The sequence below is a fragment of the Canis lupus genome, chromosome 5 (genome assembly GCF_011100685.1).
Source record: "Canis lupus familiaris isolate Mischka breed German Shepherd chromosome 5, alternate assembly UU_Cfam_GSD_1.0, whole genome shotgun sequence".
In the NCBI taxonomy this organism is placed as follows: Eukaryota; Metazoa; Chordata; class Mammalia; order Carnivora; family Canidae; genus Canis; species Canis lupus.
The window spans coordinates 21,008,787-21,227,211 of NC_049226.1; the positions used below are offsets into that span (position 1 = coordinate 21,008,787).

At 41.7% G+C, this 218,425-nt stretch overlaps 10 protein-coding genes, 1 long non-coding RNA gene and 1 pseudogene across 31 annotated transcripts; 6 read left to right on the forward strand and 6 right to left on the reverse strand.

Annotated features, from left to right (window-relative positions):
• The first annotated feature begins 9,846 nt into the window (after positions 1–9,846).
• IL18 (interleukin 18) lies at positions 9,847–20,102 on the forward strand. Its single transcript, NM_001003169.1, is given in 5 exon segments — positions 9,847–9,925; positions 10,964–10,975; positions 14,277–14,411; positions 15,425–15,558; positions 19,881–20,102. Coding segments are annotated over 5 exon segments (582 nt in total).
• A 34,872-nt stretch (positions 20,103–54,974) lies between these two features.
• On the reverse strand, positions 54,975–66,048 carry SDHD (succinate dehydrogenase complex subunit D). Of its 2 annotated transcripts, XM_038536168.1 has the most exons (4): positions 65,890–66,048; positions 62,940–63,056; positions 61,394–61,538; positions 54,987–55,966 (listed from the first exon to the last, which is right to left on the reverse strand). In XM_038536168.1, the coding sequence occupies exons 1-4, from the start codon at positions 65,939–65,941 to the stop codon at positions 55,801–55,803; spliced, it is 480 nt and encodes a 159-aa protein (XP_038392096.1). In that variant the 5' UTR covers positions 65,942–66,048; the 3' UTR covers positions 54,987–55,800. The 2 variants fall into 2 exon arrangements, with proteins under 2 accessions (XP_038392097.1, XP_038392096.1); XM_038536169.1 differs by lacking the exon at positions 61,394–61,538 and having other exon boundaries at positions 54,975–55,966.
• On the forward strand, positions 66,042–67,672 carry TIMM8B (translocase of inner mitochondrial membrane 8 homolog B). The gene is made up of 2 exons (XM_038536167.1): positions 66,042–66,196; positions 67,291–67,672. The coding sequence occupies exons 1-2, from the start codon at positions 66,068–66,070 to the stop codon at positions 67,456–67,458; spliced, it is 297 nt and encodes a 98-aa protein (XP_038392095.1). The 5' UTR covers positions 66,042–66,067; the 3' UTR covers positions 67,459–67,672.
• A 161-nt stretch (positions 67,673–67,833) lies between these two features.
• Positions 67,834–78,631, reverse strand: NKAPD1 (NKAP domain containing 1). Of its 8 annotated transcripts, XM_038536163.1 has the most exons (8): positions 78,502–78,631; positions 77,909–78,037; positions 77,711–77,820; positions 77,019–77,095; positions 75,609–75,709; positions 73,085–73,234; positions 71,666–71,719; positions 67,834–70,227 (listed from the first exon to the last, which is right to left on the reverse strand). In XM_038536163.1, exons 4-8 carry the CDS (start codon positions 77,085–77,087, stop codon positions 69,720–69,722), a joined length of 882 nt encoding a protein of 293 aa, XP_038392091.1. In that variant the 5' UTR covers positions 77,088–77,095; positions 77,711–77,820; positions 77,909–78,037; positions 78,502–78,631; the 3' UTR covers positions 67,834–69,719. The 8 variants fall into 8 exon arrangements, with proteins under 8 accessions (XP_038392091.1, XP_038392088.1, XP_038392090.1 ...); XM_038536160.1 differs by lacking the exon at positions 77,711–77,820; XM_038536162.1 differs by lacking the exon at positions 77,711–77,820 and having other exon boundaries at positions 77,909–77,938; positions 78,502–78,610.
• A 34-nt stretch (positions 78,632–78,665) lies between these two features.
• PIH1D2 (PIH1 domain containing 2) lies at positions 78,666–85,321 on the forward strand. 6 transcript variants are annotated; one of them, XM_038536154.1, is made up of 7 exons: positions 78,668–78,916; positions 79,221–79,426; positions 79,835–80,055; positions 80,871–80,994; positions 81,365–81,610; positions 82,527–82,786; positions 84,863–85,321. In XM_038536154.1, the coding sequence occupies exons 3-7, from the start codon at positions 79,879–79,881 to the stop codon at positions 84,995–84,997; spliced, it is 942 nt and encodes a 313-aa protein (XP_038392082.1). In that variant the 5' UTR covers positions 78,668–78,916; positions 79,221–79,426; positions 79,835–79,878; the 3' UTR covers positions 84,998–85,321. The 6 variants fall into 6 exon arrangements, with proteins under 6 accessions (XP_038392084.1, XP_038392085.1, XP_038392082.1 ...); XM_038536156.1 differs by lacking the exon at positions 79,221–79,426 and having other exon boundaries at positions 78,666–78,916; positions 82,596–82,786; XM_038536157.1 differs by lacking the exon at positions 79,835–80,055 and having other exon boundaries at positions 78,667–78,916.
• A 2,307-nt stretch (positions 85,322–87,628) lies between these two features.
• On the reverse strand, positions 87,629–118,962 carry DLAT (dihydrolipoamide S-acetyltransferase). The gene is made up of 14 exons (XM_038536151.1): positions 118,603–118,962; positions 117,976–118,077; positions 117,388–117,512; positions 117,090–117,243; positions 114,167–114,293; positions 112,017–112,204; positions 110,243–110,396; positions 100,653–100,720; positions 99,695–99,787; positions 99,223–99,330; positions 94,999–95,114; positions 91,084–91,246; positions 90,210–90,346; positions 87,629–89,587 (listed from the first exon to the last, which is right to left on the reverse strand). The coding sequence occupies exons 1-14, from the start codon at positions 118,879–118,881 to the stop codon at positions 89,458–89,460; spliced, it is 1,944 nt and encodes a 647-aa protein (XP_038392079.1). The 5' UTR covers positions 118,882–118,962; the 3' UTR covers positions 87,629–89,457.
• LOC106558799 lies at positions 118,870–120,579 on the forward strand. Its single transcript, XR_005359285.1, has 2 exons — positions 118,870–119,284; positions 119,436–120,579. It is a non-coding gene; the product is annotated as an uncharacterized LOC106558799 (long non-coding RNA).
• Positions 120,580–121,715: 1,136 nt separating this feature from the next.
• On the reverse strand, positions 121,716–193,185 carry DIXDC1 (DIX domain containing 1). 8 transcript variants are annotated; one of them, XM_038536171.1, is made up of 22 exons: positions 193,049–193,185; positions 191,799–191,890; positions 178,526–178,591; positions 161,104–161,233; positions 158,102–158,227; positions 155,809–156,040; positions 155,083–155,190; positions 149,398–149,510; positions 147,663–147,811; positions 144,331–144,420; positions 142,928–142,981; positions 141,333–141,383; positions 138,399–138,503; positions 137,931–137,984; positions 137,176–137,268; positions 137,025–137,096; positions 136,155–136,244; positions 135,450–135,611; positions 134,895–134,961; positions 127,944–128,049; positions 126,673–126,781; positions 121,716–125,056 (listed from the first exon to the last, which is right to left on the reverse strand). In XM_038536171.1, exons 2-22 carry the CDS (start codon positions 191,853–191,855, stop codon positions 124,976–124,978), a joined length of 2,115 nt encoding a protein of 704 aa, XP_038392099.1. In that variant the 5' UTR covers positions 191,856–191,890; positions 193,049–193,185; the 3' UTR covers positions 121,716–124,975. The 8 variants fall into 8 exon arrangements, with proteins under 8 accessions (XP_038392099.1, XP_038392103.1, XP_038392101.1 ...); XM_038536175.1 differs by lacking the exon at positions 178,526–178,591; XM_038536173.1 differs by lacking the exons at positions 191,799–191,890; positions 193,049–193,185 and adding an exon at positions 182,693–183,052 and having other exon boundaries at positions 158,102–158,224.
• Positions 193,186–193,533: 348 nt separating this feature from the next.
• Positions 193,534–202,256, reverse strand: C5H11orf52 (chromosome 5 C11orf52 homolog). The gene is made up of 4 exons (XM_038536181.1): positions 200,820–202,256; positions 195,774–195,811; positions 194,656–194,738; positions 193,534–194,432 (listed from the first exon to the last, which is right to left on the reverse strand). Exons 1-4 carry the CDS (start codon positions 200,849–200,851, stop codon positions 194,184–194,186), a joined length of 402 nt encoding a protein of 133 aa, XP_038392109.1. The 5' UTR covers positions 200,852–202,256; the 3' UTR covers positions 193,534–194,183.
• On the forward strand, positions 197,937–198,444 carry LOC119871816 (annotated as a pseudogene).
• A 2,297-nt stretch (positions 202,257–204,553) lies between the features above and the next one.
• Positions 204,554–205,778, reverse strand: HSPB2 (heat shock protein family B (small) member 2). The gene is made up of 2 exons (XM_038536179.1): positions 205,577–205,778; positions 204,554–205,208 (listed from the first exon to the last, which is right to left on the reverse strand). The coding sequence occupies exons 1-2, from the start codon at positions 205,668–205,670 to the stop codon at positions 204,754–204,756; spliced, it is 549 nt and encodes a 182-aa protein (XP_038392107.1). The 5' UTR covers positions 205,671–205,778; the 3' UTR covers positions 204,554–204,753.
• Positions 205,779–206,529: 751 nt separating this feature from the next.
• On the forward strand, positions 206,530–209,840 carry CRYAB (crystallin alpha B). Its single transcript, XM_038536180.1, has 3 exons — positions 206,530–206,983; positions 208,106–208,228; positions 209,496–209,840. The coding sequence occupies exons 1-3, from the start codon at positions 206,783–206,785 to the stop codon at positions 209,697–209,699; spliced, it is 528 nt and encodes a 175-aa protein (XP_038392108.1). The 5' UTR covers positions 206,530–206,782; the 3' UTR covers positions 209,700–209,840.
• Positions 209,841–218,425: the final 8,585 nt, after the last annotated feature.

A 218,425-nucleotide genomic window follows, 5' to 3' on the forward strand; every position in this document is an offset into this window, starting at 1 on the left:
TCAGATTCCTCACACAGTGGGGCATCTGCTTGAGATTCTCTCCCTCTATCCCCTCCATGCTCACTCCTTCTAAAATAAATAAGTCTAAAAAAAAAAAAAAAGAATCTTTTAAAAAGGGGGGAGGAGTCTTGGAAGTACAGTACTTCTGAAAGAGGCACAAGCTTTGTAAGGCCCAAAACTCCAACTTTTACAGAAGAAATATTTCATTAAAATAGTGATTTTACATGAAAAGAAATACCCATATTCTCTAACAATACTTCAAGTTCTTTTGCCCTAGGAAAGAGCCCACATTTGACAGCCGGTCCAAGGCGTGCCATAGCAGTCTCCTCCCTCCACCTTCTTCCTCCTTTCTCCCAATCGCTTGGTCTCCTCCCCCAGACACTTGGTCTCCTCCCCCAGATGGCTATTAGATAAGACGACAGCTGGCTCTGTTTTCGATGCTTTCTGCATTCCTGGCTGCTTCAGCTGCCACCTTTTCCCATCTACACAGCCTCAGGAAAAGAAAGAGACCTTAAACCTTCCAGATCCCTTCCTCTTATAGGAAACTATCGAGCACAGGTAAGAAATATCATTCCTCTTTGTTTGGAAATGAGTCATGGTTTAAAAGTAACTAAGCTAGAAAAGTGTTTGAGAGCAATGTGAGTCCTGTGACACCACTAATTGATGGTCAGGCAGTAACAACAACAATGTAGGGAACATACAGCAAAGTCAAAGTGGAAGATTTTTCTCTTTTTTAACCAACAATGGAGTGTATCACTTTTGAGCAAATGTTCTCAACCTGTTTGGTCTTGTGACCTCTTTCCATTCCTAAAAATTACTGAGGAGCCTGAAAAAGTTTTATTCTTCTAGGTTATTTACTGTATTACTGTCATTTACTGTATTAGAAATTAAAACAGAAATTTTTTAAAAATAGTGACTTTTTAATTTATTTTAAAATAGCAATAAGCACATCATGGGTTAGCATAAATATTTTTAATATAGATAACTGTATATTTGTAAAAATCTACTCTGAAGAGTGACATTGTTTTTCATTTTTATGGATCTCTTTAATGTCTGGCTTAATAGAAGACAGCTGCATTTCTATCTGCTTCTGCATTCAATCTATGCAGTATCACACAGAATGTAGCCTCTGCTAAACTGTATTGTACACCCCTGAGAAAATGAGAAGAAAAAGACAAATCATATCTTGAAATTGTGATGAAAATAGCTTTGACCTCATTAGCCCTTTGAGAATCGCTGCTTTAAAATGATAAAATAAGGGTGCCTGGGTGGCTCAGTGGGTTAAGTGTCTGCCTTCAGCTCAGGTCATGATCTCAGGGTTCTGGGATCCATACCCCCCCCCCTCTGGCTCCCAGCTCAGCGGGGAGTCGGCTTCTCCCTCTGCCCCTCCTCCTGCTTGTGCACTCTCTCTCTCTCTCTCTCTCTCTCAAATAAATAAATGAAATCTGTTTAAAAAAAAAAAAAAAGTGATAGGGGCAGCCCGGGTGGCTCAGTGGTTTGAGCCCAGGGCAAGGCGGCAAGGCTCTGGAGACCCAGGATCGGGTCCCATGTCGGGCTCCCTGCATGGAGCCAGCCTGCTTCTCCCTCTGCCTGTGTCTCTGCTTCTCTCTCTCTGTCTCTCTGTGTGTCTCTCATGAATAAATAAATAAAATCTTTTTAAAAAAAAAATAAATAAGTGATAAAATAAGTAAGCTTCTCTCCAAAGGGAGTCTCCACTCTGAATCTATGATTCTAAAAGCAAACAAAAAATTTTGCCCAAGACTGGTTATTTGGATAGAATCTGCATCAACACCCTTAGCTGGCCTACAGTTTTACAAAATTATAGTATTCCCCAGGAGAATTTTATTTCACAAGAAGGAAAGGGCTGCATAAAAATCTCTGTTTTGAAGTGTGACTAACAAAAATTAGGATGCCCTTAAACTCTTTTCTTTTTGCCTATGTCCAGCTATTTCAATTACTATTAAATCATACTCCACAATATCTTTCATAACCTGGCCTGTTCATAATATCCCTACATGAATATTGTGAATTCCTACATGAATTCTTACAGTAGTGTCATAGCCTACCTCTGTCTTTTTCATAATCCATTTGCTCGCTCAGTAATCTGCATCCCTATTGCTGGCAAGATTAAATTCACATTCTTCCGGGGGCACCTGGCTAGTTCAGTCAGAAGAACATGCAGCTCTTGATCTGGGGGTCTTGAGTTTGAGCCCCACACTGGGTATAGAAGTTACTAAGAAAAATAAATAAACTTCAGATAAATAGATGATAAATTCACATTCTTCCAGTGATTTCCAAAGCCCTCTCTAACCCCACCCTGCCTTGAGTCCACTAGAGGACAGCAGGATTGTTCCACTACAGTCTAAAATATGGTTCCTTCAGCCCACCCTCCACCACAACATTGTTTTAATGATCACATAAATGTTCTTTCATCTCCTTTTCCATTCATTCAAATCTTAAGCATTCTTTAAGGTTAAATTTGATTCTCCTTTTCACACAAGGCCATTCCAACTACATCAGTTCCATTTTTGCTTTTTCCTTTGAGTCTGTATGTACCCATTGATTACATATACATCTTTTATTGTTAACTACCTAAATTTTTATCTAGGTCTTCTTCCATCCCATTTCTGCCACACCTACATGCATATATTCATAAAAGGGCAACATTTTTAAGAACGAAATGGTTTATAGAACTGAATAGTTAGGTTTTGATCTTGCTGCTATCAGGATGACTACGTACCTGATTTTAGGGAACTAGGTAATATGCTTCTTCACTTCATGACATGCCTATGCCACAGAATTGTAATTCCACAGCAAGGATAAATGTGATTGCTTTTCAAATTCAAGACACTTTTACTTTTAATTTAATAGTATGTTTTTAAACTCCAATGGGTTAACAATGCTGGCTATATAATAAATATTCAATCATTACATGTTGTGTTAGATCTGAGGAAGTGGTTACGAGCATATATGCCACATATAAATGTTTCTCTCCTTGCAGCCTTACCTAGAATCTAGAATTACAGAACGCTGGGTTGGATAAGATCTGAAAAAAAATTAACCATTCAACTTCCTCTTTGTTCAAATGAGGAAACTGAGACTCTCCAAATTAAGTCCCTCGCCCCAGGCAAGACTGCAAAGCCCACCACCTAATTTCCAGCATGAGTTCTACCATTCCCTAGCCTTTGGCTGGTTTCCAAGGCTTGTATAACTAAAACTGGCTTTGTTTCAAAGAACCAATTTCCAGTGCATATTCCCCAGAGGATCGTTCCAAGGTGGCTTTTACCTTTAAAAAAAGAAAAAGTCAGTAATCTGAGAATTGTAGATGAGATATTCAAAGTATCTTTATCCAATGGGAACTATAATTTTCATAGGCTAGAATTAAGAAAGCAAAAGAGGAAAATTGAGGAGAGGAGTGAAAGGGGGCACAACATTTGTAATCTTAGCTGTATTTAGATCTAACAAAGAGTGGCAAGAAAATAAAGAATTAAAAATAAACACATGAAATAAAAAAATCAATAGAGAAAAAAACGAAGAAGGAGAATATTGAAGAAGTATTTTATAAAATATATTTTTATTTATAATATATATTTAATATATTTTATAATATATTATAATAATTTTGTTTATAATAATGTATATTAATTAATTTATAATAGTACATATTAAATATATTTTATAAAATATATTTCAGGGGCACCTGTGTGGTTCAGTCAGCTAAGCATCTGACTCTTCCTTTTGGCTCAGATCAGGATCTCAGGGTTGTGAGATAGAGCTCTGCATAGGGCTCCCACTTAGCGGCATGGGGTCTGCCCGGGATTTTCTCTCTCTCCCTTTCCCTCTCCTTCTCCTTCTACCCCTCTCCTCAAGCATGCATGCCCTCTCTCTCTGTCTCAAATAAGTAAAATCACTTTAAAAGTAAAATAAAATATGTTTCAGATTTTCTTCATTTTCCTTCTCTTTCTCATTGGCTTTCAGATAGAGTGAAGGTTTTAAGACAGAAAAGAATTCTACCAATCCCTCCACACTGTTGTCATGGCAGCACAATTTATCCTAGCAAACATTTATTAATTTTAACATTTATTGAATTCCTGCTGTATACAAGCTTTCCAGGTGTTGAGGATTCAAGAAAAAAAGGACAATTCATTTTAAAGAAACTCAGATGGAAGCTGGGCAGACCTATTTGTAATCAAAATAATCTTGTAGGGATCCCTGGGTGGCGCAGCGGTTTAGCGCCTGCCTTTGTCCCAGGGTGCGATCCTGGAGACCCGGGATCGAATCCCACGTCGGGCTCCCGGTGCATGGAGCCTGCTTCTCCCTCTGCCTGTGTCTCTGTCTCTCTCTCTCTCTCACTGTGTGCTGATCATAAATAAATAAAAATCAAAAAATAATAATAATAATAATCTTGTAGTAAGAGCTATTTGAGAAGCATAAACCGGGATTGATGGAGGGGGTCACTCTGGAAAGAATGACTAGGTATGAATGGAGGAGTCCAGGAGGCTTCCCTAGAGAAAATGTTTGAGCTGGGCCTTAAAGGATGAAGAATGAAAGGTTTGGCAGGCAACAAAAGCAGGGAAGTTGTGGCCTGGCAGGGGAAGTGACACTGGCAACATTATGTAGCCTGGGGGACTCTGGAAGCAAGAAAACCAAGTCAAGGAGTATTAAAATAGAAGATGTCGGAAGTGATGAGGGCTGAATTTAAAACAGTGCTGGTGGGCAGTCCGAATGGCTTAAAATTAACAAGTCAGGAAATGACAGATGTTGAAGATGCAGAGAAAGGGGAACCCTCTTACGCCGCTGGTGGGAATGCAAGCTGGTACAGCCACTCTGGAAAACAGTATGGAGGTTCCTCAAAAAGTTAAAAATAGAGCTACCCTATGATTCAGTAACTGCACTACTAAGTATTCACCCAAAGGATATAAACATAGTGATCTAATGGGGCAACTTCACCCCAATGTTTATGGCAGCAATGTCCACAATAGCCAAACTATGGAAAGAGTCCAGATGAATTCATCAACAGATGAATGGATAAAGATGTGGTGTATATATGCAATGGAATATTACTCAGCCATCAAAAATGAAATCTTACCATTTGCAATGACATGGATAGAACTAGAGGGTATATGCTAAGTGAAATAAGTCAGTCAGAAAGACAATTTTCATATGATTTCACTCATGTGGAATTTAAGAAACAAAATAGGGCAGCCGGGGTGGCTCAGTGGTTTAGCACCGCCTTCAGCCCAGGGTGTGATCCTGGAGACCTGGGATCAAGTCCCACGTCAGGCTTCCTGCATGGAACCTGCTTCTCCCTCTGCCTGTGTCTCTGCCTCTCTGTGTGTCTCTCATGAATAAATAAATAAAATCTTAAAAAAAAAACAACAATCACAGGGGAAGGGAGGGGAAAAATAAAATAAGACAAAATCAGAAAGAGAAACAAACCATAAGAGACTCTTAACACTAGAAACAAACTGAAGGTTGCTGGAAGGGGGGGTGGTAACTGGGTGATGGAATGAGCCCTGGGTGTTGTATGCAACTGATGAATCACTAAATTCTACCTCTGAAACTAATAATATACTATATATTAATTAATTCAATTTAAATTAAAAAACTGGGGATCCCTGTGTGGTGCAGCGGTTTGGCGCCTGCCTTTGGCCCAGGGCGTGATCCTGGAGATCCGGGATCGAGTCCCACGTCGGGCTCCCGGTGCATGGAGCCTGCTTCTCCCTCTGCCTGTGTCTCTACCTCTCTCTCTCTCTGTGACTATCATAAATAAATTTAAAAAAAAATAAAAAATAAAAAAAAATAAATTAAAAAACTGGATTAATCAGTATAAAAAGTAAATAAATAAGTAAAACAGTGGTGATGGCAATGGAGAAAAGATACCAAATTCTAGAGACATTTCTGAGTTATAATTTACAGTATTTATGAAGCAGTTTAGACAAAGGAGTCGAGGACTCCCTGGTTTCCATTTGGGACAGGTTACTTGAGAATGTTTCGGAAAGTAATTCATTAGTATATCCTACAGTTGGACTGTGGGTCTCGAGTCAGAAACTGAAATTTGCAAGTTACATACTGCCCCTGCCCACCTCCCCCGCCACCCAGCTCCCACCCTCTCTCTTCGCTTTATAGCCAAACTCCCTAAAAGAATGATTTGTATTTGCTGTCTTATTTCCCTGCACCTCTTGTCCTTCCCCACCCAATTCTGCTCTAGATCTTTATCAGCGTGCCTCTGCTCCCTCCACATTCCCCATACTGTGCTAACACCAAAACTTCCTACTAACTGCCAAGTTCAATGAACAAGTTTGAGCTTGTATCTAAACTGTGAGCTCTACAGCTTTTGATCTCAAGCATGTCTTTGAAATTCCTTTCTCCCTTGCCTTCTCTGACACTTCTCTCCGAGATTTGCAAAACTAAACTAATTATCTTCTACTCAAGCCTGTCATTCTCTTTTTATTTGAGTTATAACCACTCAGCAAATTGCCCAAGCCATCAACTTTGAAGTCACTTGCAGTTCCTCCTCCTTCCAATTTGATCTACAGCCAATCAGCTTAAAAATCCTGCTGTTAAATCTCCTTTCATCCCCACAGCCACTACCTTAGTTTATAGCTTCATCAACTGTTACCGGAACTGTTAACATTGCTTCTGAGGTTGTTTTCTGGGCTCTGTCCATTTTTACCAATAGAACCCATCCTCTAGTCTGCTGCCAGGGCGAGCTTTTTAAAACATAAATTTGTCTTTCTCCTACTTGAAGAAAATTAGTATTTTTTTCAGAAAAACAGTTCAAACTCTTTAGCCTACTTCAGCCAGGTCTTTATAATCTGACTCTCCTTCCGGAGTTTTGTCAAACTGAACTACATCGCAAGTTGCATTTTATATGAATTGAACTAGGCAGGATCAATACATGAAATGTAAAAAATAAGAGCCTCACTTCATAGACATAATGAAAATATGTGAAGTCCTCCAAATTAGTTTATCTAGAATGACATAATTTCAAAGCTGGTAGGCTAAGTGAGTTGTGAACTGTTAACACTCTTGAAAAAAAAAAAAAACTTGACACATTTAAATGTCTCTTATACCTGACAATGATCTACTTCCTTGTCAGTATTATGTAAACTAGGCTATTCTTTAAATATATCAGAAGTTCCTGAGACATACAGGTTTTGTATGGTATTTTTAAAATATTCACTACTCTCATAATTTTAAATATTTTTATACCTGATAGTAATGCTATTGAAGTGCCGAGGGGTATTGTTACTGTTGTGCAGAAAAACATCTCCAAATAAATAAGTTGGAAAAACAGGTGCAAGAATAAAGGCCAAAGTACCACCATGATACACTGTGTGGAGAGAGCACTATGCAAAGCTTTAGTGGGTGAGAAAGTTGAAACAAAGAAAGAAAGCTAGAATACTACTTTGGTTGTTGTGGATTTATGTACTCCAAGGATAACACTTTACATACTTTTCTATTTACTCCTGAGGAAGTTAATCTTTAACTATGTGAGATCATCAAGAATGCTTACCTCCTGTAAAATGGGGCTGCATTTGCATCAACTACAATAATAATGATGAGGCACCAAATAAGCCATGTTCTCTCAGAATTCCCTGCTTCCTAGCTTTTGCTTAGATTGTTCCCTCTTTCTGGAAAGCTCTTCCTTTGGCCTTGAAAATGCCTGTCTCTCTTACAAATCAGCACAGTTATCACTTCCTCTAAGATATCTTCTTCAACAAGCCAGGCACACAGAGACGGTCTCTTGTAAACCTAGCTCTTAAAGCATTCATTATACTATTTTGGAATTGTTTATATATTTGTCTCTCATTAGACTCTGAGTAATTGGAGGGTAGGTATTGTGTTTTGTCAGCTTTCTAACTCCACGCCTGACACCTAGTGCATGCTCAGTAATTAACTGATGAATGATTTCAAATATTGTGTAATATTATTATTTTTTAAGGTAACAGTGTCCTCTAAATACATTCACTCATTGACTCACTACTCACTCTAGTAAACATAAGTAAATTCATACAATTCCTGCACATACTACTTAGTACTTTTTGGGTAAATTATTTTCCAAAAATACGAGTCCATTACATAACATTAAAGTTTGTGGAGAAGACTACCCTAGCTGTTATTTCATATGTTTGTATATTATATATCTATATAAATTAGATAACTATCCACATTTGTATGTGTATAAGGAACTGAACCTAGATAAAATTTAAATAGCCACCAATTGACAAGGGTTTTGGGTTAACCTAATTTGGATTACGTTTTTAAACTGGGTTCTAATTTCCTGCTTCCTCTACCATATATATCTGGCTTCAGCAGACTATGCCAGAAAAATGTTCGAGTCAATTCTCTAACTGGAACCTTCAGCTTAAAATACCCCTATATATACCAATGACGACTGTGACCCAACCACCTCCCTTAGAGTCCCAATCATAACTACCCTCAGGAATCCAAGGTACTGTGACGACAGGGTGGCTCAGCAGTTGAGCGTCTACCTTCAGCTCAGGGCATGATCCTGGAGTCCCGGGGTCAAATCCCACATCAGGTTCCCTGCATAGAGCTTGCATCTCCCTCTGCCTAGGTCTCTGCTCTCTCTCTGTGTCTCTCATGAATAAATAAATAAAATCTTAAAAAAAAAAAAGGGGGGGGGGATCCAAGGTACTGCTGAACTCTGGAGTAGATAGAACCTCTTAACCATTTCTGTGTCATGGACCCACAATCTGGTGCAATTTATGGATCTCTTCTCAAAATAATATCTTTACATGCATAACATTAAATACTGGACTATAAAGGAAATCTATTGTATCAAAATGGAGTTATCAAAAAAAATTTAACAAATTTTGATATAGTATAATTATGTGCTTCTTCATTAACACATAAATTACAAAATCTACTGGGAGGACCAATCACTTCTGTATATTTCAAACCTTATTTCAAGATCTCAAGATAACACAATAGGAAATATGTATTTCTATTAATGACATTACAGGTACTGCCAATAATTTGTTTGTTTCCTACACCATAATGGAAGGAACTGCTAAATGTCAGTTAGAAACTGGTAAAAATAAATATGTAAATTTTTCTCCCATCCAAGTTCACAAATTTCCCTGCTTCATAGACAAAGGTCTGGAAGGAACATACTATATTGGAGTGGAGTGGAGTAGAGTAGGGACACAAGAGAAGAGCACAGAAAAGTTTTAACATTTTCAAGGCCTATATTATTTGTTGTTGTTTTTTACAGAAATACTGTATATTTACATATTATTTGTGTAAAAGGCATAGTATAAGCCAAATTCCAGATCTAAAACTGCTGCTGCTGCTGCTGCTGTGTAGAGAGAAAAAGAGCCACCAGATGACAAGCCTCACCCTCACTGCCAAGTGAAGGGACCATTTTTATCATTGTCTCACTTTAAGTATTTTGACAATGAAGTGATCCCGTTGAATCCCCATGCACGTGATCCTTTTGGTTGAAAGACAGAGCCAATCTGTAGTTAAATGACAGGCATCTTATATTTATATTGATATTCTATTTCTCCCAAGATACTAGGACAATATTTCAGTTCAGTAGCGGGCCACTTATCCATCCTTTATAACACTGTTTTATGAAAAGACACTTTCTAGATTCCAAATATCTGATGGTTGGCAAGAGAACATTTGAATATGTGTATTCATAAGCCAAAGATCCAAGCATTTATTAAGTGTCCAAAGTGTTCATCAGCATGCCGGGTGATAACACTGACTTCTGAATTCAGGGTAGTACAAGGCAGTAAATAGTAAAAATTCTTTTTATATATATGTATCAACCACTACCTTTTCAATGCTTTGCTTTCATTAGGAATAAAGATGGCTACTAACCTAATAGAAGACAATTGCATCAATCTTGTGAAAATGAAATTTGTTAACAATACACTGTACTTTAAAGGTAAGCTTATGGCAATAGGCCAAATGAGGGTTCAGAAATGTATGCAGCTAGAAAAGATGTTGTGAGGTGAACTATTAAGTGCCTCTTTTTTGTCACCAAATTGCATTGTAATACTCTCTGTAATGACACTCTTCTCGGAAGAGAAAAAATATTGGGCCTCTAGAAATTAACCACAATATGTCCAACATCCTAGCACCTCATCCCACCATAAATCCTGGCACTTTTAACAGTAGCTAACTCAAGGTGGCTTTCAGGTACACATCATGAAAATCCCACAAAATTGGGTACATTCAGGGAATATAATTTCCCAAAACAAACTGCAAATCATATAAGAAATACCTTAGATCTAGAGTTCTGTGAGTGAGTTTCACCATTTTAGGTAAACATATTTGACAAATAAAAACAGGTGCTAATGACTAATCTTCCCTGGGCAGTTGGGCTTCACTTGAAAGGCTGACTTCATTTGAAAGCTTTGTAGAAAATCCCCAGGTGACTTTTCCATTGAAATAATAAACCTGGGGCACCTGGGTGGCTCAGTCTGTTAAGCATCCACCTTCAGCCCAGGTCATGATCCCAGGGTCCTGGGATCCAGCCTGCATCAGGTTCACTGTTCCACTGGGGAGCCTGCTTCTCCCTCTCCCTCTCCTCTGTCTGCTGCTCCCCCTGCTTGTGCTCTCTCTCTCTCTCTCTTGTGTCAAATATATAAATAAAATATTTTTAAAAAGAAACAATAAACTTAAGAGTAAATCTCTCATTTTATAAAATTTCATTTTAACTGAAAATTTAAATTTATAAACCCTGGATATAGGTTTTATATCTAATTTACCTGGGAACACACTAAGTCTAATGAGCTTCATTTTATGGGACCTTTAAGATGATTATATAATATTTCTGATGGAGTTCCACAAAGGCCATCACTGGTAAGATAGTGGTTAAATTTTGGGGAGTGACAGGAGAGCAATGAAATGATAGGGTAAAAAATATTCTGAATTGAAATATAGAACTTAACATATTTTGTTTCTCTTTTTTCTCCTTTAGCGGAAAGTGATGGTAAAGTATAAATTTATTTCTCTTTCTTTGTGAAATAAGTAACTACTTGAGTGTCTGTCAGACACACTCATATCACCACTCTCAGCTGAGAGAAACTGGTACCAGTATATTTGAGAAGCGAATCTTCCCTCAAAGGAATATGGACCCCAAAGAACAGCCTTGGAATAAAGATAACCCTAAGGGATACAAAAGGAACCTCTAGCAAAATATGTTTCTCTCTACACCTTAGGAAATTCTCTAGCCCTTAGAATCTACAAAGTAGACTTTGCCTGTTATACAGATCCTGAGATTAGCAGGAAATCATGGATTCTCTGGAGGAAAAAGGGATTGAAGCATGAGAGTTGTCCAAAATCAAGAAAATCTTCCTTCTTCAACCCTCTCTCTCAGAAATGCTTTGGGAAAAAGCCTGGGAGGTGCCCAGGAGCCAGAGATTTCTGGAAATAGATGAGCTGGGGAAGGGTGGAGCAAGCAGAATTATGAGGCTAAGTCACTGAGTCTTATTAAGATGTGAATGCACCCAGGCCTTGTCCTTCTGGTATTTAGGTAAGATCATACCCATGTCTGGCCTGTGACCCTCTAACAGACCCCCAGGTTATTAAAGTCCACAGTATAGTTTCTCATACTTTTCCTTAAAAATAGCACTTTTCCCATTCTTAAAGTAATCCTACTGAACTGGAAATAGAAGATGGCAATTTATTTGAAAAAAAAAATACTACTTTTTCATGTTTCTTTTCCCCCCCCAGCTTTACTGAGATATAATTGGCATATAACCCCTCATGTTTCTTAAAGATTGCCCTACTCTCCACTTACTTAATTCAATAAATATTGATACCTATATCCCAGGCACTATGTTAAGCAGTAGGATACAATGGTGAGCAAAACATGGTTCCCACAGAAAGTAGCAAGCACATCAGGAAGGCAATTGGAATACAATATGTTAAGTGTTACAGAGGCACAAAGGGAGCACATAAAACGGGCACCTAATTTAGTCCAGTAGATTCTGGGAGGGCACTTTGAAGGAGGGACAGATTTAAAGAGTGAATAGGAGTTAGCCAAGAGGAAGTATTCTAGGTAGGGAAAAGACCACATGCAAAGGCCAAGATATGAAAGAAAGCATGGCAGCTATGAGGAATTAAAAGTAACTCAGAATGGGAGTAGGAGAATGGTGAGAGAAGAATGATAATAGGGCGCAGATAAAGAAGGTTCCCTTATTCCAAGATAGGGAATTTGGACCTTATCTTTGGGATAATAGGGGTTCATTGTGCACAGTGTACATGATCTGGTATTCAGAGTGGTTTGCCATAACAAGGAGATCCAAAAACATAGTAACTGAATAAGATAGGAAATGCTTCTGTCAAACACAAGTCCAAGTCAGTAATTTAGGATTAGTATGGCTAGATACTGCCTAATGATGTTGGGACCTCAAGTTTCTTCTCTCTTGTTATTCCAGCATCCCTAGGTTATTGAACACATTCACATACTCGAAAAGCATTACCACATTTCCTGGGTCCGTATCCCAGCCAGCAAGAAAGGATTCAAAATAAGGGGAAGAAAACCCCATTCCTTTTCAAGGCTCTTCTTAGAAGTCACACACATCAACTGCACTCATATTCCATCCATTAGAATTTAGTCATGTGGTCACACCAGCTGTGAGGAAATCTGGAAAATTTAATCTTTATTCTGAGTGGCTATGTGCCTCGTTAAAATTCAGAGATAATATGATCATCTCTCTGAATTTCAACTTTAATTAAAATTGAATTTTAATTCCTCCTGGCTTCAATATAAAGAACTGATGTACGGACATGGGGATACCAATTAAGAGGCTATTATTGCAGTCCCTGTAAGAAATGATGGTGACATGAATTAAGGTAGGCACAGCAGGTACCAATGAAGAGCTGTGGAGGGATTTTAGAAATATTTGAGAGAATCAACAGGACATGATTGGGGCTGGGGAGAGAAAGAAAAGATGATGGCTACATTTTTTTCACGTAGGCAATTTCTACCATTCAGTTAAATAGGAAACACAAGAGGAAGAATAGGGTAAAGAGGTTTGCAGAGCAAAGAGAAAGACATCAATTTAGTTTTGGATCTTGTCTGTGGGTAATCCTAGTGGAAATGTCCAGTAGACCCTTGGACATAAAGTTTGGAGCTCGGGATGAAAATCTGGGCTGGTTATATAGATGTAGGAGACTTATGCATAGAAATGACATCTGAAGTTATCGGATTAAAAAGGCAAATCAGAGGAAATGTATAGAGTGAGAAAGTGAAAGCCAAGGACTAAACTCTATGGAAAGGATTTAAAGGATGCAGTAGAAAAAGAAGCTGATAAAGAACAGAGTAACCAAAAAGGAAGGAGAAAAACCAAGAGAATGCCACAGAATCCCAGGAAAGCCTTTCAAGCTGGAGTTCATAGGCACCCTGTTAGATTTTGCAGCCTTGAAAACCAAGGGCCAGAAAGTCTATCACATTTGCCAACAAGGAATTTGGTGATCTCGGCGAAAGCAGTTTAATGGAGAAATGGAGGCAGAGGCAGATTGCAATTAGTAGAAGAGTAAATGGTAAGGAAGTGATACAGACAATTCTTACCAGAAGCTTAGCTATTAAAAGGAAGAAAGAAACAAGGCCAGCTACAGACTGGATACAATTGATGGAGGAATATTAAATCTCAAAGTGAAAAGAACTTTATGTTTTCTGATTATAGAAATAATGTGTTTATTATAAATAATTTTAGGCACTGAAACTTAAGAACACTAGGAAAAATAGTGTTAACAGAATGTATTGACATTGTATCGGTGAATTTGTGATGGCACCAATTTGTACATTTCTATAATTGTTTGCTAGCCACACTCAGGCGGCCAGGTTTGGGGTTTTGTAGTAGGAGGACAAACAAATTCGAGATTTAAGATACTGGCAAAGGGGTAGATAAAATGATGAGCCACGAGGTCCAAGCTGCATAGAGAAGAAAGGGAAGAAAGGAAGAGGTTAGACAGGGAGAAAATTTAAGAGGCAGAACTCTGAAGTAGAGGAAAAGCTTAAGAAAGCTAAAGGAATGAGACATTGTGGTTAGAAAACAGAATATTTGAATATAAAACTGTAAAAGTAGAGTAGTTCTGGGTGATAACAAGAACTGGGGCGTGCTCTTGGAAGTGGGTTAAAGAAACACTGTGCAACTTTATCATAGCTGCTTCTGTACCAGATTATGATCAGTAGCTATTGAAAACTGAAAGACATATAGTATGCTTATTTGTAAATTTAGCGGGGGAAAAACGTATTTTTAAAGGATATTTAATGTGCATTGTAGAAGGCCTGGAATCAGATTACTTTGGCAAGCTTGAACCTAAACTCTCAATCATACGAAATTTGAACGACCAAGTCCTCTTCGTTAACGAGGGAAATCAACCTGTATTTGAGGATATGCCCGATTCTGACTGTACAGGTATTTTTAAAAATATATATTTGTAACGTAAAAGTGATAAACTACTTCTAGCCACTCCATTTAACTACCTCTGTTTTTCTCTGATAGATCTAATCCTCAGATGAAAAGTCCTAGGAGTAGTAATAATTTCACTCATAAGAAACTTGATAGGGTATCCCACATTTTTTTAGTTGGGGTGAAAAATAGACGCAATAGACATTGCTAGAGGTCCTGCTGTTGACCCTACATGTAGGTCATCAATCCCTTCACTTGTTAATAGCATTAACTATATAGGATCTCTACATAGATCCTTAATACCTGCTGCTTATAGCTGAAATTGCTGGCGGCATTTTCAAAACTCAAAAATAAATATACAAGCATTTCAGGTAAGTCTGTCTTACGCCAGAAACTTAGAGTGCCTTACAAAGTGAATCAGTTTGCCTCCCAAGGTTTGAATTCTAAATACCAGAGCTAAAGCAGAGTTGAAACAGTGACTGTGCACTTTTGAAAAAAACTAAATTTTTACCTTAACAGATTTTTTAAATGTTCTACTTAGCATTTAAAGTTAAAAACAGGGGCAGCCTGGGTGGCTCAGCGGTTTACCGCTGCAGCCTTCAGCCCAGGGCCTGATCCTGGAGACCTGGGATCAAGTCCCATGTCAGGCTCCCTACATGGAGCCTGCTTCTCCCTCTGCCTGTGTCTCTGCCTCTCTCTCTCTCTGTCTCTCATGGATAAATAAATAAAATCTTTAAAATAAATAAATAAATAAATAAATAAATAAATAAATAAATAAAGTTAAAAACAATCTTTTAGAACTCAAAGGATCTGTAAAACACTCAAAACGTTGCATCATTTGTGTTACAATACATATTGTGAATGTGTTTTAAAGAATGTGAGGGTGCCTATTGAACTGACTGAACCTCAAAGTAATGGTAATGGGTCTATTAAGGATTATCCTTAAGCTAATTTCCATAATACTGATTTGCAAGACTTCTTTCTAACTAGTGTTTTCCTTTATTAATGGTTTGTTTCAGATAATGCACCCCATACCATATTTATCATCTATATGTATAAAGATAGCCTCACTAGAGGTCTGGCAGTAACTATCTCTGTGAAGTATAAGACAATGTCTACTCTCTCCTGTAAGAACAAAACTATTTCCTTTCAGGTAAGACTGAGCCTTAATTTGTTTTAGTCATGTTTTTGTGCAAAATTTGAAAACCCAAATATCCTCAGTCCAACCTTTTATCTAGAACAAGAGTAGCAAGAAGCAGAGAAGCATGAAAATGGATAGTTACTAAAAATTGTCAGACTCTCTAACATTACAATAACATCATAGTTTTTCTGAGCCTGCTATAGGGGGAGAAGGGGCAGACTTGTTTCAGAACCAGAGTCTTCTGAATAATCAACCCATAGATAAAGTAATAATATAGAATACAGACATGAATTATCATGTATTAGTAAAGAATGGCATGTGACTTTCCAGAATGAGTCCTAACACAGAGAATGAAGCTAACTGACCTTCTGTAAGCCCTCTACTTTGTAAATTATGATGATAATGTAATTTATATTTTAATCCCTAATTATTTTGTTCCTGCTTCTTAGCCTAAGTCTTGGCTACATCCTTCAACTTTCAATTGATATATGTTACTTTCTTTGTGTATGTTATTTTCTTTATTTATTTATTTAGTGAATAAATACATTTTAATGTGGGGTTTGAACTCCCAACCCTGAGATCAAGACTCCAGCTGAGATCAAAAGTCAGACACTTAAACCAACTGAACGCTCTTTAATCTGTCTCAAGGTCAGATAAATTACCTCTGGCCACTGCTTATTTTTCTTTCTTCTCCATTATTTTTCTCTATTTTCTCCAGTATTATCAAATAAACAACCATTAACTATAGCTACAGACTGACCCAGAAAACTTTCTTCCCAATAACAGCAGCCAGGGCTTGCTCACAAGTTGACAGTGTTTCAAAGGTGAATCCACAACATGAAAGACTTGCTAAGTGGGGATTTGCCAATAAACAACTGATGTCAAGGTCACCCAGTTCCTACTGGAAGCTAGTTATAACTAGTTTAACTTTGGGAAGGTAGAAAGAGCCACTTTAAAATATAATCCAGGGCACCCAGATGGCACAGTGGTTGAGCATCTGCCTTCGGCTCAGGGCATGATCTTAAGGTCTTGGGATCAAGTTCCATAACCAGGAGCTTGCTTCTCCCTCTGCTTGTGTCTCTGCCTCCCTCTTGTCTAAAGAAAAAGAAAGAAAGAAGAAAAGGAAGGAAGGAAGGAAGGAAGGAAGGAAGGAAGGAAGGAAGGAAGGAAGGAAAAGAAAGAAAGAAAAAGAAAAGAAAGAAGAAAGAATCTGGGTGGCACAGTCGGTTAGGCGTCCAACTCTTGATTTCAGCTGAGGTCCTGATCTCAGGAATGTGAGATCCCACCTTACCTTCTCTCTCTCTCCCTCTCCCTCTCCTTCTGTCCTTCCCCACCCCACCCCAGCTCATGTGCGCTCTCCCTTTCTCTCGAATTAATTAGTTAATTGATTAAAATATATCCTCCAAGGAAGACCAATGCAACAAATACTTCCAACTTTAGCTGTGCCCTTAGGCCATCGCCTTCCAACCAGAGTGCCACTCCCTTCTGGTGGCAGTTGGAATCTCCCATGTTGACCTGACAGGCAGGAAGCTTAGTTATCATAATGGCTTTCAAGGCCTGGGAGCTAACAAATGAGCTGGAGTGGGTTAAGCACGTTATTATTTAGCAACAAACTCAGAAGGGAAGGAGGGACTTGACTAAGCTCCAGCCTTCTGGGGTAGAGGACAACTAATTCAGTTGTGGAGGCAGATTCAGAAACGGATGAACCTAACCTGTAAGCAGTCTTGTTGAGAGAGACTGGGGAGGATGTTAAGATGGAAATAATACTCAGCGTAGAGTAGGAACTAGGCAAATCCAGGTCTTCGAGAGCCTGAAGCTTCTATAATTTGGGCAGCCCTTTTAAAGAAAGAGAATATAAAAAATCACCAAAGTAATAAAGTTGATGGTTTATTTCAAATAAGAAAAGGCCTGGGCAGCCCGGTGGCTCAGTGGTTTAGCGCTGCCTTCAGCCCAGGGCCTGATCCTGGAGACCCAGGATTGAGTCCCATGTCAGGCTCCCTGCATGGAGCCTGCTTCTCCCTCTGCCTGTGTCTCTGCCTCTTTCTCTCTCTGTCTCTCATGAACAAATAAATAAAATCTTAAAAAAGAAAGAAAGAAAAGGTCTTTAGGAAGACAAGTGAGGGGCTCTGACATTTAAATTTCATTAGCTTCATAGCAAATGGAAGGACTCAGGTGATACTTAGTGGGAAGGAGGGATTTAGGAACAGTTTTATTTTATTTTATTTTTTAAATTTTTTTAATGGGTGTATCATTACTTGAACACCTTTTCTTTCTTTTTTTTTTTTTTTTTTTTTTTGTGATACCTGGGCTGAAGGCAGGTGCTAAACCGCTGAGCCACCCAGGGATCCCTAGGACAATTTTTAATGCATGTTCTTTAATCTGTCTTCCACCCATTAATAAGGATTTTAGTCATGATTATAAATATAGACTAAATTCTAGATTGTAAGACACAACTGGCTGCCATTATGTGCTCACCTTTCTGGATTGGTTACTAGCTATAAAGTCCTAGTGCTTCTGGTTATCCCCGATTTTCTTTGGGCAGGAACCTTCATGACACCAAGAGGGATTTGCTTCAAGAGCTTACTGTCAGTGTCTATTTTTTGTTTATACTACAGGCAGGGTCAGGGTTCTCTCAGATTTACTAGTGCACTTGGGAGAGGACCAAAATAATTAGATGTTAGGTCAAGCTTCCCTTTCCCTGGGTTCAGATTCAATTCCTCCTGATGTAAAGAATACTTTAGGCCCTTGGAGCACCCAAGTTTCACCAGGTAGACCTTTCCAAGTTGAGGGTTCGCCAAGGTCATTGGGATTGTTTCCATGTCCACTTGTGCACCTTCTCAAAGAGGGCTCTGAATAATCAATATTAAAACCAAGGAGAGCCACTGCCCCAAGATTTCCTTGCCTTTGTTCTGAAATAGGACATCGAACTAGTTAGAGATCACCTATTCTGCTTATCCACACCTCTACCTTCAACAATAACTTTCCACACTAGATTTGAACTAAAAGGTTTACCTCTCTCTAATATTTCTAGACCTCTTGGAGTTTTAACTAGGAATGATCTATTACTTATACATTAGACTTTAGCTTAGTCCCAAATTGGCTCCCTCAGTTTGGGGTCTCTTCCTAAATTCTGGTATATTGTAGACAGGCATAGAATTATGAGCTTGGAGTGAACTCGTTTATACTGTCATCAGTTCAGGACTCTCATTTGTTGAAAAAGGACAAAGGTCAGTTAGAACTATAAATTCCACTGATTGTGAAGTTTGGAGGTAGCCCCCTCCACTCAGATTCTTTCAGGTATCTTGAGAGGATGCTGGAATGCTATTTTGGGTCTGGAGGTCTTTCCATCAGTTCCTTAGACAGGATCAGGGTAATCTTTGCTACCAAGGGTTCAAAATTAAAATCAAAATGTCTGCTGGCTCTGGGATTAACATGGAAAGAATCTCAGGTGATCCTCACATTTTCTAGCCCATCCCAAGAAGTAAATATGATGCAATAATAGGAAAAGTACAGTTGGGTGACCAGCAGGATTATAGTCTCAAATGATCTAGCTATCCTTGAGAAAACCTTATGCTGTGGCTGAAAGATATAGGAGTCAACATTTGGTTCAGGGTAGGACCCAGCCAATGTCAGGATAAAAATTGAAATCTACTATGGAACTAGAGTGCTTGGCAGAGCAAAAGTACTGTCTCAGCCAATAAGCAAGGCTATACTGGAACCCAAGGCATTGCCCCAGTACAAGTAGGGGATCTATTTATAGCAAGTTTCAGTCCTCGGCCCCACTGAAGGAAGAAGGAAGCTAAGATGCTTGCAGCTTTCTGCCTCTCTCACATTTGGCTCACAAGAGCTAGTCTATGCCTAGGAGTGGTGTTATCAACTTGTTTAGCTGTGAATGGTTGAAGAAAACAGGAACTAACAGCACAAACAGCTGGTCTGTGCTGGAACTCTACTTCGTCTTGACCAGATATGGACTCCACTCAGGGAAGAGGAAAAAAGAAACTACAAGCCTAAACCTGAATGTGCATTCAATGGTGGGAAAAGCCAGAGTAAACAGGGAGAATAGATTTGGAATTAAGAGGGAGAAGACCCTCTGCCTGTGTCTCTGCCTCTCTCTCTCTCTCTCTCTGTGCGACTATCATAAATAAAAAAATAAAAAAAATAAGAGGGAGAAGAGATCAGTAATCTTACATTGAAAGGTTTGTTTTTTCTTAACTCATGAGAATAAAAACTTCTTTAGTTCTGTGTAGTGATAAACTTCAAAATAAATCACATGTATTCAAACTGTTCATGCCCTTAAAAAATTGAACCATGTTTTTTTTTTTTTCCCTCTGTAGAAAATGAGTCCTCCGGATAGTATCAATGATGAAGGAAATGACATCATATTCTTTCAGAGAAGTGTTCCAGGCCATGATGATAAGATACAATTTGAGTCTTCATTGTACAAAGGACACTTTCTAGCTTGTAAAAAAGAGAACGATCTTTTCAAACTCATTTTGAAAGACAAGGATGAAAATGGGGATAAATCCATAATGTTCACTGTTCAAAACAAGAGCTAGATATGAAAATTGCAGTTTGAATTTTCTGAGTTTTTGTCTTTCAGAAAGGTCATAAGAGACTTTGAGCCTTTAATTGTAGTAATGAAATAAAATGAATTATAGTTTCAAAATATACCACTAAGAAATGAATAAGGGGCACCTGGGTGGCTCCGGCAGTTGAGCACCCGACTCTTAATTTCGGCTCATGTCATGATCTCACAGTTGTGGGATCAAGCCCCACGTTGGGCTCTGCACTCAGCATGGGAGGTAACCTCTCTCCCTCTGCATCTGCCCCTCCCTCCACTCACACACACAGGCTCTCTCTCTCTTAAAATGAATAATTAAAATATTAAAAGAAAAAATAAATGAATAGGCAGGTATCACAAAATTGAAATGAGTCCTCCTTATCCAGGTGAATAAAATATTTGTTTAACATTAGAAGAATGTATAGTTTCAAAACACATTCTACATTGTTAATTGCAACATAGATTATATTTGTGAAGTGTTTCAATCTTTTGGGTTACTAGTCCTAATGACAAAAGATACTGATAACTGAACTTTCTAATTTTTAAAAAATATCATTAAAAACAAGATTTTGTAGAGACTGCTTCACTTGACTAATTTCTGCATTTCTTCCAAAGTCAGATTGATCCTGAATCCAGCAACATATACAAAGGATTATATACTCTGATCAAGTGGCATTCAAACCAGCAATGTAAAGATAGTTTAATATTATAAGATAAATTAACATACTATATTAATAAAATAAAGGATAAAAACCACACAATAATTTCAATAGATATAGAAAAAGCATTAGACAAAATCCAATTCATAATAAAAATTCTCAATAAACTTGAAAAAGAAGAGAACTTCTTCAATGTAGTAAAGGGCATCTATGAAAAACCTACAGCTAATATATTTTTTTAATTTACGTTTTAATTCCAATATAATTAACATACAGTGTTATATTAGTTTCAGGTATGTAATACAGTGACTCATAATTCCATTTATTACTGAGTGCTCTCATGATATGTATATTCTTATCCTCATCGCCTATTTCACCCATCCCCCTACTTACCTCCCTTTGGTAACCACCAGTTCTCAGTATTTAAAAGTCTGGGGTTTTTGTGTCTTTTTTCTTTGTTCATTTGTTTCTTAAATCCCACATATGAGTGAAATCATATGATATTTGTATTTGACTGACTTATTTCACTTAGCATTATACCCTGTAGATACATCCATGTTGCAAATGACAAGATTTCTTTTATTCTTTTTATGCCTGTGTAAAAATCCATTTTGTATATATACTACATCTTCTTTATCCATTCATGTATCACTAGACACTTAGGTTGCTTCCATGTTTTGGATATTGTAAAGAATACTACAATAAACATAGGGGGGCATATCTCTTTTTGTATTAGTGCTAACATCATACTTAATGCCGAAAAAATAATGTAAGAATGTCAGCTCTTGCAACTTCTATTCAACATCATACTGCAGGTTCTAGCCTGTACAATCACAAGAAAAAAAAAAAAGAAAAGGGAAAAGTAAAACTGTCCTTATTTGACATACAACATGATTCTGTATATGGAAGATCCCAAGGAATATATGCACACACATATGCACAAAATATATATGCACACATATACACACAAACCCCTATTATAATTAATAAGCAAGTTGAGCAAGGTTGCAGAATACAAGATTAATATATGAAAATAAATGAATTCAAAAAAAAAATAAATGAATTCTATTTCTACATATGAGAATGAACAATCTGAAAATAAAAATAAGAAAACAATTCCATTCACAGTACTAAGAAGAATAAAATACTTATGAATACATTTAGCAAAAGAAGTACAAGACTTGTACACTGAAAATTTCAAAACAACATTGAGGGAAATTAAACTTGATTTAAATAAATGGAGAGATACTCCATGTTCAATGATTGGAACACTCAATATTGTTAATATGGCAGTTCCCTGAAATTGATTTATAGATTAAACTCAATGTCCATCAAAATTCCAGCACATCTTTTCTGCATAAATTGACAAGCTGTATCTAAAATGTGTATAGAAATCCAAAATACACAGAATAGCCAAAATATTTTGAAAAAGAACAAAGTTGAAGAGCTTTTATTTCCAAATCTTAAAACTTAATATAAGCTACAGTTATCAGAACAGTTTGATACTAACATAAGGATAAACACAGATCAAAAGAACAGATTTGAGAATTCAGAAATAAACCCTTGTATTTATGACCAATTGATTTTTGACAAATGCTGTTTGATAGAAGAGTCTTTAGGAAATGGTTCTGGGACAATTGGATATCCACATGCAAAATAATGCATGTAGACCCTTATCTCACTCTATATATAAAAATTAGGGCAGCCCCGGTGGCGCAGCGGTTTAGTGCCGCCTGCAGCCCAGGGCGTGATCCTGGAGACCCTGGATGAGTCCCACGTCAGGCTCTCTGCATGGGGCCTGCTTCTCCTTCTGCCTGTGTCTCTGCCTCTCTCTCTCTCTGCCTGTGTCTCTGCCTCTCTCTCTCTCTCTGTGTCTCTATGAATAAATAAGTAAAAAAAAAAAATCTTAAAAAAAATTAATTCAAAATGGATCAGAGACATCAATGTAAAAGCTAAAGCTGGGGTGCCTGGCTGTCTCAGTTGATAGAGCGTACAACTCTTGATCTCAGGGTCATGAATTCAAGCCCCACGTTGGGCACAGAGATTACTTTAAAAAAAAAAAGGGTGGGGGGTCCCTCGGTGGCGCAGCGGTTTGGCGCCTGCCTTTGGCCCAGGGCGTGATCCTGGAGACCCGGAATTGAATCCCACATTGGGCTCCCGGTGCATGGAGCCTACTTCTCCCTCTGCCTGTGTCTCTGCCTCTCTCTCTTTCTCTCTCTGTGACTATCATAAATAAAAAAATTAAAAAAAAAAAAGCTAAAGCTATAAATCTTGGGTTTATGTCAAGACCTTGGGTTATGCAAAGACTTTTTAGACACAATCCCAGAAGCATGACCCATTAAAATAAATAAATAAATTGGACTTAATCAAAATTCAAGGGATGCCTGGGTGGCTCAGTGGTTGAGCACCTGCCTTCAGCCCAGGGAGTGATCCTGGAGTCCCAGGATCAACACTGCCCCATGTGTCCTTGGGCAGGACTCTGTGAAGAGTCTCTTCTCCCTCTCCCCTCCCCCGCTTGTGCACTCTCTCAAAAAAAAAAAAATTTTTAAAGAAAGAAAAAAAAGATGCTTAATATCATTAGTCATTAGGGAAATGCACATTAACACCACAATGAGAAACCACTTCCTGTCCACTAGGATGGCTGCCATCAACATGTCAAGTGTCAGTAAGGATGTGAAGAAACAAATTCTCATACACTGCTGATGGGAATACAAATAGTACAGCCACTTTGAAAAAGAGTTTTGCAGTTTCTTTAAAAGATACATATAGAAATTCCATTTCTGGGGCACCTGGGTGGCTCAGGGTCTGAGTGTCTGCCTTTGGCTCAAGTTGTGATCCCCAGGTCCTGGGGATCACATCCCGCATCAGGCTCCTTGAGGGGAGCCTGCATCTCCTTCTGCCTATGTCTGCCTCTCTCTCTGTCTTTCAAAAATAAATAAAATCTCTTGGGGCAGCCCGGGTGGCTCAGCGGTTTAGCGCCCCCTCCAGCCCAGGGTGTGATCCTGGAGACCCTGGATTGAATCCCGCATCATGCTCCCTGCATGGAGCCTGCTTCTCCTTCTGCCTGTGTCTCTGCCTCTCTCTCTCTCCTCTCTGTGTTTCTCATGGATAAATAAATAAAATCTTTTTTAAAAAAATTCCATTCCTACATATCTACACTAGAAAAAAACATGTTCACACAAAGATGTGTACATTAACATTCACAGCACCATTATTCATAATAGTCAAAAGTGAGAAAAGCCCAAATGTCCATCAACTGATGAAGGAATAAACAAAATGTGGTATATCCATAATGGAATACCAACACTAATAAAAAGTAAAATATAGATACATGCTACAACATGAATGAACTTTAAAAACATTGTGCTAAATAAAAGAAGCCAAACACAAAAGATTATGATTCAATTCTCATGAAATGTCTAGGAAAGGCAAATCCAGGTGAGATATATGTGACATTCCTCAGGCACTCCTGCCTGCCCTAAAGCTACAGGAAGGAAAAACAAATGACTAACTAATAGAGATCACAGTCCAGAAAGATGTGAGCCTCCCTCAGTTTACAAATGTCTTAGTGGTTTACGAGAAAAAAAAAAGCATTCTTATCAATAACCTAACTCCCAAAAGTAAAGATCCAACTGTCTTAATGTTAATACTTTGCTAGAGGGAGAAACAACCTTAACTTGGCAATGGCAAGGTCTCCAATATGTTGTAGGTCCTCTTCAGCATATGAAAATTCTTTTGGACACTCCCTTTTTCCTTACCTGAAACTCCCACGTGTATAATCAACCATTCCTCACAACCCTGGTGCAGCAGCTCTTTCTGCCCATGGGTCCTGTCCCTGTGCTTTTAATAAAACCACCTTTTTGCACCAAAGACAACTCATGAATTCTTTCTTGGTCCTCAGCTCTGGATCTCACCTACATTCAAAAACTATATCATGTTTGTCTTACAGTTAAGGGTGGAAATGGGGATTAACTGTCAACAGATATGAAGGATCTTATTAGAGAGAAGAAAACGTTCTAAAACTGGATATGGTGATGGTTGCACATGTTGAGGAGGAAAAAATTTTACTCTATCATTCAAATTTCTTCTAGCCAATCTAAGAATTAAACTGACATGAAACAGATTAACAGGAGAAAATCAAATTTCATTGTATATGTATGGGAAATCCACCCAGACATGAGATACCAAAGATAGGGAAAAATGAAGTATATAAGTCATCTGGAACTAAGGAAAGTGGTGTAGGAGTCTGGGACTTCAAAGAGAAGGAAAGCAATTCACAGAGAGATGAAAAAAAATAAATATTAATAAGCAAATGTTTGTTGGGCCCTTCAGAACCAATGGGACATAAAGAGGAATTTTAACAAACAGACCGCTAAATTCCTCGCTGTTTACAACCCTTAGTTCATTTTATATACTATAGTTATCCATGGCGATACCTCCCTTCTTGGAACAGGTCCTCTATCTAAATTCTTCTTAGACATTTGGAAGAAAGTCAAAAAGTTTCTTTCTGAGTCTTTTGGGTCTTGATTGTTTTCAGCTTAAAGTAATCTACATGCCAAAATGATACATTTTGGGGTGGACTGCCCCAAAATGGTGGTCCCTACCCAACTTGGTAAATCTAAATCTAAAACTAAACATCATTGAATTGTATGATGAAGTTTTGGAATATAGGTGAGGTCCGGAGCTAACAACCAAGAAAGTTTCTTGAGACACTCTGGTGCAAAATGGTGGTTTTATTGGTTTTATTAAAGCATGGGGACAGGACTCATGGGCAGGAAGAGCTGCTGCCCTGGGCCTGTGAAGAGGGACTGATTATATACCTGGGAGTTGGGCGCGGTTTGGGAATAAAAGTACTCTTTAAGGAATTTTGGAAGCAAGGTTTCCAGGACCTTGAGAGGGCTAGCTATTATTGGAAATATGGTATTATTTACCATCTAATAAAACCTGAGTCATGAGACCCTTCAAATCCATATCGGTGGGCCATGTGCTTGGGGAATGATTGCCAACACGTATCTTGGGGATTTAGGGATAAAGGACATTTCTAAATAAATTTTTAAACTTTAAAGTAGACTTACAGGATCCTGGGGGTCGGGCTAAGATTGCCTTTTGCCCTTAGCAACGAGACAGTTGAGTCGGTAGAGGAAGGTCACTCTGTTTCAAGGACTTGTCAATGTGCTGCCCCAGGCTTGTGCTTTGTCCTCAGCTAGTCCTCCATTCTCCCATCAATATACTTAAATGGATGAATTTATGGTATGTAAATTATAACCTCAACAAAGTTATTCTTTAAGGGAAAAAAGTTGGTTTGACCAAATTTTTATATTAACTTAATATTTTTTCTTTACTATAAAATTAAGACATTTTCACCTCAAAAATTTTAGAAAATACTAAGGAACAGAAAGAAAAAAAAATTATATCACCCAATCTTCCATCTTATAACCATTGACATTTAGTATAGATCCGTATAGTTTTTCTTTCTATAGGAATGCAAGCTGAAAAACCAAAAAAAAAAACAAAACAAAAACAACAACAACAACAACAAAAAAAACAAAGCAACAAACAAAAACCCTACCCTTTTCCCTGGACAAAATCTGGTAAAGTTTTACAACAATTCTTTCAAAAATGCCATTGAAATCTTGAACATGCAAAAGTAGAGCGTGTGTTGAGTCTGGATGTAAGGAATGGAAAGAGGGAGCCCTGGGAGGGAGAACACAAAGAGAGCCCCAGCTTGAGTCCCCCTCTCCCACCAAAACAAAACAGAACAAAACAAGAAACAGAGCCCAAATCGAGGATTCCCATGCAGGTAATTTATTTGAGAGGTGGTTCCCAGGGAGCAGGAATGAGAAAGAGAATGTGCAAAAGCTGGTCTAAGGTGTGTTGTCTCTGTGGGCCTGATTTGTGCAGAACCTCCTAAGCAGCTGACAAGATTCCTCCCTGAATTATTCCTACGAGGAAGGGAGGCAGAGGCATTTCCCCACCTGCTCCTGACTAGTACTAGTTGAAGGTTGCCCCGGGGATGTTAACACCCACACTCCTGAGCTGTGCTAGGCTGGGCAGATTTATCTACAGCAGAAAGTGGAAAGACACGCAGCCCATTCAAAGCAAAATTGTTAGTATGAGCTGGCATGCAAATCGCTGCAATTATTGCTGAAATCAGAGGTGGGCTGAAGAAATGTGATATGGGGCACCAGACTGGATCCAAGCACCACGAAAAGAAGGTGGAGCTCAAATAGTAAAAATCACCAGAGGACTTTTTTTTTTTAAGATTTTACTTATTTATTCTTGAAAGACACAGAAAGAGAGAGGCAGAGACATAGGCAGAGGGGGAAGCAGGCTCCATGCAGGGAACCTGATGAGGGACTCGAACCCAGTACTCCAGGATCATGCCCTGAGCTGAAGGCAGATGTGCTTAACCGCTGAGCCACCCAGGTGTCCCACCAGAGGACTTTCTAAAAACAGAGAAGTAGAATTCACTTTTTTTGTTGAATCTAAGATGCTACGGACTGTAAAATCCACCATTATTTAATGTACCACCATGAAAGTAAAGACCCTGACAATTAAACTGTGACATGCCTTCAATTGTAAAGCACATTCTTATTTCAGAGATATTAAAATGTGAAAAGTTGCACATTTTAGGATTGACGAAGTACAGACACAATTTAACACTATTTGCATTATTCTAACGTAAATGTCTCCATCTCCATATACTTTAATAGAGTCTGCTAAACACAGAACACTTTGTGCAGCCCCTTTTTTTGTGGAAATTAGGGGGAATAGCTGAATTTCATATCTGAATCAATGTGAACAGAAGAGTGATCTGCTTTAGATATCAAGATAAGCACCCCTGGAGGAAGCAGGAGCTTACAACCAAAGGGGGACCCTGAGTTTCAGGAATCTGAAGAAACTGAGAGCAGTACTAGATTTTCCTCAATTCATTGAATGGGAGTTTGAGCCAATCTTAACCAGATCTTAATTTAAAAAAAACAAACAAAACAAAACAAAACAAAACAAAACAAACAAAAAAAAAAAAAAACTGAGATAATATTAAACAGATATTTTATGTCCTTTCTTTCTTTTTTCTTTTCTTTTCTTTTCTTTCTTTCTTTCTTTCTTTCTTTCTTTCTTTCTTTCTTTCTTTCTTTCTTTCTTTCTTTTTTTTTTAAGGATTTTATTTATTCGAGAGAGACACAGAGAGAGAGAGGCAGAGACACAGGGAGAAGCAGGCTCCATGCAGGAAGCCTGACTCAATCCCGGGTCTCCAGGATCACGCCCTGGGCTGAAGGCGGCACTAAACCGCTGAGCCACCAGGGCTGCCCTTTATGTCCTTTTCTTAATTATATTGTTGTTTTTCCTTTTTTATTTTAGGAGGGGAGGGGCAGAGGGAGAGAAAGAGAGAATCCTAAAGTGTTTGTTCCTGGATGGACCCTTCCATTAGTGGACTCTTTTGTCTAGGACCTAAATTAAGTATATCTCACAGAGTTCAATTCAGAAATCTAGAAAGTAAAAACAGTCAGAGGTAGAGGAAATTATTAAATGTGAGGCACGATGCCATGACATTCCACCTATCCCAAAAGAGCCCTTCGATTGACCTATGAAGGAAGCACTTTCTCTTCTTTCTGGCTCTTAGACTCCAAGACGGCGTTCAAGATAGTTTTAGAATCATTAACTCATTTTTTGTTAAGCCATTGGGCAAAAACAAAAACAACAAGTGGAGGCATTTCCAGAAAGTTCTCAGATACCATATTCTGAACTTTTTAAGACCAGAGGCACAAATCAGGCAGAGCCTTGGGCCTTCCAAAGATGTCCTGCAACATGAAAGATAGAAAGAAAGAAGGGGGAGAGGAGGACTTCTGGTTGGCTGGTTGGCAGAAGCCTTCACAGGAAAAGTGCAAATTAAGCTAAGTTTTGAAAGGAAAGAATTTTATTTTTTTTTAATTTTTATTTATTTATGATAGTCACAGAGAGAGAGAAAGAGAGGCAAAGACATAGGCAGAGGGAGAAGCAGGCTCCATGCACCGGGAGCCCGACGTGGGATTCGATCCTGGGTCTCCAGGATCGCGCCCTGGGCCCAAGGCAGGCGCCAAACCGCTGCGCCACCCAGGGATCCCAGGAAAGAATTTTAATAGACAAATGTGAAGAAGAGTTCTGTCCTCGTAGCATGTGAACCTTGATTTGCCAGAAGTTATCTCTGAAGGTCAGGGTGCTACTTGATGTAGCAGATATGAGTCTTAGTCTGTAAACTCTGATGGGTAAGAAATGCAACCTTATTTTCTATATTTTTATTTCTTTTCTCAAGTTCTCAGTGTGCTGAAGCAGTGGGAACTTAATTTTAGTAATTGCTGGATGCCCCCCTTTCTCCATAGTTTTATCTCAGTTCCATAGGGTAAATAATACCAAGGTGTCAGGAGTGGGATGGGTATGGAATCTAGCCCTCGATCATTATCAGCAGATTCTGACATCTGCCATCATCCTCCTTTGGTCCACATGAGCAGGCCCTCACTCCTGTCCACAAAACCCTTTTAGGTATATGGCTTTCTCCAACTACATGGTTGACCGGACTGGTTGCCGCTCCAGGATTTACATGATCCCTTTCCATTATGTAGCAGGTAGGTGACTGCAATGGGATTGACATAAACCACCACTTCTGCCACCAAGTTCCACTGGTGGGTCCTGATTGACTCTGGCATAATCTCATCCTTCTTGCCTTGATGGCAATTCCTTAGTCACAATGGCTCTTTCAGGGTAAGCACATGACTCAGGTTGGTCCAAACAGAAGCCCAGGACTATTTTTTCATGATTTGGAAAAGAGAAATCCTCCCTCGAACAGGCAGATGTGAGGCCTGAAACTGACACACACATTTTGCTCTTAGGAGGGAAGCCAGCCTGAGGACAAAGCCAACACCCAGAAGAGAAGAGCAAGGAAGCCAGTGCCTAATCAAATCACTCTTACCTCTAAGCTTTATTATGAATCAATAAAACCTATTTATTACTTAAAGCAGTTTGAATTAGATTTGTTATTACTTCCATAGAAAAGCATTCTAATGAATCCAGGCTGTGCTGGTGCATTGAAAATATTCTGGTTTTGGGATGCCTGGGTGGTTCAGTGGTTGAGCATCGCTGCCTTTGGCTCAGGTCATGATCCTGGGGTCCTGGGGTTGAATCCCGCATAAGGCTCCCTGCAGGGAGCCTGCTTCTCCCTCTGCCTATGTCTCTGCCTCTCTTTGTGTCTCTCATGAATAAATAAATAAATAAATAAAATCTAGAAGAAGAAGAAAGAAGAAGAAGAAGAAGAAGAAGAAGAAGAAGAAGAAGAAGAGAAGAAGAAGAAGAAGAAGAAGAAGAAGAAAGAAGAAGAAGAAGAAGAAGAAGAAGAAGAAGAAGAAGAAGAAGAAGAAGAAGAAGAAGAAGAAGAAAGAAGAAGAAGAAGAAAGAAAGAAAAAATATTCTAGTTTTCCTGGACCCACTGGAGTCAGAGAACTTTGAGAGATCATTCAGGTCTTACCTACTAGATATACCATATCTTTTTCTACATCTACCTACATTTATCTATCTATTTATCTATCTACATCCATCTATTTATCTATCTTACCTACTAGATATACCATATCTTTTTCTATCTCTATCTACGTTTCTTTTTTACTGTCTTTCAGATGTGAAGGCTCTACCCAGAAAAGGAGGAGGCATAGATCCGCTCTATTTCATATCTTATAAAGCTATCTGTGTGTATGTTGGGGGACGGGGGTGTCAACTTGTACCCCTCTCTAAAATCCAGACCGTGAGAAGTCAGGTTGCCATAACATACTCAACAAGAAAGCTCTCATTAGGGGTGCCTGGGTGGTTCAGTCAGTTAAGCATCTGCTTTCGGCTCAGGTCATGAACCCAGGGTCCTAGGATCAAGCTCCATGTTGGGCTCCCTGCTCAGTGGAGAATCTGCTTCTCCCTCTCCCACTCTCTCTCAGTTGTGCTCTCTCTCTCAAATAAATACATAACATCTTTTTTAAAAAAGCAAGCAAGCAAGCAAGCTCTCATTAGTCCCCCTCCCATCTTTACTTCCTCCACTGCCCTAGGCTTCCTTTCCAAGTTGGTAAGGGAGATTGGTTACTGGTTGGTTGTAGGAGGGTAGCCTGCTCATCCTGTACCTCCAAACCAATTGTCTCTCTTCTGGGTCCTCTTCCTTTCCTTGGTTGAATTGTTGGTCGGTGGAAAGTGAAGGCCAAAGGGTAATAGGACAAACCAGAAAGGGAAGGGGGAATCATCACAGGGCAGTGCTTCCTGGTCAGAGGAAGGTCTAGGTCATAAATAAATATCATATAAATGTTAACTTCCAATTTATGTTTAAAGTCCAGACCTTTCTCCTGAACTACAGATTCATATATTCAGCTCTATACTCACTATTTCTACTTGGATTCCTATCAGGTATGTCACCCTTCACTTGTCTAAAACGGCAACTATCCCTATCATTTTCCTCCATTCATATTTGCCCTGCAGCCTCAAATGTCCTCCACACCATGATTTGTGGTTGAAGCCCTTGAGAGGCAACCTCCTGTACCATGGCCAAGAAAAGCTCTTCTTAGAAATAGACCTCTGTTCTGTCACCACTAAACCCTCCCTTTGCCTTCCTGCCAACGTTATCATTGCCCTTGGCCCCCCAGAGCTCTGTCTACAGGGTCCGAGTCCTAAGAGTGGCCCCCTAAATCCACCTTCTGCATTCACAGTAGTTGACAGTGAATTTGCATATAACCACTGACTGATTAGGGTGTAGTCCCTAACAAAAGAGAAATATAGGCCAATAATGAACCTCTTACTCTCTAGTATGATTTCTATTCCAGCACCACAGGGGTAGATTCTGATTTTGTAGGAGCCTGAGGCCTATGTATATTTGTGGAATAAGAAACAAAATCAAATTGTAAGTTTTAAAAGCCCAAAAAATTCCACAAATATATACAAATAAATATTAATTTTCTGAAAACCCTACATAATATTTTTAAATATTTTAATATTAGTTTTTAAATTGACATACTATACAATTAATTTTGCTTTGGTGTGCAGTTTATGAATTTTAACAAATTCAGATTGATGAAACTGCTAACACAATTAAAATGTAAAACAGGGGATCCCTGGGTGGCGCAGCGGTTTGGAACCTGCCTTTGGCCCAGGACGCGATCCTGGAGACCCGGGATCGAATCCCACGTCGGGCTCCCAGTGCATGGAGCCTGCTTCTCCCTCTGCCTGTGTCTCTGCCTCTCTCTCTCTCTCTCTCTCTGTGTGTGACTATCATAAATAAAAAATTAAAAATATATATATAAAAAAAAATGTAAAACAGTTCATCATATCCACAATCTCTCATACTGCCCCTCTATAGTGAAACCTACCCCTCAACCCCCATCCCCTGAAAAATACTTGTTCATCTTCCATATAGTTTTAGCTACTCCAAAATATCATACTAATGGAATCAGACACCATATACATTTTTTGAACTGACTTTTTCCATTCAACAAAATGCCTCTGTGATTCAACCAAGTTTTTGCATGTATCCATGGTTCAGATCTTTTTACTGTTGAAAACCTGCTAATTCCCATCTTAGTTGACGGCAACACTATCATTCTAGTTGTTCAAGACAACTATTTAATACCATGAACTACCCTATCTCACCTCCAGGCACTATTGATTCCCCTTATGTTGCATTACTTCTCATCTATAGACCCATCACCTTTTAATATACTGTATGATTAACTTCTACTCTATGCTATTGTTTATTATGCAATTCTCCCATAGAATGTTGGCTCTACAAAGCAGGGACCTGTGTCTGTATTGTTCAGTGATGTATGCCAAGTACCTAGTGCAAAACCTAGAACATTGTGATTCCTCAACATATGAATATAAAAAGTAAAATATAGATTCTGGGACTTGATACTTTTCTACAAATGGAGCAAGTCAGTTAATTAAATAAAGAAGTTCTCTGAGGTCTTGAGGACTCTAGTCGATGGCCTAGCTGAGTTGAGGAGCAGAGGGCAACACTTGTAACTTTTTATTTTGCGCATCATGTAGCTGTGGCTGGTGGTCTCAGCATCTTGCATGGTTAATTACTTACTATAGAAGAGAGACCACCAACACCTGCTGGACCCTGGGCCACTGAGGACAACGGTGCAGGTGGTGCACAATATAGAAACCTAACACAGCGGCCCTGGCTCGTCAGCATTCCTTTTCCACCTTGGACACCTTCCAGAATCCAGAAAGGCTACACCCTTCCCTCCTGCACCTGGACAGGAATAGCTATACCCAGGCAAGCGGTAATAGAATCCCTCCCTATTGAATACGTATTATGTGCCAGACATTATTTCATCTGACCAGACAGATATCCATGAACTGAGCCCCTAATGCAGAGGTTCCAAAAAGCTAGGATAGTCTATGGCAGGTGCTCATAAATTGCGTAAAGAAGCAGTAACAACCTGAATTGTTGCAGGGTAAGGCAGTCTAGTCTCCCTGCTCTTCTAAGGAGTGATCAAACCTGGGCAATGCCTGCCCAAGTCACAGGCTTGTCCGTCAGTGGTTTCAGGAAGATAAGGGCCTAGTTTCCGGGTCCTCTCGCATCTTCGTAGTCTGTCAATCTTTGGTCTGCTACCTCACCTCTTCACCTCACTGCTTTCCAGTCAGCACATCAAGGTTGGAAGCTCTGTGTTGTATGCCTGCGGCTCATATGAGACTTACCCACCTGGGCAGCCCTGGTGGTGCAGCGGTCTAGCACTGCCTTCGGCCCAGGGGCGATCCTGGAGACCTGGGATCGAGTCCCATGTTGGGCTCCCCGAATGGAGCCTGCTTCTCCCTCTGCCTGTGTCTCTGCGCCTCTCTCTCATGAATAAATAAATAAAATCTTAAAATAAAAAGATAACTTACCCACCAGTAGAGGAAGACAAACCAACCTAACCAGACTTATTTGAGTGCTTTTCATGCGTCCGACAAATATTTGCTGAGCGCTCCCTGTGAGCCAAGCTCTTTTACAGGCACTGCGATTCAACAAATGAGAGAAACAGATCCCTGTTCCCTTGGAGCTAACATTCTAGGGGGAAATGAGACAAGATACATTTTTTCTTTAGCGATCAAAATATCAGATAGTGGAAAATGCTATGTGAAGAATTAAGCACTTCTATGAAGAGGTAGCAGTTAAAATAAGAACCGAAGGCCAGCACGGAGCCTCCCGTGCTGAGATTATGAGGAAAGACGTACATTCCAGGCAAAGAAAAGTGCTGGTGCAAGAGTCCAAAAGCTGCTGGGCAGCCCGGGTGGCTCAGTGGTTTAGCGCGGCCTTCAGCCCCGGGCATGATCCTGGAGACCCTGGATCGAGTCCCAAGTTGGGCTCCTGGCATGGAACCTGCTTCTCCCTCTGCCTGTGTCTCTGCCTCTCTCTCTCTCTCTCTCTCTCTCTCTGTGTCTCTGTCTCTCATGAATAAATAAATAAAATCTTTTAAAAAAAATGGCTTATTTGGTTTTTTAAATTAGACAGGTTATTTGGCACCTTGCATTTGATGAAAAGCAATTGCTTAATTTTTCTTTTACTTTTACTAATTATCCTAATTTACTAGTAATCCTATAATATTATATATTATTATATGTTATATTATATCCTATTATATTGTAATTGCAGTTAACTCATTCAAGCTATACCTTTCAGAGTTATAATTATTTGTTCTGACAGTGTCAGACATAGTAATTGCATATTAAACATAAAAAATGTTTATTAATGATAATGCTAATAACAGAGGAGCCAGCCAGCTAAGGCTAAACAGTGAACTCTTCCTGGAATTGGTGATTTTTAATCAGACTTAAGGTAAGAGACTTGTTTTGGTAAGGAAAAAGGGGAAACAATTACTACATACGGCCAACTTCTCAAAAGTGTCATCATATGTGCTTTGTTTTGTTTACAGTAAGAACAATAAGACTGCAGGGAAAAATTTGTGTTTAGTGAAAAACTGCATTGTCTTTTTTATTGATATATAGCATTGTATTATTTTCCGGTGCACAACATAATGATTTGATATTATATTTGGCGAAATGATCACCACAATACATCTAATTAACATCTGTCACCATACACAGTTACAGAATTCTTTTTCTTGTGATGAGAACTTTTAAGCTCTACTCTCTTAGCAACTTTCAAATATGCAAAACAGAATTAATAACGATAGTGGCCATGCTGTACATTACATCTTCAGGACTTATCTGGAAGTTTGTATCTTTTGACTCTCTTCACTCATTTCATACTCCCCACCCCCACCTCCTGCCCCCTGGCAACCACCAAGCTGTTCTCTGTACCTATCAGCTTGTTGTTGTTTTTAGATTCCCCATATAAGTCAGATCATATAGCATCTGCCTTTCTCTGATTTATTTTACTTAGCGTAATGCACACAAGGTTCATCCATGTTGTTGCAAATGGCAAGATTTCACTCTTTTTTCTGGCTAACTCTATAGGTACCACTTTTTCTTTATCCACTCAGCCATTGATGGACATCTAGTTTGCCTCCGTATGGAACTTCACAGTCTTTTTTTTTTTTTTTAAGATTTTATTTATTTATTCATGAGAGATACGGAGAGAGAGGCAGAGACACAGGCAGAGGGAGAAGCAGGCTCCACACAGGGAGCCTGACGTGGGACTCGATCCCCGGTCTCCAGGATCACGCCCTGGGCTGAAGGCGGTGCTAAACCGCTGCGCCACCCGGGCTGCCCGGAACTTCACTGTCTTAAAGAGATTCCTCCAGTTATCTGATCCCAATTCCAAGGGAGCTATTTTACCTTTAACTTGGACAAAACTGATAGCAACCCACAATAATTCTTATCAATAGACAGTTCTGTCCTGTCTGGTGAAAAAGAAATTGATTTCCCTTCTCTCTTCTGGAAAAACTGATTTGTCACCAGTTCCATATTTATTTCAATATTCTTGATCTAAAAATGGCCTGTTCTTTGGATTCTTTGGATTCTCTTTTGAATCAGCTGCAATCTCTCCCCAGTTCCTTCACTGATGAGTAGAATAAAATCTTTAATGGGTGATTATCTTGATATCTGTATAAAAGTCCTGACAGTACCATATTTTGAAAGTTATCTTTTAACAGCATGAAAGGGAGACAATATAAGAAGGTGGGAGAAACTCGGGGAAATAGGAAGAGACAAAAGGAAAAAGATAAGGTGGCTTTCTTGTAAACTCTGAGGGAATAAATTAGAAGTCAGGTCTCCTGAGGGAGTCAGTCCGGTACAAACTTTTCTTTTTTCACATCTGTTGTTGTCTTGAGTTGTGGCATTAGTGTGTGCTGGGAAAATGTAATTAAGAACAAAATCTCACAATCCAGAAAATCTCTCCACAAAGGAAGAGAAAGAAAACAGTTTTACACCAAATCAGCATTAAACCAGAATGTGATGCGCATCCCAAGCAATCCACTAAGAGATTGCAAAAACGGAAAGAAATCCCACCCCCTTATAGAGCCAAGCAGGTACAACCCATCACAGACACGTTCTCCAGAGAAGCAATAACTAGTCCTTAAGTAAGTGGATGCAATGGCGCCATTTATTACCCATAGTTCATCTGAAATTCACATGGTACTTGGGGCAACCATCTGTGTTAGTAAACTGGTTTTATAGGAAGAAAAAATAAACTCCCATTTTTATGACAGGGGGGTAGTTTTGCGACCCGTAGCTGAAATTAGGCTCCTACTGGCCCTAAGACGCTGGGGGATAGGGGCTCTCTTCCAAGGGGGCCCCAATTCCTTTGGAAGGACACACCTGGGTCATAAAGCTGGCCAAAGGTTGACTTCACTTTTAAAACAATTTGTAGAGACTTCAAAGAGACAAAGAATTTTTAAGTTTTCTGAAGTAGACGCTCTAAGAAAAGGGAAGATGGACACTGGTCCATCTTCTGGTCCATCACTGGTCCATCACTGGTCTCTTCCCTTGTTTTTAACAGGGAGAAATAAGCCTCTGATTTCCAATGTGTATTTGCCCTTCTCTGTGTACACCATTACTCATGTAACTGTAGTATCTAATTGCATGGTTGGAGGTGTGAGCAATGCAGTTCACTAAAAATGTTATGCTCAGGCCCCAAAGGACAAGTCCAGTTTGGCCTCCTTGGGGCTCCCTGCTCCCCTTAGGTATATAGGAACTCTGTGTGAGTAGAGTGTCCAGAGAAAGAGAGGGACTCAAGCCCCCCAGACACTTGTAGCTGAAGGATGCCTCCCATCACTACATTAGTTGTTCCAGAAGGGTCACTCTGGGAGCTGGTGTCACCAAAGCCCTGAGGGGCTTTCAATTTGCTGCTACAGTCTAAACGAGAGGGTTCCCCAAGAGAGGACAACCTGGTGCGTCACTGCGAAGTTGGGTCAGCAGTTCTGAAGATAACAGCTCCTTTGAGGCATCTACTTTCCATGAGCCAAGTCAGCCCCAATAAGACTGAAGGGGCAGGGGCCTGGGTGGCTCAGGGTGTCTGACTCTTGGTTTTCAGCTGGAGTCATGATCTTGAGGTCATGATCTCAGAGTCTGAGATCCAGCCCCATCAGGCTGTGCCCTGACTGCAGAATCTTCGTGAGATTCTTTTCTCTCCCTCTCTCCACACCTATTCCTTCCCTGCTCCTGCATGCGTTCATCAATCAATCAATCAATCAATCAATCTAAAAGAAAGAGAAAAGCGAGTGAGACCAGGTTCCAGCAGCAGACACCCCCCAGAGACCTGTGCCCTCCTGCTCACTCCACCAGCACAGAGGCCAGCTCACTGGTTCCCTCTCCGGTCATCGTGGTTATTCTATAGCAGAGAACTGGGACTCTGGGCCTCACCTACCACCAAGTCCCGGACTGGGCCACTCAGTTCCCTCCTGCTAGACCCCTCACCATGAATGCTGGGGAGACAGGTTGGACTTTTAAAGGAAGAAGCTCCTGAGTTCCTCAGATACATTTCCTACCTGCTCCTCAGAACCACCACATTATGACATTGGAAGGAGGGTGGAAGGCAGGGAATCCAGTTACACTCTCTTTCTCAGACAATGGAGAAAAGGGTCAGGATTCTGTAGTCACCGAAGGCCGAAGGCCGATCCAGTGGTTTCTTTGGGTAATTTCTGCCGGAAGTGATTCACAGCCTCCATTTACAAGTCAAGAAGCAGCATGATCTTCAAGTTTTGCCTTGCCAGGCATCCAGCTGCACTCGGAATTAGCTTAGAAGTGGAGAAATGAATTTTCTGTGTTCTCAGTACAAAAATTCAGGTTTGAAATTAAAGTTTACTTTTCCTCTGCAAAGAGGAAAAGAAATGGGGTAATTTTTAGAAATAGACTTTGAAAGCCTGAGATAAGTAATTAGGTGAATAACTAGTCTGACACACTGTCTCCTCCCGCCTTGCTTTTTTGAGAGCGCAAGACTGCTTCATTCCAAAATATCCCAAATTAGGGGTGCTTGGTTGGCTCACTCGGTTGAGCATCTGCATTTGGCCCAGGTCATGATCCTGGGGTCTTGGGATGGAGCACCAAGTCGGGCTCTGTGCTCAGCACGGAGCCTGCTTCTCCCTCACCCTCAGCCCCACCCCAGCCCTGGTTGTGCTCTCTCTCCCTCTCAAATAAATAGTCTTAAAAAAAAAAATACTCCAAATTACATTAAAAGAGCATTTAGTTGTTGTATGGTTCTGAGTCTTTTTCTTAATCATCTTTCCTTTTCATTGAGTATTACAATATTCCTAACAATTCATACTTTCTGAAAGTATATTAAGGAAAAGTTCAGACTAAAATGGATCTAAATACTGTGATTCTTCAACTAGCTGCAGCTATGTGAGTGCCAGAGGGCTACTGCCTTCACTTGCAGGTGCTAAGTTGAGCAAGAGTGGGATGGGGGGGGTGGGGGGATTTCCACTCCGTTTCATGGGAAATGACCTGAAGAGAAAGTTATGTTCAGATCCAGCAGATCCACTGCCCCTGTGACCCATCTTGGTTCATAAGTTTCATGGGCTCTGCTGACTCACTTCTCTATTTAAGATGTTTATCACCCAGGAAATAACTTACGCCATCAGAATCTATTTCCACTTTGAATGATACCGAAGTTACAAAGCAACATGGGAAAAAGCTGAATTCCTTATGTGTAAGTTACGACACGAATGCCAGCAAAGAAGAAAAAAGTTTCACCTCTTACAGGAATCCTTCACTCATCTGGCATTACTGACCACAGATCAGAAGTAAAGAGGTTCTGGGCTCCTTTGTTTGTCTGAGCATGGGTGGGATTACAAGGATTAGATTCTTACTTTGCCCAGTTATCCAGTAGAGATAAAGTTCTGACTGTGCTCTTAAGGCCCTAATGCCAATTTATTTGGTTTGTATACATTCATATACATGTGTGCGTGCACGTACACACACACACATAAAACTGTGAAAATACCACTGAGCCACCCAGGAATCCCCAATAAAATCTTTTTAAAAAATAAATCTTTAAAAATTAAAAAAATAGAATTTAAAAATCTATTTAAAAACCATGGGCAGCCCGGGTGGCTCAGTGGTTTAGTGCTGCCTTCAGCCCAGGGTGTGATCCTGGATACCCAGGATGGAGTCCCACGTTGGGCTCCCTGCATGGAGGCTGCTTCTTTCTCTGTCTCTTTCTCTCTTTCTCTTTCTCTCTCTCTCTGTCTCTCATGAATAAATAAATAAAATCTTTAAAAAAAAAAAACAAAAAACCAAGGGTACCTGGGTGGCTCAGTCAGTTAAGTGTCTGCATCTGGCTCAGGTCAGGATCCCAGGATCCTGGGATCAAGCACTGTGTCAGGCTTCCTGCTCCCCTCTGTCCCTGCTCCATCCCTGCCACTCATACACTCTCAAGCACGTGCTCTCTATCAAACAAATAAATAAAATCTTAAAAAATTAATAAAAAATAAATAAAAACCAAAGTCTTATAGGAAGTTTACTTTTGAGTAACCTATCCTGTCAATTGTCTTATGTACCTCCTCATTGAGCTTATAAGCTCCTGGAGATCAGGAACTGTATCTTTTTCATCTTTTTTTTTTTTAAAGATTTTATTTTTTTATTTATTCATAGAGACAGAGAGAGAGAGAGAGGCAGAGACACAGGCAGAGGGAGAAGCAGGCGTCATACAGAGAGCCTGACGTGGGACTCGATACAGGGTCTCCAAGATCACACCCTGGGCTGCAGGCGGCGCTAAACCGCTGAGCCACCGAGGCTGCCCCTTTTTCATCTTTATAGTCCCAGGGCCCAGCACAGTGCCTGGTATGTAGCAGACATTTAAATATTTTTTAATGTATGAGTAAATGAATAATAATGATGTATGTGAAATCCCTTGCAAAGTGTAAGGTACTACATGATCAAAGAATTAACAATTATGAATAAGTATTTGAGCATTCAGCTCTTGGTTTCAGCTCAGGTCATGATCTTGGAGTGGTGGGACTGAGCTCATCCTTTTAAGTATATGGTATTAAGGGCACCTGGAAGGCCCAGTCGATAACCATCCAACTGTTGATTTTGGCTCAGGTCATGATCTCAGGGTTGTGAGATTGAGAGGCGTTGGGCTCCATGATGGACATGGAGCCTGCTTAAGATTCTCTCTCTCCTTCTCTCTCTTGCACCACCCCCCCACATTCACGCTCTCTCTCGTTAAGAAAAAAAAAAAAGTATACGGTATTAAAAAAAGCAAAAACAAAAAACAAGACACAACACCTTGGTATTGGTAAAATACGAAGTTAGGCCAGGAAAGATCTGGAGAAGCTAATCCTGACATCCTTTAGCAACAAAATCCCTTTCTTCCCACTAGAAGGAGCAGTGTTCTTGCTTCTGATCCAGTTTCCATCCCCCAAAAGTCATTCCTCTCCCCACCAAAAAAGAAAAAAGAATCATACCTGTAATGATTTTTGTTGCTTTGTTTTGTTTGCCTTTAAATCATATGAATCTCAAAAAAACAATGGGGCAGAAAGTGTGGGGAAACTAGTTCTTAAGTATAGCCCTGGTATGATTTGGAGTTAGGGGAAGAAGCAGGGAAAATCTTACTAGGACAGCATATTTTATAAAAATCACCCAAGACCTCATGTCTTTGATTAGCTGAGATTGACAGATAATAAGGCAACAGCAGTAAGAGAAAGATGCAACATCAGCAGAGCAGAAGCATACAAAGGCAAAACTTCTAGGGAACTGGGAATGAGACCCGGACACGTGCACATCAGTCTGCCCTCCAGATAACACATTTTAAGGGTGGGTGTTCAACCATTGGGCAGAAATCAGAACCACAGGAAATCCTCACTCAGTCTGCCTGGTAACAGGCACTAAAAAAATCTAAATAGATACCACTTTGTTCAAAGTTGAGAACAGAGGAAAAAGCACAGAGACTACTAAAAAGACAAAGCAAACAAAGCAATAAAATCAAAGAAAGGAAAAAAAATATTCCAGAGACTTAGAAGCATCAAATACATCTGAATAATTTTTTGCTGGAGCCAGAAAAAATATATAGGAAATCCATGGGCATTTTAAGTGGAATTGAAGAGGGAGGGGTGTCTGGGTGGCTCAGTGGGTTAAGCATCTGCCTTCAGCTCAGGTCATGATTCCAGGATCCTGGGATCAAGCCTCGCATTGGGCTCTTTGTTCAGTGGGGAGTCTGCTTCTCCTTCTGCCTGCCGCTCCTCCTGCTTGTGCCCTCTTTCCTTGTCAAAGATTAAATAAATAAAATCTTTTTAAAAAAGAATTGAAGGGGCAGCCCTGGTGGCTCAGCGGTTTAGCGCCTGTCTTCGGCCCAGGGAGTGATCCTGGAGTCCCCGGATAGAGTCCCACATCGGGCTCCCTGCATGGAGCCTGCTTCTCCCTCTGCCTGTGTCTCTGCCTTGCTCTCTCTCTGTGTCTCTCATGAATAAATAAATAAAATCTTAAAAAAAAAAAAAGAATTGAAGATGTGAATTATAGAAGTGAAAAAACAGAAGAAAAATAATAAGCAGAAATTTTTTTTTGATAAGCAGAATTTTGATAATTGTGTAAAATGGGTGATGGGTACTTGCATATGTTTTAAATTTTTACAGCCACAGTTTTTAAAAAATTTTTTTAAATGATTGTATTTATTTACTCATGAGAAACACAGAGAGGCAAAGACATAGAGGGAGAAGCAGGCTCTCTATGCAGAGTCCAATGTGGGATTCAATTCCAGGACCCCGGGATCACACCCTGAGCCAAAGGCAGACGCTCAACCGCTGAGCCCCCAGGTGTCCCTATAGCCACAGTTTTTAAAACTAAAAATCTATTAGATATCACGAATTCTGCAAAACTGCAAAACATTACATACATCTGCAAAAATACGAATTTCACTTCAATAAATGAGTTATATGAATAAGAAAACGTAGTGTTGGAAAATCCCACGTATAACAGTAAGAAGGAGATAGTGGGAATAATCTAATTTAGGTAATACAGGCTACTCAGACAAAACTGATTAAGAGAAATAAAGGAACCCTAAAGCACATGGAGACATACCCATGAACAAGACTAAAAGGCAGTGAAGAGGACAATGCTTTCCAAATTAATATCCAGATTTTATCCAATACCTGACATGTTATCATTTAAATGGGCATAGGTTAAAACTTCTCATTCATATACTTCCTTGCCATAACATTTCTTTTAAGCTCTTGAGCCTTATGTACTAATCTTTTTTTTTTTTTTTACATTTTCTGTTTTATGATGCTGGCTGGGGAGTGTCTGCCCTTTAGGACTAGCTAATTCCTAAGACAGTGAACAACTTTCTGTTGGGCCCCCCTTTCCTACATAAACTGACCAATCCCCAAGCCCATGTCCCCAACCACGTCCTGTGTCTAGCTCCCACATACAAAGCCAGGATTTCCCCTGCCTTTCACCAAAGGCCAGATAGCAGACAAGCAGGGACAGCCCTATGCCCCAAAGCCGGCCGGAATTCCTCGAACTATCCAATCTTCAACTGTCTGCCCTTCCTTGCCTTTCCTGGCTCTGCATTTCCTTATAAAGCAGAATTAAGGTGGTGGCCTAGGCTTCCCTTGCTCCTTTCTGTCTGGAGACTAATACTGGGGCCTCCCCATGTGGCCCTGCATGGCATGGCACGCCTGACACTTCTAATGCAACTCTTCCTTCAATGGCATTGACCTCTCCATATTTTCACTTAGTCATTTTTATAAATTAAGAGCTGAGCAGCACACCATCTCACTTTTTTGCATTCTTTAGCCATGATGTCTAGCTTCTTCATTTTCTTTTAATGTCTACTTTTTGTGTCAGAGGCAGCTGTTACTGCCAAAAATATTTATTTACAATGTCACAGTTTTGCTGAACACCTGTGGGTCCTTCACTGGTCACATACTGCAGTGGTTCTGTTTCTAACAAACACCTCCTTCTGCACAGGTGCGCTGGCTCGATTGCCGATGCCAAAGACAGAGGGTTGGAAGCCACAGGTCCCTCGTTCATTCAACAGTGTTTCCCTCCCTGACCACTCAGCAAGCACTAGACAGGGTGTTCAGTTCAGGGGTAGGAATACAAAGGCACCTGACACATGATCTCACCCCTTAGAACTGTCACAATTCAGCTGAGCGAGAAAAGCATTTCTAAATTGTAGATTTCTAAAGATCCTAAAGATTTCTAAATTGTAGTAAGTGTGAATTTAGCTTATGGGGCCAGTTCTCCTGCTTTCGCATCCTTCTTGGAGTCTCCCAGGGAGCAGTCTCATGGCCACAATGCTGATACTGAAGTCCAATTCATAAAAGTGCCTATTTGTTTTTCCAGAAGAAGGAAAAGGAGCTATTTAAATGAGAGGTAGGTATTTTTCTGAGAGTGAATAGAAGAAAACTACACAACCAAATGAAATCAAAATAGACTATAACACTCTCTAGCCAGTTCAATAAGTTAGGAAAAGACAAAAGAAAAAGATGAAAAGACACTGGTGGCATATGTGTGCACATAGGGCTCTAGAGGATGGCAGACATGACAAGAGGACAAAGAAGAGCTGCCAGAGAAGCCGGGGAAGGCCTTTCCAGGCAGAGGGAACAGGCAAGGCCAAAGTACGAGAATATTTTTACTTTAGCTTCTGACAACTCCCACACTTTGTGACCATGCACCTGTCCCCAGAAGTTCCTCTTCACTTGCACTACAACTCTTGGGGCATCTTGCAATGGGTTGGCCTGACAGTTTTGCTTTTAGCCAATCCTTTCCTACACTAAAACCTGAAAACACCATGTGGGAAAATGAAACGCTGTGTGAATCCCTCTCTCTGTTTTTTCTCCTCAGATGTCCTTGTAAACCTATTCATATTACAGCCCTTTACAGTTTTATTTACTTATTTGAGAGGGAGAGAAAGAGAGTGGAGGGGAGGGGAGGGAGAGAGTGGAGAGGAGGGGAGGGAGAGAGGGAGAGAGAGAAGCAGACTCCCCGCTGAGCCAGGAGCCTAATGTGGGACTCACTCCCAAGACCCCAGGATCATGACCTGAACCGAAGGCAGACATTTAACCCACTGAGCCACCCAGGCACCCCTGGTACAGCATTTTTAAATGTGCTACTTATTTTAAGATCTTTTTATTTTTATTTTATTTTTTACTTTTTAAGATTTTATTTATTTATTCATGAGAGTCACAGAGAGAGAGGGGCAGAGACACAGGCAGAGGGAGAAGCAGGCTCCATGCAGGGAGCCTGACGTGGGACTCGATCCAGGTCTCCAGGATCAGGCCCTGGGCCGAAGGCAGGCGCCAAACTGCTGAGCCACCCAGGGATCCCCTCTCTCAGCCTTTTCCTTACCCCATCTACTTGCTGTGTTGGGGCACTCAGCTCTTCACATTACCTTTTTAATAATTTCAATGTGAAATGCATAATTATCCAGTTGTCTGTGGAGGTATAGGACTATCTGCATTATTGGAAATACTCTTGGGCTTCATATGCCTGTTAGTGTAGAGCTGTATGTATGAAAAATGACTAGTAATAATGCTGATTTCTAAAGCCACTGAGGGAATAGTTAATAGATATTTAAAGAAAGTGAGTGTGCCTGTGGCATACTCAGGATTTGGAGTGTGATTGGCTGTATGTGAAGGGCTTTTTAAAATTTTTTTTTATTTTTTAAAGAATTTATTTATTTATTCATGAGAGACACAGAGAGAGAAAGAGAGAGGCAGAGACACAGGCAGAGGGAGAAGCAGGCTCCATGCAGGGAGCCCGACATGGGACTTGATCCCCGATCTCCAGGATCACACCCTGGGCTGAAGGCGGCGCTAGACCGCTGAGCCACCGGGGCTGCCCTTAACATCTTTGTAAATCTTTACAATCCTGTAAAGTAGGTAGGATTTTGCTGAAATAAATGCCTCACATGTTCTCTCTAGACTAGAAGAGTAAATCTGATTGCAGGTAAGGTTTTTAGGTCAAACAAGAGAGAAGACAAAGCCCTGGTAGGCAAGGCTTAGGAGCTAATTCAAATCACACCTTGTAAGTGATGGAAAAACTCAATGCCTAAGGCTAAGCCTGAATGGACAGGGGGTTTGTGTAGCATAGCTCAGACTTTCTTGAGGAATAATATGACAAGCAATGGGGAAACTCAGTCCCCACCTTAAAGGTTTCTGCCACCTTAAAGGTTTCTGTAAATTCCTAGGAGGCATATATTCTCATGGTCACTTCTGGTTCCAAGTTCCTCCCTCCAGTGAATTGGAATGTCATACAGATTATGGATCATCTCGGCATCTAACATATGCTCTGCAATAAAGATATTGCTTTGACCCTAATAGAAATCTACTCCAGTACAATTTCTAAAATAAAACGCTGAACACTCTTATAAGACATAGTAAATATTACTGAAAAATTGTGATGGACAAAAGAACGAGTTATATTGTCAAAATGCAGAAAAAAAATCTTCAAATTATACATGGACACCCTTATCCATTTTGGGGTCATTCTAGAATGAGGAATTGCTTTCACTGGCTACTATACTTCTCTGGCCCCCAGATCCCAGTCTCAGTGCATCTTGCCAACTCTTTTCTCATCTGTCCCTCTGATCTCTCCTCTTCCCCAAGTCCCTTCCTGGATTAGTTCTAGGAATCCCAAATTTTTATTCTATTTTACAGAACAATTTAGCTCCCTTCAGGCTCTGCCCCCAAACTCGGGCTTACATGTGCACTGACCAATCCACTGCATGCTCAGCAGAACAAAACGAAATTTTCATGTAACTAACGTTTGCAGAAGACTTCTTCGTGCGTTGGCCTCATTCTCTCATTTGCGGTTATACAACACATTTTTTCCCTCCATTACATCATCATTTACAATTTCATACAGTACCAACATACTTGTCTCCACGTCTGTCCCCAGTGCTCAGATGTTAACTAAGTGAACACATATTTCAGAGAATGAGGATGAAGGCTCCAGATAGTAACCTTCAATCTGAAAACAAAATTTGAGATCCCCAGCCTATGTCTCTACTCACTACTGAAGCCTCCCCAACTAATTTCATCAATGAACGCAGAGCAGGAAGAGGCCACCCCAGGAGAATGATAAAGTACACACTACCTATGCACTGCTGTTGTATTTTCTTAATCTATTTTTCTGATTGGAATAGATGCTCATTGCCAAAAAACAAATATCACAAAAATATATAATGTAACCACTGTTAGTAGTATGGCAGACACACACACAATTGTCTAAACAAAACTGAAATCAAACTGTAATAACCACTGCACTGTTTTTTATTAAAATGTAGAAATACGGGACACCTGGGTGGCTCAGAGGTTGAGCGTCTGCCTTCGGCTCAGGGTGTGATCCCGGGTCCTGAGATCAAGTCCCACAGGGAGCCTGCTTCTCCCTCTGCCTGTGTCTCTGCCTCTCTCTCTCTGTGTGTCTCTCATGAATAAATAAAATCTTTTTAAAAATAAAATGTAGAAATATATCTTAACACATTTTAACTTTAAGGTTAAATTTTTTAGGGATCCCTGGGTGGCGCAGCGGTTTGGCGCCTGCCTTTGGCCCAGGGCATGATCCTGGAGACCCGGGATCGAATCCCACATCGGGCTCCCGGTGCATGGAGCCTGCTTCTCCCTCTGCCTGTGTCTCTGCCTCTCTCTCTCTCTGTGACTATCATGAATAAATAAATAAAATCTTTAAAAAAAAAAAAAAAAAAAAAAGGTTAAATTTTTTATGATGTTTGTGCTTTGGGAAGACTTAAACTACGAAGGATATTCTACTAAAATTATGCCACTAAGTCACATTGCTTGAAGTGTTAGATTATATCCAGACACATGCTAACTATTTATCTTCACTGACACGTCTTTAATGAGCTGTGTTAGCCCAAAAACCAATCCAAACCATTAAGGCATGGGAGAAAATCCACATGCTACGGTGTCTAAATCTGTTAAATAGATCACGTTTGCTGCAATGTATTTGAAACGAGGATCTGCAATTGAGATATAAGCCTTTTGTCAAAACCTCCCCTTCCTCATATACACTGTTGTTTAAGTTTGATTGGCACCTCGCTCACTGATTTTTCTTTCTTCCCTTCTGTTATAAGGCTATAAACATAGTACCTAAGGAGGTCTTTGACTGCAAGAAACAAGTTTTGCTATATATTATTTTTTAACTGTATAATTTCTATTATCTGATTTCCACTATAACTCATTCTTTGACCTATGAATTATTTTGAGGAATCTCCCTTACTTTACAAATATATCACACTGAGGGTTGTTTAGGCTATCTTTATTGTTATGAAATTCTGATTCTAACGCATTATGGTCAGAAAAGGTGATCTAGGGGTACCTCAGGTCTGGATCTCAGAGTCATGAGTTCAAGCCCCACATTGGAGCCTATTTAAAAAAAAAAAAAGAAGAAGAAAAAGAAAAGTAATCTGTGTGATATCGATTCTTTGGTATTTATTAAGGCTTTTCTGTAGTTTGTACACATGGTCAGATGTCTTCTTGAAAAGAATGTGTAGGGCAGCCCAGGTGGCTCAGCGGTTTAGCACTACCTTCATCCCAGGGTGTGATCCTGGAGATCCGGGATGGAGTCCCACATCAGGCTCCTTGCATGGAGCCTGCTTCTCCCTCTGCCTGTGTCTCTGCCTCTCTCTCTCTCTCTCTCTCTCTCTCTCTCCCCCTTTCTCTCTCATGAGTGAATAAATAAAATCTTTAAAAAAAAAAAAAAGAAAAAAATTTTGAGGCTGTGATTAGCAGGTGCATACACATTCAGGATTGTTAGAACACAAATTTTTTCTCTTTTACCACATAATGACCCTCTTATCTTTAACAAGACTTTTTGCCTTAACGTTTACTTCAAATGATATAAATATAGGTAGACCAGCTTTCTTTTGGTTTGTATTGTACTGTATTTTTTTGTCCCTTTACTTTCATCCTTTCTGTGTTTTTATATTGTAGGCTTATCTCTTATGTAATATATAGCTAGATTTTGTTTTAGCTCATCTAAGAATTTATCTCTTCTTTTAAGATTTTATTTATTTATTCATGAGAGACACTGAGAGAGGCAGAGACACAGGCAGAGGAAGAAGCAGACTCCCTGCAGGGAGCCTGATGCAGGACTCGATCCCAGCACTCCGGGATCATGACTTGAGCCAAATGCAGATGCTCACCACTGAGCCACCCATGTGCCCCAGAATCTCTATTTTAACCAATGAGTTTAACCCAGTTATCCTCTGAGTGATCAGTGCTATATCTGGATTTAATTTCTACCATCTTATTTGGGATAATTTACCATGCATTTCTTCTTTTTCCCCTCCTATTATTTAGTTAGTGAATCATCCTTGGGCACCTGGACAATTTCTAAGTAAGACAAAGAACACAAAACATCGGTTACCAGTCACAGTTTTAACACATACTTTAACTACTTTTATACATTATAGACTGACTATTGATTGGCATGCTTAATAGAATGTCCTTATGCCCTTAGATGATGTTTTTCTGAGGTACTCTGTACCTCAACCCTTAGTCACCTGCATTCTGGTTTTCTGTCTGTAAGGAAATAGAAACTTATTGTTATAGTTAAAGATTAACGAAGATAACTAAAGTAACGAATATGAATGATCAAAACTATATTTGATATACTAAATGCAATAAAAGAACATATAAATTTGAAAACAAATGGATATGATTTGTCTATCAAAGGAATTTCTACAGCTTACTAAGATAGAAAATTCAGTAAGATATATGTGTTTGCCTACCATGCTAGGGTTAATTACATTTTTAAAAAGATGATTTATTTATTTATTCATGAGAGGCACAGAGAGAGGCAGAGACATAGGCAAAGGGAGAAGCAGGCTCCCTAAGGGAAGCCCAAAGCAGGATTCGATCCCAGAACCCCAGGATCACGACCTGAGTCAAAGGCAAACACTCAACAACTGAGTCACCCAGGTGCCCTGGATTAATTACATTTTAAAGCTAAAGGCAGGGCAGCCCGGGTGGCTCAATGGTTTAGCACCGCCTTCAGCCCAGGTCATGATCCAGAGACCCGGGTTCGAGTCCCGCATCGGACTCCCTGCATGGAACCTGCTTCTCCCTCAGCCTGTGTCTCTGCCTCTCTCTCTCTCTCTCTCTCTCTCTCTCTGTGTGTCTCTCATGAATGAATAAATAGAAATCTTAAAAAAAAAAAAAGCTAAAGGCAAAAGTTTGGAATCTTTCACCCATTTGTGCATTTGCATGTGTGTAACCATATACATATGAAGACATATTAGTAGTAAAGAATAAGATCAATCTTTAAATATAGTTTTGGTGGGGATACCTGGGTGGCTCAGTGGTTGAGCCTCTGCCTTTGGCTCAGGGCGTGATCCTGGGGTCGCCGGATCGAGTCCCACATCAGGCTCTCAGCAGGGAGCCTGCTTCTCCCTCTGCCTCTCTCTCTCTCTCTCTGTCTCTCATGGATAAATAAAATCTTTAAAAAATAAAAAATATATATAGTTTTTGTGCTTCCATCGTTCTCTTGAATCAATCTTTCCTCACTTCCAAAAAAGCTTTCTAATGTGTACACATATATCATCACTCTAAAGCAAGATACTCCCTTGTATTTACAACTCTATGATTATGCCTATATGTAACAACCAATTTTCTCTGACAATTTTCATTTCTTAAACGCAAGTCTTTTTTTTTTTTTTTTCTTAAACGCAAGTCTTAAATTTAGAATAATAGAATTGTTAAGAGGCCTTTTAGGGGCGCCTGGGTGGCTCATTTAGTTAAGCATCTGACTCTTGGTTTCAGCTCAGGTCATGATCTCAGGGTGTGGGATCAAGCCCCACTTTGGGCTCCATGCTGGGTATGGAGCTTGCTTGATATTCTCTCTCGCTCTTCCTCTGTCCCTTCCCCACCTATGCTTGGGCACACTTCCACACTCTCTCTCTAAAGTAAATAAATAAACCTTAAGAGAGAGAAAGAGAGGACTTTTATACCTAAATGTTCTTGGGAGTATTCCAGGCTGTAATTTTTAATTTTTCATTAAAGGAGAAATACTAAAACCAATTAGGCATGTTTGGTATTCCTCATATCCTGATTAGCTCAAACAACGTGTGAGCTGAATTTATAATATCTCAGAGCTCTGCCCAAGGGGTACACATGTTCAAAGGGGCTTTCTTTTTTAAATAACCTTTATTATTATCATCTCTAACTCGGGCCTTCCTAACTATGCTGAACTCTTCTTATTGCAAATGAAAGACAGGATAGTGTTTTAGTGATGCTTACTCAAAAGTAGGAATCATATAAGTTCATTGCCTTCTGTAATATTATTTCATTGTCTGCTTCCTTTATAATTATTAAATGCTGCTCCAATCTAAACCTAGCTACCTCACTCCCCCTTCCTGATAATTTTATGTATTTATTTATTTTTAATATTTTATTTATTTGAGATATATAGTAGAGAGAACATGAACAGGGAGCAGAGGGAGAGGGAGAAGCAGTCTCCCCACTGAGCAGGGAGCCCCAACAACATGGGGCTCAATCCTAGGACCCTGGGGTCATGACCTGAACTGAAGGCAGACACTTAACTGACTGATCCACCCAGGTGCCCCTAAAAAGTAATTTTAGATGTTCTACAGCTCTTAAGCTCTAAGTACACCCAGTCCTGATCTGACTAACCCTATCCTGTACAACCCTGATATATTACCATATGATGACCCATAACTTAAAAGAATCCAGGTATATCTTGTGCAAAGATATTAGCTTCTGAAATATTCTGTTTTGGAATATTTTGCAACCACCATCCCACGCTTGTTAAAGAATTAAGGATTTAGGGCAACCCAGGTGGCTCAGTGGTTTAGTGCTGCCTTCAGCCCAGGGCGTGATCCTGGAGACCCCATGTCGGGCTCCATGCAGAGAGCCTGACATGGGACTCTATCCCGGGTCTCCAGGATCACGCCCTGGGCTGCAGGCAGCGCCAAACCACTGCGCCACAGGGGCTGCCCCTGTTATATATTTTTTTTAAATGAATCTCATATGCATAGTCTGTATGCCCAACCTAAAATCTGTTTTTTTGAAAGGCATATCATCATTTTGTGCCTCTCCCACTGCCACCAGCATGGTATGCAACTAGGACACTAGATTAGTGAGATACCAATAAAAGTCAGCTTTGGAGCCACATTGGAAGGTACTTTAACCTCACATAGAATTCTCAAACTCCAGGCCCAGAGCCATGCATACATGCTTCCTAGTGTTGTGTAAAGTGCTTAGGATCTCATAACCAGGATATCCAGCCCCACTGGGGATGGACCCTGACATCCATCTATTAGGACTCCCAAGGAACAGACAACTTTCCCGAGTAGACATCTACTTCCCAAGACTCTATGAATCGAGAACATCAGAGGTAGGGTCACTTTCTCCAAAGATGTTCTCATCCCTGATCTGACAACTGACTCATACTTAGATTTCCACTTCATTTAGTTTATATTCTGTGTCTGAAAATGCTGCCAAGATCTGAATTCTTTGCGGGTAGAGTTTGTTTTATCTGTGCTGACAAGTCTTGTTTAGGGTGTTTCCTGGATATATTGTGATTTTGTGCTCATGAATTCACATTCATGAGAACTTTATGGGAACTTTTGAGGCTTGTGTTGGAGAAAACTTCCTCCAGCAAAAAATTGTGTACTTCCTGCCGGGCAGGGGTGGGGGCACCACCAACCCAGGTAAATGGTAAATTAGCAGACAGTATGAACTCAGGCCATAAACTGGCATAAGGACTGGCCCTTAGCCACACACTCTCAGTGATGTTCTTTCTGCCAATCAGAACCAAGGCAAGTCAGACAAGTTTCTCCTCTCTGCTCTTTTGAGATAAGTTATTTTTCTAATTCACCCTTTGAGAGTAAAACTCTTCATGGTTCCTGATTTTAGGGAGTCTCCAACCAAATTCCAATTTGAGCCCAGAAATTTGCTCCTGGCTTCTACGTTGCCTTCTTCAAATCTAGAGCCCGAGGCCACCTGAGGTCAGTACATGATCCCATGGCCAACAATTTGCCTCTCTAACCACATGCACATTTTGTTCTGGCTCGAGAGCATTTCCTCCAGCAACATGAGCCATGTTTGAAAAGGTGCTCTCCACATTTAACATTTCTAGGTGCATTGCAGCAAAATGGTTTCTAAAATTTAGTCTGTTGTATTGCCAAAATATAAATTCTATAAATTCTATCTTTTCCTGGATATCTCATAAATTCAAAGCTTTGGCAGTGACCTCTCTCCACTGTCTTAACTAATTTTCCTCCAAAAGTTAATGACCTCTTCCCATCCATGCATTTATGACAAAGAAATTGAGCATACCTTCCTTCCTCTCTTGACCTCTCACACTCCAGTTTAGCTCTTATTGTCTAAGTTCTAATTATCTCCTATGGTTGTTTTCTTCTTCATTCTGGCTACTACTGCCTTTCGTCAGCTTTTCTGCATCATTGAAATAATCTAACATTTGCTTGCTTACTTCCCTCAAATGCATACTTCACACGGCAGCCTACATAACCTATTTAAAACAAACATCTGACCATATCATTTGCATAATTGAGAATCATCAGTGACTCCCCATTGCCATCACGACAGTTCCAGTCACTTATCGTGGCGCAGAGGGTCCTATACAATCAGCTCTCCTGTGCTGCTGTCACACAAAAGGCTGTGCCATCTTCTGCTAGGTCTACTATCCTCCAGTCATCCTGATGCTTCACCCAAGTGTCCTTGGCCATTTGTCAGCTCCCTATCTTTCGGATACCAGGTCAAGACTTCCTCCAAGGAAACTTGCAAGCAAATTCTAACTGCACCTTTTGTTAGATCACTTATGGTCATCGCATTTACCAGTATATTGTGATACAGTGTTTAACTTAGCTGTTGTCCCAACGGGACTGAGTTCCTTTTAAGGGCAGAGGATTTCTCTCTTCACCCACAGTGCCAATTACATGAGGTACTTAGTACCTGTCAGATGAAGGAATGTTTTTTTCATTCTATAATACCTTTAAAATTGAGTCCTACTTTCTGCTGCCATTAGAGTTCTGGCCATTTCTTCCTCTATTGTTGAGGCTCCATGTCCTTCTCCCTCTAGTTTATCAACCTTCCTCATGTCATCTACATTCTAAGGCACAGTTCTGATCATGTCCTCCTTAGCCTCAGAAACCTATTGCTGTTAGCCCCTGCCTCATTTTCCCTGATGCTCCAGCAGCTCACAGCAACCCAGATTTCCCAGTGATAGCTCAGCGCTGTCCTAATTACAAAACCAACTGGGACCTGGGCAAGCAGTACCCAGCCAGCCTCCACTCTAACTTCTTATTCGCTACCTAATGAAGCTTACTAACATTAGACACTTCTCCAGATCCAACTGTGGGCTGATGGTGCTAGTGCCAAAGGATCCCCATATTACCCAGTTCCTGCCCGCCCCATTTCAACCAAAGAAAACTCCCCCTTACAGCAGTGGTGTCCTGGGGGCTGGGTACAGGATGAGAGGAATAACACAAAGGGGGATCACTATCTACAGAGAATTTTCAGCCAATAATAAAATTGACTGAAGGTCAGTCTGCTATCATCATCATGAACCAGCAATTCTAAACAATGTCAGTTTTATTACTATTTTATTAGTAATTTTATTATTTATATTTTATTATATTTCTCCCTACCAAGGCAGACTCTCCCAACACCCCTCTCTTTGGTGAACCCTACTATTCTGGCATAACTCCCTTTTAAAATCTTTAACCACCAAAAAATAAAAAATAAAAAAATAAAAATAAAAAAATAAAATCTTTAATCACCCCAAAACAGAATTAATCTCCTCTTCCTGAGCCCTTAATATATATCTGAATCTCCTATGAGGCCATACACACATTAAGGGGAGCTTATTTTTAACCCCTACTACAGACATTTATGAACACACTTACCCTTCTGGCCAGCTCCCCTTTGATAGTTTGCCTCAGCTGCCCACTAATGTCCTCAGTGAGAAACATGTCAAGTCCCAGTACCTCTATGCTGCTAGGAGAAACAAACCATCATGCCTTACACTCACCCCTCAGATCAAACTCCCTGCCTACAGAATATAACTTAAAATTCCAAAGGCTGGCATTTATAGAACATTGTAATCTAGACCTCATTTTAATTCCTACTACAGACAACCCTTTCACAGTATGGAGGCTAGGGGTGCCAACACCTCACACAGTCAAAAATCTGTGTGACTCCTCCAAAACTGAACTACTACTAGTGACCAAAAGCCTTACTGAGAACATAAACAGTTAATTAACATTTATTTTTATATTATATGATTTATATGCAATATTCTTACAATAAAGCAAGCTAGAAGAAAAATATTAAGAACATCATTTTAAAAATACATTTATTGTACTCTATCTATAAAAAAAAAATCCACATATGGGACGCCTGGGTGGCTCAGTGGTTGAGCATCTGCCTTTGGCTCAGGGCATGATCCTCCGGTCCAGGATCAAGTCCCACATTGGGCTTCTGGTGGTGAGCCTGCTTCTCCCTCTGCCTGTGTCTCTGCCTCGCTCTGTGTCTCTCATGAATAAATAAAATCTTAAAAAAAAAAAAAAATCCACATGTAAGTTGACTGCGCCAACTGTATTGTTCAAGGGTCAAATGTATTTAATCTTAATACTCTTCTCATCCCAAACTACTCATACTCCATATATTTCTGCCTATTACATATAAGACTTTTTTGTATTACGGTACTTTGTAATTTACCTAACTGCTGAGCCCTAGAAGGAAATTTAAACAGTCCTGTTTTACTGGTGTATATGCAACAGACACCAAGTTCTATTGAATAAAACTAGAGACAGTTAGTACATAAAAGAGTAGAATACAATTTATTATACAGCATTTTATTTTTTAAAAAACTTTATTTTCATAGAATACATTTTCACATTAAAGATTCCTACAGTGGGAAAATAACAATTACTTACAGTTTTTTATATTCGTAGACAGATTATTTTAGGACAAGTAAAATAAACACATTTGAGGATTAAGTCTCAGTTTAGAATCTATAATACTTTCATACTTCTATGAGGGGACCTCTTCCCGATATGGAACTTCTCCATACTCAGAAGCTTTCCAAGCTCTTCTTCCCAGGACTTAGAAATGAATAATGTCAGAGAGCAGTATTTCCTAATTTGAAACTTTCCCTAGGACATGTAACCATCAGTAACCGGTATCAACTGAACAGAGAGGGCAATTTTCAAAAATTAAACACTAATTTTAAGTCTTTACTTATGAATTAACAGGTTTTCCCTTTCTCCGTCATTCCCAGGACAAATACAGAAGTTTGATCATGTACTGATAGTAATAAAGCTGAATTCCCTTTAAGAATTTGATATGCTAACAGGCAAAAGCTCATACATAATGGTTAATTATGCTATGAGTCTTATGAGAAGCTAGGAGACAACCCCATAACTCACCAGAACAAGGAACCCAGTCTCCAAATTTCTTGGATACAATTCGCCTCAAACCTTTTCCTCAAAGACTAAATTCTAAGAAATGACCAGGTGATTAGAAGAGGTTTGTCTCACCATTAGACTTATCTGTTATTTCCTCCTTACTGTGAGCTGAAGGGCATGATAGAGCAGAGGCAAAGAGGTGTACAATCAATTCTGAAGGTATTAAGTCAAAAAGGTCAGAGCTTCCACAGCATGGCAACAGCTTTGCAGATGCCCACATCATGGTAGTTGAAATAACAAAGCCCAGCAAAGGTTAAAGCTGAGAGTGCCAAAACGCCTGCCTTGACAGCTCTCTGCAAACCATCCCCTCGAACATAGTCAGTAACCACTTGTCCAAGGCCCCTAAAGAAAAAAAATACAGTACAAAAGAAAAATCACAAGTCAAAAGGCTAACTTGACTGCAAAAAATAATTATCAGGTTCAAAATACAACTCATTGTAACAGGAATCATAAACCAAAATGAAGGGGCTATGAGTTTCCTAGTAATATAATAAAGACATTGCTTTTCTTTAGATTCAATTTTTCTCATTATTAATATCAAAGAGGGTAGGTTTTTTGTTTTATTATTTTTATTTTATTATATACTCTTTTTATTGAAGTTCAATTTGCCAACATATAAAACTCAGTGCTCATCCCATCAAGTGTCCTCCTCAGTGCCCATCATCCAGTCGCCCTATCCCCCTGCCCGCCTCCCTCAAAGAAAGTAATTACCGTTCTATTTACAAAATCTTGGGGGTTTTGTTTTGTTTTGTTTTTTAACTAAAACCAATGCTCGAGAGGTGCCTAGCTAGCTTAGTCGGTGGAGCACATGACTCTTGAGCTCAGGGTCATGAGTTTGAGACCCACATTGGGTGTAGAGATTACTATAAAAAATAAACTTTAAAAATAAAATAAAATAAAATAAACTTTAAAGCAAATGCTCTACTAAGTTTTTCATTAATTCAAAAAAAAAAATTTTATGAAGCAGACGCTATGTGCCAGGACCTGTTATATATGTTGAAAGAAGAGCAAATAAGACAGCACCCCTGCCCTTATGGAACGGATTCTGGTGAAGCAGAAAAAAAAAAGTACGTATGTGCAATGAGGAAATATTTTAGAAAGGATGGACTAAATGAGAAGAACATTCTAAACAAAAGGGACATTGACTGTGGCATCTTTGAAATAGTAAAAAGATCAATGTGGCTGGAGAACACGGGGATCAGAAGGCAAGGGTAGATCACACAGGGCCCCGAAGGTCACAAGTCTGAGTTCAGACGCACTGGTTGGCTCAGTCAGTAAACTGCAGGACTCCTGATCTCAGGATTTTGAGTTCGAACCCCACAATGGATGTAGAGGTTACCTTAAAAATAAAAATCTCGAGAAAAAAAAGATTTTTAAAATTTCATTTGAAATGTAATGAGAAACGACAGATATGTTTTAAGTTGGGAGTAACCTAAGTCAGTAGTGACATAATTTTGTTTTTTTAATAATAGCTTTATTGAGATGTAATTCACACGCCATAGAATCGATCCTTTTTTTTAAGTTATCTTTACACCCAATGTGGAGCTCAAACTCACAACCCTGAGATCAAGAGTCATATGCTCCTCCAACTGAGCCAGCCAGTCGCCCTAAAACTAACCCTTTCAAAATATACACTAACACGGCTTTTAGTATATTCATGAAGTTGTGCAACATCATCACTATTTAATGTCAGAACGTTTTCATCACTCCAAAAAGAAACCCCATATCCATTAGCTCATTAACTCAACAACTAGTTTCCTGTCTCTATGGACTTGCCTACTCTGTACATTTTATATAAGCGAAATCATAACAGGTGGCCTTCTGTGTCAAGTTTCTTTCATTTCACATTTGCAAGGATCACCCATGCTGTATTAGTACTTCAACCTTTTGTGTGGCCAAATAATATTCCTTTGTAGGAATATATTGTATTTTCTTTAGCTATTCATCAGCTGATAGACATTTGGACTGTTTCTACTTTTTGGCTATTATAAATAACATTATGAATATTACTACACAAGCTTTTGTGTGAGAACATATGTGTTCAAGTTTGAGGGGTATAACACCTAAAAGAGGAATCATTGAGTCATATGGTAACGTTTTTTGTTAGGACTTCCAAACCATTTTCCAAAGTGGCTGTAACTTCTTACATTCCCAGCAGAGAACTACAAGGCAACTTCCAGACATCCTTCCCCACCTCCCACCCCCCGACATCCTTGAAACACATGTTACTGTCCATCTTGTGGATGACAGCCATCCTAGTGAGTTTGAAGTAGTATCTCATTATGGTTTTGATTTGCCATTTCCCCCCACCTTGGAGAGAGAGAGACAGAGACTCTTATGCAGGCTCCAAGCCCAGCAGGAAGCCTGACTCAGGACTAGATCCCACAACCCCAAGATCATGATCTGAGCCGAAATCCAGCGTCAGACACTTAACTAAGCCACCCAGACACCCGTTAATTTGCATTTCTATAATAACAAATGATGTTGAGCATTTTTTCACATGCTTATGAGACATTTGTAGATCTTCTTTAGATAAATATAATTTTACTTTTAAAAAAATATATTTTATTTATTTATTCACGAGAAACAGAGAGAGAGAGAGAGAGAGAGAGAGAGAGAGAGAGAGGCAGAGGGAGAAGCAGGTTCCATGCAGGGAGCCTGACGTGGGACTCGATCCCAGGTCTCCAGGATCATGCCCTGGGCTGCAGGCGGCGCTAAACTGCTGTGCCACTGGGGCTGCCCTATAATTTTACTTTTAAAAAAGGTCACTCTGGCCATAATATGGCAAATGAACAGTGCAGGCAGAAGGGGTGGGGAGCAAAAACAGAAACAGAAAACCACTTAGGAGGCCAAGCGCCTTGGTAAGACTATTTGCTTAACCTAGGCTGGTGACAGGGAAGACGGTGTGAAGGGACAATTGAGGTAAGCTGTGTTTTGAGGAGACAACTAACAGAAAGAGCTGATGGACTAGATGTAGGATAAGACAAAAAGAAATACCTAAAATAATTCCTGGGATTTTTGGCTTGAGCAACTAGATTTAATTGAATTAGGGAAGAACAGGAAAGGAGGTGGCTTTGAGGAAAAATCAAAAGAGAGAGCTGAGTGGGGGAAGAGTGATTCTGGGCAATGTTAAATTTGAGACAACCATTAGACATTCAAGTGGATTATGCTGGTTAGACAACTGGAAAATACAGGTCTGCAGATCAGGAAAAAGTTTAGATCTGAGTTCACCTCAGGAAATTAAGAGAAATTAGGAAAGCAAGATTGAGCCCAGGATTCAGAGCTTTATTATTCAGAGGTCAGACAAAGGGAGAAGTAGGCATCAGAGACTGAAGGCACAGCTGGTGAGACAGAGGAAAGAATGCTGGGTACAGCATCTAGGAAGCCAAAGGGAAATCATTTAAGGAGGGAATGGTCAATTAGGTTGAATTCTGCTGAGAGTTCAAGTAACAGTAGGACCAAAAACAGACAGCTGGGTTTGGAAAAATGAAGGTTTTAGGGAGATTTTGGTAAGAATGACTTAAGCTTTGTAGTTGTGATAAAAGACCAATTAGTACAGGCTAAAAGAGATTGAATGCTGGGGAAGTAGTGCACGATTATAAACAACTCTTTGAAGTCGTGTGTGTATGTGTGTGTGTGACAGAGAGAGAGAGACAGAGACAGAGATACAGAGAAAAGGAAGGAAGAATTAGTAAGGAAACTAGAGGAGTATAAAATAAATGAAAATAATAGAAAATATATTACTTTAGAATTATCTCTTATTCTGACTTTTCATGGATTTAGATGGATCTCCTGCCAAAAAGCCACATATTAGAGAAATCTTACTGTACTTATGATCTAATATTTAATATACAACTGGAATCCTTTACTTTGAAACGTCTATCTGGTTAAAGGTAATTCCCCAACCAACCCCAGAAAACTAGGTAAGTAAAAATCTCCCTTTAATACTACAAAATCATTCTGACAAGTCACTTAACCTCCCTGGGGTTTAGTTTCTACATCTGCAAAGTAACAGAGTTGGTTAAGATATTCCCAAGTCCTTTCAGTTCTAGCAATACAAAAATGCTTCCCTCTCCCACAATATCATACTGTCCTTGTAAAATAATATAAAATGAACAATTCAAAGAACCCAAGTGTTACTTACAAACTTTTCAGAAGGTTCATTAACTTAGAAAATCTAGGGCAGCCCTGGTGGCGCCGCGGTTTAGTGCTGCCTGCAGCCCAGGGTGTGATCCTGGAGACCCTAGATGGAGTCCCACGTCGGGCTCCCTGAATGGAGCCTGCTTTTCCCTCTGCCTGTGTCTCTGCACCCCCCCTCTCTGAATAAATTTAAAAAAAAAAAGGTTAAAAAAAAAATCTAACAAACTACATACACTGGATAAAATAAATAGAAACTGGAAATTCAGTCATTCAACTATTTACCTAGTGCTATGTGTCAGGTACTGCTCTAGGCACTAAAGATATTAAGAGTAAACAAAAAGTAAAAAAATCTCCATTTATTTTTTTAAAAAGGGCAAAACTGAACTATAGTGTCTAAGGACAACTAGATGATAAAACTATGATGAAATATAAGGAAGGGATTACTATAAAAATCAGGATAATGGTCCTTGGTGGGTGCATGCTGAACAGTTATGACTGAGGTAGAACACACGGAAGCAGCTCCTACAGTTCTATTTCTTTTTTAAGATTTTATTTATTTACTCATGAGAGACACAAAAAGACAGGCAGAGACACAGGCAAAGGGAGAAGCAGGCTCCATGCAGGGACCCAACCCCTAACCCACGCCCTGAGCTGAAGGCAAGCACTTAACAACTGAGCCACTTAGGCATCCCTCTATTTCTTGACCTGGGCAGAATTACCCTTGTGATAATTCATTAAGCCATGAATTTGATTCTCATTATTTTCTGTATCTGTGCTTTCATTCTAATGAGGGGAGACAACATAAGAAGGTAATTAGCACTACTGAGAAAAATAAAATAGGGGAGAGGGATAAGGAATGCTGGGAAGGACACTGCAATTGTGAACAAGTGGTTACAGAAGGCTTCATTGAGAAGGTGACACTTCAAATATGAAGGAAATGAGGAATAAGCCAAGTATGTAACTAGAAAAAGAGTATGTTGAGCAGAAGCAAGAGTAAATGTAAAGCCCTGAGGTCTGGAGTGTCCCTGGCATGTCTAAGAATGATCAAAGCCAGTGTGAATGAAGAAGAAAGTAGTTGAAGATGTGGGAACAGAGCCAGACTACATTGGGTCTGTAGACCACCATAAGAATTCTGACTTTCAGTCTGGGGAAGGTTAAAAGACGGGAAAGTGTTTTGAGAAGGAAAATGTCTTGATTTGACTTAATATTTTAACAGGATCATGGGGGCTGCTGTGTTGGAACAGACAGAAGGAGGACCAGTTAGGAGACTACTACTGAATTCAAAGATGATGACCAGGTTTGGGGCATGAACAATTGGAAGAATGGAAAAACCTTTAATTCAGATGAGCGAGAGTGCCAGAGGAGGAGATCTGGAGGAGATCTGGGGGAGATCGGGGACTGAGTATTATAACATGCTATATTCAAAATGTCTATTAGATATGGAAGTGAAGACATTGAATAGGCAAGTGGACATATAAATCAGAGCATATAAATATTCTCTATATGTTTTAAAGTTGTCTCCAGGTCTGAGTATCTCAATCAACTTCTCCCTCATATGCAGTAATGAGACAGGCTCACAGCAAATAAACTGAGCAGACAACATAACAATGAAGGGCCTGCTGTACTTGCCAGTGACTGTGGAGAGTGAGGGCCGCAGCCAGGGAGTAGTCCATCGCAGAGCCAGGATTCAAATAAGCAGCTGGAATTAGGCCCAGGAGCAAAACACTGACAACCCTCTCACCAGTCCAGTGGAGAGATGCAGCCTTGGAACCAGCTACAGAAACGAGGAACCAGATTCATAAGAGTTGAAAGGGGGAAACACACATCTCTCAGATTCAATGTCTGCCACAAAATAACCCAGCTGACAGAATGGTAAACAGCATGCATATAAGACTTTGTTCTGAGCATAAAGAGAGTAGGATAAAGAAAGTGCTTGAGAAAGATGCTACTTCCCTTCTTTGAAGTTCTTTAGCACAAGGTGTCTTGGTGCCAACAGAGACTGATTATAAGACTGACCCACTTTGTTGACAGGCAAGAAGATGAACAAAATATCTTTGTGGAATTACCAATCTCAAATTTTAGTGTATTAGACAGATAACTTATGAATAATATAAGTTAGTACCACCTGAAGAATTCCTTTAAAACATTACTCTTTTATTTGCACTTTCTAATCTTTAGAATTAGAAGTAAGGTAATAATAAAAATCCTTCCAAACAAAATTAAACCAGCCAATTCAAAAAGTTCTGTTATGAACTTTTAGGATTACGGTCCTTCTGTCCCATTACTTATAAATAGCCCAAAACAAATATGGAACAGGAGAACTTCTTTTAAATAAGTGAGAAAAAAAAATGGGCTTTAAACATTTCTTTGAGAGCCTCTATCTTATTTTGGTTACAGAATCTAATGGAAGGATGGAGCTGCTCCCTAGAAAAATGCACATGGATACAGAGATAGAAACTATATTTATAATATCAAGTGCTTTCCTTCAGTCCACACACCCCAAATTAAAACCACTCTCCTAAATTTAACTGAACTTAGCAAAGGACTAGAGAAACAAAACTTTTTCAAAGATAATAAAATAATTCTAAAGAGCAGAAAAAGTGTACTTGCCTAACTTCTCATAACTCAGATACAACTATATGTAAGCTGTTGACTTAAGAATCAAGAGAAGTCTTATCTCTGCAAAACACAGATCTTTCCAGACTTTAAAACTGAAAATAACAGTTAACTCATTATTCATCTACAAATTTTCTATAATAGTCATAAAAAAGCCATGTGATTTTAATATGGACCTAAATAAAAATAGGCAAGTCAATTTTAGCTATAAATATTTGTCTTTTTAAATTTTCTACTATTCTAAAATTATTTATATCTGGCTCCTATCAGCTAAATAAATAAGATCGACTACATTGTACAGACTCTTCCTACAGAGTGATTTTCTTTTTAAAAAAACTGAAAATGTAGGACTTAGATCAGAAGGGTCTCTATGACTCTAAATGGCATCACTCAACCATGCTGGCATTGTCTGCCCAAAAGGACTGGCTAGGTAGGTCTTCATTTGACAGAGGTGGACATAAGAGTTCTGCTCCACAGTCCTGCCAAAGGCATGAAAATTTGGCCAGATGTAGAGGGCCAGAGCCCAAGAAGCAGCAGCAATGAAAAAAAAAAAACATACAGTAGTGGTTGGGTGACAGGTGAATGTGCTGGGTTCTACACCATCCTGGGGCAGGCTGGTCCTGGAGAAATGCTGAAACATGAGCAGGTCTGACCACTGGGATTCGGAGAAACAGAGCTGAGGAAAGAGACATTAGGGAGGTCATAAACACTTCTCTTTTAACAGGCCTGACAGACTTTCTAAATAACCACAGGCAAGCTACTTAATCCCAAAGGGGGCATAACATCTCCTCTGCAAATGAGAACAGTATCTATTTCCCTGGGCTGCTAAGAGGTCACACTAAGTAGCCCTTGAAAGATTTTAAAAAATCAATGAAGATTAAAAAAAGATTAAAAAAAATCAATGAACCATTTATGTAAAACGGCTGCACTCTTACTAATTTTAACAAGTAAATTACAGCTCCTTTCTCTTTCCATGCATTCACCCAACAAACATTTACGACATATAAGAGCAAGAGACAAAGACAGCCTTTGTCCTCAAGGAATTCAGTCTAGTTTGGGAAAAACATCTATTGCTATCTTCCTTTTCAAGATCAGTTTCTCCATGTCCTTTTTTTTTTTTTTTTTTTAAATTTTGTTTTTAAGTAATCTCTACACTAAATGTGGGGCTTCAACTCACAACCCCAAATGGAGAGTTGCATGCTCTACTGACTGAGCCATCCAGGTGCTCCTCTCTACTGGTACTCTTTTTGGGAGTGGGGAGAAGGCAGAGGGAGAGAGAGGGAGACAATCTTTAGCAGGCTCTAAGCCCTGCATACGCCAGACGTGGGGCTCAATCTCACAACCCTGAGATCATGTCTCAAGCTGAAATCAAGAGTCGGACACTTAGCTGACTGAGCCACCGGGGCGCCCCTCCACTTGTACTCTTGAACCCATCCTTTTCTGTCCCCCTTTGGATCCTGTCTCTTGGTTAAAAAATAGGCAGACCCAAGTTCACACAAATCACCACTTACTAGGTGGGAGGTGATGAGCAATTAAGTTAAACAGTCTTTCTAAGCCTCAATGTCCTTATCTGTAAAATGAAAATAGTAGCACTTACTTATTAATACTCTGTTGAAAATCAGTCTCCTCTTGCATTCACTCTTAAATGTTTTCCCAGCATCCCATTGCTCTCCTCACATCCTAAGCCCACCCTTGGCCATTTTGTCACTCAGTTTATGCTGCCTATAAGCTGATGACACCCAGTTCTATATCAGCAGCCCTGCTATTTCTCCAGTGTTTCAGAAGTTGACGTGCCTGCTGGGCCTCTCCTCTGAGATATCCTACAAGATTCTCAAACTCGCCACACCAAAAATGAAAATCATTCTTCAACTTTCTTTCTCAACCCAACTTGTCTTCCATTTGCACGCTCCCCCACATTATCTAGTGACATCCCAGCCATTCTTGACCTAACCCCCAAATCTGGAAGTCACATAAAACGCCCCTCTCCCTTCAACTCTCAATCACCAAATCATATCAACATATCTCCTTAACATTTCTTGGGACAACCTGCTCTTTTTTGTACTACTTTCCATGTTTAGAACCTCACAATCCTTACCTGCCCTACTATAAGTGTCCTATGTCATCTCCTGGACTTGTGTCTTAGCCCATCCCATCTCCTATGATGTCCATCTACCACAGTGTTACCCAAATGGCCAATCTAAACTGCAACTCTGGGATGCCTGGGTGGCTCCCCGGTTGAGCATCTGCCTCTGGCTCCAGTCATGATCCTGGGGGTCCTGGGATCCAGTTCCGCATCCGGCTCCCCACAGGGAGTCTGCTTCTCCCTCTGCCTGTGTCTCTGCCTCCCTCTCTATCTTTCACGAATAAATTAATAAAATCTTAAAAATAAATAAATAGGATCCCTGGGTTGCGCAGCGGTTTGGCGCCTGCCTTTGGCCCAGGGCGCGATCCTGGAGACCCCGGATCGAATCCCACGTCAGGCTCCCGGTGCATGGAGCCTGCTTCTCCCTCTGCCTGTGTCTCTGCCTCTCTCTCTCTCTGTGACTATCATAAATAAATAAAAATTAAAAAAATAAATAAATAAATAAATAAATAAATAAATAAATAAACTGCAACTCTATGTCAAATCTTTCAATGGTCCCGTTCACATCGGGTAAACGCATATTCCTTATCGAGGCAAGTTCTTCCATGATTTGATTCCAGTTCACTTTTCCAGATTCATCTCTCATTCCTCACCTTGAGCTTCGTGCTCTAGTAACACCCAGTCTGTTTTCTCTCCTGCCTCGCAGTTTCTACATCCTTCATCATCACTTTTACTGACCCCAGTAGTTCCAACTGTCATGCCCTTCCTTCTGTGACCTTCCTTATCCTCAAGACACACACAGCTCCTTCAGGAACCAAGACAGGGTAATTCTCCCAAAACAAGAAAGCCAAGTATTTTCTTCCTCTGGACTGGCATAACAATTTATGTGCAACACAACGGTTTTTGGCTTTGTTAAATCACATTTGTATGTGTTTTCCCTATAAAAATGAAAACTCTTCGTGGGCAGGGCCTATGTTCCATACACATGTGTATCCCATCCCTACCACGGTGCCTGGTATAAGAAAAATGCCCAGTTCAATGATTATCGAACTGATTTCCGGAACCCGCTCTCCGCCAATCCGGGGTCAATGGGCAAGGCCAGGGGCTTAGAGCCTAAGCCCACCTTTTTCTGATGCGCGTTATAAGGACAGTGAATGGGGAGAAAAAAGACAACTCTTAGGAACAGCCTCAGGAGGACTGTAACTCCCAGGGGCTCTTTCAGATTCCCCTACCGCCGTGTCTGCCCGGAGCGGGGCAGATGCGAGCTCCGGAAAACATCTGGGCGCGTAGACAACGGTGGTTATTGCTGTGGTGTAGACAGGCGCCAGATCGGCCAACGGGACGGCGGACGGATTCCCTGCTTCAGAAGCCTCCCTCCCCCGGCTGGAGGCGGCGCGAAGACCCTCCCGCTGCTAGCACCCCTCACCTCGGCCTCCTTGAGCTCCGCACAGGACGCTCAGCCTCCAGAGACTCGCCATCTCCCTCCTGAAGGCTCAAGGTCACCCAGCAACCCGGAAGCAGTCGCTCGCAAACTCCCACCCACCGACCGCGAAGGGAAACGCCGCGTGAACCGGAAGTCGCGAGCTGGCGCGCGCCCGCCGCACATGCGCGCACACGCTCGGCGGGAGGCCCCGCGCTGCAGGCGGACGATGGCGGAGCTGGGTGAGGAGGACGAGGCGGAGTTGCAGCGCCTGGTGGCGGCCGAACAGCAGAAGGCGCAGTTCACTGCACAGGTGCGGGGACAGGGTCCGGGGGGGAGAGACCGGAGGGTGAGGCACAAGTTGAATTTTCAGACTCTTCCCAGTCCGTGAAGTGACAGCCGCCAGGGAAAACGAGCGGAGCCCGCGACCTCACCCCGGGGGCGGCCTGGGGCTCGCTCCTGCTGCGCCCGCTTCCTCCCGGAGAGAAACGAGGCGTGGCGCCCCAGCCGCCGGTGAGCCGCCGTGCTCGGGGCCCGCTAGGGAGAACGGGTAAAGCCGAGAGGAAGGTTCGGGCGGCGCCAGGGCACAGGGCACCTGGTTCGGCGGCGAGCTCGCTGTCGCTGGGCTGGGCGTTCGGAAGCTCTGGCTCTGGTCCTGCCTTTGCCCCCTACGGGCGCGCGGCCCTGGACGAGGCACCCATCCGCTGCCGGCCTTGCGTCTGCAGTCGCCTGCTGCCTCACCACAGGTCCTATGCGGTGAGGAGTTTGAGAACGACAAAGCCCCGAAACGTCCGTTGAGAAAGGCGGGCTCCGAAGTAGTCTGGACTGTGGTTTAGGACAGGCGTTGTGGAGCCCCGGCGGCGGGGTTCGAACCCGGCGTGGCCCCTTACTAGCAGCGTGGCTGGCGGGTTGACCACGCCTCGAACCGAGATGACAGCCCCATTTTAGGACCGCAGAAAGTAGGGACTGGCAGCCTAGTACCCAGTCTCCCGAGACAAAGCCGTCAGTAAATGGTTTTCCCCCCGCCTTTGGGGGCTGGGGGTTGGTTCTCGGAGAATTAAACAGCAAGAACACATTTTCTGTGCCCGTATGTGCATTTTTCTAATGGAGAGTGGATCCATTAACCTTCCCTGGATTCACAAAGATGTCCATGACCCCCAAAAGGTTTGGAACTTAAGAGCTAGCCTAAGGGATAGGTTTGGAATGACAAGAGAGCAGTGGTTTGGAGGAAATTAATTGGTACCATACCTTGCCAGCTTACACTGGTGCCACTTGGAAATAGAAAACATAACCCGGCCTGAAAATTTAGTCTGATTACGAACTTAACACAATTGGGGAAAAATAGGTAGTGGCCTTCAAGGAAGTAAATGCAGACAGCAGTGGTTACTAATTTTCTTTCCTCTTAAGGTGCATCACTTCATGGAGCTGTGCTGGGATAAATGTGTGGAGAAGCCAGGGAATCGCCTAGACTCTCGCACGGAGAATTGTCTCTCGAGCTGTGTGGACCGCTTCATTGACACTACTCTTGCCATCACCAGCCGGTTTGCCCAGATTGTCCAGAAAGGAGGGCAGTAGGCCATCCCCTGGGAGGATGACAGAGGCAAAGGACTTGTTAAGCAGATTAAAGGGCCAGTGGGGGATGGTCGTCAGCCTGTCATCAGGTGAACTTGAGGCTGTTATTGGTGCTAAAAAGTAACAGATCAAATGTTCAAGAAGTGAAATTTATTTATTTGGAATTCAGAAATTCCATGTTTTATCACAATTTATTCAATAAATGTGACTTCTCCAACTTTTTTTTTTCTTAATCCCATTTTAGGACTTAATATAGAGATCTCTGATTGGCAGGAACACTAGGAGTTTGTTCCAAGACCAGTAGTGCACATGAGAGATCTTAGGTTTTGAAGGGCCATCCTAAGCCAAATATAGAAGAGAAATTGGGGTTGAGAAAGGTGAAGAACAGAAAAACAGCTTTATTGCTTATACATGACCAAAAAAAGTAAACATGGCAAAAAACAAAACAGGCAAGATGTGTATTCTTGGGAAAGAAATAGGCCTGCTAGTCTGGGAGGAAGGGAAGGTCAGGACTGAGTAGAACCAACTTCCTGGAGACGCCTTGTTCCACTGGCCCATCTTCCTGAGTCTGTGCTAGAATCAGTACTTTTAAAGCACAGAAACAATACTAAAAAAAATTCGTGCTGAAAACTCCTTCCAACAGATTTCACTTACTCCAAGAACATAACAATTTGTCTTTAGGTTAAGAGGTAGTAGTTACAGACTGTTTTTCCCCCACCTTGGGCCCCTACCAATCCCAAAAGTAAAAATATACGCCATGGAACACTGACAATTAAGTACCAAAGTATTAATATTTCAAGTAAATATCCCCAAAGGTAGCACCTGCTTATAATCAAGGGATAGGGAGCCTCTAGCCAGCCACATATTTTATGACTAAACATTTTATTAGACATCTGTTCTGTAAAGAGAACAACTTTAGTAGTTAGAACTATAAAGTATTACCACCTCATGGAATGTTGTTATATTCTATTGCTGGTGTCTTACGCTGTCCTGCTGCCATGAAGCATTTCTGTATTCTACATGGGGAAAGTAAGGCCAGGGAGGTTAACTTACCTGTTCCAGATGTTGTAACTACCTAATTAGTGGTAGAACCAAAACTAAAGGTCTTGCATTTTCAAGCTTTCTACGCAGCCCATGAAGTGACAACCAGGAAAAACAATGGTGGGTCACTTGATATCCTGTCATAACGAACAAATTCACTTGTGTTCTGCCAGCCTTTTCTCCGTGACATTTTGGTTTCTTAGGATTTAACAGTAGGGATCACAGTATATAGCAAAGGGAAATACTATGGTCTCTGCTTGGTGCTTTAATCAGAAGGCAGACTGGGAAGAAGTAGGTGCGTCCCTGAGAAGCCTGTTTCATTTTGGAACTGATTCGACCTAGTTTCAGGGAAAATCTCAAGGTCATTAATAGATTTAGAAATGAACAAATATTTAAATTGGCAATTGCTACCCTGAATCCTGTTCAGAGCACCATGAGCATGACTAATTCCTAATTTTATCCCATTTGGTTGAGGACTTCCCCAAGATAACTAAAGAAATAATTTTGAACACAAGTCCATTTAGGCGATATACAGCAATGGAAGTAGAAAACCATTTACTATACCAATTACTATGTTTAGGGATATAGTGAGTGTAGCTATGGACCCTGTCCAGCAGGGAAACTTGACAGAAACCCTAGACTCCTAACAGCCGTCTATGGATGTTATCATGAAGGAAAAATGTTTTGCTCTTATACTCATCTTCTCATTAAATAAACTGGACCACATCTATGAGGCCAAAATACAGAAAGATCAAAGCACCAAGGCTGAAGACAAAAAAGGTCAAGTTGTGGCACCTATATAAACAGCAACACGATGTTCCCTTACAACATTCTACACAGCACCAGTTCCAATCCACCTCTTGATCCCAGCCCTTGCTTTCCCCAGATTCAACATCCCAATTAGTGTACCCAGGTTGTTATTGGATTCAGCCTTCTGGGTCCTTTAATTTGCTGTATATGCACTCTACCCTAAATGTGATTAATTGCAAAAAATAATCTCTTCGAGAAAACTTCATAACAAAATACCAGATTCCCTATTAACAGTAAGAGGATCAAGTTTAACAGGCCAAAATAGAAGACAAGAAGTCTGTCAGAACGAATGTAGATGGCACAGGACAGCTCTGACCTCAGGGCCCCTGTGCTGGGAATAGTCACTAGCAGAACCCCAAGGTGGAAGAGCTGTAAGTAACCAGTCAGATGGGAAATGGAGAATGTCTCCTCATCTAATCCTCCTCTGAACTCTCTGCAGACCTTTCATCTGTAGCCACTTTCCAATTTGTGCGTTTATTTGTCCTCTCTTGTATTTCATTGTTAACTAGAGGGATGTGAACATTTTTCTCGCTCTTTTTCCTTTTGGTTTTCTTAGTCTCTCTTTCCTCACCTTCCTCAGAACTGCTGGATGCAGAATCATCCGACTGGGAAGTGTCACTTTCTGCATCCAAGAATAAAGCAGATTTTTTGAGAGACTTTTTCCTGGATTTTTTCTTGCGCTTATGTGGTTGTTTCCTTTTCCTGGTACTAGAAGTCCCGGTTTCTTCCGAGAACTCACTTGAGGAATCTGCTGTTATATCTGTGGCTTCTTTTTTGCTTTTCTTCTGTTTTTTGTGTGACTTTTTTTTCTGCTTTTTTTTGTGGGATTTCTTGGACTTCTTGTGTTTGTGAGACTCGTGGGTAGATGATTTTACTTGAGGAGATGTTTTTTTTCCATTGGTAATATCTTGCTGATCACTACTAACAAAAAAGAGAAACTGCTTTACTATAGAAAATAAAAAGCGTATTTATATTTTAGTATTGAGCATTCTGGATAGAAAGTTGGGGCTGGGGCACCTGAGTGGCTCAATCAGTTAAGTGTCTGACTTCAGCTCAGGTCATGATCTCAGAGGTCCTGGGATTGAGACCCACATCAGGCTCCCCGCTTAGCGGGGAGAGTCTGCTTCTCCCTCTGCCCCTCCCATTGCTCATGCTCTCTCTCTAATAAAATCTTAAAAAAAAAAAAAAAAAAAAAAGTAAGTAGGGGTTAACATCTGAATTTTTAACTAAGAGCTTTAACAAAGGATTACTATGAGACTTTATCACTCTGAGTTTTATTTCCTTATTTTGTTTTCTTAAAATTAAGGTAAAAATTCTAATCTGCCAAACTGAGTTACTGTATTGAATACTATGTATAAAAACCTAAATGTTGGGCAGCCCCGGTGACGCAGCGGTTTAGCGCCGCCTGCAGCCCAGGGCGTGATCCTGGAGACCCTGGATTGAGTCCCACGTCAGGCTCTCTTCATGGAGCCTGCTTCTCCCTCTGCCTGTGTGTCTCTGCTACTCTCTCTCTCTCCTCTCTCTCTCTCTCTATGAATAAATAAATAAAATCTTAAAAAAAAAAAAAAAAACCTAAATATTGGAATCCCTGGGTGGCTCAGCAGTTTAGCACCTGGCTTTGGCCTAGAGCATATTCCTGGAGTCCCGGAATCGAGTCCCACATCATGCTCCCTGCATGGAGCCTGCTTCTCCCTCTGCCTGTGTCTCTGCATCTCTCTCTGTGTGTCTCTTATGAATAAATAAATAAAATCTTATTAAAAAAAAAAACAAAACTAAATGCTGGGGTACCTGGGTGGCTCAGTGGTTGAGCATCTGCCTTTGGCTCAGGTCATGATCCCGGAGTCACGGAATCAAGTCCCACATCGGGCTCCCTGCAGGGAGCCTGCTTCTCCCTCTGCCTCTGTCTCTGCCTCTCTCATGAATTAAAAAAAAAAACAACAAAAAAAAAAACAGGGATGCCTGGGTGGCTCAGTGGTTGGGTGTCTGCCTTCAGGCTCAGGACGTGATCCTGCAGTCCCGGGATCGAGTTCCACGTTGAGCTCCCTGCAAGGAGCCTGCTTCTCCCTCTCCCTGTGTCTCTGCCTCTCTCTGTGTCTCTCATAAATAAATAAAATCTTAAAAAAAAAAAAAAAAAACCTAAATGATATATATATATGCAGAACATCAATCAGGAGAAGGCAATATACCAATTATCTCCCCACAAAATTGCCTGTTATTTTTCTGGGTTACATTTTTAATGGCAAACGTCATCTCCTTTGTAAAATTAGGAACCCAATTTTACGATACTATACGTCAGTACAGACTTAGTATTAATCTTACAGCTTCTAGCTTTTTTTTTCAATAAGCCTATTTATCTTACCTGTCTGTTTCAAATTCTTCAGGGTATAACTCTTTATAACCACTGTGACCCCATCTGTAAGATGACATATTTCATTACATGTATTAGAGCAATGCATACATTTTTGAAAATTAAAAAAAAAGAGACTCAGGAGTACATGCAGACACAGACATGCACAGAGAACAAAGGAAATAGAGATAATGATAGAGCCAATCCCATCTTCAAGCTCAGTAACTTAGTTGGCTACATTTTTTGTACTGCGTTATTATTTCAGACACAAAGGATTCTTTTGTCCATTTGTAAGAGAACTTGCCATTCTCAGGAAACACTAAGGAACTCTTCTATCCTGCTCTTTAGCTGTAAAGTGCTTCTCCAAAAACAACTTGTAACAATACTGTCTACAATGGGACAATTTTTTTTTTTTTACACAGCAATCCTATTGAGATGTAATTCCCAGGCCAGGAAATTCGCAATCCTATTGAGATGTAATTCCCAGGCCAGGAAATTCATCCTTTTTTATTTTTTTTTCACCCTTTTTTAAAGTGTACAATTCAGTAGCTTTTAGTATATTCAGAGTTGTGCAACCATCAACCACTATCTAATTTCAGAACATTTTCATCACCCAAAAAGGAACTCCATTCCTTAGCAGTCACTCTCCATTCCTCCCTCTCCTGTAGCCCATTGCAACCATGAGTCTACTTTCTGTCTACAGATTTGTCTGTTCTGGACAGATCATATAGATAGAATCATATAATAAATGGTTCTTTGTGTCTGGCTTTTTTCACCTGTTTTCAAGGCTCACCCCTGTTGTAGCATTCATCAGTACTTTATTCCTTTCACCATCAAGTAACATTCCATTCATCCGCCCCCCCTTATCTGTAGTTTCGCTTTCTAGAAGCAGTTGCCCTCCTTCTGTCATATTGTCAAGAGGTCAGGAGTAGCCTAGTGGTACTCAAAATGCCTGCATCATTCACTTCACTTCATCTCACCACATAGGCATTTTATCATCTCATATCATCACAAGAAGAATGGTGAGTACAGTACAATTTTTGATAGATGACATTCACATAAATTGTATTATAGTAAATTGTTATAAATGTTCTATTTTTATTTAATCTCTTACTGTCCCCAGTTTAGAATTTAAACTTTATCATAGGTATGTACGTATAGGAAAAAACAGAGTATATATAGGGTTCAGTACTAGGCAGTTTCAGGCAACCACCAGGAGTCTTGGAACATAGCCCCCATGGATAAGGGGGAACTACTGTACCACATTTTGTTTATCCATTCAGCAGTTGATAGACATTTGGGTTTCCACTTTTTGGCCATTATGATAATCATGCTATGAACATTTGTGTGAAATTTTTGTCAAAATAATTTTTAAAAGTACACATTCTCAGGCCAAATATTATTAATGGTCACAAGAATTTAGTTACAAACCTGTCCGGCATATTAGCTTCATAATCATATAACTTCTTGTTCCAGGATTTAGCCTTAAGAAAATCATCTTCCAGTGCCCCAGAAATTTCATTCTTTGGCCTCCAATAGTCTCTTTGACTTTCTTCATCAAAACCATCACTACGCATCCGGCTATAAGGAAAAGCAGAACTTTTACAATGAAAAGCAATCAGTGAGGTTCCTTTATGGAATGTCAATGCATAAAACCCATTGAACAGGGACACCTGGGTAGCTCAGTGGTTGACCGTCTGCCTTCGGTTTAGGTCAGGATCCAGGGATCCTGGGATCAAGTCCTGCATAAGGCTCACCATGGGGAATCGGCTTCTCCCTCTGCCTATGTCTCTGCCTCTCTGTCTCTTATGAATAAATAAATAAACACTGAAAAAAAAACTATTGAACTAAAAGGAAAATAAAACCACTTGATATTGTGTTTAAAAAAAACAACAATAGGGGATCCCTGGGTGGCTCACCAGTTTGGCACCTGCCTTTGGCCCAGGGTGTGATCCTGGGGTCCTGGAATCGAGTCCCACATCGGGCTCCTTGCATGGGACCTGCTTCTCTCTCTGCCTGTGTCCCTGCCTCTATGTCTCTCATGAATAAAATCTTTAAAAAAAAAAAAAAAAAAAAGGCAAAAAGACGTGATCTCTTCCTCTCTGTAAGTCTGAACAGTTGTTCAGTGAAAATCTGACCATTACTACCCAACCTATTGCAGAATACAAGACAAAATGACTTATGAACTGTGGCATGCTATAGCTCACTGATTCTCAAGTACAAGGGCATGCAAAGAGGAAAGTAGAGCATAATCACAGCTAGGGACATTTCAAACTACCCTAGAAATATACTCTCTTCCCAGAAAACTAGTAATTTGCTATCATGAGGGCTTAATAACAGTAGGAGCAAGGCCTAACCCATGAGTATGCTGGGGAAGAAAAACAGTTGAGAACCAAGGGATACAGCCTGTGCTTATAAGATCCACTAACAAATCACTAAGAAAGCTAATGAATTACCAAAAATGTTTAAGGGCCTCCTATATGCTAGGCACTATTCTAGCTGCAGGGAAAGAGATAATCAGAATCCCCACTTCCAAAGAGATTATGTTTTAAAGATTTATTATACTATGACAGGTATCGATAATTCACTCTAAAAACAACATTTTGTTCCTGGAAATGCCTCTTGGAATTGAACCACCAACAGAAGACAAATTATCTGCACCAACTTTATTTCTAAATTCTCAAAGGACCATCTTCAGCAAGAAAACAGACTGCAAAGATATTTATTTTTATACTGAGCCTCTGCCTTCTTTACTGTGGATACCCTGAATATTTTCTTGTCTAAAGCCCTTCACAGGGGCAGCCTGAGTGGCTCAGGGGTTTAGTGCTGCCTTCAGCCCAGAGCCTGATCCTGGAGACCCAGGATCCAGTCCCACATCAGGCTCTCTGCATGGAGCCTGCTTCTCCCTCTGCCTGTGTCTCTGCCTCTCTCTCTCTCTCTCTCTCTCTCTCTCTCTGTGTCTCTCTCATGAATAAATAAATAAATTCTTTAAAAAATAAAAAAAAATTTAAAAAGCCCTTCACATATAGCCAATCACACTCCAAATCCTGAGTATGCCACAGGCACACTCCCTTTTTTTTAAATATCTATTAACTATTCCCTCAGTGGCTTTAGAAATCAGCATTATTACTAGTCATTTTTCATACATACAGCTCTACACTAACAGGCATATGAAGCCCAAGAGATATTTCCAATAATTCAGAGATTTCTATACCTCCACAGACAACTGGATAATTATGCATTTCACATTGAAATTATTAAAAAGGTAATGTGAAAAGCTGAGTGCCCCAACACAGCAAGTAGATGGGGTAAAGAAAAGGCTGAGAGAGGGGATCCCTGGGTGGCTCAGCAGTTTGGCGCCTGCCTTTGGCCCAGGGCTTGATCCTGGAGACCTGGATCGAGTCCCACGTCGGGCTCCCTGCATGGAGCCTGCTTCTCCCTCTGCCTGTGTCTCTGCCTCCGTGTGTGTGTGTGTGTGTGTGTGTGTGTGTCTCATGAATAAATAAAATCTTTAAAAAAATTTTTAATTAAAAAAAAAAAAGAAAAGGCTGAGAGAGAATCAAAGACTAATAGGGGAAAGGAATGAATAATAACTAAGTGACCCTAAGTCAGGAACAGAAAATCTTAAAAGCCACCAGACAAGGTCTGGATACACAGAATCCTTAACTTTTAAGATTGTTCAAGGTAGAATTTTTTAATCATCCATTGCAAATAAATACTAAGAGTTAAGCCACATGCACCATAACCATTACTTTTTATTTTTGGGTCTAGATTTATGAAGAAGGAAGGCTTAAAGATTCACAGAACTGAACTCCTCTATCTTTAGCATACTAAAATGCTTTTATTTATTTATTTATTATTATTATTATTTTTTTAAATAAAATGCTTTTAAATGAAAGTTGAAGGTTCTGAACAAGATCTAAATTAATACTGGTTCTCAAAGCTGCAACTTCACCTTGAACTACTGGGTAACATTTTCCTCCTGGTCCCCCGGTAAGCATCTTCCATCTGTTTCTCCAGTTCTCTTATTTTCCACATATCTGATTCCTCCTGAATCTAGATTAAAAAAAAAAAAAAAAACTAAAAATAACATTTTACATCACAGAAAAGTAACTGACTAATATACTCTGTACTAATTATTGCATTACAGAGTAGGTTATAAGCAGGAACCTGAGAAACAAATTATGGATTCTCTAGAGTGGCTAAATAATCCAACCCAGAGGGACACCTGGGTGGCTCAGTGGTTGAACGTCTGCCTCTGGCTCTGGGTGTGGTCCTGGGGTCCTGTGATCGAGTCCTACATTGGGCTCCCTGTAGGGAGCCCGCTTCTTCCACTGTCTATGTCTCTGCCTCTCTCTGTGTCTCTCTCATGAATGAGTAAATAAAATCTTAAAAAATATAATAATAATTATAATCTGACCCCGTGAATCTCAAATATGTAGAATCCTACAGCAACAGACCTTTTTAACCCTGCATAGACTCATTTATCACTGTATTTTGTAATTAAGCTGCAATTATCAAATGATAACCCTTTATGTTTCAATTTAGTCACCAAGTTCTTTGGATTTATCTCCTAATTCCTCATCTTCATCCCTGTCATTGTTTTCATATGAACTCATCCTCATCTCTCAACTGGAGCACTGCAATTGCCTAACTGGTGTCTCTATTGTTTCACTCCATCTAATCCATCCCCTAATCCAGTTAATAAACCATCTTTCTAAAATACAAAACCCTGCTTAAAAACATTTGATAGGGCAGCCCCGGTGGCGCAGTGGTTTAGCACCGCCTGCAGCCCAGGGTGTGATCCTGGAGACCAGGGATCAAGTCCCATGTTGGGCTCCCTGCATGGAGCCTGCTTCTCCCTCTGCCTGTGGCTCTCATGAATAAATAAATAAAATCTTTAAAAAAAATTTTTTTGATAGCTTCTTTATTGTTTAGAGGAAAAGTCCAATCTCCAAGCATCACAATCCAATTCTAATTCTCCGCTTGAACCTTATCTTCTGTCACTACTCTGCCCCACATTCCTTACTTTCTGGATGCACACAATTTCTTGCCATGCTCCAAAGTGCTTCATGCTCTTTTCTGTTGCCCTATGAGTACATGAGGTTCTGTCTGGAATGATATTTTACAGCTGGTAAATTTGAACCTGTTCATCAAGAAACTAATTCAAATATAGCGGTTCAAATACCATGCATTCTTGCCAAGACTCTCCTAATACGCCAAGGCAGATTTCATTACAGTATGTATCAAATTGATTGTAATTATCTATTTTATTCATCTTTGTATCTCCAAAGTACCAAAATCATGCTTGGCACACTGTATGCCTCCAATAAATGTTGGGGAATAGCTAGTTTGTACGCCTCACCTTATTGTGAGCATCTGTGTGCCGGATGACATTCCTCAGGAGGACTTTCCCCAGTGGAACACGGGACATTCTTCAATCTGAAACGAATCAGTAGATAACATTTAATAACAATAATTTCCTTCATTACCTTATCTTTTATTACAATGTTATAAAGAAGCATGAGATAAAGGAAAGATCACTAAACAAGAAGTCAGAGGTCCTCAGGGGTAGTTTTCCCTTCACCATTCAAAGGGGAAAATGGGGATGCCTAGGTGGCTGAGAGGGTTAAGCGTCTGCCTTCAGCTCAGGTCATGATCCCAGGGTGCTGGGATGGAACCCAGCATCATCCCACTCCCTGATCAGTGGGGAATGTGCTTCTCCTTCTGCCTCTGCTCCTCCCCGCACTTAAATAAATGAAAATTTTTTTAAAAAGGGGGGGGGGGGGGGCGGAATGCCTGACCACACTAATGTGAAGATGAATGTGCCTTGAGATAGTGGACATCCAAGTCCTTTGAAACGGCACGGAATTAAGTGCCTTCAAGAGCACCATTTTATTTAATCCTCAAAACAACTCCATGTTTTATATAAAGCAAGCATCTTCATTCCTGTTTTGCAGATGAAATTCCCCTCAGCCAGAGAACCTAAAGCAAACAAAGTCCAGAGGAGAAAATCAACTTTCGAATCCCAAAATCAGTTTGTGATGAAGCATATACTTAGATCTGACGATGTCAGGGACCACGAGTGTCAACATTTGCCATCAGATGCAGAGACGCCCTACATTTCTCCACTCAGAGGAATCTTACTTTGTACTTTGTACAGAAGCCTCCAAAAAAAAAAAAAAAAAAAGATGACAAGGATATTCAGTGTGTATCTCCCAGCGGTTTTGAGCAACCACCCCACCGCTCACTCACCCCTCGGTCCTGAGGAAATCAGGCATCTTGCTAGTGTGAGACGAAGAACCACTCCATTACAAGATCTCCTCCGACCCAGGAAGCCAAGGAGTCAGGGCTCAGAGGCAGCTCTGCAGCTTCACCCGAGTCCTTCGTGAAAACGCAGCCTTCCCACCGGTTACTGTGCCCTCCGCCGTGGCCCAGGCCGCGGCTGCCTCTCCCCCAGCCCACAGCGACAGCAAGAGCTCTTTCCGGACTGAGGCCGGAGGCTGCGCCGGCGCGGAACCCGGCGGCCGGCGGGACGCGGCATGCCCCGCTCGCGCTCCTCTGGGACGGCCCCGGGGCCTGGGCGCCGCTCTCCCGAAGGGCTGGGGACGCTCCGGACGGGCACACCCCTCGCCTGGGCCCCAACAAATACCCGGAGCGCCCGGAGGGGGGAGGGGAGGGGGAGGGGCGGGAGGGGAGGGGAGGGGAGGGGAGGCTTCCAAGTGGAAGGCAGAAAATACGCCGCCGTCTCTGTCACCGGGATCCCTGCCCCCCAGCGGCCACGGAGCTCGGGGTAACCTTCCCTCCAAACGCCCTCCCCGTACAAACACACACAAACACACCCATACCGTGCGCCGCAGCCTCGCGTGGCGGGGACTGGGGGGGAGCAATCGGTCTGGGAGACAAGGGAGCGGGCTTCCCTTCCAGGCCGGAAGTCGTGCTCCGGAGAAACGCTTCCCACCCCCTGGAGACCCAGGGACACCCCCCACCCCCCCACCCCCCCACCCCCACCACCCCCCGGGAGGGTGTCCAGCCGCCTCTCGAGGTGGAAAGGCGCCGAAGCCAGGGAGGCGGGCGCCTTCCTGGAAAAGAAGTGGGTCGGCCTCAGCGGAAAAGCAAGCCCAACACCAGAAGGGGAAGATCCCGGAACTGGACGTGAAAACACCGTTCTCCCTGGAGCTTTCCGGACCCAATTAGAGGTTGTACCCGGCCCGGTTACCGTGGTAACAGGCGTCGCGGTTTGTCAAGGAACCGAGGGAAGAGGTGGGTGCGCCGCCGGCTGGGAGGGTTGTCCTTTACCGAAGCCTCCCGTGGAGTTCAGCCCTAGTAGAGTATTCGGGGGACGCACAGCTCCTCTTTTCCTCATTCTGTGGCAGCTGTGGGACGCCCCTCGGGGGGTGGGGGGTGGCGAGGGAGGTTGTCCCTAGGCACAGGATGCTCTTAGGAAGTGTCCCAGCCTCCCTGCAGCAGCACAGCTCGTTCTCCCAGTAACCTACGAGGTAGGTATTATCGCCTTCGCTTGCAGGAGCATAAACTGATACATAACTTAATTACATTATCTGCAAAGGCTGCGATTGGGATCGAGGCGTTGTGCCTTCGGAAGCCATGCTCTCAGCTACTGAGCTTTGAGGGACGTGTCCTGGGGCCTCTGGCAGGGTCAGGACTGCATAGGCACGGGTCAGCCAATACCCCGGACCTGAGCAAGAGGCTGGGTCCCTGGGAATGCAGACTTTGACCACTCTACCCTCCGCGCGGGCGGGGGTCAAGGCAGAGGTGAGGACTTGTGGTCTGAGGGGACAACCTGAGATCCTAAGAAGGGGGACTAGATAATTAGGGAAATAGGTAAAAAAGAGTAGTGCTGATGGGGTTCTTGGGTGGCTCAGTCGGTGAAGCTTCTGCCTTCAGCTCAGGTCATGATCTCGGTCCTGGGGTGGAGCCCCAGGTCAGGCTCCCTGCTCAGCGGGGACTCTGCTTCTCCTTCTCCCTTGGCCCTTCCCCCTGCTTGTTTCTCTCTCCCTCAAATAAATAAATAAAATCTTGAGAAAAAAAAAAAAAGTGGTTCTGAGCCACAGTCTTTTAGACACAGGGTGCTATCTTCACCAAAACAATTCCTGACCTGTGCCGCCTCCTCCAAAAGAAGAAACAAATCATTAGTCACATGTCCTTTTTTTCTCCCCGAAGCCCTGTCTTTCCACAGACTCAAGAGGCCTATTTTCAGGTCCACCATGGAGTCTTCCTCAAAGGGTCGGCTCACCCAGGTTACTCAGCTCTGGAACCTCCTAGATGATCTGGCTGAAAGTGATCCTGAGAGCTATAAAAAGTTCATTCAGCAGCAGCTCAAAGAAGGGAAAGAGCTCTGTGCTGCCCCAGAACCACAGCTCTGTCTACAAAGCAGGATCCTGGTCTGTCGCCTTGGTACTCAGGGGCTGGCGGTGTTGAGGGAAAGAATCCTGAGTAATCAAAGAATCACTTACCTTTAGCTATTGCTACTTTAAGAAAACTTGAAAGACCTTTAGCTATTGCTACTGTAACAAAACTTGAGAGGAACCACCACTCCAAAGGGAGAGTGAAACATAGTGTGGAAGATTAGATTGAAGGAGTAAGAATGGGAAATTCACAGTTGATATATTTTGGAGATCTCAAAGCGAGCCATTTTCTATTAGAATAAAAAAACAAGTGGGACACCTGGGTGGCTCAGTGGCTGAGCATCTGCCTTTGGCTCAGGTCATGATCCAGGGGTCCTGGGATCAAGTTCTGCATCGGGCTCCCCACAGGGAGCCTGCTTCTCCCTCTGCCTATGTCTCTACTTCTTTGTGTCTCTCATGAATAAATAAATCTTTTTAAAAAAATGTAATGATTTAACAGAGACTCGCAGAGTTGGAGGTTTTCCACATAAAGAGAACTTAACTTACTTCGCTGGAAGGTAAGGAAGTTGGTGACGCAGGGTCATACCTGGAATAGCTGCTTAGATCACTGCCCCCTCCTTCCTCCCAGTTCCTCTGGGAGCAGCAACTGGATCTTGATGAAAAGTCAGTGGCTTCAGGGAAATCAGATAACAGTACAATTTCTCAAACACAGTTTTAATGAATGGAAAGGCTTACTCGGAGTCTAAAATTCTCACACTCCAAATTCTGTGATGAGCTACCTTTAGGATATTTTTAAATGAAAAAAAAAAAGACCCTAGGTTTTGAGATGTGCAAAATTATTTGCTTTTTAGAAACCAAAGGAAAAAGTACTTTTTATTAACCTGTGTCAGTGGAAAAGGATCCCAGCTCCTCAATCAGCCACTCATCCAGTACTTATAAGTGTTGGCAAACCAGAAGATATGTCTGAGACATCAGGTACATAGAATTAAGGGAGAGAAAGTATATTTTAAAAACTTTATTGGGAATAAGCATGGGCCAGATTTTACTTGGTAAAAGGCATTACAAGTAAAATATTTTATTTGGCTATAATGTAGTTAATAACTAATAAGCATACTTTTATTTATATGAATTGAATGCTGCTCAGTTTTTCTCATTGTGACCCATATAAAATGCCAAGAAATGCCCTAATTGGAAATTTTTGTATTGAGCACCATTGTGATTATCTCTGAAAAATACAGAATTTATGCTTACTAGCTTTATCCAAGATTATGACTTAATATATTACCTGACAGTATCATTAGTGAAACAAGTTGTCTTCATTTCACATCCTCTGAATTAAACACAGATGTTTATACAGTCATCAGTGTTGCCTACAATCCTGATGTTCTCCAGGCAGCAGAAAAGGACCAAGTGAAAAAAGACCAGTTAATACGGATGGCCATGAAATGCATTGAGGAAAAATTCCAATTCACTCTCTCACACTCTTACAGTATCACTAAATTTAGAATAAAAGGAAGCATTGAAAGGATGAAACAAAATCTGATGGGAATGCAAGCTCACCCTACAGATTTAAGAGAGAAAATGAGAAAGGGTAAGTTAATAACCGTAAGGGGGAAATTTAACTGATCTAAAATTGTTTTGGATCCTGTGTACATTTTGCAAACCAAAAATCTTGATTTTAAAAGATGAGAAACTTAAGATAGAAAAATATAAAGATTAGATGTTAGAAATATTAACATGTCCTTAAACATTTTTAAATCCTGCAAACTTTTTAACCCAGCTCTTTAAGATTATTTAAGATTTTATTTATTTGGGGGGGTGCAGAGGGAGAGAGAGGAGACAGAGAGAGAATCTCAAGCAGACTCCCCACTGAGCATAGAGCCCAACTCGGGGCTCAATCTCACAACCCTGAGATCACGACCTGAATGAAATCAAGAGTCGGATGCTTTGGGGGATCCCTGGGTGGCTCAGCAGTTGAGCATCTGCCTTCAGCCCAGGGTGTGATCCTGGAGTCTCAGGATCAAGTCCCACATTGGGCCCCCCGCATGAAGCCTGCTTCTCTCTCTGCCTGTATCTCTGCCTCTGTGTGTCTCTCATGAATAAATAAATAAAATATTTTTTAAAATAAAAAAAAAAGAGTCAGATGCTTAACTGACTGATCTACCCAGGTGCCCTGGGTTTAAGATTTTTTTGTTTAAGGTTTTATCCATTCATGAGAGACAGAGAGAGAGGCAGAGACATAGGTAGAGGGAGAAGCAGGCTCCCCACCAGGAGCCCAATGCAGGACTCGATCCCAGGACTCCAGGATCATGCCCTGAGCCAAAGGCAGATGCTCAACCACTGAGCCACGCAGGCATCCCAAGATTCTTTTAAGATTCCTAAATGAATTTAGTTTCAGTTTTATTTGCCATTTTGGCTAACACCACATCTATTACAGTTCATAGCCTGATAATATTTTATGTTGTTGATTAATCTTATGATTTAATCTCACCCTTTTTTTCTATAAGAACTAACCTTTGAAGAGATAAGTAGTACTCTGAGCAATCCAGATCACTTTCAACTTTTATTGCCAAAAGGCGAAGTTTCAAGCAAAAAAAGATGTCTGATTGAGGAGATTTCCAGTACAGAGATCCAGGTAGAGATGAAGGAACCAACCTATGAATTAAAAATTGTGGCTGACCAGAAGGAGAAACCTCAGAAAATTGAAATAAAAGTTGAATTACCTGGTATTAATTCAGTGTCTCTCTGTGACCTTAGTGTTTCTGAGGTAAGTCGAATAAGTAATACCATAAATTGTATCAGTCAACACAATATATTATGCTGTAGTAACAAACTCCACAATCTCAGTGGTTTATACCAGTTTGCTCAGGTTACATGTCAGGTAGACCTGCTCTGTTCCAGGATTCTTGCACATTTTAAGATACAGGTGGAGGAGGAATTCCCATTTGAGATATGCCATTCTCATGGAAGAGGAAAACAAATGGCCAAGCCATGCAATAGATCCTAAACTTTCTCTCAGACATAGTATATGTCACTTTTACTCACATTCTGTTGTCTAAAGCTAAGGCATAAGGCTAAATCCTCCATCAATAGGGCTGGGAAGAATATTCTTTTTTTTAAATATTTATTTATTTATTTATTTATTTATTTATTATTATTTATTTATTTATTTATGATAGACATAGGGAGAGAGAGAGGCCGAGGAGGAGGGAGAAGCAGGCTCCATGCCAGGAGCCCGATGTGGGACTCGATCCTGGGACTCCAGGATCGCGCCCTGGGCCAAAGGCAGGCGCCAAACCGCTGAGCCACCCAGGGATCCCCTGGGAAGAATATTCTTACAGGTAGTCATTGACTTCAAATGGCAGGAATGTATACCCCTCTAACACAAAAAGAACAAAATATTGGCAAAAGTCCTAGAATCTGCCACAGTCCACTCTCAAGATGACAAAAATTTGCTTCTTTCTCCAAGAAAGTTACCCCTAATCCCAGTATCAGACTCTAAACTATAGGATTTTGCCATTGTAATCTGCATTCTCCTCCTGAACACAGACCTATGAGCTGAAAAGACAAGTAATCTACTGCCATAGCCCCATGCACCATACAATTTGGAATGGAGAGAGGATAACCATAATTAACAGTCTCAGTTTGGAAATGGGGAAAATATGAGGCTTACTGGTGCACAGCAATTCTGAAATCCTGATAGGCAGATACTATGAGGGTATCTCTCCTGCAGGTAGAGGATGTTCTTGATTAGGTTCCACTACAAGATTCCTTGATTACCTAGCCCCCTAGTTCCATTGTTTTCCAAGACTTTCAGCTTCATTCTTTGGATGGTGTTTCCCTTTTTCTGACTCACACTGGCCACGTCGGAAAAGAACATTGGAGGGTATACCACCATTACATGCTGAGCAGTTTACTCTGTTAAATGTTTTGGGAATGATGGGCATAGAAAGGTCATTTTAAATGTTTTAGTCTAGGCTGGTAGTGTTTTATTTGATTCCGATCAGTGCCACTCCCCATAATTCTTTATTAGACATGTTCATTCATTTTTCAGTTCCCTTTTTTTTTTTCTTAATTGCTGTCTTGTGAGCCAAATGTAAGGATTAACTGAGCTCCACCTTAAGCCAGTGAGAGGTTTTAACAAAGAGTGTAATATATGATGTGTGATTCAATCTTTACTGCTAGGCTGTCTTCATCAGTCTTTGTTGCTATGAAATAATTTTATTTTTTACTGGGCTAAAATAAAAATTAGTTCCATTTCTCAGTCCTGATGTCTTAGAATTTCTGGGCTCTGTATTCTTTAAATACTACTTGCAAAAAAAAAATACTACTTGCAAACTGGGAAATTGTTTTCTAAGCTCGTCTCTTTTTGTAGTAGTTTATTAAATGTAGTCAATGGAAACAATGCATGCAACCAACATTCTATTTTCACACTTCTTTACCTCAAGCCACAAATTAACAAGGTACGTCTTTTAAATTACTGTGATAAAACTATCAGTTTTACGAAGGGTTTTATCACTATAAAACGCAGATCACCATTTTTCCTATTGTCAGTAAATTTTCCTCACTGTTTGCTGGTCAGCCACAAAGTCAATGCCACATAACCTAGGATGGCAACACCCAACTTATGGCACTGTATCAGTTAACTTTTGATGTATTGAGCAGCAATAACAAAAAAACTCAAAACCTCGGGGAGTTTACAACAGCAACTGTACAGCTCATTGCAAGTCACATGGCAGTAAGTGGGATCCTCCTCTTATGGAAAAGGAGTGAATAACTGGGAATGACACAATAACACATATTTTAACCAGGAAATACTTTCTCTTTTCATCTTTTAAAATAGGATGATTTATTGATTGAGGTCTCTGAGAAGTACAGATTACATCTGAATCTTCCGGAATCTGTGAATACTGAAATGACTACAGCCAAATTTATCAAAGAGAAAGCTACATTAATCATCACAATGCCATTGGTATAAGTCAAGAGCATCATCTGCTTTGGGTTTTCAGTGCTGACTAAAGACATGTGAATAATAGGACCTTCATTATGGGTGACATTATGGGTGAAGAAGTAATGGTTTACCTGAAACATTAGTATTTTCTAAGAGTTCTTTTTGATGGAATGAGATTTTCTCATCAACTTATGTTTGTCTTTTTTTCCTTCTTCTCAAACTTGGCTAGAAGCAGAAACTATTAAAATAGTATTGCCATGATAGATGGTTTTGAAGCCATTTCTCTTAAAATAACAAATTGTCATTTGGGAAAATTCTTTGTGTTTCCAAGTAAATTGTGAAAATTCTTGATTTACTGGTTGAAATTCTGGTTTACTTGGTTGTCAGTAGCAAAGTTTTACATCAGGAATAAATCCCACACTGTACATGTGAAGCAATGAAAGTTTCCTCTGGCTATACAGTTACAGGGCCAATGTAATTCTATGCAAACATATGCTTCTATGAAACAGCTCTGGTGGGAGGAGTCCAAGCTACCCAGACAGATCTTTTAATATTAAATATGGACTTGTCGAGCAGCCCTGGTGGCTTAGCAGTTTAGCGCCTGCCTTCAGTCCAAGGTGTGATCCTGGAGGCCCGGGATCAAGTCCCATGTCCCGGCATGGAGCCTGCTTCTCCTTCTGCCTGTGTCTCTGCCTTCTCTCTCTGTGTCTCTCATGAATAAATGGATAAAATCTAAATAAATAAATAAATAAATAAATATCAGTCTGTGAGCTGGATACAGTGATGCAGTAACAGTAACTAGACTGCTTATTGCTCCTAAGTAACTTATTGCTCAGAAGATGCAAAATACATCTAACCCTAAGAAAAAGGATATGACTTTGGGACAAGTGCCTTTCTCCCAGGAAAGTATTTTTTTTAAACTTATTCATTTATTTATTCATGAGAGACACAGAGAGAGAGAGGCAGAAATAGGCAACGGGAGAAGCAGGCTCCCTGCGGGACTTGATCCCAGGAACCCAGGATCACACCCTGAGCCAAAGGCAGACACTCAACCACTGAGCCACTCAGGCATCCCCTATGAAAATAATTTCAAAAAGACACAAGTGATGTATTTATCAACTTCCATTCGTCAGATGGTTGTTCAATACAAAGTATCAACTTCATAGCCCAAGCAATGTTCATGTCAAACCTTAAACATCCTTAATCATCTTTTCTAGATACAGTACATCTTCCTTGTAAGTTCAACATAAGGTCTTTAAAATTCGTATTCATGCATGGGACGCCTCTGTGGCTCAGTGGTTGAGTGTCTGCCTTTGGCTCAGGGTGTGATCCTGGAGTCCCAGGATGGAGTCCCACATTGGGCTTTCTGCATGGAGCCTGCTTCTCTTCCCTCTTCCTATGTCTCTCTGCCTGTGTGTCTCTCATGAATAAATAAAATCTTTAAAAATAAAATCCTTATTCATTTTAAAGCTTTTTAACTTTAGAAACTAATACAGTATATAGAATAGAAACAATTGCTGTGTGATATTTAAAAACAAATAACTTTCTTAAACTTGGTCTGGATTTGAATTCTCCCAGCAACAGGATAACTTACCATCTGAAAAATTTTCTAGAACTGTATGATGTTCTAAAGTTAACGTATCTATGATATTCTGATCCCTCAGAAAACTTGGAATGCTTTCGCTTTACATTCTCTTCTACAAAATCATTGTCAAAACATGTCCTAAGAACTGCCGTACCTAACCACATAGAACCGGTTGAATTTCTGCTCTGGTATTCTCAGCCCTTGTCAGCAGCTAGGTGTTTGTGTACTCATTAGTAAAATGCATCTCAAGATCTAACATGCTTAATTTTTAATTTACATTCTTGTTATTTTCCAAAATATTTTACTTATTTCAGTGGATTTTTATAAAAACTTCTCCTCCTCCCTCTCCCTAAAAATGCAAGACTTTGCCTAGGAAGAACATTAATAACTGTGGAATAGTTTAATCTGAATCTTACCAAGATTTTTCTCCCTTGAAACTGGAATTTGAGATGCTAAACCAGATTTTTCTACAACCTTGGTTTTTTGTTTTTTTTTTTTTAAGGTTTATTTATTAATTTGAAAGTGTCCAAGCAGGGGGAAGGGGCAGAAGGAGAGGGAGAGGAAAAACAGATATCCCATGGAGCACAGAGCCCAATAGGGGCTCAAATCTCACCATCTGCACATCATGACCTGAGGTGAAACCAAGAGTTGGAGACTCAACTGGGTGCCCTTACAAACTTGGTTTTAGAGAATTATCAGTAATGATTATTTCCCCAAATATTCCAGGGCTTGTGCATTACTAGATGAATACTCCTTGCAACCATTCATATCATCTCTCAGGCTAGTTAACTCCTATTTCAGACCATGCTTTGGGATAATGTAACTTCACTCAAAAACCTCAGGGTTGTGATAAATATCTAACAGGGCCAGACTATGCTTTTATCTTGCTATGTGGCACACTCCACCATGAGGTGCTTCAGTAACTCCCAAGAGCTTGAAGTGTTAGATTATATCCTTTATTTTACTAATTCCACATGCTTAAAATGCACTTGTATTAAGAGTATACACATATATAGCTATCTCTGGCTTTAATCATTTAATGTGAAAAATAATTATCAACTCATCAAAAATTAGACAAGACACACTGAAAACAGTTTAATTTTTAAATAATTTCAGCAAAACTTTTAACTTTTTTCTTTCAATTCTGGTAAGAGAAATAGACTGAATCCAGATTTAGATTATACCTCAGATTAATTTTTAATTCAGAATAATTTTTATTAGGAGACAACTTTTATTTTTCTTTCAAGGGAACAACAGCTATATAAGCATTTGCCAAGAATGAATTATCTTTGAAGTTTTATGTATTTGAACCAGACATGGCTCAGATTGATGGTCCCTTGTGATAAGCTTATTCCTTCTGCATAATCTTCAATTCAAGCTAACATTACTAATTACCAAAAAATCAATTTAATGTACTGCTTTCATAATAATACAGCAAGGGAAATATTCTGGAATATATGCAGTGTCACTTGTGCACCATGTAATAACATTTAGAAATAGATTCCACACTGAAAGACCTAAATTCCAGAGGGCTGCTCCACACATATACAAGGAAACACTGGTCAGATTTATTTTAAATAGTCATAAACAATTCCAAATATTTATTAAAACACATAAATTCAATAGAAAGTCTGGAATTATGATGTTCCAAATTCATTTTTATTATCCTGAATATCACCTCCCCTCCACTCCCCCTCCTCTAAGAAGAAAGGCAAATCGTAACAAAATGGAAAAAAATATTTAGGCTGATAAGGCAGCAAGCAACCTAAATTATTTTCTCTCCAATAGAATTTTAGGACTTTCTATTATACATGAGACAACACTGGGTGGAAAAAACAGAACACTTTTGTACACACTGAACATTTTTTACTTTATCCAAGTAGAAATGACCACTTTACTCTTTTGGCTCTCCCAACTGCTTACACCAATGTCTCTCACTCTTCCTTTCAGACAGGACTTGGTGATAAATGGACTTTGGCACATATCTCACTAGAAACCATATTTTACATATATACACTTATTTCAGTTACTCGATACAGTTTTCCAAAGTTATTTGAGTAACAGATTCTGAGAAGTTCATTTGCAAGTAACCACCAGTTAATCTTGGAGGAATAATTTCTACTTTCTTTTAAATTCTATAAGCATATTATTTTATTTGAATGTAATTTTAAATTCTCTCAGAATTATATGTGTAAGTCATTTAAATAAATACCCACACAAATTCTCATTTATACCAAGTAGCTGGTTTATATTTGTATATTCATTTCAAGAGGTGAAAACAACTATTTCGGGATTCATAGAAAAATAAAGGACAGTTGGTTGAAGAAGTCTAAGAAAATGTTAACTTTAAAAATTTTACTTAATTTCCTTAAAGTTCTCTACCCTTCCCATCTGTGATAAACCAAGATCATGTAACAGAAAAATTCAAATTAGGGTTGAATTCCAAAATCAAGCTTTAATTCAAACCCTTAATCCAAGAGAATGAGCTTCTTTCCTTGACTTCTCTTTCCCTCAAATCTGAGCAAACATTTGAGGCAATTACATTTCAAAACCTCAAGATTTCATCCAGATTACTTTTATGTATCTGTTTCAACAGGAAACCACAATCCTACCTCTACATTTCCCAATGGAAGTACTTATCACCAAAGGGCCAGGCCACATGTTCCCCTGACTAGGAATACACAGCTCAAAATCTGGTGTTCATTAAATGTGTACAATATGTGGGTGTAATTGGCATTTAAAAAAATTCAGTAATGCCCATTACAAATAACTTATCTGGACAGACTCAAAAATAACTGGTTAAAACTTTAAAATAAAAAGAACCACCTGTGTAGTAACATATATATATCTTGGTAAGAATGAACCACTGTGACCTGGGAGAGTCTAGAAGTTCTTGGGTTAATTATAACAACATGGTGATAGGTTTTTCAAGGTACTTTCTAAACTCAGCAAGCCACTGGGCTCCAACTGCTCCATCCACAACTCGATGATCACAACTGAGTGTAACAGACATCATGCTAGCCACATCAAATCTAGAAAAAGATAAAAAACATTATTAGGTATCCTGAAAGCAATCACTAGTTTTTAGCCAGTAACCAACCCAAATGCCACCTCCAACTAGGTAATATTATTTTCCACCTACTCTTTATGTACTATACACCTCTACCTCACCCTCTAGATTGACAGACCAAACAGCCATCTGGAGCATGGGCTGGCAAACTATAGTCCCTATTCAAATCCCACCAAATGCAAGTTTTCTGGAATTCATTTACATATTGCCTATGTTTGCTTTCTCACTACAATGTCAGAGTACTTGCAACAGAGACCAGGACTCAGAAAGCCTAAAATATTTACAATCTGGCTCCATGGGAAACAGTATGCTTAACCTCTCACCTATAGTAAATAAGGCTTCCCATCTCAAATAGGATTAACTGCATTTAGTAACAGAAGAGTTGCTGCCCTAAGAAACTTCATTTTATACTTAACATTCTATACTAAAGTTCCAAAAGGCCAAGCCAATAATTATAAAACTGAGACTTAAAAAACAGGTATAATATGCAAACAAACAAAAAAATACAACCACCACCACCAAAAACCAAACAGGTATAATGTAATGAAAATGAACTTCAAACTCCCTTTTATTTTGTTACTTACCCTTTTTCATTATCTGCTGGAACCAATCTATCCTCTGAAGCACCAATTGCCAAAATACATGCTTGAGGTGGGTTAATAATAGCAGAGAAGTTCTTAATTCCAAACATTCCTAAATTGGAGATTGTAAAAGTGCCACCCTAGAGAACAAGAGATTAAAAATAGATCATATTAACTGCCTGTCAACATAAGCCAGAAAAAAAGACAAATATTCTGTGGAAAGACCTTAATATAATCTTTAAGAAAGGCCTCTGAACTACCATAAAAAAAAAATTTAAAAAAGGAAAACAGCACGAGGTAAAAGATGTGACTTAGCTTGACTATGATCATCTCACAATGTATACATAGATCAAAACATCAAGCTGTACACTCTGAATATATACAATTCTTATTTGCAATTTATTAATAAAAGCTGAAGTGGGGAGGCAAGCCTAAATTATCAGAAAATATATAACCATTAGAGTATGAACATAAGTCAGTTGTGCAGCTTTTGCAAACTGCTGGAAAATGTCTTTTTAGCTTTAGGGTATTCACTTTTTATTTTTATTTTCAGGGACTTGTATCAGGAAGAATATAAGGCAGAATCAAAGGTGGAAAACACAATAAAAGCATTATGCCACCTCTCCCTTTTAAAAAAGATTTTATTTCACACACACACACACACACACACACACACACACACACACACACAAAAGCAGAGGGGAGGGGCAGAGGGAGAAGGAGAAACAGACTCCTCAATAAGCAGGGAGCCTGATGTGGGGCTCGATCCCAGGACCCTGGGATCATGACCTGAGCCAAAGGCAGATGTCTGGGATTATGCCACCCTTAAAATTAATGTAATTCTTAACATTCAGAAGGGAAATAAATAATACCTTACCTGGAACTCATGAGGCTGTAGTTTACCCTCTCGTGCTTTGGTTGCTAAAGAAACAACATCATTAGCAATAGCTTCCAGTCCTTTAATATGTGCATTAAATACAATAGGTGTAATGAGTCCTGCAGGAGTGCTGACTGCAACACTGACATCCACGACATGGTTTCTATTTAAAAAAAAAAAAAAAAAGGAAAGGAAATTTCAATAATCATCAATGTTTATTAAGAGCTCATGTGCAGATTAAGCAAGAATACTGATATTTACCTCAGTTTGGGCTACTGTTTAGCCAGTAGCGTACCTTTCCTGGTTTTGACATTTTGCTATACCCACTTCTTAACTTGGACTTTTAAAAAACGAATGAGAAATGTGTCGGTAGGCTGACTTCATGTGTGCTTTAACTGCCTTGTACCTGCCTTGCCTGATAGATGGGTGCAGGTGGAAAAGGCCCAGCATTCAGTAAGGATTACACAAAAAGAAATTCCTGGATTCTGAGATGAAGTAGACTGTTTGGAGCTGAGTCTGCAGAGTTTGAGATAGAGGAAGAGTGGAGGGAGAGGACTCTCTTGTGGGAGAAACAGGAGAACTCAGGATGTAGGGTAGTAGCATCTCAGAACATTAAAAGTAGGTTTCCTACTCTGTATTATGCCATGGGTACCTTTGCATCTGAGTCCCTTCTCAGAATAGATATTTTTAACACAAAATAATTACCAAAATAACTAAACAAAAAACAACTATATAGAAATTCAATTACCACTATTTAAAAAACAAAATTGTGATGTAGTATTAACTCAATAACAAGATCTGGCAAGAGGTCTAATAATTGAAAAAATTTTGAAGTAGTGATAAGCAAAAAACACTCTTTTAAAATGACACCTGCAAAAACTACAATCTGATATGAAAATAAGTGATTTTTATTGGTCACCAGCACAAGTACTATTAATAATACCTCTTTGAGTTGTTCCTTATGTTTACAGTAGGAGAAAATGCCAAATTTCAGTTAGAGGTAATGGAAGGGATTATTTATTCCCCCTCATCCAAGTTTCCAAATTATTCTTAAATTGTATCAACAGCCTCCTTGGAGTTTGTGTAAGGACCCCTGGAGAAGTATTCTGCAAGTGAGAAAAAATTAAAACTTCTCATGAAGGAAGAACTCCAGCTACTTCTAGGCCCAAGTTTTAGAATATTATGGGTATCATATCCCTCAGTGTGGCCAAGCTGACTAGGGGTATTTGTGGGACTGTCACTTGCAAACACAAGAACCTGCTCAAACAGAGCACTGTGTGACCCCTTGGCAGCTACCGCGGTTGGACTCTTGCCAACGTATCACACAGCAAATACTGCTTTCCTAATGATCCTGTATTAAAAAAAGTCTTCCTCCTAAGAGACTAATAAGCACGGTGTTTCTTATCTTGTTGACCACTGAATATAGTAAACAGTACAAATTCAATAAATATTTGTTGAATGCCTATATAAATGAATGAAGGGCATTTGATAGCAATTAATGAACAATTCAGAACTTGCCCTGCAACCTTGATCTGCTCATCAAAGAGGTGTTTTCTTCAGATGCTCTTAAAAGGTTAAACATTAATTTACCCTATGACCCAGCAATTCTACTTCAACTAAAGAAAAATAAAAATGTTAAGTCAACACCGAATTGTTACACAGGTGTTCATAACAGCTCACTAAAAGATGTGTCTTTGTCTTAATCTCAGAATCTATCAATGAGACCTTACTTTTATATATATTTGAGAGAGAGAGAGAGCATGAGTGGAGGGAGAGGGGCAGAGAGAGAGGGAGAAGCAAACTCCCCGCTAAGCAGGGAGCCCAATGGGGGGTTCCATCCCAAGACCCTGAGATCATGACCTGAGCCAAAGGCAGATGCTTAACCAACTGAGCCACCTAGGCGCCCCATCAATCTGACCTTATTTAGTAAAAAGATCTTTGTGGGTTAATTAGGATCTTGAGATGAAATCATCCTGAATTATCTGGGTGGTCCCTAAATCCAATGCCAAGTGTCCTTGTAAGAGACAGAGAAGAAGGCCATGTGAGATTAGAGTTATGTTGCCACAATCCAAGGAATGCTAGAGCTACCCAAACTGGAAAAAGCAAGAAAGATTCTCCCCTAGAGCCTATGGAGGTTTGCAGCCATACTAACACCTTGCTTTTAGACTTCAGGCCTTCAGAAGTAGGAGAGAATAAATTTTTGTTTTAAGCCACCCATTTAGTGGTCATTTATAATAGAGGCCCTAGGGGGTGCCTCCCAGGGTCCTGGAGTCGAGTCCCGTATCCTCTCTCTGTGTGTCTCTCATGAATAAATAAATAAAATCTTTTATAATAGAGGCCCCAGGAAATAATATAGTCCATAAGGAATAGTTAGACCCTCAGATGTTCTCTAAGAGATGGATGACCAAGCAAAGTAGGTTACCTGTTACGTTTGACAGGCTTGGAAAATGGTTTAGTGTTCTCTTGGAAACTTTTAGAAAGAACTGATGATGAAGGAGTGCATAGCCCCTTCTTAGACAAGCATTAAGATCAGTTTGGTCAGTATTCACAGCATACATGTCTTAATCATAAATAATATTTTCATAGGCATAAAAATATTAATACTGATTTATCCAGAATTTGTGCTATAATCGATTTGGCAGGATAACAGTGTGTGTGTGTGTGTGTGTGTGTGTGTGTGTGTGTAGGGTACAAAAAAGCTAAATTTTAATCTTCACTGATATCAAATCAGCTGATAAAATGAAAAATCCATAAAAGGAAACAGGAAAATGTTATTTAATAATATGAAGATAGAGGTGCCTGGGTGGCTCAGTCGATTAGGCATCTGACTCTTCATTTCCGCTCAGGTCATGATCTCAGGGTTGAGAGATCAAGCCCCATGTCAGGATCCCTGCTGAGCATGGAGCCTGCTTAGGATTCTCTTCCTCTCCCTCTCATGCTCTGCCCCTGCTCATGCTGTCTCTCTAAAAATAAAATCTTAAAAAAAAAAAAAAAAAAAAAGTCGTATTTGCCTCTTGAGAGTAGACCACAGATTAAAAGTTAAATAGGGGATCCCTGGGTGGCGCAGCGGTTTGGCGCCTGCCTTTGGCCCAGGGCGCGATTCTGGAGACCCGGGATCGAATCCCACGTCGGGCTCCCGGTGCATGGAGCCTGCTTCTCCCTCTGCCTATGTCCCTGCCTCTCTCTCTCTCTCTCTCTCTCTCTGTGTGTGTGACTATCATAAATAAATAAAAATTAAAAAAAAAAAATAAATAAAAGTTAAATAGGTCACTGTAAGCCACAAAGCAATATTCTAATGTATATACTATTATTTTATATAATATAAAAAAATCTACATAGTAGAAGAAACCTAGGTGCAGAAGTCAGAATCTTGATTCCAATCACAGTTTTGCTACTTACTATAACATATTAATTCAAGCAAAGTTATTTAACTCATTGAACCCTCAGTTTCTTCACCTGTAAAATAGAAGTGAAAGCCCTAGTTCATAAGGTGGTCCTAAGGATTAAAATGAGACATGGGAAGACACTGAGCACCATGCCACTCACAATGCCACCATAATATTAACAAATATGCTTCTTGGTTTTGTTTTCAATTTGCTCCCATTAGAATTCAGCAGAACTAATTGGTGAGCAAAAATCATTTCAACCCTGCTTTATAACAGTTATCAACTTAATTATTCACATCTGTAAACTTATCTGCCTCTCTAAACTCGTAGAATTTGTAGTCTTCACTAACTAAATTTAGCCTTATCTTATAAATAGTTTTACATTGTTTTCAAACTGTTTTGCCTATGGAAGTCATCTCCCTCCCTGTATTCCATTTCTCCTTATCCCCTATATTCCTAGTTACATGTGAGATAGCACAAGAAATCTGCTGGTGGATACATATACCTTGACCAGCAGTATCTTACTTACTGTCTTATAACTGTGTCCAGCCAAGAGGAATTTGCTTCAGGAACTTTTAAACATGCCAAAGCTGAAGCTTTTATGATGAAGTCATTGACAGAAATTTTGCTTCTCCCTTCTAACATCTGCAAAGACAAGAAACCATCGTAGTTTCTTAAACTCTCTTCCCAAACACTGAAACATAACCTCTGGCAGGGACTTGGGGGGGGGGGGGGGGGAGAATACAAATGTCCTGAGGTATAAAGGATGAAATGAAATTAAAAGTTGGTTTTTTCATCTTTTTAATGTAGGCCTTTTTGTAGGTCTTTAATGTAGGTCTGTAGCTATAAGCCTCCTACTAAGTCCTGCTTTAGCAGTATCCCTTAAGTTATGGTATGTTATGCCTTCATTTTCACTTATCTGAACAAAACCAAAAGTTGGTTCCGTGAAAAGATCAACAAAATGATAAATGTTCAGCTAGACTGACAAAGAAAAAAGAAGACTCATATTTCTAATCAGAAATGATGTGGGACGTTACTACATAACCTACCAAATAAATTGTAAGGTAATGCTATAACAATTATCCCACAAATTAGATAATTTAGATGAAATGGAAAATTCCTAGAAAGATACAAGCTGCCAAAACTGAATCAAAAAGGAATAAAACCTCTGAATTGATCTGTAACTAGTAATAGAGACTGAATAATTTTAAAAATACCCACACAGAACAACTTAGACCCAGATGACTTCCCCAAATGGTGAATTCTGCTAAACATCTGAAGAATATCAATTCTTCACAAAATCTTCCAAAACACAAAAGAAGGAGCACTTCTCCACTCATTCTGACACACCAGTATTAACCCAATACCAAAACCAGACCAAGATATCACAGTAAAAAAAAAAAAAAAAACACACACACAAAAAACAAAACCCAGAAAAAATAAAACTCAAATACCTAGGAATACAGATCCAAAAACCCTCAAAAAAATTCTAGCAAACCAAATCCAGCAATATATGAAAAGGATTATTCACCACAGCCAAATGGAATTTGTCCCAGAAATGCAAGGTTGGTTAACATCTGAAGATCAATTAATGTAATAATGTCAGAATATAGGACAAAAATCACATGACCATCTCAATAGACACAGAAAAAGCTTTTGAGCAAATTCAACTACCACTTCATAAAAACTAGGAATTGAAAAAAAAAAAAAAAAACAAACAAACTAGGAATTGAAAGGAACTTCCCACATCTCATGATAAAACAGATCTACAAAAGTCCCACAACCATCATCATTGTACTTTAGTGAAAGACTTACTTCCTCTTACGATCAAGAACAAGACAACTTCCAGTCAACATTTTACTAGATGTGCTAGCTGAAGAAGTTGGGTGAGAAAAGGAAATAAATGACATCCAAATTGGAAAGGAAAAAGCAAAATTATCTCTATTTGGAGACGAATGATTTTGCATATAGAAAATCTTAAAGAAAAAAAAAAAAAGAAAATCTTAACACTAAATAAAAAACAAGGTTTTAGGATACAAGAGCAATACACAAAAATCAACAGTATTGCTCTATAATAGCAATAAACACTCTGAAAATGAAATTTATAATAGTATTAAAAAGAATAAAATATCTAGGAATAAATTTAACAAAAGAAGTACAAAAACTTATACTTGAAAAACTGTACAAATTATTGAAAGAAGTGAAAGAAGACCTAAATAAATGGAAAGACACTCCATGGTCATGGAGTAGGAACAGTACTAAGAAGACAATACTCCCCAAATTATTTACAGATTCAATGAAATCCCTATTCCTACAGGAAATACCCAAAACAAGCAGATCTAAGACAAAAAGTAGGTAGTGATTATCTAGGGTTGGGGAAGATGGGAGGATTGGAGTGGGGGCTAAGGTAATGGGAGAATGATTTCATTTTGGGGTGATGAAAATGTTCCAGAATCCATTGTGATGGTCATAGAACTCAGGATATACTAAAAGCCACTGAATTGTAAACTTTAAGTGGCTGAATGGTATATGTGAAATGTACCTAAATAAAACTGTTAAAAAGAATAAAATAATACACTGGATGCATACTTTTCATGTCTAATTTTCAAATAGATTATAAAATAGCTTTACCATTTTGCTAGTAAAAGCATGCAATCATCTTTAAGCCATATAGCCAGTTACTACCTGTTAATGCTTCTTGCTTTATTCATTCATGCATCTAATATTTGAGTACTCTGTTCTAAAAATCCCTGGATATAAAGCAGTGGAAAAAAATGGGTAAAAATTCTACTCTTAGGGATCTTACATTCTAAAGGAGTAGACAGATAATAAATAAATGAAATATATAATATGTAAGATAATGTTAAAGAGAAAAAAACAGAGGAAAAGAACTAATGGGAAAACTGATTACTCACCCCATTCCTCTTCCCTTAATTTTAGAATAAGGTAACCAGGGAAGATGAGAGAAGGTGATACTGAGTCAAATCCTTAAGGTGGTAAAGGAAGAAACCAGGTGGATGCTAGGGGAAGAATATTCCATGCAGAGGGAACAGTACGTGCAAAGGGACTAAAGTAGGAGTATACAGGCAGAGTGTCGAGGAACAGGAAGACAATTTTTTTCGAGCAGAATGAGCAAGGAGTGGAGTGGAAAAGCAGGAGGTCAGAGAGGTTATAGATAACCTGTATAATGCTGAGTGCCACTGGCTTTTACTTTTCACTTCTTTGAAAACAGTTTTCATATCTCCTCCTACTCAATTCTTTTTTTTTTTAAGATTTTTTTTTTTTTTTTTTTTTTTTTTAAATTCATGAGACACACAGAGAGAGAGAGAGAGAGGTAGAAACACAGGCAGAGGGAGAAACAGGCTCCCTGCAGGAAGCCCGATTCGGGACTTGTTTTGGGAACCCAGGACCACGCCCTGAGCCAAAGGCAGACAACCACTGAGCCACCCAGGTGTCCCTCCTATGCAATTTTTTTTTTTTTTTAAAGATTTTATTTATTTATTCATGAGAGACACAGGCAGAGGGAGAAGCAGGCTCCATGCAGGGAGCCCAATGTGGGACTCGATCCTGGAACTCCAGGATCGTGCCCTGGGCTGAAGGCAGGCGCTAAACCGCTGAGCCACTGGGGCTGCCCACTTACGTCCTTTTTAAAAAGCATTTTGCCTTTATGATATTCCATCAGTATAATGAACTATCTTCAACTTCTTTGCCAATGCAAACCCTTCCTGTTCTCCATAGCTTAATCAAGTTTTTCCCACACCACTGTGAATTCCCCAACTACTTTTATTGGTGTCCTCCTTCTCTGAATTCCTAGAACACTTAACCTATACAGTGTAATTTAGCAGTCAAGGGGCATTACCATAAAGAAATTGACCTACCAACGGGTATTTTTACTTTAATAAAAATTGCCTCTTCTGTTTTTCACATGCATTATCTCCATTAGATTAAAAACTTAAGCTCATGGAGGACTATGACTTATGCTGTATTCCTAAAAGTGCCTCATGCTAAGCATAAGTAGGTAGTTGGTACTTAACTGTAAACAGAGTAAACATACTGTTTCTTATCTAGCCTCATAGAATCATAGTGATTGTGCTAGGCTAAAATGGATCCGTGGCAAAATCAACTTTATTTTTTTTTTTTAATCTTTTTTTTAAATTTTTTTTAATTTTATTTATTTATGATAGTCACATAGAGAGAGAGAGAGAGAGAGGCAGAGACATAGGCAGAGGGAGAAGCAGGCTCCATGCACCGGGAGCCTGACGTGGGATTCGATCCCGGGTCTCCAGGATCGCGCCCTGGGCCAAAGGCAGGCGCCAAACCGCTGCGCCACCCAGGGATCCCGCAAAATCAACTTTAAATGAGAAATTTTAATCAAGGGTTAGAAAACAAAAATTCTCCAAGATATTCTCTCAGCAAGTTAAAATTAAGAAGACAACTGGGATGCCTGGGTGGCTCAGTCAAGAGTCTGGCTCTTGATTTTGGCTCAGGTCATGATCTCAGAGTTGTAAGATCCAGCTCTGAGTCAGGCTCCGCTCTGGGTGTGGAGCCTGCTTGAGATTCTCTCTCCCTTTCCCTTGGCCCCTCCCCACCCACCAGTCTCCCACTCTTTAAAATAAATAAATAAATTTAGTAAGAGGACACCATTTTCCATCATCAACATACTGTCACAAAAAATATAGGTAAAAATGTAAATGTTTAGTGGGGAAAAACAAGAATTTTAGAATTTCAGAGTTGGAATTTCCAAACCTCTTACCTTATTAAGTTCTTTCCGTACCAACAAAACTTCTCCCATATTTACATCAATGGAAAGGTAATAATGAGGTATGGTTTGCTTAGACTGCATTAATCTCTGTGCAATAACCTGAAATCAAAGAGATTAAAACATCACTTATCTTAAGCTGAGGTGAGATTTTACCTAATGCAGGGCTCTGTTTGCCTCTTTACCCTGTTCCCTGGTAATGGCTACCTCAAACATTACCAGAACTAGAATATGGAATTGGAATATGCACCAAAACCTGGACTCCGTCTAGTAGTATCTATCAGAGCAATGTTTGTTTATCCCAAGTATTTATTTGGCCAAGCCAAACATCTACAACCAATCATCCAAATATCCCAAATAAAAAGTCTCTGGTAGTGTTTCAAACTGTGGATGCAACTGAACAATCAGAGCAAAAATGCCCCCTACAGCTTTGGCTGCAGCTAAATATTTAGGATAATATTCCTACCCGACGAATGTTGCTGATTGGAACGTCCGTGAAGACCCCTGAAGGAACGGGTGCCACTCCTGGAACCGCAGCAGGCACAGCAGCTGCTGGAGCCTATGAGGAGGTACAGAAGCTCTTAGTACCTGTGGCTCAATCTCAGCATATGCAACAGGCAGAAGCTAGTGACTCTTAACAGATGGCAAAGTAAAAAATTAAAAGGCTTATAGAAAATAGCTATTTCTAACTCAAGGGAGCAAAAGAGACTCAGATTTGTACTGTGCTTATATAAGAATTCTGTTTTTAATTTTTATACTTAAGTATCATTTTCTTTGTTCAGAGAAATGATTAGTTAAAATAATTTTGTATTTGCAAAATTACCTTCAAGAAAAGCAATCAATGCATTCTTAAAGGATTAGAAATAAGCATAAAAAGTAATTCACTTTTCTGAACAGTGTTGAGAAAAAACAATGATAAACCGTGCATTTTAAAGCAATCATCCAAAAAATTAAATCATTTTACTTACTTTTAGCTAATTATCTTAACACTTTAACCAACTGCATGACAGTTGGTTGGCTATATGGATTTAATTCCTGTGTGGAATAATTAAGTACATAAAACTCAAACTCTAGTCAACCAACTAATAAGCATGCACTTAAAAATAGGACCTGAAAAAATAAATAAATAAAAATAGGATCTGAATAAGAGAGGATTTGTTAAGAAAAATTTAGTACCACCATTGAAAAAGGAAACTGGAATGCATGTCAGTGTAGCATATCATCTTTCCTTTTATGCGCTGAATGACAGCACATTCATATCTACTGCTAGCCAGTGAAATTAGACAAAAAACCCCCCCCACAATTCTGGTTAAGCTATTCCATTCATAAGTAATGTATGAAAGGGTTTAGTAGGTTGCACAGAATATTTTGCAGGGACAAACTGCCAAGAACTAAACAAAACAAAAATGCTAAATGTAACTCACAGGAGCAGCTTTAGTAGGCACAAAAGAGTCGACATCCTTCTTGATGATTCTGCCTTCTGGTCCCGTCCCTGGAAGAGATGCATAAATATCACGTATGTGAGAGCAGACCTGTTTGTTCCTCCAGGAGACTGACCCCGTGATCTGGGAAGTGCAAATTACTAAGGGTTCTCTACCAAAGACCCTCTGAAGGGGTTCACTGCCTTACTCCTATACCTTAATGTTTTTGGCAGCTTTTACCAATTATTAATTATCATTCACACAGAGTGCTCTCATTTGATCTATAGTGGTTCTTTTAACTACAGCAAACACTCTGTTAAGTATTTAAGAGTTTTACGTGCTTTTAAATTGGGAAATACTGGGATATGGATAAGCTGAGTACAATTTATGCCTCCCAAACAAGTCTAGCTTTCGCCTCTCCTAGTCAGCTCTGAAAACTCCTTTCTGAACCCTGAAATGGATCTCATCTGGGTTCTAGATTCATCGGATCATAAAGAATTCCCTTTGTACAAAGTCAACAGATATGACAATCGTTTCAGACATATTAGGCAAGTTAATTTTTTCACCCCAAAATAGCCCAAATAACTCTCAACTGTAATGATCTCATCTTCAGAATCACTCCTTCCTTGTGTGGTCTCCATCGTTCTGAGCTTTCTCGTAGTGGCCAAGGTTCTAAACTGGCCTGTCACACACTGGGAATGAAGTGTGTACAATGTCACACACAAGGTAAGATCTTCAAATCCTCACACTACAGGCTTACTTTCATTTTCACTCAATTCTTCCCTCCTCCCATGCACAGCCAATCAGGTTTACCTTTAGATTCAAATAGATAATTCTGAATCTTAATTCTAAGATTTAAAACTTAGTTATTAAAATACCTTTTAAACTGGCCCACTTCTAGAAAAAAAATGGGTCATATTGATTCATCTTTCCCCAAGGCAGACTTTTAAAAGGAGTCTCGTTGTATGCAGTTCTTCCCAACTCTTTTCCTTCATTATAAAAACTGAGTTGGCTAGGACTGTGTTTATCCTCACTTGGAGCTCTAAAACAGAGGTAGTAGTATCCCTATTAAATACCTCTCCCTTTATAAGCAACAGAAACCATAACCTCCCCTTATCATCAAGGTGGATCTGGATACCACAGCCCCCCAAGAGGAGGGAACCTGCGGTATCCCCTGCCTTAGGCTGGGCTTTAGCCACCCACAGGAATTCACTCAAAATCTTTTACTTTTTTGCCTGTCTCCCGAAGAAGGCACAATAGGCCATCACAAAGCAATATGGTTTAAAGGGAAGAACACCAGACTAGGAGTAAAAAAATGTAGGGTTGTGGTCAAATATAATTCAGAAGACTAGAGTTACTTAATCTTTGCTGGTCTTGTTTCATCTGTAGGATTTTTTTTTTTTTTTTTTTTAACGATTTTATTCATCCATTCATGAGACACAGGCAGAGGGAGAAGCAGGCTCCACGCAGGGAACCTGATGAGGGACTCGATCCCGGGACTCCAGGATCACGCCCTGGGCTGAAGGCAGGCACCAAACTGCTAAGTCACCCATGGATACCCGGATAGAGATTATACCAGGCCCCGCTCAAAGGAAGACTGTGAGAATAAAATGAGACAGTGATGTGAAAGTGTTTTGCCTTAAATATGAAACATGAGTAGCTGTGAGACAAATCAAACTGAACATTTGGGTTTAAGCTTTCAAACATTCTCCCCAAATGATTACATTTTGGTCATATTTGCTAAGTCATCTGTCCCTCCAAGGAGGGCAGGGGTACTGGAGAATGAATTCAACAACTCATAGCCAAGGATTTAAATAACCATGCTTCTTACAAAAAAACCTCCATAAAAATATAAACTCTTTAAGTTTGGAGCTTTTGGGTTGGGGAACACACATCAATGTGCTGAGAGGGTTGTACTCCCAGAGAGGGCATGGATGCTCTGCACACATTTCCCCAACAACCCCACTCCTTGCCCTATGTATGCATCTCTTCCATTGACTGTTCCCATGTGGTATCCTTTACAACAAACTGGGTACTGGCACATACAGTGCTTTCCTCAGCTCTTTTACTTCTATAGCTAGGTTTATTCCTACATATCTGCTGGATTTGGGTGCAATTGTAAATGGGGCTAATTCCTTGATGTCTCTTTCTGTTGCATCATTATTGGTGTATAGAAATTTAACAGATTTCTGTATGTTGATATTGTATGCTGGGACTTTACTGAAATCGTGTTTCAGTTCTGGCAATATTTTAGTGGAGTCTTTTGAGTTTTTTGTTTTTTTAAGATTTTATTTATTTATTCACGAGAGATACACAGAGAGAGGCAGAGACATAGGCAGAGGGAGAAGCAGGCTCCCTGCGGGGAGCGTGATGCGGGACTTGATCCCAGGACCCTAGCATCATGCCCTGAGCCGAAGGCAGACGCTCAACTGCTGAGCCACCCAGGAGTCCCTTGAGTTTTATATATACAAGATCACATCATCTGCAAATAGCGGCAGTTTTACTTCTTCCTTGCCAATTTCTTTTTGTTGTCTGACTGCTGAGGCTAGGACTTCAGTGGAAGACTGGACATTCTGTCTTGTTCCTGACCACAGAGAAAAAGCTCTCAGTTGTTCCCCACTGAGGATGACATTAGCTGTGGATTTTTCATAGACGGACTTTATGATGTTGAGGTGTTTCCTCTATCCCCATGTCTTTGAGGGGTTTTATCATGAATGGATTTTTGTACTTTTGCCAAATGCTTTTTCTCCATCTATCGAAAGGACCATATAGTTCTCTTTCATGAATGTGGTGTATCGTGTTGGTTGACTTATAAGTACTGAACCACCCTTGTAGCCCAGAAATAAATCCCATTTGATTGTGGTGAAGGATTCTTTTACTGACTGTTGGGATTCGATTTGCTAGTATTTTGTTGAGAATTTTCATATCCATGTTCATCAGAGATTGGCCTGTAGCTCTCCTTTTTTAGTGGAGTCTTTGATTTTGGTATCTGGGTACTGCTGCCCTCACAGAATAAGTTTTGAAGTTTTCCTTCCATTTCTATTTTTCAAAAGAATAGTTTTGAGAGTAACAGGTATTAACTCTTCTTGAAATGTTTGGTAGAACTCCCCTGTGAAGCCGTCTGGCTCTGGATCTTTGTTTGTTGAGGAAGTTTTTGATTACGGATTCCATTTCTTTGCTGGTTATTGATCTGTTCAAGTTTTCCATTTCTTCCTGTTTCAGTGTTGGTAGTTTATAGGTTTCTAGGAATTTATCCATTTCTTCAGATTGTCCAATTTGTTGCCATAATTATTCAGAATATTCTCTTATAATCCTTTCTATTTCTGTGGTGCTGGTTATTTCTTCTCTCTCATTTGTGATTTATTTGGGTCCCTTTTCTTTTTTATAAGTCTCTGTAAGGGTTTATCAATGTTATTATTTTTTTCAAAAAAACAGCTTCTGATTTCATTGATCTGTCCTACAGTTTTAAAAAAATTTTTATATTGATATTTCTGCTATAATCTTTATTATTTCCCTTCTTCTGCTGGCTTTAGGCATCATTTGTTCTTTTTCTAGATCCTTTCAGTGTAAGGTTAAGTTGCTTGAGATTTTTCTTGCTTCTTGAGGTAGGCCTGTATTGCTATGTACTTCCTTCTTGGGGCTATTTTTGCTACAAACCCAAAGGTTTTGGACATTTTCATTTTTTTTAAAAGATCTTATTTATGAGAGAGAGAGAGAGAGAGAGAGAGATGCAGAGACATAGGCAGGGGAAGAAGCAGGCTCCATGCAGGGAGCCCGATGTGGGACTCAATCCTGGGACTCCAGGATCACGACCTGAGCCACCCAGGCATGCCTTCATTTTCATTTGTTTACGTGTTTTTTAAAATTTCTTCTTTAATTTCCTGATTGGCCCATTCATTCTTTAGTAGCATGTTGTTTCTTCATATATTTGTAGCATTTCCAAATATGTTCCTGTGGTTGATGGACTTCAAGTTTCACTGTGTTGTGGTCAGAAAGTATGCATGGTTATGATCTGAATCTTTTTTTTTTTTTTTTATGATCTGAATCTTTTCGTACTTATTAAGGCCTGATTTGTGACCTAGTATGTGATCTATTCTGGAGAATATCCCGTGTGCATTTGAAAAAAACATATATCCTGCTGCTTTAGGATAAAATGTTCTGAATATATTTTAAGTCCATCTGGTCCACTGTGTCATTCAAAGCCATGGTTTCCTTGTTGATATTGTTTATTTTTTTTTATTTTTTTATTTTTTTTAATTTTTATTTATTTATGATAGCCACAGAGAGAGAGAGAGAGGGGCAGAGACACAGACAGAGGGAGAAGCAGGCTCCATGCACCGGGGGCCCGACGTGGGACCCGATCCTGGGTCTCCAGGATCGCGCCCTGGGCCGAAGGCAGGCGCCAAACCGCTGCGCCACCCAGGGATCCCTGTTGATATTGTTTAGATGATTTCTCCATTGATGTAAGCAGGGTGTTAAAGTCCCCTACTATTATTGTATTATTATCAATGAGTTCCTTTATGTTTGTTATTGTTTTATATATATTTGGGTGCTCCAAAGATGAGAGCATAAATATTTACAATTAGATCTACTTATTGAATGGTCCCCTTTATTATGATATAGTGCCCTTCTTTATCTTGTTACAGTATCTGATATAAAATCTTGTTTGTCTGATATAACCCATTGTTACTATGGTTTTCTTTTGACATCTATTTGCATGATAAATGTTTCTCATCCCCTCACTTTTTTTTTTTTAAGAGTTAATTTATTTATTCATGAGACACACACACACACAAAGAGAGAGAGAGAAGCAGAGACACAGGCAGAAGGAGAAGCAGGCTCCATGCAGGGAGCCTGACGTGGGACTCGGTGCCGGGTCTCCAGGATCACACCCTGGGCTGAAGGCAGCACTAAACCGCTGAGCCATCCGGGCTGTCCCTCTCACTTTCATTTTCAAAGATTTTTATTTTTACTTTTTAAGTAACCTACAAAACCAATGTGGAGCTCAAACCCACAACCTTGAGATCAAGGGTCACATGCTCCACTGATTGAGCCATATAGGTCACCATCCCTTCGCTTTCGATCTGTAGATGCCTTTTATTTAGTCTAAAGTCTCTCATAGGCAGCATATAGATGGGTCTTGTTTCTATCCATTCTGACACTCTGTGTCTTTTGCTTGCAGCATTTAGTTCATTTACCTAAGAGTAATTATTGATACATGTCTAGTGCCATTTTATTACTTGTTTTGTTGTTTCTGGAGATTTTTCTCTGTTTCTCTCTTGTCTTTGTCACTTTTGGCCTTTCCTTCCTACTCGAAGAATCCCCTTCAATATTTCTTGCAGCCCTGGTTTAGTGGTCACAAATTCCTTTAGTTGTTTGCCTGGGAAGCTTGTGTGTGTTTTAAGTAGGCTTCACATACAATGTGGGACCCCACGTGGTGGGGCTTTTAAACTGACAATCCTGAGATATAGACCTGAGCGGAGTTCAAGACTCAGACATTTAAACAACTGAGCCATCCTGGCACCCCTGTCTGGGAAACTCTTTATCTCCCCTTCTATTCTGAAGGATGGCCCTGCTGGATAAAGTATTTGTGGCTATAGATTTTTCCCACTCAGCATAGTGAATATATCATGCCACTCTCTTCTGGCCTGTTAAGTTTCTGTGGAAACTTCTGCAGCTAATCTTATGGGTCCTTCCCTTGTAAGTTAGGGATTTCTTTTGTCTTGCTGCTTTTAGGATTTTTAAAAATCACTATATTTTGCAAATTTAACTACAATGTGTCTTAGTGTTGGCCTGCTTTTCTTGATTTTGATGGGAATTTTCCATGCCTCCTGGATTTCGATTTCTATTTTGTTAACCAGACTAGGAAAGTTTTCAGTTTTTATGTCCTCAAATCTTCTGTCCCTTTTTCTCTCTTCTTCTTCTGGGACTCCTATGATATGAATGTAATTACGTTTGATGGAGTCACTGAGTTCCCTAAGTCTAATCTCACAATCCATCATTCTTTTGTTCAGCTTCATTATTTTCCATGATTCTATCTCCAAATCACTTACTCGTTCCTCTGCTTCTTCTCTCCTAGTGGTCATCATATCCAGCCATTTTCCAATCTTAGTTATTTCATTTTCCCTTTCTGCTTGATTTTTTTTTTAAACTCTTACTTCTGCAGTAAGGGTCTCCCTGATATTGTTCATGCTTTTCTCAAGCCCAGGAATATCCTTATGACTATTTTAAATTCTCCATCAGGCATATTACGTACATCTGTTTTGATCAGATCTTTAGCCATGACATTTTCTTGTTCTTTCTTTTGGGATGAATTCCTCGATCTTGCTATTTTGTCTAGGTCTCTGTTTTGTGTATGTTAGAAAATTCTATTGCTCCAGAGAGTAATAGCTTTAAGAGGAGGTCACACAGTGGCCAGGACCTGGCACTTCAGGGAGTGTCTCTAGTATGCTGTGTGCACCCTGCTGCTGTGTGTTGGCTGCTCTATCCGTCAGACAATCTTTGCCTGCAGTGGGCAGTGCCCTCAGGTCTCTATCCCAGCCAAGCCTGTGGACCTCTAACTCCAGTCCTTGAGCCCTGCTGGTTGCAAAAACTCATGAAAATCAGCCTCTCTCATTTTCCCAGCCAATGGCTTTTGGGAAGTGGAAGTGGGAAGTTCTCCTTGTATGTATCCCTGTGTGCTCCATTCTCTTGCCTCTCTTTACAACCAGGGCTCCCTCTCTTCTGCAGCATCCATGACCCGTTTCTCCTCAAAACGATGTCTACTCACTTCCTACCTTCCCTGATGTTGTCTCTTCTCTCCCTCTAGATGTTTGTTCTATCAGTCCTCGGGTTGATTTCCTGGGTATTCAGAATGATCTGACAGTTATCTAGCTGTGTTCAAGGGACGAGACAAGCTTAGGGTCCACCTACTATACCACCATCTTAGCTCCTACTCCTCCATAGGAAAGCTTTTAAAATGAGGTGTCCACAAAGCTGTTTCCATTTCTCTATTCACTTTCTACTTTTCAGCCTACCCAGACTGGCTTCCAACACACCTTTGTTTTGAAAGAACTGTTATCAAGTCCCCATGTACCATCTTTAAGTTCTGTTGATTCTGTCAAAAATGTATCTTGAAGCTGTCCATTTCTTTTCATTTCCAGTCTGACCATGCTTGTCTAAGTCACCACTGTCAGCTCTAACAACATCTTTAACAGGGACTTTGGGGTTCATTTAACCCATCTGCACAAAACAGCCAAAATGATCTTTTAAAAATACGAATCGTTTTATGTCACTTCTTTGTTTTAATCCTTTAGTGGCTTTCTGCTATGCTTTAAATAAAATTCAAATTCAACCATGACCTGTCAAATCCTTGTTCTTATCCCTCCCTATGTTTCTTTCCAACCTCACCCCCATTAACACTGGCCTCCCTAATGTTCCTCAAACATGCCAAGCTCTCTTCCACTTCAGAGACCACTGTTTTACTGGTCTCCCTGTCCCCAGTTCTTCACACAGTTAGCTTACATCTGACTCCTTCTCATCTTTCAGGTGGGATCAAATGTCACCTCATCAGAAAGATCTTCCCCAACCACCATGTCTAACAGCAGTCAAGACTACACATATATTCATTTTGTCATTCAATGGTGTTGTCAACTTGGGTTTATTCTCTCTTAGCATTTGGACCAACCTAGGTAATCACAAGTTATCTTCTTTATCACAGCTAACACCTGTATATGTTTTATATATAGAGGCACTGCTAACTTAATTTATCCTCACAACCTATAAGGTCTTATTTTTATATACAAATAAAGAAACTGAGACACAAAAGGTCAAACAGCTAGTGTACAACAGAGCCGGGGTTCAAACCTGAGCATTCCAACTCCAGAGTCCATACTCCTGACTACTATGCTATACTTCCTTTCTGCTTTACTCTTTATTTTTGGTAATATAAACATCTGAGACTGAAATCTTTTTTTTTTTTTAAGATTTTATTTATTTATTAGAGAGAGAGAAAGAAAGAGAGAGAGAGGCAGAGGCAGAGGGAGAAGCAGGCTCCATGCAGGGACCCCAGACATGGGACTCAATCCTGGGTCTCCAGGATCACGCCCTGGGCTGAATGAAGGCAGCGCTAAGCCATTAAGCCACCGGGGCTACCCCCCTCCTTTTTAAAAGATTTTATTTATTTATTAGAGAGAGAGAAAGAGAGAGAGAGAGAGAAATCTTATTTTTTTTTCTTCTCTTATGAACAAGTGTTGGACGCACAGACTCCATGAATATTGGTATCTTAAGTAATAGTAAATGAATCACCTAACAGGTTACAGTTTCTTTTCTTCTTTTTTTTAGATTTTATTTATTTATTTACGAGAGACACACAGAAAGAGAGGCAGAGACATAGGCAGAGGGAGGAGAAGCAGGCTCCACGCAGGGAGCTCGATATGGGACTTGATCCTGGGACTCTGGAATCACACCCTGAGCCAAAGGCAGATGCTTAACCGCTGAGCCACCCAAGCATCCCAAGGCTGTAATACTTCTTGAACAAATAGATGACTGGCGTCCCTAGATTAGAATTTCTATCACTTTCTCAAATTTTATCTTTGGTACAGCAGCCAGTGTTGCTAAGTATCTCAAATAATCCTTCACGTCATAAATTCTTTGGATATAATTATTAACTCAGTCCCTCATCTCCTTAAAATTTATTCCAACTTACATTGCTATCCCTAGTTCTAGTCACATATATATACAAAATGGCAATACACCAGTGCAATAACATAAAGATGGAAAAAAGCAACTTCAAATATTTATAAAGAACCCTCTGAGGTCCAAAAAATTTACAGTATTCTATTTTTATTCTTTCAGGAGTGGCTTGCCTTCTAACCACAAGACAAAAGGCAGTAGATAGATGATAACCAGCACTAAGCACCCATAGCTGGACAACTGGGGAAATAACCAGTAACTGGATACGAATTGAAACTTTACTACTGGGGATCCCTGGGTGGCTCAGCAGTTTTGTGCCTGCCTTCAGCCCGGCATGATCCTAGAGTTCCAGGATCAAGTCCCGCATCGGGCTCCCTGCATGGAGCCTGCTTCTCCTTCTGCCTCTCGCTCTTTCTCTGTGTCTGTCATGAATAAATAAATAGAATCTTCAAAAAAAAAAAAAAATTAAAACTTTACTACTTAACAGTAAGGGAGATCCCTTAAGAGTATTTTTCATATCCCTAAAATGGTGAATTCTTACTTTATGAAATGTCATGTGGCAATTCCGAACTAGCACACAGTAGTAGCCATCAAACAGGCTTCAGAATTAGTAATTTCCCCTTTTCTAAATAAGTAACCTCTTATCAGTAAGCTATACTTTCTTTTTGGGGAGAAAAAAGACATGAATAAGACATTTTCCTTTGCCCTCAGGGAACTTCAGTTCAGTTTTATATGAATTTTATTATTTAAAGTCATTTCAATTCACCCCAGGTTTATGTTTTTTTATGTTGTGTACTGCTAAATTCAGTCAGCCTCACATTAACAGGTTTCTTATTATATAACCAAGTCTTAAAACTCAACTCTGCTGAACAAGCACATTATACTTTCACTAATAATTAAGTATTTCCAGACAAACTTACCTTTTACTTGTGTAAGGTCAATACCTTTCTCTGCTGCCAATTTCTTTGCAAGTGGGCTTGCAAACAATCTTCCCTTGGGACCAGCAGGAGTAGCTGGGCGGGGGGCTGAAGGTGTAGGAGTGACAGGTTGGGGAGTTGGAGGAACAGGGGCCACCTTTTGAAAAAAGTTACATATTGTTAATTTACCACTGCAAAGACCAGTCTGAAAGATCAAGAGCTTACATTTTATTATGAAGTCAAAATAATTTTTTTCTCCCAAAGATCATAATGCACAGTTTTCCTGCTTAACCAACATAACACAGCCATATGAAGAGTAGTAACACTTTATGTTAAAGACAGAACCATGTTATCTTACTCCACGGTAACATGGAAAGACATGGAATTTCATACTGCTAACCAGTATGTAATATCCTTACAGACTTTTATTCACTTTAATCTCTCGCTGTTTCCTTATTCTCTTACGTGGCTTTGTTTTTACTTAACTTCATTTCAAAATAAATTATGCTAGAATGTTCCATGTTGAAGTCACTACTCCTTGCCTATTCCCCACAAACGTGGGGAAGTCAGAAATCAAGTTTTCCCTGACAGAAATGTGTATTTAGTCTAAAGCTCATATGACTCTAACATCTACAAAAGCCTCGTCATAGTGTTGTCTAGGCCTAGAGTACATACAAATACATTTTAGATATATAATGTATCCTGTACAGCATACGACAACAAGACTAGATTCTAAGCAAAACAAGCCATGTTATGTCAAGGTTCTAATGTACTATAGAAATAAGCTTGACCCACTATCATAAACGAATACCAAAAGTACAAACAAGTTTGAATGATACATGCCCATTTACATACACATGTATTTTTTACAGTATTGTACTATAAAATAACCGTGAATGTATTTTCTCTCCCTTACAATTTTCTTAATGACATTTTCTCTAGTGTGCTTTAAAACTACGGTATACAATATATATCAGATACATATACTATACAAAATATGTGTTGACTATCTACATGGTTGGTAAAGCTTCCAGTCAACAGTAGGCTTTCTCAGTAGTTAAAATTGGGGGGAATACAAAGTCATACACAGATTTTCAAGGGCACGGAATTGGTGCTCCAGATCCCATGTTGTTCATGAACAACTGTATACAGTAACTTCCATTTGCATGCGTATCAACACCTCACGCAGAAAAAGAACATGTCACCTCAGCTTTGTTCTCTGCAGGACTCAAGACAGTAGGAAAAAAATAAGCTACAAGGATCCAATAACTATTAGGGGAATGGTGCACTGCCATATACCTTTCAGATCTCCACAAAAGCTCACTATCTCTTTCTTCTTTTTTTTTTCTTTTAAAGCTCTAAAAATATTTTTAGGGGTGCCTAGGTGGCTCAGTCGGTTAAGCATCTGCCTCAGCTCAGGTCATGATCCTGAGATTGAGTCTCGCATCAGGCTCCCTGCAGAGTAGGGAACCTGCTTCTCCTTTTCCTTCTGCCTGCTGCTCCCCCTGCTTGTGCTCGCTCTCTGTCAAATAAATGAATAAAATCTTAAAAAAAAAATTTTTTTTTTTAAAGTAATCTCTATACTCAACTTTGGGCTCAAATTCACAATCCTGAGATCAAGAGTTGCTGGCTGTACCGACTGAGCCAGCTGGGCACCCCAATCATCTTCTTCGTTAAGTCACAGAATCTAGAAGGAACCCAGAATATCATCTAATCTAATCCCTTAATTTAGAGATGAATACGGTAAGTGTTTGTTCAATTCTAGAAGCATACCTACCGGGGGTGGGGTAGATGGTGGGGCCTGTGGTTTTAAATCAGTTACTTCAGTTGGCCTATAGTCAGCAAATGCTGGTATGTCTTCCTCTTTTTCTACAATGATACAAAGTGGGGTTCCTAGAGGGACATCTCTTGTGCCTTCAGGGATCAAGATTTTTGCCAGGTAACCCTCCTCCTGTACTTCAAAACCTGAAATAGAAAGACCATGATGGAACTTAAGAGACTCCACTATTCCAACAAACTCAAAGCACAGTTTTAAGTAAAAAAGCTCTTCTCCTTAAGAAGAAACTAGCTATGGTGCAGCGGTTTGGCGCCTGCCTTTGGCCCAGGGCGCGATCCTGGAGACCCGGGATCGAATCCCACGTCGGGCTCCCGGTGCATGGAGCCTGCTTCTCCCTCTGCCTGTGTCTCTGCCTCTCTCTCTCTCTCTCTCTCTCTCACTGTGTGCCTATCATAAATAAATAAAAAAAATTAAAAAAAATATATATATATATAAAAAAAAGAAGAAACTAGCTATGTAACCTTTTTTGTTATTTAATATCTCTGTGTCTCAGCTTCTTTAGCTACAGATGGGGATAACAATAATACCTATGTCACAGGTATGTTATAAAAATCATTATTTTCCAAGTACTTAGAAATAGTACCTGGGACAAAGTAAATACTAAATAAATAGCTGTCAAATAAAACTATGAGAGATTACAGACAGTAATTAGTTCTGAACATTTTCCTAAAAACATCTCTAAGGGAGGCCACTATGCAGACCCACAAGACTCCAAGATGGCATCAACTGTACCAATATGGCATCAATTATACTGCTAAAAATCAGAACCATATGGATGTTAAATTAAGGGAGCTATTAGAATTGACAGTGATATGGGATTATGCCCTTAAAAGTATCTGTGGAGTTTTTCAAAGAGGTGATATTTGGTATTCAACTAAGTATTTCAATGTGAAGAAATATGGCATTATTAGGGTTTCTGTGGTGTTGACCGCTTACATTTTATACAGTGACTTCTTAGAAAGAACTCAAACATGAAGTGTTACAAAAGTAAAACTAAAAGACAACACTGCAAGAACAATTTTTGCCTTGCATATCTTGGCTTTCTGTTGTGTTGTGCCCCTCCCTGACAAATACATCTTTGATGAAATCTTCCCTTTATCAATTAAGAATATCCAATAAAAGATATGTCAAAAAAAAAAAAAAAAGGACTCCAAGGCCACAAGACGGTTTAAAGAATTTGACCAAGGTAATGCTTCTCCAGTGACTAGAGTCTCTAGAATACCATCTCTAGAGCAATTCTGGTATTCAAATTGAAAGGTAAAGCAGATCTATTGTTACCAATGGGTTTTGTTTGTTTCCAACAAACAATCCTTTCTTACAATAAAATCTTTTGGGAGGAATACAATATGCAAAGAGATAAAAAGGTGAAGTTGGGGCAAGGGGTAAGGCGACTAGAGTCTGTTCATTATGTCTCCTTTGTACCAAGGTGCCATCAAGGTATCGTGGGGTTTGAAGAACACAATCTCAAAACCACCATTGCAGAGGATGCCCAGAATTGCCTACTGCATCTTTGGGGACTGGACAGCAAAGAAATAGATCTATCTACTAATCTCTAAATATTATAACAAATATAAGATTGTCTAGGTAGTCTTTGTTCTGAGCGTAAAAATGAATCGGGCATATATGGAAATGCAGTATGATGTGTGAACAGATATATATACATATACATACATCCTATCAGTCATTCTCAAACTATGAAAGCAATCCAAATCCTGGTTTCAGTTTTACCTCAGTCATTTTAAACTCTGTTATTTTCTTGCCTTGAAAGTAATTTTCTCCTAATTCTTCTTTTCTCCCCCTTGTCCAGTTTAAACAGCAGCAGTGCTGATATAGCTTCTTAATAACATAGTAAGACTCTAGATAAAAATAATCTCTAGGTTGACATATCCTCGATTCATTAAGAGTGCAGTGTGGAACTGACAAACTCCACTAGGCACCCCTGCTGTCATGACATAGCCTGTTCCAGGAAACGAATCCCAAAAATTAAAATTTTTCATGTTATCACTCACTCATTATAGGATAGGACGGCAATCCTCTTCCCTCATTGGAAAACTCAGTGCCTCAACCATTAAGAGCTGAAGAAATCTCACCTATAGTGGCCTTGTCAGTCTCTATCTCTGCCAATAAATCTCCTTCACTTAGCTTCTCACCCACTTTTTTTTCCCATCTCTGAACTGTGCCCATGGTCATGGTAGGAGAGAGAGCAGGAAGAACCACCTGTAGAAACAAACACATATTATTGCTTAATCCTAGGAAGCTGTGGACACAACCGCACTGAGTTAAGCTTCAACAGTTGTAGGAATGATGGTGACTCTGATGATCCAAATCCCCATCTGTCTGATACTCCCATAACAGCCAAGAATCAGTGCCTCAACAGTGGCCCACCAGCTGAATCAACCTCCAAACCTCAAGGTTTACAGTATTAGTGATGCTCTGGCCTCTTCTCTTCCACCAAAGTTAAAAGCAAGGGGTAAGTTAGGAAACAGTTCTTTCTAGATAGTCAAAATTAATTCCTCAATTATATATCTAAGCACAGAGCATCTTTTCATCTTTTTTATCACTTAGATTAAGCTAGAATTTTTCGTTGTCACAAAATGATCTTGGTCTAGACTATTCCATTAAAATTCTGCTGCGCTCTGTACTAGCATCTATCTAGCATCTATCTTTTCACTTAGAGGAACTGCATTTCTCCTAAACTTCCCAAATACCTTTCCAAGATAAGAAAAGAATATTATGAAAAATTATACACCATCAAATTGGACAGCCTAGAAGAAATAGATAAATTACTAGAAACATAAACCTTCCAAAACTAAATCAGAGAGAAACTGAAAATTCGAACAGACTGATCATTAGCAATGAAATTCAATCGGTAATCACAAAACTCCCAACAAACAGAAGTCCAGGACCAGATGCTTCCCGGGTGAATTCTATCAAACATCTAAAGAATCAATACCTTTTCTGCTCAACTATTCCAAAAAAATAAGGAAGAAAAGTTCCAAATTCATTCTATAAGGCCACTATTATACCCTGATACCTAAACCATCAAAAACAAACAAATACACTACAGGCCATTATCTCTGATAAACATAGACGCAAAACTCCTTAACAAAATATTGGCAAACTGAATCCAACAATATATTTAAAAAATTTACCACAATCAAGGGGACTTACTCCAGGGATGCAAGGGTGGCTCAATATTAACAAATCAATTAGTGTGATATATCACATTAATAAAAGAAAAGATAAAAACCATTATGATCATCTCAATAGATGAAATAAAAAGCATCCGATAAAGTTCAATATTCATTCATGATAAAAACTCAACAAAGTGGGCACAGAGGAAACATACTCAACATAATAAAGCCCTTATTCTTTTTTTTTAAAAGATTTTATTTATTTATTAATGAGAAACACAGAGAGGCATAGACATAGAGGGAGAAGCAGGCTCCTCGCAGAGAGCCCAATGTGGGACTCCATCCCTGGACCGGGATATCACGCCCTGAGCGGAAGGCCGACACTCAACCACTGAGCCACTGAGGCATCCTTAATAAAGGCCTACATGACAAACCTACAGCTAACATCATACTTAATGGTGAAAAACTGAGAGCTTTCCCTTTAAGATCAGGAACAAGGTAAGGATGTCCATTCTCACTACTTTCATTCAACATAGTCTAGAAGTCCTAGTCACAAGCAATCAGACAAGAAAAAGAAAGAAAAGGCATCCAAATGAAGTCTTCCAAATTGGTAAGGAAGATGTAGAACTAACTATTTGCAGGAAAAATAAGCAAATAAAGGAAATAGTCACTTCCATCTCAAAATTTAAACATCAGATTGGCTGATCTCAATGAAACATTGCTTTGCTATTCATATGGCTTGTGTGTCCCCTGAATTTTGGTGCTTATCCAGTTATTATGGGCTTGCTTCTTACTTTTTTTTTTTTATATCTAATAGCAATAGGATTATGCCGAGAGAGAAATCACTTCAATTAATGTCTCAGGAAGGAAGGAAGAAGAAGAAAAACTTAGAATTCTAATTAGAAAATATTGCTTTAAAATGTTCTTCTTGTACAAACTTTGTCACCTACATCTACTTCTTAAAAAATCAGAGGAGCCAATAATCTCTATACAGTATCTTAAAAAACAACTAAGACACAACCATTAACACTTGCACACAAAGCCACAGACATAAAATGGAGAGAAATGAAGTATGTCTTATGTAGTGAGATAGACTTTACTGAATAGGATGAAATAAATGTGTGAACCAAACACCACACAAAACTTCACCACAAGTGGCTATTAATAACAGATCATGGAGAAAAACATTATGTCCAAAAAAGAAAATGATTCCTATACAGAAATTTCTACAAATAAACTAAGTGAAAGAAAAGTTTTAGTCTTAATCCTTTAGAAAAAGGCCAGCTGCTTTTTTACCCATTTCCAATATCCAAAACACACAAATATATATGGGATAACCTTAATATCTAATAAGCTGCTGTAGTTTCTTAGAAACAGATTTCACAGAACCAACAGTGATCATATTTAATGCCTTCAGCTCTTCTGTAAATCTTACTTTCACACTTTATTGTCAGTTTCCTCATTTATTAATATTATGGGACTAGTTCACCCACTCTTAGAAAACGAACACCTAATGTCAAAGGAAAACATCAACTGGGGACTTTTATTCTATAGACAACACTTGAGGCCTATTAAACAATTTATTTATACGAGGAGTAGATATTAAATACAAATCATCCTCAAAATCTAATATAATATTCTTGAGTGAGAAATGCCAAGCACTATCCTATCTACCACACTGAGGTTGGAAAAGTTTAAAGGAGACTGTCCAAGTTCAAACAACTGACATAATGACTAAGAATAAAATTGTCAATTTTCATGTTTAAATCCCTATTCACTTTGAAATGACAAGAGCTAGACATATTTAATGCCCATTTCCAGAATGAAAGATAATGAATAATAAATTTTCTAGAGTAAATACCCAAACGAGGAGCCTCACCTGCATGTGAGTGGGGTAGGAGCTACCAGGAGCCTGAGCGGGAGGTGTAGGTGGCAAAGTAGGGGCAACAGGGGTTGGTGCTGCAGCTGCTTGTGGGGTAGGTGCTGCGGAGGAATCCAATGTGTAATTTTTAAAGGCCTCAATATCCTCAGGCCTATGGAAGAGAAAGAATGTGTAAGCACAGGAGATTGCAAAGCAGATTTAGCTCAGAAGCCTTTAACTCCTGCTCTCTTAATTCTGGGTCAAAACACTCCACACTAAGCACCCTAGTTCTGCAAATTACCAAGGTACTACTCACTTTTCAACTGTGATACAGATGATGGCTCCAACTGGAACATCTCTGGTACCTTCAGCAACAAGTATCTTTGCCATGTAACACTCCTCCAGGCTCTCAAATCCAACAGTGGCTTTATCGGTTTCAACCTTTTAACAGAAACCAGCAGCTTAAGTTTATGCCACCAGTGGGAAATTTATGAGACTGTGCCTAGAATCACACAGTTCAACAGTCATGTGAAGATAAAGCCTCTATTAATAGACCTGAAAGGAATTATTTTTAAAAAACCACCTTAGCTAAAAATCAACCTGGCTAGCTGCTGGCAGGATTATCTAACCAGCCTTCTCTAACATCAAGTTGTAAAAATAAATAAATAAATAAAATAAAATCTAAGTTTCTTAAGCAAAAGGGGTAGCTATCTATCAGGAAAACTAACAGTTAATTTAAGCCAGTTCCTTCTCATTTCGATATTTTATTTTTATTAAGATTTTATTTATTCATGAGACAAAGAGAGAGGCAGAGACACAGGCAGAGGGAGAAGCAGGATCAACGCAGATCCTCGACCACAGAGCCACCCGGGCATCCCCATTTTCAATATTTTAAACAACTTACCTCTGCAATTAGTTCACCCTCATTGATTTTTTCCCCTTCTTTTTTTTCCCAACGGGCTATGGTGCCTGCCTGCATTGTGGGGGAAAGAGAGGGCAAAGGAACCTGGAGGAGAAAAAGGAGAAACACTAAATAAAAAAAAAAAAAAAAAAAAAAAAAAAAAAGCTAAGCTCTCTCTGTCTGGTTAAATGCTTCATTCAACTGTATTTATTGCAAAGAGCGCACTGAGTCCCCGGTCACACGCTTGGCACTGGGGATAGAAAGGGAGTTGTTGCCACCAGCACCAGAAGCTCTCCAGTGGCAAGGTTCCCGCTCCACGGTCCCGTGGGGCTGACAGAGCACCTAACTCAGCAGACATTCCACAAATAGCCTCAGGTTTGGAGCTCTGCTTTCAATGGAACAGATCAAGGGGCGGAAGCCTGGAACTCCTTTCCTTCAATGGAATAAAAAGATGAGCAGAGGTAAGCAAGCCCAAGAGCCAGAGCAGAGCTTGGTTTTGGAGAAGAGACAAATGATATGTGCCGGGACGGGGACGGAAGATCCCGGAGTCCTCAGAAGGAGGATCCCGAAGCCAAGAAGTCTGCCCTGAAGGACAAACGGGGTCCGGAGAAGGGCAGGTCCGGGGCTCACCTTCTGATGCGGGGGCAGGCTATAGCAGCGGCGGCCGGACGACCCCAGCAGCTGCAGCAGGAGGCGATTCCTCTGCGTCGCCCACGAGCTGAGGCTCCCGCTGCAGAGCGCCCGGACCCCGCCGGACCCCGCAGTCCCACTACTGCAACGAGCCGGGGCCGCGCCAGCGCGCGAGGTCACGCGCGGAGCTGCCGGCTCCTCCCGCAAGGCCGCCCTCCGAACCGCGAATCCTGCCCTTGGGGCCGCATTCCGGGCCCGCCGAGCACAGACGCGCCACATAGTGCCAGCAACCCCCACACCCCGACACCAACGCCGTCTCCGGAGTGACCTCTCCGAGAGCAGGGCGCCGCTGCCGTCAGCCGCGCCGCGCCGCCGCACATTGTCGTAAAACGCGCTCCACAGCTTCGCCGCACCCCGCCCCGGGCCAGAAGGGGGTGGGACGTCGGTCGGCTCTTCCTCCCGCGAGTAGGGGAGAGGGTGGCCGGCGGAGCGCAGGGCAGGCGGCTTGGGAGCCGCAGCGGCCGGGGTCGACGCTGGCGCGAGCCTGAGCACCGACAGCAGTGGAAGCTGGAGGGGTCCTAGGAAAGGAAGGCATCGCAGGGCGGGAAGGGCGCGGCCGGGAGGAGGGCGGGGCCTACGAGGTGGCGAGAGCCCTGCGGACGCAGGCCGAGCGGTCGGAGAGGTGGGCTGAGGGGAGTGGCCGAGCTTGCAGGAGCGCGGGAAGGCCGCGGAGGCCTAGGGCGGGGGCGGCGTCGGCAGGCGCGGGTGAGGTGACCCGCCGGGTGTGGGGCCTCGCTCGGCGCCGCTTGTAGCTGACCGAGCTTCAATCGCAGGTTTGTAGCATCACCGGACGTCGGAGTGGAGCCGGGCTCCCCAGCCAGAGGGCGTGAAGGGCGGCCAAGCGGAAGACTCCTTCCCCCCACGGAGGTGTGCCCGAGCGGGACTAGGCATATGCCTCGTAGGAAGATGCACGTTTACGGGACAGATTTGCGTTTCTCATTTCCTGTCGAGAGCTTTGTTTTGCTTGCGGTGACGTGCACAAGGCCGACCCGTAAGCCCTCGTGAGGGCAAGGACCAAGTCTCTGGTGCCTCGGTGCCTCCGCAGGCTTTGGTCCATAGTATCCGGTAAATACTGGAGGTTAAGGGCGGTTCGTTTGAATTAATAAACGAGAAGTTACCGTCAGCCATTTGTTAGGTATACCCCTCTTGTGGGGTCATCACGCTATAATAAGCACAAAATACCTCATTTCTGACCTGAGGGTGACAGTAGGAGGAAGCACGTGCTGTATTTTTATCTCCCAAGTCCCCAGTGTACAGATGGTCATAGGACACCAAGAACAGAAGAAATAGGAAAAACCGACGTGTCAGTCTTGCTAGTCATGAACCATTTGGAAAATCAAAACAACCTCGAGGCACTATTTCATACCTATTAAAGTAGTAAACTTTAAAAAAGCAAAAACCCAGTATTCATGAGATTGCGGATTGAGTGGACCCAATACAGTGGTGGTTTTTTTTAGATGGCAGTGTAAGAAGTGGCAGACTGGGGGAAAATGTTTACATCTTTCCCCAAAATTCTATTCTAGTACCCTTAAAGCATTCAGAACAAGGTTAAAAACCATTCTGGTGTCTTTAGAGCAAAAAGGACTGGATAAACCTAACTCTCCAAAAATGAGGAAAGTTTAAGAAGTCACAGCTGCCTAACAAAGTAATATGTAGGCAATACAACGGAGAAAACTTGCAGATTAAATGGAAAGGTACGTTTGAAATTCTAAGAGTAGAGCAATTATATTACAAGTATGTAAAGCAATTTAGTGAATAACAACTGGAAGAATAATTGTGATCAGTGAGAGGGCTTATACTGTAACTTTATAAATTATTATGAAAATGTTTCAACGATTTTGAATTGACCAGAGTATCTCACTACTTACGATGTATTTGAGTTTGAAAACTATCTAATAAATTAGCCTTTGGATGATACAATCTTCAGTTTTCTGTTCACTTAGGTAGGCTTGTGTAAACCTTGGTTGGCATTTTGAATATTCTTTTGACAGGTGTAGCTAAATCACAGGAGGGCACAGGTCAAACAGTCCAGGGTAGTAAGTTTACCCTAGAGGCAGGCTAGGAAATCTTAGGTTTCATCAAAATAGCCCTGAGAGAATGAACTGAACTCTCATAAACAGATTGGGTAACAATTTAAGGAAAAGGAAGGCTCAAGACTCTAAGGTTTAAAGTAGAGAGACTTGTAGAATGGTGACAACCAATAGAAAAAGGGTAGATGGGGCAGCCCCAGTGGCACAGCGGTTTGGCGCCACCTGCAGCCCAGGATGTGATCCTGGAGATCCGGGATCGAGTCCCGTGTCTGGCTTCCTGCTTGGAGCCTGCTTCTCCCTCTGCCTGTGTCTCTGCCTCTCTCTCTCTCTCTCTCTGTGTCTCTATGAATAAATAAAATCTTAAAAAAAAAAAAGAAAAAAAGAGTAGATGGAAAGATAAATTAGTGTATAACAAAAGATTCTGAGTTAAGCTCTTTACGTATTTAATTTTAACATAATGACCCGCTTAAAATGGCTTGTTATTAATAGTTGAAAATGTGAGAAAAAAAAAAAATAGTTGAAAATGTGTAATTGCAAGTCAAGTGAAAGCCCAGGACTAAAAATGTAGATATATAAAACATTTAAATTGAAGTGATAAATGAAGCTGACCTAAGTTTTTAGAAAGGCAGCTTTCAAATTAATTTGGAAATTCTGTTTCTTTTAAATACACATTTCTGAAAGTCTATCTAGTTCATGTTTCTTGCTTTTGCATTCAAGACTTTTGTCATACGGTTTGTACTCAGGCTCTTACTTGTTTGCATGTTTATACATAATTTCAAAAGTAGTGTTAAATCAATGTTAACAACATTAACATTGTTAAATCAAACACAACAATAATGTGTTTTGTGCTTATATTTGAAATACCAATGGTAAAATATCTATAGCAATAAAGTAATCCTTATCTCTGCTCTCCAGGTAGTGAGTAAACAATGCTACCAGGGAGATCACTTGAGGAAATTGACTTTCACTAAATGTAAATGGCTTTGCTGATTAATTTCAGTCAATCAACACAAGTGAAAATGATTAATGGTATTTAGTTTGCAAACTCCATTTTATTCATGGTTTGTTTCTGCTTTTTTAAATTAGTTCACAAATCTGGTACATACAGGCAGTTAAAACTGGTTATCACTGATAATCAGAAGCCTCTGGTATATAACACAGTCTTCATGAAAACAAAACAGGGAGAATGCATGGTGGTAATCTCTATGAAAGCAAAGGTTGCAAACATCCATGTTTCTAAGAAAATATAACTTTACATATATATTTTAAGCAAGCTATACCTCTTACATAAATTCAGACAATAGGAGTGTGCAATCATAATGCTTATTTTATGGAAAAAATGAAAATTATAATTATGACATAAATGCTCTTAAGTAATTAGAGTCCTCTTGAATTGGATGTAGAACATACAGATATTTTCCCTAATTTACAACCATCCTGGTCAAAAGAGCTGAAATGTTAATCAGTAAGTAGGAATGCCATTAACAAGTAAATTTATCCCAAATTCTTTAGGTACAAATTGTAAAATGTTCCAATTCCAGCTAATTTAAGGAACTGAGTGTGAATAGTTGTCAGTTTTTTAAATGATGATTTCTGAAGGAATTGGGCTTTCTTCTAAACTAATTTTTGTGAGAGGATCATTTTTTTTAAATCTCCCAGAGTTGAGAGGTTATTTTATGAACTCTAAACATTCTAGTTCCTTAGTTTTTTCAAAGAAATAGAATTTCAAGGTCAGGATGGACTGTCCCACACAAATGTCACCAGGGGTCAATTCTCTGAATAAGTCAAGAGGCTTCGAGTGCAGCCATAGTGTAACAAATAGTACTCTCTTCAAACCAAAAGGAACCAATGCACCTGCTTCCTCAGGAGGTTCCTGCCTTTAGAAACTGGAATGGGGATTACCCACACATTGTACACAAGAATTACTGGAGTGACATCCTGTGATGGGGTGTTTAGTTATTACATGGCATATGAGAATTAATGAGCTAAAGGGGAAAAATGACTTCATTCTCTCCCCGGAACTCAACTTCAGCTTTTTGTGGAGGCACTAAGCCATTCAGCTCCTCTTCCAAAGGACAGAGATATAAAAGCCAAATAAGGCAGAGGACTTTGACATTTTTCTCTCATTTAATTTTCTCTGAAAAGCTAAATTCTACATAATGGTAAGAATGTTTGCTCAAAGAAAACTGACGAATAAAAACTAACTTAAATATTCAAGATAAATTGTACTGGAAACACAATAACAAATTTTGGCCTGATAACCCTCATGCTGTCTTATAGCAAAACACTAAAATTCATGCAACAGAGAAGTTGGTGACATGAGGACTTTTTCTTCAGACTTCCTGAGGGGGGCGGGAGGGGGGGGCTCAGAATATCCTATTTTCTTCTGTTTGCTTTCATAATGAATTATTCTTCCTTTATGACTGACTTTCCCAAACTTTCCCAGTCATTTCTGCTAAGAAATTCTTCAGTAGATCAGGTAAACTTACTGAAGGATATCACATCTTTTGAGCTCCTTCTGTCTGCTAGAGGAGCAATCAAATAGATTACATAAAACTACCTCCACAACCAAAATGGCAGGTAGAATTAGAACCAGGAGTTGTCATTAGTATACTTGTAATAAAATAAAGCTTGTTCTGAAACCACAAGGGCTAAGAAGAGAAGAGCCTGTATAAAAGCTACTGGGTTCTCTAGAAAATGGGTACAGTATACAGAATGTGAGGACATATGGAACTCACACTCAAGTTATAAAAATAGACATGGTTCTCAGACAAAAAGCAAATGGGTACAAAAGAATTCTCCAAACATGAAATATTTTTAAAAGATACATCTATATAAAACAACAAAATGTCATTTCAGAGCTTCAATGAGTAGTGTGTTGAAATAGCTGGAAAGAGAGATGAACTAGAGACAGACAGGTCAAGAACCCAGAAATGACTTGTCTGACTCTTCTGGTTGGCAGTGTACATTGGTGGTCACAGGCCGACTGCTTTTGGGAATGAATGTGTGTGTGCGTGTGTGTGTGTGTGTGTGTGTGTGTGCGCGCGTGTATGGCTGATTAGTTGATGGTGCTTTGTAAATGACTGAGAAAACCCAAGTTATTAAGTAATCTCTGGAAGTTTAACTCTTCTTTTACCTTCTACACTTGACAATGTTGCACATGAGAAAGGATTCTAAGGTTGTTGTTTTTTTTTAACCCAGAATCAACCCTGCCATTCACAACTCATGCACCATGCCCCATGGTTCCTATTGTGCCCTAAAGGATCAATCTAGACTAAATATATAATAGAAAATAACTTGAAATGAAGAAAGGCAGACCAGTAACTCATGCTCAGTACTCCTAAATCACAAATACTGAAATTAATAGTCTGTCTCCTTTTGACTGCAAAGGAGATGCCATGAGCTGAAGTCATGAGAGAAAGTAAGTCAAGAAAATATGGGTAGCAGCACCTTTCCATACCCGCCTGGATTTTAAAGGAGATTTTAACTCCTCATTCCTTTCAAACACAAAGTTCATCAGTTGGAAGGGGAAAAAAAAAATGGCTCTACAGTGAAAGAGTCCCCAGGGAAAACTAGCAGTACATGAAATGTGCCCTCTGTGGGCTAAAGGACAGTTGCAGAACCAGTTAAGACACAAGAGGCAACCCAAGGTCTCACTTCATCATGGTTTTAGCACAGTATAGCACAATATGGGCAGCCCTTTTTCTATCCAATCAACAGTTCAGCACCATCCATGTCCAGTCAAAAAAATTCCTGAAGAGTGGGCTTTCATCTTTGGTACCACCTCATGAGTTACTCTTGGTTTGCAATAGCTGCAAAGAAGCAAAAAAGCTGGTACCTTTGCCTTGTCTGTGAGTACAAATGCTGGGACTCTGATTGCTGCAACCATTGAGGCCAATTAAAAGAATACTGTAACACACAGGAGAGATGCATCCAATTCCCAGGTTCCAGATAATAGCAGCCATGCCCCTACTGGAGCGAGATCATCCATTCCCATTGGTTAAGGCCTTCGGTTTGTTGTCCTCAGAGTAGAATAAAACACTGTGTTCCCACGGACAAGGAACTCCAGATGAACCCATGGTCTACAGTTGGACAGGGATTTTAAATACCACATATGCCAGGCACAGAAATAGTACTGGCTTGAGGCTGTCACACTTGGAGAAGCTTCTGTTTTGGCAGCACGAACTAGAAACTTCTTCGTGTATTCTGGTTTCAGTCTTCTTTCCTGAGTGAAACAGCCAGGGGGTACCAAGTTCCATCAGCCCCCAATCCAATACTCAGCATTAATTCTCTCCATGGTCTTCTTCCACCCAGGCTACAATTTTTCCTTCCCATCCAGGGATGGCATCATCATCGTGGAAAACCTAGAGGAAGAAAAGGAAAAGCCACAGTGAAGAAATAAATAAGATAGGGAGTCTCACCAGATAGCTGCTGCTGATAAAAGTAAGAGCTCAACACAAAGGATAAGAGGAAAGCCTTAAGTTAGAGTCTATGTTCCTTTGGTTTCATCCCTAAAATTATAACTAAATGTATATATATAATATTTTTGATATGAGTAATAGATTATTATACTGTACTTTGTATAACAGACTATTAGGTTATATATGTTATATATAATATGTATTGTAATGTATTATTATATATTATTAAAATTATGTAATATATATTCTTAGTTCCACATATGTGAATTGGTAAAAGCATCCCTAACCCTGCTTTGCTTATAGAGATTGATTGGAATTAGTAAATTACTAAACATACAGCACTCTGTGGTTCTTAGGAGAGAGCAGTATCATAAACATTACAAAAATGAGAAAGGGTAAAATTTTGGTCCTAGGTGTTGTAAAGGGTTAGAAAGAAGGCCAAAAGAACAGGCAGTTCTTTTGATTCATTCATTCAATTAATTTTCTAAGTCACTAATAGAACAGGGCTATTAAAGGGTTTCAGTACAGAAATATTTATGAAATAAAACATTGGTTTTAATCGCAACGCAAGCACTTGAATATGTCAGAACCCAGAAATCTCTTCCCTGTATTTGGCAGACAGATTATAAAGAGAAACACAAGGCTAAGAAAAACAGTCAAGGAGCTGAGAATACGCATAGGTGACTTCCCAGAAGTTCCTCATTTTCATTATGTGAGAAACTACCAACACAACATACAGTTCCATATACTCATGCCTGTTTTATTTTGCTCAACATAAGCAGAAAAGTTTTTTTAAAAAAGGTTTTATTTATTATTCATGACAGACACAGAGAGAGAGAGAGGCAGAGACACAGGCAGAGGGAGAAGCAGGCTCCATGCAGGGAGCCCAACGTGGGACTCGATCCCAGATCTCCAGCATCACATCCTGGGCTGCAGGCGGCACTAAACCGCTGGGCCACTGGGGCTGCCCAAGTTTTTTTTTTTTTAATAAAAGTTTTTTTTTTTTAAGATTTTATTTATTTGTTTATTTATGAGAGACACACACAGAGAGAGAGAGACACAGAGAGAGAGGGAGAGAGAAAGGCAGAGACACAGGCAGAGGGAGAAGCAGGCTCCATGAAGGGAGCCTGACGTGGGCCAGGTCTCTAGGATCACACCCTGGGCTGAAGGCGGCACTAAACCACTGAGCCACCCAGGCTGCCTAGCAGAAAAGTTTCTAAGATTTGGCTACAGGTCGAGAAGGGACCTCAAAGCCAAGCTTTTGTTCAAGTGTTAAGTCCTTTTTTTTTTTTTCCCACTAACAAAACTCCTTCTTTTTTAAAATTATTTATCCCAGTTTGGCCAAAGTGATTTAAGTCCTTGAACTGAAGAAGCTGCCCACTCCTTGTGCAATTCCCTGACTGCTTCAGTCTGGAATAATAAGACTGGTCTGAGGCTCAGGGAAGTTCCTCTGACCTGGTTAGGGAACTCAGGTACTCCTGGTCCTAGTCCCTGAGGAGGAGGCTCTGGGGTTCAGTAATCACCATTAATACCACCCAGACTCCCCAGGGATTCTGTACCTCCTCTTTGACAGTGCCAAACTCAGGATCCAGCGCTTTGAAGTGATACCGGTGATTTCCCTCCCGGTCAATAGCTGCTTTAAAATCCTTCAGTGTCACCTCCCCCAACCTGCAACAAAGGGCAAGAGCACTGAAACAGACTATTTATCAATAGGTTGGGAAGATGAGATGTTAGCTTTATTTTCTTTTAAAGATTTTATTTATTTATTCATGAGAAACACAGAAAGGCAGAGACATAGGCAGAAGGAGAAGCAGGCTGCCTGTGGGGAGCCTGATGTGCGGGGATCAATCCCAGGACCCTGGGATCAGGACCTGAACCAAAGGCAGATGCTCAACCACTGAGCCACCCAGGTGCCCCAAGATGTTAGCTTTAAACCCAAGCCCCTGCCAAAGACTCTCCAGGAAGAAATGGCATGGCCTTATTAGGTCCCTGCCGCTGAGAACCCAGACAATTCTAGGACGGCAGAGGTTAGGGAGCCACCAGGAATGAATGGGAATGGCATTGGGGTGATCTGATAATTTAAAATAGATTTTTTTTGTTTCAGCAGCAGCCAGATCACTTTTCTCTGTTTTACTCTGGAAATAAGACATAATAAGGTCTCTGAAGTTTGTTGAACCATCAGTATGTTGAACTATCAATATATCTAAGTTCTCTTGATCTCCTTCTTGGCAACAATATTCCTTTCTCTAGGCTGGTGGTAGTTAAATCAGATGTTATCATCTTTATCCTTCCAGTTTCAGAAAGCTCTTCTCTAGCCAAGATCAACTAAGCAAACACCCCAGGAAACGGACATCCCATCACCTTTCTCAGTAGTTGGTTCCAGAGTTTAAAAAATCTTTCTTTCAAAGCCATTTACCTTACAAGGGAGTATAAATGAATGTTTGAGGGCTTTTAACATGAATTCTCAATTGCTTAGATGCAGTCATCAAACAGTACTAAGATCAATGAGTGATAGCCCTGGAGGGCCAGGCTGCTAGCAATCCATGGCTAGCAACAGGAGGTATTGTGAGCCTTTAAAAAACTATTTTGCCTAACTTGGAACATATTTGTATATCAGAATCGGGAGCACCATTCTTGTGTCTCTACCTAGCAGCAGATCGTGTGACTTGTCTCTTGGAATGCCACTGGTGGTAACACTGAAACTAGAATCCCAACTTGTATGCTTCCTACACTGTACTGTTTCTCAAACACCTCAGCTCCTTCAGTGGGCAGTAACTAATGGTTCTGCCTCCTTTCCTTTTTAAGACAAATAGCGATTCCAGAATCTCACCTCTTTGGTATATTGACCATGAAGGGTGTAAGTGACCGGTCAGTGAAGTAGAGCACTTTAGTGCAGGTGCTGCTGACAGCTGGCGAGCTCTGTGAGTGAGGCAACTCTGCAATCAAAAGAGAGACTGTGGTCAGAACTTAATTTGCTCCCAACCACCCTCATTTCCAGTTATTCAAAGTGTCTCAGGAGAATGAAGCCGCCTGAGGTCACTGCACAGCTTTCACACCATTGCAAAACACCAACCATGTCCATAGGGTGTGATCACACAGGGAGTCACCACTAGGGCCATGAAACATGGAGATGCTTTGAACATGGACACTATCACGAGGCCATCATTTCTCACCCATTCCAGGTATTCCTACCAGGGCACAACAAGTGTCCTGACAGAGGCTGTTGCTCAGAGTCAAAAGAGGTCAAAGAAGCCAAACAAGATTTCAACTAAGAAGAATGGACACAGCAGAAGATGCAGATACTGCCAACATTTAGACAGTGGTAGAGAATGCTCATGCGATTCATGAAAAGAGAAATGAGCAGGAACAGGGATCACAGAGCAAAGTAACCTTAGAAACCCAGAGGCCAAGGGACTTCATGCTTCCATTGTAAAAGGCACAAGACCTACTTTATCCCTTGGCTCCACAGGATCTATATGTGTTGGTCCCATGGTTTGTTCTTTTTTTTTTTTTTTAAGATTTATTTATTTATTCCAGAGAAAGAGAAAGAGAGAGGGGAGGGGCAAAGGGAGAAGGAGAAAAAATCCTCAAGGAGACTCCCTGCTAAGCACAGAGCCTGATGTGGGGCTTGGTCCCAGGACCCTGAGATCATGACCTGAGCCCAAACCAAGAGTCAACTGCTTAACTGACTGAGCCACCCAGGTACCCTGGTCCCATGGTTTTTAACTCAAACTCCTTGGTCTTCATCTTGTCTCTACATTTTTTTACAGGTACTTATAGAAAATTTTAATTAATGAGTACTTACGATTATGCTTTTTTTTTTTTTTTAAGATTTTACTTATTCACGAGAGACAGAGAGAGAGAGAGAGAGAGAGAGGCAGAGACACAGGCAGAGGGAGAAGCAGGCTCCACGCAGGGAGCCTGACCTGGGACTTGATCCGGGTCTCCAGGATCAGGCCCTGGGCTAAAGGCAGTGCTTAAACCGCTGAGCCACCCAGGTTGCCCTGATTATGCTTTTTTAAAAAAAGATTTTATTTATTTATTCATGAGAGACACAGAGAGAGAGAGACATAGGCAGAGGGAGAAGCAGGCTCCCTTGCAGGGAGCCCGACATGGGACTCGATCTCAGGACCCCAGGATCACGGCCTGAGACAAAGGCAGACACTCAACCACTGAGCCACCCAGGCACCCTGATTATGCTTTTAATAAGAGAAAAGACTAATTAGAAATTTTTATCATAAGAACCAACAAACAATAATTATTGTATCTTATAACCTAATTGATATAATTTTTTAATATAATTGTTATAATATTAAAATCTCCCCTGCCATTCCACCTTCATATATTTTCTTGACTTATTCTAGGCCTTTCAACATCCTTGTCCTATTTGAGTCTACTCTTGAGTAGATATTGATTGACTCTTAACAGTATTTTTCTTGCTTTTGTGGACGTGTTATAATTTCTTACTGAATGTCAGACATCACGTGTACGACAGTATTGAGGGACTTAAAAAATGTTTATGCTTAGAAAATGGGCACACTGCTTGTTCTGCTAGGCCATTACTAGGGATGGTTCATCTAGACTGGAATTGAGATGGGATTGGGATTTTTGTTAAGGTTACCTTCAGTGTACCACCCATCATCCTTGAATTCTAGTTATGTTTAGGGGGTGGCTGGTTGCTGGAGGGTTTTTCTTCAGTGTTCCTGTTCCACCTTCAGCTTTCGACTTGTGTGACTATACCTGAGTCAATCTCTCTACACTTTTGCCCCCCTCCCCCCACCCCAGCAGACTGCTATTGCTTATTGTACAGTGTTTGCACACCCAGTGGCCGGGGATGAGGGGAGCTTCCCCATGGTCATGATCCAACCTTGTCTTGAGGATGGGGCTTTCAGAGTGATCCTATCCTTACCTCAAGGGTAGGCAACTTCTAAAGATCTGAGCCCAAGGCAGTAGCCTACCATTTTTCCAGGAGCAGACAGTTCTTTTTTCCTTTTTCCTTCCCCCTAGCCAAAATGGATCTTCACTTTTGCCTGGGACAGGGAGGGAGGGGAAAACAGGATTTGCTGCCCTTTCCTAAAGGCTCAAGGCTTTTGTTCCTCAAGGAAGAATGCTTAGTGCTTTTCCTGCAGTGGCAGCTGGTCCCCATCTCTGGGTCTCCACCACCAAGAGAGGTTTCCTCCAGACTCTGTTCCTACCACCAGTATTTTTCATAAGCACATGATGGAGGTCCATAAAGAGCCAGCAAGTGGATGCAAACTCCTCTTGCATTTGTGGCCCTCAGGATTCCTATACTCTCTGCTTAGCCTTGAGCAATTAATTACAATCCTAGCTGAATTCTTCCCTGTTTGTATGGTGGCACCATCTTTCTCCCATGCTCCACCACAATCTTGCATGCATGCATGTATGCTTGCATCCAATCTCTCCTTGGAGCCACCTGTTTGTATTCTGGTGGGTTGGACACCCTATGATCTCATCTCTCTAATGAGTTCAAGAAAATTATTTTATTTTTTCAATAGAGGTAAAATTCACATCACACAAAACTCACCATTTTAACCAGGTAAAGTGTACAATTCAGTGGCATTTAGTACATTTAGTGTTATGTCACTATAACTATCTAGTTCTAGAACATCTTATTATCCCAAAAGGAAACCTCATACCCATTAAGCAGTCACTCCTTTCTAATCTTGGTATCTGTTGAATGTAATGTCCCCTACCCATTGTCTCTATGGATTTGCCTATTCTGAACATTCCACATGAAAGGATTCATCCAACTTATACCCTTTTGTGTCTGGCATCACTCACTTAACATTACCAAGGTTCATCTCCATTGTAGCACGTATCAATACTTGGTTCCTTTTTGTGGCTGAATGATATTCCACTGGATGCACATGTCAGAATTTGTATCAACAACATTCATTAGGTGATGAACATTTAGGCTGTTTCTGCCTTTCAGCTATTGTGAATAATGCTATGTACATGTATGTACAAGATTTTTGTTGTTGTTGTTATTTTTGGATACCAGTTTTTAATTCTTTTGAGTATTTAACTAGGAAGGAAACTGCTGGATCACATAGTAATTCTAGATTTAAGTTTTTGAGGAACCATAAAACTGTTTTCCACAACAGCTATACTATTTTATATCTCCACCAGCAATGTTACAAGAGCTCCAGTTTCTCCACATCCTCAACAACACTTACTTTCCATTCCTTTGGAACCACCTAGTGGGCATGAAGTGGTATCTCACTATGGTTTTGACATACATCTTTTCATGTGCGGATTGGCCATTTGTTTATCCTTGGAGAAATGTCTATTCAATTCCTTTGCCCTTTGGTGTTGGATTCCTTGGTCCTCTGTTGTCAGTCTTTAAGAGTTCTTTATGTATTCCTAATCCTAGACCCTTATCAGGTATATGATTTTCAAGTATTTTCTCCTATTCTGTTTGTCTTTTCACTTTCTTGATAGTGTCCTTTGATGCAAAAATGTTTTTAATTTTGATGAAGTCCCAATTTCCCTATTTTCTTCTTTTGTTGCTCACACTTTGTTGCTTTTTCTTTTGATGCTGAGAATTCAAGGTCATGAATATTTTCCCTGTGTTTTCTTCTAAGAGATTTATACCTTTAGCTCTTATATTTACATCAGTGATTTATTTTTAATTTTTGTACATGGTGTGAGGGAGGGGCCTATCTCTATCTTTTGCATGTGGATATCCAGTTGTCCGGCACCATTTGTTGAAGAGACTACTTGCTGGTCAAATGACTACAGATGTATAGGTTTTATCTGAACTTTCAATTCTATTCCAATAATCTACTGTATTACTTTTAAAGGTTTTTTTAAAAAAGATTTTATTTTTATGTATTTGAGAGAGAGTGAGAGCAAGAGAGTGTGAGGAGCAGGGGCAGGGCAGAGGGAGAGGGAGAGGCAGACTCCCCACTGAGCAGAGAGCCAATCCCAGGACCCTGACATCATGACCTGAACCAAAGGCAGATGCTTAACAGACTGAGTCACTCAGGTGCCTACTGTATTACTTTTAAAATCTGAAATAATAAATACTGTTTTCCCTTAAGAGTAAAAGGCAAGAAAAGAAGTAGATTCGGAAAGATTACTCTTTCAGGAGATTTGGCTGTGATGAAAAGTAGAAAGGGCATAGCCAGAGGGGAATAACTGGAAGTTATTTTGAGGCTATTAACATTTGCCTTGCACCTATCCTATGCCAAACACTATACCATATTATTTGCAAATACTTCACTTAATGCTCATAATCCTTCAGAATTATCTCCATTTCATGAACAAGGAAACTAAAATTCACTGATATTAACAGCCTTGCTCATGATCATATACTCTGCTGAGAGCCAAAACTGCATCTCAGATCTGTTTAATTTCATACTACATATTTTCCCTTATTTCGTGTCCAGTTTTAGACATAAAGTTTGAAGTATCTTTCTACCTACAAGGAGATACCTAGCTGTTATTCAGAAATAGAGCCCTGAAGCTCAGAAAAGGGCTGGGGTTAGAGATTAAAGTTTAAAAATAATCAGCACATAAGAGTAGTTTAAGCTGTGGGAGCAGGAAGGGATCACCTGAAGAAAATATGAAAAGGCCAGGTCTAGATCCCCATGGATCTCAACACATCAACATTCAAGGGTTCGACGGAGAAGAGAAGGAGAATGTGTCTAGTTCACTAGACTCTCGATAAATATTTGTTGAATGAATAACTGGTTGGTACTCAAGTTAAAGAGGAAGAATGTATACAGAAGGAAACTATGTAAGAGCAGTAAGTGCTTCTGAAAAGTCAATGGAAGACGAGTTTTGAAAAGTAACCACTTTGATTAAGGAACAAGAAAGTCAACAGTGATCCAACAAAAAGAACATGTGGATTAGATGAGTAACAGTCCGCTGGTGGCTAGAGTAGTGAATGCGAAGAAAGGAAGGAAAACGAACAAGTATAGACTATTCTTTCAATGTCTGATGCAGGGAAATGAGAGAGAAGAGTCAGTAGGTAGAGGGCTAGCGAGTTACACAAGTTTTTGTTTTCAGAGAAGAGACCTTGTATATCATTTGTGAATTTACAAGCAGCAATGAATTTATTTGCAGTATTCAGGATAAGTACTGCAAATACACAAAAGTGAGGAATTTATTAGACTTTTAAAGAAGAATTTCCAAATATTTAGACTTACCTATATTGGCAGTTTATATTAACCTAAAGAAAGTACTAAAGGAGATGGCAATAAAATAAAAAGCCTCTCGAGAAAACAGAAGTAACTATTTCAAAACAATGCTAGACAAAGAAATTGAAACTAATTCTGGTACTAATATAATTTGTTTTGTTCCCAGTGTAAATCCCTCATTCAAGAAGAAAAGGTATCTGGTGACATATATATTAGTTTATTTACCCTACAAAAAAACATTTTACCTTTCAAATTGTGCCGATATCTTAAGTATCTTACTTTAGATTTTTTTTTAAGATTTTATTTATTTGACAGAGAAAGTGCTTGCTTTGGCAGCACTAATATAACAAATTATATTAGTACCAGAATTAGTTTCAATTTCTTTTTCTAGCGTTGTTTTGAAATAGTCACTTCTGTTTTCTCGAGAGCCTTTTTATTTTATTGCCATCCCCTTTAGTACTTTCTTTAGGTTAATATAAACTGCCAATGTAGGTAAGTCTAAATATTTGGAAGTATACTAAAATATTTGACAGAGTGAGAACAAGCAGGAGTGGGTACAGAGGGAAAAGCAGGCTCTCTGCTGAGCAGGGAGCCCGACACAGGACTCGGTCCCAGGGCCCCGGATCATGACCCCCAAAGGCAGATGCTTAACCGATGAGCCATCCAGGCACCCCTAGGTTTTGTTTATTAATGTAGTTTTCAAAACTCTATAAAACTTGCTACAGTCAGCTTTTTACTATTTGGGTTTTTTTTAGATTACTATGTACTTTTAGATTAGGACTGGGTAAACTATAAAAGATGAGAAAATGTGAACATTTTTTTTAATTTTTTTTTATTTATTTATGATAGGCACACAGTGAGAGAGAGAGAGGCAGAGACACAGGCAGAGGGAGAAGCAGGCTCCATGCACCGGGAGCCCGATGTGGGATTCGATCCCGGGTCTCCAGGATCGCGCCCTGGGCCAAAGGCAGGCGCCAAACCGCTGCGCCACCCAGGGATCCCCAGAAAATGTGAACATTATTAAAGCAAAAGATAACACACACAATAAAAGAGAAATTATCAGGCAGGGTAGTAAGTTTCCAGCATGTTTGAAGGAACAGGGAAAGAAATCTAAGGAGAGGTCACAGAACAAGTTAAATGACTTCTTAGGTGTGGCCACTAGGAGGTGCAAATCTTTCTCAGGACTCAAACTGAAAAAGACCTCAGCACCAGCTTTTAAGGAAAATCCCCTAAGAATTAAACTTGCCATTAGGAAGAACTGGAAATTTTCTGTGCTTTTTGGGGCTACAGGATGGTTTGTGTGTGTGTTTTTGTTGTTTTATATTTTTCTGTGGTTAGTGTAAACGTTTTGATACTGTATATTTTCCAAAGATATTTTAGCTTGAGTCCGCAACATCCTGCACGTGGTTAAATATGTACTTGCAGTGATGGTGGTGATGACGATCGTATGTGTTTTCATAGTCCTAGAAGTAACTTGATTTAAGTATTAACTAGAGAAACAACAGAGTGAAGCACCACAAGAAAAATTTTACTCTCAAAATGTTAGTACCAAGAAAAATACTAAATCTCTGATCTAATATGCTAGGAGTCCTTACTGAGCAATAATGAGTACTTACTTGAATTAGGGGGCCAGGACTCCCGGTATTCACTACCTGCTTGACTTCTGGGTGACTTGCCCCGAACCTGAGGAGCCACACAATAATGCTCAGTTAGGATCAGCAGGAGAATTTATCCGAGAAATTTAAATCATAAAAGTATACCTGAAATACATACTTTTCTACCACATCTTCCACAGTATATAAAGCTAAACAATTTATCCTAACAATAATGATGTCCATTCATAAAAGGCTTTCTAGTTTCCAGTACATTTTCCCATATGTTTCCACATCTGATGTCAAGCTCATTCAGGGGAGAAGGGGAAGCAGAATAAGCAATAAAGAGAGACAGACCCTGTGTGGTCAAGAACCACAATTTCTGTGGAGCAAGAGTTATCACGAACTCCCATCCTGATAAAGAGTTAGCTCCACTTAGAGGAAAACCAAAGAAAAAAGCAACCACAACCTTCCACAGGGTCTTCCCATCTTTTAGCATGGCCTTCATCTAAACTAAACTTGGTAAAACTAAGTTCTTTGGGTGCTTGCCTAAGAGAAACAACATAGGAAGAGGATTACCCTTCTGTCTTGTTTCTTCTGGGTCTCCATGGCATGCAAGCGCTCCATCAGGCTGGAGATGCCCTGCTCCAGGCTGTCGATGGTGTGGTGCTGAGGGTCGTGGCCACTGAAGCTGTTGCGGAGGCTGCGGAGTGCATCGCGAACAAGCTGCAGATCACTGGTCTGTGGGCAGAAAGGAGGTGCTGCTGACCTGGCGCAGTGCCCCACTGTTAACCACATCCCAAGTGCTGGCCTTATGATGGTACAGGATAGAGATTCCCAGGATTGGTCTTTTCTTTTCTTTAAGATTTTATTTATTTATTCATGAGAGACACAGAGAGGCAGAAACATAGGCAGAGAAAGAAGCAGAGAAAAAAGCAGGCTCCTTGCAGGGAGCCCAATGTGGGACTTGATCCCAGGACCCAGGGATCATTACCTGAGTCAAAGGCAGACACTCAACCACTGAGACACCCAAGCATCCCCAGTCTTTTATTTTCAAGGGAGGAGGTATGAGTGATAAGAAATCTTCCTTCACAGAAGTGGGCCTACTGTTTGCCCACTAATTATTAATTTTGGATAGCAAGTGCTTCACATCTTTACATGGTCAACAGAAATGCAAGAACTAGGAAACGGGGGTTCAAAAGGCCCGGGGCACTGGCAGTGGCTAGGCTCCTCTTCTGGTTTTAGCTGGAAGTGGAGGTCTGCATGCAAATCCTAAGAACCTACCCCTTTGTGAGTGATTGAAGCAGCTCCTTTTCCTGCCACTGGAAGGAGAAAACCATTGCTTTGAGAGTTGTGACTGTTGTAGTTGGTCACCTATAGCAGCAAGAAGTGATGCTGGTTATAAGGGAGAATTCCAAACCAACATGTCCTGTCTTATTTTTCTTATTTATACTTATCACTTCCTGACATAGTATATCATTGTGTATTTGTTCATGTCTCTCTCAATTAGATTGTAAGCCTCGTGAGTATTAAGACTTTTTTTCTCCTTTTGTTCATCATTGTAACCCCAGGACTTGATACATGGTTGGCACTGTTGAATAAAGAATGAGCAAAACGGAAGCCTCAGCCTGGAGACCCCCAACCCAGCCTCAGCCTGGCCACTAGAGGGTCTGAGAATGCTGCTCTAGCAGCTCCTGACTTCACTCTAGTGAGAAAAAAATAAGAATCAGGAGTAATATTTTGTGAGCCTGACTCTGAGCCAAGTGGATCTACCAAGACTGTCCATTTTCCAGATGGGTCATTTTTTTTTTTTTTCAGATGAGTCTTCTTTTTTTTTTCTCCCAATAAGTCTTATTTCTAAGACTCAGAAGTTAAGCAAATTGAGGTCACATAATGGTAAAAAGTATATGAAAAACTGGAATATCAAACCAGATTTTCCTTGCCTGGAACCTGCACTCTTTTTTTTTTAAGTTTTCTTTATTTAAATAACCTCTACACCCCACATGGGGCTCGAACCCAAGACCCTGAGATCAAGAGGCACATATTCTTCTAACTAAGCCAGCCAGGCACCTGGAACCTGTACTCTTAACCCCCTCATCAAGTAGCCTCTGCAACCCCGCAGATATGGGAGAGGGACCTCAAGTTGTAAGTTACCTCATCAGCCTCTCTTTTCATACAGTGAGCCAACAGGACATCTTTCTGTTCTAACTCCCGCTCAAGATCCACCTGCAAATAAGACACTATATCAGAAAAGGAGGTCTTCAGGCTGGAGGGGCAGGAAGCCAGTGGGTGACTATTTTCCCACCTGCTGGTAACTGGCCTCAGAGAGTTTCCGGAGTGCTTCCTCCAGCTTGACTTGGTGCTGCTGAAGGAGGCGCTCCTTCTGCCCCAGCTCTTTCTGCAACAGAGACCGAACTTTCAGATGTGTGGCAGAGCCAAGCACACTAAGCAGCAGTTCACCATGGGCCATGCAAGTTCCAATTGAGCAAAGGAGAGCCTCCGGGGGAACAGTCCTTTCCTCAAGCCACACAGGAAGCCATTATACACCATCTCACACAGTACAAAGGATCCTAGGAAAAGTAAGGAGGAAGGGAACTACCTTTTGTAGGAGGATCACTATATACATGCATGCTAGTTAGAAAGAAAGGTTGAGACTGAAGTTTCCAGACAACTAGTTCTATGCTCCTACTCTTAGACTTGCTATCTGTTCTTCAGGGTGACTGAATCAAAGGAACAAAGATTTCCTTGCAGAAAGCAGCCATGAGAACAGAGTACTTAAGATCTCTTTGAACAACAGCAACAATCGACTGTTCAAGAAAGGTCAAATGGAAATCATCTGCAAACTGATAAACATTCTTTTTTAAATATTTTTTTAAGATTTATTTATTTATTCAGAGAGAGAGAGAGAGAGAGAGAGAAAAGCAGAGACACAGGCAGAGGGAGAAGCAGGCTCCATGCAGGAAGCCCAATGTGGGACTCGATCCCTGGTCTCCAGGATCATACCCCAGGCTACAGGAGGCGCCAAACCGCTGCACCACCAGGGCTGCCCAACATTCTTACCTTATATTCTCCCAAGAGGCGGTTCCTCTCATCTAGCTTCCTCTGTAAGTCCACCTGCAAGAAGGAAGAGAAAGAATTAACTGGCACAGAAGTGTCATCTGCCTACCCTAGTAGAAGACCAGCTACACAGTAGCCAGAACTGATGTTGGCCATGAGAGGACACAGCACAGAGATGGCACAGTCATGGTGAAGACACACAGCTGCTCTGTGGCTGCTCTCCATGTCTTTAGTAAGATAAACTATAGAACCACAGTTCTGCCTCTGTCTCAGTGTCCTCAAAGTTGAAGGCTCAAGGCCAGTGTGGTATGGGCTTTCAGCCAGAAGCAGAGATGACTCTAACAGGACGTAGAAGTAATTGCAGACACCAAGGGCTGGCATCTCAGAAATAAGGTCAGGGAGATAAGGCCGGCAGATCTAACAGGTAGTTCCTGGGGCTTAAGGAGGGCAGAGTTCATTCACGTAGCTCACATTCTGGTTGTGCAGCTCATCTTTGTCCATGTTTGCTCTCAGCAGTTCTTGTTTGAGCTGAAGAACAGATGTGTCCTGCTGCGTTAACCTCTGCTGCAAGGCATCCTGGGGAAAATGCACACTTGTCACTGTGGTCCCAGTTAATCAACTAGCCACTTATTACTGAAAGGTTTTTTTTTTTTTTTTTTTTTTTTTAGCAAATGGGAACTAACACTTTTATTTTTATATTTTTCTTTTTTTTAATTTATTTTTTATTGGTGTTCAATTTACCAACATACAGAATAACCCCCAGTGCCCGTCACCCATTCACTCCCACCCCCTGCCCTCCTCCCCTTCTACCACCCCTAGTTCATTTCCCAGAGTTAGCAGTATTTACGTTCTGTCTCCCTTTCTGATATTTCCCACACATTTCTTCTCCCTTCCCTTATATTCCCTTTCACTATTATTTATATTCCCCAAATGAATGAGAACATATAATGTTTGTCCTTCTCCAACTGACTTACTTCACTCAGCTACTGAAAGTTTTAAACCCCTTGCTGCACATCCAGCATTAGTTCGGGCAGACTGGGAGACAAAGAGAGTACAAGGAGCAGGGACTTTTCTGTCCCCTCCAGGATTCTAGCAGCTAAAGGACAGTCCTACCCATCGTCCTACACCTAGCTGACTGTAACCTGATTTTTCTTCCACCTTTTCCTCACTCCTCTCCTCCACTGCATTCCTGACAGCATGATGCTCTAGAGAATCAGTGGCCTTTGGGATCCAATAGACCCAGATTCAAATTACAAGTCTACCACTTACCTTGATGACACTGACCACGGACAATGCTCTCTCCTTCCTCCCTCATCTGTATTCTGGGCATATAAATACTGAATCTAGATGAGCTCTTTATCCTCCTCCTTCTCTGCCAAATCTCCATCTGCTAGAGAGCCAGGCCCTAGAGCTGCCTGCTACCCTGTTGATATAGAATCCCTGGAATCACATCCACTTCCAGAGCACTGCTCCTGCCCTCCTCCCATTGCCTTCCAATGTCTTGTCTGGATCAGGACCTGGATTGTATTTCCACGCTCAGAACTCTTCTTGGGGGTCGCCTGGGTGGCTCAGTGGCGGAGTGTCTGCCTTTGGCTCAGGGCGTGATCCCAGGTCCAGGGATTGAGTCCCATAATCGGCTCCCTGTGAGGAGCCTGCTTCTCCCTCTTTCTGTGTCTCTCATGAATAAATAAATAAAATATTAAAAAAAAACAACCTCTTCTTGGGCTGATGGGTTTCCTTCCCAGTATCCTACGATCTTACCAGCTTTAGAGAATCTTTCTCAGCTTGGACTCTCTTGGTTCCTACCATGAGGAAGAACTGTGGGTTGTACACACTTAAAGGAGTCATCTGTAACACATTTCTCCAACCATGGCAACCTCATATGTAAATAATGGACTGGAGCTGCACTGCAGTGTATTTGCCCTGACTCTTCTCTCTTTACAGACTGCAAAGAAACAGTGCGGCTCTGGCGAAATTGAGAGCCCATTCTTAAGTATGCTGTCAGCCACGACACTACATGGCAAAGGCCATCCAAGATGCCCCTGGCGTCAGCAGTTCAGAAGAACTTTTCCCAAAGTGTTAGTAAGTGTTGCATGGGAGAAAAGGTACTTCTGTAGTTAATAATTCCAAACTTTTTTTTAGGCCAACCTTTTTATGGCAGACTTTCTCAGGTCCTTTGTATGGGGTTACTCACTGGGACTTTTCTGGCCTACAGGGCATTTCTCAAACTTACTTGAGCATGGAACACTTTGTTTTCTGAAGTATCTCAAAGGATTAAGGCTACGAAATATACTCTGACAAATGCTGCTGAGCTACCCTCCAGTCTAGCCCATGAACGGAAGTGCGGGGAAGAGGGGGAAAAGCAGTAGCTTAAGAACATCCTTCCATGCTTCTAGATGTTTATTCAGCAGATACATTCCCACTTGTGTGAAACAACATATATTCCAGGCTGTTTGCTAGATCACTGTTTGTGTTAGCAAAAGACTGGGAATAACCTAAAAGACCATCAGTAGGAACTGATTATCATATAAACGTACACTGGCATACTGTGCAGCCATAGAAAAAGATCTAGAAAGGTCTTTATGTACTGAAATAAAATAATCTCCAGGATATGCTACTAAGTGAAAAAAGGAGCAATGTGTCAAGCTGCATTTACCTATGTACTATGTATATATACATAGTATAGTACACTATCATTGGGGAAAAATTATATACATACGTGTTTATTGATAACTGATCAGTTGGGATGCCTGGGTGTCACAGCAGTTAAGTGTGTCTGCCTTAGGCTCAAGGAGTGATCCTGGAGTACCAGGATCAAATCCCACATCAGGCTCCTTGCATGGAGCCTGCTTCTCCCTCTGCCTATGTTTCTGCCTCTCTCTTTCTGTGTCTCTCATGAATAAATAAATAAAATCTTAGAAAAAAATAACTGTTAAGTTGCCTCAAAGAAAGAGAACTAGATGACTGAGCAGGGAAGTGGGCAAGGCTGGAAGACAGACTCTTCAAGGATTATCTTTTTACACCTTCTTCACTTCAAGCCATTTAATATTATTAACTCCTCAAAAATGGAGTAAATTACAATGTTTAAGAGGACATTCTTTAGAATGGAAGAAAACTAAAAAATTGGCTGTTTTTATACATAAAAACCACCAGGGTGACACCGAGGGAAGCGACAGCGCTCTGAGTCAGAACCACCAGAAATAAGCCTCAGCAAAACACAGGTATTTTCCTCAACATGTCACAATTCCCATCCACAAAGCACTTTCTAATATCACACAGCCTGTTCACAGCTCCAGCAAATATATACAAGACCCCAGACCCAACTAGCCTCCTACCACCCACGCTATGTGTAGACAGCTTTACCGTGTAGAGTTTATTTAAGGGGTTAAATGTCTTCCTTTTTACCTTTATCCCCTGTAAGTTTCTGGCTTCTTGTTTACATTTCAGTAGCTCCTTCTGCAAACCAAATATAGTTAGATCAGATGGTTGCGTCTGGGTTGCTTCAGAAGCATTACCTCATTCTGTCAGTAAGAACACAAAACTCAGATAACCATTCCATGAAAAATTAACCCTGTCCTGAGGCAGAGAGCAGGTCTGGTCCAGTAAACTGTAAAGCCTGACTCACAGAGACAGACACAAGATCCATCCCATTCTTCCCTATGCTACCCAGGCTCAAATGCAGGTAGAGAAGAGTCTTGCCAAGGAAGAAGATACCCACATTCCCACAGACTCTTATTCCTACATTTAGCATGCTTCCCTGACAGGAAAACTTAATCATAAAAATCTAAGACTCCCTTACTGAAACATACAATCATATCTTAATATGCCTATCCCCAATGTCATTTGTTCAGCAAAGGGTTAGAGTGCTTCAGATTCTCCAAGTGGGCATTATTCTTTATAAACCAAAAACACATTTAGTCCAATAATGAAATACTAATTACCCATCCCTTATAATAGATTAAATATACGTACATACTTGTCACTAGGAAAGATTTTAGGAGAGGAACATCCATACCCCAGACCCTGCTCTCTCTTCTTTTCCTACTGCATCACATCAAGAGTTTGGAATTAACATATCTAAAATGGGGATTCTTCACATGGGCTCCACAGATGAGCTCTAAAGTTACTCTATTAAAAATTCAAGTCAGGGAGTGTGTGTGCACGCACCCATGCATATTCCTGGGGAGACAGTTTATGGCATTAGTCATATATCTATGACTCCAAAAAAGTCAAAACCCACTGAACTATGAGCATTCTGGGAAGAAATCATTATAAAGGACCATAGTGGACTGTAGTTAATAAAACTGCATCGTGTATTTCAAAGTTGATGAGATGGTAAATGTTAAAAGTTCTCATTAAAAGAAAAAAATGTGGAATTATATGTGGTGGTAGATGTTAGCTAGACTTATAGTGGTGATCATTTCATAACATATACATATATCAAATCAATATGTTGTACACCTGAAAGCAATATATTATAAATTATAGAAAATTATTTTTAAAAGATCATACTAGGGGCAACTAGGTGGCTCAGTTGGCTAAGCAACTGCCTTTGACTCAGGTCATGATCCTGGAGTCCTAGGATTGAGCTCCCTGTTCAGTGGGGAGCCTGCCTTTCCCTTGCCCACTGCCCCTCCCCGCCTCATGCTCTCTTATTCACACACATTCTTTCTCAAATGAATAAACAAAAAAACCCCAAAAACAAATAAAAATTAAAAATACCATATAATATTAGACACATTTTTAATTTAAAATGAAAGATTATAAAATATTTAAAACATAAAGTAGAACCAGTGACATAAATACCTATTATTTACCCCCAAGACTGAAAAGACATTACCTTTTTGCCATATTCAGGACATGTCTCTTTTTCAAATTCAAGAAATAAAACAGACACAGCTGAAGTCCCAAATCTGTATCCCTTCCCTATACCCATTACCATTTTGATGGTGTGTAATAACTTTTTTTCCAAAGGGAAAAAGCCACATGTTCTGACATACCTTTAGGTCCTGATTCTCCTCCATACTCTGATCCAGACGACTTTGGATTATAATCTAAATATAAGGCAAAAAGAGGTAGCTATGTAGCTAGGCCATGAAATTCAGAGGTCATTCATTCAACTAATATTTACTTAGCACCTTTTCAATGCTAGCCCTGTGCTATGAGTACAGAGAAGATGAAGAAGCAGTTCCTCTCCTCTGGTGGAAGCATGCACACAGGGCAATGCCAGGAAAAGACCATGGATGAAGTTTAGATAAGTGTGTGTGTATAGGGGATGGGGAGTCGGGAGAAAAGGCAAAGGGATGATGAAATGAAGTTTGCCTTAGAGGTAAATTATTGTTGCTATTCTTTTTAAAAGATTTTACTTACTTATTCATGAGAGACAGAGAGAGAGAGAGAGAGAGGGAAAGGCAGAGACATAGGCAGAGGGAGAAGCAGGCTCCATGCAGGGAGCCTGATGTGGGACTCAATCTGGAGACACCAGGATCATGCCCTGAGCTGAAGGCAGACACTTAACTGCTGAGCCACCCAGGTGTCCTGCTATTTTATAGAAATGAATTGGAGGAGGACAGGAGAGGAATCAGGAAAACCAGCTGGAAGGCTGCTAGAATGTTGGAAGGAGGCCAGAATTAAGGTAGAAGCTGTAAGAATGGAGAGAAATGGATGGAAATATTTAAAGAGTGAACTGACAGAGCTGGGTGACCGACTGGATACAGAGGGAAAGGCCAGAAGGATTGGAGGATGATATTCAGATGTCTGTTTTGGGCATCTGGGTGGATGGAGAGCGATCAGAAACAGAATCCAAAGGGACAAGTAGTTTTGGAGTTGGGGAGACAAAAACTGTTTACTCTAGGACTCACTGAACTGAGATGCTTATGGGACATATAAGTGGAGGTGATCAGCAGAGGGTTACATGCTGCACATACAAATCTACAACTTCACAGAGAGGGCTGAGCTAGAAATCAGTATTTGGCAAGCAACACTGGGTCAGGTGGGAAGTGAGCGAAGTGGAGGCAGATAATGCTGCTCAGGTGAGTGTATAAGACAGCAGGGGCCCTGGGGGGAACTCTGAGGAACACCAGCATTTCAGGTACAGGCAGTAAAAGAGAGGGAACCTGAATGTAAACTCTGTGAGGCTGGGGTCTTAGGTCTTCTGTGTCATCATCGTATCTCCAGCACCCTGAAACCGTGCCTGTACACAGTCAGCACTCACTAGCTATTTGTTGATGAATGAGGGAGGGAGGATGGAAGGAAAAGTAGTCAAAAACATACGAGGAAAATCAGGAGGGTTGAAGTCAGGGAAGAGAACATTTCTAGGTGAGGACAACAGAGTCAAAAGCTAAAAGCAAACAAATACATAAACCAGATTATCTGGTGCCCAGTCACAAAAGAAGAAACTCACCAGTTGCTCCTCAGGATTGACTCCTGGTTCACAGAGGGCCAAGGGCCTCTCCTGTTCGTCTTCGGGTAAGGATCCATTGAGCAGTAAGGCCTGAATAACCACAAAAGCAGAAAAAAACCTGATTCCCATCAGATGACAGAGTCCAGAGTTGAGCCTGGTAAGCTTATCCCAAGTTGAAATCACAACTGAGCTTCCTCTCAAAATCTCCTAATTTCTGGAGAAATTAGGTAATTTCTGGTCCTTTGATACCTCCAATTTTTCATGTTCAGTCTATCAGGAGTTCTTTTTGTCAGGCCCATGCTTAGGACCCTTTCATCTCTCTGGATGCACCTAAATCCTCTGCTCTGAGGCTCCTTGGCCCCAGTAAATGCTCGAAAACCTAGAACTTTCTGCTCAGAAGTTACATTTCAAACCACAGCTGCTCAAACCGAATTCTACCAACTGGAAAGGGAACTAAAAGCAGTAAGAATTATCCTTCCTTAGAAAAGTTTATTATAATGAATTATTTAAAATACACTTGGGGTGCCTGGCTGGCTCAGTCAGTAGAGCATGAGACTACTGATCTCAGGGTTGTGTACTGGAGCCCCATGTTAGGTGTACAGATTACTAAAAAGTAAAAAAAAATAAATAAATAAATAAATAAATAAATAAATAAATAAATAAAAACTTAAAAAATACATTTAGGGATCCCTGGGTGGCGCAGTGGTTTAGCGCCTGCCTTTGGCCCAGGGCGCGATCCTGGAGACCCGGGATCGAATCCCACGTCGGGCTCCCGGTGCATGGAGCCTGCTTCTCCCTCTGCCTGTGTCTCTGCCTCTCTCTCTCTGTGTGACTATCATAAATAATAATAAAAAAAAAAAACATTTAAAGCACTAAGTTGGGTTTGTTGGATTTTTGCTAGTTTTAATAACTCTCCATTTTTACTCCCTTGGGCAACCTGTATACAATTTTTTTTTTTTTTTTTTTTTTTTTACAAAATGCAGTACAGTACTGCAAGTATATTTTCTCTTCCTTATGATCTTAAAATTTTCTATTTTCTAGCTTACTTTAAGAACATGGTATTTAATATATATAACAATCAAAATAAGTGTTAATTAACTGTTTATGTTATCAATAAAGCTTATGGTCAATAGTAGGCTATTAATAGTTAAGTTTTAGGGGCGCCAAAAGGTATACACAGATTTTTGACTGTGCAGAGAGGATTGGTGCCCCTAACCCCAATCCCTATCCCAGTTCTTCAAAGATCAACTGTACTCATAATCTGTAATCTTATTCCTAAAGAAGGCCCCAAAACTGTATTCTTCAGTACTCAAAAACTTGGAACTGCTCGTGCAGGTAGGTATTATGAGACCTATCAGCTCAGTGAAAGATTTAAGAGTCCCCAGTTTATATTTCAATTCTGTCTCAATTCAATCCAGGATTACAGAGGTTAAATTCTATTTCTTTCTCTCTCTCTTTTTTTAAGATTTTATTATTTATTCATGAGAGACACACACACTCACACAGAGAGAGAGAGAGAGAGAGAGGCAGAGACACAGAGGAGAAGCAGGCTCCATGCAGGAAGCCTGATGTAGGACTCGATCTGGGACTCCAGGATCACACCCTGGGCTGAGGGCAGGCGCCAAACTGCTGAGCCACCCAGGGATCCCCTAAATCCTATTTCAATAAATATAACACAAACCACTTCACAAACGCTGGTATATAAAAACTGTTTAAAATCCAGCCACTGGCTGGTCTAACAAGCGCTAACTAATAATAAAATATTTGCAAATCAAATGAATTTGGTTGTCCCATGGAGTGTGACAAGAGGTATAAGAAGACCGGGCCACAGGGAGCTATGGAACAGCAACCTCATAGAAATACTAACTCTAATGGCAAAGTGTCAGCAGCTCTAACTGAGGCATACTAATAAATCAGAAATTCTGGATGTGGCTTAGCAGGCAACACGCTCATCACTGAAAGAGTTAAGAAGCCCAGTGGATGCTGTGAGCCCCATTGTATTCTATAATGGAACTGAATTCTCATTGTGATCATGTGGCTATGAATTAAAACAACTGTTTGCAGGGAATATTAGGGTTCTGACTTTCTGCCTGTCAGATCTCTTCTTTTTCTGTCTAATCTGCCATAGGATTTCTTCCAGACTGAAAAATGCAAGGCAAACTGAAAGCCCAAACTGATGGGTATCTATGTTCATATAATGCAAATCATCCTGGGAAAAGACCTGGTTGGGTATAATCCCAAAGTCAGCGCACACACAAAATTCCATTAATTAAACCAGTCCTTAATGGAGTGGCAGATAAGAGATCTCAAAGGCAGACATTAAAAAAAAAAAAACAAAAAAAAAACAAAGCAAACGGGGAAAAATCAACAACTCTCCTTGGGAACATTCAGGCAGTAAACATTCCTGGAGCCCTTCTCAGCTCCTGGGGCATACATTATGCAAACTGTTTCTCCACAGTACCAATCCCCTTTTTTCTTTAGGAACCCTTTGTGTCCTCACCCTGCTGCTGGCTGGCTGGGAGCACGCCCTCCACCGCCAGCCGGCTGCCAGAGCCACTCACATAATGTGGGCTTTGTTTACGTATCCATAAATATTTGACAATTCAGAAGCAGTGCAGCTCCCAGCACAAACAGAAAGGAATATTCCTAGGCAATTTCAGGGTCACCAGCACACTACAAGGGGGCTCTCCCAAACAGGGGCAGACACAAAGAGATGGGAGGATTGGGGTGGGGGGGTCATTCAAGGTAGGAACCAAGTCAAGTGGGTCAATCGGCCTCTGGGGTAGAATTGCCCAGCTGGCACGAAGGTATAGAAAAGACTGAAGGGCTTTGTTGCTCAAGGGAAACCTCTGTTACCTGATCGTTATGGCTTGGCAGCCGCTTGCAAATGCATCAAGACGGAGCTAAATCCCTTAGCTAGACTCAAATGGAGACCTGCGGGATTACTCTCATGCACTCTTCATGAGAGAATTCCAAGGGAAAAATCCCTGACTGTTCACAGTGCTGTTCTTTGGTGAGGCCCACAGTGCAGGTCAGGGGAGAGACCCACCTACAAGCCAAGAGCTGGAAAAAGGGTTTGGTAGGGGTCCAGAAGGGTCCCAGGCTCGCAGAAATCCCAAGAGCTGTGCTGTCAACAAGAGCCCGTAGGCCCATTTAGGAGTACGCACCCATGAAGAGTTTTCTGCTCTTTGAGGACTACTCCCCCTGTCTGAACTCCCCATTCAACTCTGACCTCCTGTGAATCAAAATCAGTTTACTTTCAACTGATACTCAAGACTTAAAAATCATCATCAATGAGTGCACCAAGGATAAGCCACACGGGAAAGGGCTACCTGCAATCCAGATATCATTTTCTTTGCTTCCTCCATTTCTTTCTCTAAATGTTCTTGCTGTTCCAACAGCTGTTCTTCCCATGAGGTCTCCAGATAGGTTCCGGGGCTACCTGGTCGCCAGTCTCGGGAAAACGGAGAGTCTGTCTCTTCTAGGAAAGGAAAGGAGGGAGTATAGTTCATGTTGAAGAAAAGAGTTTCGAGCAGAAAGCGTCACCGTCCTCTGCCTTTCTCAGGTTGGGGTCACCTGCCTTCTGAACCTGTCCTCCCGGCACAAACAGGACTATCCACCAGGTGGGGCTGTGACACATAAAGAACTGGCTAGGAACTCCGCCTCCCTCCTGTTGGGGAAAGCGATGGAACCTTGAAGAAGTAATAAGATTCCCTCCTTGGGAATCTTGGTATGGGACACATAGACCCTATTCTTAATCCTCTGCAACTGGCCTCCCAAAGCTGCAATCTGCCAGGTACAAGAGAGGAGCTAACTACCAGTTGCAATGAAAACCAAATTCTTGTCGGTTGCTGCGGAGCTTCAGAGGGGAGCCTTCGAGTTAATATTCCTTTGACCATTCCGTCATACCGAAGCCCCGTCCACATGTGACACCGTATGAGTCACACATGAAACAAACTAGTGAAAGCACACATGCACAAGCTATTTAATCTTGCTCCTGGTTTTGTTTTATTTTCCGACGTTTATGGTCTCTTTGCTCTGGTTTCCTGGTGTCTATTTTATCCCATCTAATTGTGTGCACGGCCATTAAAAACGCATTATGGAATACAGAAGGGTATAAACTCTCTGAGTAAGCGTCTTCATTCAGAAGCGTGAATGTAATAAGTGTAATTCCTCTGGGTTGCTGGGAAGATTGAATGAAGTAACTTATATGCAGGGCTCCATGGTGCCTGACCCGGAGCACTCACTCAGTAAATGCTTTCCCTCCCCAAGGTCCCAGGAGTTTCTGAATCAGTAACGTGACTAACTCTTTGCTGCTCATTCCAGGGCTAGAGGCAAGAATTTAAGTCGTTTTTGTTTTTGAGGGCTTCAGTTTCATTACAGCCCTTAGAGATGAATAGAACTATCGAAATCACATGCTTTTGCTTCTTTTATGCTTCCCTGTATGTTTATGTAAGAAGAAGGAGAGTAACTGAGAGAGAAGAAGAAGTCTAAACAAAGGGAACCCTTTGTGGTCCTTTCTATAGCCCTCACACCAAAAGCCTGATTAAAAAACAAAACAAAAACAAAACAAAACAAAAAAAAAACAACAAAAAAAAAAACAAAAAAAAAAACAAAAACAAAAAACCCACACAAAAGCCTGATGTAGACCTGCTCTTTATATTTTCACAGGCACCTCAACTCATACTGATCTATTCCTGGTTCAAATTTAAGTCAAGAACTTACTGAAATTATTTCTATAACATAGGAATAATAAAAACAGTTTAGTTGAGTAAGACTTTTGTATTGCCCCAAAGTCACTTCCTAATTCATAGACAGCCAGCAGAGGAACAGCCTGTCTGTGCTGCTGTAAGATTTCTGACAGCTATGATATTGTAAGTGACATTCTGCAAGAAGATAACCACATTCATTGGCTCAAAGGCATCAGAGCCCCCTAGAGCTGACCCTGCATGCACAGGTCACAGAGAGGGAGAGAAGGCCAGGGAATTTATAGGTAGACAGTCAGGACCCCCAAACATTTCAAGACAAGGGCTATACCCTGAGCCAACCCAGGCACACTGACAGTACCTGTTCTGTTCTCTATTCCTTCAGAGGGAATAATCACGAAATCTGCCTTCTCCTCTGACTGGGTTATAATGGATTCGCTCTTGGCACTGTGGATAGGACTGGGTGAAGTCAGGCTGTGATAGAAGGAAAAGTAAGAGAACAATTAGTGTGAACAGTTATTTATTTTTAAAAAGATTTTATATATTTATTTGACAAAGAGAGAGAGAACCAGAGAGCACAAGTGGCGGGAACAGCAGAGGGAGCAAGAGAAGCAGGCTACCTGCTGAGCAGGGCTCCGATTCGGGGCTCGATCCCAGGACCCTGAGATCATAATCTGAGCCGAAGGCAGACGCTTAATGACTGAGCCTCCAGGTGTCCCTGTGAACTGCTGGTTAGAAGCCAACTGTCATAATTTAACCCAGAGACATGTTTTTTATTAACCCTACTGCCCAACACAGTCCCCAGCCCACGGAATGAACGAACATTTGTTGAATGAGTACAGGATGAATTATTGAATGAAAGAATGTTAAAGGAATGAATGACCCAGTCCTAGGAAGTTTTTTCCACAGCAAGGCTGCCTGGAAGCCTAATTCGCAAGGAAGAGATTTACCAGAAGGATGGGTAATCTAGCATCTTACAGAACTCCAAGTTTTGTTTTGTTTGCGCTTTTTTTTTTTTTTTTTTTTTAACTTACCACCACAACCTGCACCACCACCTGTACCATCACTATCCCTGGGCCCAGATTCAAAGACAGAAAGATATAGTGTGTGTCTTAGCAGCTTTGGGAGCTGGAAGAAAAATCCACTTCCAATCTACTGAAACTCACAGACACAAGCATCACCAGCAGAGTAACACGGCAGATCAGCTCTAGGCTGGTCTCCAGAGAAGGGACTATGCTGAGGTGATTCACGGTGAGGAACTGCTAGTGTGTGGACAGTGCTGGACTGGGCAAAAGGGCAGGGATATATCAACAAGGATCGTACATGACAAGGAAAAGGGGACTCAGAAGGAAATGGGGAAAGATCTGCTAAGGAAAGGGAAAGGTTTACCTGGTTGTACCATCAAAGAGTTATTTAGATCCCTGCTTATACTATTTGCAAACTATCACCACAAACCTCCCAATGATTCTTAGGTTCTCATACAACTATTAGCCTTGGAGGGAACTGCTGTGATTATCAGGGAAGGTGACTTTTAAAGCTGCAGAACAACAGCAAATCTGCGGACAAGATGGGAATGTGAGGCTGGATTTTCCATCTGACAGGGAGAAGGAATCTGAAGAGCCTTTTTTTTCTCTGCACTGCCGCACCTTGAGAATATCAGCTCTGAAACAATCTCAGGGACCCTGGGGTCTCTGGGCCCAGCCCCCTCTCAGGAATTCTTTCCAAATCCATCACCCAGACAACAGTGAAAGTGTCTAGGATGCACTGACCCAATTAATGTGCCCCTGAAGTCTCCCAGGCTAATCCTCACAGCCACGATCAGGAGTTAACATTTTGTCTTCCTAGAGACCAAGAAAAACAAGAGCTGAGCACAAGTGGTTATAGTCAGAGATTTCAAAACCTTGAAAGCCGCCTGAGGACTAGTGTCTCATGCTCCTGGTTGTCCCAAGTTTAAGGGCTTTGGTGGGAATGACCTCACCCAGTGATACATCCTCATCCTTATCAGAACCCCAGAAAAAAATACAAAGTTTTTTGCTTCTTCAAATGAAGGAAAATTGCTTTACCCTATCTAAAGATCTATCACCCCAGCAGGAGGTGGGGGGGTTGTTATAGAGAGGTGGCAAGAAGTGGTATTTAGAAAAGGTCATTGCTTATCCATCTTTCACCACCTGGGCAATCTGGCTTCCAGGCCAACATGAACTAACTGCTGGAAAAGCATTAGTGTCAGGGCTCTCTGTCACCATAAGGAGAATAGATTTATGACCATTCAGGCCTCCGCATTCAGATTCCAACAGAAATGGGGATCCACTTGCAGACAGAGGCCCGTATCAGCTGCTCTTCTTTGAGAAATGATAAAACGACACTTCCTTAGCCGAGAGGTGCTATGGTTGACACGTTCCACTGCCTGCATTTGGCTGGACCACAGTGGGGATGTGTGAGACGCAGGGGGGTGAGGGTGGGAAGAGGAGTGTGAACCTGGGATGCTGGAGAACTGCACGCCTAAAAGCAGAGACGCATGCTCAGCTCCACCTTCTTCCTCTTAAGTGAGTTGTCTCCCATATAAGGGCAGAAGGAGGCGGATGTCTGCACATCCAACCCCACTGGGGGAGTGGCAGAGCAGCCAAAGGAAAACAACATTTTTCTTTCTTGAATTTGAGGCTGCCAGTATGTGAGGCCACAGGGAGGTAAGACCATGAAACTAGGTGGCCAAGTCACAAGATAAAGGACCTGTGGGAGAAAAATCCTGAGGCACATGTCAGAGCAGCAATCTTGCTGCATTCCCCAAGAACCTTATACCAGTGAGGATGGTGCATTCGATCATGTACTTCAGGTCACAGAAAAGTATTTTAATGCTAATTAATTACGTGATTTAGGCTCCCCGAAGAACTCAAAACCCCTATTCTGCAAACAAGTAATGCCCGGCTTGCCATCATAATCCCCTCAAATCAGGGAATTGATTACAAAAACAGTGTGACTGCTACATTTCTTAATTCCCACAGGTCTAACCTCTCTCCAATCTTAGCATCAGACAAACGATCCCCCAGCAAAGTCCAAATGACAGGAAAATCAATCTTTAAAAAATGGGTAATGGGCAACGCGAAAGAGCCCGGGGTCCTCCGGCCGTGCCCTCCCGCAGCGGAGACAGGACAGGGTGAAGGGCCACTCCTCCCTCCCCGCGGCGGGCTCGGCTCCCAAACCCTCCGTGTTGCGCTGCGATCCTCCCGGAGCCGCGCCCCCGGCCATCCCGGTCTGGCCCCGGCCAGCAGCACCCCCGGCCCCCGCGCGGCCCCCCCCGCCCCCGCCCCCCCATCCCCATCCCATCCCCATCCCCCCGGCCGAAGCGGCTCCTGCTCACCATTTGACTTGCGTCCCTCCCATGGTCCCCGTCCTGGCTCCGGCTTCAGCGAGCCTGTTTCCCCGGGCGAGGCGGGCGGCGGGGGGTCACGGGCATGTCTCCGCGCGGGGGCCCCCAGACGCGCTGCCCCGCAGGCCGCCTACCAGGAGCCGCCGGCCGCGCCCGCGGAGCCCAGTCGGAAGCGCGGCGAGGCGGGCGGCGAGGCGGGCGGCGAGGCCCCGCGGACCGGGATGCTCCCGGGGGTGAGGCGCGCGGTCCCGGCCGCTCACACGCTGCCGCAGCCCGGCCCGCACGGAAGCCGCCTCCCCTCGCCCGCGGCGGGGCCCCGGCAGCGGCATCGCGGCGGCCGCGCGGCTCCGGCCGTGCCCCCGGGCGCGGGCATCTCACCCCATCGCCGGCCCCGCGCCGCGCCGCCCGTGGCTCCGGCTGCGCGCGGCACCCCTGCCCTGCCCTGCCCTGCCCCGCCCCGGCCCTGCCCCTGCCCCTGCCCCGGCCCCGGCCGGCCCCCGCCCCGGCTCCGCGCCGCCTCCGCCCCGCCCCGCCCCTCTCCGCCCCCGCTCCCAGGCTGGCGGCGCGGCGGGACGCGCGGGGCTCAGACCCGGACTGGGGGGGCGAGGGCGGGGCCCGGGCGCCGGGAGGAGCGGGCACCCCCGGGCCGCAGACGCCCTTTCTGCGCCGCCGACCCCTCCCTCCCTCGCCGCCCCGAGGTCGCGGCCGGGATCGCCGGCTCCTCGCCGGGGTGGAGACAGCGCCGCCAAGCCCATCCCCTCCCGCCGTCCCCCAGGCCTTGCGAGCCTTCTAGTTTCCCAGCTGGGGACCATTCTGCGTGGACGCGAGGTCACCGAGCCCCGCCGGGGGTCTCCAGGCGCAGGGGGCCGGCCGCCTTTCCCTGCATGGGAGCCACGCCCGGTTCACACTCACGCGGCGGGTCTCCCGGCCTTCCTGGGTCACTGAGCCACGAGGTGGCCTCTCCCCCACCCCCCTTCCCGAGGAAGGCGGGGACGGGCAGAATGTTCCAGAGCCTGCTGGGTCCCGGTGCTCACTGAGGAAAACTCAGGGTGCTGACCCAGCATCCCAAAGAGGTGAGTGAGAGGTCAGCTTAGAAGAAAATGGCAAAAATCAGCAAGGGAATGCGAATTACTACTTGACCCCTCTCCCAGGAAATCTGTCACTGCCTGCCCACTGCAGCCCGAGTTCCAGTGGGTCCCTAATTCACAGTGTCAAAGCTCCTGCCCTAGTCTGAGTTCTCCTGCCAGAAAGCAAGGAAGCAGGTGTTCTCAGGAAGAAATCCAGACTCTCCTTTCTGGCTCGCTCTGGCTCTCTCTCTCTCACTCTCTCTGACTCTCTGACACACACTCTCTCTCTCTCTGGCTCTCTCTCTAACTCTAACTCTGGCAGGCACAAAAGAGTGAAAGGCCTGTAGCCATACAGGAAGCAATACATCTCCTTATACAATGGAACGGCCTTTGATTCTGTACCAAATGATAGTTTAAGCAGCAAGCAAGGAAGAAACGCTTTAGATTCTCATACTAGCACACCTATTGCTTAATGGATACAGGGTTTCCTTTTGGGGTGATGAAAATGCCCTTGATATGGATAGAAGTGATGTCACACAACATGAGGAAGATACTCAATGCCACTGAATGGTACACTTTAAAATGATGAATGGCTAATTTTATGCTATGTGAATTTTATAAATAAAAAAGCAATCTACTAAACGTAAAAATTAATGTTGAGCAAGGTTATCGGTATATTAAAATGCTGGGAAGAATTCCATATGACTGCAATGAATTAAGAAATAGTCTATCAATCTCAGATGGAATTTTATATGGAAAAAACACAGGAGGAAAGAAAACAAATGCACCTAAGATACATACAAGACAAAGAACAACTAGGCTTTACTAGAACAGACTAAGCTGGGTTGAGGTAGGAAAGAAAAGGTCATAAGAGCATAAATTAAATATGATTCAGCAATGAAATGAAGTTAGTAAATAAGCTAACATGATCTGGGGATATATTTTTAGGAGCATGATTTATATGAGCCAGGAAAGTAGTCTTTTCCTGCCACTACACTTGGCATCGATCAGGCTTTTATTAGAGCACTGTGTCCTATTTGGGTCTTTGCACTTGGCTCAAAGAGCTAGAGATGGCCTTTCTGCTAGGGTCCCAAACATCTTACCCCACTCACAGGCATACTAGTCTGCCACAGTTCCTAGCCCTAGAAATGAAAGTTGGAAATGTTCTAATGCTCTCAGACAGCTCTGCTCAGTTTTTTTTCTCTTGTTACAAGCTTGATACAGCCTTCTGGGGCCAGGCTCAGCGACAGTACCATGGAACTGGCTGTCAGAATCCATGGCTGCCCTAAGGCACAGATATCCGAGCCAGGGCCTGGGCCCTAACAGCTCCTACTCACGCCCCCATGTGGACAAAGCTGAGCAGTGATGCTCAGGCTCAGCACAAAGCTTCCCTGTGTGGGAAACACCCCACCCTCCCTACCTTCCTGCCAGCAAGAAACCGCAAAGCAGTGCTGAAGACTACCCCTTTAAAGTTAACAGAAACCGAGTGAAAGAGAAATGAGTTAGAAGCCTTACTGCCTGTTGTGTTGCTCCTTGAAGCTCAAAACTCGGAGACTTCTCAAGAGTTCAACTTTTAAGCAAGACATTAGAGCTACGGGGCTGACACCACAGTTACCTGGAGCAGCTGGACTCAGACGGGGACCTCTGCTGCCCTTCATACTGCTGTACCAGGGCGCGCACACTCCAGTAGGGATTCTCAATCTCCTCATCCATGCTGTTGTTCCTAAAGGCGGAGGGCACCAGCAAAGGAGAGGGTGTCAGTCCTCAGTTCAGGTCAACTCAATAAGAAAAGACCGATGGCCACTCTGAGGGCACTAAGGGAAGAAAGAGGAGTAAGGCCAAGCCCCTGCCTTAGAGACACCTGACACCCAGTACGGAAGACAGACATAAAACAACTAATTTCACCAATCTCTGCAACACCTAGGGTCCTGCTCTCTCCCAGCAGACATACAATCCCCACAATGTTTCCTGCTGTGAGTCTTCAGGACAAGTTGGCTTTAGGATATGTTCTAGAGAGAGACTCCCCCAGATGACTTGGAACATTGCTCCCACATATCTCCCAGTGAAGAAAACCCACTGTGCCAAAGGCATATATTTAAATCCTGGGCACCAGAACAAAAAAATTACAAATATGATTCCTTTACTTTCCACTAACTGCAAAGTAAACATCTCTCTTAAAAGGGCTTTTCTCATTTGGAGTGTCCTCTCTGACCCATACTTTATGCTTTTTTCTGCAATGCAGGGCTCTTGAGATGATACACATCCATCTATCTCACGGTATCATTCACCATGAGAGATCAGAGAGAGGAACAAGTTCCCATCCCCAGATTTCTGCCCTTACCTCTGTCTGTATCGAAAGACATCCCGTCCTGACCGTGACATGTCATGACACACATCAGCCAGAGCGGCAGCTGCTCCCTGGGCCACAGCAGTGGCACAGTGTGGTTGGTGACTCTGCAGAGGGGCTCTGGAGTCCCGTCCTTGGCTCACTGTCCTGCTGGAGCCAGGTTTGAAATGAGCTGCTAAGGCAAGGACCAGCCTCATGATAGACTTCAGGTTTCCTTCCACAATATCTGAGAGACAGAACAGACCCAGAGGTCCTAAGAGGGAGGCACAGGGTTCATTCATTTAACACATATTTGCTAGTGATACTGGTCTCTTCGTCCTCACAAAGCCATGTTCAATAGGAAGACAGAACATGTAAAAGCAATTATAATAAAGTATGGTGATGTGTAATGTTAGAAGTACAGGACTCTCCGGGAGCACAAAGTTAGGTCATCTTGTCCAGTCTAGAGGGCTCAAGTAGATTCCTAGGGGAAGTAAACTTAAAACTGAGACTTGACTGACAAATAGTGGTTCATCAAGTGAAGGAGGAGAAGGAAAGAATATTCCAAGAAGAGGGAACAGCAGGTGTGATGGTCTAGAAGTGAGAGAGAGCATGGCATGTGAGAGCCGTGCTGTCCAGTATGGGAGCCATGAGCCACATGAGGCTTCTGAGCACTAAAAGGGTATAGTCTGAATTGAAATGTGCTAGAAGAACAGTACTTAGCACCAAAAAAAAAAAAGTCAGATTGAAACATATCTCATTAGACTTAGTATAAAAAGTAGAATGCACAACATCTCATTATTAGCTTTTACATGGATCACATACTCCACTGATGATATTTTGGATATACTTGGTTAAATAAAATGTATTATTAAAATTAGTTTCTCTCATTTCCCTTTTTTGGTAAATGTAGCTATTAGAAACTTTTAAGTTATGTCTATGAGACTCGCATTATATTTCTGTGGCATGGCTCTGTCACAGAGCCATTGAAAAACGCACAGCACAGCTAGGGCTCAGAGTACAGGGGGAGAGGGTGAAGGGCAAGGCCACAGGCAGTGAAGTCAGAGGTCAAGTCAGAAAGGCCACAGCAAGCCACAGGAAGGACTTTGGATTTCCCCCTAAGGACCTGCAGGCACAGAGCAGTGGCATGAACTCATGTCTTCCCAGAAAGATCATTATGGCTGCCGTGTGGAGAGCAGAGGGGGGTGGACAAAACTCCCCCTAATTAGCCGGGAAACTAATTAGGAAGCTGTTGCACTTCTCCAGGTAAACGACAATGATGTCCTCCACTGCAGTATTCCCTCAAAATAGCTAAGTTTAATGGGCCAGATCCCCAAGCCCACCCCTCAGGGGGACCAGAGCAGCAATATTATGGCACTCTAAATTTTGCCCTAGAAAAAAAAGAAGAATGCACGCAAAAAACAATGTGATAGGTCTGGTGAAAGTTAAACTAAGGAATGGGTGAAATTCTATCTTTTTAGTGTCATGGCATTGCAAATATGCCTGATACTTTCTACAGGGCATTCTCACTGGTACATACAGTATCTGCCCCACCTGAATGATCCCAACACAGAGAACACCAATAATCCAATGTGGAAGGAAAGCTCCCTCCCACCCCCATTCTCATCAGAGCCACAGGCAATCAGACCCAGAAACTGAAGCTGAAATAGAACCAGATCTACAATCATTTTTAGAGAAACAGCGGGAAGGCCAGAGAGCCTGGGGCTCAGTGAAGACACCTGAACAATGGCTTCCTTGTAGCTGCGTTCATTATGGAAGAGAAGTGTTCTCTTCTGGCCATGCAGTTACAACAGAGGGGATGTACAGAGGCCCCAGAGCCCCTTTCATCTTGCCTGAAATATTCCGTGATATAAAAAAAAAAAAAAGCTATAAAATATTTTTCTTCTAGAAAACTGGATGGAAAAAATATAGCTATTATGATTTGAAATAACGCTTGGGCATGAAACCGAAGGAACTTGAAAAACATAATCTATCTTCATTTTTGATTACTTAAATGAGATATTCTAAGGCTAATATCCCAATCTTGTTATTTCTACTCTATTTTCATACATACACTCAGCCAAACTGTTATTCAATAGAGAATGTCTATCTCCACCCAGATTTTCAATGATCACCCTGTCCCAAGAGGGTAACTCTCTTTATGGAAAAATGATATGAGACCATGGGCCTAATCCTATTGCAGTCTACTCAGAACCGTTGGCTATACAATGGATGGTTCTTCCGAGGCTCATAATCCCTGAGTAAAGCTGAGTATACTCATCCCCCAAAGACATGACAAAGCACTGACCTTTAGCTGAAGTCTGGTGCATTCGAATCTTTTTAGAGGCCACAAACTGTAGCACTTTCTCCACATTATTCTTCATTTCCTGTTGGTTACTGGGACTCAGCTGTACCCCATTCAGTTTTTCTCCTGCTGTTAAAAGAGAGAAAACATATAAAAGATATAGGGAGGAACACTATCAAAGTTTCATAATAGCCAGATACCAAGAAAGGGAATATTTGATGTAAATGAGAAGATTATATATAATTATGCAAGTGAGTTAAGCCTTGGTGCTTGTAATTTGGATGGGGAATAAGAAAGTAAAAGCCTTTTGGAGGGTCTTCAAATTTTCAAAGCTAAATGCAGGAGGCTGTGAAATGACTGTGTGTGCACTTATTCACTCAGCAAATACTCATTGAGCACCCGCTGTGTCCCAAGCACTGTTCTGGGCACCAGTGAAACAGCAATGAACAAGATGGACAAAGTCCCTCCCATTGCAGAGGTCATATCTCTAGGGATGACAAATGACCGAGCTAACCAGTACACGTGTAATATAATTTCAGGTGGTGAAAAGGGCTATGAGGAAAAACAAACAGGAGTAGAATCATGGCCTCCCTGATACTGTATTTGGGCAGAGACTTGAATAAAATAAGAGATGTTAAGATTTGATGAGGAAGCATCCCAGCCTGAGGAATCACAGGTACAAATGCCAGGGTAGAAATGAGTTCAGCTTATCCGAGGAAGAACTACAAGCCCAGTGTGGCTGGAGTGGAGAGAGAGGAGGGAGCCAAGTCCTAGAAGAAGGTAGGCAGGTAAGCAGAGCCAGGACATTTAAGGGTCTATGGACCAGAGAAAAGAGCTGGAATTTTATTGAGTGTAATGTGAAGCCAAAGGAGAGTCTGAGGCAAGGGACTTACAGGATCTGTGTTTTTAGAAGTTGACTATATATGGACTCAGCTTATGTAGAGAGGAAACAGGGAGATTAGTTAGAAAATCAAACTAGCCAAAGTAAGGGATAATGATGGTTCTGGGCTTGACTGGAAAAGGCTGACAGGTGAGAAGTCAGATGTTGGGTGAAACTTTAACACAGAGTAGATAGCACAAATGAAGGGTATAATATATGATATGAAGAAAAGAGAATAATGAAGGACAGCTTCCAAGCGTTCTGTGTTAATGGCTGGGTGAATGGTATCGTCATGTGTTACTTCAGTGAAGAAACTGGAGGATGGAGGAATTGGGAGGCAGAAGGTTACCCAAAGCTCTGCTGCACTTTAGACATCCGGGTGGCACGTTGAGCACAAAGTTGATATTTATGTCTCAAACTCAAAGACAAGTTTAGGGCTAACAATATAGATATGGGAAGAGATCACTTGGGGACAGAGAAACACGAGGGTTACAGACTGAATGTAGAGGACCTCAACATTTAGAGGTCAAAAAGGAGAAAAGCCAGGGGTGCTGGGGTGGCTCAGCTGGTTGGGTGTCTGCCTTCAGCTTGGATCATGACCCCAGGTCCCAGGACCAAGTGCCAAATCAGCTTTCCTGCTCCACAGGGAACCTGCTTCTCCTTCTGTCTGCTTCTCCCCCTGCTTGTGCTCTCTCTTTTTCAAATAAATAAATAAAATCTTAAAAAAAAAAAAAAAAGGAGAAAAGCCAGCAGCGCAAACAGGGGGAGCCAGTGAAGAAGGAGGGTCCTGGAAGCCAAGCAATGAGAGTGTCTGAAGGAGGAGGGACAAACTGTGTCAAGTTCTGCTAAACTGAATAAAATGGAGACTGAGGCCGAGCCACTGGATTTGATAAGGCAAAGGTTGTGACCTTGATGCAAGCAGTTTCAGTGGAATAGTGGGATCAAAAGCCTGATGATGAGGACATGTTAAAGAAAGACTGAGGAATAAGATAGTGAATTCAGTGAATTTTTCCATATAGCAAAGTCACAATAAAATCCAGCATTTAAGAATGTGGGTTTTGGGAAACCAAGAATACATATTCATATTGCTTGTAGATGCACAGAACGTCTGAAAAGAAATGCAAGAAACTGCTAACACTGGTCCCTTCCAGAAAGAACACGTCACTGGTGCGGGTGGAAAAAAGGCTTTTACATACTTTTGTGACTTCTGCATTTTCTATCTGACTATATTTTCAAGTATAATTGATTCAAATCAGTGAAAACTAAGGTTTAAAATGAACTTTGGGGGCAGCCCCGGTGGCACAGCGGTTTAGCGCCGCCTGCAGCCCAGGGTGTGATCTGGAGACCCTGAATCGAGTCCCACATCAGGCTCTCTGCATGGAGCCTGCTTCTCCCTCTGCCTGTGTCTCTGCCTCTCTCTCTTTCTCTGCATCTCTATGAATAAATAAATAAAATCTTAAAAATTAAAATAAAACGAAATAAAATGAACTTTGGGGGACGCCTGGGTAGCTCAATGGTTGAGTGTCTGTCTTTGGTTTGAATTGTGATCCTAGGGTCCTGGGATCAAGGCCCGCATCAGGTTCCCCTAAAGGAGGCTGCTTGTCCCTCTGCCTATGTCTCTGCCTCTCTCTGTATCTCTCATGAATAAATAAATAAAACCTTTTAAACATAAATAAATAAAAATAGATGAACATTGGAATTAAAGCAGGTCTAGCTTTGTGCCTCTGCTTTGCCACATACAGTTACGTAGCCTTGGAAAGTCGAACCCCTAGGACTAGATTGGGTGCCTCCATCTACCCATGTGCTCCTCTTTGTCCTTTCCCCATCAGAGTCCTAAGTACAAGAATGGAATTGACTTCACTTTCCAGTCTTTCCAACTAGATAGGAATACTCCTGAGAGGATAGACTGTGCTCATAATCACATTCCCGGAGCATAATACAGTGCCTGCACACAGAATTTGTTGAGTCATAAATAAATGAATTAACATTGGTTGAGTATGTTAAACCTTCTACACTTCCATTTCCACATATTACAAAGAAGCAGCAAACTGGTCTGAAGGGCGCATGGAGGATAAAGAAGGCATGTTCTGGCTTATGCTGGCATCAGAGTCCAGGGTCAACTGACCAACAATCTCGATGAGATATGCCAGGATCACCCCATCCCGAAGATCCTGTCGCAGGTCCTGCACCGGCTTCACCGCTGGCCTCTTCTTGAGCTGTGCATTCACCCAGGCCACGTACGCCTGTAGCTGTTGCTGGAAAATCAAAGGTGGAAATAAGACAAAGGTTGCATATTATTCTTATCCTTTGCCCCACACCTTCTAGGGCAGCATTTGAGAATGGGCTATGGTGGGAAATCTACATCCAGAGGGAGGAGGAGGTTTCAAGGGAATAAAGAAGAAAGATGATCAGAAATGGAATGTGTTCTAAAAATCTCTAGTTTAATGCTAGCCATCAGGGAAAGCTAACCACTGACTTGGTGGCAATGTAGACACAGATAAGCAGATGAGTGTCTCAAGGACTATGGACTCCTGCTTTGCCTGTGTTTTCTCTGTTGACCAGGGATGAGGACCAGCCAAGAAACGCAGCCAGTTTTCAGGTGTAATCACTGCTGCCAGCAACCCACTGTGCTTCCCAGGAACAATCACTCATGTCTACAATGCACAAGGGACAGTGATACTCAGAAGGCAGGTATTGGGGAACCAGGAATAAACAGCAAAACTGCTCAGAACCACCTCTGCCATCACTACATTCTTCACAATGAGACTTAAGTGCAATCATCTTAGAGTCAATGCAAGATTTATTCTCCTGAGTCCATAATCCTGGGATTGCTACACAGTTAGTGATAATCTGTGCTTTATACTGCCAAAGAGGATCCAGTTGCCTAAAACCTGCACAAAGAAGGAAAAGAAAGGCTTTGGTAAGCAGTGCCCTAAAGACGTGGGCAGGCGGAAGGGAGAACTTTCACTTATTGTGAGACTAAGCTAGACAGTATCATCAGAAGTCTGATGGACATATAACTCATCCCAGCCCTTGGATAATCTTACGCCTTCCATGTTGTGCCTTACACAAAACTTGCATTCAGGTGTTTATTCTGATTATGCATTTGTTCTGAAGAAGGGCACTAAATATCAAAATGGCACATGAATAATGGCCCAGAAGCAGCAGCAGGTCTGTTGGGTTTCTGCCGAAGCCCAAGACCCTGAATCCTAAAAATCAGGCTCAGAGGCTAACAGTATTAAGTTACAATCTGGTTAAAGAACAGTTGATTTTGGGATCCCTGGGTGGTGCAGCGGTTTAGCGCCTGCCTTTGGCCCAGGGCGTGATCCTGGAGACCCGGGATCGAGTCCCACGTCGGGCTCCCGGTGCATGGAGCCTGCTTCTCCCTCTGCCTATGTCTCTGCCTCTCTCTCTCTCACTGTGTGGCTATCATAAATAAATAAAAATTAAAAAAAAAACAGTTGATTTCTAAGCCACAAGTACTCTGTCAATGAAATGATGCTGGAAATTACTCACTGGCTGCTCCCTGAGCTTAAATTAAATCTTCATTATTTTCTCTGTGTCGATTTGTGGGAATAAATGAAGTCTCTGCAAGACAGTACTAAGGGAATAATCTATCAGCTGCTGGCAAACTGTAGAAGTGCAGCATCAGCAAGGTAGTGGGAGGAAGAACTTAATACATACATGAAGTATACACTATTTTTGGTGTTTGATGTATGTTTTATTGTGTTGATGAATGTACCTGAAACAGGACCTGCCACACAGTTGATGTCATTATTATTTTCATCATTATTATCATGTAATTAATTCTCACAAAAGCATTGAAGGGTCAGTATCCTCTCCATTCTATGAATGAAGTTCAGAGAAGTTATAGAACTTCCCCAATGTCCCCAGCTAGGATGTGGTATACATGGTATTGAAACACAGTAAATGTAGTCTAAGCATTGACGAAGGGCTTTGTGCTAACCAACTCACTCCACAGAACAGGGGAGGCTGCACCTCTGCCTGATATGGGCCAGACTCCTGCCCAAGCTCTGCTCCTTTTTTTCCTACTCCTCAGCCACAGCACCCTGGGAGGCAGACCAGTCAGGCACAGGGCCCCTCCATAGTAAACCATGCTGCTCTGGGGAAAAGGAGTTAAGACCAAAAAAGGCATTTAGGGTAACAGCTGGGATCTGACTACCTGGCCAACATATAAACTTCTAACCAAAAGAATATCCAATAGAAAAAGGACAGTCTCTTCAACAAATGGGTGTTGGGAAAATTGGACAGCACCATGCAGAAGAATAAAACTGGACCATTTTCTTACACCATACAAAAATAAATTCAAAATGGATGAAAGACTTCAAAATCCTCGAGGAGAACATAGGCAGCAACCTCTTCGACCTTGGCCACAGCAACGTCTTGCTAAATACATCTCCAAAGCCATGAGAAACAAAAGCAAAAACGAACTACTGGGACTTCATCAAGATAAAAAGCTTTTGTACAGCAAAGGGAACGGTCAATAAAACTAAAAGGCAACCTAGGGAATGGAAGAAGATATTTGCAAATTACATATAAGATAAAGGGCTAGTATCCAAAATCTATAAAGAACTTACAAACTCAACACCCAAAAAACAAATAATCCAGTCAAGAAATGGGCAGAAGACATGAACAGACACTTCTCCAAAGAAGACATACAAATGGCCAACAGACACATGAAAAAATGTTCCACATCACTTGGCATCAGGGAATACAAATCAAAACTACAATGTGATACCACTTTATACCAATCAGAATGGCTAAAATTAAAAAGTCAGGAAACAAAAAATGTTAGCAAGGATGCAGAGAAAGGGGAAACTTCTTACACTGCTGGTGGGAATGCAAACTGGTACAGCCACTCTGGAAAACAGTATGGAGGTTCCTCAAGAAGTTAAAAATAGAGCTACCCTGCGACCCAGCAATTGCACTACTAGGTATTTATCCCAAAGATACAAACATAGTGATCCAAAGGGGCACCTGCACCCCAATGTTTATAGCAGCAATGTCCACAATAGCCAAACTGTGGAAAGAGACCAGATGTCCATGGACAGATGAACGGATAAAGAAGATGTCCTCTATACATACAAAGGAATATTACTCAGCCATCAGAAAGGATGAATCCCTACCATTTACATCAACGTGGATGGAACTGGAAGATATTATGCTGACCAAGATGAGTCAGTCAGACACAGACAATGATCAGATGGTTTCACTCGTGTGGAATATAAGAAACAGTGCAGCGGATAATAGGGGAAGGGAGGGAAAACTGAATGGGAAGTGATCAGAGAGGGAGACAAACCATGAGAGACTCTTAATTCTAGGAAACAAACAGGGTTGGGGGAGGGGAGGTAGGTAGAGGGATGGGGTAACTGGGTGATGGGCATTAGGGGGGCATGTGATGGGATGAGCACTGGGTATTATAGGCAACTGATGAATTACTGAACTCTACATCTGAAACTAATGATATACTTACTATATGTTGGCTAACTTAATTTAAATGATAATTTAAAAACCTCCTAACCAAGCTTCCTATACCTAGTATCATCTTCAACCCACCCTCCACACATTCCTGCTTCAAATCCTTCACTGGCTTCTCTTATCCTCAAGATAAAATCCAACCCCCTTAGCTGCATTTAGTCTGTCGTGTGCTGGCCGCTACCTCTTCTTCAATTTTACTCACTACCCTCCCCTTGGTGGGGCACATTTCAGTTCATCCAAACCATGCACAGTACCCCAAACACACTGAGCTTTCCAGCCACGTCCCCTCCCTGAGCCTGGTGCCTCCTCTTAAGGCTCAGCTCAAGCATCAGCTTTTCCAGGAAGCCTTCCCTGTCCTTCCTGCACACCTCAGCTCTGATCTCCCTGAGGATGTCTGGTGTCACACAGGGCTCTGACAGCACTAGCCCACCTGAGCCCATACTTTGGGGGTTGGAAGGAGTGGCAAAGGCGACAGTGAGCTCAAAAGAGCTCAGGTCTGAACTATGCTCTACACAGGGAGTAGAGCATAGTTTTAGAATTATTGGACTTTAGAGTAACAGGTACACGACAAATATTTGAGCCAGTGAATCATTTGTCACAGTTCATCAGGCCAAGACTTAAATGACTGAAAAGATTAATAATGCAGGGGCAGAGGAGCACAAATGGTTTACATTAAGCCAAGATCATTATTACTTGAGTAACTAAAGCCTTCTGTTGGCTTTTTTTTTTTTTTTAAGATTTTATTTATGTATTCATGAGAGACACACAGAGAGAGGCAGAAACAGGTAGAGGGAGAAGCAGGCTCTATGCAGGAAGCCTGATGTGGGACTCAATCCTGGTACCCCGGGGTCATGCCCTGAGCTGAAGGAGAATGCTCAACCACTGAGATCAAGAGTCACACACTCCACCAAAGGGGCCAGCCAGGCACCACTCTGCTAGGTCCCATGAACACACTCTCCCTGACACTAATCTGCCGGGGAAGTTTTACTGCATTTTTTCTGTTAATTGGAAACTGAGAATCAAAAACAGTGATCTAACTTGTTCCGGGTCACTCAGACAGTAACCATGACTATGAAATTCTAACTCCTGCCAGTGTTCTTTTCACTGGACCACACTACCACCCAAATAAATTCATCCCCAAGGTTTCAGTGAACCTTTCTCAACCGCTCAGAACAGAAGGCACCTTCATCTAAACCACTTTCTCCCCCACAGCCAATGCTTGGGTCTCTTGAGTAATAATCTACGTGAAGTAGCTGTCTACTACCCCAAGTATGGCCCACAGGCCAACAGCATTAGCATCACTTGGGAGCCCGTCAGAAATGCAGACTCTCAGGCTCCAGCCCAGCCCTACTCCATCAGAGGCCATACTTTAAACAGATCTCCTAGTGATTCATATGCACATTAAGTTTTGAAAAGCACTGTTCCCATTCCTGGCTAAGCATCAAGATCACAAGGGAAGCTTTTAAAAAACACAAACATGTAGACATGACCCCATCAAATTCTCTCCAGGGGGTATAACTTAGGAAGCTTTATTTTCCCAAGTTCCCTCATAGGATTCAGGTAGAGCTAACAGGTACCTGGTAGGGCCCAGGTATATCGATACTCCTTGACTGCTCCTACATACATCCAGAGCTGTGAGCAAAGGTCAACATCCCTTACATAAAATAGTTTCAAGCATTATTGATCTCCTGTCTAAATCTCTCCAAAACCGAGACATCTAGAACCTAACACAATACTCTGGGTATAAAAAGAGACATGAAGAATCCTTGTTTGAGACATTTCACTTTTATTTCCCTTTTTCTTCCTTCCTTGGCCACCAGAACACACTGTTGACCTACACACTAGGGGGTTATTCAAAACCCTTAAGTATTATTTCCATTTTATTTACTGTTCATTTAGAAATAATTTCATACTTACATAAAAGTGACCAAAAATGGTACAAAGAGTTCCCCAATACCCATTATCTAACTCCCCCACGTTTTTTTTTTTTTAAGATTTTATTTATTTATTCATGAGAAACATAGAGAGGGACATAGATACAGGCAGAAGCAGCAGCCGCCATGCAGGGAGCCCCACATGGGACTCGATCCCAGGACTCCAGGATCAAGCCCTGAGCTAAGGCAGGCGCTTAACCACTGAGCCACCCAGGTGTCCCTCCCCGACATTTACATCTTACATAACCATAGTACAATGATCAGAACAGGTCATCAACACTGACAATGAACTAGTCTCCAAATGTTATTCTAATTTCACCAGTTGTCCCACTGTTCTTCTCCCGTCCAAGATGTCACGCTATGTTTAGCCATCATGCCTCGTTGGTCTCCTCCAATCTGGGACAGTTGTTAAGTCTTTCTCTGTTTTTTATGATCTTGACAATTTTGAAGAATAATGCTCAGTTATTCTGTACAGTGTCCCTCAACAATTTCGGTTTGTCTGAAGTTCTCACTGATTAAATTCAGGATGGATTTGGGGCATGAATAACACAGAAGTCATAGTGAACCCTTCTCAGTGGACCATATCAACACAGACATCATGCCAGTACATCTCATTGTTGGTGAAATTAATTGTGATCAAATGGTTAAGGTAGTGTCTGCCAGGTTTCTCTATTATAAAGTTGCTTTTTTCCCCTTGTAATTGGTAACTATCTTGTGGGAAAATGCTCTGAGACTATGAAAATACCCTTTTTCTCATCATCACTTTATCTGTCCATTTTAAATTTAACATCGATTTTTCTTTCCCAAAAATCATTGAGTTTTTTTTTCCTGATTGATTCCTCTGACGTTTCCCAAATGATTTTTCTAATTCCATCATTCCTTTTATAGTTATTAGAATTTCTAATATGAGAAGTTCTCTCTTCCCTCCCCCATTTACTTATTTATATCAGTATGGGTTCATGGGTATTTATTTCACTTTTACTTATTTATTATATTAATCCATCACTATCATTATTTATTTTGCTGCTCAAATTGTGACAAATGTTAGTTTCTGTATCCTTGTTATATGTGCCCATCACTTTTTAAAAATTTTTGGTAAAAAACACATAACATATAATTTACCATCTCAACTATTTTTAAATGTACAGTTCAATAGTGTTAAGTATATTCACACTGTTGTGCAATGAAAGTAAAGATCTTTTTCATGTTGTAAAATTGAAACCTTGTACCTATTAAACAACAAATCTCATTTCCTCCTCCTCTCAGCCCCTGACAACCACCATTCTACTTTCTGTTTCTGTGAATTTGAATACTTTAAATAACAACTCAAGGGAGCCTGGGTGGCTCAGTGGTTGAGCATCTGCCTTTGGCTCAGGTCATGATCCTGGAGTCCTGGGATCAAGTCCTGCATCGGGCTTCTCCCTCTGCCTGTGTCTCTGCCTCTCTCTGTGTCCTTCATGAATAAATAAAATCTTTTAAAAAAATAAATAATAAATAACAACTCAAAAACGTAGAATCATACACTACTTGTCTTTTTGTGATCGGCTTATTTCACTTAGCATAATGTCCTCAAGGTTTATCCATGTTGTAGCATGTGTCAGAATTTCCTTCCTTTTTAAGACTGAATAATATTCAGTTGTATGTTTATACCACGTATTGCTTATCCATTCATCTTGATGGACATGTGGATTGCTTCTACTTCTTGGCTATTGTGAATACTGCTGCTGTGAGCATGAGTGTGCAAATACCTCCTCAAGATTCCACTTTCAATTCTTTTGGCTACCAACCCAGAAATAGGACTGCTGGATCATACGGCCCTATCATGTTTTTTGAACACTTCCTTACTTTCTGGCATCATAAGATACTCCGCACTCCTCAACTTGTACTTTCCTTGCCCAGCTCTGGAATCATCTATTTCTCAAAAGAACTCCAGTTCTTTTTACTGGAGAATAGCTTTTAGAAACCAAACTTTGGGCATGAGTTGTGCTCACTGTCACTGGGGTAACATTCTTGGCCCTGTCAGTAGCAGAGTAGGAAACATGAGTATGTATACACATATACATACACGTCTATGTCTACTTATCTTGACAGAGAGACACACCATGAATTCTAGCGTAAATTACCCTGATCCCTCCTTCAATCCAACGCAGAGTTCACTCCTTTCCATCCCTTTTATTATAACTCGTTTCTCCCCATGAGAAATTGGACTCTCACTCTCCACTATATATTTACTAATATGTGCTCAATCCTAGAGAACACATAAAATAGCGTCAGACTTGCTCATACCTCGTGAAAAATTAGTTTACTAACCATAATATTTGTGCAGAGTTCTTTTTGTCTTTAGTTTTACAGTATTTGTCAAAATACTGATTCACAAGTCACGTAGGTTAGCTCTCCTCCACTCCCTTCGGTGTGGTTATGTTCTTCATTTGCAATACAGTTGGGTTCATTTGTCTAGTATCAGTAGTCCACTGTGGGTTCTCTCCACATTTAGGATGATCAGGTGAAAGATTAACATGATTCTAAAAGTCAGAGCTATACAAAAACATCTAGTCAGGAAGGTGTCACTTCCTCATCATTCCTTCTACTCCACTGTCCTCTCCATTCTTTCCACCTACTCCTGCCCACCCCATACATAACCAACCTCATGAGTTCCTGTTTTTTTCCTTCTTGTGCGAAAAACGGCACAGCATTGATATTCTCTTTGCATTTGTGCTTTTCACTTTGCTTCACTTAATATATTCCGTGTATGCAGTGATTTAGTTTAGAGATTTTTAATTTAGAGATTTTTCCTTATTCATTTTTACAGCTACTGTGGTACTCCATTATGTGGATAAGCCAGAATTTATTCAACCATTCTCCTATATGTGGGCATTTAGAGGTTTTCCAATGTTTTGCAACTACAAACAAAGCCACAATAAGTGACCCTATGCATGTATATTTTCATGTTGATACAAGTCTACCTTCAGGGTAGATTCCAAGAACTGGGATTGCTGGATAAAAAGGCAAGTAGTTGGATAATTTTATCAGATATTGCCAAATTCACTGCCAAAAGGGTTGTATCTGTTTGCATCTCCAAAGGAATGCATGAGAGCACACTTTCCCAAAGCCTTGCCAACAGAATGTTGTCGTACTTTCAATCCTTGCCAATGTGATAAGTGAGAAATTGTATCTTAGTGTTGTTTTAATTTTCATTTCTTTCATTATGAACTTAAACCTGTTTTTGTAGGGGCATCTGCGTGGCTCAGTCGGTTAAACGTCTGCCTTCAGGTCATGATCTCGCGGTTCTGGGATAGAGTGGGATAGAGCCCCACATCAGGCTCCCTGCTCAGTGGGGAGTCTGCTTCTCCCTCTCCCTCTGCCCCTCCCTTCCCTCATGCTCTGTCTCTTTCAAATGAAGAAATAAAATCTTTCCAAAAAAAAAAAACTTCTTTTTGTAGGCTTAATAATTCATTTTGTATCTTTTACCTTTTATCACTTTTTTAAATATCTGAATGAATTGTCTTTTTCTCATTTTTCTATCAAAGTTTGATAGGTCCTTTGTCCTTCCATTTTTAAGAATTCTTTAGATCTTAGGAATGTTACCCTTTTGTCTTAGACATGTGTTGCAGATATTTCTGTTTGTCAGTTGTCTTTTGACTTTACTTATAGTATCTTTTTGGCCATGAAAAAGTTTCTATTTTTATATCATCAAATGTATTGATCATTTATTAGATTGCCTCTGAATTCTGAGTCATGGTTAGAAAGCCTTTCCCTTCACTAAGGTGAAAGAATCCACATGTTTTTTTCCTACTTCTTTTATGGTTTTATTTTTTACATTAAGATCCCTGATCCATTTGCAGTCTATTCTTGTGTTTGACATGAGAAATAAATCCAATTCATCTTTTTCCAAACAGTTACCCAGTTGTTCTAGCACCACCATTTATTAAAAACTGCCTCTTTACCCTGCTGGTCTGAGATGCTAACTTTATCATATACTAAATTTCCGTAAGTCCGTAGGTCTATTTATGGGCTTTGTATCCTCACTCATATATTTGTTTATTCACGTGTAACATTTTATTTTTTTATATATTTTTTAAGAATTTATTTATTTATTTGGGAGAGAGAGTGAGTGAGAGAAAGAACATAAGCTGCAGAAGTGGCAGAGGGAGAGGGAGAAGCAGAGTCCCTTTTTGCACTGTCTTTATCATGTTTAGGTATCAATATTATATTTGCTTTTTAAAAAGAAGTAGGAAGTTTCTCTTCATTTTCAATGCTCTGAAATAACACATAGAGCACTGGGACTCTGATGATATGTGGCAGTTTGGTAGAATTCCTCTATGAAATAATCTGGAACTGGTACTTCTTTTGAGAGATAGCTTCTTAATAGGATTCCCTTTTTATTCCACAGAAATTGATCTGTTTAAATTTTCTGTCTCTTTCAATTTGGGTCATCAGGATTTCCCTAGGAAATTATCCATTTCATCAAAGTTTTAAAATATGTTTGCACAGACCTCCAAAGACTCTCACAATTTTTTTCAGTGGTTACTTCTCCATTGTCACTTCTTATTTTGTATATTTGTGCTTTCTCCCGTTTCCTTCTTGGTTGTGTTAGCTAGCAGTGTGTCTATTTTGATAGTTTTTTTTCAAACAGTCTTAAAAACAAAATAGTTTCAAGAATCGTTGCTATTCTGGTCTAAGTTCCTCTAAAACCATGATACCTAGAACCAAACACAATTCTCTGGCGGTAAAATCAGACATTCAGCTTCTTCATCCAAAATATTTCACATTCTTCCCTCCTCCCCCTCTCCTTCCTCCTCCTCTTCTTTTTTCTTTTTTTGTTACCACCTTACATTGTTGACTCACACAGTACTGTCAACCAAAACCCCTACGTAATTTTTAACACATTCTACTGTTAAACCAATGTCTTCCATCTTCATTCTTGTAAAACTGGTCTTCTTGATCCATATTTACCTATAATAAATTTCACTTGTTAAAATCAACCAACACAGCTAGTAATTGTGCCAAGTCCTGAGCTTACAGGCACATAAATAACTGTGATACAAAGTTAATTATGGTGGGCACAGAGAAATATTCACAAATACTCTGCACACAGGAGGAGCAACAGGGTGGAAGGATGTGGGGATCTGGGAAGGGTCTAGAGTTAAGGGCATTCGCCCAGTTCCCTAAGGATGTTTGCCAGTTGAGGAAGGGGAGAACAGCATCCTAGGGAAAGGCGGTAAAAAAGAAAAGAAAGAGCAGTGAAGGCACATGGTAATCCTGAAGGAACACCCACCCAATGTGTGGGCAGCGCCATCAGTGACTCTGGTTATGATGGTGGAGAAATAGGTCAGCACAAGATCTATCCACACTTATACTTAGAGCTCAAAGACTTTTAACAGCAATGTGTGGAGTTTTGAAAAAGGGAGAGTGAAACAGGGAGATGTGCATCTTAGAAAGGTCACTCGGAATACACAGTAGAACGCAGGACAGAATGAGGAACACCCAGATTTGGAGAAACCAATAAGGAGACCAGGCAACAATTCAAGTGAGAGATTATGAGAACCTGAACTGACATAGTATAATTAGAAAAGGACAAATTCCAGAAACAAGTGAGATGACTGATAGGATAAAAGCAGCGACAAAAACACAAAGTACAGTCATACCTGAGGGATAGAGATGCTTTCACTGAGATGGAGAACATGTGAAGAGCACATAGTTCCATTTTGAACAAGAGTCTGAACTATTGGAAGCCATCAGAGTAAAGATGTTCTACAGCCCATTGGCAAAGTATAGGTGCTAGAGCGCAGGAGATGGGGACTGGGTGGGAGCTGCATGTGTGAGAGTATCTGTGTGTGACAGGCACAGGCGAGGTGCAAATAAGACAGTAGCTACCATCTACTGAATGCTTATCCCCCCGCTGGCACTGTGCTAAGTGCTTTACTACATTCTTTCCCAGATATATAAAAATAAATCTATAATGTATATTTTAATTTATATATATGCAATTTATGTTTTAATATTTAGTTATTTATATTCCCGTACACACAATGCACACATACACACTGATCCTGTGGGGAGCTATTATTCCCATTTTACATATGTGGAAACCAAGATCTGAGAGTAATAACATGCCCAGGGTAACAGGGCTGCTAAGTGGCAGGAATGGGATTTGAATTCAGTGCTGCCCCCAAATCGTGGGATCTTACAACACCCCAAAAGTAAGGTGAACTTTAAAAAGTAGTTTGGTTGCAAAAGGAGTTAGGAGAGAGGGCACTGAAGGGAAAAAAGAAAATGAAGAAAATGAAAATGTACTGACTGCCAATTCTTGTCAGCTACCGACTGAAGTACTTTCTATGCATCGTCTCCCTTAATTCTCATACCCAATCATTAAAATCTGTATTATTAGCCCCATCTCTCATGGGAAAACTTGCTCAAGACCACAGCACTGATAAATGGCCAAAAAGGGGGGGTGGGGGGCCTTGAAACTACTCCATCTTGGTCCAAAGAATATAATGAGATAAGCAAAAAGTAAAATTATTGAGGCACCTTGCCAGTCTAGTCAGTAGAGCATATAACTCTTGATCTCAGGTCATGAGTTCAAGCCCCATATTGCACATAGAGATTACTTAAAAAAACTAAAATCTTAAAATAATTTTAGAATAGGCAGTCTGATGGATAGAAAAAGAATCAGGGGGCAGCCCGGGTAGCTCAGGGGCAGCCCGGGTAGCTCAGCGGTTTAGCGCCGCCTTCAGTCCAGGGCCTGATCCTGGAGACCCGGGATCAAGTCCCACATCGGGCTCCCTGCATGGAGCCTGCTTCTTCCTCTGCCTCTCTCTCTCTCTCTGTGTGCTTCTCATGAATAAAAAACAAAACAAAACAAAACCTTCCAGGCGCTTCCTGGTTCATTGAGGGTAAAATTAAAAAAAAAAAAAAAATCAGGAGAAAGTGTGGGAATCCAGGGATGGGAGAATTTTAAGATGGGTGTTTGATAAAGTCAAACTCTGTCCAAAACTCAGGCTAAGGACTGGAAAGCCCATTTTGTTTAATAATTAACAGGCTTTGGTGATCTTTCTGAGAACAGATACCATAGGGTGGGGGGTTAGAAGTCAGAGGCCCGTGAACCGAGAAGACACGAGGAAGCAGGTAAACAGTGGCAGTGAGGGAGGAGAATGGATATTAGCTGAGGGGAAGGTGCAATAGCCAACAAGGGTGTTTTAGCATGAGAGGGCATCTGGAGGCTGAGATGAGAGGTCAGTGAAGGAGAAACAGACACAAGGGGAGGGTGTGAGTGATGTGGCAAGGTTTCAGAGGAGAGGACAAGGGCCACTTGTTCCTCTGATCATGGGGAGGCAGGAATAGGCACTTTTGTGAAGCTTGGAAAGGGGGAAGAGGTGTCATTGAACTAACCTGAATTTGCTCCTTGGTAAGTCACATATAGAAGCTACATCTGGTGGAATTGTCACAACAAAGGAAACTTTATTTGTTGCAAATAAGGAGATCACAGTGAATAATTTCTAAAGCTGCAACTCCCCAAGCCAGGGTGGATGGGTTCCTTTTATTTAGGGTTAGGATGCGTATTTAGAAAGAGGAGCCCTGTCATCGTATGTAGAGGGGGACAGAGGTCACACACGCACCTGAAGGAAACATGCCTGGGCATACTCTGTGCTCCTCCTTAGCACTGTAATGGAGTAAAGGTAACGGTCGGTCGGACATTCCACGGGTCTCTCCCCGGGCCAACTGTGCAGCAGGAGTCAGGGCTTAAGCTCAAACTGGTCTGGGCGGTCAGGGCAGTTACTGTTCAAAGGGTACTGTTTCGGTTTACACCCATGGGGTCTGCTGAGTTAGAGATAAACTGGAAAGATCTCAAGGAACAAGGTGGGACAAAGATCAGTGGGGCTACACAGGTGAACAGTAAAGGTCAGATCTCAGGACCTAGCTGGTAACCAGGGCAGTGGATGGAGCTCAATTTCGGTTGCCCTCTTCACTCTGAAGTAGGTCCACTTGCCTGTGACATTGAGAGGGACAGAGTGAAGGAGGCTTCAGGAAGGGATGCTGTGGGAAGCTGGGAAGAACAGCGAATGCTAACCATGCTTGGCAACACCATACTCAGCCGGGGCTGTCAAACATGCTGCTGTCCTAGAACCTGCCAGCGGGTTATGTGGTCTCCCCTGGAACTGCTGGGCAGGCCTGCACGGAGGGAAGAGGAGATGGGCGCATCCAGGACTGGTGGTGGTCAGAGGGGATGTGGGGATCCCCGGGTACAGGAAGCATGGATGTGGTGAGTAGGAGTTTGAAGTAACAGATGGTGGGATCTGCATCAGGGACAAGTCAGAGGAGCATTGATAAACAGAGGACAGAGAAGACAGAGGAGGAGAGAGCCTGTGGAGATTGAAATTAAGTGGGGGACAAGCAGACTCTGTGAGCACAGAGCTCAACACAGGGCTTGATCTCACAACCCTGAGACCACGACTGAAGCCAGAATCAAGAGTTGGACACCTAGCCCACTGAGCCACCAGGTGTCTAAACATTGAAAACAAATTTGACAGGAATGGAGGAGTAGGGATACTGGAGTGCTGAGTGGAGAACAGAGTCTCAGAGTTCAAGATATCAAGGGCAGGACAATTCTGTGGCATAAGTTCTAGGATGCGGCCTTGTCATTGTGGCACAGAGGGGATGAGAGGTCCTGAAGTCAGTCTAGGACTGACTAGACTGACTTCTAGGACTAGACTAGGCGGTAGGTATGAAAATGCTGAGCACAGTTCCCATTCTGCCCAGATTCATTTCATTTAAAAAACTCTAAGCGTGGAATCATCGATATCATCGATAAATCATCGATAAATATTTTTGACCAAAGAAGGGCCTTTGTCATGCTACTATATCTGCATGTTGACAGAGACTTCTGAATGGCATCTCACAAAGGGACCAACACTCACGACTGAGTGGGGCTACTCTCATCCATAGGTTAGGGTGCCCCAGCTTTAGGTCTCCACCCACCCAGGAAGTCTGATTAGGGGCCAAGCACTAAACCAAACCTCCTCTTTGACCTGAAGGCATCTGTACCTCACACCCTGTCCTGTCCTTCTGTAAATGCCTACTGCCGGCTCTGAAAAAAATGGACCAGCCACACCACCACTTCCCCCATGAAGATGTTTATCTTTAAAGAGGTCTATAGTACAAGCCTAGGCCATGAGCAGCCCTGCTGCTTAGTTTTAAAATTTACTAGAGCTACTTCTGCAGCAGATGAAAGACCATATGCTTTTGCAAGAGACTGTTACTCTCTTGGGGTGGGACTAGTAGTTTTTATTTTTCTCTTTCTCTTTCTCTTCCTCTTCTTCCTTCTGACGGTCAGGGGATTGGACTGGTAGTTTCCTTCCTCTCCTCCTCCTCCTTCTTTTTTTGGCCCCATAGTCTTTTCTCAAGTAAGTCGTGTGAAAGGCAAATATGTAAAATAGAGAAAAGCAGAGCTTCCCTGGTTAGGGCTAGCATGGGGGATCCAGAGCCTAGCTCACTCGCCCTCTTTTTCTCCACCTCCCACCCCCTACCCCAACCACATGAAATAACTTAAAGGCTTCTTGAAGCAGGGCGAAGAAAGCCCACTGAATTCTGTTTACTTCTAGCACTATCACCTTATTAGTCAATTGTTCAGTGAAGACAAGATCCAATAGGTTTGGCAAAATGAAAATATCTGGAATATTAATATATACATCATGAACATGCCCCTAGTTACTGGTCTGTTTTCAAAAACAACAGCTGGAGAATCACAGCATGGCCAATAGGTTCAAGTCAGACCCACGGGGTGGTAGAGCTAAGAGCTCTTGGTGTAGATCCCTGTGCCACAGTGATTCCCCTCTGGAGAAACATGCCCCATTCTGCAGACATGGTGGTGGGCCCAAGGACTGGCCTTCTATGATATCACCCCCTCCACTGGCCACAACTCATTGGTCCAGCTGAGTTGATTGTGACCAGCCAGTCTCTGGAAATTTTTGATCTGGCCTCCAGGAAGAGAATCCTTCTCCTTCTCCCCACCCATCTCTCTCTCTTTCTCTCTTTAAGATTTTATTTATTTATTTATGAGAGACACACAGCAAGAGGCAGAGACATAGGCAGAGGGAGAAGCAGGCTCCCTGCGGGGAGCCTGATGCAAGACTTGATCCCAGGACCCTAGGATCATGACCTGAGCTGAAGGCAGAAGCTCAACCATTGAGTCACTCAGGCATCCCCCCATCCATCTCTCTTTAACAAAGTTCTAACATACAAATCTTAGATGTTGCCATAGGCCATGCTGCCCACCTGAGAGGGGAAAACCCTACAGAGTACAAGGGAATAAAGCCACCCACAGAAAGAACCAGAGATAACTGGCAAAGAGGAGAGGGAGGGAGCTGGCCAGTATTTGAGTTCTTGATTTTCATGGAGACTCTGCTCCAATCTTCCCTTTGCATGGTTTAATTTTTCAGCTTTTCCTTGGATTCCATGAGTCAGTAAATTCCACTTTCTATTTCTGCTAACTCAAGTCGGGTTCTTGGCACTTGCAACCAAACTAGCAAGACAATCAAACATACAGTGTCAGTGACAGCACAGAACTAATCTTGATCCAGAATTAACATCTCTAACTTGCTCTGGGGAAGCTAGAAAGATGCCTGTGTAATCCAGAAGTCTAGAAAGACAGGGTTTTTTTGACAGTCCTTTGAGTCCAGGCATCAGGGAGAAGAAAAGTAGATGCAGCATCGGTGTAAGCTGGCTGGGCAGGATTTTGCCTTGATGAGACTGAAGGACTGTAAAGTTGTACAAATAGTGGTAACAGCAGGAAGTGGCTGGTGTGGAGAGCACTTAGCAACTCCATGAACTCCATCAGCTTTCTCCAAATGGAATGGTTATTCCAAATAACCCTACATAGAAGTTAAAACTCTCCCAAGTAGAGACAATTCCATCCACCATCTTCACTTATGCAGGAAGCACTATCTTGAAACCCCTCTTGCTGCCAAATGTAACTTTCTTTCTGTTTCTCTTTGGAGCCTGCCCTTCCTTCCAAACAAGTTTGCAAACCCAGCCTCTCCTAGCTCCTCTAAGCCTCAAGGTCAAAGAAACTTCCTGCAGGGGACTTGTTCCCTTAGAGTCACAAAAAAGCACTTACTGGGCTTCACCGGGGAAAGTCTGTGATCTACTGTTCCAGTGCAGAAGCATCCAGAAGTGAGAGGTCTGTGGCTCCCTGCTGGCAAGCAAGAAAGGCAGTGGGGCTCTGCCAATGTGCTGGAGTTCAGGAGGAGACCTATCTGGCTCAGGAAGTGAATCTGCTTCACAGGGAAACCAGATTCCTGTGTGGGACTGAGGCCCTTCAGCAGCAGAAGATGAGGGGGTGGGGAGACGCTGCTGAGAAACTGAGGGGAAAGCAGGAGGTCTGGAAAGCCTGAGTTATTATTGGCTTGAATTCTGCCGGTAAAAGAACATGATACAGTATAGCCTTTCTATTAACTCTTTCAGGCCTTAACAGAGCCAGGAAAGGTGACTGATTCATTGAACCTGGTGGCTACTTAGGTAAAAAATAAAGCTCACAAGTGCAACTATCATCACATTTCTTCTTCCTGTATAGGCAGTACTATTCATATTAGGGTTCAGCATGGTGGTCAAAGGATAATATACCACAAAGTGAAAAACTAAAGACTTTCTGAAAGATTTCATCTCCTAACCTTACTGTAAAAATTCCTATGAGTTACAAGTTCCACAAATACTCTCTTCCTTCAGGAGAACAGTTATAAAGTAGGTGCTCAATAAATGTGTATGAATGAATGAATGAATGAGACATCACTAGAGATGAGTGTCCCCTATCCTACAAACAAAGCATGGAGCCCGCTCATAGGGCCTTTGGGATTGGTTCCTTATCCCCTTACCATAGCTGACCATGGATGGTTATGTTCATGACTACTTAAGTGGGACCCGGTTTGGGGATAACACAAAAGGAAATATATTCAGTAAAACGTCATTTTGAGACTTTGGTCCCCACAGCCTACATAAGGCCAGTCATGGCTGAGGAAGCATTTCTGGTGCTTCTCGGTCTCTCTGAAGCGCCTGGGAGAGTGGCACCTGGCAAACGGTGCCCTATCACTGTTCCACATGCCTGGCCAGCCCATCACTCACCATGAGGAACATAAAGCTGTCTGATAGCTTGCTGCCAGGGAGCATCTGTTTAGCTGGCATTGACTCCTGTGGGAACAAAGCCAATGAGCCCGGGTGAGGAAAGGAGAAATCAGCCAGAATTAAAAAAAAAAAAAGGTTAGGGAGTATAGTGCTTTTGTTACATTAAAGACCTAACAGGCCTTTTAATTTCTAAAGCAAAGCACGGAGGAATTCATTGTGGAAATGTCTGAAAATCTGTGGTCTGCCTCATGTTGCAAATCCTACTTCATGGAAGGCATAGGGCACTGAGTGATGTTTGCTGCAGCTGCTCCACCTGCCAATGCTCTTCCTCATACGTCCTACGTCCCCCTTATGGGGATGACACCAGACAAAAGCTCTTTCTGTAGTTCTCAAGGATGGCCAGGCGGGTGAATCTCCATGTGGGATCTGAGTTTCTACTACTCTGCTTGGAGGGAAAGAGGTAGGGAAAGTCCTCCAGGTTGAACGTTTCAAAAATGAAGGCCTAGACAACTCCCTTCCTGTTGACCAACATTTTCATAAATCCTTCCCATAACTTTCAGTCCCTCAGGCAGTTTACACCACAGCCAAGCTCAGGTTTGCCTGACAAACAAGATTTCTGTATTGCCACAATTTACCCCAAGTTTCATACTGTGAACATTTATTTTATTTTCATGACTTGTGAGCTCCACTAGGGAACTCTATGTTATTTGATAGCTATTTCTAGAGCCTGGCATGGTGTCTGGTAAACACAGTCGTTCAGTGAAGGTCCGTTGAGTGAGTGATTCCATGCATGTTTACCCCACTAGCAGGAAAAAAGGTTTGGCCTCAGTGAGTAGCTTGGTTGGTAAGTATTTGGTGCTTTTCATATCATTAAATAGAAGATATCCCTATGAATCTCCCATGAACATTACCTCTCTTTTAGGATGCTTACCACATTAAACATCCTATTATGGGTTTTTTTCCAGAACACCCACAAAATCCTTGGGAGCAGGAACCAGGTGTGTTTCAAATATTTTATCCATCCCCTCACCCAAAAAATGAACTAAATAACTGAATGAACAAATGTTTATTGGCCAAACCATATTAAAGTCTGAGATCTATCAAAACCTTCCAACACAATCACCAAAGTCTTTTTTAAAGAAAGTTCAGCCCCCTAGAAAAACACCTGCAGAAGTGCATGTTGGCACATCACCCAAAGACAATGTTCATATGGCAGCATCAATACCCAGTAGCAGAGAAAATAAATAAACAGCTTTAAGGCACATGCAGAAAGGGGAAAATGTGAACTGTAGATAGCCTGGCCAAGCCCAGAGCACAGGAAACAGGGGACGACAGCCAGGGTAGGCTACAGAATGTGGCAGTAGCCAAAATTTGTGGATAATTCAAAATGCAGATTCACCATGTCAATAAAAGGGATTGTATTGATAACAATAACATAGATCAATTCTGTGGGTAATTTGTCAGGTGTGTTGAAGCCAGGGCTTTATCCAGGGAATGTGGCAGAAGAAAATTTTCATGCATAGTTATGCAGAACGGTGAAAGGACTAAGAACAAGGCCTCCAATGGGTAGAGGGAAGCCTTGATTCAGACCGTAGGGTTTCTCCCTGTTTCAGAGTTCCCTTATAATTAACCAATTAGGGCCATTGCTTCATTTCCTGTGGCAGTTTTCTCTGCCACACAGAATGAGGTCACAGCCCTAACCACACAGATCTATAAAGCATCTGGGTGATGAAGAATGGCTTCAGATATGCTTGGATCATTCCCCAGAGATGATTGGACACATGTGTGGTATTCTTAGCCTCAGTAGGAAGAGCTTCTCAGAGGAATCAAAGTGTATTCTGACACCAGCTACATCCTTATCACATGACTCTAACAAAAGAGAGAGAATATTACTAGATCTATCAAGCAACCCTAGAAGCTGGAATAAATCAATCAGGGCTCCATCAAATCTGAAATAACAAATCATAGCAGTATAATCAGTAGCACTAGGCATGATACTCTATGTGAAAAGAATTATTCAATATAATTTATTATGTATGTGAAAGGATTATTTAAACTCTCAGGGGCCACTGGGATTTAACATATTAACTGTAAGTAGTATTTAGATGATGTCAATATCTCAGAGAAACCAGAAGTACCTATTGGCTATCAGAGTTCCAATTTACAAATAGAAAGAATGGATTGTATGTAAGCCCATGAAGGCGATGGAGGGAAGCAGAAAGGATGGGCAGAAAAAAAATCAAACATCAGAGAGGGACAGGGGGCATTACTGCATTACTCTAGATGAGCTCATTATAAATTACCGTGTGTCATTTTGATGAAGAGACTGTGTTACCACCACAAACAAAACTCTCCCACTATCCTTTCCCTTTATGTCTTACTGGAATGGGAGATCAGGGGATATTTATGGAAGCAGTAAAGCATGGAAAAGACAGCCAAGCCTTTTGGCTCTTCAGCTGAAAGGTCTAGAAGTGAAAAGGAGCAGAAGGCAAAGGCTAGGGCTGACTGTACTGGATTCCCCCGCCTAACAAAACACTGGGACCTGACATGGGGGTGGGGGGGCTGAGTTAAAAGGGAGGGAGGCTACAGAAGGACCCAAGGAGCTTCTGCCACAATTGGTGGATGAGTCAGACAGTATGAAGCCTGGGATCAGGGGAGGCCCAGAGGCCCGAGTGAGAGGAGAGGAATCAGGAATACCGGTAACACTCAAAAAGGCGGCTTCCCAGCTCGGCTGTGTTTCATTTCTCAGACTGTAGCCCTTAACAGTGCGGTGCGGTCCGTGTGTGTTCAGGGAGGATGGATGCAAAACAAGGAGCCCCGCAGTGCGGGCAGCATGCAAGCTCCACCCTGGACTCAAGGTTGTGACATCCCTCCGCAAAAGGAAAATTCTGACTCCGTTGATTAGGTGGGGACAGCATTTCTGCAGTTTTCCTCTGTCTGGAACAAGGCTGGGGCACAGGGAGCAGGCTGGGAAGGTTCTGAGACAGGTCGGCTGCGGAGCTTCTTAATTAGAAACAGGAATTGAGAAAAGAGTATTCTGTGCAGTGGGAGAAAGAAAATCTTCCACACAAATTCATGTGAAGGGTCACCTCTGGGGAACAGGCCAGGATTGGAGGGGTGGCCAAAGGCACGCAGGCTTGCCTGTAATGTTCAGATTTAAGAAGAGGATGTATTCATGTGTTAACTCAAAACTGATCTTCAGAAAGTCTTATATTTAAGAGAGACATAGAGGGAAGAGAGGAAGAGGTGGCAAGAAAAAGAGCAAAGAAGAAAAGATGAAAAGACACAACCAACAGCCTAGGTCTCCTGGTAAAGGTCTCCCTGGATGCTGGAATCAGGAGAACCAAAGGGGTGGGGCTTGGAAGCAATGGAAGACACATGGAGCAAATCACAAGGAGGGGAGGGTCCAAAACCAGAATTTCCTGGGTCCCAAGAGAAGGGAATGGAAGAAACCACAGAATTCTGAGAGAAAACCATGAAAAGAGAAAGACCCCCAGCCAGCCCTAGCCCATACTGCCTGTCAGATTGAGGGTCCCATCCCCCACTGGCACACAGAAGGGAGCAAATGCTGGCTCCCCTGAATTCGGCCCAGAAACTCAAGCAACTTCTCTCCTCTACGGTCCTGCCTGCCAACCATGCCCTTGGTGGTCAAGAAATCTACTGCCCAGAAAATGGAAAGAGACAGAAACACGAAGAGGGCACTTCGAGTGGACCACCTACTCACCCTGCCCTCTCTCAAACTTTCTACCAATGCAATTCCACCTCACCCCTAACTTGGCCCACCCAGTTAGCTCCTGAAATAGAATGAGCACTTTTGCCATGCGTGCAGAGGCTTCCCTGGGGATTTTCTGGTGGAGAATCCCCGAGGAGGGTGCAACCCACCTCTTTGGGAAGGAGATGACCTCTGAGTTTGCAGTCCTGTCTACTCGGCTCAGGTAAGCCACCAAGGAAGGGCATCGCTCGGCTTAGATGGAGGCAGGCAGGCCCTTCTGATTTCTCCCCGTTAGCCATCTCGTCTGTACCGTACCTACCACCTTAGCCTCTCAGGGCTCTGCGGGGGAAGGGGTCTGGGGTCCCCGCGAGGATGGGGCAGGAGAGCCCCTTCCAGAGACGAGGCAGGGAGGCGCTGGGGGAGGGGAGCTGGGAGTGGGAGGAGCAGACGGTTACCTCATTGAAGCCCTCCTGCAGGACGTCCAGTAAGTTCCCCCGGGTCAGGCAGGCTAGCATTGTTCCTGCCGGGGGCTCCCCGGGCGGGGTCTCCAGGCCAGGCCGCCGCCTCCTTCCTCTGCACACAAAGACTCTCCGCTCAGCTTAGTGGGATCTCTCCGGAGTCCCGCAGGCCACTTACTGGAAACCTAGACCCGAGCCAAACTAGCGCCTTGCACTGGGCATGCTCGCACCCGGCCTCTGCCGGAGGGGCCCCGGCACTGTCGCGGTTCCTATAGAAACAGCTGGGCGCGCAAAGGGTGGAGGGGCGCTGGCTGGCAGCCCCCGGCCCGGCGTGCGTCAGGGGGAGCACCGCGGGCGCGCGGCGGGCTGGTGTGTGCGCCCAGCGCGCACGCACACACACACACTATGCGTACAACACACTTGCACCGGGCTGGGGGCGGGCCTGTGTGCCTACACTGCAGCACTGACACGCCAGGCCGCCGGCGGGCGGGCGGGTCTATGCGCGCGCTGCGAACACACACACACACACACACACACACGTACGTGAGCGCACACACACACACAGTCGCTGACACACCGGCCGGCGTGCCGGCGTGTGCATGCGCTTGCAATCACACACCAGGCCTGCAGGCAGGCGTGCCGGCGTGAGCGCGCGCTGCACGCTCACACACACACACACACGCACACACACACATTCTGCAGATTTATTATTTATTTTATTTTATTTTTAAGATGAGATACACAGAGAGAGGCAGAGACAGAAGCAGAGGGAGAAGCCGGCTCAATGCAGGGAGGCCGTATGCGGGACTCGAACCCTGGGACCGCGGGATCACGCCCTGAGCCGAAGGCGGATGCTCAACCGCTGAGCTACCCGGGCGCCCCTTATTTATTTATTTTTTTTTTTTAAGATTTATTTACTTATTCATGAGAGACAGAGACAGAGAGAGAGGCGGAGACACAGGCAGAGGGAGCAGACTCCTCGCAGGGAGCCCGATGCGGGACTCGATCCCCGATCCCAGGATCACAACCGGAGCCTAAGGCAGGGGCCCAACCACTGAGCCACCCAGGTGTCCCCATTCTGCGGATTTAAAGCCAAACGCCCCACAAGATGGGTGGGAAATGAAATGAATCAGAACTTTTTCTCCCCGGACGAGCTGAAAACAGCAACCTTTTTCCACAAGAGGCCTGGAGAGTAAGGTTAGGCTAAAGATGGGGAAGCAGGGCAGCCCCGGTGGCTCAGCGTTTAGCGCCGCCTTCGGCCCAGGGCCTGATCCTGGAGACCTGGGATCGAGTCCCACGTCGGGCTCCCTGCATGGAGCCTGCTTGTGTCTCTGCCTCTCTCTGTGTGTCTCTCATGAATAAGTAAGTAAGATCTTTAAAAAAATAAAATAAAGACGGGGAGCAGAGAGAAAAAAACAGAGAGAGGGAGAGAGAGAACCAGCCAGACTGGGGGGGGGGGGCGTGTGTGGAAATTTAGTTATAGATGATATCAGAACACATTTAATAGAAATAGTACTAAAGAAATATCACAGGATCACAACAGATCAAGGGTAAACCAAGGATCACCAAAGCTTTACCTTTAAAACTCGTATTTCTTTTCAAAATAACTGCAAAGTGGCACCTAGATGGCTCAGTTGGTTGAGAGGCTGACTCTTGATTTCAGCTGAGGTCACGGTCACCATCTCAGGGTCCTGGGATTGAGCCCCCCTCTGGCTTCCCCCTCAGGGAGGAGTCTGCTTCAGGATTCTTTCCCTCTACACCTTCCCCACCCGGCTCTGTAGGGCTCTTTCAATAAATAAATAAATAAATAAATAAATAAATAAATAAATAAATAAATAAATAAATATTTAAGACAAAAAATTACTGCTAAAATGTAAAGCCCATATTTTTAATGAATGAAATGGGTTTTATTTCTTTTTGAGACTGTATTTGAGAGAGAGAGAGAGAGAGAGAGAGAGAGAGAGAGAGAGAGAGAGAAAGCACAAGTAGAGGGGAATGGCAGAGGAAGAGGGAGAAGCTGGCTCCCTGCTAGGCAGGGAGCTAGACACAGGCTCCATCCCAGGTCCCCAGGATCATGACACCAGCCAAAAGCAGATGCCCAATGGACTGAGTTACCCAGGCCCCCTGAAATGGGTTTTAATTAAAATAGGCACTACAGGTGAGTGGGGGATGGGCTAAATGGGTAATGGGTATTAAGGAAGGCACTGGTTATGATGAACACTAGGTGTTATACATGTAAGTGATAAATCACTAAATTCTACTGAAACCAATATTACACTATATGATAACCAATTGGAATTTAAATGAAACTTTGAGAAATAAAATGAAATAAATAGTATTAAAATGTCCTGGAGCTTTTGAAAGAGTTCAGTAAAAGCTTCCCCAAATGAACCAGAGAGCTATTCCCCTCTGTTTCTAGTTATTCAAGTCACAGCCTTGATTATTTATTTTTAGGAATACTAGTCATTTGTACTCTCAATGCACATTCTTGTTTCTATAGGAAAACTGGAAGCTGAAAGAAAACCCATATTATGTTACATACTCCTCGTGATCCCAGATGGAGGGGAAGGCTGTGAGGTCAGGGCCTTGCCCAAGGATACACAGCTGGTCAGTAACAAAGGCAGTTTGAGGAGCTAGGACTTTACACTTCTGATTTTGCAGAAGGCACAAATTCCTTCCCCAAATACACATTGGTACCTCAGCAAGAAAATCAGTAACAGCTCTTTTCAACCTAATGACCGCCTCCTCAGCTCACTAGAGAGAAAGAAAATCCATACCTGAGCATCCAGAACTAGCAACATCTTGCCTGAATGTCTAAAGCTGCTAAATGCAAAGCTACTTCTGAGAAAGACAAACCTCCACCACCTTCCCCCACCCCCACCACAGCAAGCAGGGAGCAAAAGGCCAGCAGAGGTGTTAAGTGGCTGCTGCTGACTGAAGCTGTGTATTCAATTCTGGCAAAGGCTGGGGAGAAGCCATGACACCAAATCAAACTGAACCTGATCAGCCCACAAGTCAGAAGTCCACTGTCCTTCCCAACTAGCTGGGGAGTTTAGCTGCCAAGGGGACTTGCCATGACCACAGTTCTTGGTGTAATACCGTCAGGTGAGTCACTGATCCATGTTAATGCAACAAGGCCCTTTGAAAAGAGAAACAACATAAAATTGCATGCAACACATCTATATGCATAGTGATGCAAAACCAAAACACTCAGCTGGTGGATCTCTGGATAGAGGATTCTGATTGGTCCCCAGCCCATCAGGCTTTCGACAAAGGAGAAAGTATTGAAACATCAGAGGGAGGTCCTGCTGATAGTTATATGCCAAAAGGTCACTATTTCTCAAAGAACAAGGCCTATATCAAAGAAGGACCTGTGAGCTAAATATTCCCAGGAGAAGACTCATTAAACCATTGGATTTTAAAGCTAAAAAAAAAAAAAAAATCTTTTGACACACATGAAGGAATAAAGACCAGGAGAGCTATTTACAGTCACTCAGCATATCAATATGAGCTAAGATCTGGGGCACCTGGGAGGCTCAGTCAGTTAGGCATCTGCCTTCAGCACAGGTCAGGATCTCAGGGCTCCCTGCTTAGTGGGAAGTCTGCTTCTCCTTTTCCCTCTACCTCTCCCCTGGCTTGTGCTCTCTCACTCTCTCTCTCTCTCTCTCTCTCTCTCTCTCCCTCTTTGTCAAATAAAAATCCAAACAAAAACAAAACAATAGGAGCTAAGTTCTGAACCAAATGCCTCTGATAGTCAGCCCTGTGCTGTTTGCCCTGCACCTCACAGCATGTTGGAGGAATTAGAGGGAACTGTGGTAGATAGATACAAGATTTATTATAGGGCATGTGGCCCACAATTGCTCTGTTCCCTAGAAGTCTGTAATTATATCAACCACATTTTCTACAGTAGTGGTATGCAATAGGGTTTTCTGTGATGGTGGATATGTTCTGTATCTGTGCCATCCAGTCCAGTGGCCACTAGCCCCATGTTATTAGTAAGCACTTAAAATGTGGCTAATGCAAATGCAGGACGAAAATTTAAATAGCATTCAATTTTAATTCATTTAAATCTAGATAGTACCATTTCATAATATTCTGTGCCATCTTCCCCACACAACTAATGAACTGTTCCAAAAATTATACTATTTTCACATATAGTCTGCCTCTCACACTTGGAAAAAGCACCAAATCCCTGTTGGAGCATATAATCTCTAGGTTTTTTTGCTCCAAAGATGTGATCATGGTATTTATCATGGTCTGCCCTACCAAGTAACCCATGTGAAGAACAGAGTTTTAGCTCTAAACAGCATTAACATTTACTGTCCCCTCCCTTTTCCCCATCTCACTCTGCTGTGATATCAGCATAAGAGCTGGTAGGGTAAGTGGGTTAGCTAAAAGAACCAGGAATAACTAGGGCAATGATCTGCATCCCGTAGTGCTGGAAGGTGGGGAAACTGCAAGCCGGTCCAGGTAGCTGGAATCATTCCCACCACTGCTGGCTTGTCATTCACTCTGCCTGGGAGGACAGGCAGAGGGTCCAAGCTAGCCACTTCCTGTATATCTATGCCATGCTGCCTGATTTCTGAAATTTTACCAGACCTCCTCCCTCTGTCCTAATATTATCTTAACAATAATGGCAAATGCTTCCCTCACCGACTAAAAGCTACCCACATATCTATGTACAACCATAATAATATTAAAATTGAACTTATACTATATGCTAAGCCCTATACTAAGCACTTAATGTACATTAGCTCATTTGATGGTCACAATCGTCATAAACAGTATGGGTTTTTTATTATCCCCATTTTACAGATGAAGAAAGAGAGGTCTGGAGGATAAGTAATTTGCTCCAGACCTTATAGCTGCTAAGTGGTAAAGCCAAAGTCCAGGTTCTTAATCATTATGCAATATTTTTATATGATGCTTGAGACATAAAATGGTACTCAGTAAATGTTTTTAGTTGAATGAATGAAAAAATAAATGAGTGGAGGAATCACTGGCTAACTCATTTATCACTTTATTAATACAGATAATAATATGCTAGCCTAAGTAAGACTATGAGCCTTAGACAGAATTGCCATTTGGTGAAAAAATTTATATATTTTTAAATTTTAGGGCAGCCCTGGTGGCTCAGCGGTTTGGCGCCACCTTCAGTCCGGGGTGGGATCCTGGAGACCTGGGATGGAGTCCCATGTCAGGCTCCCTGCATGGAGCCTGCTTCTCCCTCTGTCTGTGTCTCTGCCTCTCTCTCTCTCTCTCTAGGTCTCTCTTGCATAAATAAATAAAATCTTAAAAAATAAATAAATAAATTTTATTTATTCATTCATGAGAGACAGAGAGAGAGAAAGGCAGAGACACAGGTAGAGGGAGAAACAGGCCCCATGCAGGTAGCCTGACATGGGACTCGATCCCGGGTCCCCAGGATCACACCCTGGGCTGAAGGCAGGCGCTAAACCACTGAGCCAGCCGGGCTGCCCCTGGTGAAAATATTGACTGTGACTTCTCCCTGTGTAGAAATGTGTGAACTTCACACCTATGTAAATTTATTTATTTATTTATTTATTTATTTATTTATTTATTTATTTATTTATTTATTTTTAAAGATTTTATTTATTTATTCATGAGAGACACACAGGGAGAGGCAGAGACATTCACAGAGGGAGAAGCAGGCTCCATGCAGAGCACCTTATGTGGGACTTGATTCCAGGACCCTGGGATCACAATCTAAGCCAAAGGCAGACACTCAACCACTGAGCCACCCAGGCATCCCTCACACTATGTAAATTTAATACATCTATTGTGCACAATCATTAATGACTATAAAGAAGCAGAAAGACAATCTGAATAAACATAATTAAAATTGTCAATGGAAATATTTTAAATGACTCTGAAATAATTTCTTAATCTTTTTCTGTTTTCACACATTAGTGAAATTCTTGGCAGTAACATATGTCTACAATTTCAACTGCATTTATCTTCAGAGACATCAGCATAAATGTACACAAAAGGGCTCACATCTACCACCAAAGACCCCAAACGTGTCCTGGCTCTTAATCTGCTCCCTTTGTCTCCAGGCTTTTCTGCTAGCCTACACCCCTTAATCTTACTTAGACAATGCATTCATCTTCCTGCTCAAATGGTCAAGTGTTTTCAAACACTCCTTTTTCCTGTCAGATATAAATTCCTCTCAAGGCCCTCCCCCACATTGCTGGTGCACAGGTTGGGTGCACAGGTTAGCAGGCTCCTCTCTGTCTCACGCATTTCCAGGGCTCATTTTCATCTCCCATGCCTTCATTACTATCCTTCTACTACTCAGATCTTGACTATGCCTCGTTCAAGTTCTGCTTCCTCATAAAACTCCTCTGACCACTTTTGGTTTTCTTAAAATCAAGGTAGATCTTATCTTAATCTTTCTGGAATACCCATGTCCTAGATAACGCATGGTTCATGCCTGTTCTTTTTTTCAGGTTTCTGCTCAAATATCACTTTATCTGTTCAGCCTTCTCATGATCACCCTATTTAAAATGACAATACCCAGGGCACCTGGGTGACTCAGTTGGTTAAGCATCTGACTTTTGATTTCAGCTCAGGTCTTGATCTTGGGGTTGTTGACTTCAAACCCTGCACTGGGCTCCACACTGGGTGTGAAGCCTACTTAAAAAACAAAAAATAAGCAAAAGTGAATAAATAAAATGACAGCACCCCTTCATCCAGGCACTCCCAAATCTCTTTGCCTTATTTATTTTTATTTTTCTTCCTAGCATTCATCACTGTCTTGTATATTCTGTACTTACTTGTTCGTTTGCTTGTCAGTGTCTCCTTGCCCAGAATGTAAAGTCCATGAGAGCAGGGAATTCTGTATGTTTAGTTACAGGTTTATCTCCAGAACCAAAAATATTTCCTAGCACATAGTAGATGCTCAATAAATCCTACCTCAATGACTGAATATTCTTCTTTTTATAATTCAAAGGTCATAGCATGTTCCATATTATATTCCTTAACATTTAATTATAGTTTAATTTATTTTTAAATATTTATTTATTTTTTAAAGGTTCTCCATTTATTTATGTATTTGAGAGAGAGAGGACCAGCGAGAAAGTGTGCGTGCAGGGGCAGGGGCAGAGGGAGAAGTAGACACCCCGCTGATACAGGGCTCAATTCCAGGACCCCAAGATCATGACCTGAGTCAAAGGCAGCTGCTTAACCGGCTGAGCCACTCAGTGCCCCTAATTCTAGTTAATTTAGAAGTGTGAATTTTTGTCTCTTTCAGTGTATTTCCAAGACAGATATAAATAGATAATTTCTGGTATCCTTTTATATTTTCTTCTCCTTCACCAATGCATTTTTTCTTTAAATATTCACTAAATATATGGAGTGCCCACTGTATGTCATTATCTGCCACGTCCTTTTCTTTCAGCAAAAAAAAAAAAAAAAAAAAAAAACCCTCAGGAACACAGAGTTATGCATAAATACACAAATACACACAGAAGCAAGAAACAAGACTGAAAGAAAGAATAGTAAAAGACTAGTACAACCAAGAATCCAATATTAGTATGTGGGGACAAAGTGTACAGGGTGAGTGACAGACTGAGTAGGAAGAAAAAGGAAAAAAGAGACAGAATGATAAGAGACTAGAGTAGGATGTTGCCAAAGTAATCACCAGATGCCAGTGCTTAATATAAACTGTACTTAAGCAGATATGCAAATACATTCTACATGAATTTTTGAAATTCACATTTCAAAAATTATCTGCAGATTAGCCTGCGGGTAGAAATTAGATTAAGACTAGCGACATCTGGTGGATATTTTGGAAATAACTCTTGAATTTCTCTACCGTATAAACACTACACAAGCCCCCATGCCTCTGGACTGCCATTCATAATAGGTTAGGGCTCCACATTACTAACTACACTATCATGAAATAATCTTTCTGCAGGACCTAAGACTTCACAGCAAGAGGTAGCCAGATTTCTACCAAGAACCCTTCTATCTCTCAGCTGTTGACCCTCTGTCTTCAGAGATATATATATGTATATATATATATATATATAATCTGACACCAGGATTCTTCCTTTAAAAGTTAAGTTATTACCTAAAATGTTCATGTCCTTTGACCTAGGGATTCTACTTCTGGAACCCAACCCAAAGGGGAAAAAAAGTCTTAAATGAGGAAGTCAATTTATCACAGGGGAGGGAAACCTAAAAGTCTAACAAACAGAAAAATGGTCAAGAAAATTAGAACCGTTATAATGTTTACCAAACATTTGTAACCATATGAAAACAAACATTTTTAAAGATTTATTTATTATTTATTAGAGAAAAAAAAGAGAGCATAAGCAGGGAGAGGGAGAGAAGCAGACTCCCTGCTGAGCATATAGCCCCGATGCAGAGCTCAATATCATAACCCTGAGATCATGATCTGAGTCAAAATCAAGAGTTGGATACTTCATAACTGAGCCACCCAGGGACCCTTTGACTCTTGCTTTTCTTAATGTTTGTAAATATTAAATTTAACTGTTCAAATGTTTGTTTTAGGGGTGCCTAGGTGGCTTAGTTGGATTAAGCATCCATCTCTTGATTTTGGCTCAGGTCATGATCTCAGGATCATGAGATCGAGCCCCATGTGGGGCTCCATGGTCAGCAGAGTCTCCCTGTCCCTTTCCCTCTCTGTCTGCCCCTCCCCCATTTGTGCAAGGGATCTCTCTCCGTGGGGGGAAGACTAGAAGAAAATACTACATTCTAAAATAATAACAGTGATTGCTTCTGGAAGGGAGCATTATGGTTTTTTAAAATAATGGTTTACAGTATTTCCCAAATGCTCTATAATTAACATGCATTATTTCTATAACAATTATTATTTAAATCTTTTAAACAGCATATATTCTGATTAATTGCTATAATTTTTCAACATCTCCCTGATTTTAATAATGAATCAAAGCAGCTAGCATTTCCACTAAAAGGGGAAGCAAGAAAAGAAAGCAAATATATGACAGTTTTGTTCCAGGATCTGAGTCCTGTTGGAGAAATCCCCAGTTGTGGAAATGTCCTAAAATTCCATTAATGTCATCACACTTCTTTTAACGGTATACCAGAAACTTACAGAGGGCTCTGCTGGCAGCAAGGTGTTACAGAGTCTCCTAACCACTTGAGTCCCCATCTTCAGAGTCCCTAGAAAAGCCGGATCACAGCCACCTTAAAATAGGAAGAGGGAGAATGTACAAGAATTCAGGACAGGAAAAAAGTTCCCAAGCTAAACCAACCTAGTAGGGTCAGGACCCTGCCTCAAATCTACCAACTTATGTCATCTAGAAGTTTCAGAAATGGGACCCCAGTTGGTGGGGAAATCCAGCCAAAGATAATGTAATCACAACAGAACTGTCCTAATGATATTTTAAAAACTAGCCACTTACGCTGAATAGTAATGAAGTAAAGAGCAATGCTTCCCTATCAGTCACCAAGGATGCATTTTTCCCTTCTCCCTAAGATCATCAGTTAATGACCACAGTTAAGAATTCTTTTGTTGTTGTTGCTTTTGTTTTTGTTGTTGTTTCACAGTTAAGAATTCTGAAGACAATCAAGACAAATACTGGGAGCTCTGCTTCTGGCATGCACTTCTATTCATTCTCAGGGATTCCATTTTAACCTAGAAAGTCTGCGTTTATATATTAAGGCAGAAATTTTGACATAGCACTTTCAAGTTTACAAGTGTTATCACCTACATCATCTTATTTGACCGTCATAGTAAATAACTGTTGGAAATCAAGTTCTTGCTATGACGCTCCAGCTAGTAGTGAACCCGCGAGGAAGTTGCACTGCCAATTTGTGGCGGAGGAAGTTTTCTAGTCACTTCTTTCGAATCCACCCTGTGCCAGAGAACAGGCCGGGAAAATGATGATAATGCTGATAATGGCAGCGACATTGGACTACATGCCATGTACTGTTCCAAGTGTTTTAAATACTCACAAACCTTCTATGAGGTCGATACTATTACCACCAACTATTTCGTGCCATGATTCCATTTTCGGTACTATGTCGGTCTTAAAGAATCATCGCTCTCAGGGATACATCGAGGGCATCGGTATTTGGGGAGGATGGCATACAGGCTGAAGGGGTACACGCCCTTAAATTCGTCTCCAAGCTCCGAGAAAGTCTGATTCAGGAACTGCACCCTAAGAACCTGAAAGACTCAGAGCCGGCTCAGAACCTGAAACTTCCGCCTCCTTCTTTCTAGCCGCCCCCCCCCCCCCTTTTAACCCCTCCGAGGGTACCTACTTCTGATCTGGACGCTCGACCAGGAGTAATTCTATTTCCCAGGCATGCCCCCCCCCTCACCCACTTTTCAGCACCTACTTCTTAAATCATCCGTGCGTCTGGTTCAGCATCTCGGTCCCCAGCCCTTCTGAGCACGGCCTCCTCCGGCTACAGCATCGCGGCTGCGTCCCCGCTGCCATGGTGACGCGGAGGCCGGCTCGGCCTGGCCCCGCCCACCTCCAGCCGACGCGAGCCAGACCCTGCCCACCGGGGCCCCGCCCCTTCTCGGCCGGCCCCGCCCCCTAGCGGCCCGGAGCGCAGGCTCTGCCGCCTTGGCCCCGCCCCCTGCGGACCGAGCCCGCTCCGCCCCCTGAATGCCCGGACAGGCCCCGGGAGCTCAGCCTTATGCAAAGATGGGAACCCGCCTCTTGGACGCCCTAACCACATCCGTGCTCCGCCCAGCCAAGGCCTGGGGGGTCCCGCGCGAAGCGTCTGAATTTCCCCGCTGCCCTTAGGCTGAGCGAGTCCTGCTTTACTTAGGTAAAGCCCGCAGCCCCCCACCCGGGAAAACGCCACCAGGGATATTCCTTTTGTGATTTATTGATCCTAGCGGCTCTGCACCTGCAAGCCAAGGGGAGTTTCCAGGTCACGCAGTTCTGTCAAATGACTTGAAGTCCTTGTCACCGATGGTCAGAGATCGCTTCCTCCATGCCTCAGTCCCTGCCCTCGTTTGTCTGTTTAGGTTCTGGGACCTTTGACCCCACCACCGAAGGAATTGCCCAAGCCAGCTCTGGGGGGCTGTGTACAAGAACTGAGAATGCTTTTCCAGAGCTCCTCTTCTTCTTAAACTGTGGAGTGTAAGGTGTGTAAAAGAGACACCGTTAAATTAAGCCCAACAAAATCAGCTCAAGTGCTGGGGTAACCTGGCCTGTCAGCACTTTTCTTGAAAGCAGGAGCAAAGGTAGAGGTCAAAACACTTCCTTCAGGCTCATCCTAGCCCCCTCATTTTGTGGAGCTCCATCCACACCTAGCTAACCCAAATACAACTCCAAGCTAACGGTGGCAAATAAAAGATAGGCCTAGGGGAGGGGGCAAGACTGGTGGCATTCATGGGACTCTGGAGTTCTTTAAAACGTGGCAGGCATCTCTGGGCTGCCAACCAATTCCCCAAGGCAGATTCTCCCCCAAGGGAGTAGTGGTAAAATGATGGAAACAGGTGCGTCCTCCCCAGAGCTCACACCAGGGTCCCATTCTTGCTGTCATAGCGGGGTGTGGCCTGTGGGAAGCGGAGGATTGCGTACTCCGTTGCATTTTCTGACTGGAGGTGTTTCACCTGCCGAGCAGAGCGAGGCTGGGTATAGCTGCACACTTGAATGTCTGCATAATGTAAGCTGCTCTCCTTGGACCTGAGGCCTGGACTCTTCTCCTGAGATCCGGGCTTCTCTAACACCTGCTCATACGTATGTCCTCTTGTGTTATGGACCTGCAAGAAATGGACAGCATGAAGGGAGATTCTTGGCTTGCTTTTGCCCCTCACCTACAAAGCAAGGTCAGTGATTCTGATGTCCCCTCGCCTTGCTCCTCTGTGGGACAGAACCAGCAATTTCTGGTTCCAGATAATGGAGATGTGTCACAGGGTGAAAATGCTGAGTCCTCAGATCCCATGTCAGAACAGCCCCCTGGAAGGGACAGAGGCCGGTCATCACCTTTGCACTGTGCTTGTGCCTGTGCTGCTGCTGCTGCTGCTGCTGCTGCTGCTGCTGCTTCAGTGTCTGTCTTGCTTGGCTTCCTGAGAGAAAGAAATCCAACTTAAATTCAGTCTCTCTTCTCTGTCTCTGCTGAGATTGCCTTCTTGGAATCTCTGTTTGAGTATTATGGTGGGCTTCTAACTAATCTCCCTGCCCCTGTTCTCACCTCTTTGGTGACATTCTCACATCCAAACTCCTTTCATTCTCTGCCCACAATATCTTCCATCCTCATTTTTCACTGGCCCCTAACACAGTACAATGTTGACAGCCCATTATATGGCAGGCTGTGTGCCATGTTCTGGGGATAAAAGGATGAGCAGGCTATTTTCTCTGCCTTGGAGAGCTTACAGTCTACTAGGGGAGATAAATAAGTATACAGACTATTAAAGTACAATGTGCTAAGTGTTCAGCCACACCACACAATCGGTCACTTTCAAGGAAGGGTTAACTTCCTTTTCTTTCTTTCTTTCCCCTTCTTCCTTCCTTCCTTCCTTCCTTCCTTCCTTCCTTCCTTCCTTCCTTCCTTCCTTCTTTCCTTCCTTCTATGTGAGACAATTCCACTGCCTAAAATACCCTTCCTTCTCTGTTTTCCTCTTCCAGCTTGAGAACTTGCTATTATTCCTTCAACATTGGTGTTTTCTCCCATTCTCCCGCACTCTTACTCTCCTATGAATGTGAATCTATGATAGCACTAGTAGATTGCATTGCAGTTACTTGCTTATGTGTAAACAATTCTCTCAAATTTGATTTTGAGCTCTTTGTGTCCTTCTTATGCCTCTCTGCCTCCTTGGGACCCAGCAGAGCGCCTCGCATACACTATCAGTGCTCAATTAATTTTTGCTGGGTGAATGAAAGAATGAGCATCCAACCTTGCCACTCTGAGATGATGGAAAGGATAAGACCCAGAGACTCAAAGCTGGTCTTGAATCCTGGAAGATTTTCTCAGGTGTAGTATCTCCCTTTATCTCTTCTAAGGCTTCTCCTCTTTTTCATCCCTTTGCCTTTTCCAAAGACACAGGTTCTAGCAACTTCTCTAATTGGACCACTTCAAGCCCCCACCCCCAACATCCAGTTACCTGTTTTCTTTTTCCTCTGGGCAATTGATGGGCAGTTCCTGTAAAAAGAAACACAGATCACCTACGTGTAAGGGACCTGGCCTCCATCTTCCCACCTTCATCATTTGTTCTGTGTCCTCCTGAACGTTTTGGGATGACCTTCCCTCACTTCCTTCTAACAAAGCTTCACCCTAAGCCAGCCTAGGCATTTATCAATGGTACCGTATCTCTCCCACAAGGATGGTTCTGGAAGGTGAAGTGGTACAACTGACATAACTAAACCCAAAATACAGCCTCAGGCAACTAGGCACAACATGCCAGGGATATAGCTGGGTTGAGGGCTATTCTGGGATTGTCTAGCAGGCTAATCCCAGCAGAGGGTAAGGGAAACCTGCCAAATAATGGAATATTCCTGGATTCAGAGACCCTCTTGCTGCTGCTTCAGTGCTTCTTTTTTCAGGGTCTCTGCTAACATGGGATTCTCATCTGGGAGTCACAGGAGCTGCCACAACCAGGGCTTACTGGTTAGGACTCCTCAAAGCCCTTTTCTAACATGTGATCTCCCTTCCTGCTTCTCTGTCCTTGTTTTTAATTAACAGAGAAAGTGAGAGATATTTAACCTTTAACATCCACAGCACAGGGAGCTCTGAATTTGGTGAGTGACTCAGCTGCCTTGCCCTTGTTGCAGGACAGACCTCATTTCTGAGCTGTAGGACAGACTCATTTCTGAGCCCCTGGGGTCCCTGGTGGAGCCACTGTGTCTACGTGACTGTCAACTGTTTGATGGCCAGAGAAAAACACTTGTCTGAGGAAATAGGCTGAATAGTTTGGGGCTTACTCCGGATGCTTTTTCTTGCTAGTACATTTCCAACTCTCGCCAGAGCCAGCCCTATCTGTCTGAATTCTGTCCCCCTAAGGAAATTTCCTTCTTTTGCTAGCTAAAAAGAAAGAGGGAGGGAGGGAAACGTCTAGATCATGTCCTTTTTCCTCCTGTGGAAAAAATTAGGATTTTCCCGCATATATTTGTTTGTGTTTTGGTTTGACTTTTGGTTTTAATGCAGCTTGTTAAGTTGAGAGCAAATAGAATCACCATCTGAACTTTACACGTGGTTCAGGAGGAAAAGCTTTGAAACCACTTCTAGGTGTTTCTACTTCTGCCACTTTAGCTCTTCCCTTTCTTTTCTTTTTTTTTTTAATTTAAAGATTTTATTTATTCATGAGAGACACAGAGAGAGAGAGAGAGAGGCAGAGACACAGGCAGGGAGAGAAGCAGGCTCCATGCAGGAAGCTTGATGTGGGACTCGATCCCGGGTCTCCAGGATCACACCCTGGGCTGAAGGCGGCGCTAAACCACTGAGCCACCAGGGCTGCCCTAGCTCTTCCTTTTCTTAAAAAAAAATTTTTTTTTTTACCTCTGTCTATTCATAGCCTTATCCTAGCCTCTAATTCCTTGCCCTTGTCGAGACTGTTCTACTTACTTCTACTTAAATGGATAAAGAGAATATAAATTCTAAAGTAACAGATTTGGGCGACCAATTTTAGTGAATGGAGCCTTTCCCAAGCTGGATACTATACAGTGCCTGGACACAACCTAAATGGAATATTCAGTTAGACTAATAGCTGATGGGATTTTATTTTTAGCTCAGAATTCAGGAAGCTAAATAGGCACTCTCTTATATTGGCAGTATGAATAAAAACTGGCTCAATTTTCCTGCATGGCAATTGATAAGAAGTATGAGGAGGCTTAAACATAAAGTGTGTACCCTCTGCTATAGCAGTTCCATATCCTAAGAAATAATCAGGTGCAAATATGGATGCTCATTGTAGCATTGTTTACAAGGGAATGGATATATAGGATATTTCTGACTGGAAATATTCCCAATGTTGGACATATTTTTTTGCAATTTGCAAAAAAATAGTAAATATCCTATATGTCTAACATTGGGAATTGACTAAATAAATGGCATCTTCAATAAATGGACCATTATACATCTGTTTAAGAAACATGTTGGAAGAACATCTAATAGCACGGAAAAGCTTATTAAGTTAACAAAAAGATAATAAGGCATGTTTTGGGATAAAAGCTATGCATGTAAACATTTCAAAAGGATTACATGGAAGTGACCTTTCCGAGTCATTGGCTGTGCAGGTTGGGACAGTCTGAGCCAGGGATTCTGTGCTGAGATGCTTCAAAGCCTTGTTTAAAATGTTTGGATCCCTCATAGAGGCCTATAATACCCAAGTTTACCAGGAGATTTGGGTAGGAATGGGATTGATGGACTTCACCGTTTATAAAATCAGGATTGCTGATAAAAGAAGTAAAACTATGAGAGCTTTGAGTCCTGGCACCTGCTCATGGTCATCATTATCCAGTTTTGCTTGGAGTACAAATCAGATAGAACTTCAGTCTGGCTGTAAATCTCAGCAAGCTCTGTTAGATGGGAACATGAAGCATTGCTGTACACTTGTAGATGTGTTGTTTCCTTTGTGGCATGAATAAATGTAACTGTGAAGTGCGCCAAAAAAAAAAAAAAAAAAAGGATTACATGGAAATATACTAAAATGTTCCTGCCATTTATGGTTGCTATAAATATATTTAGAATATTTATGGTTGCTTCCTATTTTCTGCTCTTTGGTATTTTCCAAAATTTCTTCAGTGAATGTGTGTTACTTTTATAATCAGAAAATAATAATAATAATGATATTTTAAAATAAAAATCTTTTTAATCATCATACTGTCTTAAAGTCTCTAAGTTTATTGAGATAGTAAGAATCAGAGGAGAACAATATTTATCCAGTCCTATTAATACTTAAAATTTTTTAAAAATTTATTTATTTGGGGAAGAGAGAGAGTGAGTAGGAGGGAGAGGGAGAGAGAATCTGAAGCAGACTACCTGCAGAGTGCAGAGACTGATGCGCGATTCAGTTCCATGAGCCTGAAATCCTAACTCGAGCAAAAACCAAGAGTCAGACACTTAACTGACTGAGTTACTCAGGTGCCCCTGGTCCTAATAATATTTTAAGAGGAAAAAAATATGTTTTGGTTGGAATATCCAGGGTAGTGTTTCTAACAAGGCCCTAGAGTCAAAGTGATGGTATCAGACTAGCCGTGTGATATTCAGCAAGTTTTTAGCTTCATCAGGCTTTCATTTTTTATTAACAAAATGAGGATAATAATAGAAGCTAAATCCCATGGACTTTTGGAAGAATTACATTAAAAAAAATGTAAAATACAGGTACCTGACATATAAGGAACATCAGTAAAAGCTGACTGCTATGATTAGCACCATCAGAGAAAGAATTAACCAAAAATGAAGACTGTGAAAACTTGGCACAAAGGAAGCAAAGGAAGCTGTGACACACTTTCTGTAGAAATGCTTAGATGCCTGGGCACTTAGGTGGTTCAGGTGGTCGGTTGAGCATTGGACTCTTGATTTTGGCTCAGGCCATGATCTTAGGGTCATATAGTCATGCCTGCGTCGGGCTCTCTGCCCAGTATGGAGTCTGCTTCCCCTCTGCTCCTACCCCGAATACAATATCCCTCTCTCTCTCAAATAAATGAATCTTTGGGGAAAAAAATTTTTAGAAGACCCTAAATGTCCTATGTCTATGGGACATCTCAGAGTTTAAAAAGTGCACCCCTCCACCCCCACCAATCTGATTAGCTTCTGAGAAACTCATTATCATTTCTAATTTACAGATAGGCCAAGTGAAGCCCTAGAACTTTGGTTTCTATTTTTTTTTAAAGATTTTATTTATTTATTCATGAGAGACAGAGAGAGTACGAGGCAGAGACATAGGCAGAGGGAGAAGAAGGCTCCATACAAAGAGCCTGATGTGGGACACGATCCCAAGACCCCAGGATCACACCCTGAGCCAAGGGCAGAGGCTCAACCACTGAGCCACCCAAGCATCCGTAGAACTTTGGTTTCTTATGCAAGAAGGCAGGGGCCAAATTACCTATTATTACCACATCCTCTGCATCTGTCATTATATCTGGTACATATAGGCATTCAATAAAAATGTTTGTTTGAACAAGTAGTAAGAACAGGACTGGAACCCAATGTACTGATTCCAAATTACATGTAGCTTTTCAAAGGACCTTATCTATTTCTCTAAATATGATGATGATTTTTTTCACAACCAAGACATCCTCAAGACTGACCTAGACATGGAAGATATAGCCAAGAAAACAGTAAACAAGATAAAACTAGGTCTGGGGATTTAGAGTGATTATATCTCTGGGAAAAAGCAGTAAAGACACTACAAATAATTTATTGTGAGGCTTTCACATATCCTCTGCTCTTCAAACCTATAATCTAAACAACATAGGTCGTGTTAGCTATATTGTCTACCTGAGGACAAAGAGAAGTTACAGGACTTGCCTAAGGTCACACACAGCAAGGAAGTGTGAAAGCTCTAATCAAACATTCCATGGATATTCTCCTCTCTACTTCATCTCTTTTAAATAACATGTCTCCAAAGCTGCTTTGCTTGATGTGGGAGACAGTATTATGCACGGGTAGAAAGTATGGGGTCTGAAGTCAGACAGGCCTGGGTTGGAATGTTGGTTTATTTGCTCACTAGCCATGTGACCTGGGAGAAGTTAACTTCTCTGAGCCTCAGCTTCTCAGCTGTAAAAACAGGAGGAGTAAGGCCACCTCCCTCATACTATTGTTGGAAAGAGTAAAGGAGATTGCTTGAAAAGTGCCTAGAGCCTGGTAGCTCTCGAACATTATAATTATGATGATCATCCAGGGAAGAATTGAAGGGAGCAAAAGGAAAGGAGAAGAAGAGGAAGACAAGGAGAAACCAGGCCAATTCACCATTCCAGTCCTGCTCTGGCCACGCGGCAGTCAGCATGTTTGGCTATGTTTTCTGAGGCTTTCTGAAAGGAGTCAACACAGAAAGAGGTAATGCTCTGGTGTTGGCACCTGGAGGTGTGCCTGGCAGAGGGAGGTGGCAATGGGAGGTTGGTAGAGAACTATCTGTAGGCTTTCTCTTATTCTCTGGGCCTCCACGTCCACCAACAGAGCCATTACCCTCCCCCACTCTGCCCCTACTCACCAGCATCCCCGGCAGCAGAGCTGGTTTCCCATGGTGCTCTGTCTCGGAGGGAGCCCAGCTGTTTTTCTACATAGAGGGTTGTGGATTTCCTGGTTCCTGGTTTAGCTTTCAACAGCAGTTCCCAGGGAGTCTCTGTCAGTGTCAGATTTCAACCTAGCCGGTTGGACTTTGGAAGCCACCTGCTGGAGTGATTCCCAGGTGACTGTTTCCAGCCAAGGGGTAGAGGAACACACATGGGCTCCAGGTGAGAGCTATCTCACCTTTGGGATTTGGAGCTGCTTTGATGAAGCCATGAATGTTGAGCTTCAAGCTTCAGTGAAAAGAAACCTGAGATAGGAAGGGGCTCTGGGTTTCCTTAGGAAATGTTTCTCTACCACCTTAAACGGTCATTGAAATATAGCCTCTATAATGGAGTGAAGACTCTTACCATATGTTTCCCCAGCACTACTCAGGTTTAATGGAGTTTCACTTTCAAAGTAACCAGTATCAGGTTCTTATTGTCCCTGTCCAGAATCTGGGTTTGAATACTGGAGTCTCCTGGAAACTTAAATTTAGAGAAATTGATTCCTTTTATATGCTCCCTTGCTTTTGGAATTAATGTGGGCAGGTCACTTTTTCTACTTGGGTGAAAAGAGAGGACTAGACTCATTACCTAATCCCCTCTGTGGTCAAAAATCATATGGTTCTAGGATTGGCATGGCGTCAGCACTTCCTGATCTCTTACTTCCTCATCCCAGTACAGAACTACAGAAGCTCCACTTCCAACTCAACTCAGCTTCTCCTTCCAATGCCAATGTTATATTCATTCTACTCTTACCAGCAAGTAGGATGCAGTTGAGCAAATTCCTCTGTAGACAATATGGGCTCTGGGAAAATTTGTGAGCTTGTCTTCAATGCTCCCAACCCATCTTGCTCAGATGTCCGGTTATCTGTGTGCCCCTGCTGGGTGTTCAGGACCCATAGCTCAGCCCTGGGCTCCATAGGGAGTGGCCTGCACACTCCCTTCCTCCCCATATTTTTTTCCTTAAGAGAAATGGGAATAATGGGAGTGATAGTTTTATAGGATTTTGGTGAACATTAAATGAGATAAAGTAAATAAAGCTTTCGTCCACAGCCTGGCACATGGGAAGCTTTCATTAATTTCTAGCTATTGCTATTACTGCTTGTTCTCAGCTAATTGTCAGATGGCAAAGCATCTTACTTTATTATTTTGTGCCGGATCATTGCACTAGCGTCTTACTTCATGGCTGTGCTTCTCCCCGGTAATTCCTTCTGTATTCTAGTATTAACTGTATTCCTTTCACCCCGATACCCAAACTTCTTAGCCTGGCACTCAAAGCCCTCCAAAATCTTGTCTCTTTTCAGCCACTTTCTCTAATTTAAAGGGAGTTTTAAAATAAGATTTTATTTATCGAGAGAACAAGAGTGAGAGAAAGAGAACAAGAGTGGGGGGATGGAGGAGTGGAGGGAGAAGGAAGAGCAGACTCCTCACTGAGCAGGGAGCCCAACACAGGGCTCAATCCCAGGCCCCTGAGATGGTGACTTGAGCCAAAGGCAGCCGCTTAACTCACTCAGCCACCCAGCCTCAGGAAATGTAAAGGAAAATTTTAAAGGAAAACACCAAAGAGATTTTATGACCAGAAACTCCATAGGAAACCACAGTGTACTGTGGTATGATATACCTTAAGCAGCATTTATGGAATTCTAGAATGATAAATAAGGGTATCAATGATTCACGGAAGTCTGTTCCAGTGGGCCCATGACTGGAATAATAATTTTAGGTCTACATGTTGAATTTCAAGTTACATTGTCAAAAGCCAGTGTGTTCAAGAGAAAGTTGTCTAGGTAACAAGTGGTTTGGAAAGTCCTAGGGGCGCCTGGCTGGCTCAGTCTGAGGAGCGTGCAACTCTTGATCTTGGGGTTGTGAATCTGAGCCCCATGTTTGGTGTAGGTATTGCATAAACAAACAAACAAACAAATAAACAAACAAACTTTAAAAAAATGTCCTATAAGATATGGTTAAAAGAATTTGGTATATTACTTGGGAAAGAGAAGCTTTTAGAGGACAGGATGATTATTTTAAAATATCTGTAAAGGACTCCTAAGTGAAAGAAGGATTGCATTTATTTTCTGGACATGACCATACCAATGAGCAGAAGTTACTGAAATGAAGATTTGGGGTCAACAAAAGGAAGAATTTATGAGAAATACATCCAAAAAGTTCTGATGAAGAACTGCCAAAAAGAACTTACAAAGTTCTAAGTTCTCTTTCACTTAAAAAAGTCCCAAGAGGAAGTTGACTAATAGTTGTAAAAGAATTTCAGTGGTATGGGGATTTGGACTAAACCAGAGGTTTTGAGTTTTTTTCTAGCTAAGGAACCCCCTCTTTGAAATAAAACTAACATAATAATAATAATAATAATAATAATAATAATAATAACAATTCCAAAATAGATCAATGGAAATCATTCTGGCTGAAGTCTGAATAAAGATCTCTTCTATTTCTTTTTCTTCTCAACTAGATGTAAGGTTCCTGAAAGTAGACAATAAAAGAGCATTTAAAAAAAATTATGTTTATAATGTACATCCACCACAGTGCCTTACTTGGGGGTTGAGAAACACTTGTCGAGTGAATGGATGAACAAATGAATGTGTCAATAGTTATTTCTCTGAGGTACGCTTTCGTTTTTGTTAAATGGTAATCCTTTAACCAAGAATTGAATTATTTGAATGAGGGCTCTTATCTTGAGAATCCACAGATCCCTAAGAAGGGGTTATAGGAATGGATCTCAAGAGCTGTGTGAACCTGTTCAAATCGTTAAGGCAAGCTTGAGTGTATTTTTCTGGGAAGAGGATCATACGGCTTTTGCTAGATTTTTCAGCCGGGTCTGTAACCTTAAAAAGTTCAGAATCAACCACTTAAATGGAAGAATTTCAGGTGTCCACCACAACCTGGTAAAATATATATTTGGGGGCAAGGAGGTCTTATGGACCCTTCTCAAATCAACACATGCACAAACTACAGAGAGTAACTGAGGAGCCAGATGCCCACACTTTTCTGAACACACCATGTCCCTAGTATTAAGAGTCTGCTTCCAAAGGAAGATTCCCTGGCCGCCATCACCATATAAATAGCTCTAGTGCCCCTGCATTTAGTCTTGGACTAAGTGATTCCTCTCTTTGGGATGTTCCAAGATTAGAAACAGATGCTTTCTCTCATAGACCCTGTGCACAGGTTGGAGACACTTGGTGGTTTGGTGACAATGGCAGAGGCGTCTGTGTCTGTGCCCTGTGTATGCCTCCACCGCTCAGAATCAGGGACCATTTTCAGTGGATAGATCTTACTCTGGGAAAACAGGGCTTTAGGCAACTCTCTCCAGCTAACACTGTTTTCCCAACCCCTACCCGAAACAGGCCAGACAGGCTGGAGACCCTTGTTTTTGTGTCTCTAATCACCAGCTCAGACAGTGCCCTCTGGGCTGTTTGGATGGCATATCCCTTTCCCCTCCCAGGATCACTCTCTCTTTTGTTGCATTGTGAGAAAATTACAGCTAGGAATTTGATCTGGAGCCAGTGTCAGCTTCCGGGTATGATCTCAGCATCCAAGTGTGAGCTCAGGGTGCTGTGACGTGGGGCACATCTAACGGAGGAGCTTTTGTCTCGCTGGCTATGGCCTCTTCCCTCCCTGCCCATCCCATCGTCCAGGCCACAGAACAGGGAGCAGCACAAACAAGGCCCTGAGATTTGGGTTTATTCAGCTCCACCCAGAACTAAACCAAAGGCTATGACATGTCTCAAGGGACCAAACCATACATTGTGGGCCATGCACTCTCCCCCTCCCCCCAAGGATGCGGCTACCTCTGGGGCGGTGGGCAGCTGCTCATACCACCGCGGGGGGTAGAAAGGGGTTCGCTGGGTGCTGGCTCAGTGACACTCAGGGCTCAACCCTGGTTGCCTCCTCCTCTTCGTCTGGATCGGGAGGTGCAGGGAGCAGGGAGATATAGACCTCATTGACCTCCGTGTCCAAATGTCGGCCACCCCGAGGTGCCTCCAGGTTAAGGATGCCATCGTGGGAGAGAGCCGCCCGGACCCGCCAGGGGTCCACATCGGCGGGCAAGACGTAGGTGCGGCAGAACTCCCGGGACACGAAGCCGTGGCGGTCCAGGCGCTGGGGGTGCCGGGCAGACACCTCCAGCAGGTTGTCCACAGTCCTTACGGTCACCTCGTCGGGCGTAAAGTGGCTCACGTCCAGAAACGCCTGGAACTTGCCGTCGCTGAGCCGAAGCTCAGACGCCCCTGCCCTGCTACCCTCGGCGGCGCGGGCGGCCCGGGGCCGGACATAGTAGCCATGGTAGAGGGTGGGGGTCAGGATCTCTTCGGGCAGGAGGCCTGAGGGGCAGGATGAGGCAGGATGAGCCGGGGACGAGGGGTGAGGGCCAGGGAGGGCGGGGGGGGGGGGCAGGAGGGGGCCAGGGGCCGAGATGGGGGTGCAGAGGGCAGGCCGGGCGGGGACCGCGGGACAGAGGGGAGCACGGGCCCAGCCAGGGGGTCAGGGCCGGGCATCTGCCCCGAGGTCAGCGGGAAGGGGACCGAGCCCTGCTTGGCGGGGGCGGGGGCGGGGGGGGTCCGGGTGGGAGACGGCTCGCCCCAGGAGTTCAGTTAAGCCCGGAGTGGGGTGGAGGCCAGCACTGTCGGGAGGTCAGCCCGGAATCTCAGGAGGTGGGGGCGGGAGGCCGGGGGTGGCGTCTGTGCCATACCTTCTCCGAAGCGCTGCTCGCCCAGGCGGCTGGGGTTGGCGAATTCGTACTCGGTGGTGGCCGGGTGGGCGTGGGGCACCGAGCGGCCCGACATGGCTGCGAGGCGTCGGCGGCTCTGCTCCGAGCTGCAGCCCCAACAGAGCAGCGACCCCTCCAGCTGCGGGGCCGGCCAGGGCTCGGTCCGAGGTGGGGGCGGGGTCTACACCACCCAAAATAGTGCGGAGCCCGGGGTGGGGGAGGGGCGGGGGCCGGGCCCCTGAGCGCCAGCGACAAGTGTGTGACCCGCGCTGCCTGGACCCCCGCGCCCCCCCCCCCCCCCCGCACGCCCTGCAGCTGTCGCAGGCGGCCCGAGGGGACAGCGGGGGGTCCTGGCTGGGCAGCGAGCTGGAGCTGCGAGCTGCGAGCTGCCGCGGGAGGCCGGTCCCGAGGCCCTGCAGCGGCCTAGCTGCGACCCTCACCCTCACCGTTGGCACATTTTCCACATTTCCTCCCTCTGTCCTCCTAAGTCCCGGGCACCCTACACCCGACTGCACAAAGCTGTCCCGGTTTTAACGTTCTGCCGCCGTGTAAGGTGAAAGATGCAAGAAACTTTCCCACCCTTTTTTGGAGTGGGGTGAAGGGTCTTCTGCCCAGACGAATGTCAGGGTCCTCTCCTGAACCAGGGTCAAGCCCGGGCGCCACACAGATATCTGCCTGGCGCTGACTTGCTGGTGATGGCTGCTCTCCTCCAGGGACCCATAAAGAGTTAATGTCCCTGGGGCCCAGCCTAGGAAGATTCCAGTTCCTGCCCAGGCCCAAGATAGTCACTGGCCCAATTCCCCTGGCACGCTAGGCTGGAGAGGAGGAGGAGGGGCACAACAGCCGCCTGCTTGGGATTCCTGACTCCCTCCCAACTCCAGAGAAGGGGGTGTGGGGGGGCACTACTGGGTGTGGACGGAAAGCTAGTGCAACAGGACCAGGACAAGTCACTGGCCAGCTCAGACGTGTTTGTATTTCTCTTTTCTTAGCTCAGTGAGTACTGGGTATGTGTCACACTGCCAAATCCCTGATCACAAGTCTCCATGAACGGGTGGTGAGCTGGGATAATAAAACTCCTGACATCACCATTCCAGAAGCTTCACAAGACTGCGTATATAAGGGGCTGGCTGTAGCTGCGGCTGAAGGAGCTGACCAGCCAGCTGACCCCCTCCACTCAACCTAGCCACCATGGACATCGCCATCCACCACCCCTGGATCCGCCGCCCCTTCTTTCCCTTCCACTCCCCCAGCCGCCTCTTTGACCAGTTCTTCGGAGAGCACCTGTTGGAGTCCGATCTCTTCCCAACTTCTACTTCCCTGAGCCCCTTCTACCTTCGGCCACCCTCATTCCTGCGGGCACCCAGCTGGATTGACACCGGGCTCTCAGAGGTAAGTTTCTGCCAGGAGAGGAGAGTTCTTCCTAGAACCTCCTGGAAACATATCCACCTGCTCTCCTTTTTCTCTCTGCCTGAATATGGCTATGTCTAAGCATCTTAGGCACTTGTACGTCCACCAGGGTTTAAGAAACACTAGGCTACTGGTTCTTTCCACCAGTTTACCTGTTTGTATTTGATGCTCCACTGTGTCCTACTTACTGCCTTTTCTCCACGGGCTGTGAAGATCGCCCTCTATCTCCTAACTTCTAAGTAGGATGCCCCTTTCTGGTTTGGTTCAGAAAGATCTACAGGGAAAGAGCTGCCTTCAGACTCCTTTGCTCGCCTCTTCTGATATCTCATACTCCTGACAAATGTTAGCATCTCAAGTTTCAGAGTCAGGAAACAGTCCTGCCTCATTCTGAGCTTTTCACTTCCACTGAATGGAGCTGAAGACAGCAAACACTGTTTACTTTCTTTCTATTCCTTCCTCTAAGATTTTCCAGGTTTCTCAGCACTGTGACAGGGCACTGACCTGTGTCCAAACCTGATAAGAACAGGGCATAAGTCCAGTCTTGGGACCCCCGCTTGTCCTAAGAGGGTGGGAGAAAGGGGGTGAACAGATAAGCTTGACAGAGCTGTCACAGAGAACGCTTTGGTTTAAAAATAAATATTCAAATGTGAGTAAACAGGAGCTGAGTGAGCAAGGGCTTTGGAAGGACAATCAAGACCAGCAGAACATTCCAGATTGAGTGGGTGGGAAAATTGGCAGGGGCCTGAGTAAAAAGAAAGGGCCTTTGTCTCACAGACAAATGACAAGGCCAGGCATTGGGGTCAGAGAGGCAGCAGGAGCCGTGTCCAGATCCATCCTTGCGATTGCTCCCCTGGGTAGCCTGTCTTTCTTCCTGTCCCTGTACATGAAATTTGGGTCTGATGACCGTGAGGCATGCCTTGGGTACCACTCCAGTGGCTCCCCTGAACCAGAGAGCCATGTTTATTCAAAAAGGGATTTTGACCCAAAAACAGAAGGATGAACTACCTGGAGAGAAAGCGAGTCTGCAGAACGAAGAGACTGCACTGATGCAATCCACATTCCTACCATCTTTTCTCCTACCCTCTCCTCTCTTGCTATTTCTAGATGCGTCTGGAGAAGGACAGATTCTCTGTCAACCTGGATGTGAAGCACTTCTCCCCAGAGGAGCTCAAGGTCAAGGTGTTGGGAGATGTGATTGAGGTGCATGGCAAACATGAAGAGCGCCAGGTGTGTAGTGTGTTTTCTCTTCTGCTCATTCATCCACTGTGTGCTACATGCCAGACTCTACCGTCAGCCTCTGAGCCTGGCAACTGTCCAGTCTTAAGCCATGAGGGTCTGGGACCGGGACAACCTATTTTTGTTTGGGCCAGAGAAGAGGTCTTATTGTTTGTTTTGATATGATTGCCTTAGGTGGGATATATGGGATGTTTATTTCCCATTTAAGCCAGTGGTATTTGGCCACCTTAGAATCATTAGGGGAATGGAAAAGAAAAATCTCAGCGCTTAGACATATCCCAGACCAATTAAATCAAATTGTTTTAGAAGTGGGCCCCAGGCATCAGCATTTCTAAAAGCTCCCTAGGTTATTCTAATAAACATTCAAAGTTAAGGACCACTGATTTAGGAATAGTGCTTGTCAGACACCAGGTTACTTTACATAATTAAATGAATTGCGCGTATCCTGAAGACCTTTGACTTTGAGCCTTTCTTTTGGATGTTCCAGAATGCTCTCATCTTTAGCTCATCTAAAATGCTGAACTACTTGGGTTTGTCTAAGTTTCAGAGCTGCATTCAGCAGCTAGAACCCTGAAGCCCATGTGGAAATCAGTTCATTGATAGCCTGTCTGCATAAATCCTTGAGATTGAGCTGTATAAAGGTTGGGGTCAGGTAGTTTTTAGCAGAATTCTAGAGAATGAAATAGCTTCTCATTAATTTCTGGGAGGGTTTTTAAAAGAGTCTGCTTCTTACCGATTATTGAGAACCCATATACTTGTGCATCAAACAGTATAGTTTGAGGTCCTTGGTCTGTTTCAGCTTTGTTTATGTGATTTAAGTTTGGGTCATAGTCTCCCTGGATGAAGTTTTATTGTTGTCGTTGTTTTAGCAGTGGTCCTGTTGGTCTGGGACATTCTGGGACATTCCTGAAGAGTCAGGATAATTTCTGGACTTCTTTAGGGACTCAGATCTTCAGTGCTGAATGATATTTCAGTAGGCCCAACACTGATATAAACCTTTGGGAAATACTCCTAGAGATATCTATGCTTCAGTTTGAAGAGCTGTGCAGTTTTCACTGTTTCAGATTTCTCAGACTCTCATTGGTGGGAGTGACCACTTAGGCAACTTTTTTTTTAGCCCCAAACAGAACAGTCATTTGGTTTTTTCTTGTTGCAGTGGTGTATGGTCACATGTCAGAGGAAGGAGAATGTCTGAGTTCTCAGCAAGTGGTGCCATTTCCTATTCTTATCTCTCTCTTTCTTCTTTCTCTTGGATTAGGATGAACATGGTTTCATCTCCCGGGAGTTCCACAGGAAATACAGGATCCCAGCCGATGTGGATCCTCTTGCCATTACTTCATCCCTGTCATCTGATGGGGTCCTCACTGTGAATGGACCAAGGAAGCAGGCCTCAGGCCCTGAGCGCACCATTCCCATCACCCGTGAAGAAAAGCCTGCAGTCACTGCAGCCCCCAAGAAATAGATGCCCTTTCTCTAACTGCATTTTTTAAAACAAGAAAATTTCCCCACCAGTGAATGAAAATCTTGTGATTAGTGCTGAAGCTTATTAATGCTAAGGGCAGGCCCAAATTATTAAGCTAATAAAATACTATTCAGCAACAGATAACTGTCTTGTGTTTGAATATTCTGTATTTTTAAAAAATAAATGTAAAAATACAGCAGATCCATTTAATCACATTATGATTTAGGGGACTCTGGGGATATTAAGTCAGAATGGCTGTCTCTACTACTTACTAATAGTATAAATTTAGCAAGTCAACCTTTCTAGTCCTTAGGTATTACATTTGTAACACGTGGAGCTGATTTGTACACTTGTAAAGAGTAAATCCAGGAGGAAATGTAGGTAAAAGCCCTTGTCAGAGTTCAAGGAATATCAGTTCCTCTCTCTCCTCCTCTGATTTTGGCACTCATTTTCAACAACAAATCTGAAAGAACTCTGGATAAATATGCATAAAAGACCTTAGTGAGTCTCTGCAGTTAATCCTGTTGCCAGGCAGGAGGTGGTATGCCAAAAGTGATATTTTCCTACTGATAAGCAATGCCTTCAGCTAATTCGCAAGAGAAATGAATAGGATTTGAGTTACTATCACCAAACAAGCCTTTCATTTGTAATCTCCAAATTATTTATCAAATATCTTGGATCTAAGACTGGGAAGGGGTGCCTGGCTGGCTTAGTTGGTAGAGCATGCAATTCTTAATCTTGGGCCCCTGAGTTTGACCCCCACATTGTATATACAGCTTAATAAAAAAGTAAATTAAAATATTTTTAAAAAGGGATCCCTGGGTAGCTCCGCGGTTTGGCGCCTGCCTTCAGCCTAGAGTGTGATCCTGGAGACCTGGGATCCAGTCCCACGTCGGGCTCCCTGCATGGAGCCTGCTTCTGCCTATGTCTCTGCCTCTCTCTGTGTGTCTCTCATGAATAAATAAATACAATCTTTAAAAAATATATATTTAAAAAAAGAAAAAACAACGAAGACGGGAAGCATCCAATAACCCTCCTCCTAAAAAAATTAAGTTTCAGAATTATTAATAATTGATCAATAAGTAATTCTATTATTCAGCTTAAACAAAGATGTATTACTCTACAAAAACACCCCCATCCCACTTGTGGGTTCAGACAAAACTTCTGACTCAACTAGTGAAAAATAGCTCTGGTATAGGTTATCTGGCATATTTGTTCACAAATACTACTATTTTTCTGTAGTAGCTTCTACCTAATTTCTGATTTCAAGGACTGACCACAAAGTAAAGTGAGATTCTTGCCTTCACAAAGCCTACAGATTGGGGATTGGCTACGCTTTTAAAATCTTCTACATGAGGGACACTTGGGCGGCTCATTTGGTTAAGCATGTGATTCTTGACCGCAGCTCAGGTCTTAATCTCAGGGTTGTGAGTTGGAACTCCATGTTGGGCTCCACGGTGGGCATGGAGCCTACTTAAAAAAATAAAAATCAAATATTCTGCCTGAAATAGTTGCCAAAATTTTTCGTGCTGTAGGAGTGTGGAGCTAGGACAATATAAATTGCAAATCTATACAGGTTCAAAATATTTTCTCCTACAACACAACTTCCTAACAGCCAGAAATGCTGTGATCTAGCCAGAAGTCAGATTTCTCTAAAATTAACAGCTAATTTTTGTGGCTGTGTAACAGATACAGGTGGTTGCCTAACCAACCTATTTACCACCTTCGTCTTGCTAACAGCTCCATAGATTGATTTAGGTATCACCATATTCTAGCCATGTGCTTCAGGAAAGTGAACCAAGCTCCAGGCACAGGTGATCTATCTTGATTAGCCCAAACTAATCATGGAAATTCCCTTCCCTCTGTAATGATTAGTCTTGAAAGGGCCATGATCCAATTGTAGCTATTGAGACAGGGGCAAGTTTGCTGAAGATGCTTCCAGAAAAGGTTATTAGTTATTATTATTTAAGATTTATTTATTTGAGAGAGAGAGAGAGAGCAAGCTTGTGCTGGAGTGCAGAGTGGGGGGAGGGACAGACAGATGGAGAAAGAAAATCTCAAGCAGACTCCCTGCTGAGAGTGGAGCCCCGATGCAGGGCTCTATCTCACAACTCTGAGATCATGACCCTGAAGTAATGAGCCAAAATCAAGAGTTGGATGCTTAATTGACTGAGCCACCTAGGCACCCTGGGTTTTAGTTTTTAAAAAAGATCCATCGGGATCCCTGGGTGGCGCAGCGGTTTAGCGCCTGCCTTTGGCCCAGGGTGCGATTCTGGAGACCCGGGATCGAATCCCACGCAGGGCTCCCGGTGCATGGAGCCTGCTTCTCTCTCTGCCTGTGTCTCTGCCTCTCTCTCTCACTGTGTGCCTATCATAAATAATAAAAAAAAAATTAAAAAAAAAAAAGATCCATCAAAAGGGGATCCCTGGGTGGTTCAGCAGTTTAGCACCTGCCTTTGGCCCAGGGCGTGATCCTGGAGTCCCAGGATTGAGACCCACGTCGGGCTCCCTGCATGGAGCCTGCTTCTCCCTCTGCCTGTGTCTCTGCCTCTCTGTGTGTGTGTGTGTCTTTCATGAATAAATAAATAAATAAGATCCATCGAGAGAGAGAGAGAGAGAGAGAGAGAGAGGAGAAAGGTTGGAGAGCTTTTTTTCTTCCTCCTAATGTTGGAGCATGAGGATGTGACACTCAGATTGCTATAGCCATCTTGAAACTTTGAGGGACCATCCATGATATGCCAAGGATGGCTGAGCAAGAAGGATGGTAGGACTCTAGGTCCTTGATGGATCACTGAATTGCTAAATTGGCCAACTCTAGGCCTTCCTTACTTCAGAATGTCTCATGTCTTGTTTTTGTTTAAATCTATTTTGACAATGGCTTTATGTTATCGGAATACAAAAAAATCTTAACTGACAGAAGCTGAATTAAATAGTGTAAAAATCTGAAGAATGTCCTGGAAATCATATGTCAACTTTAATCATTTTAGTGAATTACCAGATTTCTCAAGCAGACATAATCCTAATGAGTTGGTCTTAAATCATACTTTGACTATTAGATTTTGATATTTATGTTTTTGACATAATTTGTTTGAATATGCAGGCTCACTTTTTGGTGTATTTTTACTGAACTCAAGTTAGACTACATCTTTACTGTTATTCATTTCCAGGTCACATTTTTTGCTATGGCTGTTCATTGTCATTAGTGTAGAACTTTTCTAGTCCAGTATATTTAAGGACTTTTTTCAGCTTTATAGTTAGCTCATCCATAATTCTATATCTGAATTATGCCACGAGTTGGTTGGCAATTCTAACTATCACTTATTTTGTTTTTTTAATATTAGCTAACATTTATTGAGCTAATATTACTGTGTGGTAGACACTGTGCTAAGTGCTTTAATTTTTTTAAACTATCATTTTTTTAATAGAATAATTCTAAGAAAGGCCCATAGTGAATATCATCCTCAATGGGGAAAAACAGAGAGCTTTTTCTCTAAGGTCAGGAACATGTCAGGGATATCCACTCTCACTACTGTTGTTCAACATAGTACTGAAAATCCCAGGCTCAGCAATCAGACAACAAAAAAGAAATAAAAGGCATCCAAACTGGCAAGGAAGAAGTCAAACTTTCACTCTTCATAGATGACATGATACTCTATGTAGAAAACTCAAAGACTCCACCAAAATATTGCTAGAACTGATACAGGCATTCAGCAAAGTCACAGATTATAAAATCAATGCACAGAAGTCTATTGTATTTCTATATATTAACAATGAAGCAGTAGAAAGAGAAATCAAGGAATCAGTCCCATTTACAATTGAACCAAAAACCATAAGATACCTATGAATAAACCTAAACAAATAGATAAAAAATATGTAGTCTGAAAACTTTAGAATACTTATGAAAGGAATTGAGGAAGACACAAAGAAATGGAAAAACATTCCACACACACAGATTGGAAGAATAAATATTGTTAAAATGTCTATGGTACCCACATTTAATGCAATCTCTATCAAACTACTACCAGCAGTTTTCACAGAGCTGGAAAAAACAATCCTAGAATTTATATGGAATCAAAAAAGACCTCCAAATAGCCAAAGGAATGTTGAAGAAGAAAACCAAAGCAGGAGACATCACAATTCTGGACTTCAAGCTGTATTACAAAGCTATAATCATCAAGACAGTATAGTACTGGCACAAAAACAGACACATAGATCAGTGGAACAGAATAGAAAACCCAGAAATGGACCCTTACCCTACGGTCAACTAATCTTGGACAAAGCAGGAAAGAATATCCATTGGAAAAAGACAATCTCTTCAAAAAGTGGTGTTGGGAAAATTGGAAAGCCACGTGGAGAAGAATGAAAACTGGACCATTTTCTTATACCATACACAAAAATTCATTCAAAATGGATGAAAGACCTAACTATGAGGCAGGAATCCATCAAAATCCTAGAGAACATAGGCGGCAACCTCTTTAGCCTCAGCCACAGCAACTTCTTGCTAAATACATCTCCAAAGCCAAGAGAAACAAAAGCAAAAATGAACTATTGGAACTTCATCAAGATAAAAAGCTTTTGTACAGCAAAGGAAACAGTTGACAAAACTAAAAGGCAACCTAAGGAACGGGAGAAGATACTTGCAAATGTCTTATCAGATAAACGGCTAGTATCCAAAATCTCTAAAGATCCTATCAAACTCAACACCCAAAATCCAAAAAATCCAGTCAAGAAATGGGCAGAAGACACGAACAGACATTTCTCCAAAGAAGATATACAAATGGCTAACAGACACATAACATACAAACTAACAAACAAAAAACCCAGTCTGGAAATAGAGTGTTTCTAAAGGAGCTACATCATTTCACATTTCCACTAGTAGTATATGAGGGTTCTGATTTTCCTATATTCTTACCAACACTTATTTTGTCATCTATCTTATTGATTATAGCCATCCTAGTGGGTGTCTAAAGTGAATTCTTATTGGTTTATGAGACTTAGCAAGTTGATGATATCATTGATTTATACAACTTAGCAAGGTGAAGAAGAAGGGGAATGCATCTAGGAAGAATGAACAGTATGAAGTCCTGATGTATTTAGGTTTGGTTGGGGGCACTAGATGCATGGGGAAGACAGTGTGAGAGATAAGGCAAGGGAGTTAGGAAGGGATTCTGCTAAGGACTTTGGAATTTATTTTGAGGGAAATAGACGCCAATAAAGGATTTTAACCAAGGGAGTGTCATAATCAACTTTGTCCTTTTAGGGGTTACTCTGGGAGCAATATAGTGATTGGTACGTGGGGACCAGAATGGAAAAGAGAGATACAAAACAAAAGGGCTCTCTTGCAGCAGACTGGGTGAGAAATAATGTAAAACTGGAACAAGGAAAAAACAATAGGGGTGCCTGAGTAGCTCAGTTGGTTGTGTCTGCCTTTGGCTCAGGTCATGATCCCAGAGTCCTGGGATTGAGCCCTGGTATCATCGGACCCCCTGCTCAGTGGGGAGCCTGCTTCTCCCTCTCCCTCTGCTCCTGTCCCCCACCACACTCTGTGTGCTTTCTTCTTGAATTAATAACGTCTTTTTAAAAAAAGTCACTAGAGATGTACGAATGGGGGACTCAAACAAGACATAATATGGAGGTAGAATTTATAAGGCCTGAGTGCTTGAATGGGGATGAAAAAGGAAGAGCCAAAATAATTCCTTGGTTTCTGTTTTTGACAACTGTGTAAACTTATGATAAAATATTAAAAATAGGGCAGCCTGGGTGGCTCAGCGGTTTAACACCACCTTTGGCCAAGGGCGTGATCCTGAAGACCCAGGATCGAGTCCCTCCTCGGGTTCCCAGCATGGGACCTGCTTCTCCCTCTGCCTATGTCTCTGCCTCTCTCTCTCTCTCTCTCATGAATAAATAAAATCTTTTAAAAATAAGAAAGAGTGGTTAAGATACATAAAAGAGAGCTATGGAATTCACTTAGATATGAATACCTTAGGAGAGAAAAAGTTTGAGACAGAAGATTACGAATACAGTTGTAGGTACATTGAGTTTGTGGCTCTTGAAGAATTCAAATGGAGATACTCAATAAGTAGTTGGTTATGTATATATATTCAGAGCTCTGATGACACATCTAGTATGGAAATAGAGATTTAGAATATGGAAGCACATAAGTGAGAGCTGCAGTTCCGGGAGTGATTAACACCACCAAGGGTTAGCCAAAAGAAGTTGAGGGGATGGTCAACAACAGAATCATTGGAAAGGCAAACTTTAGGGATTGGCAGAGAAAGATAAGCTCATAAAAGAGACATAGTGTCTCGGAGAGATGGGAGGAAAACCTATTTGGCATGTCATCACAGAAACCAAGGGAAGAAAGAAGTGAGTAGTCAGGTGGATTATCAAATGCAGAATATGAAAGTCAAATAACCTATAAGCTGAAGCATCCAGTAGATTGAGCAAACTTTTACTTTCTTTTTTTTTCTTTTTTAAGATTTTATTTATTTATTCATGAGAGACACACACAGAGAGAGGCAGAGACACAGGCAGAGGTAGAAGCAGGCTCCATGCAGAGAGCCTGATGCGAGACTTGATCCCAGGACTCCGGGATCACGATCCGAGCTGAAGGCAGACACTCAACTAGTGAGCCACCTCGGTGTCCCTAAACTTTCACTTTCATAAGTACAGTTTCAGGAAAATGGTAGGTTAAAGAGTAAATACACGACAGACTTCTTAATAAGAGAACAGTAAATTCATATGTGATGCCATTTTTTTATTACTAACACATAGCAATCATAGAGTTGCTTTTAAGCAGAAAAGGAAAATAACAATATGGACAAATAAATATGAAAATATTTAAATGAATAAAAATAAAATTCAGGAGAATGGGCATATTGGCTAATATTTGTAAATGATATAATCATCTACCCAAACAACCCCATTAGAATCAGTAGACAAACTATTAGAACCAATAAAAGAGTTCACAAGTTTACAGGATACAATCTTATAGAATATTGTTCTGGTGGTTCCTGCAATCAAACTATCCCAAAATGTAGTAGCTTAACAATAATTTTATTAGACTTTACTATTTATAGCACAGAGCTCAGCTGGGCAATTCTTGAGCTCCTCATGACATTGACTAGGATCAGTTGTTGGCTTTCAGGCTTCAAGATGCCTTAACTCTCACTCTTGATGATTTAGTGAAGATGGTTGGAAGGCTGGGCTCAGCTGGGCCCCTCTCCCTCTCTTTGTAGTAACAGGGCCTCTTTATAGGGTATTTCCATCAGGTAGTTGGACTTCAGGGCTCCAGTAAGGAGTATTGCACAAGACAGGAGGTGAACGCTGCCTGGGCCTAGGAACCTGTGCAATATTACTTTTCCCATATCTTTTGGTCAAAGCAATTACAGAGTGTCTATATTTGAAAGGAAGGGGTATAGATTTCCACCTTTTGGTGAGAGAGTATCAAAGAATTTGTGGCCATCTTTAACCGTCCACAGAAGTTGACAGAAGGGAGAATATACATGTAATCTCTAAAATTTATAAGAGATGAATAGCATTGGTAGCTGGAATATACAAAGAACCCCTGCAAACTGAAAATGACAGCTGCTCCAATGGAAAAAAAAAACATGAACAATGACTGTACATATGAAATTTATAGAAGTGGGAACCAAAAAGCCAATATGCATACAAATAATGCTGAAAATCACTGGTAGTCAGTGAAATGAAAATCAAAGTATAAACAAGCTATAATTTTACAATAGGCTTTCTCCATATTGTATTAGTGATATTTTGGACCAGATAATTCTTTGTTGTGGGGGCTATTTTGTGCATTGTAGGATGTTGAACAGGACCCTTGGTCCTTACCCACCAGATGTAGTAGACATACAAGGTTGTAAGAATCAAAAATGTCTCTAGACATTGCCAATTGTCTCCTGAAGGACAAAATTGCTTCTGGTTGAGAGCCACTGCTTTACACACCTATCAGCTTGGCAAAAATTAGAAAGTCGGTTAATGCTAAGTATTGGCAGAGATATGGCAACATAGGAACCTTAGCCACTGCTGGTGTGTGTAGACAGCACAGCCATTCTTGAGAACAACAGCCAAATTAAATACACAATTACTTCATCACCCAGCAATTCAGAGCTATATATGAGGATGTTCTCTGCAGCTTTGTTTGGCAGAGGGGAGTTAGAGACAATTTACAAAGTAGTAGCAGAACACTCCAGCTAACAACAAAGGGGTATACCTTTTTCTTAGTGCAAAAGGAATATTCTGCAAGAAAAATCATAGATTAGGCCACACATATGTCTTAATAAATTTTACTTTAAAGATTTATTTATTTATTTACAGAGAGAGAGAGTAAGAGCATAAGTGGGAGGGGCAGAGGGAGAGGGAGAGAGAATCTCAAACACACTCTTCACTGAGTACAGAGCCCTATGTGGGGCTTGACCTCACAACTTGGAGGTCACGACCTGAGCCAAAACCAAGAATCAAATGCTTAACCAACTGTGCCACCCAGATGCCCTAAGTCTTAATAAATTTTAAAAGATTAAAATCATATCAAGTATTTTTTCTGATCGTAATGTAATGAAACCAGAAATTAATAACAGAAGGAAAAATGGAAAATTCACAAATTGAACAACACATTCTTTTTTTTTTTTTTTTTCAAGATTTTATCTATTTATTTAAGAGACACACACAGAGAGAAGCAGACACATAGGCAGGGAGAGAAGCAGGCTTCC

Bases quoted from the DNA above. Each gene is read 5' to 3' on its own strand.
- SDHD (XM_038536168.1), bottom strand. From the start codon at position 65,941: ATGGCGAGTCTCTGGAGGCTGAGCGTCCTGTGCGGAGCTCAAGGAGGC. The intron at 63,057-65,889 runs GTGAGGGGTGCT...CTCTTTCCTCAG, and splicing joins CGGAGCTCAAGGAGGCCGAG to CTCTGTTTCTCCGAATCCCA. The intron at 55,967-61,393 runs GCAAGTACAGCA...TTTTTTCTTTAG, and splicing joins CTCACTCTCCACAGTCACTG to GGGCCTTGGACAAGTGGTTA.
- TIMM8B (XM_038536167.1), top strand. From the start codon at position 66,068: ATGCGCGCACACGCTCGGCGGGAGGCCCCGCGCTGCAGGCGGACGATG. The intron at 66,197-67,290 runs GTGCGGGGACAG...TTTCCTCTTAAG, and splicing joins AGGCGCAGTTCACTGCACAG to GTGCATCACTTCATGGAGCT.
- NKAPD1 (XM_038536160.1), bottom strand. From the start codon at position 77,087: ATGTCCCGTGTTCCACTGGGGAAAGTCCTCCTGAGGAATGTCATCCGG. The intron at 73,235-75,608 runs GTGAAGTTGCAG...TTTTCCTTATAG, and splicing joins ATGTTACCCAGTAGTTCAAG to CCGGATGCGTAGTGATGGTT. The intron at 70,228-71,665 runs GTAAGATAAATA...CTTTTTTGTTAG, and splicing joins GAAGAATTTGAAACAGACAG to TAGTGATCAGCAAGATATTA.
- PIH1D2 (XM_038536154.1), top strand. From the start codon at position 79,879: ATGGAGTCTTCCTCAAAGGGTCGGCTCACCCAGGTTACTCAGCTCTGG. The intron at 80,056-80,870 runs GTCTGTCGCCTT...TTTGCTTTTTAG, and splicing joins GTCTACAAAGCAGGATCCTG to AAACCAAAGGAAAAAGTACT. The intron at 81,611-82,526 runs GTAAGTTAATAA...TTTTTCTATAAG, and splicing joins AAGAGAGAAAATGAGAAAGG to AACTAACCTTTGAAGAGATA.
- DLAT (XM_038536151.1), bottom strand. From the start codon at position 118,881: ATGTGGCGCGTCTGTGCTCGGCGGGCCCGGAATGCGGCCCCAAGGGCA. The intron at 114,294-117,089 runs GTGAGGCTCCTC...TTGTTTCTACAG, and splicing joins CCTACCCCACTCACATGCAG to GTGGTTCTTCCTGCTCTCTC. The intron at 99,331-99,694 runs GTAGGAATATTA...CTTTGATTTCAG, and splicing joins CAATCAGCAACATTCGTCGG to GTTATTGCACAGAGATTAAT.
- DIXDC1 (XM_038536170.1), bottom strand. From the start codon at position 182,752: ATGCTAGCCTGCCTGACCCGGGGGAACTTACTGGACGTCCTGCAGGAG. The intron at 142,982-144,330 runs GTGAGTTTCTTC...CCTTATATTTAG, and splicing joins TCAATCCTGAGGAGCAACTG to ATTATAATCCAAAGTCGTCT. The intron at 134,962-135,449 runs GTAATCCTCTTC...GTGGCTCCTCAG, and splicing joins AGAAGAAACAAGACAGAAGG to GTTCGGGGCAAGTCACCCAG.
- C5H11orf52 (XM_038536181.1), bottom strand. From the start codon at position 200,851: ATGGGAAACCAGCTCTGCTGCCGGGGATGCTG. The intron at 194,739-195,773 runs GTAACTGGATGT...TCTTTCTCTCAG, and splicing joins CCAGAGGAAAAAGAAAACAG to GAAGCCAAGCAAGACAGACA. The intron at 194,433-194,655 runs GTGATGACCGGC...CATTTCTTGCAG, and splicing joins GGCACAAGCACAGTGCAAAG to GTCCATAACACAAGAGGACA.
- HSPB2 (XM_038536179.1), bottom strand. From the start codon at position 205,670: ATGTCGGGCCGCTCGGTGCCCCACGCCCACCCGGCCACCACCGAGTAC. The intron at 205,209-205,576 runs GTATGGCACAGA...CCTGCCCCTCAG, and splicing joins CGAGCAGCGCTTCGGAGAAG to GCCTCCTGCCCGAAGAGATC.
- CRYAB (XM_038536180.1), top strand. From the start codon at position 206,783: ATGGACATCGCCATCCACCACCCCTGGATCCGCCGCCCCTTCTTTCCC. The intron at 206,984-208,105 runs GTAAGTTTCTGC...TGCTATTTCTAG, and splicing joins TTGACACCGGGCTCTCAGAG to ATGCGTCTGGAGAAGGACAG. The intron at 208,229-209,495 runs GTGTGTAGTGTG...CTCTTGGATTAG, and splicing joins GCAAACATGAAGAGCGCCAG to GATGAACATGGTTTCATCTC.